The sequence below is a fragment of the Rhinoraja longicauda genome, chromosome 17 (genome assembly GCF_053455715.1).
Source record: "Rhinoraja longicauda isolate Sanriku21f chromosome 17, sRhiLon1.1, whole genome shotgun sequence".
NCBI lineage: Eukaryota > Metazoa > Chordata > Chondrichthyes > Rajiformes > Arhynchobatidae > Rhinoraja > Rhinoraja longicauda.
Genome location: NC_135969.1, coordinates 12,673,302 through 12,898,702, shown reverse-complemented (window position 1 = coordinate 12,898,702; position 225,401 = coordinate 12,673,302). Strand labels below are relative to the sequence as shown.

Genomic DNA, 225,401 nt, shown 5'->3' with positions numbered 1-225,401 from the left:
TCTATCTGTGATGCCACTTTCAGGGAACTACAGTATGTACCTGCACTCCTAGATCCATCTGCTCTACAACAAACCCAGATCCCTGCCATTCACTGGCCTTTCCAAAATGCAACATTTTGCACTTATCTGCATTAAACTCCATGAGCCATTTCTCAGCCCTCTGGCCCAGCTGCTCAAGATACTGCTGTAATCTTTAATAACCATCTTTGCTATCTCCATTATCACTCACTTTAGATTTAGAATCCTGAACGCCAAATATGCAACAGAGGGGAAACATTCAGTTGGGATAAGGACTGAAGCTCCCAGGATTCAATCTCAGAGTCAAAGCCCGTGTTCCCCACACAACAGAGCAGACAATAGCAGTGAACACAATGTGGAATAACCAGCTGAAGTGCCTGTTTCCATGCTGTATGACTCTGTGACTCTAATATTTTTTCGTGCTGTAACTAAAACAGTGTTTCAGCATGAAAGAATACTCGGCCATGTAGAAAATACACAGATCCATCAGGTGAACCCAATCCAAATTGTTGAAATATTTTGTAGTGAAATATTAATGGAGACCAGGTGCATTTGCCAAACAAGCTGTTGGGATTGGAGTGCTTACAAGGCTAAGTTGTTTCACGCTCATCAAAAATAAGCAGAATAATTAGGTGTAACATTATTTTATGAATGACTGAATCTCACCAACTTGCTGTGCCCCCTGCTCTAGCGGAGGATCTAAAGAGCTTATTTTGAGTAGTAAATCAGCCAATAACATTTGATGGAGATATGCAGAGAATCATTGAATGACAGGACGTTGTGTAGATCTGGATCTGAGCCACATTTGCTTCAGGGACTGAGTCATGTCAACAATGGAGCAGTACATTAGATGAAATAACAGGACTTTGGACCTGACTATGTGTTAGTTATGCACAAAATGCTGCAGGAACTCAGCGGAACAGGCAGCATCTACGGAGAAAATAGACAGGCAATGTTTTGGATCGGGGCTCCATCTTCAGATGCTGAGTTCCTCCAGCACACTGTATTTAGCTCAAGCTTCCAGCAGTTATAGTTTCTTGCGTCTTTATTATACATTACATGTGACTCAGTTGTGGCACTCTGCTTCGGACCGGAGGTCAAGGTGTCTGAACCTCGTATGCATTTTCTATTATACTGCAGTGAAGCTCTCATGTAGTGACCCAGTGGGAAATGCTGGTTACAGTTTGAGTTTGAGTCTAGTTTATTGTCACATGTACTGAGTGTCACATCTCCGCTAATGATGCAGACACACTATTTATAGGTTACATTCCTTAGTTTCTATAATTATTATCTCTGCTGACTGCAGCCTCCGGCCTTGCTGTACACAGTGCGCCCACCATCTGACCTTCCAGTCACCTGATACAAAGGTCATGATATTTGTATATCATTATCATGACTCATCGTCATGACATCCCTCCTTTACCCGAATTAAACTTTAAATTACTACGTGTTCTTTCTAATATAGCTTCCAATTAAATTCTTACAAAGCACATTTGACTATAACTCTGCCTTCAACACGGTCATCCCCACCAAGCTCATCACCAAATATTTGTTTGTATAATATTCTGGTGGTGGGTTCTGTTTTGGTTTTATTGTATTGTATATATTATTTTAATATTTGAATAAATATTTTTGATTAAAAAAAAAAAGGAAAAAAAAAGCTCATCACCAAACTCCACCAGCTAGGCCTCAGCGTGTCATTATGCGGCTGGATCCTGGACTTCTTGATGGAGTGACCGCAGGCAGTGAGAATGGGCCCGCACCTGTCCTCCACTAACACCCTGAGTACCGGCACACCACAGGGCTGTGTTCTGAGCCCCATGCTCTACTCCCTATTCACACACGACTGTGTTCCTGCATTCGACACCAACACCATTGTCAAGATTGCAGACGACACAACGGTGATCGGGCTGATCACCAACGGTGATGAAACAAACTACAGAACGGAGGTGCAGAACCTGGCGGACTGGTGCTCAGTTAACAACCTGTCCCTAAACACCTCCAAGACCAAGGAGCCGATCATCAACTTCCGTAGGTCACACAACGGGGAATACGCTCCAATCTTTATCAATGGGGACAGTGTGGAGAGAGTGTCCAGCTTCAAGTTTCTGGGCACTCACATTTCAGAGGACCTCACATGGTCCACTAACACCGCTGCGCTGGTCAAGAAGGCGCAGCAATGACTGTTCGACCTGAGAACATTGAAAAAGTTTGGTCTGCCCCAACAGCTGCTGACGACCTTCTACCGCTGCACCATAGAGAGCATCCTAACGCATGGCATCCCTGTGTGGTATCTCAGCTGCACGGAGGCAGAGAGGAGAGCTCTTCGGCGTTCCATAGAGCTCAGAAGACTATCGGAACACAGCTACCAGCCTTGGAGGGCATCTACAACACACGATGCCTCAGAAAAGCCACCAGCATTCACACCCCTGCAATAGTCTGTTCAAACTTCTACCATCGGGCAGACGCCAGAAGGCCTTCTACGCCCGCACCTCCAGACTCAGGAACAGCTTCATCCCCAGGGCCATAGCTGCTCTGAACCGGTCCTGCTGAGCCGGATGGTCACATCGCACAGTGAACCGGCACAGACCTACTTGAACTTTATACTGTTTTAAAACTTTCTAATTTTGTTTCACTGGGTTGCATAAATTTATACTGATTAGCTAATTAATTTATTGCATCGTATGGGAGGCGCATTCCCAATCTCGTTGTACCCCTGTACAATGACAATAAAGATATATTGTATTGATGTATTGTATCTTGATCCGCCTGCAGAAGCTGGCAGAACGTGTCTACCCAGAGTCACAGTGCGGTTTCCGAGCTGGAAGGTCAACAGTAGACATGGTCTTCTCCCTTCGCCAGCTCCAGGAGAAGTGCAGAGAACAGCGGATGCCCCTGTATATTGCTTTAATTGACCTCACCAAGGCGTTTGACTTCATCAACAGAGATGGTCTATTGAAGGGTCTCCCAAAGAGCTGCCCACCAAAACTGCAGAGCATGATAGAATCCTTCCACATCAACACGAAGATGACAGTGCAGCTCAATGGCAGTTTCTCGGAGCCCTTCGACATCCGCAGTGGCATCAAACAAGGCTGCGTCCTCGCTCCCACATTTTTTGGGATTTTCTTCGCTCTGCCCCTGAAACATGCCTTCGGCACCGCAACAGAGGGGATCCTGCATACTAGATCAGACGGCAGGCTCTTCAACCTCACCCGCCTCCGAGCCAAGACAAAAGTACGTGAAGCTCTCATCAGAGACATGTTGTTCACCGATGACGCAGCAGTTGTGTCCCACATCCAGCAGGAACTACAGTCACTGATGGACCACTTCTATCGGGCTTGCAAGGACTTCGGGCTGACCATCAACCTGAAGAAGACGAACGTCCTGGGACAGGATACAGAGGCACCACCTGTCATCCCCTGCATGGGTCACTCCCGCATTGGTCTCTTCAACAACAGTTCAACAGTTCAACAGAGCTTTATTTGTCATTCGGTACCAAGGTACCGAACGAAACTACATAGCAGTCACACACAAAAAAGAACACAAGACACATGACCCCAACACAAACGTCCATCACAGTGACTCCAAACACCCCCTCACTGTGATGGAGGCAACAAAACTTCCACTCTCTTCCCCACGCCCACGGACAGACAGCTCGTCCCCGACCGATCCGCACATTCCCCGCAAGGGGATGGAAGTCCCCGCGGCCGAGCCGCACCGGGCGCTGAAACATCCCGCGGCCGAGCCAGGCGACGGAAGGCCCCGCGACTGAGCCGTGCGCAGCTAAGTCCCGCGGCCGAGCCGCACCGGGCACCGCTAAGTCCAGCGGCCGAGCCGCACCAGCGATGTTAGGCCCCGCGGCCAAGCCACGCCGTGCGATGTTAGGCCCCGCGGCCGAGCCGCACCGGGCACTGTTAAGTCCAGCGGCCGAGCCGCACCAGCGATGTTAGGCCCCGCGGCCGAGCCGCGCCGGGCGATGTTAAGTCCAGCGGCCGAGCCGCACCAGCGATGTTAGGCCCCGCGGCCGAGCCGCCCCGGGCGATGTTAAGTCCAGCGGCCGAGCCGCACCAGCGATGTTAGGCCCCGCGGCCGAGCCGCGCCGGGCGGTGTAAAGTCCCGCGGCCGAGGCGCGCCGGGCGATGTTAGGCCCCGCGGCCGAGCCGCACCGGGCACTGTTAAGTCCAGCGGGCGAGCCGCACCGGACGATGTTAAGTCCAGCGGCCGAGCCGCACCGGACGATGTTAAGTCCCGCGGCCGAGCCGCACCGGGCGATGGAAGGCCCCGCGGCCGAGCCGCACCCCGCGCCATGAGGAAGAGACCTAAAAGAGAAAGGTTTCCCCCACCCCCCCACACCACCACCCCCCCACACCACCACCCCACACACATACACAACCAAAAAAAAAAAAAAACCATCCCAACACCGACACACAACAAAAAAAAAGGAAAAAAGACGAACAGACTGCTAGCGAGCCGCAGCCATTAGGCGCCGCCACTTCGGCCACAAGCGACGCTGCTGTAGCTGAGGTGTGGAGCAAGCAGCCAACTAGGATGCATCACCCATGGTCAGCCATGACCAAGGGGGGCCTACAGAATTACTAAGCAAAACTAGAATCTATAACACAAAATCGTCGTATCTTTTGGGAACTCTCCTTTCACATTTTGGTTTACCAGCTGGAGCTGGAGCATCAGAGCCTGTTGAATCTGTCAAGATGTTGTCATCCAGACGCCATCTCTGCTCACCACCTGCATCGCAGCTTGCTGCCTCTGGAACTCTGCTCACCACCTCAGAAATGCTGGTTGGCTCAGAAACACCGTCACCACCTCAGGGATGTCGTCTGGCCCCTCTGAATCGGTAGATCCCGTTGGACTATGGGCCCCCTCGATTCAAGTGTCTCTCGACATGTACTTTTTTTACACTCGATACATTCCTCTTGTAGATAACACCTTCTGGAGACTTGACTGTCACCCTGCTGCCGCTCCTCGATACAACATTGTATGGCTGACAATGGTAAGGAGTGTCCATCTTACCACCATCATCTCGCCTCACAGGTACGTCATCACCTGGTATAATTTCTGAGTGCCTGGCTCCTCCTTTCATGTCGGCATACCATTTTGCCGCACCTTTCTTTTCGGCATCACAGTCCTCAGCCCCTGGTCTGACCGTGATTTCTCGTACCTCTGGCATTTTAGTGCAAATCTTCCTTCCAAACAAGGCTTCTACAGAGCTTTTTCCTGTTGTTGAGTGAGTGGTGGCACCATATACAGCTACGTACGCTAGCAGCGCCTCCTTCCAGTTTTTCCCTTCAGCATGGGCTATGCGTATCCTCTTCTCTATGGACTGGTTTTGTCTCTCTACTTCTCCGTTAGCTTGTGGCCATTTAGGAGCCACCTTGTGATGATGGATACCTGTGGTTCTCATGTACTCAGCAAACGCCTCGGAAACAAACTGTGGCCCATTGTCGGAGTACAATGTAACGGGCAACCCGTGTCTGGCGAAAATCTCTGCTAATGCCTGTACAGTCTTTTCTGCCATGGTTGACTTCATCATTGCATAGTCGTAGTATCTGCTATAGTATTCTACCACTGCAGTAATTGATTCACCTGCTGGAAGTGGTCCTAGAAGGTCAACAGCTTCGTCAACCCATGGTCCTGTTGGCAACTTTGTACTTCTAATTAGTTCTGGTGGGTTGCTCCTGCTTGTGATTTGGCATCCGTGGCAGGTCTTGACAAATTTTCAGCATCTCTATCACAACCTGGCCACCACACTTTGCTCCGCAAATTCTGTTTGGTACCAACAATGCCTAAATGTCCCTCATGAGCTAATGACACGATCCTTGGTCGTCGTGCCTGCGGGATCACCAATCTGCTACGTCTCAGCACACACGACCAATTAAACAAAAGTCATCTTTTATGGGAACATATGCTTTGTAAGGGCATTGATCCCATTGCCCACTGTGAATATGCTCTCTGTTATCTCTGTTCAGGATCATGCTCTGATTCCCTTTCGACTTCCTTCGTTGTCACAGCTCTTGGCGTTGACTGAATTGCGACCAAGCACACAAAGTTCTCTGCTTCCATCTCTAGCGTGGATGATGCTCTCAGCTGTTCATCCTTCAACAGTCTCGACAGCGGGTCCGCGATGTTTGCTTTCCCAGCAATGTGGACTACTTTGTACTTGTACTGTTGGAGTCTCAGCACCCAGCGTTCTATTCTGGCACATGGCTTAGACCTTGTTGAATAGATCACTTCCAGCGGCTTGTGATCTGTAATGAGTTCAAATTCAATGCCGTACAAATAAGCATGGAACCTTTCACAGGCCCACACTAGTCCCAGTGCTTCTTTCTCTGTTTGAGAATACCTTCTCTCCACGCTGGTTAATGATCGACTGGCATATGCTATGATTCTGGGTCCATCTGTATGTGTTTGTACCAGCACTGCGCCCAAGCCGACCGGACTAGCATCAGCTATGACTTTTGTTGGTGCAGCTGGATCATAATATCCAAGGGTTTCTGCACTCATTAGGCTCTGTTTCAGTGCTTTGAATGCCTGTCTCTGTTCACTACCAAACTGGAACGGTACGTCTTTCCTGGTCAACTTTCTCAGCGGATCTGCCAGTGTAGCAAAATTTGGAATAGACTTTGCACAGTAATTGACCAGTCCTAGAAAGCTCCTCATCTCGGTTGCATTCTGAGGTTCACGTGCATCTGCAACAGCTTTCACTTTAGCCTTTGTCGGGTTTAACCCTTCACTTGTGAGTCTGTGTCCCATGAAATCCATCTCAGAGACACCAAACTTGCACTTGTCTTCATTCATAGTGAGTCCTGCTTCTTGAAGTTTAGTCAACACCAGCTTCAATCTCCTGGCATGCTCTTCACGAATTGATGCATGGACGATGATGTCATCTGATATGTTTGAAGCTCTCACTGATAGATCTCAGGGGCGGCATTGATTCCAAACATCAGTCTTTTGTACCGGTACAATCCGCAGTGAGTGACAAATGTTGTCACCTCTCTTGACTCTGGGTGTAATTCCAATTGTTGATATCCCCACTTGAGATCAATTTTGGAGAGCACTTTACTGGTTGATAACTCTTGTAGCACCTCATTGATTGTCGGAATTGGGTGCTGATTATTGCTTCATTGGCTCTCCTCATGTCCACGCACAGTCTGATATCATTATTGGGTTTCGGCACTATCACTACTGGACTCACCCATGGTGTTGAACGTTCAACTGGCTCCATAATGTCCTGATCAATCAACTCCTTGATTTTAGCTTCTACTTTTCCATGGTCCAAATGGCGTTCTCCACGCCGGTTGTGCTCTCGGCTTAACAGTTTCATCAATGGCTAACTTCACTTGCCGGCCTTTCAATTTTCCAACCCCTTGGAATACTGAGTGAAATTCCTGCCTCATGTCATCATTTAACGGCTCTGAATTGACATGCGCTCCGATGTGAAGCACTCCCAGTGCTCGAGCTGTACATCTACTGAGCAGGGGTTCTCCCTTCTCCTCTATTACCATGAATTCTGCATCAGTTTTTCTATCTCCGACTTCTACTTTAGCCAATGGTCTGCAATGGTTCAGTTGCGGTGTGTGGATATAACTTCCTACTACACCTCCTTGATGAGCACTTGATTTTCTGCTGTTTCAAGCATTCCCACAGTGATCTGTCAATGACGTTGCAGTCGCTACTGGAGCCTACTATCACTGGCACTGAAACACCTCCGATGGTCACTGCGACTTTCTCAAGATGGCTATCATTCAATGCAAACTGATAATTCCTTTTAACAGCATGCTCACCAGGTTCATCACTGTCCTCATCACTTCCAAAATCACCTTCTACATAGCGGACGTGACTCTTCTTTTTCTGCCACGGTCAGTCTATCTTGTCACTGGACTTCCCTTTCTCCCTTGCCTTGGAAGATTCACTCTTGTTGTAATACTTGTATTGTCCCTGGCCTTACTTTCACATTTCTTTGCAAAATGATCTTTGCCTCCACACTTCCTACATGTTCTACCTTTTGCTGGACAACATGCATCTTTCCTCATGTGACCCTTGTTGCCACACCTGTAACACTCAATCTCACGTTCAGGCTTACTTCTTGGCCTACCATGAGACAGCCAGTTAACTTGCCCAGTCTTGGAATCTTTCAATTTCATGCTGTGAAATTGTCCCTCAACAGCCTCCAGTGCTGCTGCAATCGACAAAGCATCATTATGGTTTAACTCACCCCCTTTTTCTAGCAGCCTTCTCCTGAGCTTGTCTGACCTGCAATGCTGGACAACCTGATCCAATATCTGGTTTTCCACATCAACAGCCACATATTGGCATCTTGTCTGAGTCTCGTCACAAATTGAGCAACAGTTTCGCCCTCTTCCTGTTTTGTTTTGCGGAATAAATGGCGTTGAAATGTAGCATTCGGCATCACCACATAATGACTGTTCAATGCATCAAGGGCTTTCTTATAGTCATCCTTCATTCCGGTGTCAGGGAGTGTTTTAAATATTTCTCGAATCGCTGGCCCCGCGGTGAAGAGAAGCAACGCTCTCCGCTGCACCTTCTGCCCTGGCGTAATCTCATCAAGAAAGAGTCCTCGACTGTCGGCGAAGGCCTCGGATCCTCCAGCCACGCTTTCCACTTCATGCTGATGGTACTCGCATCACCCGTCGGATCAAAGTGTGGAACTCCGCAGTGCTAAGAAATCAGCTCCAGCGGCTGCCATTAAGACCTTTTTCTAACTGTTTTCCAGCACGTAGCAACGGATTCAGAATCCAAAATATCCAAATCCAAAATCTAAAATATCCTCGTTGCTGCTTGTGATGTTGAATAATGATGCAGACACACTATTTATAGGTTACATTCCTTAGTTTCTACGTTTATTATCTCTGCCGACTGCAGCCTCCGACCTTGCTGTACACAGCGTGCCCACCATCCAACCTTCCAGTCACCTGATACAAAGATCATGATACCTGCATATCATTATCATGACTCATCGTCATGACACCGAGGTACAGTAAAAAGCTTTTGCTGCATGCTAGCCAGACAACGGTAAAACAATACATGATTACAATCGAGCCATCCACAGTGTACAGATACACGATAGAGGGAATAACATAAATAACGTTTAGTGCAAGATAAAACAAGTAAAGTCCGATCAAAGATAGTCCGTGGTAGACAGTAGCTCAGGCCTACACTCCGGTTGTGGTCGGATGGTTTATTTGCCTGATAACAGCTGGGAAGAAACTGTCCATGAATTTGGAGGTGTGAGTTTTCACACTTCTATATTTTTTTGCCCAATGGGAGAGGGGAGAAGAGGGAGTGGCCAGGGTGTGACTCGTCCTTGATTATGCTGGTGGCCTTGCCAAGGCAGCGTGAGGTGTAAATGGAGTCAATGGAAGGGACTGCAGATGCTGGTTTAAACCGAAGAAAGACACAAAAAGTTGGTAACTCAACGGGACAGGCAGCATCTCTGGAGAGAAGGAATGGGTGACATTTTGGGTCGAAACGCTGCCAGAGATGCTGCTTGTCCCACTGAGTTACTCCAACCTGTTGTGTCTATCAATGGAAGGGAGGTTAGTCTGTGTGATGGTCTGGGCTGCGTCCACAATTCTCTGTAATTTCTTGCGGTCTTGGATGGAGCTGTTCCCAAACCATGCTGTGATGCATCCTGATAAAATGCTTTCCACGGCGCAGTTTTGGCACATGGTATTTTGCTCGGACTCATAGGTTTGGGCTCAGCTTTTATACTTCAAAAGCAGCTCACTGATGGTAGAGTACATTGGCGATATCCTGAGACTGTGAAATCATTCTCTTCATTGTGAGGGGAGATGCAGGTTGCTGTCCAGTGAGCACAACAATTCATGTAGCTCCTCGGTTAATGGTTTTGTATGTAAAGTTCGATTGGGTTTTTCTCTGAAAGCAATTGATAAGCCATTTGTGCATTGCCTCACCCTGTTCCTTCTCTCGGAGGTGACTGAACGGTGGCCCCAATTCCTGGAACTTGGCACCTAAATTGGTGCACTTAACCACCTATAAACCCTCTCACAATGCCTAAACTTTCTTGCAACGTGTTTCAGCAAGCACTTTATTTCTTTTATGATTTTCACATTCCCTGTTAGATACGGTTCTGCAGTACGGATCTGCTCTTGGGATCCGTTCTTGACCCGGACCATTCACACGTGGGGAATATGGCCATGAGCTGAGTTCGAACATGGGCAGAAGATGCCAGCGGATGCCAGTTGCAGCCAGCAGATCCATCCCGCCAGTCTCCCAAACACTCATTCGCACGTAACTCGGGCATTCCCATTAGCCGAAGAAAACTGCACCTGGAAAATACGATCGGGTCTTGCAGGAGTTTGGGGCTGGCCAGGATCGTGAACGGCCCCAGTAGACCGAGTGTGCAGGTGGACCGGACCTTGGACATGGCGCCAAAACATGGTGGTGCCCGCATGTGGAAATATGCAAAAAGAACGTCGCTATGCAGTTGCACATGGCAATTAAAGCACCATATACAATCTCCTGTGTAGGAAAATAACTACAGATGATGGTACAAATCGAAATAACCCGCGGAGTTACTCCAGCTTTTTGTGATATACAATCTCCTAGCCAATTGATATCAGGCTAGGAGCAGTTTAGCTGTTTAACTTATTGTCACAGTTCCGAGGGTCAGTGAAAAACTTTTCATAAGATCATAATTGATAGGAGCAGAATTTGGCCATTCGGCCCATCAAGTCTACTCCACCATTCAGTCGTGGCTGATCTATCTCTCCCTCCTAACCCCATTCATCTACCTTCTGCAATAACCTCTGACACCTTTTGTATTATTATTTTTCATATGGAGCAAATGTTATCCAGAGAAAAGCTTTACAGAGAAAGAAAATGGTGGAGGTATTAAAAACAAGAAGGCACAGCTTTAAGGTGGGAGTAAGAAGTTTTTAAAGTGGGTTTGAGGGGCCAGTTTTTTTAACGCAGAGACTGGTTGATATCTGGAACTCAGTCAGAAGAGATAGAGGAGTTGTGGACCTGAGCTCCAGGGAGAGGTTGATCTTAGGTTTAAGATCAAGGGGGACATATTTAATAGGAACCTGAGGGGTAACTGTTTTACATAAAGAGTGGTGGGTGTATGGAACAAATTGTCAGGGGAGGTTGAGGCAGGGACTATTGCAACTTTTAAGAAACCTTTAGACAGGTACATGGATAGGACAGGTTTAGGGGTATAAGGGCCAAACACAAGCAGGTGGGACCAGTGTAGATGGGACATGTTGTGGGCAAGTTGGGCCGAAGGGCCTGCATCCCGCTGTAAGATTCAATGACTCTAAGGTCTTGAAATCTATCAGAGTTCAGGAGTTGGGGCAAGGATGCTGTTGGGAGACCTCTTGCATGATTCCTGCTCTCCATGATCCACAAGAAATTCTCAAGCAAGTTTTAAAGATATTGTTTCTTTGCTCACTTCACCACCCCTCACAGTGCAGGGCTTACCTCTTTCAGGGTTATACTTTGCTGAGACATGGCTAATTTGATTGCTGGCTAGTTCTGAATATTAAGGAGGCTTCCATTAACCTTTGGTGCAGAGGGATGAAGTCCTTGGTGCAAACTAGTGTAGCTGGGACATGTTGGCCGGTGCGGGCAAGTTGGGCCGAAAGGCCTGTTTCCACACTATCACTTTATGACTATGGGGAGGGGGCGCATGTATATCATCGGATCAAGCTTAAAGAGATTATAATTAGAAGGCTGAATTTCCCAATTTTTGTCCCTCTATTCCCAGTACTCTCAAGGCGAAACAGATAGAAGTGAGTGGGGTTAAAATTCATCTTCAATAGTTCAGGAAACATTCAAGTTTAACTTGTAACTGGCAATAATTTCACATTCCACCAGGTGGCGCCATCAGCTATGGCAGCCTTGCCAATGGTCTGTCTGTTTTTTCGTCTTTTTTGTTATTTTTAGTGTGTTTTAAAAGTCAAGTCAAGTCAAGTCAAATTTATTTGTCACATACACATACTCGATGTGCAGTGAAATGAAAGTGGCAATGCCTGCGGGTTGTGCACAAAAATAATTACAGTTACAGCATATAAATAAAGTTAATAAGTTACTAAACATAGCACAAAAGTGTCGACAAAAATTTAGTCTCTGGGGTTATCAAAGTTGACAGTCCTGATGGCCTGTGGGAAGAAGCTCCGTCTCATCCTCTCCGTTTTCACAGCGTGACAGCGGAGGCGTTTGCCTGACCGTAGCATCTGGAACAGTCCGTTACTGGGGTGGCAGGGGTCCCTCATGATCTTGCTTGCTCTGGATCTGCACCTCCTGATGTATAGGTCCTGCAGGGGGACGAGTGTAGTTCCCATGGTGCGTTCTGCCGAACGCACTACTCTCTGCAGGGCCATCCTGTCCTGGGCAGAGCTGTTCCCAAACCAGACTGTAATGTTGCCGGACAGGATGCTCTCTACAGCCCCAGAGTAGAAGCAATGAAGGATCCTCAGCGACACTCTGAATTTCCTCAGTTGTCTAAGGTGGTAAAGGCGCTGCTTAGCCTTACCCACCAGTGCGGCAATGTGCGTTGCCCACGTCAGATCCTCTGCGATGCGGACTCCCAAGTATTTGAAACTGTTAATGTTATCTGGCTTGTTTTTTGTGGGCGGGGGGGGGGGGGGGGGGGGGGTCGGATGAAACTTTTTTTCAATCTCTTACCTTGCCGGAGATGCAATTGTTTTCCAAATCGTATCCAGCTCTGCCCCCTAACATCATGGAGCTGGCGGCCTTGCTCGAGACTGACTTTGAGCCCCCACCGTGGGCCCATGGACTTACCATCAGAGCCTGCGATCCCTTGCCTGGGATCGACGCTCCAACTGCGGCCTGCGGATTTCAACAAAGAGGAGCCTGCAGGTTCGGGTAGAGACCGATGTTGGGAAGCTCCAAAGACGCAGAAGGTTCGACCAGCCCCAACCCAGGCTAGATCGCCCGGTGCGGGGGAGCTGAGATTCCCCTCCGATGCAGGAGCTTGATCGCCCCGACAGGGAGGGATTGACCACCGGCTACGGGAGCCAAGATCATCCCGTCAACGGAAGGCTTGAGGCCCCCGACCGCAGGAGAACAAAGAAGGGAAGAGATTTAACTTTTTTTCGCCTTCCATCACAGTGAGGAATGTGGAGGAGTCACTGTGGTGGATGTTTATGTTAAAATGTATTTTGCGTGTTTTGTTGCATTTTATTGGTATGACTGTATGGCAACCCAAATTTCACGTATGTTGCAAAACATACTGGACTAATAAAGTATGATTATGATTATAATTATGATTATGACTACAGGAAACATCAGTCTGAAGAAGGGTCTCGACCCGAAACGTCACCCATTCCTTCTCTCCTGAGATGCTGCCTGACCTGCTGAGTTACTCCAGCATTTTGTGAAAGGAAACATTTTGTTCTCTGATTCTATATTACAGAAACGTGCAAACTGAATTAGTCAAGCAGCTATATTGTTTGTGGACTGTTATCTTTGTTCCAAAAGATCAAGATCTTGTTAACAAATAACTAGGAAGGTTAGGTGAGTGTTCAGAAATACGCAAATGTCACTTAATTCAGTAAAGGAACTAAAGGTGTACCAAAGCATTATGATTACAGAACACATATTCAGAGTTACACATACATTTACATGCTCACACATACAAGCAACGAGATTAGTGCTCTCTCACACACACACACACACAATCACTGACACATGCACACTGGGTCTGCCATGCAGTCCCAGATACTGATGGGTGGACACATATACATTTACAATGCTGAAACAGAAGGCACTGCAGCATGAAAAACAAGTTGCATTGAGATGATGCTTTAGTAAAGGCCCCAAGGTATATCAGTCAACATTTGATGCCTTAACAAATTAGAACTAAGGTGGACTTTTGTGAAAAAAGGTAGAATTTAACGGCTATTTTAAAAGGGAAGAGAAAGCCGAATAGGTAGTATTATAGAGAGTTCAGCAGCTCAGTTCACAGAGATTATTCACACGGGATTTACCTTAGTAACACTTTCCCTCTCCTTTTATGGTCTTGAATTTCATTACGCAGAACAACGTGTGGATCATTTAGAATTCATTTAACTATCCTCCGTAATCCAACAGTCCCAGGTTTCTGACTGAGGTGACTGACTAACGGGCAGTTGAATCGGAAAATACAGAAACAAACGTAAAGCCACACCCCACAAAAGCTACAATCAGGCTTCCAATCTTACAAAGTCACAATGCAAAAAGCAAAGGCAATCCAGCCAGACCTCACTTTCTGCTGAACTAAATATATCTAAGTTAAACTTCCTTATATCAGCGCAAACCGAGTTCCTCTCCAGGTCGCATCCGCCCCGATTTGGAATCATAACACCATTCATTCATTGTCACATCTCCCTCATCATCAGAAATGTCACACCTCCCACCTTTAGTTTTCCCAAGTGTGTGGGGAGTGGTTGGGAAAGTGGTCCAGTTTCCATGCTTTTCTCTAAACTTAAGTAATCTGACCTCCACTAAGTCTTGGAAATGCTTGTTCAACTTTAAAAGCAATCTGGAGCAAGTCCTGTAGGAATACAATAGATCAGACAGGCTCTACACCGCTTTAATCTTCACTGGTCAACGAAGAGATGGCTTCGTGGACCTGTTCCACATAAGACTGAGCTCCTAGATTTTATAGATGGAGTTCAATTGCATGTAGGTGATAAAAGGATGAATGAAAATTCCTCCCCCCAAAAAAGCTCCTCTTTGACATATAGCCTCACAACACTCTCCGCCGGATCATGTGTGATCAATTTTACATAAAAGATCGATAATGTATGAACCCTTCGGGTCAGGATGCTTCTGGAGTAGGAAGTGGATAAAAAAGGCTGGCAATGGCCTCTGACAGTATGCCTGTTTCATACACATGGAGGTCCCACCCTAAATCTGGTATTTATAGCTACCAGCGTCAAGTTAGGAAATCCAGCTGTGAGGATGCAGACTCCTACCCCGGAAATCACAAATTATTATAAACTATTATGTTACTTCATCACAAGCTGCCAGAGAGAGGGGTCGAGGCAGGTACACTTCAGAGCAGTGGGATCGAGAACCAGAGGACATGGGTTTAAGGCGAGGAGAAGGATTTAATGGGAAGCTGAGGGGTAACTTTTTGACACAAAGTGTGGTGGGTGTACGGAACAAGTTGCCGGAGGAGGTAGTTGAGGCAGGTACTATCGCTACGTTTAAGAAACATTTAGACAGGTACATGGATGAGATAGGTTTAGTTTAGAGATACAGCGTGGAAACATGCCCTTCGGCCCACCGGGTCCACGCCGCCCAGCGATCACCGCACATTAACACTATCCTACACCCACTAGGGACAATTTTTACATTTACCAAGCCAAATAACCTATGTCTTTGGAGTGTGGGAGGAAACCTGTATGTCTTTGGAGTGTGGGAGGAAACCGAAGATCTCGGAGAAAACCCACCCTGTAAGGCAGCAATACCACTGTGCCACTGTAACCGGGATACGGGCCAATAGCAGGCAGGTGGGATGAGTGTAGGTGGAGCATGTTGGTCAGCATGGATGAATTGTTCCTGTGCTGTATAGCTCTATGACTCTCTATTTCAGTGCTCTTGATTATTTGTGTGCATCTATGACATTTTTATTCATAACTCATTTTTAAAATGACCTAAAGTAATCTTTACAGTTTAAAAAAAAAAATTCTATACAAGATATTTGAAAACTCTTAACAAACCGTACAAACTTTGATGGAGGTTGTCAAGTTGTTCTGGGATGGGCATCAATGCGTCATGGCGCAGGGAAACAGGCCTTTCATGCCACCGACACCACATTGACCATCAAGCACACATTTACATTTATCCTACACAAATCCCATTTTATTCTCTCCAATATTCGCACACATCTTAAGCAACCTTGGGATAAAGGTCACCAGGTTCTGGAAATGTATTGATTTTCACGTTCCATTCATATTTCCAATACGTTTTTATACCATGTTAATTTCTTTTGAGCTTCTCATTCACACTAGATCTGTTATCCACTATTTCCAAGAAGTTAATATTTTGTTTTTCAATAAAGACGGTCATAAAAATCTGATTCATTTCACTCCTTTTGCTCCAATATACCTCCCCTTCCAATCTGTAAGGGATCCATATTATTTTTAAGACATAAGAAACTGCAGATGCTAGAATCTTGTGTATAACACAAAGTGCTAGAGTAACTCAACCACTCAGGCATCTCTGGAGGGGATCGGGACCCTTCTTCAGGCTGATTGTAGTGGGGGAGAGAAAACTGGAAAAGAGGTGGGGGCGGGACAAAGCCTGGCAAGTGATAGTTGGCAAGTGATAGGTGAAGGACGGGGTTGTGGGGTTGATGGGTGGACAAAGGCTGCAGATGAAAAGGAGACAAAAGGGTATTCATAATGAGAGGAAAGGTTTGAAAGAGGAATGAAATGTAAAGCAGAAGAAGGGGCTGGGATTATGGAGAGGAGGTGCACACCGAGGTCACAAAAGAGGGGGAAGGGAGAAGAAAATTAATGGAGTAGGGTATTACCTAAAATTGGAGATTTTAATGTTCACACCATTATGCTGTAAGCTACCCAGGCAAAATATGAGGTACTGTCCTCCAGTTTGCATGTGTATTTTTGCCATTCATTTCCTTCATACATCGCTTGTAACTCTTATAGAGGGAAAATAACATGGAGCCTTATGCTTAGAAGTAGAATTGTTAGCTAGTGATTATGCCGTTTATGTAATAAAGCAGTTCATGTTTGCATGCAGCGAGATCCAGACAATATTAAGGCTTGCAAGATTGAGTGCCAATTCACAAACAGGTAGTTCAAGAAGGTGGTTCTCAAGCACATTAGGGAAGGGAACTACTCAATCTCCGAAAAGGAAAAATTATTTTGTTTCATAATTGGCACAACACTTCATCTCATTTTGTTGTAGTTAACCAGTTCTTACCCCTTTACTTCTACCCTTTATGTTCAAAACCCTTTTCTGAATTCACTTCAAAATAGTTTAAATTCAAGAACGTGTACATTTATTCAAGCTTCCTTGGTTTTATCAAATCATTCTAACATTTTTAGGGTTTGATCAAAATATAAAGACATCTTCATGGTGTAGAAACATAGAAAATAGGGGCAGGAGTAGGTCATTCGGCCCTTTTGAGTCAGCACCGCCATTCAATATGATCATGGCTGATCCTCCTAAATCAGTACCCTGTTCCTGCTTTCTCCCCATGTCCCTTGATTCCGTTAGCCCTAAGAACTATATCTAACTCTCTCCACTGCCTTCTGTGGCTGAGAATTCCAGATTCACAACTCTCTCAGTGAAAAAGTTTTTCCTCATCTCAGTCCTAAATGGCCTACCCCTTATTCGTAAACTGTGACCCCTGGTTTTGGACTCCCCCAATATCGGGAACATTTTTCCTGCAACTAGCCTGTCCAATCCCTTAAGAATTTTATGTTTCTATAAGATCCCCTCTCATCCTTCTAAATTCCAGTGAATATAAGCCCAGTCGATCCATTCTTTACAAGTGTGACCTTGTAAAGACAGGCTGTTGACATGGAAAATTGAATTAAGCAAGTTAACTGTAGAAACAAAAATTGTAGCAAACCTAAAGTTTTGATTCATTCAGGAGTAGCCAATTAGGGCAACGTCATGTTTTCACTGAAGCGGATTCTTTACAAGAGTGGCAGAGTGGTAGTTGCCTCACAGATCCAGAGACCAGGGTTTGATCCTGACTATGGGTAGTCTGTACAGAGGTTGTATGTTCTCCCTGTGACCACGTGGGTTTTCTCCAGGTGCTTCGGTTTCCTCCCACATTCCAAGGACGTGCAGGTTGTAGGTTAATTGGCCTCTCTAAATCCCCAGAGTATGTAGGATGTGAAACTGGGATAAGATAGAACGAGTGTAAGAGTAATCACACTAGTTGGTCAGCATGGACTCGGTGGGCCGAAGAGCCTGTTTCCCTGCTGCATGTCTAAACCAAACTAAAATCAAATCCAGTTTCCTGGATTTCTCTCTGCAAGATGATATTTCCGCAGTAGCCTTGTATGATAATTAACTGTTTAGATCAGTTAGTTACTTTACAAGCATAATTGATCAAAATGAAGAATGGGAAGAGACTGCATTGGCACAAATTAGATGTAGTCTTTGAACACAGTGACAAATATAACTCTTTTTTCTCAAAGGTCCTTTTCACAAAAAAAATCTCAATTGAATAGTAAAAATAATTTTGTTTCCCATTGCAAAGTATGGCATTTGGATGTCCATTTCTTCAAATTGGTGATGTAAACTCTGTTCCTGGGTCAGCCTTCTCTTTTGTGTTCAGATTGTCTGAGAGATTCAATTAAGAGAGGATGTGATGAGATATGCTTCTCCATGCGTGGAACTGCCGTATCTACAATTGTCACAACTTTCCAGATGTATTTCTTGGATCGACTGTCAGTTCTGTCTTTTAAGGTAGATGTACCAGTGCAGCTAAACTGGCAAGAAGAAAGCAGGCCTGTGTCCTCACCATGGGTATAGAAACATGCAACACACACGAGGGATGGGAAGTGGGTTAGGTCTGCACATTGTCTGCTTCTTCTCTCAAGGTAGGTAGTAGTTGTTGGGGGTAGTTGTGAACAATGGTCACATGAGTTAGCTGAAGGCATCAAGAACTTGGTTAAACAGGGATACACTGGCCCCAGCCATACTTCAGTTCCACTGTGCTGATGAATGACCAATGCTTCTGATGTCCTACATGACTCCAGGTACAAATACACATAAATCTAAGCTGGTGTCCTTTGGTCTGCCTTCCTATTTAAATTCTGCTATCATGTCCGTGTATGGATAAGGTCTCAGTATTTGAAAGGAAACATTTGGGATGGGTAAAAAAATTGCCACAAAATACGCAAACTAGTTGGAAACAAGTGCACAAATAATTGCTAAGGAGTGATTTTTATCCAATTCAAAAGCAAAACAATATTTTTATTTTGTTTATTCAGTCTTATAAATTCAGAAATATGGTTCTACACATTTCACATCAATAGCTTAATACAATGTTAATCAGATACACAAGAGAACATCTGTATTTAAAAAATAGATGAATGGACCATTTAGACGATGCCCTCATCAACCTGCCAAGCTGATGAATGACAAAATGTTTCCATATGGAAATTAAAGGCAGAAAGGTGAAAGAAGGGAAAAATTGACACTGAACATCTGATTAATGTGAAACTATTTGGAGCCATGATGGCAGCGATGTAGGTCTTACTTGCAGATTAAATTAACTTTACTGAACTAAAAACAGAAAATGTTGGAAACTCTCAGCGGCTCAGGCAGCCTCTGTGGAAAGAGAAACAGTTTTTTGATGAAGTATCTTTGCCCTGAAACCATTTTTTGATTAAGGGACTTCAAACTGAAATATTTTTCTTTCCACAGAAGCTGATTGAAATTTCTGTTTTTGTCTGTACTTTCAGCATCTGCAATTCTTTGATCTTCAAGTGAAGGTCATTGTTGATCTAGAGAATCTCTCATTACTGCGTATCATTTAGTTTGCTTGCAAGTGCTTCATGAGCTGAGCCATTGGGCAAATTTACAACTTGAAATGGTGGTGGGATTGGGGTGGTTGTTGGAAGCCAAACGTTTGCTATGGATAAGCAGTGTCACATTTCCCCCTTCTGCTGCAAAACGATGACACCACCAATGTCCAAGATCCGTGATCTTTTTTCCAAGGAAAGATTTGGAAAATTGGCACTTCCAATAGCTATAGACTTTAACAAAGAATAGCTCACAGGACGGATACCATCTCTTACATCTGTCTTGTCTCAAGAAAACATCGCATAGTTGCATTATTACAGCTCAGCAGACAAAGGCAGCAAATGACAATAGTGTAGTTGTAAAGTACTCTTAATATCACATCTAGTCTCAAGTAATCTTTTGATTTATTCATTGTGATTGGCATTATTAATACTTTCCAAAAGTTATCCAAAATTATCAAAATAATGTGAAAATGTAAGGAACCACATTTCTTTATATTTATCCATTTATTGACCACTTCCACTCTTTACATCCAAAGTCAGCATCAATAATCTCCCAAGACAAATTAAAAGACACATGCTTGAACCATTGATTCCAAGAGAAGTGCCACGATAACCTGTTTCTGTTTTATACACAATCTGTGCTGTTAAAATTCTACAAAAATGTTGCTCATTGGGATTTAAATTATGAGCATATTACGGGAGCTGAATTCAAAATTCTTTGAATTGAAATCAGCACTGGCAGAAGGAGGAGACTCGTATCTCAGCTCAGAGTCAAACGCAGGTTTCCGCATGGAAACATCAGTGTTCTAACACATAGCACCGCACGAGTCTTATTCTCCACCCTGCCTTCAGCCAGGCTGGGTTGCAGCACTTACAAAATAGTAAGGTGACTCTGCCCTAATTAACTCAATCTTCCCATCTCTAATTGACATTATTTTCTCTCCAATCAAAGATGGGCTACCCGTTCTTTGATTTGAGTGAAAAACTGACCACCACAGATCTTGAAGTATTAAAGGAGCAATGTGGACTATATTAACTTCAAGCAGACTCAAAACAATGCTTGATCTTACTGGACAATAATGGATTTTTATAAGATCTGAAATGTCTCCACTTTCTGTACTCAACACATCAATTTTTAAGCTTCATTAACACAAGACAGCTTCAAGTATTGTTTGTTGCATCAATAAATTAAGGAAAAAATGCTCTTTATCACAATAACTTAAATCCATAAAAAATAATAAGATAAAAATTTCATCTCTGAATTACAAAGATACAAAAATGTATAAAAAGTTGTCTTTTTATCCTCCTTTAATTCATACTCTTCCCTGCCCCCCCACTGCGTATCCTCCCCCCTCCCCCCCCATCCGCTCCCCTTCACCTCTTAGAAATGTTGGATCTGCTCGAAGGGAAGCTTACATTTAATTATTTTTAAAACAAGGAAGAAAACCATCACTCACCGGCCACTGGTGTTCTGCAAGAAAAAATTAGCCAAAGCATCAGTACTGCCAATACCTATCGTATTTTTTTTAACTGGTTCCCCCTTTGCAGGAATCAGTGGACAGATAGTGCTGTGCAGAGATCCCCAGTTGATTACAAAACTATTTTTGCAAAATGAATGATTTCCAGGCAGCCAAAAAAAAAAAAAATCATCAACAGGAGCTCTACCTCAGCTCCTGACCTTTTTGTTTGCAAGTTACACGGATTCAGTCGAGCGTGCTTCTCAATATGCGATGCCAATCCTCCGCACTAACACATTCTTTCAATATGACAACTGGTGCATTTATTGGAATGTAAGAGCACTGATATTTATAGGGCTAGTAATGATTCTTCTGCTGCTGACCAAGGATGCTTCACTCTGGGTATAGAGTCATGTTGAATATGTGACTAATTCTTGAAGAAATTGCTTGGATCAGCTTCCCCCAAAATTGCTTTTGAAGTGGCTGATATGCAATATTTAAACCTCTATCCATATACTCTTTCCTGACACAACACAGTTTATGCTGTTTGAACAGGAAGAAATGAAATAAAGACAATGACTATCACATTGCTCAGTAATATCTCCCTTGCATTTTAAAGGGTTTGTATCACGAACAAACAATTGTAACACCAATTACAACTGGCTGCGTGGATTTTTTTCTTAAATAATAATGGATAGAAATTTAACACAACACACAAAACATAATTCCTCATTTACTTCAGGTAAGTGGCGACATGGCTTTTTTCACAGGTGAGAAGGGACATGACAGTGGAGATGACAGTGTGGGAAGTTGGGCCGAAGGGCCTGTTTCCACATTGTATGACTCCATGACTCTCTGACTCTAACAGCAATGCACAGAGGGATCATTGTACAATATGATTCACTTGTGACCTGGAAATCTACTTTGGCACACTTAATGATTTAAAACACAGTAACTCCATACTTTTGTGAGTTCACAGCCAGCTTTTTCATTTGCATAAAGCTTACCGACAGCTCCTCAATGATGTCTGCCAGCTGAAAGGTTAACATTGAGGAAGAATTAACCAAAGTGTTATATGCTAAAGTTAATGTAGACAGTGTTTAACTTTGGATAAACTTAAAGGGACATTCTTGATAATTTGGGAAGTTTCCACACAAGTTTAACTGAGACCAGCAGTCCAAAACTACAACAGGATATCCTTAACCCTGGTCATCAGAGCAGAGCCGACCTTTTAAGTGACCTGAATCAATTTTCAATGCGATTTCTGTGTTGTGTTTGTCCTTCATCATAATTAACTGAACTATAATTTGTTACTAACTTTCAGCAAACATTGTGGCACCAATGGTCCTGAGGAATATGATGTTTACCATGAATACAATATCAAGCTAACACGAATCAGGTGTTTAGAAGAGTGCAATTGAAGGAGCTGGAAAAACTGTTTAAAAGAGGACTTTAAAATAGTTTTACATATTCAGATAAATATTCTAGGTGATACTGAAAATTAAAACGGCCCCAACATAATACAAGAGGCTAAGTATGCTAATCTCATTGTCCAAATTGATTTACAGGATCGGCACATTATTTATGTGGACTTCTCGCTTGATGGAGTTATCAAGGTTTCTCATGTTTTCCTTTATTATGACACACAGCAATTTCCTTTGTTAAATGCAGGCATGCAATGCAGGGTTTGCACTTTAGCATTCACAGACACTACATTTTTTAATGAATATATTTTCTGACTATATGGGGGCAAAAAAAACTCAAGGACTTTTCCAGTCTCCTCACATTGGTAGAGATGGCCTTTGGCACGAGGCTCCTTTACTTGATGAATAGTCTAATTTCTTCGATAAATGTAACAACCTTTGCCTGGACCATGTTAGAGCTCGGTATGCTATAATACTGCAGAAATGCCAAAGTACCGTGATTAGAAATTTATTATAAAAATATTAGATTCCCTTAGAAAATGTTTGATTATCAGTGATGTTATACATTTTCTTCATGAAGACCTTGTGGTTGGCAAGCTTATGGGGGTGGGGCATGAGGTGAACTCTAGTGCAAAGATCAGGTATTCAGTTACTTGACCTACATTCATGCATGTTGACCAAGAACATAAACTGGGCAACTCCAAACCATCTTTGAACAAGGAGATGTGTAAGATGCTGGTTTAAACTGAGGATTGACACAAAAAGCTGGAGTAACTCAGCACAACAGGCAGCATCTCTGGAGAGAAGGAACGGGTGATGTTTCGGGTCAAGAAGGGTCTCGACCCGACACGTCACCCATTCCTTCTCTTCAGAGATGCTGCCTGTCCCGCTGAGTTATTCCAGCTTTTTGAACAAAGAGATAATCTGTTGCAGGATTCATCCAACTGGTTTACCATCTGGCTGCACGGGATATCGTTATTATTTTTTGTTGCTTGTTATATCAGAGGAGATTGGATGAAAGTTAACTCTCAACCAATCTCCAAAACAACTGGCAGTTTAAAATTTCTCATCTCAATTTGAGTAATTAATCCAGCATAACGATCAGTGAGGATTTGAAAAGCAAGACGTTTGCAGGTCTTGAGCTAGAACACTAGAGGACGGAAACAGTTTTCTTCCTTTATTAACCTGTTTACCCTGTTCTATAAATGCTAGACCAAAATGGAAGTTACAGATTATGGAGGAGATCATAATGCCCAAGTGGGAATTAAGTTCAAATATTCTCCTGTCTGGAATGTTCAATTCTCCTTGCTTTTCTGGTGCTCTTGACAGTGCCCACATTCATTCCTTCCAGAGGAAGCAATCTCATTTTGAGAATATTGTAGTTTCCATTTTCGTAGTACTTGTGACCTTCTGTTGAACCCTTGACCCGATGTTCATGCAAGCTGTGGCCGACTCCTTTGTCTTTTTCCATCACTCGACTTTCACTCACGACATTAGTTGAATGATTTAGTTCCATTTTGCAGTCTTCCAGCCACTTGAACCTTTGGGTCTCCACAGTAAGAAATCTCAAACAGCAAAGGCATTTTGCCTCAAGACTGTGCGTCAACTCTTGCCATTCTGTTTAAGTACAACAAAATCAATATTACTTAATTAACAATAGGAACAGACAATAATCAATATCAGAATGCAGAATTATGAACAATGATTTGTTAGTCACAGTGCTTTTTCCATCAGGTAATGGAAGAAATTACAGAGTCATTAAATCCAGACCACACTACGGACTACACGACTATCATTATTTTCACATCATTTGTCTACTGGAAACTTTTTTTCTTTTTAAGTACTTCTCATTTTTAATTGGAGGGCAGAAGATAAGTCATATTTATTAGTCATATTTCCACACTGTGGAAATAAGGCCTTAATCAGACACTGTGTGCATTTATGGCCCGTCTGTGCCTCTTCTTGCTCCATTAATATAATAATCTTTTTTCATCCACTTAGGTGTCTCACCTCGCCTAAAATTCAATGATGCACATCCCACTCTCTATGGTAAGAGGTTCCACATTCTCAACACTTTATGGGCACATAAGCTGCCTGTGAATACTGCGTTGATTATTGTTCTTTCCCTCAAGGTGATACACACATTTGTTTATCTACAATGGAAGCCTCATAATTTTAAATAGCTCTATTCAATCACTCTTCCACCACTACATTGTGAGAAAAGAGACCCCAGCTTGTTCATCCTGGTACATATAACCTCACAGGTCTGATATAATTCTTAGGCACTTGCTCTAGTTTCTTGGCATCATTTTTATGATAAGGTGATAGAATAGTAAGTCAAGAGTTGTCTAACCAAGGCTCCCCACAAATTTAGCCTGACGTCTGCTTTTCATATACTTTTCTCCAGAAATAAGCTATGGGGCTTGTTTTTCTTTAATAATCTTACTAAGTTGTGTCAATTCTTTGTAGTTATTTATCGCTTTGTTCCTCTAACATATTTGATTGTCAACTGCCAGGTAATTTGTCACCTTATGTTTTCCTTACCAAATGCATGACGACAATACTTGAGTATTGTTTACCTGACAATGTGATATATTAGCAGGGAATGCAAGTGGAATTAACTACAAATGACCTGAGTAGAGAGGAAGATTAATAACATTGGAACCAATTGTTAAAATAGCTAATATAACTATAATATGCTTCAAAGTTCATTGAGCAACTTTAATGGTCAGGTAGTTATGAAAAATGGATATTTGGTCAAGGACCAGGTGGTACATTCTTAAGTAAGAACCAACGGAGTAATAAAAAGACAAATAATATTACGCCACTGAGTGGTAAAGGATTTCTCAAACGTAGCAATGCAAGAATGAACAAATCCAGTGGACATTGTGCCATGCATTCCCTTGGTTGAGCTATCAGTTTCCAGATTGCAAGAAAATAGTTTTCTATATTCCACACACCATGAATGTATTTGAATAATATATCTTGAGTGAGTGAATTCTTGAAATTATATAAAATTGTCATAAATTAGAAAAGATCTGTTACAAATAAGATGGCTTTGATTTAATATTTTGTACTAACACGTAACAAGTATAATTGGTTCCCTGAAATGCGATAAAAGCTGAAATGCGATTGGTAAAGGTGTCAAAGACTCTGGGGAGAGGCAGGAGATTGGGATTGAGAAGCAAAGATAGATCAGCCATGATTGAATGGCAGAGTAGACTCAATGGGCCGAATGGGAAGCTTCTGCGCCTATGACCTATAAACTCATGAGTAGTTCATCATCAGCAAAGATGCAGTGGGCCGAAAGGCCTCTTTCTGTGTTGTATGTGAAGGACCAATAATTTAAAGCTTGCAATTACTACCCAAGGTATGAATTAATGCAAATAAGGATCTTTTACTTTAGTATTAAATAATGAGAATTAATGCCATGATTTAATACGCTGAAATACTATGAGACTATGTAATTGCATTCATTTTAGACTCAATGAGAGGGAACATGATTCACCACAATGTTAGAAACAGCTGGAAAGAATAGACAAGGAGAAGGTTTGTAAACATCATTATAAAATCAGAGCAAATGTTTTCTGTTCTGTTGACTCATTGGAATTAATGAAATAATGTATACAATTAGGATCTTAACTCAATATAACCAAACAGTGTAAGACTCAGGACATCACACAATTGTACAGATTTTTTGTTCGGCTGCACTTGGAGTATAGTTTGTAGTTCTGGTTGTCACCCGATTTGGAGGATGTGATTAAGCTCAAGAAGGTCTGGCAAATAATTCACAGAAATGTTATCAGGAGAGATTGGATAGAATGGGATTGAGGGAAGGAGGATTAAGGGTGAATTTATAGAGCTTTATGAAAATATAACAGTCTAAAACTAGGGAGCATAGATCTATTATGGCAGGGGTATCAGTTAAAGGGGATTTAAGCAGCAAGTTTGTCACTCCTATGTTGCTGGCTATCCGGAAGGAGCAAATGTTAGAGTACAATTACAACAGTTAAAAAACATTTGGACGGGTACATGAACAGGAAAGGTTTCGAGGGATATGGGCTAAATGCAAGTAAATGGGATTAGTGTAGAAAGGCATCATGGTCAGCATGGCTGAATTTGATTGAAGGTCTTATTTTGACTTTAAAATTTGATATGGATTGAACAAAACATGATTCCAATCTATCTTTGATGAACATCACTGAACTACCCCATTAACTAAATTTTTTTTTTCAAAATCAGCTCTTAATTGAGACAACAAAATCAAATTAGATCACAATAGAATTAGTTATTACAAACCACAACAGAGCTTGATTCCAGCTGGAAATGACAAAAACAGCTAATGTTCGAACGTCACTCAAAATTTGCTTGTGACGAACTGTCCAGATGCGAAGACAATAAACCAACCACAATACTAGAAAATATTCATTCAAGGTAACCTCAGGTATCCTTAAACTATTTGTGAATTTTGAACAATAATAATATTAATTCTAGGTAATTGGCATTCACCGCTGCCATTCTTTTATGGGACACACCATTGGCCAAATATAGATACAACTTCAAAAACACTGGACTAATTTGTCCCATGGTTTCTTCTATTGAGACTTCTAATTTAGTGCTGAATTATCTCCCATGTTGTGCTTTTGTGCCCACTACAAATCAATCCAGAGGTCTGAATGTTTTCTAGTTTAGATGTATGCACCTTAATTTAACACCATTAAATTGATCATCGTGTGATTCCAGAGATAAATAAAGTTTAAAGCATTTGCATTACTTCTATCTTTGAATTAAAATGATTTCTGGAACACCTTTCCTTCTTTAATCATGCCAAATCCAAGGATCTCTTAAAGCTTTCATGTTGGGAAGAGCATCTTACTCTAGTTGAATGGCATTAAAATGCCAGATGTTATTTTGCTCCATATTAATATCTCAACTAAAATCAGAAACTTACAGCATGATAACTATTCCCAAATCCTAATATTATCACAGAGCTCAGTAACACGCATTATCATGAATGTAAGGAAGTCTTCACCATGGATGTACAGAAAGCAGCCATTCAGTCCATTTATGCTCCATAGATTTATTCTCTACACTCCTTTTTCCAATGCTTTTCTCCAATATTTCAGAACATCAGAATTTGAATGCTTAGGAGTCCTTGACTGTGCTCAAAATCTTAAATTCTCAACAATAATTGTTAATTTTGGAAATACAAACAAGTAATTGCTCACATGGATTTAATCCAGGATTATAAAATTGAAAACTCAGAGGGCCAAACCAGACGTATTGCACCATCTCTTGCTTCAATTTGACAGTTTCAGCACCTTAAAACTGAGAGAAATCTTATTTCTATTAAACTTCCAAATTTACCACAATCTATGATTTGCAAAATTCAACAAATTTATCTTGCCCTTTCTTGCACTCTTTTCAGTTTTGAGGTTTACTCCACAGCATCTTGGCCCTTTATGTTTCTTTCTCAAAAAGCATCCGGTTGAAAGGCCAGAGCCCGCAGTGAATGAAGATGGACACAAAATGCAGGAGTAACTCAGCGGGACAGGCCGCATCTCTGGAGAGAAGAAATGGGTGACGTTTTGGGTCGAGACCCTTCTTCAATACAAAATGCTGGAATCGTTAGACAATGCTGGACATGTCAAAGTGAATGACATGGGTCAAAAGAAGCAAATACGAAGGGAAAAAAAAGCGATTAAAATAAAAATTTGGCCAATAGTAAATTTTGATTTTAAACGTTTGGTGAAGGGCAGGTTGAAAGTTCTATAGGTTTGAGGTACTAGAGGGACTTTTTCAATCTGTCCACTAAGGCAAGTCTGAATTGGCTCAATACAATAGAATTCACAATGGTATTCACAAGCGATTTTTACCTTCAACCCATCTTATCATAGTCGCAATGGCATGTGCACCTGTCCATCAATAAGAGTTAAGTGATCTCAAGTTTGTACTTACTCTGAATCTGGAGAGATCTCTGAGATGCTGTGGGATGTTGCAGAGTGTGGAGTTGAGGGGCAAGGGGCAGAAGTAATTGAAGATGTATGTGCCCCAGAAGGGGTACATGTTGTCTGTGGGGCAGAAGGGGTGGTGGTGGAGGGAGCAGAAGAAAGGGCGGAAGAATTGAAAGAAGCAAGGATGGAGGAAAGGATGTCCAACTGCTCTGTAGAAGGCTGTCGGCTAGGCAAGGTCCCTAATTGCTCTCGGGACGGTTGTCTTCTGGGAAGAGTATTTAATTGTTCCTTGGAGGGATGCCTGCTAGGCACTGTGTCTAAATTCTCTCTCGATAAGTATCTGCGCGACAATGAGTCGAGTTGCTCACGAGAAGACTGCCGACTTGATGTTAGACCCAGATGGTCCCTTGGTGGCTGTCTTCTCGGCAGTGTATCTAGATGCTCTCTGGAAGGTTGCCTATTTGATAGTGCCTCTAAATGCTCCCTGGATGCATGTCGACTAGGAATCATGTCCACCTGTTCTCCAGAAAGCTGTCTGTTGGGTCCTGCGTTTAACCATTCTCTAGACATTTGTCTGACAGGTAATGCATCCAATTGTTGTCTAGAACCATGCCTTCTTGGTATTGTGTCTAGCTGCTCTCTAGACCCATGTCGACTGGGTACTGTGTTCTGATGTTCTCTAGACGCATGCCTGCTTGGGATCGTATCCAGCTGTTCTCTGGACCCATGCCTGCTGGGAACAGTTTCCAGTCGTTCTCGAGATGCATGCCTGCTGGAGAGCGCGTCCAACTGCTCTTTAGACATCTGCCGCCTGACTAATATGTCCAGTTGTTCACGGGATGAATATCGGCTGGCAGGTTGAGACAGACTTCCAGTGCCTGAGTACATTCGGCCATAGGAGGCTGCTGGAACGACCCTGGGACCTAGTGTTGAAGTATTGTACCAAGGCAACTCAACTTGCATTCTGTTGATGGAAGTTAAACTTTCATTCTTTAATGTCGCAGGATATTGCATTCTGTTTTTCAGAATACCTAAATGAAACAGACAAAGTTTATATTATAGTGTGCTGTCAAATTACTTCAATTATGTATCAGCCCAGGTTGCAGGAAAGGAAACTTAAAGTTAAAATAAAACACTCTTCCATACTTTTATTAACTAATGTTTAAGTCTTTATTAAAGATGACCACTTTGAATTATCCCACAGTGCAATAACTTGCCAGTATTTACAATCAGGAATCATTCTCAAACTTCTTTTATGAGCTGAGGACTGACTGCATCCAAAGAGATTCACTGTTTTTAATGCTGGAAAAGCAATTAGGTCCAGAATGGAGAGACCACACATGACTTGCTTAATGGGAGCGAAGATTAAAGAATCGAGCACAACACTCTGCACTCTCAATTTTCCTGTCACTCATTTTCATTTCAATGCAGATTTATTTTGGCAAAGTAGCAATTCATTTTTTTCATTTTCTAGTTATCGAGTTTCTTAATGACACAATTAATACACAAAAACATTTAATATGATAGAATACAAGCTAAGTTAAATCGATACCATTAAAATATTACCATAAAGTTTTCATGCTTTCTCCAGAGGGTTTAAGCTGGATATTTTGCTTATGAAAGTTTTGAATGATATTTAAACTTTGAATGTTAATACCTTGGAGTGCATTGTGTCTAAAAGATATACATCTGGCCAAATTATGATATTCAATTTGAGACAGTTTTTTATTATAAGCACTACACAAAATGGAAGGGAAATATGATGGAAATGGAATACATTTCTCCACTTCATAAACTTTACCTGTAATGATTGTAGAGGATGACTCAAGAACAGGACACAACCCACTTGTAATCCTTGATACATGCCACTGCTTCTTATAGTGTACGTCCTGGTCAATATTCATCCACCATGGCTGTGGCTACAATTTAAGTGGCTATAAATCATACTGTTGTTTGTGAGATTTTACTGTGTGCAAATTGGTTGCCAGTTTTCTTAACAGTATAATGATTTAATTTCAATAGCTCCACCTTTGCCGAGAAGCTCTTTGAACATTTTCAAGGACAAGAAAGGCACCAACAAAAATGCAAGCTTTTTTCCCCCTATCCCTGCTTTATCCCATTGCTCATTATTCCCTGCATTCCTTACAGTGTAACAATACATCACAGACTTTTCAGCTGGGTATTTTGGAGATCTGTTGCACTTGTCCACACAGACGATTCTGCATTTATCTTACACTGTTCCTCTAGTTCATTACCACTGCTGAGGACTCTTCGCAATTTTTTTCAATGCGAATGTTTACCTTTCCTCTGCTGCTCTTGTTTGAATAGATGGCTTGGTGTAGTCTCATCACTGCTCACAATGGACATGTCAGGTTGGTTGTTGTTAGTGGCATCCTTATTGAAATCTAGGCCCAGCTTTCTTTCTGAGCCCCACTTCTGCAGTGAGCAGGCGTGAACTTCACACTCGCCCAGTGCTGGCCAATAGGATATTAAATCATTGCCATCGCAATCTGTAAAATATAACGAAGCATTTTACAGGCTCTGCCTGCATCAAACAAAACAAAATGAAAGTTCTGTGAAAAGTTTAGCTCATAATTGGGAATTTAGCACAAAATGCCAAGCAAGATTGTCTGCTATGAATTTAGAGCCTTGGTTGTGTGAGAAGAAAGTCGTAAACTAAGGCCTTGATGCCCTATGCGCTCTATTTTTGTGAATCATTAAATTTCAGGTTGTGGAATAAGTTGTGTCTGATGCTTGAAGGTCATGCAAAAAATCTCCTCACTATGTTTCACTGGAAGCTGTTTAGTTCCCAGTCCAAATGTAAATCAGGCTTAAAACTATGCCTCCAAACTATTCTAATCAGATTGATTTTTACAGGTAGATTTATTTCTGTTTCAGCATTGATACTTATTATACATTGGGATATTTCTGCATTCTTAATTGGCTGCTTTAGGAATAATTTTATGAGATAAAGAACCAGCACAATGTACATTGGTGCGGAGAGGAATACCGTTTGAGATTTAGATGACACTGGACTTTTTGGAGGAGAGAAAGGAGTTCTTGAGTATCAACCAAAACAGATTTACGTTCATGCTTATGGACTTGGGTAGCCTTAAGATAGTCTTTCAAAAGGGAAGGTTCTTCTACGACTAAAAACTATGTTAAATCAGTCAATCCGCATCCCACAGATAAAATGAACAGGTAAGAAGTTCCTTGAAGTTGAAAAGTAGCCAGCATTTTGAATAGTGAGAGAAGACTTACTGGTGCCAACATTTCCAAATGGCGAGAGCACATGCCTGCATATCGTTGACAATGCTGAGCTATTTTTTGCTATTTTTGAGAGCAGAACTGCTGCAGTTCTAGTGGAAATCTGGCCAAAATTAGCAAATGAGGACTCTCCTTTCACCACTTTGTAGAGTAGCATACACACTTTGCCTTCGAGCAAGGGCATAATCTCCGGACCATTCCAACACCTGCCCAGGTTCAGTTTCATGCCTTTACATTTAATTTATCTTCGTGCCATTTCAGACTTACTGTTTCCATCCTGGCACAGAATCCACATCTGAGTGTAGACTCCCAAATACCTAGAATTGGTTTTGGAAGATTTGTTCCACTTTGTGTTCAAATCCCTTTACATATCAGGTTCTAGCCTGGTTGTATTTAGGTTAGTTCCCTCTGAGCCAAATTGGATAATTTGTGAGGTCATTGTACCAAGCAATAACATTTTTTTTGCACAGATTTAGTGAAAATGTTCTTCAAGGTCCATCTCTTCAATTGATTTTACAGTAATAATCACAAAATATCACAATGATCTCTCAATCAAAACTATTATTGTCCAACTTTTTATTTGTAAAAATATTTGCATTGTTCTTTTTAAATTATACTTTGTAGTAGTTAACTGCTTTGTGTATAGAGGGAGGGTTGTACAACCTTGAAACACAAAAAAAGTATTGCCGATTCAATGCTGACAGGTCTGTCCCCTCATATAAAACATTCCTTTAATTACATTGCTAAAATAGATGAGAACAATTCAAGTCAATTCTTCCTGCTCCTCAATCCACCAAGTGATGTGGAAAGGATCCTTAATCATCTTCGTACATGTCCCTGACAAATAAATGTAATTAACCTTCTACCAGAGATATGAACTACCGAAAACCTCACTTGAGAAGCCTATTAAAAAGTCACCAAAATGTTAACGAGTTATCAAATGGAATTTAGTCCACTGGGACTAATAACGGCAAATCATGAATTTACTATTTGAATAATTACTTTTACTATTTGAATAATTGCTTTATGGAGCACAGGATTTTTTTCACTATGTAGTGTATTCTCAAAGGCAAAGAAGGAAAAAGTACTGAGTACTGAGTGCCAAAAATAACAGCAAGATACCACTAAATAAGTGAAGCGATGACACACCTGATTGGTGATCATTGTGCTACGCAAATCAGCGAAGACAAATTTTGCAAAACGTGGAAACAATTTAAGATGTTAATATTGATAAGATTTATTTTGAAGAATAAATGAATAAAAGTTGTACAAGCACAAAGATGTTCCCAAATATGAAGCAAGAAATCTGGGAGCCAGTAAACTTTATAAGTTCATTGTTTCTTCTCGGCAAGTTCAAGTTCATAAGTTGTAGGAGCAGAATTAAGCCATTCGGCCCATCAGGTCTACTCTGCCATTCAATCATGGCGTATCTATCTTTCCCTTTCAACCCCATCGAAAGAGGGGTGAAATACTAATATGTACCAAGTTCTAAACAAATTTGAACCCTTTAAACAGATTAGATTGATGTATTGCACTACAACCATCAATCCATTCTGTCCAAAGAGTTCAAATTGTTCAGGTGGATGCAATAACTCTGTAGTGGCTGACCGTCTGTGAATTTTTTATCTGCTAGTTTTCTCATTATGAATGCCTTAATTACCAGATTTATTCCCATGTACCTTGGTAAAGAGTATTGAACAGCTGTGGTCATATCTTCCATCTAACTTTCTTAGCAACTAAGGATGCATCCATGGTGACATTAGCTTTGAGAAATATTACCATAATTTAGTATCTTCTTTTCATTTATTTCTATACAATCTGCCATCTCAACCTCCTCTTCCTCTAATGCAATATTGACTCCATCTCATAATGACAGATGAAAAGCAAATTATTCAGTATCAAAATTAGACTGATTCCACAAAATTTATTCTTATCTCTTTTAGCCCATCTTTCCTTAAGATCATACTTTTCACATGTTTATAAGAAAACATTGACTTCCTTTGTACGTTGTATTTAATTTCTCCTCATATACTTGATTGATAATTCTCCTATTTACACTCTCCATCACACTCCCTCCAACAAACACAAACTATATTTTGCCTTGTTTTTCACTGTATTGCAGTCATGAAATTGATAACCATTTTATTTTACTTTAAGCTGTTTTTCCTTTGTCATTCAGGGAGCTTTACCTTTAAATGCCTCATGTTATATCCTGATGGGAATGGGCTTGATTCTTGCCTGTGGTATTTTAGCTTTGATGGCATGCCATTGCTTACCTACTGATTTTCTGTCCACTTGTGTCAGATTGTTCTCAAGTCAAGGACAGTGGTTGCCTTGTAGTTGGGTACACTCACCTTGAACTTTCTTGCCCTTTACTGTAATAATTTCAGATATAAATCATATATTTGTGCAAGCATTATATTTAACAATTGTAGATCTTTGGATCTGAATAATTTCACATTTTGCTATTACATAGCATGCAATAATTTAATTTGCTTCAAATTCTCTTGCGTAAATGGTCCTTCCCTTTTTCCAACAAGGAATTGGATCTGGCAGTTGTACAAATTCATGAATTTATTAGTTAATCTACACAATGAAACTGGCTGTAATTGGGCAATGTCACTATTATTGCTTCGGTTTTTGTTCAAATTCTCCAGAATGCTCTGAATCTAGATGAGAAGCTTGTTCCTGCTGCCAACTGTATCTTGCCCAAGTGATTATTCTTTATGCATAAACCAAGTGTGCGTCACAGTATTAGTTATATAACAGCTGAGTCTGATCATGCATTTGCCATGTCCACATGCATAAACTATTAGTATAATAATACTCAGTGCATTTTCCAAGCTTTTAAGAGTTCTGCATATGCCTGCTACAATTTATTTACGTGACTTTAGATCTCTGGTAACAAGAGTGTTTAAGTGGTGTTGAGACATTTAATGTCTTATGTATACTCGTGAGTGAATAATGAGCTGCTAAATTGAGCTGCTCAGATTAGCAATTAATAAATTAGCATGCGCAGATAATTAATCCTCTACTTGTGTGCTTTTAGAAAATGACATCCTATGTTGTACACCTAATGCATTGCGATAACGCAGAGACCTGCGGCAGACCTGTGGCAATTAATTTCACCAGAAGCAGAGTGCTGCCAACTTTCAGCAATCTCACACTCATCTGTAGAAGACACATTTTTAAAATGTAATCACGTTTCTAACCTTTTTCTCAAAACAGAAAGTTATTCTAGCCTTGAAGCATAAAGATTCTTGCTTAAATTGGTATCATTTTCTAAAGGTATTATGAGGGCTATGAGGTGATGTGAGCCAAAGTGAGAGGGAGCTCAATGGGGAAGGCCCAAGTTTAAGGAAAAAAATAGTCCAGTGCTCCTTCTGTTCACCTAATCCTCAGAAACAACGTAGCAAAGTGTGGAGTCATGCATTTTGGTGATAGGAATAAAGGTGTAGACTATTTTCCAAATGGGGAAAAAATTCAGAAATCAGAGGTGCAAAGGGACTTGGGAGTGCTCGTGCAGGTTACTTTGTAAGTCAAATCGGTGGTAAGGAAGGCAAATACAATGCTAGCATTTATTTCGAGAGGTCTAGAATACAAAAACAGGGATGTAATGCTGAGGCTTTATAAGGCGCTGGTCAGACCGCATCTGGAGTATTGTGAGCAATTTTGGTCCCCATATCTGAGGAAGGATGTGCTGGCACTGGAGAGGGTCCAGAGGAGGTTTACGAGAATGTTCTCAGGAATGAGTGGGTTAACAAATGATGAGCGTTTGATGCACTGGGCCTCTACTTGCTGGAGTTAAGAAGGATGAGGGGGGGACCTCACTAAAACATACCGAATAGTGAAAGGCTAGGATAGAGTGGATGTGGAGAGGATGTTTCCACTAGTGGGAGAGTCTAAGATCAGCGGTCATAGCCTCAGGAGGAGGAATTTCTTTATTCAGAGGGTAGTGAATCTGTGGAATTAATTGCCACAGAAGGCTGTGGAGACCGTCAATTGATATTTTTAAGGCAGATATAGATAGATTCTTGATTAGTATGGGGTGGCAGGGGTTATGGGGAGAAGGCAGGAGAAAGGGATTGAGAGGTATAGATAAATCAGCCATGATTGAATGACGGAGTAGACTTGATGGGCCTTATTCTGCTCCTATCACTTATGAACTAATGAAAAGGTTTGGTCCCCCAGACCATTCTAGTGGGTACCTTAGGTAGAATTCATGCCTGTCCTCGTCTTGCACTGATTCTTTATTTAGGATTGTCAGGCGTGAAATAGAACAATATTATGACTCTGGGCAGGGGACAGAGTGCAAGCTGCCATACAACAGGTAGCTGGAGCTGCAATAATCTAGTTTTGAACAACTTTATATGGGCATGATATTTATTGCCTAAAGTAAATCCCTTTTCATCTATGTCAATGCAGAACAATGGCTTGAAAAATGGGGCAAGGGGGAGGGATTCAAATTTCTAGGACATTGGAACCAGTTCTGGGGGAGGTGGGACCAGTACAAACAGGACGGTCTGCACCTGGGCTGGAATGGAACCAATGTCCTTGGGGGAGTGTTTGCTAGTGCTGTCGGGGAGGATTTAAACTAATATGGCAGGGGGATGGGAACAAGAGCGGAGAGACAGAGGGGTATAAAGTGAGGGTAGAAACAATAGGTAACAAGGTGAAAAGTAAAAGTGGCAGGCAGACAAATCCAGGGCAAAGATCAAAAAGGACCACTTTGCAACATAATTATATAAGGGGCAAGAGTGTTATAAAAACAAGCCTGAAGGCGTTGTGTCTCAATGCAAGGAGTATTCGGAATAAGGTGAATGAATTAAATGTGGAGATAGTTATTAATGATTATGATATAGTTGGGATTACGGAGACATGGCTCCAGGGTGACCAAGGCTGGGAGCTCAACATCCAGGGATATTTTATATTCAGGCGGGATAGACAGAAAGGAAAAGGAGGTGGGGTAGCGTTGCTGGTTAGAGAGGAGATTAACGCAATGGAAAGGAAGGACATTAGCTCGGAGGATGTGGAATCGATATGGGTAGAGCTGCGAAACACTAAGGGGCAGAAAACGCTAGTGGGAGTTGTGTACAGGCCACTTAACAGCAGTAGTGAGGTTGGGGATGGCATCAAGCAGGAAATTAGAAATGCATACACCAAAGGTGCAGCAGTTATAATGGGTGACTTCAATCTACATATAGATTGGTTGAACCAAACTGGCAGGGGTGCTGAGGAAGAGATTTCTTGGAATGTTTGCGAGATGGTTTTCTAAACCAACATGTCGAGGAACCAACGAGAGAGCAGGCCATTCTAGACTGGGTATTGAGTAATGAGGAAGGGTTAGTTAGCAGTCTGGTTGTGCAAGGCCCCTTGGGCAAGAGTGATCATAATATGGTGGAGTTCTTCATTAGGATGGAGAGTGACAAAGTCAATACAAAAACAAGTGTTCTGAACTTAAAGAAAGGTAACTTTGAGGGTATGAGGCGTGAATTGTCCAAGATAGACTGGCAATTGATGCTGAAAGGGTTGACGGTGGACATGCAATGGAAGGCATTTAAAGGTCGCATGGATGAACTACAGCAAGTGTTCATCCCAGTTTGGCAAAAGAACAAACCAGGAAAGGTAGTGCATCCGTGGCTAACAAGGGAAATCAAGGATAGTATTAAAACAAAAGATGAAGCATACAGATTAGCCAAAAAAAGTAGCATACCAGAGGACTGGGAGAAATTCAGAGTCCAGCAGAGGAGGACAAAGGGCTTAATTAGGAAAGGGAAAATAGATTATGAGGGAAAACTGGCAAGGAACATAAAAACTGACTGCAAAAGCTTTTATAGATATGTGAAGAGAAAAAGATTAGTTAAGACAAATGTAGGTCCCTTGCAGTCGGAAACAGGTGAATTGATCATAGGGAACAAGGAGATGGCAGACCAATTGAACAAATACTTTGGTTCTGTCTTCACTAAGGAAGACATAAACAGTCTGCCGGAAATAGCGGGGGACCGGGGGTCTAATGAGATGGCGGAACTGAGGGAAATCCAGGTTAGTCGGGAAGTGGTGTTAGGTAAATTAAATGGATTAAAGGCAGATAAATCCCCAGGGCCAGATAGGCTGCATCCCAGAGTGCTTAAGGAAGTAGCCTCAGAAATAGTGGATGCATTAATGATAATTTTTCAAAACTCTTTAGATTCTGGAGTAGTTCCTGAGGACTGGAGGGTAGCTAATGTAACCCCACTTTTTAAAAAGGGAGGGAGAGAGAAAACGGGGAATTATAGACCAGTTAGCCTAACATCGGTAGTGGGGAAAATGCTAGAGTCAGTTATTAAAGATGTGATAGCATCACATTTGGAAAGTGGTGAAATCATCGGACAATGTCAGCATGGATTTACAAAAGGCAAATCATGTCTGACGAATCTTATAGAATTTTTCGAGGATGTAACTAGTAGAGTGGATAAGGGAGAACCAGTCGATGTGTTGAATCTGGACTTTCAGAAGGCCTTCGACAAGGTCCCACATAGGAGATTGGTGTACAAACTTAAAGCACACGGTATTGAGGGTTCAGTGTTGAGGTGGATAGAAAATTGGTTGGCGGACAGGAAGCAAAGAGTAGGAATAAACGGGTCCTTTTCGGAATGGCAGGCAGTGACTAGTGGGGTACCGCAAGGCTCAGTGCTGGGACCCCAGTTATTTACAGTGTATATTAATGATTTGGACAAGGGAATTGAATGCAACATCTCTAAGTTTGCGGATGACATGAAGCTGGGTGGCCGTGTTAGCTGCGAGGAGGATGCTAGGAGGCTGCAGAGTGACTTGGATAGATTAGGCGAGTGCGCAAATGCATGGCAGATGCAATATAATGTGGATAAATGTGAGGTTATCCACTTTGGCGGCAAGAACAGGAAAGCAGAGTATTACCTGAATGGTGACCGATTAGGAGAAGGGGAGATGCAACGTGACCTGGGTGTCATGGTGCACCAGTCATTGAAAGCAAGCGTACAGGTGCAGCAGGCAGTGAAGAAAGCGAATGGTATGTTGGCATTCATAGCAAGAGGATTTCAGTTTAGGAGCGGGGAGGTTCTACTGCAGTTGTACAGGGCATTGGTGAGACCGCACCTGGAGTATTGTGTGCAGTTTTGGTCTCCTAATCTGAGGAAAGACGTTCTTGCCTTAGAGGGATTACAGAGAAGGTTCACCAGATTGATCCCTGGGATGGCGGGACTTTCATATGAAGAAAGACTGGATAGACTAGGCTTGTACTCGCTGGAATTTGGAAAACTGAGGGGGGATCTTATGGAAACATATAAAATTCTTAAGGGGTTGGAGAGGCTAGATGCGGGAAGATTGTTCCCGATGTTGGGGGAGTCCAGAACCAGGGGTCACAGCTTAAGGATAAGGGGAAAGTCTTTTAGGACCGAGATAAGAAAACATTTCTTCACACAGAGAGTGGTGAGTCTGTGGAATTCTCTGCCACAGAAGGTAGTTGAGGCCAGTTCATTGGCTATATTTAAGAGGGAGTTAGATGTGGCCCTTGTGGCTAAAGGGATCAGGGGGTATGGAGAGAAGGCAGGTACAGGTTACTGAGCTGGATGATCAGCCATGATCATATTGAATGGCGGTGCAGGCTCGAAGGGCCGAATGGCCTACTCCTGCACCTATTTTCTATGTTTCTATATCTTTTAAATGTCATTGCAATGCATCTATTCTCAAAACCAACCTTTCCTTTTGCCTTTATGAACAAAATGTATTTAGAGCCAAGCTGAAACATTTTGTGCAGCTCCTTTCATGATCGCAAGATCTTGAATTTTTATTTTTTTTGAAATGCAGCCTCTGCTGTAGCATTGGAAACATGGCAGACAAATTGCACACATCAAACTCCAACAGATAACAGTATAATAATGACCGAATAAACTGTTTTAGAGATATTGAGACATACAGAATGAAAACAGGCACTTGATACATTGAGTTAGTGCCACCCACCATCAAGCACCCATTTACACTAATCCTATACTCACCCCAGTATATTCTCCCAGCATTCCCATCCCCCCAGAATTATGTGTCACTGTTCTCCACACAATTACATTGAGATTAGACACAAAGTGTTGGAGTAACTCAGTGGAGAACATGGATAGGTGACGTTTTGGGTCGGGACCCCTCTTCAGATTGGGACTCTTTTTCAGGAGTGTTGCCGGACTCGCTGAGTTGCTCTAGCACTTTGTGCGTTTTTTCCTATGTAAATCAACTTCTGCAGTTCATTGTTTCTACTTTAGGATTAGGTCAGTTCACAAATCTGAAGGATTTGACATTGCACTGGATGTGATGCCAAAGTACTGTGTAACCGAGCCCTCTGGGCAGCCTCACTCCATTTAACTGGGTGTTAATTATGAGTCTTAACTTTGCTAGCTTAGTTTCAATGCAAGTCAAAAGTTATTTTACATCAACAATAAACTTGCATTGTAAAATGATCCAGTATATCAGCTGCATTGATGCAAACATGGGTCTTAAAGATAAAGAAATATTGTTTTCTATCTAAATATTTATAGGAAAACGGGGTCAGGGACTGTATTTGAACCTGAGCCGCAAGGTGAAAGGACAATATTCTGGTAAAATTCCATTAAAAGCCAAAGAAGTTTATCAGGAGCTTTATCATTCTAGTCCATTTTACCAGCTAAAATTAAATTCATTTGTTTTAAATCTGATAGTTCTGCTTTCCTCCATTATTTTTTTACTCACCTTTAGGGGTTGTGTGCAAGGGGTCAGTAAGTAGCCGTTCGCTATTTGCTGCCCGCTTAAATCGCCGTGGAAACCGCCCACGATATCGTTCGTTCTCCTCGCTCTCTGATGATGCTAAAGATACGCTACGCTCCTCATCCAAAGACAGATCACTATCAGTGTCAGAATCATGGTCTGTGCAAAATCCATTGGAAAAGAAAGATCAGACAATATAAATTTTCTTAGCTGAAGTGACGCCTTCTTGTAATCTGTTGTGAGTGTCATCAGTGGTAGGAAAACGTTTGGTCGGCAAGACATTAGAAATTAATGCTGGCGTAAATAATAGTGCCATTCATGTCTATGATCTTAATGGAGACGATAATCATGTGAAACAGGAACCTGCCATTAACTCCAATAATTACCACTAATTCATCAATATCATCAATTCTGTTGCTAAACTGAAAAGGTAGACTAGAGGTGCACTGTTGTCTCAATAAACCAGAATTATTAATTCCTTGAGTCTCACTGCCCTTGTTCAAACATTTTATATTACTAGCCAGGTAATTCACAGATCTGGACTCATTATTTAGTTGACTAAAGGTCAGATTCTACCAATGCAGTTCAAGAATCATAAATTCAGATTGAAATTTTTAATTGACAAAATTACTATATAAACCTGTCAATTTGTCAAAAATAATGTTTCGTTAATGTCTTTTGAAGAAGGAACCAATTGCTCTTATCTGGCTCCATTGTACTTGACACCTGTTGTTAGCTCTTGAGAAGGCAATATTTAAGGACCATTTAAAAAGTATATAAATGTTTGAGGGTCAGATTGGAATCTTTGACAAAACTGCTTGATATTGAAACAATTTTGCTTATGTCCTAGATGCTAACATCTGCTTTAGCAAGGACAGGTTTTTGTCAAGGACAGTCCGGTTCTTGAGAGTGTGTTGGGGAGATGCTGATAAGGCTATAGTGAATGGTATTGCATGGCAAGTGCACATTTACTGAAGTCTGCCAGCTGGCTTTGGAGGAAATGGTAACAGGGCAAACTTGTTGGCTGGAGCCGAGTGCCAATCTTACCAAGAATTAATATCAAATGCTCTCTGTGATGTGATGGGACCAAACCCACTCTTTGAATGTGCTTCACCTAAGGTGCTCACCTCTTCCCCACAGGCATAACAATGTGAAACAAAAAATACGATATCATTATTAATAAATTTAAATGGCCTTGATGCATAGGACTGAAAATTTCCAAATTCACCACTGAGGTGGACAGTCAGGTTCTATGGCAAAGGTAGCTGTAAAATGAATCCAAATGATTCAAAATATCCCAACTTCTGATAAATTGGCAGGACTGCTAATGCGGTAAACAGTTAAATATATATCCCAGAATCACTGTTAGGAAGTGTGTCATTCTATTAATTCTAAAACACTCATGTATCCAAGAAATAGGCAGGATATATGTTTTAATATTTTCTAAGTTCTAGAATTTCTAAATTGTTGCCCACAATTTTTCCATCAGAAAATGCCATGCACATATTCCATCGGAATATGACGTATATTCCATCGGAATATGTCAGATGGAATCATTAGGGGGAAGCCATACGTATGGAACAGTTTGTGGTTTGTATGAGCTTTTATTAATTTCAGGATATTTACGTGATCAAACATGGGCAAACAACCAAAAAAACAACTCTAAAGGGACACAACCAATATGGTTAGCTGGTACATGAGTGTTCATTGTTGTGAAAGTATGAAATCTGCTGAAAATAAACTATGGGCAGGGAATCTCTTTTGTAACCATCTCACCTGCTGCTCCACCTGCATCTTGTGGCCGATGAAACATTGCGACGTCTATGTCAGTGGGCCCAGCATGACCCAACAAGGTTTGATCCAAGGCTGAGCCCTGCCGCGCGAGCAAGTTTTCTCTGAAGGAAGCAAAGAAAGAAATGGAGTGCCGAGAAAACAATTAAAACGTTATTTTATTTTCCACAGCAGTGATATCAAAGCCGTCAGCATTTTATTTTTAAACGCAACTTTCTTATTGCTTTTGGAACTCAAGTGGAAATTCAGACCCAAAATGGGATGGTAAAAGTATTTTTGGGAAATTTTAGAAACTACTAGACCAAGTGGGCCCCAACCTCTCCTGCATTGGTGCAGCACCCGCTCCTCCCCCCCTTCCCCATCCCACACCATCCCCGTCAACCCCCCTTATCCTCCCTCCTCCCCATGCCATAACAAATATTGAGAAACGCCATCCTAATTTTCAATTTCATCAAATCGCTTTTGGTGGTAAATGAATCAAAGATCTCATGTTCAGATTCGGAAGAGCTCTATATATTTTGCGCAAAACATTGTGGAGTTTAGATTGTTGCTAATAGATGGTGTAATTGATTCCTTTCCTGAAAGAGCCTTATTGTAATCTCATAAACTGGTTTTGTTAGTGTACCTGAGAAAGCCAGGCTGGCTGGTGTGATTTGGTGCAGATCGGGTAGTGCTCACTGAAGATATCGTTGATGTTCCAAGTGTTATCCGATGCAGGCCGCTCTCCTCAAACAATGATGTGTTGTTGTACGGGTGGGAATTCTAAGAGATAAAATAAATATTGTCCACACATTACGCCTCATGGCTGCAATTTGCCGAGTGTATAAACTAATAAAAGTCCTCAAATGTAATACCCAGTGGTTCACCAGTCCCACCTTTCTTAAGTGGATGATTCTGACCTTATGATATTCATAAAGGGACAAAATGGGGGAAGGGAACTCAGACTCAAAAAAAAGTAAGCATAGAAAAAATAAATGCCACAGTTCTGAGGTTCATCAACAATGAATGGGAACCAATTTGGGGTCTGAATACTATTCCTATTATTAGGAATAATAATAGGAATTCCTACTCCTATAGGGCAGCCCTATTATTAAAAATGGAAGTTTTTTTTACCGAGAGTTGAGGTGCTCGTGTTGTGTCCTCAGCCTGGTTTTTCTTCCCGAGGCAAGCTGATTTCCAGGCTTCCTGAACTTCTTCATTTAAAATGCAAAACAATACCAGGATAGCCAGTCCCTGTAGAAGATTAAAATGGGGTAATGCTGTAAACTCAAAATTAGTTCTGCCACCGGGTCAGTTATAAGAATCACTTATTCTAACTTTACGATGATTCCATCTCCATGCAAGAGTGACTTGGTAATGAATGTGACGTGTATTTTGAGTGTACTGATTTTACAATAGATCATACATGTTACACCAACCAAGTGGTATGAACGTTGATTGCTCCAATTTTGAATAACTCCTGCATTCCCTCTTTCACTTCCCCCCCCTCTTCCTCACCTTAGTCATTCTATTAGTTCCACTGTCCGTATCCCTGTATCCCTCTCATTATCACCTCTCGCCCAGCCAACAATGGGCCATGATGGGCTGCACCCTTCCTTGGTCATCTGTTGCCGGCCCTGATTTGGTCTGGCCTTTTCCTACCTCCAGTTCCCCCCCCCAGGGCCCCTCCCCTTCAGTCTGCAGAAGGGTTCCGACGCGATACGTCACCCATGCTTTTTCTTCAGAGATGCTGCCTGACACGCTGTTACGGTTACTTCAGCACTTAAGTGTCTATCTGCCACACATCTTGCATCTACTGAACCATAAATCCGTGCCCAGCTGCTGTTTATCTTGTGAAACCTTACAATGTAGACTTACGGTTAATACTTCTTCAGCTGAGGAATCTGACAAATAGTTCAAGCACCAAACAAATTAATGCAACTGATATTTTGATGACAAATTTTTTCTCCCACCCTCTCATAATTGAGGCGATATTGAACACGAGTAAATATTAATTTGTTGGAGAAATTAGTTTTAGAATTGCCACAATGCTGATATTTTATCCTGTTGCTGACCTGCATTTGAACTTCATCCTCATTTCCATAGTCACACTGGTCCTATCCATTGTATTAAAAGTAATGAATGCATTATTTAAGCTTCATTGTGGAACTCAAATGATACATACCATTGAACAAACATGTCACAGATTTACTGACCAGTGTGGGAAGATAATCTGTGTGTTCTTTCCACTTATGTTGCAATTTCCCCAGCATTATACTGGAAAATCTGTCAGACCCCAACCCAAGAAGATGGTGGAGGCAGGATCAGTAGGTCTCACGACCTGTAAGCTGCAGGTGGATGAGAACTTGAATTGCCAAGGCATAGTAGTGGGGTACCGCAAGGCTCGGTGTTGGGACCGCAGCTATTTACAATATACATCAATGACTTGGATGAAGGGATTAAAAGTACCATTAGCAAATTTGCAGATGATACAAAGCTGGGTGGTAGTGTGAACTGTGAGGAAGATGCTATGAGGTTGCAGGGTGACTTGGACAGGTTGTGTGAGTGGGCGGATGCTTGGCAGATGCAGTTTAATGTGGATAAGTGTGAGGTTATCCACTTTGGTGGTAAGAATAGGAAGGCAGATTATTATCTGAATGGTGTCAAGTTAGGAAAAGGGGACGTACAACGTGATCTGGGTGTCCTAGTGCATCAGTCACTGAAAGGAAGCATGCAGGTACAGCAGGCAGTGAAGAAAGCCAATGGAATGTTGGCCTTCATAACAAGAGGAGTTGAGTATAGGAGCAAAGAGGTCCTTCTGCAGTTGTACAGGGTCCTAGTGAGACCGCACCTGGAGTACTGTGTGCAGTTTTGGTCTCCAAATTTGAGGAAGGATATTCTTGCTATTGAGGGCGTGCAGCGTAGGTTTACTAGGTTAATTCCCGGAATGGCGGGACTGTCATATGTTGAAAGACTGGAGCGACTAGAAGGATGAGAGGGGATCTTATCGTATAAGATTATTAAGGGGTTGGACACATTAGAGGCAGGAAACATGTTCCCAATGTTGGGGGAGTCCAGAACCAGGGGCCACAGTTTAAGAATAAGGGGTAGGCCATTTAGAACAGAGATGAGGAAAAACGTTTTCAGTCAGAGAGTTGTCAATCTGTGGAATTCTCTGCCTCAGAGGGCAGTGGAGGCCAATTCTCTGAATACATTCAAGAGAGAGCTAGATAGAGCTCTTAAGGATAGCGGAGTCAGGGGGTATGGGGAGAAAGCAGGAACGGGGTACTGATTGAGAATGATCAGCCTTGATCACATTGAATGGCTGTGCTGGCTCGAAGGGCCGAATGGCCTACTCCTGCACCTATTGTCTATTGCCAGGGATGAAGTGCTGGTAAATGGAATTAGTTTAGTTAAGTACTAAATGGGCAGCATAGATATGGCGGCTGAAGAGCCCACCATGTCTGAAGAAGGGTCTCGACCCGAAATGTCACCCATTCCTTCTCTCCAGAGATGCTGCCTGCCCCACTGAGTTAGTCCAGCATTTTGTGTCTGTATATGGCAGGCTGAAGAGCCTGATTCTGCACTGAACAACTTAAGGTCTGCCAGCTCAACTCAATGCCCCATTCAATCAAATGGTGTCTTGAGGTCGAGTGCAATCATTCTCACCTCCTCTTAGCCAGAATTCAGTTCTTTGGTCCAGGTTTTGATCAATGCTGTGTTATGAACTGGAGGACATTACAACAAGGACTGATTGGACAGCCGGGTTTGTAATGCTTAGAGCTATCTTGGTCTTCTTCCGTGTTGTAATAAGTATTGAGTTGTACAAGTAAGTTTACGTAGACCAGGCAAGGTAAGGATGCCAAATTTCCTTGCCTGAAGGAATTTACTGATTCAGGTGTGTTTTGAAAAAATAACCTTGCTTCATGGTTGCTGTTGCTGGTTACAGGATTTTAAAAAAATTCCTGATTTATTTAGTTATTTAATCTTATTCCCTAGCTGGCTTTGTGGGATTTAAATTTGTATCTCTGGATCAATGGTTCAAGCCTCTGTCTAATAATCTTGTAATTTAAGCATTATATTATTGGACCCATTAGGCTTTACAACCATCACCAAGCATGGAGGATATTCAGGACTGATTGGAAATATATTGTTACATAATCTGTATTGTGCAGGTAAGCATCGGACAAGTGACTATTCAAATTTTGCTTGACACAGATGTGTATAAACACTGCGATTCAGCAAACATAAGACATCGGAGCAGAATTAGGCTATTCAGTCCATCGAGTCTGCTTCGCCATTTGATCATGGCTGATCTATTTTTCCCTCTCAACCCCTTTCTCCTGCCTTCCCCCGTATCCTTTGACACCCTTACTAATCAAGAACCTATCAAACTCTGCTTTAAAAATACCCAATAACTTGGCCTCCAATAATTGGCCGGTAATGGCTCCAATTACAGCCATTTGCGGCAATGAATTCCACGGATTGAGCACCCTCTGGCTAAAGAAATTCCTCATCTCCATTCAAAAGGTACGTCCTTTTAATCTGAGGCTGTGCCGTCTAGACCTAGACTCTCCAACTGCAGGAAACATCCTCTTTACATCCACTCTGTCTAGGCCTTTCATTGTTCGGGTAGGTCATATAAGACAACTAAATGCAACCATCTCAACTTCAAATATATTGGAGAAAAAGATAATTTCAATAAAGCAATAAAAGACGAGTTATCACAAGATGATCTTACACTGACTGCAAATGTCAAACAGTTTTCACAGTAATAATCACACATGGAAAATAATGGGTTGAATTCCATCACGCAGACAGGTCACCTTAGAATATGTTGCCATGCAGATGGTTAGTGAGAGTTAGTGTTTACCTGAAAACAGCAGAGGACAGTGTAGAGGTAGTGAAAAGCAAGGATACTGTTGTTGACAGCCATCAGCCCAAAGAGCCATGTGGTGCTAACGATTAGCAGCAGAATGAAAGCGCTTCGCACTGTGGTACTGGAGAGATGGAGAGAAGCAGAGAATAACCTACACAACGAGACAGCAGGTGAACAGCAAAGCTGGTTGGAAGAAACAGCATACCTGCCATTGCTGAAACAAAAATGTGCAAGGGCAGGGGGAGGGGGGCTGTTGGGAGAAGAGGACAGATTTGTGTGAAGGCAAAGCTCAGTTTAGGCAACAAGACAAATATAGCGTTATTGGTAAGATATAATTGTATGAAGAACTGTTAATAAGAGTATTGTTAATTAGTTTGTGAAAAGCTCCAATTATTATTAACAGAAACATTGTACATTAAGAAAGTAGCAGAGTAGATGTTTACGACCATGAATTTACATTGATTTAGCTCAGAGCCTGCCTGACACTCAAAACCGACTCTTAGCACATTCTTGTTAGCTGTTCCAGTTGGTGGTAAGGGACAATTATCACTGCAGCTTTACCACAAGAGTACACTCTAGCATGGAATGAGATTACATCTGAATCATGCCTCCAGATAGGGTGGTGGTGATCACAGATGCAGGTCATTACCGAGGGCAAATTGATTCATTCTCCTGGCAAGTGTAAGGACTACACGAGGGCAAGAAAAAGAGGAAAAAGACAGATAAATGTTACCCATTGGGTGGGGGGAAAAAACAGAACGTGAAGGACGGAGTGGTTAGCAGCATCTACTCACAGAGGACCGGTAAGATTGACGTTTTTGTAAGGCCCAGGTTTAATCCCGGTGTCCCAGTTCCTCATGCGTCTCCTGGCAGCCCTAAGCATGTAAACAAATGCAAGGTCTGGACTATATAAAACTAGGCCCAGTCTACCAGGGGATTTTGCAGGGGGAAAACACTGCACACTGCTTAAGATAAATTGAACCTTGCAGGTTACAAAAAATGAACTGTTACATAACTAAAGTATAATGTGTTCTGAAGAATTTTGCTCAGTTGAACAAAATTAAATAGTGGCAAAAGCAAAACTATTTTTAAACAAAGTGTTTCAATTTGGAAACCCTGATGCAAAATTCAGTCTTAACATGCTTGTTAAGCTGTACAATGCTTGTCTCATTCTTCACTCCCAATTCCTTTGTCTCACTGTAACTGCATATATATCTCTATGTTGTAATAATTTACCACAGATATCAGAGAAGTGCTAGCTTGCATTTCTTTCAACTTTTATCTTTACGCTTTGTCTTCCAGGCTGCAAGGACAGACATTGGTTGGCAAAATATCAAAGCAAGAGTCTGGTAGTTTATTAAGAATTGCTTAAGATAAAGAAATAAATGGGTCATGGTTAAAGGAGTAGTTATTCTTAAAATGCAAATCAATTCTTAATTTTAACTGAATAGCCACAAATGTCCCAGGCTCCAGAGACTTTGCTGTGAATGACATTACATTAGCGAATTTGCTTCACTGGATGTTGCTACAGGAAAGAGAATGGATGGCTGTAGGAATAAAGATGGTGTGAACAGCCACTGTTACAGTAAATCTCTGGTAAAAATATAAATGTTTCAAAATGCCTGAACTATGATAGGATATACTCTTTCCAAGTTAGTGACTGTGGTTTGGGATGTTTTGTTTACATCTCTTTCCTCCCTCTTAATGTTGGTGGTGTAAGACTTCTGAACATATTAATTTACTGCTAATATATTGTCTTTCCGCTGACTGGTTAGCACGCAACAAAAGCTTTTCACTGTACCTCGGTACATGTGACAATAAACTGAACTTAACTGAATAAAGGGATAAAACTGGTGAATAGCGAACACCACAGCATCAAGAAAGTCAAGAGTGTTTTATTCTCATACTAGACCATGTTGACCCGTTGGGCCCAAACCTCTCCTGCATTGGTGCAGCACCCTCTCCTCCCCCCTCCCCTCCCCCCACACCAACCCCCTTCCCCCTCCCCTCCACCTCCCTCTTCCCCTCCCCCCCACTCCATCCCCCCCCTCCTCCCCTCCCTCCTCCCCCCCACTCCATCCCCCTTAACCACCCTTATCCTCCTTCCCCTCCCTCCACTCCTTCCCTCCCTCAGTGATAGATTTAAACATTAAAATGTGAATAACAAAAAATATAAGACCGATTTCAATGAAACTCCTTCCATTAGCACCAAAGGGACGACGGTGAGTAAGGTGGGCCTAAAATTGTCGCACTATATTGTACTGTTTTGGTTGTAGTTTAGGAACAAACAAATAAACGAGTGTTTTAGTATATAGATGAACCAAATAGAATGAAATTCTTACTAGCACAACAGATCACTACAACAGGTAGCATTAAACTGGGATTGAATTACATTAAAAAAAAACATATTTCCTGATACAACCACGAAGTAACCCTTCACTAGTAAGCCAATCCTTTAAATAAAAATGTTATCAGTGAAAATACGCTTAAGTTCTTGCAAATTTTAGTAACCTGCAAAGAAAAGGCAATTCAGGCTAAAGACCTCAAAATTATATTGCCGCATAAAATACATGTGGTGCTTTATTAGAACTTACCGAGTCCGCGCCGACCAGCTACCCGTCCACTAGCACTATCCTACACACTAGGAACAATTTACCAAGTAACCTACAAACCTGTACGTCTTTGGAGTATGGGGAGAAACCGGAGCACCACGGGAAAACCCATACGGTCACAGGGAGAATGTAAAACTCCATACAGACAGCACCTGTTGTCAGTTTCAGTTCAGTTTAGTTTATTGTCACGAGTACCAAGGTACAGTGAAAAGCTTTTTGTTGCGTGTTAACCAGTCAGCAGAAAAACAATACATGATTACAATCAATCCATTTACAGTGTATAGGTACACGATAAGGGAATAACGTTTAGTGCAAGGTAAAGCCAAGAAAGTCCAGTCAAGGATAGTCGATGGGACTACTCTCTGTTGTGGTAGGATGATTCAGTTGCCTGATAACAGCTGGGAAGAAACTGTCCCTGAATCTGGTGGTGTGCATTTTCACACTATACCTGTTGCCTGATGGGAAAGCAGAGAAGAGGGAGTGGTCAGGGTGTGACTCGTCCTTGATTATGCTGCTGGCCTAGCTGAGGCAGCAAGACGTATAAATGGAGTCAATAGAAGGGAGGTTGGTTTGTGTGATGGCCTGGGCTGCGTCCACAATTCACTGCAATTTCTTGCGGTCTTGGATGGAGCTATTCATAAATCAAGCTGCGATGCATCCTGATAAAATGCTTTCTACGGTGCATCTGTAGAAGTTGGTGAGAGTTGTCAGGGACATGCTAAACTTCCTAAGCCTTCGCAGGAAGTAAAGGTGTTGGTGTGCCTTCTTGGTCGTTGCTTCAATGTGGGTGGTCCAGAAGAAGTTGTTGGTGACATTGACTCAGAGGAATTTGAAGTTTTCGACCATCTCTACTTCGGCACCATCAATGCAAACTAGGGTATGTGTACCACTTCGCTTCCTGAAGTCGATCACTATCTCCTTTGTCTTTCTGACATTGAGAGCAAAGTTGTTGTCTCGACACCAGGACACGAGGTTCTCAATCTCCTTGTGCTCTGTCTCATCATTATTTGATATCCGACCCACAATGGTGGGTGTCGTCTGCGAATTTGAAAATTGAATTAGATTTGTACACGGCGGCGTAGTCGTGGGTGCGCAAGGTGTAAAGAGGGCTGGGAACGCATCCTTGTGGAGCACCAGTGTTGAGGATTATCGTGGAGGATGATTTGTTCCCTATCCTCACTGATTGGGGTCTGTTGGTCAGGAAGCCGAGGATCCAGTTGCGGAGATAAGTGCTGACCCCAAGTCCTGCAAGTTTGGTGATAAGCTTGGATGGAATAATGGTATTAAAGTCAGAGCTGTAGTCTATGAATAAGAGTCTGACGTAGGTGTCTCTCTTCTCCAGGTGTTCTAGGGATCGTCAGGATCGAACCCGGGTCTCTGGCGCAGTGAGGCAGCAACTCTACTGCTGCGACGCCATGCCATCTACTATTTTAGCTGAAAAACCCTCTTCTATGCCACAGTTTCTTGAAATCAAACTGTTTAAATTATTTGCTCTGGGTATGAAAATAAAGACATAATTCAAGATGTTATTGAGAATTTAGCGTTTTCTGCTCAGACGATACTGCCTTATTACAGCCAGGTGGAGCTATTGTGCTGCTATTAAACCTGGGCAATGTTGTTTCTAAGGGCACAAGCGACTACAAATGCTGGAATCTTGAGCAAAAACCAAATTGCTGGAGGAATTCAGCAGGTCCAGTAGCATCTGTGGAGCGAAATGGACAGATCACATTTCGGGTCAGGGCCCTTCTTCAAGACTGAAGAAGTGGGCAGATAGGTGGTAGAAAAAGATGAGGGGAAGGGGATGGGCAAGAAGATGGCAAGTGGTAGGTGGATTTACACAAGGAGGGGTGATTGTATCAAATGCAATAGAGAAGTTTGAAGGAGTTGCATGTAAACCTCTGTTTCACTTGGAAGGATGGCTTAGGTCCCTGAATGGAGCTGAGTGAATGGTCTCCTATACATTCCACTCCCCTCTCCTCCTCTCTCCTTCTGATCTACCAAAGCTCTCTCTCGCACACCTTTCTTTCCCCTCTTCCACCTCCTCCTTCTGTTCATCACTCACCCTTACCTCCTCCAAGCCCCGATTCACTCCCCCTTTCAGTTTCTGTCTACCCACCGTCCCTCCCTCTGGTTCTACATTTCTCTCCTCACCCTTCTTTCTTCTCAGATTCCACCATCTGCATGCCTTTGTTTTCTTCACTTATCGCCTCCAGCCTTTGTGACCATCACCACCCTTTTCTCCTCTATCTGACATAGCTGGATCTACCTATCACTTGCCAGCTCCTGCCCCACATGTATGTTTACCATCGGTACGTACATCAGTTAAATTACTGAAAACAACAAATATTCATTTAGCTACTAATAAGATAACTTGGTTAAAAGTAGCCGTGTAAACAAAGGTTCAAACAGAACAAATTAAATAAATACAAGGGTGAATATTGTTTTCGAGTTGTTTTTAAAATTGCCAGGCTGGGCAGGTTTATACAACTGTTCCAGGGAACAATTAAACTAGGAGACAATTTTGTATTGAATAGTGTAAAAATATATTGAGATACATGCTCATGATCCATGGAAAATTAATAGGTCAAAACCAACATGGTAGTTACAAGATGGACAGATACTCTCAAAGTCGAAAGCAGTAGATCACACTGAAGCTTCAAGTCGGATTTCATTCTCTCAGGCACTTGATTTGGGCAAGGTTCATCAGTTGTACATGTACCATTGCAATAGACAAATAAGTATAAATTAAAGCACAGAGGCACCTTTCTGACCCACACCCTCAGTCTCTCCCAATGGCAGTGTGGTCAAAGCCAGGAATTGTTCTTCATAAATTTTAAATAAATTTTAAAATAAAATTAAATACCTATATCGAGTATTACTGAGGCTTTCTCGATTCCCTAGTTTATTCATCTGCACCATGCTATCATGGTCACAATAAATGGTAAATTGGAAAATGAACAAGGGAAATTGAAAAAAAAAGGAAAAGAGATTTAGTTTAAAAATAGCAAACACCAAACTGTACAAACTCTATGCAAGAAATAATCAAATCAGTACAGTTCAAGCGATTGTAAATGGATGAAGACAACTGAGCAACTGTACAAGAGTATTCATTAAAAACATACGAGGGAATAACTCTTGTATTTTTTCATTATACAGCTCAATGACAATGATAACTTATTTTTCTACAAAAAGCAGTGCTATTGATTACTCATGGATTTGAAATACTATTCTGCATTCTGCACACTCCTAATGAAATAATTACCTTGCAGCTGAAAAATGCTGCCAATTTTAAAGTCAGACAGGCCTAAGTTATGTTCCCTGGGAAATGATCACTCAATGTTCTTTTGGTTCCTGATTATCTTATAAATGTATTCTTACAACCCCATTGAGCTGCTTTAGAGATCTGTAAACTTTATTTGAATCATGTCAAATAGGATTTTTTTTAATGAAAAATATACATGCATCAATGATGGAGAGGGTTTGTGGCAGGAGCTGATGATGGTAATGCACATTATGATTCATGAGGAAAAGGAGCTTTTGCTGTTCCTATGTGCCTCGTGCAGGGCTTTGCACAAAGCAGAGGATCAGGTAATCTCCCAATCTTCTTTGTTGTGGCCATTGGAATTATTTTATGTGCACTTTCTCTATAACACTTTCTCTATAACACAATATTCTGCAATCTTGTTTCCTTTCTTTTGTACTCTTTTGTACATCTGTTGTACTCATGTGTGGTATGATTTGCCCGGACAGCATGCAAAATAAAGCTTTTCTCTATCTCAGAACACATGACAATAATGAACTAATACCAGTACCAAAACCATGCTGGCTATGCGAGTTACCAAATGCTATGTCTTTTGATGATTATGCCAAGGTGACCATACAGATGAGAAACTGAAGGAGCTGAAGATTGATGCTGCTTTGATGTCCGAGCAGGAAGAAAAATCATTGTAGCAAATTCTCTACCTCTGACGAAAGAACTGCAGATTTAGAACCAGGCGATACTTGAAAGCTGCTCCCATCCATTTACTTGTTGATTGATTGATTTTTCACAGAAAGGGTGGTGGGTGTATGGAACAAGCAGCCAGAGGAGGTAGTTGAGGCTGGGACTATCCCAGCGTTTAAGAAACAGTTAGACAGGTACATGGATAGGATAACTTTGGAGGAATATGGACCAAATACAGGCAGGTGGGACTAATGTAGCTGGGACATGTTGGCCGGTGTGGGAAAGTTGGGCCGAATGGCCTATTTCCACACTGTATCACTCTATGATTGATTAAAAGATGAAGCATGGAAACAGACCCTGCGGCCCACTGAGTCCCCAGCGACCATGGATCATCCATTCATGCTAGTTCTATGTTATCCCACGTGCATCCATTTCCTAACATATCCCATATTCCTGGCAAAAGTGTTTTATCTCATCTCTTAAGACATCAGACTAGTTACAAGTTTAGATATGAACAGCTCGTGTCATCAATCGTTTCCACTCTTTACTAGTTTCTTTCCATTTTATCAACATTATTATTTTCATTGCTCGACTAAAATTTCTTCTATTGATCCTCTTTGCTTTAAGTCCACCACTGTGCACATTTCTCTTCCCTGTATCTCACTAAGTTTAAATCCTTCCTCAATACATTATCTCCCATCCTACTCGAAAACCGTTCATTCCAGAGGCTTCGATTTTACTGGGTGCATCTTATCAAATAAACATGGGTACACAAACATGTAGTAAAATATGGGCAATCATTTTTGCTATTCATCTATCAATCTCTCTAAAGCTTGGAACAAAATTCACACTGACAGCAGTTTCTCAATTTCTTAACAGCAATTAGTTAATTAGCTTTTGTTTCATTTTCTTTCAAGTGAGATCATTTGCATATCTCCATCAGCAGTAAGCCAAATCATATACTTTTGTTTCACAAGACAGCAAAAAGCAGAAAATCTTCAACTATTGTGTAATTTTGTGCAGGAAAGCAAGTCACCAATAAAATATATTAATTCTAAAGACTTTCTTCAGATTTAACATCCACATTTATAAATGGGCAGGATTGAAGAACTTAACAGCTATTTCAGTATATAACAAAATACCGAATAAATGTCAACATCTGTAGTAAATTTAAAAATACAAGTAAAAATGTCAACAGCGTTGCTTTATTTTGATTAATATGGAAGTTTGGACTACTTACAGTATTGATTTTTTCTTGGCTTCCTTCTGTGTTGGGGCACAGGAAATTCTTGCTACCAACAAGGATATCACAATGTTCATCTAAAAGCAGCAAACATCTGAGTGACTATGTATAATAGCCCAGACTTCAAAAAGGACTCGAAATATACAGATGAAGTGGGAAAAAGAAACTGAACAGAAGGATTTTCAAATAAGTCTATCATGACAGTAGTGGTTTCATGTACAAGGTGGGAGATGAAATACTACAAGTCTTAAAGGGTTCATATATCCAATGGGAGGGCCAGATGCAATTAACAGTAGCATTCAAGTTGTTAAGAATATATTACATTTTGTATTTTCGCAGACAATTTGGAAGTCATTTTAATTTTATCAGTAGCCTACAAGGCCAGAGGTCAGGAGTATATTAATATAAGAATATATTACATTTTGTATTTTCGCAGACAATTTGGAAGTCATTTTAATTTTATCAGTAGCCTACAAGGCCAGAGGTCATGTTCCATATCCAAAGAATTTGGATTGTTTGGATTATTTCTCCTGTTGTTTGGATATGGAACATCAGACCCTTAAGATGGGTGGTTGAAGGGAAGAACTGCCAGCAGGAGAGGGTAACAGAAATAAAATAGCTAGCTAGATCAAGGAAAATAAACAATTCAATGAAACATGATTATTATTATGCCACAAATACATTTTACAGAAGGCACAGAGCTCCAATACTAATTCTAAAAATATTACAAGAGTTGAAGTCAGATTTACCACAATAACAACTGCAATTGGTCCAGCAAAGCTCCAGATCAGCTTATCATGTACAGAGATCCAGCAGAAATCAGGATTTCCATAACCTTCTGGATCCAGACCTACTGCAAGACCTGGAAAACACATAAATAAACCAAGAGAACATTTATAAACCAAGAGAAACAGAAAATATGCAGATTTTCAAATCTTCTCAAAGACTTTGTAAAAACTAGGCCATCTAGTAAGTGATTTATTTTCTCAACTTATGGTAAAGAGTGCATCGAATATTCAAGAGGATGTTGTCAGGACTCGAGACCCCGAGCTTTATGGAGAGGTTAGGCAGGCTAGGATTGTATTCCTTGGAGCGTAGGAGGCCAAGGGGTGATTTTCTAGGGGTGCATACAATCAAAAGGAGCATAAACAGGTTGCATGCACAGAGCCTTGGCCCCTGGGAGGGCAATCAAGAACTGTAGGGGTTATATTTAAGGTGAGAGGGAAATTATTTAAAAGGAACCTGAGGATGGTGGACACATGGATCGAACTTCCAGAGGAATAAAAACATTTAAAAGACATTTGTACATGTACATGGCTCGGAACGGTTTGGAGGGATATGGACCTGGTACAGGCAAATGGGACCAGCTTGGATGGTGCATCTTGGTCAGCTTGAACGAGTTAGGCCAAGGGTTCTGTTTTTGTGGTTTAGTTTAAATTAGCTTAGAGATATACAGCGTGGAGACAGGCCCTTCGTCTCACCAAGTCCGCACCGACCAGTGATCCCCGCACATTAACACAAGCCTACACACACTAGGGACAATTTACACTTGTACCAAGCATACAAATGCAAGCCAATTGACCTACAAACCTGTACGTCTTTGGAGTGTGGGAGGAAACCGAAGATCTCGGAGAAAACCCACAAGGTCACGGGGAGAATGTACAAACTCCGTACAGACAGCACCCGCAGTCGGGATCGAACCCGGGTCTCCGGCCCTGCAAGCACAGTAAGGCAGCAACTCTACCGTCACGCCACTGTGCCACCGTGTATGATTGATTATGGGCATGTGATTTGGGAAAGGCAATAACAGATGATAAGACAGAGAAACTAATAAATAGAAAGTACATTATTCTTTGTAGTTTAATTCAATAGCATAAATTGTATTATTTTTGTTGGGTAGCTACAGTAATCTGCATAGTAATGTAGGTGGCCTAGTGAAATGGTTACAATAGCAAGGATGACTTATTGCTTGGCTTAGAGGTTAAAATTGTACATAAAGTACTAAGCAAAAATAGTGAATGACAGGTTAAGACCCAGAATTCGGAGGAAGATACAAGTGGCATACAGAAAATACTGAATCGGAGTATTTGTCCTTTCTAAAATAGTGTCAATCTTAAAGATTTATTCTATTTGTGGGCCTATATACTTACAGATCGAAATGTGATCTTGCAGGCACAATTTTTACCTCTACGCCATGCATTAAGTCATCCTTGCTATTGTAACCATTTCACTGGGCCACCTAATTCACTGTCACATGCCTTTTGTGAACGACACCACTGATCCTTGGAGAGAGTATAAAACTAACAAATCCTCCCAAATTCCTCCTCAATCGGCTTTTATGCTCAAAACTAACTGATCTTATATGGAACCCAAGCCAGGCGACTCTCATGTGTGCTGGCACAGAAGTGGATCTGCAATCACGCATTACAGCCACTCCACTCTTTTAAACCTCTACCCCAACAGCAGCATTTATTAATTTAACTATGCTATTCCCTTTATCCTGCATCTGTAAACTGTGTACGGCTCGATTGTAATCATGTATAGTCTTTCCGTGGACTGGATAGCACGGAACACAAGCACGGTGATGTAGGGGTAGCACTACCGCCTTACAGCGCCAGAGACCTGGGATCGATCCCAACTATGGTACTTGTCTGTATGGAGTTTGTACGTTCTCCCCGTGACCTGCAAGGGTTTTCTCCGAGATCTTCGATTTCCACCCACACTCCAAAGACGTACAGGTTTGTAAGTTAATTTGCTTGGTATAATTGTATGAATGTAAAATTGTCTCTAGTGTGTGTAGAGTAGTGTTAATGTGTGGGGACTTTTGGTTGAAGCGGATTTGGTGGGCCGAAGGGTCTGTTTCTGCGCTGTATCTCTAAATTAAACTAAACTAAAAAGATTTTCACTATACCTCGATACACGAGCCATAAACTAAACTAAACTATAACTAAACATTTTCCCATTAAACTATTCCAATATTCCACTTTACAAAAGTAGTCTGACTTAAATGTGTTTTGAAAGTGTAAGAGAAAGGTCGGAGGGCTTGCTTGGATTAGAGAGAAGATCCTGAATCAGCAAATTTCCCCATATTTTTATAGGAAAAGACAGGAACATAACGTTATACTAGGCAAACACAGAAATGCCCAGCATGTGAGTATACACTTATATTACTGCATGTAATACTGGTGCCAACCTGTGATGATGGCAGGCACTCCCCATCCAATGGCATAATAGAATCTCATGGCACCATAGTTGATGTTCCTAACTTCAGTGTGCATACGGTAGATGTGAAGCCATTCTACGAAGATCCAGGCAAAAGTAGCCATAAAAAAATAATGCAACAAGATAGCAATCACTGTGCATAGGAGCTGTGGCGAAAGAATTTATGATGGTTATTACAGTTCACACTGAAAGGTCACATTTGTAACTTCATACTATGCAACTCAATTTAGTATAATTTCTATCATCTCTAAATCCGAGAAATAAATCGTATACCAGCATTTATTTTATAAACGCTTCAATATTGATTGTAATTTAGTTATACAGAGCAAATGTTTTGCATTTTGTCAAAGGTAGCAGTTCATTTTTTGGGGATCAGTTGAAGCTCAATGGTCTATTAGGATGGTAAATGATATTAGAATTGTTCAAGACAGACACAAAAAGCTGGAGTAACTCAGCGGGACAGGCAGCATTTCTGGAGAGAAGGAATGGGTGACGTTTCGGGTCAAGACCCTTCTTCAGACTGCGGTTCTTCAGAATCGCTCAGCTGAGTTGTTGCCCCTTAACTCTAATCTTGCAATTTCATATCCTCCACACAACTCCTTCCCTTAGCAAATTCCATAATTTCAACACTTAAAATCCTCCATGAATTAGATCTCTGCAAAGAATGATTATCATCTTTACTTTAAGCTGAAACAGATCAAGGGAGTAAGCTCGGGTTCAGGATACAACGGAGGCTGATATGAATAGCAGATAAAAAGAAGCAAAACAAAATACAGCAGTTATAGACACAGAGTACTGGAGTAACTCAGTGGGTCAAGCAGCATCTCTGGACATGGCCGGGACCCTACTTCAGACTGGCCATAATGTGCTGGAGTAACCCTGTGGGTCAGGCAACATCTCTGGAGAAAAAGGGTAGGTGGCATTTCGCATCAGGTCACTTCTTCAGACTAAAAAAAAAAGTTTTCTACAAAATACAGCAATCTGTTAGTTGACATAAAGCTTGAATTTAAAAAAAAGATCATTTTCAGGAGAAAGAAAAAGCTGTGGAAATTAACCCATTCTTAACAATAACGTCATTTGGTAGATAACTCTTAAAAATTAGTTCTTCAGGACTTCTCTCCTAGAGATAAAACATTGTACCTGTGCAAAGACTACACATTACATAGATCACACGTTTCCATTTCCATCAACCTAAAACAATTTTTTGTGGGACTTCAGAATGTTTGAACCAGCCTTGCTGAATTCACACTGTTACTGAGTACAGGTGACACCCATGTTACAGAGGGGTGGAAGTGCGTTGCTAGAAAACGGGCTGTATTGTAACTTTTCATTTAACGGAGCCATGTCGTATGCACACGCCACAAGAAACGTGAGGCGTAAAAAAATCTTTGGACTTATTTACTTTCTTTCAAATCTTCAAATTCAAATACCGTATCAGTATCAATTTCTCAACTTTTTGGATAGTAATTTGTGAATTCTGTGCGGGTGAATTTATGAAACCCCAATGGCTATAATGCTGGTGTAACATCTGTAGTGTTCTTGGATAAGTATTGAGCATAAAAAATATTCATAGAATTTGTAAATTGAACATTGAACACACACAAGCTTGTGCATTATCCATAACTTAAAGAACACCTAATATCCAGTGATTCTTTAACATATCTGAAAAATCTTACCCATTCCCACACTTGAATCATTGCACCTCAGTATGACAGGCAAATACATTTCTTTAAACTTTTCATCAGTTTTTAAATTATTTTCTCCAAGTATACAGGAGTGCACTGAAAGGTGTAACATGGCTGAAAGGTTCAATAATGTTTTAACACATCAAATTATCTGGTTATCTGATCTCTGAGATTATAAGGCATAGACTCATGCAGCATGGTCACCTGCCCTTCAGCCCATCTAGTCTGTTCTGACCAGGAAGTATCCATTTACATAAAACCTATACCAGTCTCATTTTATTCTCCCCACATTTCCATCAATTTGCCCTGTATTCTACCACTCATCCCACAGACCAGGGTTGATGTAAATGGCTAATTGACTGACCAGCTTTCACATCTTTGGGATATAACAGAAAATGAGAATATGTGGAGCAAACCCATATAAACATGGGGTGACTGCGTAAACTACACAGACAGCATTGGGAAATAGGACTGAATCTGGTTCGCAGCCCAGCTAGCTATTCTACTACATTGCTCAAATTGAGTCTTCGTTCATTAGATACCCCTCCAAATTTTATTGTTAGGCTGTATCTGTTTCCAGTGCTCAAGTTACTTTGCAACAGTTATAGTTTGAATCAGGTATTTAAAAGCTGCGTATAAGTCAAAACATTCATGTATAGCAAGCTCTTTATAAACCTGCCAATGCAAATTCAAATGTATCTACAAAATCTAACACTCATAAATTCATAAGTGCACAGGTAACAGAGCAGAATTAGGCCATTCGGCCCATCAAGTCTACACTGCCATTCAATCGTGGCTTATCTTTCTTTCCCTCTTAACCCCATTCTCCTGCCTTCTCCCCATAACCCCTGACACCCATACTAATCAAGAATCTATCTATCTCTGCCTTAAAAATATCCATTGATGGCCTCCACAACCCTCAATGTGCTTGTTCTGTTCCATTAAATAATGCCGAACAAATCATGTCTTAAGTCAGTGATCTTTGTAGAAATTATTTATTTCATTTCAATTTAACATTTCTATTTATGTCTGGCACTTTTGAATTGTGGCAGAGATGCCATATCCTACATTTGGTAAAGGCATTATATATCTTGAGAAACCCCATTACAAACTTCAAATGAATTATTTTGATGTTCTTGTTTGGTTCTGCATGAATGCAGCATTTCTGTTCAAATATGCCCCATCCCAAAGCCCGGTCCATTCAGGTGCATGTTAAAGATTCCTTCTGCACCTTGCAGAGAATAATATAAAAGTTAATCTCAAACATAGAACAGTTCTTCTAATATAGACACAAAATGCTGGAGTAACTCAGTAGGTCAGTTTGGTGACGTTTCTTCCGAAGAACGGTTATGACCCGAAACGTTTCCAAAGATGCTGCCTGACCCGCTGAGTTACTCTGGCATTTTGTGTCTATCTTTGTTGTAAACCAGCATTGCAGTTCCATCCTACATAGTTCTTCCAATACCTTGTACCAATCATTTTAACAATGCCACAAGAATCACATTTTGACCAGACATGCACGTAATCTATAGGATCTTACTGTGCTTGTGTACGCGCAACAGTACTTTAAAAGATGAATGTTATTTACTAAGAGCTATGGAATGTTCCAAGGGGAAGAAATAGGTACTGCATAATGCAAGCCACACTTTTTCTTTGAAAGACAATGGCAGACCAAAATTTAGCTATATAGCGTTTGTTCTCATTACCCAGTGTAACTGACAATATCGTTGGGATTTCTATGCATGCATTAGTTTACACAAGCACAAAAGTCCAACCGTACAAACACTGAATTTTGTAATTTCTAGTAATACCCCCACTTTCCCCTTCCCCCCCCACACTGGTGTGCAGACATTTCTCCCACCATCTCCCACCACCGCAGTCACCCTGCTCCTTTGTTTGCTCACTTCTACCCCTCCCATTTCCCTTTTATCTCTCCTCTTTACCCACCCCTGTCCCCTTCACCCATTTCATTCCCTCCAGCTTTACATTTCACTCCTCCTTTTCATTCCTTTCCACACCCTTTTTGTCTGCTTTTCACCTCTCGCCTTTGTTGCTATCTCCACCCACCTGCCAATCCCTCTCCTCCCACTCTCACTATCACGCGCCAGGCTTTGCCCCATCCTCACCTCTCTTCTCCAGTTTTAACTCTCCTATCTCCACCAGTCTGAAGAAGAGTCCTGACCATTCCCCAACCATTGCTTCCACAGATGCAGCCTGACCACAGAGTTCCTCCAGCGCTTTGACTTTTTACAAAAAAAATCCACAAGCTTGCTTTCAGCAATTTGTTTCTGAAACAGAAAACTATGACTTCTCATGCAGGAGAGAATTTATCTTCCCCTGTCTGAAGTAATCAATTATCTCTTTTAAAAAAAAAATTAAAAATAATATTTACAATACCTTAAAACAAAACAGAACCCACCACCATAATATAAGAGAAACAAATATACTAAATAAACCATTATACAACTATGTTACAATCCTTGTCCAGGATGCATTCAACCCCATGCGGTGCCCAGCGGTCCCGGAAATCCTCCAGGGTGCCCGTGGACAGCGCGTAGTCCCTCTCCAACACCACCCGGGTGCGGATGTAACCCCGGAAAAGGGGTAGGCAGCTGGCTCGGGGAGACCAATTATCTCCTTGGTCTTGTTGGCGTTGAGCGAGAGATTAGTTTTGTGACACCACTCAACCAAATGTTGTGTCTCCCTCCTATATGCTGAATCATCACCACTTATCACCTCATAAATTGAATGGATGGCTGTGAGAGACTTTTGTTGTTCAAAAAGAGTTTAAGACTTTGTTGTTAAAAAATATTCTTTAATCAGATCTGGATAATCTTTTAAACTCTTTTTGAGGCATAGATAGGGTAGACTGTCAGAACCTATTTCCCTAGGGTGGAAAAATCAAATACGAGAGAGCAGAGCTGTAAGGTGAGAGGGGCAAAGTTTAAAGGAGACTAAACCAAGTGGACCCGTTGGGCCCAAACCTCTCCTGCATTGGTGCAGCACCCTCTCCTCCCCCACTCCCCCTCCCCTCCCCTCCCCTCCCCCTCCCTCCAACTCCCTCCCCTCCTTCCGCTCCCCTCCCCCCCCTCCCCCTCCCCTCCTTCCGCTCCCCTCCCCCCACTCCATCCCCCTCAACCCACCTTATCTCCCCTCCTCCCCCCTCCTACCTCCAGTCCCCCTCCATCCCCCCTCCCCTGCCCCCTCCTCCCACTCCATCCCCCTTAACTCCCCCTCCCTCCCTAGGAGATAGATTTAAACTTTAAAATGAGAATAACTTAAAAAATATAACATCGATTTCAATGAAACCTCTTCCATTAGCACCAAAGGGACGACGGTGAGTAAGGTGGGCCTAAAATTGTTGCGCTATCGTGTACCATTTTGGCTGTAGTTCAGGAACAAACAAACAACCGAGAGTTTTAGTATATAGATGTGCGGGGCTAGTTTTTTTACAGAGGGAGGTGAATGCCTGGAATGTGCTACTGGGAATGTTTGTGGACGCAGATATAAAAATGGCACATGTGACTTTTTTGAATAAGCACAGGTTTATGCAAGGGATGGAGGATTATGGATTATGTGCAGGGCTTGTCTTAGCTTCATGTTTTGCATAAATATTGTGGGCTGAAGGGCCTGTTCCTGTGCTGTAGTTTAGTTTAGTTTACAGATACGGTGTGGAAACAGGCCCTTCGGGATCACCAATGACCACCTGTACTCTAGTTCTATCCTACACACTAGGGACAATTTACAAAAACTAATTAACCTAGAAACCCGCACGTCTTTGGAGTGTCAGAGGAAACCAGAGCACCTGGAGAAAATACACACGGTTATAGGGAGAACATGCAAACTCTGCACATACAGCACCCATAGTCAGGATTGAACCCAGGTCTCTGGCGCTGTAAGGCAGCAATTCTACTGCTGTGCTGTTCTATTGTACTGTTCTATATTCTATTTTATACAAAGGATGATGCGCACCTGGAACACACTGCTATGGGTGGTGATGATAAAATCAGATCCATAAGTGGCATTTAACAGACTTTTGGATAATCACATGGTTCTGCAGGAAATGGAGGGATATAGATTATGTGCAGATAGATTATGTGCAGATAAGAGTTAGGCTTGGCATCATATTCGGCAGAGACATTGTGGGCAATGGGGCTGTTTCTGTGCTGTACTGTTCTACTGCATATTTTATTGGGTTGTTCATATTATTTTTTTAGAAAGTGCTTGGAATTTTTGAAAATGCTTTAACTCTTAAAAGCAAATTATTTGAGCTTTTAAGTTTTTTTAATCTTATTATGTTTTAACAAGTCTGCATTAAAAAAAAAAAGGAATTTGAAAGTTTAGGGAAGTGTGGGGAATTTGCTGTCAATGTGCGGGTGGGCACTGTTTTGAACTCCCCGTGTGATAGTTTATAATAACGTGGATGCCCGTCTCTGGTGCTGAGAATGCTTCCGGTGGTGCCTGCAAATTCCCATTTAGAGGGTAGCCAGAGGAAAAGTTGTATCCTCGTTAGCCAAAGTCAGCAGTTAGCCAACTCCTTAATCAGCTCCGGTGCAAATCAACAAGGGGTTTCCTGTCCAGTCCACCACCAAGAACATCATAAGAACAGCTGCCCAGAAAGCTAACACCTTTGTGCTTGCCAAATTTACTGTGTTTATCAGCCCTGCTAAAAAATTCTCACGCATCACAAGAACCAGCTCGCTATTAATCTTACTCCAAGAAAAGCATTCAGCTCAGTCTCCCAGAGCACACCAGGAAGCTCTCTACCCAAACCAATTTAACTCAGTCCAGTAGTGCAATCTTTCTTCAACCAAATTCTGATTCATGACATTCAAACACTATTTAAAAAGATGTTATTAGTTTTATTTATTTTTTAGAGACACAGCATGGAAACAGGCCCTTCGGTCCACTGGGGAGTTCACGTGAACCTCGATTACCCGTTCGCATGAGTTCTATGTTATCCTACTTTCGCATCCACGCCCCACATACTCGGGTCAAATTACAGAGGCCAATTAACCTACAAATCCACACGTCTTTTAATGCGGGAGGAAATCGGAGCACCCAGAGGAATCCCACGCAGTCACAGGAAGAATGTGCAAACTCCACACAGACAACGCCCAAGGTGAGGATCGAACCTGGGTCCCTGGCGCTGTGAGGCAGCAGCTCTACCAGCTGCACTACTGTGGCATAGATGTTATTGGTGACAGGGTCATTTAGAAATTAAAACAGATCTGTTTTCCTGCTTAGATATCCTCCTCATCTCCCCCACACCATTCTGATATATTTGTTGTTATTTATAAACCTTTGCCATCTTCGTCCAGATAAGCAACAAAAAACCATTTGAAACTATCTGAACAAACGTTCTGAAGAAGGGTCCCAACTCGAAGCGTGGCCTGTCCAGTCTGAAGAAGGGTCCTGACCTGTCCATTCCTTCCACAGGTGCTACCTGACCTGCTGAGGTCCTTCAGCACATTGTGTTTTGAACAATAAACCATTTATCGATCATGAACATTACCCTGTTACGGATCTTCCATTTTACTTTCCCACTTACTCTACAATTTGTTTTATTTACAAGTTTTCCTGGTTCTGGAAGAAAGGTCATTGCTTTTTCTTTTTCCATAGATTTTGCAAGACTTGCTGAAAATTGTCAGCATTTTCTGCCTTTTTTTTCAGATTTCCAGCATCTGCAGAATTTTGCTATTGAACTGCTTTTTCTTGTGTAATGATTCCATAGATCTGGTTTGTGCTTGAATACTAACATGATAACCAGAACAATGCAACATGCACTGGTCTCCACGTCCTTCCTAAATATCCAAATAGCAGGTAACATTAGATCTAGCCCTCCGACTTTCCAGCCCATGTCCACGCTTTGGACTTGTACATCTGAAAATATCTTCAGCGACGTAATTAATTTGAACAAGATAAGATTATAGTCTGTGACCATGTTAATTCTTCACTTCCAGAATACAACAACAAAAAGACATGCTCTCTGACATTTCCTGGACAAATTGAAACATCTTCCCATATTGGGAAAATCTGTGGAGGTGGAACAACATTTTGTTATCGATACACAGCACCCTACAGGGTAAGGACAATCGGCACCAGATAGAAGCTTAGTTTCCAGCTTCTATGTCGTGTACAAAAATAAGAAATTGAAACAGGAGCTAATCTTTCAAAAAGAGGAAAATAAGCAATTTGTATGAGAGGAGTACAGAATGCTTAGCACAATACCAATACACCAATAAACCAATACATCAAAAGGGCAAAGTAAATACAATATTCAGAAAGCCAAACTGTATGAGGTGGTCAGGCTTCAAATGTGATCAGATTGAGAAAAATAGGTTGTTGACAACAGAAAGTATAAGGAGAGGAAAGAGATTTAAAAAAAGATCAGACAACAAATAGGAAAATCGTCACCCATTCCTTCTCTCCTGAGATGCTACCTGACCTGCTGAGTTACTCCAGCATTTTGTGAAATAAATACCTTCGATTTGTACCAGCATCTGCAGTTATTTTCTTACAATAGGAAAATTGTGATTGCAATCAGAAAAAAATGTAGAAAGATACTCAAAGGATGAAAGATGATTAAAAATAGGCCCATGAACACAGGAAATCGAGACTGATAAAAAGCACAGGGGTACATTTCACTCCAAGACTGAAGTATGTGCTGTTTGAAGATGTGATTATGGGAAGAAATCTTCTGCAGATTGGCCCGCTTCCTTACCTGATTTTCTGTTTGATTAATTCCCAACAGGAAAACTAGCTCAGCGGAGAACACAGCTGCCACAATATTGCAGTGGATGCCACGAATATTGGATTTCAGTCCGTTTAGACAAGACAGGATGAAGAAAGTGAGAAGCAGTGTGGCAAGAGACACGCTGATACTGGAGTAAGTGACGATTGCCAATGTTTCTAGGTCTCCTTCAAGTTGCTGCAGGAATATTACAAATAGGCTTTACAAGAACACAAAAAGTGCAGTTGATAAAAAAGACCATTTGGCATGAATATAATTGTTGTTTCCTATAAAGATCATATTTCAAACACACAGCCTTCCCAATATTTATTCTCTAGTATGAGACAAGAAAGTACTCCCATCTTAATTTAAATTGCAATTCTTAGAATGGAAATTTGTGTCGCAAGATTAAACTGTCCATTTATGCACTGTGGCACCAGGAGACTAGAAAGTGAGACATGTCATTGACTGGGAATTTCAAGCTATCCCAGGTAAAGGCCGCAGTACAGATATAATATAAATAATCTTACAGTTAAATATTTGTGATTGTTTATGTTTTGAAACCAAATATAAAGTAGTTAACTGACTACGTGAAACCACTTGGTGAATCACACTTGGTGTGCTGGCCATATTTTCAGGGTCCCTTGGTCAATAAAGCAACAATCTCCCAAGGTAAGTGATTACGCTATTGTCTCCAGTTCTGTGATCAAAACCCTTGGTTTTCATGGTTTTGAAGGTGTGCCCCACTGATGGAAAAGCTTGCAGCATTAATCGACAAACACATAAGCATGCTGCATCAAAACACATTATCTTTTAAACATGAACTCCAAATCATGTATAACCAGATGGCGTTCAGCAGAATTAGAAAATATTTATACTTGCAAATCTTTAATTGTGCCCACCTTGCCAGCACAAGGCTTGCAGTGGTTGAAGATGGCAGCTCACCACCACCTTCTCAAGGGCAAATTAGAGATGGACAATAAAATCTGGCCTTGCCTGTGATGCTCATTTCCATTAAAATGAACAAGAAAAAATAATCCAAATGTGGCTTAGTCTTCTGAAATTAAAAAAAAGGCAAGAGAAACAAATGATATATTTACCCCATGAAAAAGGATAATATAAAAATGCAGTTGGAAATCTGCTTGCATACAAGCACACTGTCTGTATTCCTGTAAGTACCTTTCCTCTTTGAACCTGGCATTTAATACAACACAATGTTATCCAGTGATGAACATTCTCGGATAAACTAATGTTTTGAATCAATGTTCTGCTGTTCGGAGGCTCAAATTTTTCAAAACGGTGAGAATAATTGGTAGCATTTTAATAATGCTTACCTCACGGTGTGAGCTGTCCATTAGAACCCCAAAGATCCCAAGCTGTGAACATTGACAACGGACATGTGTGTTGTTTCGATCAACAAGATCGCAGTCCTTTGCTGTCCATGTGCCAGTTGGTTCAGACCTGCAAGGAATCATGACCATCAGTTGAGTAAGTCTTTAACAATTCTCTTAATGATAGCGGAGTCAGGGGGTATGGGGAGAAGGCAGGAACGGGGTACTGATTGTGCATGATCAGCCATGATCACGGTGAATGGCGGTGCTGGCTCCAGGGGCCGAATGGCCTACTCATGCACCTATTGTCTATTGTCTAATTGTGATCAACTTAAGTACAGCTCTCACATAGTGCTTCTCACCACTCTGGCAATATAAAATAAAGCTAAGAAAACTTTAAAGCTGCAATTTAATGCACTTTAAAAAAAAAGATTTTACTTTGAAATTTCTGTTGCACATTTGCAGTTTCTCTATTCTGACCCCTAAACCTTCCCCTGGTGCATACTTCATTAGTTCCTTTTCCATAATCACCCAAAAGCACGATTGATTGGCCTGATTTACCAACTCGCATCCCCACCTATGCCAATCCTGCTGTTTATAAGCTTATGGGCTTCAAATTTCACTGTACAGCACAGTTGAAGGCGTGAAATTTTGTGAATGTGAAACTAACCGCGAATTTGATAACTCAAAACAGCATCAAAACACATTAGAGTGTTGAGCCACCTGATTGGTTTTCTTTTCAATAACTTGCAAACTCGTTAATTGAAATTTCACAGCTTTCATCAAACAGTGGCATCTGGAATTTCTATTGAGGTTCTGATTATTACACAGACACGAGAGAGAAACCCCAGACAAAGTGTAAAAAGGTTATCTCTGACATTTCCTTGACAAATTGACATTTTTTTTCTCTTATTGCGAAACTCTGTGGAGATGAACTACATTTTTGTCTTTCCGCAGCACCCTACATTGTATGGACAATCAACACTAGATAGAAGCTTAGTTTCCAGCTTCTATAATGTGTAAAAAAAAACATAAGAAATGGAAACAGGAGCTAATCTTTCACCTCAGCTCCACTATCCTACACTAATCTTATTGATCTCTCTCATGCATATACCCTGTGAATAAGCTCCAATAACCCTCTTGGGTAAAGAATTTCAGTGATTCACTACTCTTTTGGGTGAAGAGATTTCTTCCTGTCTCAGTTCTGAATGGCTAAGGCTGTATTGTAAGACTGTGACTCCTGGTTCTGGTCTCCCCAAATGGGGGAAATATCCAGCCCCTATCCACACTGTCAAGCTATTGTGCAGTTTTCACTGAGATCATCACTGATTCTTCAAAACACCAGTCCTGGACTGCTTAATCTCACTTTGCACAGCAAACCCTCCATCCCAGGAATTAATCCAGCGAACCTTCACTCTCCCTCCTCTGTTGCAAATCCATCTTCCCTTAGTTGGGTACAAATCAAAGCGCAACATTCCAGATGCACTCTCACCAGGGCAATGTATAATTAAGGTAGGATGTCTTTAGTCTTCGACTCAAATACTCTTGGTATAAAGGCGGCAATACTGTTCATCTTCCTGTTTTCCGAACCTGCTTGCCAACTTTCAGTGATTTGCGTGCAAGATATTGATTCTCCAACTATCTTTCAATCCCTCACTATCTGAGGGAGAGCTTCAGCTTCTTATTCTTCTCACCAAAATTGATAACCTCACATTTTTCCATATCATGTTCCAGCTGCCATTCCTTCCCCATTCACTTTGCCTTCATATAACCTTCTGAAATCTCTGTGTCCTGTGTCATCCTCACAACTGAACTTTGTATCATTAGCAAGCCTGGATATATTACACTTCCTCGTCTCATCCAGATCATTGTATGGATTGTGACGAGCTGGGGCCCCAACACTGATGCACCCCAGTAGACACAGCCTCCCAACCCAAAATAACTTGTTCATTCCTTTTCTATTTTCCGTCCAACAACCAATCTTCAATGTATATTAGTAGAAAGGCAGCGATCCTAGAAAATTATCCATATCGCAAAGATTTCTGGCAGGTAAACCATATCATTTGCGCATGCATCAAGAAAGAGAGTTGACTAAAATTGCGTTGATTTATTTACTTTTTCTACCACATATAAAATCCATGAGAGTGAATTTTCTTCTATATCCCACCAATGCGACCACGATTTCTAGAGCCACCTCCTTGAATACCCTGGGATGCAGACCATCAGGCCCTGAGGATTTATCAACCTTCAGTCCCATCAGTCTACCCAAGACGATTTCTCACCTAATGCAAATTTCTTTCAGTTCCTCTGTCTCCCTAGATCCTCTGTCCTCTAGTACATCTGGGAGATTCTTTGTGTCTTCCTTAGTGAAGACAGATCCGAATACCTGTTCAACTCTTTAGCCATTTCCTTGTTACCCATAATAATTTCACCCGTGTCTGCCTTCAAGGGACCCACATTTGCTTTAACTAATCTTTTTCTCTTAACATACCTAATGAAGCTTTTACGGTCCTTTATATTCTTGGCCAGCTTCCCTTCGTACTTCATCTTTTCAGCCCATACTGCCCTTTTTGCTACCTTCTGTTGTCCTTTGAAAGTTGCCCAATCCTCTGGCTTCCCGCTACTCTTTGCTGTGTTATACATCTTTTCTTTTAGTTTTATTCCATCCCTAACTTCCTTTGTCAGCCACGGTTGCCTCTTACTCCCCTTAGAATCTTTCTTCCTCTTTGGAATAAAGAGCCTTCAATTTTGTCTTTTTAATTAGTTTTCTCTGTGCTGCCTCTATTTTGAAATATATTTACATATTTCTATCTTTTATTTCTTTCTGACAAACTCTGGTTATTATTATTACTATCAATTTTGCTACCCAACACCTTTATTGTCTAACCATCTAAATGTCCCCTCACCAGAACCCATCCCTCATTATTTGAAGTCTAGTCTACAATCCCGGTTATTCACTTCACTGGGGAACTGGTCCAAGCCTAATTCAAGAGAAGCAAATCCCAATTAAACAGCCCCCTCCTTCCTCAATACTGGTGCCAGTTTCCTACCAATAGAAATCCATTCCCTCCACACCAATGTTTAAGCCAATGATTTAAATCTATAATCTTGTTGAATGTATGTGCCTGGCTCAGAATGTAATCCAGAATAATTTGCCTTTGTGTTTTGTTTTTCATTTTGTATCCTTAGCTACTTATACTCCCTTTATCGCGGGGCTTGGGTTGGTTCGCTGCGGACCTTTCACCGTCCGGCGTGGCCTGGAATAGGCCGCAGGACTTTCTCCGCCCGGCGGGGGCTTCAATGTTGCGAGCCTGACCGCGGGAGAAGACGGCAGGGAAGAAAAAAGACATTCTGGCCTTCCATCACAGTGAGGAGGTGACTGGAGGAGACTCACTGTGATGGATGTTTCTTTTTTTTGTTTTGTGTTGGTTTGTGATTGTGTGTGTTATTGAGTTATTTTTATTGCTTCTTATTGTTGGACTGTGGGAAACGGAATTTCGTCCAAAAGACTTGTTTTTTTGGATGACAATAAAGGCGATTCTGATTCTGATTTAACATAGCTTCCTTGTTGTCCATTCTATTGCTTCCTATATGGACTATGCCAATTGGATCTTTCCCCTCTCATTCCAAGTTCCTCTCTAGGTCCAAGGAGATGCCCTCCCGTTGCCCCATCCTTTGGGATTCACACTTATGGCTGCAGGGAATGGTAGCAAAGCCTCTGCCTATTTTTTCTCATTCCCCCTGCAGTCATTGTTTTTGTCCACACAACTCCAAGAACCTTGTTTCCCCAAAGCTACCTTCTAGTTTCTGATATCTGCCTCATTCTTGGTCACACCCTCCTGTCCCTCTTGATCTACATTACTTAATCTAAGGAATATGGTTGTTTCTTGAACAAAATATCCAGATAACTTTCTTCCTCGCTGATGTATTGCAACTTTCAAATCCTGGAATTCCCGAGTTGTTGTTCCGAGTTGCAGACCCTTAATGAGGATGTGAACACGATGGATAATGGTTTCCATCAGCTCTCACATACTGCACCTCCAATATATCAATTGCCCTGGCATCCCCGTCTTTATTGAATATAATACGTTTATTTATTGCCCATACCTCATCAAAGTCCATATTGTGCAGACACGACACTCAATGAGCATGGTATACAGTGCAAAACACAAATTCATACTGACATCTGACATTGATTTATCAACAGATGAGGTAATAACAGTAAGAATAAGCTTTTCCTAAGAGCTAGTATGATATAATTCTAACAAAACCTGAAATAAGGACATAGATGTTCTATTCAGACAGAGTAATTTGGCTTTGTGTACTACATTGTTGAGGACTGGGAGCCACAAATCATCCTTATAGCCTTTCTTTGCAGATGTGCTGCTCATAAATTACCAGACATTTGAGAAATATTCCCAAACATTTTTTCTGACCTAATCGAAATTTGATACCGTAAATAATATTATTTTTATCAATTTTGTGTAAGTTTACAATAAAAATATCAAGTGCGTAACAAATGAAAAGCAACATAGTCCAGACGACATTATGAATAATTAAAAAAATATCCGGAACAGGCAGAAGGTGGTAATTGAAAGACAAAGCTCTGCAGAAAACAGCTTTGCTTTACTCTTACATTTTATAGTATTGCCATGTTCCCTTGACTCAATTACTGCATTGTACCTCATTTGCAGCCATCTGCACAAAACAGCTAAAGACGTCTACAGGTCAAAAGATCATGGAGCTATCACAGATTACGATTGGAACAGGGTCAAACAGAGTTTGCCAACACTAATCATTCTCATTCTCCAAATATGTTAAAATATTACCACCCATTCTGGTTGACAGCCTTCCCTTTTATATGAGGTATCTTTGTTCTTTTAAACAGAAAATAATTAGATTTTATAAGTAAGTGGCTGGCCTATGAGACCCACCTGACACCAGGCCACATGCCATGAAATAGATCAATGAAAGTGCATATGATCTGCACCACCATACAGTAAAATTACGTTACTTAAAGAATACATGCAGTTTTGAGGGTAAGGAATGCAAGTCAAGAAGCTGCTCAGTGCTTGAAAATACTGCCATTAGATTGCAAGACTTCGATGGAATACGTAAATTGGTTTTGTTGAAAGGAACAATGATGCCATTTCTTTAATCCAGAGCATAAATTAAATACAGGACATGGTGAGGAACAGATGCTGACTATCCCCACGCCAGACAGGATAGAAAAGATGTCCCTATTTATTTGATGGGAAAAGGTAAATGTTCAATAATTTAAAACATATTTTGCTTAATCTTTTTGATTATTTTAGTGGGGTTCTTTTGATTGATTTTACTTACAAAAAAATGTTACACGCTTTATTATTAATTATTGAAACCAATTTTGCAAGAGGCAAGGTTGGGACAGAGTCTTGCCCTCTGCCATAGTGTGTCAACTTATTCTCGAGTCTGCTGAAGCCTTCTACACCAGGCATCCTGCATTGATAAATGAAGCCAAGTCTGATGGGGGTTAGGCATTGAGCTCAATCCAGCTCGGTTAGTTCCATATAAAAAATGTTATTCGTTAACTTTGTTGAGAGAATTAAAGAGTTCATCTTCCTTAGAGTTCCCCAAGCATCCAACTGGTACAGCATAGTTGTGGTGCATTGTACATCAGAGGGGCAGATTTCTCACACAAGGTACCTATTTGGAGGGCAATTTTCTAACATTGATTATTTCACGAGAATATACTTAAGGTGAAATGAATGCAACAGGAATGAATGTATACAATCAGTCTGAAGAAGGGTCCCGACCCAAAATATGAACTATCCATGTTTGGATCCTTAATCTGCTGAGTTACTCCAACACTTTGTGTCTATTTTGTAAACCAGCACCTGCAATTCCTTTTTTAAAAGATTTTACTGCTTCACTGCAAAATTTCCTCATGGTATGTCTACTATGAAGATCTCCTCTCCGATGGGAATTCTGCGAGACCCTTTCTCACTGCTTCTCATCTGTGATTCCTGCTGCTTTCCTGCACTATCAAAGCCCCCCTCACCTGTATCCACCTATCCCTTGCCAGGCTTTGTTCTGCCCCAGCTCTCTTCCAACTACGTTCCCTCCGCCACCACAATCAGTCTGAGAAGGGTCCTGATCCAAAACGTCACCTATCCATGTTCTGACATGCTGCCTGACCCATTGAGTTACTCCAGCACTTTATCTTTTTTTGTAAACCAGCATCTGCATTTCCTTGTTTCTGGGCAAGAAAGTTTATCAGAGTTTGGCACTGATGATAACATGCCCAAACATGACGTAACTAACATAAATAAAGTACCTACCTTTACATATCATAAAGATTTACTTCATTTTGCTTTAAAAGAGCCACGCAGTAACACTCTCCTCCAACAGAGTACAGGTGCTCCTCGACTTACAATGGGATCACGTTCCGATAAACCCATCGTAAACCGAAAATATCGTAAGTCGAAAATGCATTTAATACCCCTGATCACGTGACCGGAAGTGAGCTACGGCTCGCTGCCGTTGCCCAGCTTTTGCACCATCGTAAAGTCAAAATATCGTAAGTTGAGGAGCATCTGTATTTGGATTGCTGATCTGTTTATCAAATCTAATACATGCAGATACAATATGATCTTCTATACCAAAAGGTAATGGGTAACATTAGAACAAAACGTCAGAGGGGGTTTACTGTAAATGTAAGAATAGTAGCTATTGTAATTTTGGTTCAAGCTCTTTTTACTAGAGAAAGCAATTTAAATTTATTTCTTACAGACCTTTCCCACAGCAAAAAAAAACACATCAATAGGTGGCTATTTTGGGAATAATGCCCAGATTTGATTAATAGCCAAATCAATACAATGTCAAATAAATATGTCAGCCTAAGATTAATTATATCTTTTCTACATCACTATGATTATGCCAACTTCCAACTAATTGGAGGGCTTCCATTTTGTATTGAACCAAAACAAATCAAGAAATTATACATTGGAATGGTACATTTACAGCCCATGGATTAAAACAATTCAAGTAATGTGACTAAAAATACTGTAGGTAGGGAGGAGGGAGAGGCTGAGCATTTTGTAATCCAAGGCTCATGAAGAGGAAGAATCAATTTGATACTGATAGGCTTTATGTTTTAGGAAAAATATTCCCAGAACTTCAGTGATGTTCAAACAATATGTTGGAGGAACTAACATAGTGTTGCAACCTGAAACATCGACAAATCTTTTCCCCACAACAGATGCTGCTTAACCAAGTGAGTTCCTCCAGCATACTGTCTACTGCTTCAGATTTCTGCATCTGCAATCTCTTGTGTCTACATGCACTGATGTGTAACTGAGGCAGTCTGAAGATATTATGGTAGAAGTAGAGTCTTGACAATAAAAAGGCCAATGGTTTGCAGTGGGAAGATGAGAATGAAGCGTTGCAGTTACAATCATAACAGCATGATCTTATTTAATTGCAGAACAGGCCAAATTCATGTATTCCTATGTAAATTAGTTGATGTTAGATTATTGACATCAGCAAAAGGATCAAAGATTTATTTTCAACCTCTCCCTGTAGCTAATATTGCCTAATCCAGGCATTATTCTGGTACACTCCCTCTGTACCCTTTCCAAAGCTTCCACACCCTTTCTGTAATGGGGCGACCAGAACTGCACACAATACTCCAAAAGTGGCTTCACAAAACTCTTAAATCATATTCTCATTGGACTGGGTAAGGGTCTAAAAGCATCAATAATCTGTACTTCAGATCCCTCATTGCCAAATTTGCTACGTCTTCCTTTTGTTGTGTAACAAAGTCATTCTGAAACACGGACACTACAAGAGAGGGGGAAAACTTGAGAAGTAAGAGAATCATGATTAGTTTCTTCTTGGATCAGAAAAGTAATATTACTTGGGCAGTTCAATATACTTACAGACTGGAATGATTCCACTGCACACACACAGGCTTGCTACGATTGGCCGTCTCCAGCAGACGAAACTCCAAAGTAAATGGTGAATTTAATGGTCCATGAACAAAGGTGTTGTTGTGGAAAATAGAGATCGTTACAATTGGAGAGTTCATCACAGGATGTTTTGGAAGTCTGTAATTCATGAAATTTTAATATAAAAACAATTTTAGGATTAGGAGAAATGAAAGGCTTCTAGCTCTTTTTAATATATTATACAAGCTCCAATTACTGAACTGAGGTAACATTGTTCAGTGATAATATTTCAACTGATAATTTCTCAGAACAGGTTCACAACCGTTGTTCTGTCTTAGGGAGGATAAGGCCAAGTATTTCCCAACAAAGTAAAAGTTGATCAGTGAATCATCCATTTTAGGCACATAATTTAGAATAATTTTTCAGGACAATTAAGAAAGTGCTGCACTGATGATGGAGTCACCTTGCAGTTCAAAGTTCGGCAATGGACTCATCGATGAGCATGTTTAAGATGGAATGGAATTATTTGAAGAATTAAACTTTCAGTTTTCTGGCCAATATTTATTTTCCAATCAATTTCGCCAAAAATGATTAAAGGAGCATCAGTGACAATTAACATTCTATCAAATCACTCTCCATCATCAGCAAAGTTACAGAAGGAATAATCAATAACATTGTTAATTGGTATTGACTTTGCAATTAGCTTCTCAATGTTGCTCAGTTTAAGTTCTACCAGGACTGCATCATGGTGCAGCTTTAGACTAACAATGAACCACGTTTAGGTCAGCACCTCATATTTCGCTTGGGCAGCTTGCAGCCCAGCGGTATGAACATTGACTTCTCCAACTTTAGATAGTTCCTCTGTCCCTCTCTTCCCCTCCCCTTCCCAGTTCTTCCTCTATTTTCCTGTCTCCACCTATATCCTTCCTTTGTCCCGCCCCCCCTGCCATCAGTCTGAAGAAGGGTCTCGACCCGAAACGCCCATTCCTTCTCTCCTGAGATGCTGCCTGACCTGCTGAGTTACTCCAGCATTTTGTGAATAAATACCTTTGATTTGTACCAGCATCTGCAGTTATTTTTTTACACGTTTAGATTAATGTGAGGTATCAAGTTAGTGAGAAACAGGGGAACCTCTCTGTGGCTAGTCAGACCTAGCTCCAAAGATGATGATTATGGCTGAATAGGGACAATTATATCAGTCTTGGGACATCACTGCAGAACTTCTCTGCGCTCTGACCTAGATCCAACTATCCATTGATGCGTTTTAATGGGCTTCCTCTATTATAAGGCAGGAATTATGCATTGTTAAGCCTCATCACTAATTCCTTAGTATAAAATGGCTCATGCTATTTGCACCAAATCTGGCTTAGGCGTATATGTGATAAGTAGCTTTTACACGAGACAAGTGCCAAGCACTGACTATCTTCAACGACAGGAAGACTAATTACCTTTGCTGTTTAATCACATTATCATTGCAAAATCCCTCTCTAAATCCTCTGGGGTTACCAGGGACCAGAAATGTTATTGTGTAGCCCAAAGGAATGGTATATCACGTTACAGCACAACAAAACATGAGGTATTTTGCAATAAATGCCTCAGCTTCTCACTCCCTGTAGCTGCACCATTACTTACATGGCTCAAAATAAGGGTAATGTAATACTCTACACATGCCTAGGTGAATACAGCCACAACTCCATTTAAGAATCTCATCACCATCATGCTTGGTACAAAATGCTTGGCACAAAATGTTTGGCACAAAAGCCAACATGCTTGGTATCTCGACTACTGACCTAGTACCTACACCCCCCAACACAGGCTGCACCATGTACAATAAGGATTTCTTGTTAGAAATTCCAAACAAACAGCTTCCACAAATCAGGTATCTGGTCAAAAATGTCAAAATTGGTTCATATGTCATTTTATTATTGATATCGGAATACTCTCAATGTTGCAGGAAGCTCAATTCAAGCCAAATGTTGAGTTCGTACCTTAAGTTACGGCGATCTGTGTTGAAGCGTGCAGGTAGTAAGCTGCCTAATGTCCGATAAATGAGAAGGATCAGAATGGTCATTGTGGGCTCAGGCTCTGGCAGAAGCCGTTGGTGCAAGACTTTACTTGTTTCATTCCGCACTTGGACTACATGCTCTGTTTTTGAGGTAGGTACAGCTGTGTGGACAAAAGAATGCAGTGAAGTGTAAATTCAGTTTGACTAAAAGACAGCAAAAGCAGAAAGTGAATTAAAAAAGTCCTCATGGGTTCAGCACACATAGTTACCAAAAATGTCCATCATACAAACAATGATATAAAATATCAGGTCCATAACCTTTCATCATATTCAGCTGAATTGTTTTAATGAAAGCTTATGAACCTGAAGCACCCAACCACCGAAGCACCCAACCTATTTCTTGGCTCTTCTGTTTTTATTTCAGATTTCTAGCATCGGTATGCATTCCTTTTGCCTTACTTATGAAGTCGGCACAGTAGCGCGGGGTTAGAGCCGCTGCCTGACAGCGCCAGAAAACCGGGTTGGACCCCGACTATGGTGCTGTAAGTACGGAGTTTGTACGTTCTCCCTGTGACCGTGTGGGTTTTCTCCGGATACTCTGGTTTCCTCCCACACTCCAAAGAAGTGCAGGTTTGTAGGTTAATTGGCTGCGATAAAACTGTAAGTTGCCCAAGTGTGCAGGATAGGGCCATTGTGATCATTGGTCGGCACGGATGCAATGGGCTGAAGTCTAAAGTCCAAATCCAATCAGCGTTCACTTGTGTACATTCTCAGATAATCCCGCAGCATAGATTGTTATGTATCTCAGTTGCAAGCACAGAACTGGAACTGCAAATATTATGTGTATGAAGGAACTGCAGATGCTGGTTTAAACTGAAGATAGACACAAAATGCTGGAGTAACTCAGTGGTAAAGGCAGCCTTGCCCTGTTTTCACACCTTCAAACTTCCTTATCTATCTATCTCCCTCCCGCCTGGCGTCAGTCTGAAGAAAGGTCTCGACCCGAAACGTCACCTATTCCTTTTTTCCAGAGGTGCTGCCTATCCCGTTGAGTTACTCCAGCATTTTGTGTCCATCTTACTGCAAATATCATTGTTGATTACCTTTCACTTTGGATGGAAATAACATGGATGTTGGCAGTTCAACATGTGTCTGAGCATCCCATGTAGTCTGGCCACGGAAGAGTCCACTGTGATATCGAGGGAATAGCTTTCTTTTTTTGATGTCTTTCTCCTCGTGATCAATTGTTAGAACTGAAATAGAAAACCATGGACGAGGTTCAACGGGATTAAGTCTCGGGGTTTATTACTGGAGTTGACATAATGTAAAACACACATCAGTCTCACAATTAAAATTCAATATTAACAAAAGATATACAGGCATATATGTTACACTTAAATAACTGTGAACACATAACCTGTATAGAACATATAACCTGTTATATCAAGGATGCTTTTTATTTTGTACGGAATTCAGACTATTCAAAATGGTGGTTCTGATTGGTTTCCACAAGGAATGTTTTTTTACCTATCCAAACAATATGCAAAGAGCCTAGTAAACAAGCTGCAACCCATTGTAACACGCGCCGTTTTGCGACTTTTAAAAATTGGCAGATGGTGGAACAAGCTTGATTACATCATAGCTTAGGTTAGAGCCATCCACTTATTAAAATCAACATGTGAAACGATGGCTCAATGCGGATTTACATGTTACAAGCTACATTTTAATATTTACATAATATTCATTTATAGAATGTGGACATGCTTGCAAAGTCAACATTTATTGCCTAATACTAATTATCCATGTGAGGATAGGGCGAGTAGCCTTATTTTATCAGTTCAATTCTTTACACACAACCAAGGAAAGATGAAGTGTTCCCAAATCCAGATAATGGATGACTTAGAGGGAAGCATGCAGATGGTGGCTTATACTTGACCTTCTAAGAGTGCAGTTTGTGAGGCATTGTCAAAGAAATCTTGGTAAGTCATTGCAGTGTATTTTTAGATAGTGCACAATGAAACCATGCTGCACCAGTGGTGGGAGGTGGATAGAATATTAATCAAGTATGCTGCCGGTGGATAGAGTGTTAATCAAGTATGTTGCATTGTTATACAGGGCGAAGGTTCTTGGGTGCCTTTGGAACGACATTCATCCAGGCAAGTGGGCAATATTCCATAATATTGACACATACCTCGTAGATGGCGGAGAGACTTTGCGGTATTTAGAGGCAAATCAATCACCAAATAATATCCAGCCCCTGATTTATTCTTGCAGTCACAGTTCATTTAAGCTTATTGGCAGTAATGATCTTCTTCGTGATGAGGTAGGGGGTTTACTGATGGTTAATTCAGTCTAATGTTAAGGGAATCTAGATGTTAGATTCCCTCTTGAAGATGCCACTGCTCGGCAGTTGTAGGGCGCAAATGTTACTTGCTACTTACTGGACCATGCCTGAATATTGCTGCGTGCTCTACTTCATTATCTGCGGAATCGTGCATGTAATTGAACAGTTCACAAATGGCAAACATCTCCACCACTGACCTTATCATGGCGGGAAGGTCATTGATGAAGCTTGAGAATAAAAACAAAACAGCTTTCATTACGTGTCTATGAACTTTGATGTCTCTGTGGCCTGCCTCTCTTTCCGGGTGTTCCAGATAGACTATTCAACTTCAATAATATAGCTTACATTGAAAACTCCAACTTACTAAGTATTTAAATTTTATCTCAAATTTAAAAAGAATGGCAAATCAGATTCATGTACAAACAAAATAACCGTGCAATGCTTTTATGTGAATTAAATAGTGGTTGTGAAAAATTTGATTAATTCTCCATCAATATAATCTGGTCTAAATTTCAAGACTGAGTGGCCTTTTAACGCTACGTGCCATTAATATGGAACCACATGCTGTGATATTTTCTAAAAGTGTTACTTACTAATATTAGGAGTTACAATGGCAACTGGATTCAGGTAGGTAAGCTTCATGTTTTGGGCCAGTGTCCTTGCATACATCTCTAGTATCTCCATCAGGTGAGCAATCCCTTGTTCCGTCTGCTGAAGGGTATTCCAGTGTTCCCCATTTTCTAGATCAAGAGTGGCACTTCCTGCTCTTAGGAGGTTCTAAAGGAAATGGGATAGAAAAGAATTATTGCTGTAACTTGGCACATCAAAGAGCAACTAACATGGGTTTTCACTGCCACTGTTAATTTTGGACAAAATATTGTAGGTAAAACCAATTCTGGTGTGATTTGATCCAACAATAAGATAGCCCCTCCCCCCCCCCATATATTTTCAAAGTACTGATATTTTGATTAATTGAAGGACATAGCATAGAAAAAGGCCATTGGGCCCACCGAGTCCGCGCTGACCATCGATCACCAGTTATTCCACATACACATCCACTCCCCATACATTAGGGGCATATTTACAAAGGCCAGTTAACCTACAAACCCACGCATCTTTGTAATGTGGGAGTAAACCCACAGGGCAACAGGGAGAAAATGCAAACTCCACATAAACATCACCTGAGGTCAGGATCAAACCCACATCTCTGGCGATGTAAGGCAGTTATTCTATCTGCTGCGCCACCCCAAATATTTATCGTTGTGCAATATAAATATATATTTTTTAGATGATTATAGGTCCAATCTACTGACTACCTGAAATACTCCACAGTAACTGTAATACCAAAACAAGGTTGTATAAAATAGAGGCAGAACAACTTATTTCCAACATATTTTCGATGAAATAACAATGGGCCAGTTTTGAACACCATCCTTCATTTAACTTATTAGTAAAAGTTTCAGACATTTTTTAACAATCAACAATATCTCATAATGGTACAGAGGAGAACAACAGGCTATCTGAAACCCCACTGAGCAATGCAACAAGAATATTAATTAATGACAATGAAGGATTCAGAAATAGTCAAAAGGCGGCATAAAGGTTGAATTAGTCAGTAAATTCAATATCAACTCAGAAAGTGTTGGACCAAATGAAATAGATTTAACAAAAAAGAAACAGCATGATAAGTGAAAATTTGACAGTTGGTTCTCTTATCTTAAAAGCAGAAAGCTGACTCCAACTTGAAAGAGCTGATTTGCTGAAGAGGAGTGATATATTGGCAGCCATGAATAATTATTGCATTACTAAAACAACTTTTATTCTTTCAATCACGAAACTTAACTTATTGAATTTCATGGGATAGAGGAAGAACAGTGCTGTCAACTCTTCAAGCTTATTTTTCTCTTGCTTACAAATCCTGGCTGATCTGTGACCTAATAAATTGCTTGCAATTACCTTACAGCTTTTTGATTACCAAAATTATAGAGGGATATCCATTTCAGATTTAACATTAACAAGATACTAAGCACCAACTGTTGGTTTCCTGTATTAAGTTCAGAGAACCGACTAGCAGATTTTGTTAATCTCTGAGTGCAGAAGCCTTTTAAAGTCTGCCTTGAATGTTTAGATGCACCCTGAAGTCTCAGACTTCACAAACAGTGAAACTATTTTCAATGTCCTCTCAGTTCCCTTTGATGGAAGAACAGGGGCTCACGTTGTCGACCTCCCCGTGGTGAGCCCTGTCAACTGACCTCAGTCAGGCGATCAACAACAAACAGAGACAGCAGAAGCAGAAGCAGCTTCATAACTTCTGCTGCCTCAAACATAAGAATGTAAGAACATAAGAAGTAGGAGCTGGAGTCGGCCATTGGCTCTTTAAACATAAGAAGTAGGAGCTGGAGTCGGCCATTGGCTCTTTGAGCTTGCTGTCCATTCAACAGGACTAGGCTGATCTTTGACCTGTGCACCATTCTCCTGCCCTTTTATCATATCCCTTGATTCCTTTACTATCCAGAAATATATAGATCTCTGTTCTTAATGCATTCAATTACTGGGCATCCACAACTCTCGAGGGCAGAGAATTCCAAAGATTTGCCACCCTTTAGGCGAAGAGATTTCTCTTCACTTCAGTCCTTAATTGTTTAATCATTCTTTTGAGATTGTGACCTTTACTTCCAGACTCCTTAGCCAGAGGAACCATCCTCCCTGGATCCACCCTGCCAGCCGCCTGAAGAATTGGGTGCATTTCAACAAGATCACCTCATTCTTCTTCATTTGAAAGAGAGGTCTAGCCTTCTCATTCTCTTCTTCTCTGACTGTCAAATCATCCTGGAATCAGTGTGGTTCATTGCACTCTTTCTCTGGCAAATATATCCTTCTTTTAAGGAAGCAGAACAAAACAGAATAATTACTTTGTAATTTCTGGTTTTTTCACCTGTGGATAACCTCTATCTTCAACATCATGCTCCACTTGCTATCCTGTTGTTCAGTCACTTATCCTAATTCGCTTGAAGTCTCTTTCGATTCATATCACTGCTCAGATTTTGCACTTAGTTTTATGCCATCAACAAACTTGGAAATGATAAATTTGGTGTCTTCAGCCAAAATGTCAGTATTCTTCGGGGCCCTAGGAGAGACAGTGTCACAGCCTGCCAATCTCACAAGCACCCGCTTATATATATGTGTGGGACGGAACTGCACATGCTGGTTTACATTGAAGATAGACACAACATGCTGAAGTAACTCATCGAGACAGCCAACATCTCTGGAGAGAAGGCATGGGTGACGTTTCAGTTGAGACTTAGTCTGAAGAAGGGTCTCGACCCAAAACGTCACCCATTCCTTCTCGCCAGAGATGCTGCCTGTCCCACTTTAGTTACTCCAGGATTTTGTGTCTATCTTAGTTTATAGTTTGATTTCTACCTGCTAACCAACTTATACGTATATTATTCCTGATTCCTCCATGTGTTCTAATCTTGCCTGGTAACTTATCAAGCACATTCTGCAAATCCAAATGCACTGCATCCACTTTCTTCTCTCATCTACCTTACTAGATGCATCCCCCGAGAAGTCTAATAGATCAGTTAACACGCTATCCTTTGATAAATCCATGTTGATGCTGCTCATTCATTATTTAAAATAATCTTGACATCACCTGCTTTATTATAGATTGTAGCATTTTCTCCACAACTGTTATCAGGCCAACGGGCCAGTCGTTCTCTGATTTTCCACTCCCTTTTTTATTAATAGTGGGGTCGCTTGTGCTTCCCTCCAATCTGCAGAAACCATTCAATTGTGGAATTGTTTCAAATCACAAATGTCACCTCCTACAAAACACTAGGAGGTCCATGGGACCTCATCAGGTCCATGGGATTTATCAATTTGCAGGCTCATTGACTTCTCTAGTGCTGTTTATTTACTAATACTTATTTCTTTTATCATATCATATCATATATATACAGCCGGAAACAGGCCTTTTCGGCCCTCCAAGTCCGTGCCGCCCAGTGATCCCCGCACATTAACACTATCCTACACCCACTAGGGACAATTTTTACATTTACCCAGCCAATTAACCTACATACCTGTACGTCTTTGGAGTGTGGGAGGAAACCGAAGATCTCGGAGAAAACCCACGCAGGTCACGGGGAGAACGTACAAACTCCTTACAGTGCAGCACCCGTAGTCAGGATCGAACCTGAGTCTCCGGCGCTGCATTCGCTGTAAAGCAGCAACTCTACCGCTGCGCTACCGTGCCGCCCTCATTTTATCCCCTCATTTGTGCTGGAACCTTAGTTCACCATTATTTCTGGGAGTTTTTTGTGTTTTCTGTGAAATTTAACGTGCAGTATTAGTTTTAACTCCTCTGTCATCTTCTGTTTCCCCATAATAAATTTTTCACTTCCACCTCTAAGGGGCCTTTATTTGCAAAGCTATCATTTCCTTTTGTATACATATAAAAGCTTTTACAGTCTGTATTTTGTTTCTCACTCATTTACTTTCATTTACTTTCCCTTTACTTAATTTCTTCGTCATTCTTTGCTAAATACAAAAATGCCTCCAATCAGTTTTTCTGGCCAGTTTATACACATTTTTCTTATTTTCAATTTTACCGTTGATTTATCTGAAATCATGGTTAATCACTTTTCCCGTTGTGTTTCTGTACCTTGAAGCAATGCACTTGTTGCAAAACATGTATTGTTTCTTAAAATGCTAGTTCATGTCATACTCTTTAAAGACAAAATTCTTCTACTCAGGCAGCATCTCTAGAAACATTGTGACATTTCGCACTGGGACTTATTCAGTCTGATTGTGGGGAGAAAGCTGGAAGAGAGGAGAGGCAGGGCAAAACCTGGCATGATAGGTAGATACAGGTGAGGGGGGGTGGCTTGATAGGCAGATAGTTCGATAAAGACCAAAGAAAAGACAGAAGGTTGGAGATAAAGATAGAAGAAGTGCCAATTATGAAGCCAGAGAAGGAATATAGGTGAAAGGCGAGGGGGAGGGAGAAATTAGGTCTCATCATGAAGGTCACATCATGAACACAGGGAAGGATGGGTTTTTAGGTTAGTTACCTAAAATTGGAGAATTCAATGTTCATAACGTTCGCTTATAAGCTACTCAAACGGAATAAGAGATGTTTTTCACCAGATGGCCTCACTCTGGCAATGAAGGAGGCCCAGGACAGAAAACTCAGCATGGGAATAGGAAGGGGGAACTAAAACGCTCAGCAACTTGGAGATCCAGTAGGCCTTGGCAAATCGCTTAGTATGTTATATGGGAGGAAAAACATACCTTCATAAAATAATGAAATTTCACAAGTCTAAGTTTTCATTGTGACCTATTTTATTTTGTACTGCACCAGGAACAGATTTTGTTTACAGATTTGAATTCAACTATTATCTTCTTGGATGCAGATCTGTCCTGCTGGATAATGGCTCTCATTTCCTGCAGGTATTCTAATCAAGTGGCATGATGGTTTTATCATTGTTTCTTGCGATGTGAGTGTTGCTAGCAAGGTCTGCATTTAATGCCTATTCAACTTTCCTAACTACCCTAGAGATACCTAAACCCTAAAGGTTTGTCTATATTACTTTTTAAATGGGAAGCTTAGAGGCAGCATTAATGATAAAATGGTTGGTATCTTTCAAGACGGTGTGTGACATGGAAGGGGGTTTGCAGGCAGTGGTTACGTGATCCTTCTGCTCTTGAACTTTTAAATGGCACAGATTGCATATTTAGGAGATGCTGTTAAAGAAGCCTTGGATACAGGTGAGGGAAGTTTTTAAAGAGGCAGATGGTTGGACAAATGTGAGACCACACAAAGGTGTGACCAGAGTGAGGCCACAGACAATGTGGAGCAGTCGCACCTCATATTGCAGCTGGGTAGTTTACAACCTAATGGTATGAAGATTGAATTCTGCAGTTTTGGATAACCCGCCTACAAACAAAACCCCCTTTTTCCCCCCTATCCTCCCCTCTTCCCCACCCATGGACTCACACCCATTCTCCCTTTTAACATATATCCATTCCTCTGGCTTCACAATTTTCACTTCTTCTATTCTGAGCTCATACCTTTTATCTCTGGCTCTTGTCCAGCCATCTACCTATCAAATCCTCATCCTCACCTATATCCAACTATCACTCGCCAGGCTTTGTCTTGCCCCTCTTTTCCAGCTTTCTCCCCTTCTAGCTTTCTCCTCATCTCCACCGCATTCAGTCTGAAGAAGGGTCCCAACCTGAAAGGTCCCTTATCCATGTTCTACAGATGCTGTATGACCTGCTGAGTTACTCCAACACTTTGTGTAAACCAGCATCTGCAGTTCCTTGTGCCTACATTTGGCAAGTTGCTGTTTCACATTTGCTAGATGCACACATGTAAATCAGTTCACTGTTCTTCCTATGAGCATTGTGCTACTGGCAGATATTACTATAATTTAGCCCAAGTACTGTGCAAGATGAGATCTGGCAGATGATCAGAAGTTGCCATTGTTGTAATACAATTTTATTGAGATTTAAAAATATCTATTTCTACAAAGCACAAATTAAATTTCTTTAACTATATTAGCAAATTGGATTTGAATGATGAAACCTTCCCTACTACTTCCGATATTCTTGATTAGCCTCATTCCATAATGAAACTGCACATCAAATCATGGGGTCAATTTTCTTATATTCTTTCTCTCCAACGAGTTGGACTCAATTTGGCTTTGGAACAAGCTCACTCCGTTTCACACTGAGTTTTCCTCTGGTTTCCATTGATAAGAGTGACACATGGGCACTGACAGAAAAAGATACAGACAGTGCCTCTCCATGCAACACCTGTACATTATTTACCAGGTGGTGCACGAGAAATATAAATGAATTTGGCACGAATTTCAAGCCATGCTAATGAATTACATTAATATGGCCATTTTCATTTTGGTTAGAATTTATTTTCTCACCAATTACTCTCAACATTTTAAGTCAACGAGATTTAACTGGCTGCCCTCTCGTCGTCAGCAATATCATTTCTGAACCTGACTGAGCTAATGCTGGCTCTTGTCCACAAACCTTCTCTTCATCGTCCTTCTATCTTACATTTTCAATTTGACTTCAATGAACAGATTATTATTGAGAGCAGCCTTCTGCTGTCAGAGCTGTACAATGCCAGATGGTGTTAAACTGCTCATCTTATGCGCTGTGTACATAAACAAGAGTTGAAACAAAGCCAGACAGACATTACCATTCACACCAGATGGGAATAAATTGTTGCCCTTTACCTGGTATTTGCTGTACGTGAGTTGGCAATGACCTATAAGCAAATTGATGTTTTGTACTTCATATGTGGCTAATTCCTTACAATGCTTACCTCTGTGAAATGCACATCCTGTGTGGCTGTAAGATTAAATCCACTTTGTCTGCATTCAAAGCCCAACATCTTCAAGAGAAGCCGGTATGTAATGTAGATATCATTTCCAAAATAGTGGTCTATATCCTCTGTGACTGTCCGGATATGTAGAGCCAGTTTCTTTGCCCCTATAGTGTCTAGTTCAGTTTCATTCCTTTCCAGACTTGCAAGCTTTCAACATATAGAAGGAAACAAAGACAAACGTCAGTGTCATTGAAATAACACCAAGGTATAGAATAGATTGAACAAAATTAACTGTTAGTTTACTGGAGTTGTGGATCAAATGCAGAATCTACTGCTTGCCCTCAACTTCCCGCATTGGTAAGTATTTACATGTCTCTGTGAGAGAACATGCGTGTTATTCATCAACATGCCATTCATCTTACGGGGGGGGGGGGGGGGGGGGAAACAAACACATATAAAAGCAAGTATCCTTCATCAGAAATATCAGCAATACATCAAGCAAAAACTGGACCAATTCTAGCCAGTGGAGACAATGCAGAGAATTAAAGACAAGACTGAGACTGAGACTTAAACTTTAGAGACACAGTGTGGACACAGTGTGGAAACAGTGAGTCTGTGCCAACCAGCAATCATCCCGTACACTAGCATTGTCCTACACACCAGTGACAATTTACTATTTACAGAAACCAATTAAACCTACAAACGTCTTTGGAGTGTGGGAGAAAATCAGAGCACCCAGAAAAAACCCACGTGGTCACAAGGAGATCGTAGAAAACTCCGTACAGACCGCACCAGTAATCAGGATCGAACCCAGGTCTCCGGCACTGTAAGGCAGCAACTGGACCGCTGCACCACTGTGCCGCCCCGTTATAACCTGTGTTGAGGATGAGGGTAGGGATTGGTTTCCGCAGATTTATCCCCCATACTAACCCTTTTTATTGAAGGGTCATGAAATGTTCAGTTCACAGTTCATTCAACTGAAACATTAGTTACGATTGTCTCTATATAGCTACTACTTGATCTGCTGAGTAATCCCAGCATTTTCTGTTGTGTTTTTATGGGTGTTTTATATCTCCTCTGGAAGGATACATGGTTTTTGTTTGGAGATGGGGTTCATAAGAATCACAAAATATATCACATTTATGTCACTCAGGCTGGATTAGAGGATCCTTTCATTTGTTTCATTGCTTGTGTATCCTGCTGTTATATGTGACTGTTATTAAAGGCATCATAAACAAAGATTAAATTGTGGAAGTTTACAGCATGAAAGATGGGGTTTTTTCCAGTCAATAAAGCATGCAGTGTAAAACATAAAAGTGAAGGAGTAACTCCAGAACTTTGAGTTTTACTCATGTTTCCAGCATTTGGAGTTCCCTGTGTCTCCAATCAGCTATGCTGGCTTGATACACAAATCAAAGCTTGCCATACTGCTTTCCATAGGTTATATCTTCCTCCACTTCATGTATCTATTAAAGGTAACATTAACATTAGCAAATTTGCAGAATACACAAAGCTGGGTGGTAGTGTGAACTGTGAGGAAGATGCTATGCGATTGCAGGGTGACTTGGACAGGTTGTGTAAGTGGGCGGATGCATGGCAGATGCAGTTTAATGTGGATAAGTGTGAGGTTATCCACTTTGGTGGTAAAAATAGGAAGGCAGATTATTATCTGAATGGTGTCAAGTTAGGAAAAGGGGACGTACAACGAGATCTGGGTGTCAGTGCATCAGTCACTGAAAGGAAGCATGCAGGTACAGCAGGCAGTGAAGAAAGCCAATGGAATGTTGGCCTTCATAACAAGAGGAGTTGAGTATAGGAGCAAAGAGGTCCTTCTGCAGTTGTACAGGGCCCTAGTGAGACCGCACCTGTAATACTGTGTGCAGTTGTGGTCTCCAAATTTGAGGAAGGATATTCTTGCTATTGAGGTTTCACTAGGTTAATTCCCGGAATGGCGGGACTGTCGTATGTTGAAAGACTGGAGCGACTAGGCTTGTATACACTGGGGATCTTATTGAAACATATAAGATTATTAAGGGGTTGGACACGTTAGAGGCAGGAAACATGTTCCCAATGTTGAGTGAGCCCAGAACCAGGGGCCACAGCTTAAGAATAAGGGGCAGGCCATTTAGAACGGAGATGAGGAAAAACATTTTCAGACAGAGAGTTGTAAGTCTGTGGAATTCTCTGCCTCAGAAGGCAGTGGAGGCCAATTATCTAAATGTTTTCAAGAAAGAGCTAGATAGAGCTCTTGAGGATAGCAGAGTCAGGGGGTATGGGGAGAAGGCAGGAATGGGGTACTGATTGAGAATGATCAGCCATGATCACATTGAATGGTGATGCTGGCTCGAAGGGCCGAATGGCCTACTCCTGCACCTATTGTCTATTGTCTATTTAACATGCTCTGAAAATTTACTTTGGTGTATCATTCCATATTTTATTATTTTATTTATTTTTTTCATATTTCAGATACAACGCAGAAACAGGCCTTTTCGGCCCACCAAGTCCGCGCCGCCCAGCGATCCCCGCACATTAACACTATCCTACACACACTAGCGACAATTTTTACATTTACCCAGTCAATTAACCTTCATACCTGTACGTCTTTGGAGTGTGGGAGGAAACCGAAGATCTCGGAGAAAACCCACGCAGGTCACGGGGAGAACGTACAAACTCCTTACAGTACAGCACCCGTAGACAGGATCGAACCCGAGTCTCCGGCGCTGCATTCGCTGTAAAGCAGCAACTCTACCGTTGCGCCACCGTGCCGCTCTCCATGTTCCATGAAGGTTTAATATACATTCCTCAGCCGACTTATTTATGTAGTGATATCATATCTTGATTTAAATATGTAAAAACTACTGGTTAAAAAAAGTACTTTAAAATTAAACTTTCAATGGGAAGCAAAATAACCTGTATTCATCAACAGAAATCAATGGTGAACACTGATTTACAAAGCACCCTACTAGATTAAAATCTAGTATGAGATTGTTTATTGAACAATCGTCTTTCAGCAGAAAATTTAGAAGGTGCAGAGGATGGTGAAGAATTAGAGGAAGTTAACATTCCTGCCACATTCTGAAGTTACTCAAGTGAAAATACCTGTTCTCTTTATTATCTGAGTCATTCTTATAATGCTCACTTTGAAAAAAACTAAATTGCAATATTGTAATTGGAGATTTGGCTAAAAATATTTTTCAGTTGCTGTCTTGTAAGAAGGATGGAATTGAGTCTGAAATACAGGAATACTTTTTAGGAACTTTGAAGGAATGCTTACATTCTCTGCTAGTTGTGTGAAGGGCGGAGATGTACAGTTAAATAGATCTGGCTCCAACCAGCCTTGTTCTTCCCCACAGTGTCGAATTGCAGTACCTGAAGAGGATAGGAAGAATGTAAGATCAACACTCGAGAAAGTCAGGCTTTTTAACAAACTTCTACACCAAGCCAAGCAAAGCGACACACAATCCAGCAGTGAGCAGAGCAACTTACCATCAGCTCGCATCTCTGCAAAGCAAGGAAAAGAGGGAAAAATACCAGTCAAGACCACAAAAAGAAAAGAAGAATGGAAAACTACACATCCCAACAGACTGCAAAGAGAGACTGAAGAGATGCCACAGGCAAGACTTCAAGTATTTCCACCAAACAAAAAGGTAACATTTGGAATTATTTTGTTCACAGGACGAGAAAAAGTGCTGGACTCAAATTCAGAGAAGAGCTGGAAGTTGAATCTGTCCTGTTTTAAGCAAAACCATCTACGTGAAACCAAAATAACTTATTGGCATCAAGGACTGCGAGAAGGCCTGGTGTCAAGACAATTCGAAGAGAAGAATCAGAGTGTAAAAATATAGACAAAAGTGGAAACAGTTACAGTGACTGGCAGAATTGTTGAGAGACAGATAGCAAAATAGTACACATGTAAATAGGTAACTCTGCTTGCATGACAACTAAAATGAGTCAACCATGGTAAAGGTCTTTCCAAACTAAGTTTAAAATAGTGCAAAAACAACTGACTGATGAACTAGGAGGCTGTGATTTGCTTCTATAAAGTATTATTTTTCATGTGAGCCTTTAATTTTAAAGAATGTGTCTGTCTGTATCCATAGGCTTTGGAGATTTCACATCAGAAACATAACTTAAGTCAATGTCAATATTTAAGCATTTCCAAAGTTTGACTGATTTGTCAAAATGTTAAGGAAAATACTTCGTCAAACTCTCCAGTCATACAAATCCACCTTGGACAAGGCAGCAAGACATACCAACAAAAACAAAAGAATGCTGCTTGGGTTTCATGGTCTAAAGCCATTGATCAGCACCAGTGCTTTGCTTCCTAATGCTGTGCACCTTTCCTCTTTCTCAGATTTTGATTTTAATGTCTGAATTGAATCAAACATTTCTCACTGATGTAATGCATGATCTCTAGACATGTAAACCTACATCCATTATTTTTGGGTGACTAGTGATAGGCTCTCAAAATTAGCTGATATTCACGATTAGCTGATGGCAGCCTCGCCAAAGGTCGTCTTTTTTCGCCTTTTTTGTTATTTTTAGTGTGTTTTTAAAAGTATGTGTTAAGGTTCTCTGGTTTGTTTTTTGTGGGGGTGGGTGGGGGATGGGAGAGGGGAAAACATTTTTTCAATCCCATACCTTGCCGGAGATGCGATTGTTTTCCGGATCGTATCTCCGGTCGCTCTGCGGCCTAACATCACGGAGCTGGAGGCCTTGCTCAAGACTGACTTTGAGCCCCACCGTGGGGCCGTGGACTTACCATCAGAGCCTGCGATCCCTTGCCTGGGATCGACGCTCCAACCGCGGCCTGCGGATTTTAACATCGAGGAGCTCGCAGTCTCGGGTAGAGAGTGATGTTGGGAAGTTCCAAAGTTGCAGGAGTTTAACTAGTCCCGACCCGGGGTCTGATCGCCCGGCGCGGTGGAGCAAAGATCCCCCCGTTGCGGGAGCTTGATCGTCCTGACGCGGAGGGCCTGACCGCCGGCTACGGGAGCCAAGATCGTCCCGTCAACAGAAGGTTTGAGTGCCCCGACCAGGGGAGGACAAAGAAGGGAAGAGAATGAATTTTTTTTTCGCCTTCCATCACAGTGAGGAATGTGGAGGAGTCACTGTGGTGGATGTTTATGTTAAAATGTATTTTGTGCGTTTTGTTGCTTTTTATTGGTATGACTGTATGGAAAATCAAATTCCTCGTATGTTGCAAAACATACTTGGCCAATAAAGTACGATTATGATTATTATCAAGATAATGTCCAACTTTTTAGTAGGATTTAGTTATCTTAGGTGTTTAAAGGTGTCTAGGTCTGTATTGTAAAATAAGTGAGTGTGAACCAGAAACAATTTTGCATTGATTTACTTGAACCTTTATTTTAACTGAATGAACACAAGTGGAGTGAAAAATAAGCAATTGACTTATTGATTCTCACCCATATTGTGCAACGATCAGACAAATTCATGCCACCGAGTACTTAAAAGAAGTGCATGAACAATGCTTGTGTGGTTACCTGAACTTGGGATAGCTTTATATTACATTCATTGACACCAACCATTTTGGTTTTATAATCCAACTACTGTCCGGAAACAGGCCCCTCAGAACATGTTTTTCCAATACTTTGTGGATGGACGACCACAGGACGTGCTAGATGCAGGAAACATGTTCCCGATGTTGGGGGAGTCCAGAACCAGGGGCCACAGTTTAAGAATAAGGGGTAGGCCATTTAGAACTGAGATGAGGAAGTACTTTTTCAATGGAATTTGTGGAATTCTCTGTCTCAGAAGGCAGTGGAGGCCGATTCACTGGATGCATTCAAAAGAGTTAGATAGAGCTCTTCGGGCTAGCGGAATCAAGGGGTATGGGGAGAAGGCAGGAACGGGGTACTGATTGTGGATGATCAGCCATGATCACATTGAATGACGGTGCTGGCTCGAAGGGCCGAATGGCCTAATCCTGCACCTATGTCTATGTATCAATGTAGGTCTAACCTGCAAGCATGGAGGAATGTCTCACAATTTTTAACAGAATAAGCACTCACCAAGAGACCCTTTTGGACACATCATGCCTGCTTGAAGTCCAAATTTAGTTCGTGGCCACCAAACACCTGCCTTGAGTGATTTGGGGCATCCGTCGTATATCACTAGAGAAGAGCAAAGCAATAAAATACATTAAACATGAAAATGACGACTTTAAATCAACTTATGTTTTACATGCTGCAGCAGCTAAATAATTTCATACAGCCCACGACCATTAAGTAGAACAGTAATGAATGAAGTTGGGCAGAGTTTTCCTGGAATCAGGCATGTCAACCACAATGATTACTCATGGGTGTCTTCAACAATAAGTAAAGTAATGAGGTATCAAACAATGATCAAGAAATCACTTCCTCATGTGCTTTGTTACAAAGCAGAATCACTGTCTTACGTGAGGCCTGCTAATGGTTAGCAAAATAGCATTTTAATAGGATAAAAATGATATGCATTAATTATTTGAAGATGCAAATTTCTTTCTCAACTTCTACAAATTAGTTTTCCACCAGCATGTGTATCATTTCTTCATTAACTGAAAAACAGACAGACTGACTTCTAATGGTAAAATTAGAATTTCATTGAAATAATGTCATTGCAATTCTTCCATGTGGTACATATGTTTTCAATGGTGTGGGGAAAGACATACTGTTCAACAGCTTGTGTAAAAATCATTATGAAAAATCTTCATTTTGTGCACTACTTGTACAATTTATAGCAGCGCACAGACGCACAACGCACATTGCATTGAGAGCAAATGGTACAATGTTTGATTTATTTAAAATTCTGGAAATACTCTACAGTTAGGCAGCACCTGTGAAAAAATAGTTATTGTTTAATATCAATAACTGTTCATCAGAACTAAAAAAGGAGAACAGGCAAATTTAAAGTTAGCGAAGGGAGAGAGATGGGAGGACAAAGGAAGCATCTGTGATTGGATTGAGGCTAAAACAAAATGGTTGACACAAATACGATGAATTCAGAGAGGAGGTAGGCTGCTTGTTGATGGCAGTCAATGGTTGGAGGTGTAAGTAGAGACAGAAAAGTGAACTCGCATGGTATATTTTATCTACAGTAGTAAGAAAGTCCAGGACTGCCCCCTGGGGGCGTTTTCCTTTGCCATCAGAGCGCATGTGCAATGATTATGGCAGTCTTGGGGCCATCCCGGCAACTCAGTCCTGGTCTTTTGAAGGAGGAGACATGGCGATCTCAGACTTCTTCCTGCAGTTTACCCTTGCCTTGACGATACAGGTTTCCTCCCGGCTGCTAAGCTTTAGGCTTGAAGAGGTGGCGCTGGCCGCCTCTAGATAATCTTGGCAGCAAGTCTTTGCGTACGTGGGCGGGCACAGACCGTCATTGTCTATGGACAGGAAGAGGTTCTGGCATCCCAGCCACTCAGTCTTAGCCTCAGGTAGAGGCGCTAGCTGTCTAGGACTTCTTTCTGTCTAGTGCTTCTTTCCTGGCAGTCCAGTCTTGACCACAGTGGCGCTGGTGGTCTCGAGTTTGGCCCAGTGGCTGAGTCTTCCTTTCACCTGTGACCGACCGGGGAACACAGCTGGCAGGGAGGTGCTCCGTTTTGCTCCCTTCCTCACTCTCTTCTTTCTTCCTCCTTCTTTCTTGCTTCTTACCTCTGCCTTCCCCCTCTGGCTCGAGTGCCTGGATTTTATAGAGAGTAGGCTGACAAGGTTCAAGTGACCAACCAATATCAGCTAACTGGATGCTGTCACGAGCAAACTCCACACAGACAGAATCCAGGCTGTTGGAATTGTGTAACGGCAGCAACTACTGCCCCACTGTCCTACCCAATTCAATGGTGAATTTGAGCATTATATCTCAATAAATCAATTATTGTAGAATGCATTAAGTTTAGCTTTAACCTTTAATTTTGATGTACCTTGCAACTGAACACCTAAATGGGACAGGTATTAACAATTATGTCACAAAATATGCTGCACAAGGCAAAATATGTGCAGCATCCAAAACACTAATGTTTGCAGTGAGACTGAAAGAAACTCTTTAATTGTTCTAACCGTTGATCTTCAGATATAATGGGGATTTGTCTCAGCAGTAAATTGTCATCTATAGCACATAATGACTCTATATAGTGGTCCCATTAAAGTTAATGTACCACACATATAATGCGAGTTTCAGCATTCATAAACGCGGTTATGATGAGTGTTTATTATAGGAATGTAACTCATGGGCATAAAATCTCAATCTTCAATTAAAAACATACAGTAGAATGGCACTGCACAATGCTACCCAGGCGAGTTTGCCCTAATGTCATTACTGTATGATTTTTATATGGGGACTTAAGCATTTAGGAGGTACCAATACGATGCCTTTACCACAAGCACATATTAAATAGAGGTAATTTCAGGACCTCTGCACACCACTGAAATCAGTGGTGGTGCCGTATATTTTTCTGCATGAGAACTAAACACCGAATACAGTACTGAATACAATCTCTGTTTAAAGCTTGAGAGACACTGAATCATGGCCGCACAGAATCAGCAGATATCCTGCTTTAAAGACACTGACTCTTCACCACCGTCAAAGAAGTGAACATTAAGAAGTCACCAAGGGCAGAAATGTAGTGGCAATGGGAGGAGTGACCAGAAAGATTAACGTTAGAAATAATACCCTAAGGAGTTAAACCAATGCTGGAAAACATTTAATGACAACTGCATAAGGTCAGCAAGAACAATGAAACCCATCTGCCAACTACAGTACATAGCAATATACCACGTCCATATACACATCTCCAACGTGGAAACACAGCATAAACACATGCAAACATTGTTAAAGATGTTAAAGCAGTGCATTTGGAAAGCAGTGACAGGATCGGTCAAAGTCAGCATGGATTTATGAATGGGAAAAGGGAGTAGAATGGATAAGGGAGAGTCAGTGGATGTGGTGTATCTGGACTTTCAAAAAGCCTTTGACAAGATCCCACACAAGAGATTAGTGTGCAAAATTGGAGCACATGATATTGGGGGTAGGGTATTGACGTGGATAGAGAACTGGTTGGCAGACAAAAAGCAAAGAGTAGGAATTAACAGGTCCTTTTCAGAATGGCAGGCAGTGACTAGTGGGGTGCCGCAAGGCTCGGTGCTGGGACCCCAGTTATTTACAATATATTAACGATTTAGATGAAGGAATTAAATGTGACATCTCCAAGTTTGCAGATAACACAAAGCTGGGTAGCAGTGTGAGCTGCGTTGTGGAGGATATGAGGCTGCAGGGTGACTTGGATAGATTGGGTGAGTGGGCAGATGCAGGGCAGATGCAGTATAATTGGGATAAATGTGAGGTTATTCACTTGGGTGGCAAGAACAGGAAGGCAGATTATTTGAGACTGTAGATGCAACTAGAGCTGTGCAACAAAGAAAAGCTCTTGACCATAATTATTTATGATTTATACCAACAACCTAGAGGAGGGGCCAGAGTGCTTGATATCTCCACTTGCCAATAACACAAAAACTGGTGGGATGGCATGTTGTACTGAGGATATTTGAAACCTGTAACAGGACACAGGTAGGTTTGTGAGAGTGCAAGAAAGCTTAGCAAATAGAACTTAATGCCTGGGAAAGTGTGAGGTCACATAATTCAGTAAAAGGAGTCTATCATCCTTCAGACTATCATCTAAACACCAAAAGATTGCAGATGAACAAAGGGATCTGGGTTCTTATGCACAAGCTTTAAAAATGTTAGCACTTACATACAGCTAGTGGTCAAGAAGAAAATAGCATATTGGCCCCATTGCAGGAGAATTTAAGTTTAGTAATGGGGAAGTATTGTTACAAGTGGACAGGATATTGGAGCTGGAAGCACACCTGGAGCACTGTGCACAATTCTGGCCCCATACTAGCAGAGGAAGCAATCCTAAAGAGATTCACTCCACCCATTCCTTGTTTGAGAGGGTTGCCCGATCACAAGCCACTCACCAAATTAGATCTTTATTCTATGGAGTTTAGAAGAATGAGGGGTAAAACATTGCAAATCTTCAGGGGCACTACAGTACATTTTTAGAATCTCAGACAAGGAGACATAGTTACAAGACAAGTGGACAGTCATTTAAAACAGAAGTGTGTGGGAAGTTTTTGTAGAGGATAGTGACCCTCTGGAATTCTTCACCCAACAGAAATCCAGAGATTTATCACCCCCTGCGAGAAGAACTTCCCACACACTTCTGTGACAGAGGAGGAGCTGCCGTGTGGTCGACGGGAGGAGTTGTGGCTTGGGAAGGATGAGAAGCTGTGGCCTGGGGCAGTGGAGGAGCCGTGGGCCTGGAACCGATTAGCGATAATCATATTGAAAGGCAGGCCAGAATCCAATCAAGCCAAACACAAGTAGAACAGGCAAAGCAAAGAGGAAAAATACCAGAGGACAAAATATCGTTTTTCAGCATTATAGCTTAACAGTTCCAGAGAAAAGGTTCAATGACTGCAATAAGGTAAATTGGAAGATTGGGACTACACCCCACCTTATGGAAGGAGCATTCAGAAATCTGATAACAGAAAAGCTGTTTCTAAGTCTTTTAAAACTTCTGTATTTTCTACCCAACAGGTGCAGGGGAAGAGGCAATGACTGGCGTGACAAAAGTGCTTGATCATATTGGCTGCTTTCCTGAGGCAGTGTGAAGTGTAGAGGGAATCAATGGAATGAATAAAACGCTGGAGGAACTCAGCAGGACAGGCAGCATCTCTGGAGAGAAGGAATGGGTGACATTTCGGGTTGAGACCCTTCTTCAGGTCTGAAACGTCACCCATTCCTTCTCTCCAGAGATGCTGCCTGTGCCGCTGAGCTACTGTAGCCATTCCTGCTGCTATTCTTTGATGTCCTTTGGTAAATGAACTTGGAAGAACACTTCTTACCTTCACACCCGCTGTGCGTGACCTCTGCAAAGGGATTATCACACTGGTTGCACTGACGTCCAATCACTCCAGGTCTACAGTGGCATTGGCCGGTTTCTTGATCGCATGACCTGGAAAACGAGCCAATGGGATAGCAGTCACAAGGTAGGCATGCATCGCTTCCAACAGGATGATAGTGATACTCCTGGAAGAACAAAAACAAACTTGTGTTAAACTGAGTTTACGGGAGGGAATAAAAGATTACAACGTTTATGGGATTTCTATTGATATAAATTGTGCACCCCATTAATCTGTAATTTTTGGCAATTACAGATCTGCCCTTTCATATCTGGATGTTGGATTCTAATCCAACTCGGACAAATTCAAAGGTTCACAGATTCTTTATTCATGAATGTTGAGAACAGCACAGCTAATGTTCCAAAATTTTCCACAGTTAAGAGATTGTGTGAAAACAGTTCAGATGCAGGGAGTAAAATACATATTGTTTTACTACCACAAATCAATGTGTGACAATAGAACTGCAAACGATTTACAAAAATAGATGCCAAAGGAAAAAAGTAAAGGAAATAGATTGTGAAGAAAATGGTTGTCAGATTAACTCGAGTGAAAACCTCCAGTTGGTGATTCAGAGCTGGTGATTTTGTATGAAACAGGTTTAGGCAGTCACAGTTTCTAATAGTGGCAGGATTAAGGTATAACACTGCTCATGATTCAACGTATATCTGCTGCTATGGGAATCGGAAACATCAACCTTGTGAATAAACTCGGACATTTCTGTAGGTTTAAAACCATTGGCAGGGCAGAATCATGGCCCAACATGTCCCAGCTACATTCAAGATATCTCTATTTGTCATCCAAAAAACAAGTTTTTTTGACGAAATTTAGTCACCCACAGTCCAACAATAAAAGCAATAAAATAAGCAAATTACACAACCCCAACCAACACACAAAAAATGAAACATCCATCACAGTGAGTCTCCTCCAGTCACCTCCTCACTGTGATGGAAGGCCAGAATGTCTTTTCCCTTCCCCTGCCGTCTTCTCCCACGGTCAGGCTGGTGTCGTTGCCACGTTCCAGGCCGCGCCGGACATTCGTCCCACCTGCCTGTGTTTGGTCCATTTCCCTCCAAACCTGTCCTATCCATGTACCTGTCCAACAGTTTCTTAAACGTTGGGATAATCCCAACCTCAACGACCTCCTCTGGCAGCTTGTTCCATACACCCGCCAACCTTTGTGTGAAAACGTTTCCCCTCAGATTCCTAATAAATCTTTTCCCCTTCACCTTAAACCTATGTCCTCTGGTCCTCGATTCACCTACTCTGGGCAAGAAGCTCTATGCATCTACCCGATCTATTCCTCTCAAGATTTTATACACATTTATAAGATCACCCCTCAGCCTCCTGCTCTCCAAGGGATAGAGTCCCAGCCTACTCAACCACTCCCTAGAGCACAGAACCTCTAGTCCTGGCAACAGCCTCGTAAAATGTACAAAGTCAAATTTAAAACATCATGGGATATCTGGAAAATAAATATTTTTGCATATCTGGCATTAAACAAAAGTTACAATTTCTCACGAGCAATGGGGCAAATTGCATCCACACTTAATCATATGTACACTCGCAAATGGAAAAAAATACAATCAGCTACTGTCCTTACGTTAGGGTGACACTCACCTTACAGTGGCATTGACCATTTGTCTTGTTGCAGTCAGGATCAAAACCCTTACTGATATCACAGTTGCAAGGTCCACATGTTGGGTTTCCCCACCATCCTTTGGGGCACTGCTGGTCGATCCTAAACCAAATGTTAGAAGTGGAAAAAAAGTAGACTTAATATCCAGCTTTTCACAATTTCAGGACAGCTCGAACATTTTACAGCCAATGAAGTACTTTTGAAATGCAATCATTTTTAACACAATTTAAGGATTACAGTGCTTAAGCTAGTTAGTACAAAGAAACTTGTTACATTTCTTTAGATCTTTATATTTAACATTCCCCTGTGTGCTGGTGTAGTACCATACCACTGAGAGTAGGCTCTAGATTTATAACCATATATCAAAACAAAGTTTCAGGCATATCATTGTCAGAGGCATTAGCTAATGTAGGTTTGGTGCTTCTTCGATCTATTCCACTTGTTGATTTGGATAGCAACATTTTTAGAAGTTTTGGTGTTTATTTAGTGCAGTGTCGACCGAGGAAACTGCAACAGGAATTCATCAACTGATTTGAGAATTTAAAAAAGTTACGTTGCTTCTTTTGTCAATTGTGGATTATGAGGTAAATGTGCAATAAAAATTGTATTACTATTTGTTAGTAACTTTACCATGCAAATAATATTGTATTTAGAAACATACAGGAAAAGGGAGAAAGATGGGGGTAGGTAGGCAGGGGATCATCAAAGATAAGCAACAAGAACGCGCATAGAAAGCAACCTTATTTTGCATATGTATTCCTTGATTACATATTTTCATTGGAAAAGGTCCCTTCCAATAAAAAATCTAATTATCACAATAACAACTACAAATCACTATCCACCCATATTTGTTCAGCCATATCAATTTCCAAAATTTTGATCAATTAAATATTTTCCATCCCTTTCATAAATCAAGAAATAAATGCACAGTATTTAAGTACCTTAATTGGAAAGCATGTAATATCCTTTCAGATGCAGTGATAATGGATCTTTGTGTAGGAAAGGACTGTAGATGCTGGTTTATAGCAGAGATAGACATAAAGTGCTGGTGTAAATCAGTGGGTCAAGTAAATCAGGCAGCCTCTCTGGAGAAAAAGGATGGGTGACGATTTGGGTCAGGACCCTTCTTCAGATCCTCAGACTTCAAAGTCTGAAAAAGGGTTCGGACCCGAAATATCGCCAATCTTTTTTCTCCAGAGATGCTGCCTGACCCGCTGAGTTACTCAAGCACTTTGTGTCTATCTTCGATAATTGACCTTTGGTAAAAAGTGACCATTGCCCCTCTACTTTCAAGGAGTTCATGGCTGAACCATTGTTGCAGTGTTTTTGATAATGTTAACGTGGCTTAAGATGCTAAAATATTGAAGTGGCCACTTTTAAAGAATTATACTGCTGCCAATTATGTTGTGGATCTCTGTCAAGAATCAAGTCTTTAGATAGATGGTAAGCAGAGCAAAGGCCTAATCTAATCAAGTGTGCCTGAAGGTTTGACAAACTCAGATTGCATTACTCGTGCTCATGCTGAAGAAAATTTGCAGGTTTTGAAACAGGTGCTGAGATCCATAAATTAGTTAAGATTCTGTTGACAAAATACACTTGCCACTTCATTACTTTTGTTGTTTGCAAGCTTCTATGCCAATAAATATGTTACAATTCTTATTCGGAAGGATGTTTTGTTACCTGTGTTCACAGTATTGGCCGAAATGGTTCTCTCCACAATCACATGTGTATCCATGCGAGGAGCTAGGCTTACGTCGGCAGGCAAACTCATTTTCACATGGATTCAGCTGACAGGCATCAACACAAGACTCACCATAGTAACCTAAATATGAAACATGCTTAAGTACTTCACATCAATCTTACTGCAGCCTCTGCAGTTTTTCTTTCTGACAAACTCTTGTTGGGATTAGATTTAATATTTGTGTGGTTGAACACAGAGCTATTCAATACACATTTGTCACTAACTACATGTGGCTAATTGGGAAACCAGAAGTGGGTAATAACACTCTGATTTGTAATTAAAATTGAGTAATTGATGCATGCATGGAGTATACATACACTTTAATTTTTCTGTGGTTTTGTTGCAAAGACAAAGGAGGATTGTCTGTTCTCACTTTGGCTGCTTGACTTCCTTGGTGAGTGGATTAGGTAGATCCACAAATTTTCCAATAAAATCAATGTAAGTGGCTAAAGTGATATCAGACCTGTTGCTAGGTGGTAATCTATGTTGACTTTCAGAAGTAAACCAAACAGACATTCGACACGGTAAACCCTCCAAAAATCAGCAAAAAAACATATCACAGCCAAAAAAGGCATTATTTCTGTTGATAGATTTATGCGATTGCAACTTTATATTATTCACTCATAAAATTGGTTCTGAGTGCTCTTTAAAATATTTTTAAAAACTAAGATTCTCTATCTATCTATCTATTACTACAATTCTCGGTTTGTTTGTGTGTATATGTTTATATATTTATGTGTTTGTGTGTTTGTGTGTACCATGCCCTCTACACAGCCAAAACGGTACCCGACAGCATGACAATTTTAGGCCCACCCTGCTCACCATTCCCCCGTGGTCTGAATAAACCCACTTTTGTTACTTTTTAAAGACAATTTACCTAATAAACATGAATAAATGCGCTTCCCCCCATTTGGGTGGGTGAAGGGAAGGGGATCGAGGGGGATGAGGGGAGGGATGGGAGGAGGAGTGAAGGAGATGGGGAGGAGAATGGGGAAGTGGTGGGGGGGGAATGGGGGGAGGGGTGCTGCACCAATGCAGGAGAGGTTTGGAACCAACAGGTCCACTTGTCTATTTATAAACCCCACCCGCAGTCCTACAAATCCTCATTAAATTGTGGATGCTGCATCATTTGGTGTGACAGAGGCAATTAGAGCGAATTACCAACCTAAAAGCTAAAGGCGGGTATAATTTTGACATTTAAAAGATACTTAGACAGATATGTGGATAGGAAAGGGTTGAAGCAAAATTGGCTCACAGGCAAATGGGTTGGTTTGGCAACTTGGTCAGCATAGGCTAGTTGAGCTGAAGGGCCTGTTTTCATGCCGAACAGCTCAATTACTAATTTTTCATGACCTAACCTAAAAAGCAACCTTTAATGAGCTGCTGGAGGTGTCACCAAACAAGTGTCATAAATCTCTAGGTTCCTTTCATCATTAGTACTCCCTCATCACCAAAATATTTCGTATTTTTTATCAAAATGCTTATTTGGTGTAATTGCTAAATTCAATATAGGCAGATACTTCCGTGCAGTCCTGCAGTAACAGAAATCAACCCAATCTGATCCCTCTAGTAGCTGTGAAAGATCCCACAACAGTATTTCATAGACGTGTAGGGGAATCATTCCATTAAATCACCACCGTTAAAAGTGGATTGTCATCGCAATGCAGTTTACGGAAGTTTGCCGAGTACAAAGTAGCTGCCCACTTTCCTGTATAAGAATAGTAACCACATTTCATAAGTACTTCAGTGTTTGTAACATATTTTGGGATATACTCAGAGATATTAAAGTTGCTATATCAATGCTCGTCTTTCTAAAGCAATCACTTTCCAACAAGATCACTGAATAATGGTCAGGAACTGGATCTCTAATCGTCTCTTCCATTCTAACTTCTGTGGTACCTTCCTGTCTTAAGACCAACCCACCAAGAGTATACTGGTGACTGTTCCTGTGCATCTCTTTTTTCACACGGGGCAGCATCACATAGAGCCATGCATTTACTGAATAGAGATTAATTAACATATATTTTTTTCCCATTGAGATCTTGATAGACTGTGAAAAAGGACACCCTCCCCCGTATTCCCTGGAGGCGGGGAAGTTTAACGAAGTTGAATAATTTTAAAGTTACTTCAAAAACTGCAGAAAATTAAAACAGCCTAAATTATTTACTGCTGCTGTGCACAATCTGTTCTGACTACATCTCTGCAGTCAATAGTACTTGAAGGCTAATCAAAGCTACTGGAAGAGAACAGGCCTGCTGAGAGATGTTTATGAATATCGTTGCAGTCTGGATACCAAATAATCAGGTAGTAGAAAGCTGTTCCAATTCCATCTTAATGAATAACAAAGAGCACAAAGTGCTGGAATTACGAAGAACAATGGACATAAACAGAGTGTTTAATGCGTCATCTGTTAAACACGTACTCGTATTGGATTAATTTAGAAGTACCGACAGAAGTACCCACTTCTTCCTTGTCATGCCACAACGATCATTGCACACTTTAGATAATGGAAAGTCGGTTTTAAAAAGCAAAAAATACTTTTATTTTAGCTCTCATTTCTCCTGCCAGCTTAGACATTGAGCAGCATCCACAATTCCACTTATTTCAAGAGGCATTGTAGGGCTGCAAGGAAAGAAAGGGGAAGGAACATTTTGAAAGTTATTTCAGTAGACATTCCTTTTCCAGCTTTGATAGCCAGTCAAGCTGGGGGGCCAGGACTTCGCCGCCTATTGAAAGTTTCAGAGCAGGTTGGTGGGTTGAGCAGAGCTTTTCCAATGCTCTGTTGGATGGTCTTCCTTCATCTTAGCCTGGTGCTGGATTCTGGAGTGCTTTGGGACAGAACATAGGGCCGTGGCAACTGGGTGAGATGTGAGGTAATCAAAGGTGGAAATTGTGGGTGTAGGTCTGCACTAGCAACAGCAACATACTTCAGTAACTCTTTCAGTGCTCCATTGACACAGATATGTAGAATAAATTGGCCAAGCTGTTAGAACATCCTCTTGTGGATCCTCACAAGCAGAATATAACCAGATGGAATAATGATCAACGTGTGGTATTCAAATCATTCTGTACGGTAAACTCCATCAAATTAAAGTTGGAAAAGCAAAGAGGAAGAACGTCAAGTGCTAGAGGCAGCACAGAGAACACCCATAAGATTAATGCCAAGTGCAATTTGTCTGCGATGAAAACAAACTGGAGAGATACGGCTGTTTTCTCCAGGAAAAAAAAAGGGTCTTCATTGGTAATCTAAAGTATTCAAAATGTTAGAATATGAAAAATGTGAATCTGAAATATCACTTTAAATCAAATCAAAAGTGCACAACTCTAACACTGATTCAAATTAACAAAAAGAAAATACAGGATTGATATCCAGCCCCTTAAAACCAATAATACTCCAATATGTGGAGTGGAGGGAGAACCCTAACTGTGTTTGTTGTCAGGGCCTTTGAATTAGATGCAGTATTGAGCAGATATATTGTTTCCCAGTGAATATTGTGAAGTGGATCCCATTGTAAGTGATTTTGTGATCCCTTATTGTGATGCCTGAAACCGTGCAACCTGTTGCAATTGAGGGTTGCACGGCTCCTCCTTCCAACAGAGAAAGAGCACTGATGCATGCTTTATTCCCGCTGCCACTCACGCAGCTTCAGCAAACATGCTCAACAAAACCCAATTTTGCAAACTGTACCTGGCTCACAAATACAAGAGTACTTCCGCCAATCATCGATGCAGTAGCTGTTGGCTGGACATGGGGACGAGTCACATGGATCCGAGATGGTGCAGCCCAGTTGCACATTCAAAGTGCGACTTGGCTTTGGCATTGCGATTCCAATTGAAGTGTCACCAAGGCGTACCCCCTGCAGGTTGAGAAAGAACTGCAGTCACAGATAAAATCTCTTCACATCCACGTGGTTTTATGTGCAGATATCCTTCACACACACAGAAATGCTAGTCTCTGCCATCTACCCACAGGCCATGTAGTGTTAAACACACATTCAGCAGGGACAACATCTTACACTTAGGATGACATGATGTGCTAACTTCTGCAAGAACATCACCTTCAATAACAACTACATGTCCCACAGACAGACTAAAGTGGGTTAAAGATTCCTAGAGCTGAACCTATACCTTAAAGGGGGAATAAAGTGTTATTGTGGAAATCAGGAGAGCACTATTTTGATCCATTTTTATGCCTAGTCTTCCAATCTTGCAGCAGAGCACAGTGGAGACAGGCTTGGCCTAATGAAAGAATGAGCCAGCTGCTTTCCTGAAAAATCTATTTACAAGTGTATATACAAAAATATTTCTAGATGATTTGACTTACCGCATTGGTTTCAGTATTATCTAAAATGACACCTTACACGATAGTTGCGGCTACCAGTTAAATGCTACACTGCTGTATTTTAATGTACTTAGTTGAGGGAAGAAGGACTTTCTTCTAAATCAGAATAATACAAACATTCAATAGATCTTGGACATGAAAAGCAATACATTACCTGCAAAAATCTGCTGTTCACATTTCTTTTAAGCATCATAATTGTATCCGCTTCTATAGCTTCTTCTGGCAGCTCATTCCAGATACGGACTATTCTCTCAGTGATATCCTTAATCAGACCGTATTTATTCAAATGCTGGTAGATCGTGTTCCTAACAATCCCACGCGTGTCAGGCACATTGGTCTGTCGTTCCCTGACTTGTCCTTGCTGACCTTCTTAAATACTAGCCACCCTCCAGTCTTCAGGCTGAGGCTAATGAGGAAGTAAATATCTCTGCAAGGGCCTCCACAATTTCCTTCCATGCTTCCCACAACGTCCGAGGATGTTCTTGGTCAGGCCCAACTGATTTATCTACCTTAATTCGCTTTAATAGCGCAAAAATCTTATTTTAATGAATTTGTTTATGATCTAAGACACCACAACTCCAATGCTTTATTTCCTTGCTATCTGTGATCTTCTCAGTAAAAACAGATGAGGTACTCATTTAATATCTTCCCCATCTCTTGTGGTTCTACACAAAAATGGCCCTGCTGATCTTTAATTCTTTGCCTAGCCCCTTTTTACTCTTAAATACTTGTACAATTCCTTGGGCTTTTTCTTTACTGTGCCTGCCAGCTCCAATTCATGCCTCCTTTTAGCCCTCCTGATTGATTTCTTAAGTGTACTTTGACACTTACACACGGAAAGATTAATTTGATCCCTACTGCCTAAATCGGACATACACCACCTTCTTTTTCCTGACCAGAGCCTCAACATCTCTTGTCAACCAGGATTCTCTAAACTTGTCAGTGTTGCCCTTCACCCCAACAAAAACGTTCTGTCCCTGTATTTGCTACCTTACTATTGAAAGCATCCCACTTGCGATCTGTCTCCTTACCTGTAAACACACTCTTCAAATCATCCTCTAGAAGTTCCAGGCCCTACGCCTCCAAAATCGGCCTTGCCCCAATTTAGGACCTTAAAGTTTGGTTAACTTTTTCTCCTATTCATTTCCTCAGAAACATTAAGGTCAATTGTAGCTATGCCTAATCTGATCAGGGATTAAGTGCAAAATGATTGGTCTGATTTTCAGTCATTGTGTGTAAAACATCTCTGCACTGAACGTAGTCTTCATTAGTTCTCCTTATCTTCAATGCTTCTAAATGTCACTCTTTTTGACAAGTAAGACATACATTTTTTGAAAAAATAAACACCCCATGACACTGAATTAAAAAATATTCCCAATTCATGGTGTATGTATGTATGTATGTATGCATAATAGGAAGGAAAAATTGAGTTGAGCTGGCAAATCTTAAGTCGGTCAGTGCAGAATCAGGCCCTTTAGCCCACCATATACAGACACAAAATGCTGGAGTAACTTAGTGGGACAGGCAGCATCTCTGGAGAGAAGGAATGGGTGACGTGTCGGGTCGAGACCCTTCTTGACCCGAAACATCACCCATTCCTTCTATCCAGAGATGCTGCCTGTCCCACTGAGTTACTCCAGCATTTTATGTCTATCTGTATGTATGTGTGTGTTTGTGTGTGTTTGTGTGTGCTATATATACGCGTGTGCGCGCGCGTGCATATTTGTGCGTGCATGTGTTTATATGGTTATATAGTTTATAGTTTATATAGTATAGTTATATATATGCATTAACTGTATATAAATACACATACACACAGAGTACTATGTTTACATCTTCTGTTATGCTGCTGCAAGTAAGAATTTCATTGTTCTGTTTGGGACATATGACAATAGAACAGTCTTGACTCTTCCTTTACCTGGATACAGCCATCCAGTCCATTGTGCACTTCACCAGCTCTGAGAACTCCACCAACCTGGAGATGCTTCAACTTCAATCCGTGCAGTTCATTGCCAATGACAACCGTATCCTAGCAATAAGAAAAAATAATCAAAATTGTACAAGTGCTTGCAAAATTAGATTAAAAATATTTTCATGGTTGGGAACAATCTTATAAAAGTTTCAACTTTCCGATATTGCCATCATTTCGGCCAGACAGTATTTACATTTAAGGATGTGCTTTTTATCTCTATTCCTTATTCCTCACAAATTCACCATGAAAACTACACATTTGCCATTAAAAGGCAAATGACTTCCTCAAGGAAGAGATCCTGTCAACAAATTCAATAGTAAATGAAAATCAAGTGTATGAGGGTAGCACAAAGACCATCTTATTTGATGGACTCCTCATGCTTTGAAATAGTTCAGCATGCAATCAGTGATGGAAATAAATATACAAAGAGAAGGCTCATCATCATTTTAGGGAAACCAGGAATGGACCATAAATATGCTCATTCATATCATCGCCCATATTCCAAGAACAAAATTAATACTAACTATGCAAATAAGACAATTGCAATGCCTCATGAAATAATTAAAAGGAAGCAGGATCTCAAATACATATTCAGAACATAATGGACAGAAGCATTACCCCGGTATCCCCTTACCCCACTCCCCCACCCACTCTTCCCAATCACCACTTCACACCCACTTACAGCCTGACTCCAGTCTGCAAAGACTGGGCCCTCGTCCACCACCCACCCCCTACTTGCTGTCCAACATCAGTCTGGCCACTTCTCCATCACTAACAAGAGAAATTGCAGAGGTAGAGAAGCTATTCAGGAGACAGAAAAGCAGGAAATCTCCAGGACCGGACAATGTTTCCCCCTCTACCCTCAAGCTCTGTGCCGAACAACTGGCACCAATCTACACAGACATTTTCAACCAGTCCCTGCAAACCTGCACTGTTCCTGCCTGCTTCAAAGCTTCCACTATTGTTCCTGTACCCTAAAATCCAAGGATTACTGGTCTTAATGACTACAGGCCTGTCGCACTGACCTCTGTAATCATGAAGAGCATTGAAAGACTTGTGCTGACCCAGTTGAAAAACATCACAAACCCCCTCCTGAACCCCCTGCAGTTTGCATACTGGGCCAAAAGATCAGTGGATGATGCAGTCAACCTAGGCCTGCACTTCATCCTCCAGCACCTAGACCGCCAGGGGACCTATGCCAGGATTCTGTTTGTGGACTTTAGCTCTGAATTTAACACCATTGTGCCAGAGCTACTACACTCCAAACTCTCCCAGCTGACTGTGCCTGAACCCCTCTGTCAGTGGATCACCAAGTTCCTGACAGACAGGAAGCAGCATGTGAGGCTGGGAAAGCACATCTCGGACCCGCAGACCCTCAGCATAGGAGCACCGCAAGGCTGCGTACTCTCCACCTCCCTTACTCTCTCTACACCAACGACTGCACCTCCACAGTCTCCTCTCTCAAGCTCCTCACGTTTGTGGACGACACAACACTGATTGGACTGATCCAGGATGGGAAGGAATCTGCCTACAGGCAGCATGCGATACAGCTAGTGTCCAGGTGCCATCGCAATAACCTGGAGCTCAATGCTCTTAAGACAGTGGAATTAATTGTACACTTTAAGAGAGCTCCGCCTTCCCTCCCCCGACTCACCATCAACAACACCACAGTCACATCTGTGGAGTCATTTAAGTTCCTTGGAACCAGCATCTCCAGGGACCTTAAATGGGGGGCCACCATCGACTCCACAGTCAAAAAGGCCCAACAGAGGATGTACTTCCCGCGGCTGCTGAGAAAACACAATCTGCCACAGGCAATGATGGTCCAGTTTTATACTGCCATCATCGAGTCTGTCCTCACTTTCTCCATCATGGTCTGGTTTGGCTCAGCCACCACGCACGACATCCGGAGGCTACAGCGCGTTGTTCGATCAGCCGATAAGGTTGTTGGCTGCAACCTTCCCTCCATTGACGAACTGTACACTGCAAGGGCCAGGAAGCGAGCGGGCAAGATCAACTCTGACCCCTCTCACCCCAGCCACAAACTCTTTGAAGCACTTCCCTCTGGAAGGCAACTCCGGACTTTCAAAGCCACCACAGCCAGACATAAAAACAGCTTTTTTTCCCATGAGTACTTGCGAGCAAAGCACCAAGGCAAATTCCTTGTATGTATACATATAGACAATAGGTGCAAGAGGAGGCCATTCGGCCCTTCGAGCCAGCACTGCCATTCAATGTGATCATGGATGATCATTCTCAATCAGTACCCCGTTCCTGCCTTCTCCCCATACCCCTAATAAAATTTATTCAATTCAACTTATTCAATATTCTGTCTAATAATTTCAGCAATAATTGTAAATGAACCATTTAAACTGTAAGCAAAAGAAGCAACTTTACAGTTTAAAAAAAACAGATCTAACCTGGACTTTATCAACTTCACCATTAACTTCCATCCTGCCCTCAAATTCATCTGGACCATCTCAGACACCTCTCTGAAATTTCTTGATCTCTCAGGTGTCCATCACAGGCGACAGACTATTGACCGATGTCTATTATAAACCTACTGACTCCCACACTTATCTGGACTACACTTCTTCCTACCCTGCCTCTTGCAAAGAAGCTATTCCCTACTCTCAATTCCTTTGTCTCCACCACATCTGCTCCCAAGATGAGGTTTTTTATACGAGGACATCTCAGCAAAAATACAATTTCTCTTCCAACTTCACTGTCCTTACAAAGTCTTCAAAAATCCTTCTATGTTCTATAATGTTGTGATAGGTTTACAAATAAATCAATCTGACCTGATAAAGTCCAAAATCAATAGTGATGGTGGCTAGGTATCGTATGTCGTGGCCATTCCTCACATCCCGGAGCTCCAGCTGAAGATCGTGCCACCTTCCATCGTTCAGTGTTATTTTATTTAACAATACTCTCACTGTCCGACTAGATCCACGATTGATAGCAAATGATAGGTGCCCCAAGTTTAACTGAAAGCAATAGTGAAAGGTATAGTTTAGCAAAATAGTGAATTCAAGGAACAGTTTGAGGTCAATGCAGCAAATACAAAATACACATTTTCTCCAGATATAACCTGATGCCTCCATTATCGCAAATATGCAAGCACCAGCCTTCTTTACAGATGACGAAAGGATGAAGGTGAGACATTCCAACAATGAATTCCCTCTTAACACCTCCTAGTGCCTAGTATTGGCCAGTGACTGGCATGAGATTCAGAGGAAATTGAAAAGCAAAAAAAAAGGATTTACCCTTACAAGGCTTTTAAACATTTTGCTGCTAAATCCCAGGAGGATAAACAGTCTACAAGTTACTTTTGGATTCTGAGGATACAATAAATAGTAAGACCATTAGCGCATTTTATATCTCTTAAGTGCACAACAGATCATATCACTATCCTCTTAATACTTTTCTCCAAATCATTGGACTGATAGTCTGCTGTTCACCATCAAAGTGAGATTGATCAAGGATCACAGTTTTATAATGTTTTCAGCTCGACTCTGTAATAAAGTGTAGTAAAGCTACACAATTATCTCAAGGGAATTTTATTGTAAATAGACTTTAAAGTTTAAAAAAACATTTAATTTCTAAAGATTGAAGTATTTTTTGATCATTCCTCCAACTTGGTTTTGTCCATATTTGTTTTCTCTTTTGTTACCTGCTAACATTCTCCTATCCAATGTTCTTAAGTCATTCTGCCCATCGAGTCTACTCCGCCATTCATTCTTGGCTGATTTATCTTTCCCTCTCAACCCCATTCTCCCCAGAACCCTGGACACCCTTACTAATCATGAATCTGTCAAACCTTTAAAAATGACCAATGACTTGGCCTTCCAAGCCGTCTGTGGCAATGAATTCCACAGATTCACCACCCTTTGACTAAAGAAATTCACTTTGTGTAAACCAGCATCTGCAGTTCCTGGGTTCTATGTCAATTTTTCAGTGACTGAGATTCTTTGGACAGGATGTCGTACAGTTTGAAGAAGGATGTTTTACTGTCTGAAGAAGGGTCCCGACCCTTTGTCTCCAGAGATTCTGCCTGACCCGCAGTTACTCCAGCACTTTGTGTCTATCTTTGGTATAAACCAGCATCTGCAGTTCTTTGCTTCTACATGCAGTTTTAAAATTTCACTTCATTCTGTATGGAATTACATCTCTTTTACATCATAATAGTTCAGGAGTTAAAATATCCAGAAATTGCCTGATTCTATGCTGATTGATTTTGCAGAGTTTATCAATGGATAAACAAGGAGAGGGAATCACCGATTTAATCCTGCATGTGTACCCTATTGTAGTTGCAACATAAGTGAGCTTTGACAGCCTCACTTGTCATTCCATTCACTAGGTTGAAGGCAATACCACAGCTAATCCTATCAAACAGGTCAAATACCTCAAACTCTGCTTTCTCATCCATCATTTTGGGTAATAAACCATTAAGGTACAAAAACTAATTATATGTCAATTATTTATCAAGTAATCTGGATCAAAATGATGTATTTAAAGGAGTTATAAATATTTTTGAAAAGGTCACGACAGCATGAAGGTTTCACTGGAAAATAATAAACTTGATGTTTGAGGATTTATGTCTTATTATTTGCAGCAAGGTTTTAATGAGATTGGGCGATTTGAATTAAACAATGTTCATGCTTCGAATACAAAATATTTATGATAAATATTCAACTAGTACTGAATTCAACTATTTTCTAGAATCAGTTTTCCTGTTTGCACCAGAGCTGGCTAATGCTGATGTAAAGTTATCAGCCTGTAATATTCACCCTATTTTTCTCTCCCCATCCAGAATACTATCTGATCTGCTGGGCATTTCCAGAACTCTATTTATTTTGTATTTCTTTCAATCGTGGGTTCTGCATCTCCTAGTTCTGGTACTTTTTCCTTCTTATGTGTTCTTATTCAATTTCCTTCAGACACATCACCTTCACTGATTCATTCTCCTCTGTTACAACCTGTTAGAGATTCTTTTTTCTCTCTTCATTTCTCCTTCTACTCTGCAATTAAAAAGATGTTTTTTCCTTGTTTCCTTACTTCTAGTCCTCACGAAAGATTATCAACTTGAACATTTTATTTTGTTTCTCCACATAAAAGACCTGCTGAGTAGCTTTTGTATTTTTCTCTCGTTTTTTCAAATTTCCAGCACTCAGGTTTTTTTTCCCTTTCCCACTATCGTAAGAAATCTATCTGGTATTGGCAAAATGGTACAATTTTTAATTACCAGACTATTGCAAGATTTTGTTGTCAACGCAAAGCAATAAATTTACAATAGGATAAATGTAAATCTTGGTCAATGTCATTAATGAAGTGTTTTGTTTGAATGAAACCAAGTTTCTGTCAGTAAAGTTTTCACAGTTAACAAAGCATGAAAGCAAGAAGAAAATAAATAGTCATACACAAACTTCACTTGCCATCTGTCAAGATTAAATCTGAGTTGGGTTATTGCATCCAACACTGCAGCTGCACATCGCATACCTCAAGATATAGAAAATCACAAAAAAATATCAGAAAAAATAAATTAAATGAAAAAGCATTAGAAAGATATACCAATATTATTTATTCTGTCTCTTTTTGATGAAATTCGCTGCTGCAGAAGAAAGACTGATGAGGGCAGTCAAACAGAGATGGACTACAAAGATAGGCAAACAGTGAGACAAATGAAAACTACGGGAAGCAGATTGGTGCTTGGGGGATGGGGACCAAATAAGCAAAAAAGAGAGGAAAAGCAAAAAAAATAGTTGCTGAAAACTACAATAGAGAGACATATGACGTCTGCAAGATCAGGAGAACATACCACATATTCCTCACAAATGCAGCCTGTTCTGTGGACAGAAGACATTTAGAATGTTACAGTGCAGATAGTGGTCACTGGCCAGTTGAAACTAACTCTTTGGTGGAGTTTTGGAAACATGGAAACATAGAAAATAGGTGGAGTAGGCCATTCAGCCCTTCGAGCCAGCACCGCCATTCAATATGATTATGTTTGATCATTCAAAATCAGTACCCCATACCTGCTTTTACCCCATAACCCTTGATTCCATTAGCCGTAAGAGCTAAATCTAACTCTCTCTTGAAAACATCCAGTGAATTGGCCTCCGCTGCCTTCAGTGGCAGAGAATTCCACAGATTCACAACACTGTTCACCCCCCCCCCCCCCCCCCACAGATTCCAATTGCAATAACCCCAAGTTACTCTGGACAAAATCATGAGAGTTGACTTTTGCTTTGAGACATTTAATTATATCAGTTATGAAGGTGAAATATTACCCATGACACCCCCCCCCCCCAGTGATACAACATATACACTAAAGTTTTACTCCAAAAAAAATTTGAGAATCAAATCTATTTTTACTTTTCTCATTAAAGTAGGTTAGATATTGAAAGGTAGACTTTGGAGAACTGAGTTCTTCAGAATACCCCAGTAATTAAACAAAGAATGCACACGATTGGTAATCTTTCATTTCTCATACAGCGCAGAAATAGGCCATTTGGCCCAACTTGCCAATTCCAACCAAGATGCCCTAGTCTGACCTGCCCTTGTTTGAGACAAATCCTTCGAAACCTTTCCTATCCATGTATCTGTCCAAGTGTCTTTTAAATGTTGTTATAGAACCTGCCTCAACTACCACCTCTGGAAGCTCATTCCATATACCCACCATCCTCTGTGTGAAAATGCTGTCCCTCAGGTTTACATTAAATCTTTCCCCTCTCACCTCAAACCTATGTCCTCTGGTTCTTGATTCCCCTACTCTAGGTAAACGATTCTTAGCATTCATCCTATCTATTCCCCTCATTATTTTATACACAATCATTTGTTTATAAAACTTCCTGTTCACCATAAATTCAAGAATTACATGACTGTGGATCATACTAACTTCAGAAAGTATAAAATTATTGATCACTGAAGTCACAGATTTTGTCACCCCTAACTTTAATTAGATAGCAACTCATTTAAGTTGCTTTGCCTGAACCTTAGGATCCGTAAACCTAGGGCAGGATGATATGGATGCTTTTCAGAGCTAAATAACTTTCCTTCCTCGTCATTAAATTCAAAAATAAACTAAACTATTGCTGTAGGTGGAAATGGGATTAAGGTATAGGATAGAAACTTTTACTAATGGCCAAGATTAATTGTCATACTGCATAGGGGTCATTGAAACTACAGGTACTCCGAGGTTATGCATGCCGGATTTATGGACACCTCGTATATATAAAGAAGCATTTGGGAGACCGGCAGGATGAATAAAGATGGAAATGCTGGCTGCTGTAGGGCCACAGGTATTTTCTGCAGGGTGGGAATTGAACAATTCTATGTGCTTTCTCTGCCCACCATCCCCCACCACTTTCCCGAACTACAATAATTGGGGCCTGGGTCAAAGCAAGCAGAGCTGGGGGGTCTGAGCAGACTCACATATTCAGCAAAACTGGCTGGCAGCCACTCTTCCCACACCTGCTCACCATCCTCAAGCTGAGGAGAAGTTACTGGACCATTACAGAGACACACTTGATTCATGAAGCAAAGCACTATGAAGAAAACTAAGAAATAAATGCTTAAAAAACTATTATTTCTATGTGAATACGGTTTCCTTTCCATTTTGGATGGAAATATATTAGGAGATACAGCTAGTATGTTAACGATACAATTGTATCGTTGACATACTAGCTGTATCTCCCAATATATGTTTTCTCCCAAGAAAACCAATTCAAAATTCCCCAAAAAGTGCTGGATAAACTCAGCGAGTCAGTCAGCATCTCTGGAGGTAATCGACAAACGTTTCAGGTCAGGACCCTTTTGCCAGAGGTAGGGTAGACCTGATAATGTGGTTCAGCACTGGTGTGAAGTAACACAAGCAACAGCACTAAAACCAAATCTGGAAACATTTTTCCCTCTGTGTTTCAAATAAATTATTCGTCCTTTTTGTAACATCAGGCTGTACTTCTATACGTCGAAACAAGGAGCTGCAGATGATGGTTTACAAAGGACACAAAGTGCTGGAGTGACTCAGCGGGTCAGACAGCATCCCTGGAGAACATGGATTGGTGACGTTTTGGGTCGGGACTCTTCTTCAGACTTGTATTTGTATACCAATTTTGATAACTTTGTCCGTTTCTTCCTTTCATTCCTTTCCTTCTCCCTTTGTCCCTTTCCTTCCTTTGTCCCGCCCCCCCTGACATCAGTCTGAAGAAGGGTCTCGACCCAAAACGTCACCCATTCCTTCTCTCCCGAGATGCTGCCCGACCTGCTGAGTTACTCCAGCACTTTGTGAATAAATACCAATTTTGATATCTCTTTTCTCTTGATCGCTTAGACCACAGTCACAGCTTCCAATATTCATGTATATTTATGTCATTCAGATGTGCAATAATGACTGCTAATGCCAGTCTCCTCTGTTTAAATGAGCAAACACATGAATTGACCATCTTATATATAACCTTATCTTTAATAGTTATCTTGAGCTGCATTGCTTGCCACTTCAACTTCTATGCCCATCTGCTCACTCCATCTTTAATACTCAACACTTGTAAAGCTGTTCATCAACATCTGGAAGAACATAATTTTATAAGTGCAGACTTCTGAACTGAATAATGATTTCTGAAATTTCAGATGTTAACTGCAGCTCCTATTATTTTTTCATGTTTCTGAAACCAGCATCTGCAGTTACTTGTTTCTACATTTCACTCATCTAATTTTCCGTGTTTAATTTACCTGAATAGTCACTCTCTTTTAAATGTCTTAAAGTACTCTTTGGCCCATTATATAAATTTTCATTTGGCCTTCTAAGGACTCTTTCAATGTATGCACGACTCTTTTATTTTCTCTTCCATTCTGTCTGCATTTGCCGCTGCATAAATATTGTCTTACTGTAATTTCTGCTGTCTTGAGGATTACTAACTCAAACCACTTACTTCTCCACTAGCGATGCCTGAGCATGTAAAATATTTTCAACCTTAATTTTACTTTGGATTTCTGTCAGCAATTTATTTTTCTGTTCTGCTATTTCTTCACATCAATTCCACAGAATGTTTTGAAATGCGTACGTCTTAGTGCAACCTGATAAGCCCAGATAAACTAAACGGTTCGCCAGGTCATGGTTGGAAAAATGGCAACAAAGCCTTTTCTGAGATCTGACTGCAGCAGTGAATACCCAGGATCTTTTTTTTATTATTAAAGCACATAAATCTGGTCTGCTTGACGTACTTTGAGAGTCCATCAATAGCAACAAATTAAAGTTCAATAAATACTTTTAAAGATTTTTGTGATTGGAAAAACACTCGCTTGAAAGGGGTCCTCATAATCCTTTAAAACTTTGATGGGATAAAACTGAGAAAAGGAAACTCACTAGCTAAGGTGGAAGTGTTGATAAATGCCATAAAGAAAGCCTCAAGGCAGAGGGGCATGAAAAGGAACGCCATCATTCTAAAACATATCATGCCCATGGGAGATGAAAAGCGCATCGAATGCAACTGAAAAATATGTTATTCTCAGAACAATAATGGATCCATATTTTGATTCTGGTGCAGCTGTCGCAAGAATTCCACAGGGAATTCAGGTATATGTGAGAGTGCAAGATAGAGAGGTTGCAGATGAGTTTAACAAGGATGTTACTAGGACTAGAGGGCTTGAGTTATAAGTAGAGACTGGATGGGTTGGGACTATTTTGGCTGGAGCGAAGACGACTTCAGGGATGTACGTATCCAGGTTTATAAAATCATGAGGTGCATAGATAAGGCAAATGACCAGTCTTTTTCCTCGGGCATGGAAGTCTAAAACCAGCGGGCAGAGGTTTAAGGTGGGAGGTTACAAATTTTAAAGGGATTTGAGGGGTAAGCTTTTTACACAAAGGGTGGTGAACATTTGGAACGAGTTGCCAGAGAACTTGGAAAAGGCTGATACTGTTACAAACTTTAAAAGACATTTGGACAGGTTAATGAGCCAAATACTGGCAAATGGAACTAGTGCAAGAAGACACATTGGTCGGGATGGAGAAGTTGGGATAAAGGATCTGCTTCTACGCTGTATAACTATGTTTCCAAAATGCAAAGCTCGGCAATGGGAGAACTAAACTAAACCCCTAACACTTGTAAGTAGTGGAAGTCAGAATAAAAAATGTAGTGTATTGTTTACACAAATGAATAGTTTCAAGATGCAAAAACAAGCACAAACATAGATTAATGATAAAATAGTAAGATAATTGGAAAGACAACTCATTTTTCTCAGATGTATTTCTCAGATTTAAAAGAAAAAAGATGAAATGAAATCAGCATAATAATCTGTTAAATGCCTTTAAAAAAAACATGCTCATGTGCAATTTTTGAAGTTAAAAACCCTTAAGCTTAAAATCTACATCACTGAGGCCATTATTGGAGACTATATTACTGCTGCATTTCTGGATGACTCAAACATGTAATTAGAAAATGGGCATTGCAGGCACACTGCTGTGCATAGAGGCATTGAAGCCACTAATGGAACTTTCTACCACCAATGTAGATGCATAGCACATTAACACCTACAACAATTTCAAGAATTAAACTGACACATGAAAACATATAGCAACTAATACTTACATTTAATAAAATGGTCCTTTGTTCACAGGAGTAACAAAGGAGAAATGAAATACTGAAGGAGAAAATCAAAAGGTGAGAGCAGAAAGTTGGTGATTTTCTGGAGAAGAGGTCATCAGTTTAGGACAATTGCCCAGGAAAATATAATTACATCACAATGCGCTCTGATTAGTTGAAGCATCATTATGCATACCCACTGAATTGTAATTCAAAAAGGGAAAAATAATGTGACATTTGGATTTTCTTCATTATCCCGGAGGTCTTCATTAAGAAGCTATCACTTGGAGTGGAAAATTGGGAAATGTTATTGCACATAAATTGATGCTAAAACTTCAGTGCAATTCTGGGAAGGCAGTGCTTTGTCAGACGTGCCATCTGCCAAATGAAATACCATCTACCTGTTGAGGCAGATGTAGACGATTTTGTGCATTCCTCCAGTAAAAATGCTGAAACCCTTTCGAACAATTCTCACTCAATCCTATCGATAAACAAATAAGAACATTTAGCAGAATTACTATTTCATTGCAGTTTTGCAGATCTGTGCAAATGGTTGCCATGGTTTCTATTGCAACAGACTAGACTTCACAATGTAATTCAGTAGATAAGAACTGAATTAGCCTGTGGTCATAAATGTTTATAGTGCTTTTTGTTTTTGTTTTAATACACCACAGTCCTATTAAAAAACAGCACACCCTACCATGGTTGAACTGTCCTAAGTTTTATTCAGAACGTCTTCAGTCACGTCTCTGATTGTGTAATTCGTGTAACTCCAGAATTTTCATGTTACACTGAATCCAAAAATAATAGCCACTGATTAACAATGTCAATTAAAAGCTAATGAATGGCACTTAACGTAAATTGGTGATGTTTCCCATCGGGTGCAATGAATTCTTCCTGGGTCCATTTTTCTCAACAAGCTTTGCAATTATATATCATAGCTGAGTAAATATGCTAAGAAGCACTATTACTGTTATTCACGGAGGAACTCTGAATACGGAAGGCTGAGCAGAAGTGAAGACTATCAATAAAATTGACCTTCACCAGGTCAAAAATGACTAACTCTCCCTAATAGATAAACTGTACATTTAAATTTATGACTTCCCAGAGTAGTTACTGGTTTGGACTCAGCCTGAGCAACCTCCCCTGGGTCATCATACGGCAGCCCTTAGATTCCAGATGACAGGTAGCTTGCTGTATTCACAAGAGACTAATTTGAAAGTAAACTATTATCAAGTTCACAGAGCGTCAACGCAGTTGACTACAATGCTGCTCATCCACAGAACAACTTTGCCTTAGCAACAATTACATTTTGAAAATAATTAACTGTAGAATATCCTGCGTGCTTCCCGAGAATTTAATGCGAAACCAATTGCATCAATGTAGCTGGTCAGGCATGTCCAGTACTGCGACAATATAAGCGAAGACGATTCATTTCTTGCAATGATATGAAATCATCCATTCAAAAATGATGTGTCATGTATATTTTCCTAGGTTAGTCATCATTATTGCATTTTACACAAATCTACTATCACCGCCCGCTCAAGGACATAGGTCAAAACTGGATGTTGGATGCCATGAGCCACCCACATCTCATTATCATTCTGTGCAAACCCACTGTACAAATGAGTGGTGCCTTGGTGAAGCCCATAACCAGATCTGAAAGTTGATCCAACAAGTTCTGGCATGTTTAAATTAAACTTTAATTGCGTGGGTGACTCCACCCCTATCACCAAGTAGGCAAGAATGTTACTACTTATTTATTCATTTGAGAGACACGCGTATCACTGGCATTTTATTGTTCATTTGAGAAAGTGGTAGTGAATCATTACAGTCCATCGCCATAGAGCTGTAGTCACAGAGTTGTACAGCGTGGAAACAGGCCCTTCAGCCCAACATGCGCAATCAGACCAAGTTGACATACTGGCTACTTTGATCTGCCTGCATTTGGCCCACAGTTCTCTAAACTCTTCCTATCCACCTATCTGTCCAAATGTCTTTTACAAGTCATAATTGTATCTGCTTCTCTCGCAGTTCATTCCAGATGCAAACTACCTTCTCAGTGAAATGGTTTCCCTCGAGATCCTTCTTAAATCTCTCCCCTCTCACCTTAAGCTGATGCCCTCTAGTTTTGGAATCTGCTACCGTGAAAAAAACAGTGAGCGTTCGCTTTATCCATGCACCTCATACTTGTAGATTTCAATAAGGTCACCCCATGGCCTCTTATGCTCCAAAGAAAAATGAGCCAGCTTATACAACCTTTCCCTATAACTTTTGTCCACAAACCCAGGTAACATTCTGGTGAATTTCCTCTGCACCCTTTCTAACTTAATGACATGATGACTCAATGACAAAGCTGGGCGACCACAATTGCACAGTCCTCCGTGTACTCTCACCAACAACTTGTACAGCTGCATGTGTTCTGCCTTTTGTACTCAATACCCTTCCCAATGAAGACAAGTGTGCCAAACACCTTCTTTATCACACTATCCACCACATTACCGGTGCATAAGAACCATGCACCTGTACTCCTAGATCTATATTCTGCAACACTCTCCAGGGCTCTACCACTGATTGTGCGAGTCCTCCCCAAAGTGCAAAGTCAGAGTTAGATTCTATTTGCCATTCCTTCGCCCCCATTCCCAACTGATCTAGACCTTATTGTAAACTTCGATATCGTTCCTCACTGTGTACCATTACCTTTGGTGTCATGTGCAAATTTACTTACAATGTTAACTACATTGTCATCCAAATCACTGCAAGAGTGAACCCAGCACCGACCCACCAGGCACTCCACTAGTCACAGGGCTCCAATCAGGAAAACAAACCTCCACAACTACCCTTTGATTCCTTCTAATTCTGAATCCAATTCGCCAGCTCTCCTTGGATTCCATGTGATCTAATCTTCCAGACCAACTTCCCATGTTGGTCCTTGTCAAAGGCTTCTGCCGAGCATATTCCCATAGCTTTCATGGATCATTAGATAAAAGATTTACGCAAAACGGTGATGATGGTGTGGCAACAAAATTTATCTTGGAGGGGAGCATGTCAGTGATGGTGTTTCCCTGCATCTCCAACCCTATCTTACTTGGTGATAAAATGCACAGATTTTGGAGATATTTGCAAAATAATGTACACTGTACCAGGAAACAAATGTACATATTACTGATGGGTTGAGTGATTATTTAGTGTGATAGACAGGATGCAAACCAAACATGGGGTTTTGCACTAGATGGTGTTGAATTCTTGAGTTTTGTTGGAGTTGCACTCATCTAAGTAAGGGGTGAATATATTCCATCACCTTCATGTACCTCTTATAATGAGGTTCGGCTTCAGACTATCAATAGACAATAGACAATAGGTGCAGGAGTAGGCCATTCAGCCCTTCGAGCCAGCACCGCCATTCAATGCGATCATGGCTGATCACTCTCAATCAGTACCCCGTTCCTGCCTTCTCCCCATACCCCCTCACTCCGCTATCCTTAAGAGCTCTATCCAGCTCTCTCTTGAAAGCATCCAACGAACTGGCCTCCACTGCCTTCTGAGGCAGAGAATTCCACACCTTCACCACTCTCTGACTGAAAAAGTTCTTCCTCATCTCCGTTCTAAATGGCCTACCCCTTATTCTTAAACTGTGGCCCCTTGTTCTGGACTCCCCCAACATTGGGAACATGTTTCCTGCCTCTAATGTGTCCAATCCCCTAATTATCTTATACGTTTCAATAAGATCCCCCCTCATCCTTCTAAATTCCAGTGTGTACAAGCCTAATTGCTCCAGCCTTTCAACATACGACAGTCCCGCCATTCCGGGAATCAACCCAGTGAACCTACGCTGCACGCCCTCAATAGCAAGAATATCCTTCCTCAAATTTGGAGACCAAAACTGCACACAGTACTCCAGGTGCGGTCTCACCAGGGCCCGGTACAACTGCAGATGGACCTCTTTGCTCCTATACTCAACTCCTCTTGTTACGAAGGCCAACATTCCATTGGCTTTCTTCACTGCCTGCTGTACCTGCATGCTTCCTTTCAGTGACTGATGCACTAGGACACCCAGATCTCATTGAACATCCCCTCTTCCTAACTTGACACCATTCAGATAATAATCTGCCTTTCTATTCTTACTTCCAAAGTGAATAACCTCACACTTATCTACATTAAACTGCATCTGCCATGTATCCGCCCACTCACACAACCTGTCCAAGTCACCCTGCAGCCTTATTGCATCTTCCTCACAATTCACACTACCCCCCAGCTTAGTATCATCTGAAAATTTGCTAATGGTACTTTTAATCCCTTCATCTAAGTCATTAATGTATATCGTAAATAGCTGGGGTCCCGAACCTTGCGGTACCCCACTGGTCACTGCCTGCCATTCCGAAAGGGACCCATTTATCCCCACTCTTTGCTTTCTGTCTGTCAACCAATTTTCTATCCATGTCAGTACCCTACCCCCAATACCATGTGCTCTAATTTTGCCCACTAATCTCCTATGTGGGACCTTGTCGAAGGCTTTCTGAAAGTCGAGGTACACCACATCCACTGACTCTCCCCTGTCAATTTTCCTAGTTACATCCTCAAAAAATTCCAGTAGATTTGTCAAGCATGATTTCCCCTTCGTAAATCCATGCTGACTCGGAATGATCCTGTTACCGCTATCCAAATGCTCAGCAATTTCGTCTTTTATAATTGACTCCAGCATCTTCCCCACCACTGATGTCAGACTATCAATAGATGATTTATTTGGCATTGGATACCAAGCCTCTGGTCTTAAAACACAACTGGTCCAGTTTAGTTTTCTAGCCAGTGCTGACCATCAGCGGAATTTGGTGATTGTAATGCCAATGAATACCCAGAAGAGTTGGTTGGACCATCTCTTTCTGGAGATGCCATTGCCTGGCACTTTGGCAGTGCAAAGCTTACTTACATGTGACATGGAGAGAATCAAATTGCCCAAAGACTGGTTCCTATGAAAGTGTACATGCAGTGCAACTTCACAGTGAATGAGGTCTTAACACAAAGTTGTCAATGATTGGAAGGCACCACTGGAAGAATAAGACAAAGAGTAACCATAATATCCATGCCATGAGAACACGGGACAGCTGAAAGTATAACAGGGCAGAAGTTAAGAAATAACATAATGCCTTTAGATACAGCACTGCTGATTCTACATGCTCCATTGGTATAATGATGTCCACTCTATCTGTCTTTTTATTTTTGTCCTGCATCTTAACAATAAATAAGAACACCTGCTAATATCGTCCTTCGAAAGCAGATTTGGAACTAAGATGATTTGATCAGTTGGGAGATATATATAAACTGTATTGTTGCCACACAGATGCCTTACAGTACATTTTGGTTCATATAACTAAAACTAGTAATTAATAGGTTGCCACAGAGATCAGTGCTGGGCCTCAATTATTTACCCTCTACACAGATGGTTGCATGAAGAGGAACTGAGCCAAATGAAATGAAAATCAGTGGGTGAGCAAGTTGTAAGTTCACAAAGAGCCTCCACGGGCATATAGATAAAGTGAGTGGGCAGAAACTGGCAGATAAAGTTTCATGTGCTATAATGTGAGAGAAAGAATGAAATAATTAAAAATATGGAACACTACAAATGTTGAAGTGTAAACAGATCTGTGGACCCTAGGGCATGAAACACACTCATGCAAGTGCAGCAAGTTATTTAGAAGAGTATTCGAACACTGGCCTTTGCCAAGAGTATGGAGTACAAAAGTAGAGAAATTGTGATTCAACTTTACAGGGAACTAGTGAGACCATTTTTGGAGTACTGCATACATTTTTGATTTCCACATTCAATGATGGATGTGCTCACATTGAAAACATTGCAAAAGCTCATTAGTGTTGTTTCATGGGATTGAGTTGATTTATGAAAAGACTGTGAGCAGATTGTGCCTACACTCATTGTAGTAGGGAATGATGTAGTGATTTTATTGAAAAACACAAGATTCTCTTGAGGTTTGACTGGGTGCATGCTATGAGATTGTGTCCCCCAAGTGGAACTATTTACAAATAAAGGCACGGTTTAAGAATCAGGAGTTGTCATTTCAGGAGGTATTCTTTTCACTCAGAAGTCTTTGAAATTCTCTAACCCTGGAGGCTGTGGAGGTGGAGTTATTTAATATATTCAAGGCAGAGATAGATAGACATTTAAATAACTGGGAGTTGAGGTATGCAGGGAAATAGCTGGACAGTGAATCTGAGGCCAAGGCTGGATTACTGAACCATGGAACAGGGTAAATTCCTATTTCTGGCTCTTCATTTATTTTATTAAGTTGCATTGACACTATTTTCACTGTTTGTAATATTTAAGACTTGATGTGACCAGATTTAACAGCAGAGATACAACTTACAGGAATGAATTGAAAACCCCTCAGAGACCTTTTTATGTAAGCAAGTGTTTCCTCCAGACCCCTAAATTCTCAAAGCTACTTCTATCACTACTAATTGAAGCAAAGCCAATCTAGAAAAAAAGTATTTAAGAAATGTAGTTTATATATGATACATGGCAATTATCAGTGGGAAACAGATGTGAATTGTCTGCATCCATTGACATCACCAAACTACCATGTGTAAAATGGGTAGTTAATCAAATGAGATTTAATCATTTGGTGCAAAGCAGTTGGCATTTATGTCCCTCTGTGGCAGATCACAAATGCAGCATATCTGTTGATTCACAGAATGTGATTTAGAGTTGGCCGACATTTCATTTAACAAATCTGCTAACAAATCTATTTATAGAAAATCATCGTTATTTGCTGCATATTTTTGTTCAAAAAATCCAAATTATCATTATCCTGCAGGTACGAGGACCTCAGCTGGTTAGTATATTAATTCCATTCTTGGATCACATTTGCTGACAGCATGCTTATGTTGCGAGCATTCGGAATGCACAACCTTACAAAATATGATTATTTTTTGGCTTCTTTATTAACGTGGTAGTTTTCTCTTACTGTCCTACTCATGGTAATTTCACATTTCTTTCTGAGGTCTTCCACAGTCCAGGATATGGGACGGGAGAATGCAATGTCCCGCAGGTGCATGAATGCCTAATAATGGAGATGTTCACATCCACTAACTTAGAAATTACCCTCCTTTGTCATTGGCGAATCAACAAATTAAAAAAACAAAAACAAATCTATCATGTGGCTAAACCGTGAAACTGCAAGCATTTATTTATCAGTGTTACGTTTCTGAGTTGGGTAGCTACAATTTAAATCCGCTTTCCAGTGTTAACGACAACACAAATGGTATGTCATATTGCCTCCAAAGAAAACACAGAAAACTTCACAATGACTGTTTCTGCAATTAATCAGTCAGAATATCAAGTCAGGCACATTCCAAAAATCAAAGCAGTAGACTTCAACTTATATTCTAATGCAATTGTGAATAAAAAACAATATTATAAGGAGCAAGAACAGGATTATGTACAGCTGAATGATGTTAAAATGGATGGCAGAACAAATACATTCATATCAAATGGGCTGAAAAAGAATGAAAATTTGAACAAGGTTGATACATAGCATCTATATACTAAAACTCTCGTTTGTTATCTTGTTTGGGACTGAACTTCAGCCAAAACAGTACACGATAGCGCGACAATTTTAGGCCCACCTTACTCACCATTGGCACTTTAGAGATAATGCAAGTAGTTTTATTGAAATCCGTGTTATATTTTTAAAGTTATTCACATTTTAAAGTTTATAGGAGGGGGAGGGGAGGAGGGAGGGAGTGGGGAGAAGGGAGAGGGAGTTGAGGAGAGAGGGGAGGGGGGGAGGACAGGGTGCTGCATCAATGCAGGAGAGGTTTGGGCCCAACGGGTCCACTTGGTCTAGTAACAAATGAAACAGCTATTTCTCTGCTAGTGAATACAAGTGAAAGACTTTTCCCAGATCAAAGACCATGTAACATGTCTGAAGGGTCTCGACCCGAAACGTCACCCATTCCTTCTCTTCAGAGATGTTGCCTGTCCCGCTAAATTACTCCAGCATTTTGTGTCGACCATGGAATATAATATGTTGAGCATCACCCAATTATTTTTACTGTTAATAATTTGAATGCAAAAAATGGTGGAGTGACTTGGTGAGAAGCTGATGTGTTTTTACAATTTTTACTATTCAGACAAAGGCTATCACGTTGCAGCTTCTTACGAACAAGGAAAAGCCTTTGCCAGAATAATGGCAATGCAATAATCAAAGTGGTAACACTTCTGCTTCCAAAGAGGGTTAATTGCTACTTAAATTAGCAGAGCATACTGGAAATAATAAGTAGGTCTGGCAGAATATGAAGAAAGAGAAACAGCTAATATTGTAGGTCCATGGGGTTTCATGAGAAATGGAAAATATAGAAAGAAATTATGAGCAGAGAATGTTGGTGTGGGATGGATCAACCTGGAATACCTCTGATGAGGTAAGATCATGCAGATTGTTTAGGGTTAGTTAGAATATCAGTTACATGCACATTGTGCTTCGTTGCCCAAGTAATGTGTTATTGTAATTATTATTGTAGCCATCAAATAGACGTTGCCCTATCTATTACAGCACAAACACAAAATCATTTATAGTTAATGAAGAGGTTTATATCACTGGAGTTTAGGGAAAGTAGTGTTACTACACAAATACACTAAATGATGATCAATTGAAAGTAAAAAAGCACTGGAATTTTTAAATTAATTTTAATCAAAAACATTCACTGAAGGAGCAATATGTCAAGGGGGTGGAAATATGGTTATTCATATCATAAACAGCTATTCAGATATGTGAATCCATTACTAAAATGAATAAAAATGAAGAGGTGTTCACACTAAGTGGCAACACAAATTGGCCTGGGACACTCATAAACACTCTCGATCCTGCAACCAGTAAATTCTCAAATTCACTATCCTGAAATGAAATTAATTCACTGATTGATTGATTGATTGAAAGATACAGCATGGAAACACGCCCTTCAGCCCAATGTGTCCAGGCCAACCATCACTCACCCAATCCCACTAGTTCTATAATATCCACTTTCGCATCCACTCTCTACACACTAGAGGCAATTTACAGAGTACTGACTACAAACCCGCAGCTCTATGGAATGTGGGAGGAAATTAGGGCACCTGCAAGAAACCCACAGGGTCACAGAGTGAACATGCAAATTCCACACAGACAGTAGCCGAGGTCAGGATCGAGCCAGGGTCTCTGCCACTATGATGCTGTAGCTCTACCAGTTGCGCCACTGTGCCGTCGTATCATATGCAAACAACAGTTATCACCCTCAACATTTCAAGAGCCTTTTCTTTTGTCAAATTAACTTCCCCTCACGTTCTGTGCTGTGCGTGATATTCAATTTTGTCAGGAACTTCAAGCATTGACAAATGATAGAAGCATTAGCAGATGATAAACTGATGCCACCTGGCTATTACAAAAGACCATTAATGATCTGGTTATATCATCAAAAATTAAACTGTTCTCTTTCCTGAGATCACCGTCTACAGAACAGTAACTTTTGATAATTGAATCCCTGCTCTTAGAAGGATGTGACCAAGCACATTACATTAACAAGAACACAGTACGTTAAAAGAATTTGCCTGGAACAATTTCTCCATGACCATGTTAAATTCTCAATTTTACTGACTTTTCTCCCAGTGAGTTGAACAAATTTAAGTAATTTAAAATGATAGCACCTAAATTATATACCCCTGGTGTCGAGATTCAATCATCAAAGCAAAGAAGTCAGTGACATACAGAAATCAAAATCAGGCTGATGCTAGTTTCAGGTATCAGCAGCAAGAACTTGGGTCACAGGGAGATAACCTAGAGTTGCAGATGCAAAGACTTAGAGCAGCAGTAATTGGAAGGGTACTTAAATACAGGGAATTCCTTTGGCTTCTTATACACTTAAGTTACTTATCTTCATTGTTGCCTCAGGGTGAACTTTTCTTGCAGGAATTCCTTAGCATGTGCAAATAGAGGTAGAACACAGCACAAGAACAGGCCCTTCGGCCCACAATGTCTGTGCTGAACATGATGCCAAGACCAACTCCTATACACCTGCACATTATCTAAATGCTGATTCAAGCCTCTTAAATGCCACTATCATCTTAGTCTCAACTACCACCATCGACAGAGCGTTCCAGGCACTCATCACCCTCTGTCTAATAAACAAAAACCTGTCCTGCACATCTTCTTTAAACTTCACCCCTCCCACCTTAAAGTTATGCCCTCTAGTATTGATTTTGGGAATAAGGTTCTGACTGAATACCCTTTCTATGCCTCTGATAATTTTATATACATCTATCAGGTCTCTCCTCAACCTCTGCTGTTTCAGTTCAAGCAATTATTTTGGGTGTGACTAAAGGGTCTTCTGTTTGTTCTTACCCAGTATGCCATTGAAGTGTCTGTGCTCTTTCCTACCCTGGGGCTCAATGTAATAAAGCATGAAGCAATTTCAAAACCAGCTGTTTCATTATGAACACATTATAACATGCAAAAATGTACGACAGTGATATTAACAGTTTGTTTTCTGTTGACACATGGAGCAGGGATTGGAACAATATGTTCTAGCAAATATGGGGCGTCGGAGGTTCAGGGGAGACTTGATCGAAGTATATAAAATTATGAGCGGCATAGATAGGGCAGAGAGTCGGAAACTCTTTCCCGAGGTGGGAATGTCCAATACTAGAGAGTAGAGCTATATAAGGTGAGAGGAGGAAAGTTTAATGGAGATGTGTGATGTATGTTTTTTTACACAGACAGTAGTGAGGGCCTGCAATGCATTGCTGGGGGTGGTAGTAGAGGCAGACACAATAGTGGCGTTTAAGAGGCTTTTAGATAGACACATGGAAGTGCAGGGAAGAGAGGGATATGGATCAAATGCAAGGCAGATGAGATCAGTTGAATGGCATCAAATTCAGTACAAACATTGTGGGCCAAAGGGCCCATTCCTTCCTATGTTGTACTGTTCTATGTTGTCCAAACGTAGTTGTAGAACTGGCCTGCCTTGCATTAGCAGTGAATGCACACGGTTTGTACTTTCTAGCAAAGGTTGACCTTTATTTGCTGATCACATTATCCTCAGAACTGGGGACATGGGGTGTCAGATGGGCCTCATTGTGACAATCAGAGGAAAGGGTTACATTCAATGATGTGCTGCTTATGAAGGGCATGAGGCTGTTCAAATTGTGCCAGTGATCGCAGGTGTAATTTGCAAGAATGTTATGTGGTGGCAACAACCTATTAACATTCCTATCACCATAAACAATGTTGTCTCTTGAAATAAAAGGTTTCATTATAAATATGTTACAGCCTCATTATCTTGCACTTGGTTAATATATGCTGAACTAGTGTTTTCCATTCCTTCTGGGAAACATGGAGGAAATCTGAAGGAAGAATCCATTCACTTCAAACAAGTAAATTATTATTCAACCCACTTTTGATAAGCAAATGATAAAGAGCGTATGTTTTAATTGAAATAGTACAGGCAACTTCACAAGTTTTTGTTTGTTAGACAAACTGAAAAAAATTGAACTATTGATTAAACCCAGCTGAATTCATTTAACCTTTCATGATTCATAACCTCTTACAGCATCCAACTATTTCCCGAATGATTCACGTGTTCTACAGCTGATTCCAGCTAACAACATAAACAACCTGCACTTATCTAGATTCATGACAGGCAAATAAAAATATAGAACGACAGCACGACATGATTTGGCCCATTGTGCCTGTACCAGCACTTTGAAGGGGCTATCCAATTTGTCACCTATAATTTCCTGTACCTTGCAATTTTGTCCCCTGGAATTAAATATTTGATGGTTACCATTGACGGTTGCCATTAAATCAGCCTTTACCTTGGCTGGCACACATCAGAGAACCACGTTACTTGCAGACATATCAAGGGCACCCCTAATCTCCTCTGAAAGAACGACAATTGGACATTTTACATTTTTGATAATGTCACCCTGTTTTGAGGCAGTGCACATTTAAAGGCAGAAAATGCATGGCTATTTACTATGCCATTTATGTAATTTGCTTCCATATTTCCATACCCCATTCCTGAGAAGACAAATAACATGGAACACTTCAATGCCTTTTAGTCTTCAATGCAAACTTTCAACATTGCTGCACCAACTGAAGGTAATGTAAAAATATGCAGCTCAAACCGTTATTTACAAGAGCCGTAATCACTTTTATGGTTATTTATGTATGTATTCTTGGTGTCTTGGATATGTGAGAGTGCATTATGACAAAGGACTAATATATTGCATTTGGTGTCTTGGATATGTGAATGAGCATTTATGTTGATAGGAATATTTAGTCAACAAGGACTTTACTAAACTAGCCTCTTGATTCCATGGATTCATTGGCATTCATTAGCATTGCAAGAAATCTCTCCACAGCTGGCTGTAAATGATGGCAAGACTGAGTGGTGGAAGCACATTACAGTATTATACCTGGCAGACAATGGTGGTGTACTGTCCAGCATGAGCCTGCACCAGCATAGCTTCAGTGTGACGTGTTCGAAACATTAATCCAATGAACCATGGAATAGAAATCTTCACCTCATTCTTAAAATCCCAGGATAGCAAGCTATTTCCAAGGAAATGGTAGGGATGATGCATCACTATAAAGAAATAGACAGAAAGGAAAACAAAGGTGATACAACTGGCACTACAGACTACAGTCATCCATTTTAGTGATGAGATACGTGTGAGTGACCTGGATATCATGAGTTTCCGGCATTTACGATTTGAGAAAAGGAATAGATAATGCATTGAAAATGAACAAACATACATTTATGCTTGAGAACATTATAAAAAAATCAGGAAATATAGATCGCACAAGGAAAAGGAAGTAAACAATTTTACCTGTAGGAATCAAGTACACAAACAAATACTAATCACTAAAGCAAGTTTGTAATAAATATTATGCAAACTTTTTTTAATCAACACTTTGGTGGTATTGAGGACCTGCCTCAAGTAAAACAAAAGGTACAATTTTATCTAGCCTGTCAACATTAATCTAACTGCACCCAAGAATTATGGAACAGCCACAGTTTAAAGAATTATGGTTTTGAAATATTACATCATGCAGCCCTATTTCACAATGCATTAATGGGTCAATGAACAGCAGGGGTCCATACAAATGACAGTTTAAAACATATCATTAGTTTTAAATGGTAACTGAAACTAAAATTACACAAGAAAACTCTAATGTTAATTAGTTGATTGTTTCTTGGCTGCCCATACAATGCTGTAATCTCTCAACCATGGCTTACCTTGCCCACAGTCTTTGCTTCCAAATCCCAGGGGGCATTCACAAAGAAATGTCTCCCAGATAACAACACACGTGCCTCCGTTCTTACATGGATTTGAATCACAGAATGGCTGTTTCATATTGCAACCTGAAGGACACACCGGAAAACAAGAGTTTAAAACATGAGACTAAATTACAGAAATAACTGGGAACTGTTTAAAAACATACCAAAACAGATTTTGGTTGTTATTCAGAGAAAATGGAACTGCATGACACATTGTATTAGGGATTTTGGAGAGCAGGAATCACTGTGAGTCACATGCTGCATAATACCCAGCTTCTAACTTGCTCTTATTCCTAAAGAAATTGTGGGGCTAGTGCATTTAAGTTAAGTCAACGTTAAGTTCACCTTATTACTCCCTTTACAGATGCTGCCTGACCTGCTGAGTATTTAAAGAATTCCTGATTATATATCAGATTTCCAGCATCTGCAGTACCTCTAAACCTATTGGATTATTTACACTATTATTTGGAATTAATTTTCTCTTTGATCCAATTTTAACAGGTTGTATAGAAGACTTCCTAGATCCATATTACATTTTCAGCCATTGTCCAGTTTGATTTAGGCTCAGATGCCACTCTAAGAACAGAGCAGAAATGTTACGCTGACACTTCAGTCCAGTGATGAGTTCTGCACAGTCAGAGGTAAACCACAGACACAAGAACTGCAAATACCGATTTTCAGAAAAAGACACAAAGTTCAGGAGTAACAGCGGGTTTGGCAGCATTTCTAGAGAACATGAATAGATGACGTTTTGGGTTGGGACCCTTCTTCAGTCTGAAGAAAGATCCCAACCAAAAAACTTCACCTATCCATGTTCGCCAGAGATTCTGCCTGATCCGCTGAGTTACTCCAGCACTTTGTGCCTTTTTTCTTTTACTGTCTGAGGTAATATTTGGTGAATGAAGGTAGGTTCACTTTTTAAAATGGATGTTAAAGTTTTGAAGATAATATTTTAATAGAGACTGAGGAATTAGCTTCAGTGTCCTGGTCAATGTTTTTTCCTCACTAAAGAATCTTAGATGCCAAGTTGAACCTTGCTTTGTGCAATGGGCTACAGCATTCCGAGATCACACTTAAAAATACACTGCATTGCTTGTAACATTTTAGGATTGTGAAAGGCACAAATTAAATGCCTTCTTTAAAATAAACTAATAATGATTTGAATGTATTGTATTCACCATCAGAGGCATATAGGAAAAATAATTACTTGACAAAGTTGCCGATAGCACATAGATAGGTAAGAACACGTGAAGATGACATGCTACAAAGGGATGAGAGGATAAGCGGAAAGACAAAGATTTGTCAAATGTTTGTCAACATTTGTCATAATGAGGGGAAAATGTGAAATCGTGAAAAGGAAGCATATTCTCAAGATGGTGAAAAGCTCTGAGATACTGTCTGACCCTTGATCTGTGTATACAGGTGTTCAAGGCACAAAATGCTAGAATGCAGGTCCAGCAAATATTTAGGAAAACGAACAGGATGTTTTCATTTTTGGTTGGGGAACTGAAACTAAAGTAGGTAGGGCATTGGAGAGACCAAATCTGGAGTACTGTGTACATTTCTGGTCTTTTTATTTAAGGATGTTAAGAATTGGAAGCAGTTAAGAAAAGATGTTTTAAACTAATACCTAGAATGGTGTAGATTATCTTGAGAAAAGGTTGAACAGGCGAGGCATGCATTCACTAGAGTTGGAACCGTGAAAGGTGCATTTATTGAAATATGTACAATCCTTGGGAATTTTATTAAGGAATCATTGATGTTCTCTTCCTCAAAGGCAATGGAAGCTGAGTCTTCAGATATTTTTCAAGGCAGAGTAGACTTTTTCTCGATAAGCAGGGGATGAAAGTTTATTGCAGGAAGACAGGAATGCAGAGTTGATGTTATAATCAGAACTGGGCAGGGGGATGGGACCCAATGCAAGGAGACAGAGGGCCATTAAAGGAGGACAGAAGCAAAAGGTAGAAGGGAGATAAGAAAAACTAACCTGAAGGCTTTGTACCTTAATACGAGGAGCATTTAAAATAAGGTGGATGAATTGAATGGGCCGTTAGTAGTTAAGGGATATGACATGGCTCCAGGGGGACCAATGCTGGGAGCTAAGCATGCAGGGGTATTCAATAATCAGGAAGAATAGACAGAAAAGAAGAGGAGGTGGGGTGGCATGGCTGGTTAAAGAGGGGATTAATGCAATAGCAAGGAGAGAGGTTAGCTTGGATGCTGTAGAATCGGTTTGGGTAGAACTGCGAAATAGCCATGGGCAGACAACGCTTGTTGGAGTGGTATTCAGACCCATCAAACAGCAGTAGGGAGGTTGGGGATAACATCAAGCAGGAAATTAGGGATGCGTGTAGCAAAGGTACTGCGGTTATCATGGGTGACTTTAATCTACATATAGATTGGGCCAACTAAATTGGTAACAGTGCTGCAGCGGAGGATTTCCTGGAATGTATACGGGATAGGTTTTCAAACAAATATGTAGAGGAACCGACTAGAGAGCAGGCCATCCTAGACTGGGTATTGTGTAATGAGGAAGGATTAGTTAACGATCTTGTTGTGCAAGGCCCCTTGGGCAACAATGACCATAATATGGTGGAATTCTGCATTAGAATGGAGAGTGACACGGTTAATTCAGAGACTAGGATCTTGAACTTGAATAAAGGAGACTTTGAAGGTATAGGACAGGACGTGGCTAGGATAGAATGGCAAATTATACTTAAAGGGTTGACGGTGGAGATGCAATGGCAAAGATTTAAAGATCGCATGGATGAACTCCAAAAACTGTTCATCCCTGTCTGGCGATAAAATAAAACGGGGAAGGCGGCTCGACCGTGGCTAACGATGAAAATCAAGGATAGTGTTAAAGCCAAGGAAAAGGCATATAAATTGGCCAGAGGAAGCAGCAAACCAGAGGACTGGGAGAAATTTAGAACTCAACATAGGAGGACAAAGAGGGGGGAAAAAAGAGCATGAAAGAAAGTTTGTGGGAAATATAAAAACTGACTGTAAAAGTTTCTATAGGTATGATAAATCCCCAGGGCCAGATGGTCTGCATCCCAGAGTACTCCAGGAGGTGGCCCTAGAAATCGTGGATCAATTCCTGTGGAGTGGAGGAGGGTAGCCAATGTAACTCCACTTTTTAAGAAAGGAGGGAGTGAGAAAACAGGGAATTATAGACCAGTTAGCCTTACATCGGTAGTGGGGAAGATGCTGGAGTCGATTATTAAAGATGTTTTAGCAGTGCATTTGGAAAGCAGTGACTGGATCGGTCAAAGTCAGCATGGATTTATGAAGGGGAAATCATGCTTGACTAATCTTTTGGAATTTTTTGAGGATGTAACAAGTAGAATGGATAAGGGAAAGCCAGTGGATGTGGTGTATCTGGACTTTCAAAAAGCCTTTAACATGGTCCCACACAAGGAATTAGAGCACATGGTATTGGGGGCAGGATATTGACATGGATAGAGAACTGGTTGGCAGGCAGGTAGCAAAGAGTTGGAATTAACGGGCCCTTTTCTGAATGGCAGGCAGTGACTAGTGGGGTGCTGCAAGGCTCGGCGCTGGGACCCCAGTTGTTTACAATATAATATAAACGATTTAAATGAGGGAATTAAATGTAACATCTCTAGGTTTGCGGATGACACAAAACTGGGTGGCAGTGAGCTGCGAGGATGCTATGAGGCTGCGGGGTGACTTGGATAAGGTCGGGTGAGTGGGCAGAAGCATGCCAGATGCAGTATAATGTGGATAAATGTGAGGTTATCCACTTGGGTGGCAAGAAAAGGGAAGGCAGATTATTATCTGAATAGTGTTCAGATTAGGAGAAGGGGAGGTACAACGAGACCTGGGTGAGCTTGTACATCAGTCACTGAAAATAAGCATGCAGGTACAGCAGGCAGTGACGAAAGTCAATGGCATGTTGGCCTTCATTGCGAGATGATTTGAGTTTAGGAGCAAGGAGGTCCTACTGCAGTTGTACAGGGCCCGGGTGAGATCACACCTGGAGTATTGTGCGCAGTTTTAGTCTCCTAATTTGAGGAAGGACTTTATTGCTATTGAGGGAGTGCAGCGTAGGTTCACAAGGTTAATCAACGGGATGGCGGGACTGGCTTATAATGAAAGAATGGGTCGACTGGGCTTGTATTCACTGGCATTTAGAAGGATGAGGGGATCTTATAGAAACATATCAAATTCTTAAAGGACTGGGCAGGCTGGATGCAGGAAAAAATTTCCCGATGTTGGGGGAGTCCAGAACTAGGGGTCACAGTTTAAGAATAAGGGGAAGGACATTTAGGACTGATTTGAGGAAGAACTTCTTCACCCAGAGGGTTGTGAATCTGTGGAATTCTCTGCCACAGAAGGCAGTGGAGGCCAATTCACTGGATGTTTTCAAGAGAGAGTTAGATTTAGCTCTTCGGGCTTAGGGAATAAAGGGATATGGGGAATAAGCCAGAACGGGGTACTGATTTTGGATGATGGTGCTGGCTCAAAGGGCCGAATGGTCTACTCTGCACCTATTTTCTATGTTTTTATGTAACAATCGTGATATTAAATAGTGGAGCAGGCTCAAGGATTGGAGGGCTTATACCAGCTTCTAATTTGTATGTTTGTGTGACAGAGACTACAGATGGATAAAACTCATTCTTGGGATGGGAGTGCTGCTGAAATCTCTATTAAAAAAAATACTGCACTCGTTCCCAGATCTAATATAAAGCCTTAAAGGAGCAGTTTTACCTGATTGCTCATTTCTTTCAGGAATCTGCTATTACACACTGCACATTTGAGAGAAATTAAGTGGCAGCATTCAGAGGACTGATTTACAAGCAATGGCACCTCTGCTTAGTAGCTGCTTGGCACTTAAAATCTGTTCCAGCAACAGATCCACATCATTACATCTCTGATAAAATGGCAAAATATGAAAAGGTTTTTGAAAATTTAAGTACAAATGAACATCAATTATCCAGGCACATGATTATCTAGTGACTCAAAATGCTATTTTAAACAAGAGAGTGAGAACATGGAGACAGCATTAGAGCAAGAGAATCAAAGAGAATGTGCCGATGCAAACACAACAGACTCAGAATCACACATCCCTCCCCATTACCTGGAAAAGTGCCATTATTAGCAATGTAGGCTGCCATATCAATACGCTTATTGTCAATGTGAAGTTCTTTCATACAGCCCACAAACTCCCTGTTAATGACTGGGAAATTCTCTGGTAGATTTGGGACACCCCCAAGAAGTAACGGACCTGTAAGATCCAGGGACCTATTGATACAGTAAGTATAAGTTATCGGACAGCTGCGGAATAATTTGCATTCATGTACACAGACCGATTTACAAAACAGCAATGAAGTCTAGGGATTCTGGTAAGCTCAACAAACAACAGTTCGAGTTGAAATCAATGCATTCACAACCTTGACTTACAAAGGAATACATTCCATTGAAATGCTGCACAATGAAAACTAATGCAATGTTCAAAATAATCCCAGGCATCATGGCATGGAACAATCAGTACATGCTTGCCTATTGTCGAATGTTGCTGCAAGAAGGCAAATCTATTCCAGGAGAAACAATTTTTACAGATTCACGGATTAATATTTTAATAGTTTTTTTATAAAGCCATTTAAACAATTGTGATCTTTTAAACAAACTTGATCTCTTTCCATTTATCTTTTTGGGACACGTTTGTTTGGAACTACTAATATCAACGAAAACAGTAATGGCAAAGAACTAGATTAAATACAGGAGGCAAGAGAATTATTCTTGGTCATTATTTACCAAAGGTCTCTTCTTATTTTATTTTATGCAAGAATATTAATTTTAACATATTCATTCTTTGGATTGCCGTCAACTTGGCCAGCATTCATTGCCTATTCATAAATGCTCTTGAGAAGGTGTTCTGAGCATTCTTCCAAAACAACTGCAAGACCTTGGATGAATGCAATTCTTTAATGCTGAGGATTTACACCCAGTGACACTGAAGGAACTGCACTATATCTCCAAGTCAGGATTTGTGTGAACTGGAAGGGAATCTGCAGGCTGTAGTTTTCCCATGTTTCGCTGTCCTTGGAGATTGAAATCACGGGTTGCGTATGTGGTCTTTATGTGGTCAAGGTGAATTTGTAGATGATATATAAGCCAGCCTGTGGTGGTGTGAATGAATGCTTATAGTGGTGGATGTGGTGTCAATTAATCAGGTTTGGATTTGAAACAAGCCCACAGTGATGGATGAATTCCATATCCATCTCCATCTGCTGAATGAAATGGTTCCTGATGTAAAATAAGTTGTGGCTGATGCAATCCATGCTTCCTGAACAAGGATCCCATCACAAATCTATGGCCTAACTTGGCACTAACTGGAAATCTTTAGTTAGGTGCAATAGTGTCCACAATATTGATAAAAAATGATTTAAAAAAAAATTCAGCCAGAAGTTATAATGGAAATTATGGGCTACAATTTCTAGGCTGTAAGCAATAATTCCAAAGTGTTCAGTCAGTCCGACTGAAATAAGACCTGGATAAACAGACTTGCTGTAGTTCTGAGATTTACAGAATACCAGGAGTTGATGCAAAGTCACTATGATCCAATGCAGGACTCCACGCTTTAGGATCCCATTTTACATTAGTGTCCACGGTGAATTTCAACTGAGAACTCAGCTATAAATAAAGCATTAATCTTTGATTTGCATAAATGACACTATTGCAATTGAGTACCCAGAATCTTCCCTCACCCACGACCCCTCAAAGATTTACTTTGGAGTCGGTAGCAAAATTCAACCATAATACTCCTGTTAGTTCTCATAATTGTCTCATTGAATTCATTATTCTTTTTAAACATTATTCATTATTAATTTACTGTCTCTAGACTCCAAGAGATGATACCAGATGGGGAAGGAGTGGGTGTGCCATTGCTGATTTCTGCTCCAGAAAATTAGACAGAAATCAACTATTTAGGGATTGAGATCACATTTCACATGCTGAACATTAATAAACTTCTTCTTGTGGTTAATTACCGTTTGCAGCTGCCACTGTGAGCAAATGAAAATTATCTCACCAACGGTTTTTGACCTGCTGGGTATTTTTCTCAATTTTCTTTGAAATTTTATCATGAAAATAGTTTACACACCCGAAGCAAACCTCAAAGGCTTCAACTATTGAATACGAAAACATTCAAATATTCTCAAATGAATCTCTTGAGATCGCTGAGCTCACTATTAGATGAGAAACAATGCTTCAATCTACAAGTAAATATCGGATGCTGTTTGGAGGTCTGTAAAGATAAGGGCAAGGCATATATTTCCTTGCTTGGTTTCATTAATGAAAGGATCCGAGAGTGATGTAGGATTTTTATTTGTGGAAATCCTTGGAATTTTTTTAAGAAAGAGTGAAAAAATTGTTTCAAATAAGCTATAACAGCAATTACATTGTAGAACACAGTCAATGTATTTAAAACCCTGATATTTTTAAGTTATTGATTTGCTGAACAGATATTTATTTCCTTCGCTGCTATCAGTAAACCATGAGCTACCTGTTAGATCTAATGTCGATCTTCAAATAATGTTTTAACAATGTCTTCAAACAATGTGTGCCTTAACTGAGAGGTGCCTTACAAAATATGAGAAGTTGTCTACATTTTCCAGGGTCTCGTCAGTCTTTATTTGTGAAGGCAATGGAATAGAGTAGCTGCAACTTGTGGATGTTGATGCAAGGCTCATCATCCCACATGGTTCAGTTAAAGTGTGTTTAATTTTAATATGCACCAAGAACAGAACAATATAATTTTAAGTTGAAGAAGTTTTACTGCCACATTAACTCAATAACAAGACATGTAAATGTACAATGATCAATATTACAATAAACTATAAGCAATAGGTAATCCGGGTTACCTGTCATTACAAAGATTGGATGGCTTGAAGATGGTCAAAAGTAACGAAAAGTGCGCCAGTTCCACCATAAATATAATTTGGGACTTGGATTTTGGGACATTTATTATGTGCAGTCACAACAGCGACAGGTGTGAAGACTGTTCCTTCATTATAACTCAAAAGTTACTGAGCTTTGAAATTAAAATATCAGATCTTTTGTGCGAGTTGGTGTAAAGCAGAAAAGGAATGTTACCTTCATCTTCAGAATGTGAGTTTCAGCATCGTGAAAGAGCTAGTCCATTGCTTCAACAACTCACCCTATCTAATAATCCTTCAAATCACTGGAACATGGAGCCAATATTCTGTGGCTAACAGTGCCAAAGACCCAAGCCTTGAAGCTTTGGATGAGGCCATGAAGGATCTCTACTCTAAGGTGAAATAAAGAGTTGCTACTAGAGTTCTGGAGGACTTCTATGGAGTAGTACACCCTCAAATTCTCGTGTGTAACATAATGGGTGATCTGGTTTAAATTAACCATCAGAACCATTGAGGAGAAATACTCATCATCAGTACAATGGGAACTGGACATCAATGTAAATTTTTGACGACTTTGGCCATTGCTCCGTGCAGCTTTATTGAGTGATGTGGAAATGACACACAGCATTACCACACAATGTATCAGGAAGTAAATAATCACATCCAAAATTTATAGCATTAGAGCAGCCTGTTCAAAAGCAATTAATCAATCTTTTAAGTAAAACTTTTAATTATGCTATTACCACCAAACAATATTTTTCTCCAAAAAGATTTTGCATGTTATCAGTTGTTTCCTGCCATGCTTTACACACTTACTTCTTGGGGCTAGACTGTACACCTTCAGCAGCACATGAATAGTTACCGATGTCGTCTCCAAAACGAACAGCAATTGAAGTGTCACAATCATCTATGGTTAAGATTGCTACTTTCTGTTCTGAGGGACCTTGTGCAACTCCTAATGACCCAATTTTTTGCTGAAAGAAAAATACACGAACATGATAATAAGAAACACTAATAAAGAGGATTGTATACAAAAATAGCCACCACAGCAAGATGATTATAAAAATATAAATATATAGAGCAAACATTTTTGGCTATCTCATTAACACTACTTAATACAATAACATGCCAGATGTTTGAAGAATCGCTTGTTGTTTGTGCTGTTTGTTTGGAATGCATTTTCCAAAAATTGGCAATCAATTATTTTCTCCTTTCACTATTTCCTTTTTTCTTAAAAGTAAACTTTGCTGATTCTATAAATATGAATGTTGGCTTTCAAGGTAATTGCAAATCATGTCCTATTTTGTTTGTACTGACATGCCCTTTCTTAATAAAAAAGGAAACATTAGGTATCAATTCATTTTCTCCTATTTATCACACTTTTACATAGAAAGAGAATCAAACTCAGTCTTTACCCACGATTGCCAAATCTTCAGATTAATGGAAGTTAAATTATCCAGCGGATTTTCTAATCATTTGCAAATTCTCTTATGAAACTTTAGAAGTTAATTCCAGTACTTGAGAAAGATGAACTGATTGAATCCAGATGGGACTGTCATTGCCTGAAAACATTATCTTGGCAATTCTGCTGCAACCTACTTATTAATAAACCTCCTACATGAGGAAGGAAGTGGAAATATTGCCCCCAGGTGTAATCATTAGGCCAGCTCATGATTTGTGTTGCTGGTAATGTTGTATTGGGAGTGCCTTCAAATTTCCTTACATACTTCCCTTGATGAATCTTCTAACAAAGACCATGCATGAAACCTGAGAGGCTATCAATGACAGTATTAAATATAGTATTAAAGATTGTATAAAAAAACAGTCTGCAGACCACTAAAGGTATATTTCTTCTGACTATTCAAACTTAGATCATTGGCATCTACAAAGGTGCACCACAGTGAAATATCTTTAAAACATAAACCAGAGGAGATAGTGAGAAAAATAATAACCTATTAGAGGTCTAACTAAAAATGAAAACTCAACAGGTGGTAGGAAACTCAATTTTGAGCACATTACAAAAGTTGTCCAAATCTTCAACAGGATGCAGAGCAGATTTAATGAAATAGTACCATGGATACAAGATTTTATTTCCACGAGAAGCTGACTGATCCCCTCTTCAGTCTTGCAAGGGAAGAAACCATTCAAAATCAAGAAGGGTTTTGATAAATTAAGAACGATTCTCATCTATTGGAGTTCACAAATTTAGGTATGTAGGTTAATTGGCTGGGTAAATGTAAAAATTGTCCCTAGTGGGTGTAGGATAGTGTTAGTGTACGGGGATCGCTGGGCAGCACGGACTTGGTGGGCCGAAAAGGCCTGTTTCCGGCCGTATATATATGATATGATATGATATGATATGATAAATATATTTGAACAAAGAATAAGAGGCATAGGGAGTGCAACAAAAGTCTATCAGAGTGATTTCTGAGGAGAGCTTTCTAAGGAGAGATTAAGTAGACTGGACTTATCCTTCCTTGAGTTCACAAGGGTGCGAGTTGATTATTGAAACTTACAACATTCTTGCAGAACTTCACATAATGTTTCCCCTGGGTCAATTACCTAGAACCAGCGGTCATAATCTGAAAGTAAGGGGTTGCTCATTCAGGACTGAAAAGAAAAGAAAGTTCCTCACTCAAAAGGTACAAAAACTTTTAAATTCTCCATCCAACTGGAGGCTCAGTTGCTGGATATCAGATCATTAATTTCTTGTGCACTTAGCAAATCAAGGAATGTGGGATAGACACAAAAAGCTGGAGTAATGCAGCGAGTCAAACAGCATCTCTGGAGAAAAGGAATAGGGGACATTTCGGGTCGAGACGCTTCTTCAGACAGTCAGGGGGAAAGGAGGAATGTGGGGTTAGTGCAGCAAAGTAGCACTTAGGTAAAAGATCAGCCATGATCTAATAAGTAGAAAAGCAGTTGGAATGGGTGCAGGGGCACTTCTTTCTCCTCATAAGAGTTTTGATGTATCAGGAGCTTAATTGGTTAGAAAATAATGCACACACATATTAAAGTATAAAGGAAACCCCATTAGTGATCAGACTTAATTTTCTACCTTGTTGTAGTATTGGATCTGTATTGTGTGCCATTGCCCATCACTGACTCCACCAGGAAGATACGGGGTTACAACTGTCATCAACTCCCCTGTGAAAAGAACATTGTAGAGACCTTAATTATATATTCTGAAATAAACAGATGTCACCTTGCCCCATTTCAGCTACATTTAAGATGGCTAAAAGGCAATAAAATATTTTCATGAAGACTGCCACCCCCTATTTTCCGTGCACATGGCATACAAGTCCAAACAGTTAACACCCAAGAACCACAGCAGTAGTATAATGGTTATATCATTCCATGAGATCCCAATGAACGTGATTCAATAAATAATGGGAATTTATTTCCAAATTAGGAACTGATGTAATTGAATTGAATGTTTAATGTAGAAATATTTTTAGAACAGACCTGTTGAGTACTTCAACTGAACTTGTCCTTCAATGATTTCCAATGCAATAAAATCATGTTTTTCATTAAATCGGCCGTTGTAAAATAGAAGCCCATTATTTTCTTGTGTAGCAAACCTGAAAGTAGAGAATAGATTCAACTGAAGAATATATTTCTATTTTAGTGGCTCTTTTCTTTGGACAGAAAGCATGTGAATCTAATCTGTCACTAACATTTTCCCATGAACTATTTCTAACTGACAGACAATCACATTGAAGCATTGAAATAATGGTCTCTTTCTGACAGGTCCAGAGGCTTTATATACAGACAGGCACTGGTCAAAAGACTAAAGCGAACCTAAAAGCTCTCAATGGTCAATGCCCACTGGGCATAGTCTGCCAAAATTGCATGAGGAAAGATTTCATTCATGGTCCAAGATACACAAGTCATCCAGCTCTTCTTTGGTCATTAAATTTGTATCTCCAATCCTTGGCTGAACAAACCCGACTGCTGCATAGTTTACATAACTGTATAGATCCACAGAAACTCTTGCTGCTTTTATATCTCTATTGAAGCTCTTGTTTTTGTTTGATATTATGTACATTCTGCAAATTGCTCTGAGAAACAATCCCATAAACTCGTCCTCCACTGTATCTTTCCCTGTCATTGATTATTTTAACCCCAAACAGATTTTGAAAGAACCGATCACTGGATCCATATCACAACTCGGCATTACAATGATAACTCCTTGATTAACTATCGCATCCTTTCCCTTTTCACTTTTTCTTTTCGCTCACTGAATAACATGGAATATTCAGCTCCCAGACCTGGTCACCCTGCAACCATTACTTGTAATAGCTATTAGATTAGACTCATTTGTTACAATTTGTGCTGTCAATTCAATTGTTACAAATCCTACGTGCATTTAGCTTACTTAATCTAGATTCACTTTCTGCCGCACACAATTGCTTATATCTTAATTCCCTTCAGTCCTACTCTGATTTTCATTCTCCCATTTGCAATTATGTACCACTATTTTCTCATTTACTTTAGAAACAGAAACATAGAAGCATAGAAAATAGGTACAGGAGGAGGCCATTCGGCCCTTTGAGCCATTCCCAGTCCTCTGGCTTCCTGCTACTCTTTGCTATGTTATAGATCTTTTCTTTTAGTTTTTTTCCATCCCTAACTTCCCTTGTCAGCCACGGTTGCCTCTTACTACCCTTAGAATCTTTCTTCCGCTTTGGATTGAAGTGATCCTGCATTTTCTGGATTATGCCCAGAAATTCCTGCCATTGCTGTTCCACCGTCATTCCTGCTAGGATCCCTTTCCAGTCGACCTTGGCCAGCTCCTCTCTCATGCCTTCATAGTCCCCTTTGTTCAACTGCAACACTGACACTTCCGATTCAACCTTCTCCCTCTCAAATTGACTATTACATTTCTCTGTACTCCCCCCACGCCCACCCCCACATGAATGGCTCCCAATGCCATGAACAATTTGCACATCTTCTCTGCAGTCCCCATCCTCATCCAAACAAGGAGCAAGAACCTCATATGTATTAGGACAAGGGTAAAAGCTCAGGCTCTGGCCGACATAATCAAAGCACTTTTCCACCCCAGCCATTCCCTCGTCTCTCTTTTCTATGTTTCCCTGCTCAGGCAGAAGATATAAGAGCTTGAAAGAACATATCACCAGACTCAGGAACAGCTCCTTCCCCTCTGTTATTAGACTTCTGAATGGTTTATCCATAAGCTAGAGTACAATTTTTCCAATCAACCCCAATGCAAACTACAGACTTGTTACGCTTCAAAGCGGGAAAAGTATATTCTGTGCTCTGGTATTTTTCTTTTTGTTCTATCTATTGTACTTGTGACTTAATTATGGCTTGATTGTATACACATACAGTATTACCTGGTTTGACTGGATAATATGCAAACTCAAGCTTTTCACTGTATCTTGGTATGCATGACAATAATAATCCAATACCAGTATGAATATTGATTTCTCTAACTTCACGTAACTCCGACATTCCCTCTCTCTCCATCTCTCCCCCACCCAGCTTCTCGTTTTCACCCAACAGCTAGCAATGGCCTGCTTCCTTTATCATCGTTGCTTTTTTGCATATCTTTCATTAATTGTTCTTTATCTCTCTACATCATCGTCTATATCTCTCGTTTCCTTCCCCTGACCAGTCTGAAGAGGGGTCTCGACCCAAAACGTCACTCCATTCCTTCTCTCCAGAGATGCTGCTTGTCCCGCTGAGTTTCTCCAGCTTTTTGTGTCTATCTTCGGTATAAACCAATACCAATATGGATACCTTCTTCTTTGCAGTTTGAAGAGTTGCGAGTTGCCAGAGGAAGGCATGTAGGAGGAGGAGGAAGGGGAGGTGAAGGGGAAAAATAGCTGGAACTCCAGGTGCGGCACAGGGGAGGGGGAGAAAGGGAGGGTGCGGGGGCGAAAGGGGAGGGAGGAGTTGTAAGAGGTGTCTTGTTTTTCTTGTGGTTTGTAGTTGCTGCCACGGTGCTGGCTCAGAGGGCCGAATGGCCTCCTCCTGCACCTATTTTCTATGTTTTCTATGTATAAGGCCCGCAGGGCTACCTTCACATGGTCAGCTTACACAGGGCATAGCTCATGATTCACAATTATTACTCATGGTAAGAAGGGCAGGCCCGCTACTGAATAAAGTTCAATGTTGCCACTGAAAGCCAAACCCATCTTCTCAATTAGTTAGAGACAAAATGGACTGCAGAATGAACAGGTGAAGTTTCGGGTCGTTACTCTTCTTCACACTGATGGAGTGGGGTGAGAAAGCTGGAAAAGAGAGGTTGGGGGGTGGGGCAAATCCTGGCAAATGAAAGGTTTCAAGGTTTCAAGGTCAGTTTATTATCACATGTACCAATTAAGGTAAAGTGAAATTTGAGTTACCAAGGTGATTAGACGCAAGGGGATTGATTGGTAGATGGGTGGAGTAAATTATAAAGGCTGGAAGTGAAAAGGAGGCAAAGGGTATTAGGTCATAAGGTCATAAATGATAGGAGTATAATTAGGCCATTTGGCCCATCAAGTCTACTCCGCCATTCAATCAAGGCTGATCTATCTCTCCCTCCTAACCCAATTCTCCTGCTTTCTCCCCAAGATAACAGATAACAGGTATCTGATAAAGAAAGAAGAGGGGTGAAATGTAAAGCCAGAGGAAGGGTATGGGTGGGAGGAGATAGAGGGGATAAAAGGGAAGTATGGGGCACGGGGTTGAGCATACGGAGGAGGGAAAAGAGAGTACTTCCTATCCCACCCTCTCACACCAGCGAGCACAGATTTTTCCCACCATCCTGGACACCCTGCACCTGCTGATGCTGCCTGAGCTGCTGAGTGTTAGCGTGTGGGGTCATCACAGGCCGGCACGGACTCGGTGGGCCGAAGGGCCTATTTCCGCACTGTATCTCTAAAGTCACAGAGCGTACAAAAGAAAATAGTAACATTCCTTTGGTACCTGACCCCACTCCAGAGTAGTACTGAAGTTTCCACTTGTTTTCCCTCAGTGCAATGGTTGCAAACAACATCAATAATATTCAATGCACCTCAAATTTCTGCAATCTTCTCACATAGTTGTACTGCATGGGAAGCATGCCTCACCCAAAAGTCTAGTCAGGCCATCACAGTGAAAAAAATCTACAAGGGGAGTTTCCAATCCCAGATTTCATTTTCAGGTCTTTGATGGATCAATTGGGAACAGGGCCACTAACTTTGTAAAAGTCTTCAATGAATTTCTGAAAAAATACTAATTTTTTCTACTCACAAGTAAATAGTATTGTTGCCTTTATGAAAGTCATTTTTTGTAACTTCAAGTTATGCTCTTCACAATTTTTGGACTGACACTGAGTTAAAATGTAGATGGATGATAAATGCTTTTTTAGCTATAATAATCTACAAGATCTAGACATAATTTTCAAAGCAAAAAAACAAATAAAACGTTGTAAAACATATGTTCAATTTTGCTGGTTTCCCAGTAGATTTTGTGCTCGACACTAAACAAATCGATTTGAGAAGAAACTGTTATTGGAAACAGATTGGAAGGAACAATGTTTAGAAATCATGCAATTGCACCAGAGTTGCTCATTGTCCTCAAACAGAAACTCTTCTCCTCAGTTCCAACTTTAAAAACAGCATTTTCCACTGAATAAGTGATATTATCTATTTCCACATCAGCTATCTGGTAATGAAAAATCAAGATTGCCAATTACTGCACGTGCCATTTCGGAACAGAAACATTTTTAAACCAGTTGGAATCAGATTGAGCATGCTCAAATGCATTTCACAGAACAGTAGCTGTTTTAATTTCAACTCAATTTCAAATGCCACAGTCAGTACTCCTCTTAGTAACAAGACTTATTGCTCAGCATTATATTGTCCAGCTTTCACCACCAGATGTTTCCCACATATTTACTACCTTACAAAAACAGTGGTACATCATTGCCAGTAAAATGACGTGGAGGATCCTGAGGTTGCAAAAGACACAAAATAAATGGAATTTGTCCATCTCTTTGTTTTCTTGCGGGACAAATATTAAGCAAATATCAAAATGATGGGGCATAAAAGAAGTTAAAAAATACTAAACAGCTTATTTCTTTTGTTGAGCAGTTTATTTGATATTTCTGACAGAATTTAGCTGTGAATTTTAATTTATTTGGTAATGTAAAGGCATTTTATTTCTTTGTGCTAGAAACTGATAAAATATCCGAATGGCAACCAAGACAGCCCCCTGCGGTTGCTTCCTTTGCATAATAAAATTGCAACAGCAGGCAACTATAATGAGATGTCATTACTGTAAAATGAATAGTATCCTTTATTTGATTTCATCTCAATACAACTTTAATCCATTATCATCGTCACCGAACATCATTAACCTAGCTTGTTCTCACCTCTCTCCACCCACTTTACACTTTAATGGAGAGCCATATTCAGGAAAGAAAGCACGCCATGTGTCTCACTGCACTGCCTGGTGCCTGCGAAATGAGTTGCACATGGATGGCAAGGAAAGCTCCAAGGTGCCATGCTAGATTGTATTAAAATGCCCAAATTAAAAATTAGGATTAAAATAATAAAAATATCATGTGAAATATATTTTGTTCTGCAAATTCCAATTAAATTAAAAACCGTTTGATCATAAAATATTGCACATTGAAGCTCAACATTTGTTAAAACCGATTTTTAATCTACGACAATGAAACAGAAGGTATTTTCTACTGAGTGTTCAGGATGGGGATCACAAAATGCTGGAGTAACTCAGCGGGTCAGGCAGCATCTCTGGGGAGAAGGAATGGGTGACCCTTCTTCAGACTTCAGGATGGGGAAGTCATTTTTTCCCCGTGTCCCCTTCTGATCTGCTGATGAATTTATTCAAGCGCACATGTTCTTCACTTGCAAACTCACTTCATCTGCCACAAATAAAGATCCCAGCAGCTTTATTCAGATATTTTCTTGCTGTTTCAGATAAAATTGTTATAATGCGCAGTTGCAATTCTGTGAAAAGTACTTCAAAAATCAACCTGGCTCCTCCTCGAAGAGTCAGCAATTCCAACATTCGCATATCTGCCAGAGGATCTCACTGCCCCACCTATCCGATTAGCAATTCAAAGCACTGCAGGCAACTCTATTAATAAAATGTGTCCACTTCTCGCATTCAACACACAAAACTCAATCCTCATTTACTCTCTGCACCCTGAACAATGGAACAAGAAGACACAGCACAGGAACACAAGAAATTCTCAAGGCTGTATGTTAAGCCCCCCTGCTCTATTCTCTTTACACTCATAACTAGGTGGTTAAGCACAGCGCCAATGTCATCTATAAATTCAGCGACAACATCACTATGGCTGGCCGAATCACTGGTGGTGAGAGTACAGGAAAAGGATAGAATACCTGGTTGAGTGGTACCTCAACAACCTCTCACTCAGTGTCAACAAGACCCAGGAACTGTTCGCTGACTTCAGACAGGGTAGGTCGGGAGACCGCATTCCAGCTTTTATTGATGGATCGGTGGCGGAGAGAGTTAGCAATTTCAAATTCCTGGGCATAACATCTCCGGTGGCTTGTGCTGGGCCAAGCACATAGATGCAATCGCAAAGAAGACATGCCAGCACCTCTACTTTCTTAGAAGTTTAAAGAGATTTGGTATGTTTCGGAAAACGCTACCAAACCTCTACTGATGTACCGCAGAAAATAGCCTGACTACATTATGACATGGTATGGCAATTCCAATGTACAGAACACAAGAGGCTACAGAGGGTGCTGCACGCAACTGGTCCATCACGGGAACATCCCTCACTTTAGGAACAGCTACTTCCTCCATCTATCATGTTCCTGAGGCAACCTTGATAACCCTGATCATATTGGGACAATGGAACACTACAGCTCACCTCTTGCACTGCTATGGGCTTGATTGTTTTTCTAATTGTGTTTTTGTGCCAATGCCTTGATTTCCACAGTCTCCTTTCTTTAGAATTTTATGTGTAATTGATGTATAATTTATACCATTTATTTTTGTCCGTTTGTCTGAGTCTGTCTATGATGCTGATGTACACAAGATATTTCATTGTACCCGCTCCTCACTACTGGTGAGGATGACAATAAACTTGAACTCCAGGCCCATTTACCACTGTTGAACTGCAGGCCCTTTTGTCCACTGTTTACAGATCAAGTTTTATATTTTCATTAAAGAACGATTCGCTGTGATGGTTGTCTGTGTTAAATTGTAATTGTGTGTCTTGTGTTCTTTATTGTTTATTGTCAACCATTTACTGTTTATTGTTTATTGTCAACCATTTACGCCGGACCATGACGTGAGAGGACGCTGGCGCTGTTTGTTCGCCGCTTCTCCGTCTGGACAAATCTTTGTTTGTTTGTTTGTTTTTATGTCTTGTTTGCTCTGTAAAGCGTCTTTGAGTTTCCTGAAAAGCGCTATATAAATTAAATGTATTATTATTATTATTATAGCTTTAGAAGCCTCTAACATATAACAATTTATAAGGCCACAAATATCCTCTTTCTCTCTGGGCAAAAACACAAGCAAAGTAGAGGCACTCTACTCATCATGAGAATAAACCCAAGATCTCTTTGATGAGACAAAACTCCAGTTTCCCCTACCCCCCATATTTTCAGTCTGAAGATGGGCTCCGACCCAAAACGTCACCTGTACCTTTTCTCCGGAGATACTGCCTAACCCGCTGAGTTGCTCCAGCACTTTGTGTCTATCTCTTCGACTAGCATGCATTTCATTTTAGGCTACAAAAATGACAGCTTTGAACATGATTGTGATCTGTGTAGTTAAAGTCTGCCAGGATCACACATTAGATATGTTCCTTGATTGCAGGATCATAATTTCCTGATGATAGTGATCCTTTCCATCGTCTCACCAGAAATATTGGTTCCATGGAACGACCTTCTAACCAATACATTTCAGAAAGTGCATTTGCCTAAACTGCCTTCAACATTTTCAATTACTGCATTCGTCAAAACACCTTCCAATTGGGAAAGCAGGAAGAATCAGTAAATACTCACGTCAGAGATATTGTCATGTGAAACCTTTGTCTCAGGCCATGAAACATCACAAAAGATTTCGGTGGAAAAGATCGTGCAGTCACTTCACAATATGGCTTCTCAAATCCTCCTGAGGGGCAATTACACTCGAAGCCACCTTCTGGGAGATTCATGCAGGATCCACCATTTCTACACACACCTGGAGAACAGCGGCCAGACCGAATGTCCACTTCGCAGTGATCACCTAACCAGGATTAAAGTGCAAAAGTCAATGCAAATGTTAAGTTTCTGTAACTAAATATAATAGAACTGGGATTACAGCATTGCCCGACCCAGCCCATTGTTTATAAACACTTTATAAACTGGAATGTTGCTGATCAGAGTGGCTCTTGCTGATACAAAGAAACCCCATGTTAAAAAATTCTGTTGTATTTTGAAAATCATACCAGCTGTGCAAAACAGATTGTTCAAAAATGGAATTGTACACAAAATTCTCACAATGACATTTGACAGACACTAATGAGACAAAGACAAAATACCTCCAATTCAATCTGAACATTGGAGTTCACACATTGAATACATCCAAAGGTGGTGTTTTCATCACAAATACTATACGGCTATTAACCTCTCTGCGATCATTTGGGTTGTCTTTTTTCAATGCCAAAGTGATAAGGCAGTAAGATTAGATGAATAAATTCTATTTTTTTGTTGTTTTTTTTGTTTCAATAATTGTATAGAATCATCAGACAGCTCACCATTATGCTGGGCCAGGTTTTTGAAAAAAAAAAGGCATCCAATTAGTTCCATTCCACTGCTTTCTCCCCACCGCCCAGAAATATTTCCCTTCCTATTTCCATTGGAGTGACAACTAATGATGTTCTATAGCGCACTGGCTAAACGAGACATTGAAATTAACTTTCAAACGCCCAAATTGTCAATAATAAAATTCAGGGAAAATGCTGTTTTGACTCAATTCTGTTCCTTTTACTCAGCAAACCAACAAACCTTTAGCACTCTTAATATAAACACCATGTATAAATATAAATTGAGTGAAATAGAGTGAATTGTGCAAAATATATCCACCATAATTCTGCACAACGTTCTGCAGCACATTTTGAAATGGGCAATGTTGATGTGATTGTACTGCTGGATCATTAGAGTGGAGTACTTGGAATGCATTGAGGCTTAAGTGCTGAACACTAACCACCAGTCGTCACATCACTGCAGCTGTTTCCAATGAGGATAAGTCTGAAATAAATTTCCATTTCAATAAACTTCCCCTCCCCCAAACAATTTAAAATGGAAAACAAGCTATTTGTTAAGTTTTGTATCAAAAGCCTGGAGTGAGTCAGGAGGCAATGCCCAACTGTAAATTATCTAATGGACAATGTGAGATCATCTACTTCAAAGCAGTACATCACCATGGACAAAATATAGAAATAAATAAAGGAAGAATTGATGGTGACAAAAACATTTACTTATGCGTAATGTGCACTTCTTCTCAGATAATTTAAATTTCATGTTAAGACCATCTGGCTCCCAAGTTTAAATGTTGATTTCTCATTTTAGATACAGGCAAAAGTGCATTGTAACAGCAGAAAGCCTTTCAGCATTTAATTCCTAAATTATCTCTCTCAAACACAACTTTTTTAAAAGTTCTGTGAGTTATTGCTTCCATACACAGTTCCCATAAGACGTTTCTCCTCACATCATCTTTTCTTTTCAATTCCTATACAATGTCTCTGCCTAGGCTGCCAAGTTATTGTTATTCTCTGATGCCTAATAATGCAGCTCTCTGACCAACTGATAGGAGATGCATACCTTCCAACAAGGGGCTAAAAGCAACACAACAATTAATTCATACCATTGCGTTTGTACCTAAACATCTGGCTAAACAAAAATAATTTCAAAGTTTACTTAATGGTTGGTATGATACTATCCCATTACTTTTCTTGTCAACCTTGAATTTGGGTGGTACAAAAGACCAATTCTATACAACAATACGATATTTAGACCAATTGCTGACCAAAACCCTTTCTTTTCATTCATTTACAGGATGTGAGCACCAGTGACATGATTAACATTTATTCTCAATTACCCTCAGGTACAAAGCTTGATAACGAGAAGATCAACATTAAGGATTGGGCATTGGTGACAAGTGGGCTTATTTGGCTGGGTACGTGCTACTGGATTGGATATGATTGAATACTGGGATCAAGTTTTATTATGTTCAAAAGAGAAATGGAAAAAAAATACAGGGTGCATGGACAGAGGAAGGGATTAGGACAAAATAGAAAGATTTACCTGGGACTTGCACAGGGACAGTGGCCCGAATGGCCTGTTCTGTGCTGTAACATTCTATAGCGCTCATTTTTATTAGTCACTTGACACATAAATTTGAGCTTTATCATAGAAACATAGAAAATAGGTGCAGGAGTAGGCCATTCGGCCCTTCGAGCCAGCACCGCCATTCAATATGATCATGGTAGATCATCCAAAATCAGTACCCCATTCTGGCTTTTTCCCCATGTCCCTTGATTCCCTTAGCCCTAAGAGCTAAATCTAACTCTCTCTTGAAAACCTTATTAAACTGACACATAGACACAAAATGCTGGAGTAACTCAGCGGGTCAGGCAGCATCACTGGAGAAAAGGAATAGGTGATGTTTTCGATCGGGACTCTTCTTCAGACTAGTCTGAAGTCTGAAGAAGAGCCTCAACCCGAAATGTCACCTATTCCTTTTCTCCGGAGATGCTGCATGATCTATCTGTTGAATTGATCCAGCATTTTGTGTCCGTCTTTGGTGTAAACCAGTATCAGCAGTTCCGGCCTATACATTATTAAACTGCCATTCTTATCTGACTAATCTTCAATTTTTTGCAGCCATTTTCATGTCATCTGCAAAGCCTGTCATGTGATATTGAAATCAGCCTTTCCCCAATTCCCCCCTGCCCCCACACCATTGATACTACAGTAATCCCAGTTAATATTGATGAAGCTGAACCCCCCCCCCAATCACAACACCATTTTGATTATCCCTCTCTATGATTTCTGACATAACTGCTCTATCAAAAGGCCCGCATTACGGTCCCAGCAAAATGATAGCCCCCATTTTGTTTAAAAGCTACTTTCAACTTAAACTTCCTTACATTTGCTGTGTTAATCAACTCCCCCGAAACAGATGTTAATGCTGAACTAGACAAGTTATTGAGAACAGAAATGTTGGTTGATTTAAATTATAACTTAAATTAACTATCCTGATGGTACAAAAATGAGGAATGGGATTGATGGGGTTTGCTCTGGGAGGCAGCAAAGTCTTGATGAGTCATATAATCTTCAGTGCCATATGGAAATATGAAAAATAAAAATGAAATTAAACCTCACAGCTTCACAGTTGGTTGTCTTCAGAATCCATTTCAACCACAGCCTTATCTAATTTTCCCCAAATGTACATAATTTTCTGCTTCAGAATATTAATATGCTGTATAGTTTCAATATTCTAAAAAAAAAAATCATAATTACACTCCAAGTAGTGAATAGTAAATTGAATCTTTAAAATAAAACAAGTCACTTGTTATTGAATATCCTGCTGAGAATTATAAAACTATTAGCTCTTGAGTGCCACCTGACTGCCACTCAACTTATACAATTGTCAAACTGCTCAATTTACTTCATAACCTCAAATGCATTATACTTCAAAACATTTAGAAAAGAATGGGAAGAGTATAGATTATCAAAAAAAACTAAATAAAACTGGTTAAGATGAAATGCAAGGCCAGCTGCACATAATACCTACAAGTTCGTGATTTGCGCTCTTTAAATAGATGTTGCTACTGAACTCACTCTGCAGCAGCTGGACCTTACAGAAGAGCACGATCTATCATTGGAACAAATTAATTAAACCTTGGCTTAATTAATTTGGAGAAGTCCCCCACAATACTTTAGTTATCTCTACTGTATCGACTTGTTTTAAAATGTTTAGTAAAGTTTTAATCTGTCAATGTACTCTTTCTGTAATTTAATATAAAATTAATTCCAAAACAAAAATCTATTAATTTCCACCGAATCCCCATTCCAACCCTGTGATAGCAATTCCTGTTTGGTTGCAGTCTATTGTCTCCTGGTTGATTAAATCTTAAATCATGCCACAACCCTTGGTGTCGAATGTTCAGCTCTGGAGAATCGCGGAACTATTCAGCAAGAAAGCAGTCCTTTCGGCCCACCTCGTCCATGCCAAGCAAGTTGGCATTCTGGGCTCGTACCCTTCACCTGCATCTTGGTAGTGTCCATTAAAACCTTCCTATCCTTTCATCTGTCAAAATATGTTTTGAAAGTCTCAATTGTATCCGCCTCCAATAGCTTCCTCTGGCAGATCATCCCAGATATGGACTACCCTCTGAATAGAAAGGTCGTCTAAAGTCCCTCTTAAATCTCTTCCCTCTTACGTGAAGTCTATGTCCTCTAGTTTTAGAATCCTTTATTCTGGGATAAAGACTAAATGTTCACTTCTTCCATGCCCATCATGATTTTGTATATTTCAATTCAATAGCCCCTCAACCCAAGTTCCGAAAAAAGTCAGCTCCAGCCTGTGCAGCCGTTCACAATAACTCAAGCTCGGTAAGTCCAGGTAACATCCTGGAGTATCTTTTCTGTAGTCTTTCCAGCTTAATGACAACTTAATGGCGACCAGAACTGTGCAGCTGTACAACTGCGTACTTGTCTCATCATGACTTGTACAGCTGCATCATGATGTCCTGACTCTACACTCAGTATTCTTCCCAATGAAGGTAATCGTGCCAAACGTCTTCTTCACCACCGTTCCACTTGGCTCACTACAATCAATGAACCATACTCCCAGACATCTGCAACACCTTCCAAGGCTCCACCATTGGCGGCACCGTGGCGCAGCGGTAGAGTTGCTGCCTTACAGCGAATGCAGCGCCGGAGACTCAGGTTCGATCCTGACTACGGGCGCCGTCTGTACGGAGTTTGTACGTTCCCCCCGTGACCTGCGTGGGTTTTCTCCGAGATCTTCGGTTTCCTCCCACACTCCAAAGACGTACAGGTATGTAGGTCAATTGACTGGGTAAATGTAAAAATTGTCCCTAGTGTGTGTAGGATAGTGTTAATGTGCGGGGATCGCTGGTCGGTGGGCCGAAGGGCCTGTTTCCGCGCTGTATCTCTAAATCTAAAAAGAAATCCACCATTTACTGTGTAAATCCTGCCCAGATGTGCCCTATCACAGAAAGAACCCACGGAAAGCTCAGGGCCTGCGCAGACTAGCTGACAGGACAGCTCATCCTTAATTACTCCATTTTGCGGTTCCCACCTGCTTTAAGAGGGTGGATCCACACCAATACGCATACAGAGCCAACAGATCAACAGATGATGCCATTGCCACTGCCCTCCATACTGTATTGCTCCACCTAGAACAGCGGGGAGCATATGCACGGCTGCTGTTTGTTGATGACACCTCTGCATTTAATGCAATCATACCCAGCAGACTGGTCTCCACGCTGTCCGACCTAGGCTTCCAACACAACGTCTGCCTTTGGATAAAGGACTTCCTAACAGAACAGAGTCAGGATGGGCCTCACCACTCTTCCACTCTGTCACTCAGCACAGGGGCTTCACAAGGCTGTGTGTTGAGCCCCCTACCTATGACTGTATACCAACCCACAACACGAACACATTAAATTTGCAGACGACATGACAGTGGTGGGGCTGATAACTGAGGGCGATGAATCCGCTTACAGGGAGGAGGTTCAGAGGCTAACAGGCTGGTGCTCAGAAAACAACTTGGCACTCAACACCAAAAAAACAAAAGAGCTCATCATCGACTTCAGGAAGAAGCAGGGTGACCATCCCCCACTGCACATAAACGGAGAAAGAGTGGATACAGTCTCTAGTTTCAGGTTCCTGGGCACCCACATCTCAGAGGATCTCACGTGGTCAACCAACATAAACTCTCTGTTTAAGAAGGCACAACAGCGGCTTCACTTCCTAAGAACACTCAGGAAAGTCAACTTGTCACAACAGCTGCTAGTGTCCTTCTACCACTGCTCCATTGCGAGTGTCCTGACACATGGGATCCTGGCAACAGTTCTGTGGCTAACAAGAAGGCCCTGCAGAGAGCCATCAACACAGCCCAAAAAATCACCAACACACGCCTGCCTGCCCTGGAAGACATCCATAGCTCCCGTTGCCTGCGGAAGGCATCTTGCATCCGAAAGGACCCATCCCACCCCGCCCATCACTTGTTTGCCCTTCTGCCCTAAGGAAAGCGCTGCAGGTTTCCTGAGGGCAAAAGGAAACACCACAAGACTAACAAACAGTTTCTACCCTAAGGCCATCACCTCACTGAACTCTGCACTGAAAGCACACACCCCCCATAGACAATATTTATATTGTGCAATACCTACCTCTGTGCAATACTGATATATTCATTTATAATATTTATTTTTATAATACTATTCTGTGCAATATCTTATATTCTGACAATGACCTTCTGAGTGCAATATCTTATATTCTGATAAGGGTGCATATGTAGGCATAATGTGTATGCGTGTGTGATTCTGTGTGCATGTGCACGTGAGTCGATGAACAATTTTCATCCAGGCCATTCCCACTTCTCCCCACTCCTGTTGGGCAGAAGATACAATAGCTTAAAAGCACATATCACCAGATTCAGAAACAGCTACTTTCCTGCTGTGATCAGACTAATGAACAATTTTCTCATAAGCTGAGGCTGTAGTCTGAATTTCCCAACCTACCTCATTGCGGATCTTGAACTATATATAATTACACTGGACTTTTTCCTGTAATGCTTATAATGCTGCAACACTATATTCTGCACTCTTGTATTTTTCTATGCATTATCTGTTGTACTTGTGTATGTCTTGATTATACTCATATATACTATGATTTGATGCAAAGATTATCACTGTATCTAAGAAAACGTGATGATAATAAACAATGCCAAAATGCAGCAGCTCACACTTGTCCGAGTTAAATTTGCTATTCCTTGGCCCATCTTCCCAACTGATTTAGATCCTTTTGTAACCTTAGATGCCCTTTGTCACTATCCACTTTGCAACTAATTTTGATGTAATCTGCAAATATATTAGCAATGTTCACTACAGTGTCATCCAAATCATTGATGTAGAGAGCAGTTAGGGTAGCACAATGGTGCAGCGGTAGAGTTGCTGCCTTACAGCATCAGAAACCCGGGACTGATACGGACATTGTCTGTATGGAGTTTGTACGTTCTCCCTATGATCACATAGATTTTCTCCAGGTGCTCCGATTTCTTCTCACACTCCAAAGACATGCAGGTTTGTAGGTTAATTGGCTTCGGTAGAATTGTAAATTAATCCTGGTGTGTAGGATAATGCTAGTGCACAGGATGAACGGTATCTCTTCACGTCTCTAAACAACAGTGGACCCAGCAGCTGGTCAAAGACCTCCAATCAGAAAGACAACCCTACACAACTACTCTTTGACTCCTTCCTCCAAACTAATTTTGAATTCAATTGGCGATCTCACCTTGGATTCCTTGGAGAGCTAAACCAGAAATTGTGTTCACTGTTCCTGCTCCCAAGAATCAACAAATACCAAACTGGACTTATTTTTATGATGCTTAGCTCAGGGTACAGAGCCCAACTGCAGTTTTCGAATAGCATGACTTGACACAGATATGGAATCAAACATGTATCCATTAATCTTTTTGGGAGTTCACATAGTTTAATTAGTTCAGATGATATAGTAAAATTGAAACAAATTCCGTTCTGGAATTTTATGAGTACCTGGAAGCATGGAAACAGACATTCTCTGATTGAACAAGCACAATCTGCGACAAAACATTTGAGGTTGAGAGATGTTACCCTTAACATTATAATGATTTATAAAATACATTAGAACATTGTTATTTGTTTTTGACTATGTTGTTTCGATGTTACACACTTGCGTGTTTCAGATAGCTATTATTCTGTTAATATGACAACAGACCTACTTCTTGCAATCTTTAACCAATTATTTCCACTGTGTTTATTTCTACTACAGTTAGCTCAATTTTCATTTTATTAATATTAGAGTGCACTTTTGAAGTAATTGTCAGTTGGAAGTGCAAATAAAAGGTTCTGGTGTAATATTAGGCTTCAAAGTATTCGGTACAATAGTCAAATCTCAATGTGATTTATAAAGGGAGCGTGCCCGAATCCAACAAATAAATTATAGTTCACAGTAAGGAATGAGGCTATTATTTTGTTTTTCCACTTCTGACCAGAGTATAGCTGGCTTTGAATTTTAAATGAAACGATTCATTTCAAGGTACAAGGTACATTGATTTGCACTGGTTCCCAGCTAAACAATGATGACATTTTAAAATGTTCTTACTTGCTTTAAATTCCTTCTGCAGTAATGTCCTTCCTGTTATGTTATTCACTACATCTGCTTCCTTCAAGAGTAGTTTAAAATCTAACCCCTTAATCCAGGTTTTAGTCATATCCTGCAATTTTTGATTGGGTAAACTCCTCTGCAGAACTTGGAACCCTGTTATTGTGTCAGAGGTGCTTTAGAGGTAGAACCCAATGCTATTATTAGTAGAAACGTCAATCTCAGAGAAGAACACAAATTACGTATGACACTATTAAAGTTTCGGGTGACAATGATGTCAAAGACCATTATCATCCTCTGGGTTGTCTGATGACAACATAGTTGTCACAATCCACGCAAAAGGAATACATTTCTTTAAACTAAAAAACACTTACTTTAAATCAACATTTTAAACATAACAAGAGGGAGATGATGTAAATATTAAATTTCCCATGGTAGGGCGGTCTAAAACTACAGGACATGGGTTTATAGTGAGACATAGGAGATTTAAAAAGGACCTGCGGGATAAATTTTTCACACAAAGAGTAGTTGGTATCTGGAATGAGCTGTCAGAGGAGGTAGTGCAGGCAAAAACAGTGACAAAAACAGTAACAACATTTCAGAGGCATCTGGACAAGTACTTGAAAATGCAAGGCACAGTGGAGTGTGATATTAATGCAGGCAAGATGGATTAATATGGATCGGCATAATGGTCGGCATAGATCCAGTGAGCCTGTTTCCATGCTGTACAATTATTATTTTACATCAGTATTTAATGGGAATGTAAAACAGGTAGACATGCCTTTGAACAGTGCAATGAATAAAGAAATGCGTGCATTTAATATATAAAAAAGTAGATTCATTATATAACCTTCTCAAACACAAATGCCAGCTCAGATGGATGGTATTGACATTTTTGAGAAACAGAGATATTATGACACATATCTGAGAAATTATGAGAAAAGGCGGTGGTGTTAGAAGCCTGATGGATAGCTAACATAATCCATCTGTCAAAGAAGGGGAAGTAAAAATTTGTCCTGGGAATTATAGACCAGTCAACTTCGAATCAGTGTCAGGAAATAAAGTAGAATCCTATTGTAGGATCGAGACTGGAAAAGCACCGACAGATGAAAAAGAAAAATAATGAATAGATAGCATAGATTTCAAAAGGAAAATTCTTGCTTGACAAATCCAATTGGATCTTTTGTGGGGTAACAGTGAAAGTAGACAAGGTAATGCAGTAGACAGATATGTAGATTTTCAGAAGGACTTTGATAATGAAACTCATAACGGACAAATGAATAAGTTCAGAGAATGCAGAGTCTGATAAATAAGTACAGTGAGTTTCTAAATGGCTTCAGAATCAAAAGCAGGGATTCTTTTAAAGTAATTATTCAGAGAACCGTGGAATGATTTCAATTTGGAAAAAAGTAATTAAGTTAATGGATTCATACCAGTTTGATGAAAGACCAATCAAGCTAGTTTCACTCATCTACCCACTCCCAGTACCCTGTAAACTCTTTCCTTGCAATTCACCTTTGAAAGCTATAGTTTAATCTGTTCCCATTACTAGTAACTACCCCTGGTAGCTTCTCTACTATGTCACCACCCTTCATCATTTAAACACCTCTAACCTCTACTGGCAATCTCCTCAGTTCCATGGAGATTGATTGCAGCTTCTCCATTTAACCACACATCTAAAGTCCTTCAAACCCCAAAACATTTTGGGAAATCGTTTCTGTACCTTCTCCAAAGTCTTCCAAATGTCTGGCATGGTCGGTGTGGGCAAACTGGATAGCCTGTTTCCATGCTGTGTGACTCTATGACTTAAAGCTAATCACATGGCTCCAGATGCGGCCAAGCCAATGCTTCATGGAGGTTCATTTATTCTTTCTTCAGCATGTACTCTATGTTACTATTTATAAAGTCCTACAAGCTTTTTTAACCTGTTTTTTTCTCAAACCTACTCTAATTCTTTACATAAATTATGTATAAATGCCTTCCTTTCCTTCTGTTCCTTTACATTTTGTTTTAGAATTGACCCCACTGGTATATATTCTTGTTTCTTGTTTTTCGTGGCAAATACAACACTATTTCTCAGCATTAAATTCCATCTACCCAATCTACCAGTCTATCTCCTTAAAGGCTATAAAAACATCTGAACAGTTTACTGTGCCTCCAAGTTCTAAGGTATCTGCAAAATTGAAAATTGTACCCTGTAACCCAAGTCAAAACATTTACATGTAGAAAACCAATGCTGGTCCATGCTAAAATCCACTGTACCCTCCAGTCCAAAAAATAAATGTTCACAACTACTGTTTCCTGTTATATAAGCTATTTTTACCCACGCTGTAACAACCCCTTTTATTCTATTGCTTTCCAGCTTGATGGAAAGCAGATTGAGGTACCAAAAGGCAATAGTGCAGTCCACAAGAGAGTCACTCAGCTAATTTCAGGGATGAGGGGCCTATCCTATTATGACTAATTGAAGAAATTAGATCTATGTTTCTGGAGTTTGGTTCTGGAGATGGGTGGTCTCATTAAAACATACAAGATCCTTAGGAGGCATGACAGAGTAAATGTTGAGATTTTGCTACCGGTGGGACAATCTCAAACAAAGGTACATGATTACAGGATTAGGGAGCAGAGATTTAAATCTGAAGCATGTAAAAACTTCTCACAGAGGGTGGTGGATTTCTGTATCTCAGAGGATTGTGGAGGTTCAATCATTAGTAATCGTTAAATAAGTTGTTGCAATTTTGAAAGGTTGAGGAATTGAAGATAAGGGGAAATGGCATAAAAGAGAAAATGATAACTCAAGTTGATCAAACCTTGCTACTGTCTGTTGGAGATCCACGCTGTCCCTTGCTAGCTTTTGAAAACAATTTTACAGACCGTTAAAGTATCTAATGCTTTTAGGTTTCTTGCCAGTCTATTCCAACTTTCTATTTTGTCTTCCCTTATCATTCTCTTGGTTCTTCTTTGCCGAATTCTAAAATCCCTCCAGATACTCAGATCTACCACTCTTCTTGACAACTTTTCAGCCTCTTTCTTTGATTTAAAACTATTTTTATTTATTCTTGTCAGCCACAGCTGAATCACTTTACCTTTGGTGTACTGATGGAATATATATTTTTTGCAACTTACACATTTTGTTTTGAAATACCAACATCATTAGTTCACCCTCACACCTTTCAATGTATTCTTCCAATCAATTACAAACAATTCTCTCCTCTTATCTTCATATTTTTTTCTCATTTACATCACTTTTGAAACAATACAAAATTTTATATAATGTTTTTGATGTTCTAGACAGTAAGAGCTTCTTTAGATAATTAAATGGAATGAGCAATTGTCCTATAGAAAGCAGGACTGGGGAATTAGAGAGGAACTTCACTATTAAGGATACAAGTAACATCTCAGGGATACCTTTAAATCAGGAATTGGAAAGGAATGTGGAATTCAGGAAAATTACAGTCACAAGGGAGGTGATACAGTGTTAATTATTGGAGCTGCAGACTGACAAGTCCCAGAATCTGAAGTACTTCATCCTGGTGCCTTTAAAAAAAGCAGAGGTAAGATAATTTATGTATTAGTTTTAATTTTCCAAGACTCAGGGAAGGTTCTATTAAATTGGAAAATAGCAAATGTGTCTCCTTTGTTCAAAAAGAGATAAAGAAAATACAAAACTACAAGCCAGTTAGCCTCACATCCATCATAAGGCTCAGGTTAGAAGCTATTTTTAATGTTGTAGCAGGCACTTTAGAAAATTCAACGCAATCAGGCAAAGCGCTGTTTTGTTAAAGAGAAATCGTGTTGACTAATTTATTGGAGTTCTTTGAAGAAGTGACTTATCATGTGGGTAAAGGGGAACCTGTGAATGTACAATGCTTATATTTCCAGAGAGTATTTAATGAGCTGCTGCATCAGAAGTTGAAGCAGAAATCAAAACCTCACAGTATAGGCAGTAATAAAATTCTATGTATAGAGGACAGGTTAGCTTCCAGGAAAAAGAGAGAAGACATTAATGGTCCTTTTCTGGCCAGCAAGATTTCATGTATGGTATCCTGCAATGATCACTACTGGATTCCTAACTGCTTTAACAGTTTTTATGTGAGGATGAGGGCACCAATGATGGCTGCTAAATCTGCTGATGGTACAATGGTGAGTAAATTGAGAAAAGGATATCAGGAGGCTACACAGGATTTGAATGGATCAAATAAGTGGCAATGATCTGGCAAAATTGAGTAATGTGAGAAAATACGGAAAGATGTGAGTGTGTTCGCTTGACAGCAAAAAAGGAAAAGAGTTCTATGTTGCAGAGCGATTTGGGTGTCCGAAGGCGGGATTTACAGGTCCAATATGCAAGTACAGTGGATAATTAGGGAAACTAACAGAACATTATCATTTATGGCTTGGGGAATTGAACAGTTAAAAAAAAGGTTACAGTATATTCAGGATATTATACCACCAAGGGCGAGGCCGGTGGCTCTCTTGCAACCACATCAAAGTATTTTAACTCCACCTGAGATTAATATCCTTCACTCAGTTTTCCCTTTTCCTCTCTTCCTCCCAAAGGAATTTGGGGGTTTCCTCTTCATTAAAATCTGAATTGGCTTCTCTTTGATACAGATATTAATTTATTCTCTGGAGCCATCACTGCAGGGGATGAACTAGGAATGTATTATTCATAGAGAAACATTGTTGTACACACACTTTCCACTGAATACCAAAGACACTGTTTTCCAAATGCTCCAGGTTCCTGCCTGCCAGCCTCATCTCTAATGTACAGAGTTTAAAGATCTTTAATATTTCAAAACAAAGCTCTATCTTTGTAAAAGTCACATTTTTTCTTTTAACCCTGTCTAGAAACATGGACTTCTTCATGAATAACGACTGGAGCTAATTCATGTCTGTTGAGGATTTGATAAGATTGTGATAGACAGTATTCTCTAGCTGTCTCAGAAATAGTGCTGTCAAATGCAAATACAGTCAATGCTAGGGATCTTTATTGAAAGTTAATAAATTAGATTTAACACAACAGCATTATGGGAGTGATATTTTTTTGTGGGGGAAGGAAGAATAAGCATTCAAATTTATTTCACTTTCACTTCTAAAATTATCACTAGAATAAAATTGACTAAAATATGTCAATTCAAAGTTATATTGCAAATCTTTACCAAATCATTGGATTACATTGAAAAATTGAACCTGTTTTAACTTGGTGCATTATCAAAACCTCCCAATATTCCAAAACACTTCCTAGCTAATTAATTATTTTTCCAAGGAGTGTCACTGTTATAACACTGGCATATCAATTATTGGATATTCCACAACATCAAATTATTTCTATGACAAACTCATTTGTTTTTCACACTGTTTCTAAGGGTAAAAAACCGTCTTGACTACCAGATCGCCCGGCAGAAAACATGGAATGTATACAAGTATGAGATCAGAGTTTAATAACTGGTATGACTTTTGATGCATTGCTGTTCACCACTGTTGTTTGTTCAGAATTGACTGCCTTAAAGAATGTTTCAGTAAAGGATATCTCTGCTATTTGCCTTGGTAAAAGCAACTTTAACATGCCTACAGACAATTCACTTGGGTCCTTTAATATTCTCCAGATCACAAACAGAATTTTCACGTAAAAATGTATTCAAGAGACAGACGTACCAATAATTCAATGCTTCATTAGTGAATGGCATGTCATCATGTTTTCCATCATCAAAGTATGATCCATGCCAGTAATCTTAATTGCAAAGGCCACAAGCACAGATCTCCCTTCAACCCCAATTGCAAATTGAGGATTGGAGTATGTGCAGATGGACAGTTGTGAGAAATGGGCCGGGTGTGCAAATAGAGAGTGGCCAGGAACAAGTGTGTCCATGGGAGCATGGGCAAGTGTACCCAGAGAAAAAGAGGGTGTGAAGACTGAAGATCGGGCATAAAGCAGTCAGAGAGTTGGAGGAAAGGGAGAAGAGTTGAGGGATCGAGAGGACTATAGGTATGAGGGGTGGCAAGCTAGAGAGGCTGGGAACCCATAAACTGAATATATAAAGTTTCTTCCAGCAGTCTCAAAAGCACATCCACTGGGAGCCCAGCTCCCAGCACGACACGTGCACTCCAAGCTTTGGTGCTGGCTCATGGCACGCAGTCAGTCACACTCACAGAATGGCTTTGACAATCAGCGAGGCCAACACTCTGGCTTACCAGCTGACAAAGCTGTCACTTGTACGGAACATTGGTGAATATCCTTTGACATTCACAATTACACAAAATCACCTAGATTATATTTGAAAACCTACAAGAACAGATGCACTTAGAAACAATTAAAAACATTTAAACTGAGAACTAGATCAATTTTTTTAAAAGCTCTACATACTCTTTACCAACAACTGATTTGTCTTATTTATTTCATTGCATCATTGTACTTCAATAGGGAGAGAGACCTCTGTGTAATTTTCAAACTGTTGGATCATCGCGGTCCGAGAAAATTGGAGCAAGTCATTCCGGCTTTTGCCTTAAAATTCTCTTGTTTAAAAAAAAAGTGCCAACACGCAGTTTGCCATTTCAACAGGATGTTGTATCTGGACAGGAATATGAGCTTCTCTGCTGGCCAGACCAGGCACATCTCAGTGGGATTAGCCCTTTTGAGGAGATTAAAACAAAAATACTCCATTGGTGCTGCGTGTTGGAAGGAAACAGCCTGCACAATGCTTTGGATTGAACAGTCGAAGCAAGGCGGACGCTAATAGGTGGATGCAAAAAGGTTTCTCTTTGTTGGAGAATCCAGACAAAGAATCACCGTATTTAAAAAAGGGGTCACCCTATTTATGGCAGCAAAGCGATAACATTTCAGTGGGTTATGAGTCTTTGGACCCCCCAGCTTCAAAGGGCAGAGAAAGCTGAGACTGAATGTTTTTAAGGTAGAGGGAGATAAATTCTTGATAAGCAAGGGGTGACAGGTAATGAGGAGGTGGGAATGTGGAATTGAGTATACAATCAGATCAGCCATGTTCTCATTAAATGGCAGATTGGGCACAAGAGGCCGGGTGGCATCTTGTGCCAGTAATTTATATCCATGCGTGCATAATTAAGGAGATAACTCCCTCTCGAGAAAATTACCCAGACTAAATGCGATAAAGAGTCTGTCATGAAACAAAAGTAAGATGCCGAGTCAGGCATAGAAATATAAATACGACGGAGTATAACCTCGGGACTCTGCTGCAAGAAAAACTTTAGAGCAGAGGCAAACCTTTGTTCAGCTGACTTATTAAATGTGCAAACCTGAACACCTAAAAAACACAATGAGCATCAAACCAGACTGCGATTCCCAAAAAGCTGCCCCTTTCTAATCAACTGCAATAGGCGATTGTCAATAGTAGTCCTGGAGTTGGCGTCTAAATAATAGAAGAGGCACAGCTGTAGTGCAAGCATCCAACTGAGATGGCATTAAGCTCACTGCACTTTACCAATATCGATCCCTCCAGCTGGCGATCAGCATTGAAGAGCAGGATGTTTTTCTCAGATTTTAGTGTTCGCTGTGAATGCATGTTCAATGCATTCACAAGTACAATGTATTGTAGTTACTCTGTAAACAATTATTCATACAATTCCAATACCCAGTGAGAAAGCAAGCAAACTGACAGAAAAACCAAGAGACTGCTACAGAAAAGCTAATACTGTGGGAGCAGAATATTTGCCTATTTCCATTTTAATTCGGGTATAGACTTCAATCCAGTGCAAAGTGCATTCAGTGGTAGTCTCATTTGACAGGTCTCAAAGGTTACTTGCTGTGAGGGGGTAATTTGTATATGCTAAACGTTTGATGGGGAGGAGTGTGGAACAGAATTACACATGCACCAAAGTGGTCACCGTTGAAATTTAGTTTCTTTTGGCATTGAAGAAAACTGCTTTTATCTAAACAGACCCGATACCTCAAAGCTGATAAAATGGCTTATTCCTCAGCAAAACAAACTGCTGAATAAAATGGAGCAATATCTCCATAACAGTGCTTCGTGTTTGGGAATGAAACATGCCGTGCACTAACCTTTCCCACAACATTGATTAATGTAACAAAATAAATCATTAAAAATATAACATTATGTTCAACTCTTATTCAAGCTTTAATCTTGAAAGGATGTACAAATGCAATTATGTACAAAAACATGAATCAGAGTACGAATAGAAAACGATGCAGTACACATAAATTGTCTATTGCTGAGTTGTTAGCCATGCTCAGAGAGCAGTGTTTTCCACACTCATTAGGGTTCATTTGGTTTGGTTTACTGCCAACATCTCAATTGCCTGTGTCTCACAACTGAAGTTTTGTTGCTAATCGACGTTCAAAATAAATTCTGTCCTTTGTGTAGGGTTTTCGACAGCTTCAACAATACACTTTAGGTCTCCGCAGCTTTGACAAACAATCATTGCAGATTAGAAATTGGTAATAGTGAGAAAAAGAAACAGAAGGAGTAAACAAATTAGCAAAGGTCAGAGCAAAATGGAAGGATGACGACAACGACATGTGTTTGTGTCTATTTACAATATGCAAGCCAGAGAAAACGGCCAACAACCACATTTTTGGCTTCTCAAAAGACTGAAAATGCGTATTGCACCAATTCTCTCAGAAATTGGAGAGGGATTCCCGACAGCCTCCCAGCTTGGCATTTAAGTCGGGCACCCGCTTCAAAACCTTGGTGATGCATGTCAAAAATGGTTCAAACTGACAGCTATATGTTTTATTAGTTGAGCAATACTGTTCTTTGTCTGCTCCCCCTCAAATCCTCAAACAACCGCTTGAGTACTGGTACTCTGCCTGACCCTGGATCGGACCTCACCTTTATTTGGCACTCCTTTTTTCATGGCAGAATATCACGACCATTACTGCAGGTTTGGTCTATTTATTCAAGGAAGATTTTATTTGCCTTCAGAAACTGCACAGTCTTCAGAAAATTTACTAGATTAAGTCCTGGGACGATGAGGTTCTCCCCATAATATATCAGACAGAATATACTCTCTGGAATTCAGAGGAATAAAGGGTAATCTTATTGAAACATGAAAGATTCTGATGCACATCAGGTTGCACAGATTTATCATCTGGTGGGAGAGCTCAAGAGTCAAGATGAGGGGTCAGCCATCTGAGATGAGATGAGAAAGAATTGTTTTTCTCATGAATAGGTGTGAACTTTGCAAATCTCTAAAGAGCTGTGGATGCCAAGTTATTAAGTAGATTTAACACTGAGATACGAAGGTTATGGGGATCAGGTAGTGAGGTGCAATTGATTGAAAGGAGTTCTAACGAGCTTGACATTATTGAACAGCAGAGCAGATGCTAAGAAATGTTTGGCCTATTCCCACTCTTCCCTGCTTGCTGGCCTTCAGGAGCATTGCCTGATAAAGCAACTGATGAATCAACGTTACATTACAAGAGATGAAAATCAAAAACGTAGGGCACTGGAAGTCTCAAATAAACACGGAAAACCCTTCATAGATTTTCAGCTGGAAATGTCAAGTTTCTCTTTCCATATCGCTGTCTGACATGCTGAATGTTTTCAGCATTTTCTGTTTATGTTTTTTAAAAGAGACGAGGTATGCTACCAAAGGATTCAAAGAGGAGTGCTCATGAAGTTAATTCTTTGATGCATAGCTGCATAAAATGCTTAGACTATTATCCATTGTTCACGGAATCATTATATTGGCACCTGCAAATGTACAAGTGTTGAGCTGGAATTACATAAAATTTATAGAGCAGAAATGGTCATCAACCCCAACAGTCTGTTTCCATTTCAGACTTTTCTAGCTTTTGTTTTACTTTCGATCTATTTTGGTGTTTTGATCTATTTCACAGGGCTCTTCCCAACCTAGTTCGCCTAACCTTATCAATACAACTTTCAATTCTTTTCTACCTTATGTACCTATTTAGCTTCCCCTTAAAATGACCCTATTTACCTTAAATATGGTCCAATAAGTTTAATGATGACTGTTCTCTCCCCTGGAAAGAAATTATTTTCCCATTAATTCTTCAATGAAGTTATTAGCAAATGCTTTATATTTATAGTCTCTGATCTAATTTTGCTCATGGATTTTCCCCTATTTCTACTTCCAAACCTTTTATTCACAGCTTCATTTATGCGTTTGTAAAAAGGAGACCAGAATTATACACATAAAACAAGTATGGTGAATAACTGTGGTTCAACATATCATATTCCAATTCTGTTATTTCATAAATGAATCCCAGTGGTTTTTGCATTCTTTATGAATTCTTGTTAACTTGATTGCTACTTTTAATGATCTATGAATTTGCACCCTGCCTCACTATACTCTATTACACCATTTAAATGCTTATTTTCGCCTTACTCAATGATATTTATTATAAATTGAATCATTATTGTGTTCATAAGATTGGTTGGTCGTGCACTGACATTGTTATTCATTTACAGTTTACATACTCAATCTGCAAGATTAACAATGTTATTTTGAATTTTGCCTCACTCTTTCTAATAAAAACTATACATTTTTGAAATTGCATTTACAATTACCTAATCCAAACATGTAACAAAGCAGCACCATTTGCCAGATCGTGTTATTTGTCACATACTCAAGGATTTCAGCATTTGGAAACATTGTGAACCACTGATGGAAGAAATACTAACATTAACACAAAAGCTAAAAGCCCTGATATGATTCAGAGAGACGTTACTAATGCCCTCTAATGCCTCCAACCTTATCGTTCCCCAGCCCCGCATGGCCCGATGTTACCTTCCCCTAAAATCCATAAACAGAACTGTCCTGGCAGACCCATTGTTTCTGCCTGTTCATGTCCCACCAAACTAATTTCCACCTACCTCGACTCCATCCTATCCCCCCCGGTCAAATCCTTCCCCACCTACGTCCAAGACACCTCACATGCTCTCCATCTCCTCGATAACCTCCGGTTCCCAGGCCCCCACTCCCTCATCTTTGTCCAGTCTATCTACACCTTCATCCCCCACAAGGATGGTCTTGAAGCCCTCCGTTTCTTCCTCAACCGTAGAACCAGCCAATCCCCATCTACTAACACTCTCCTCCACCTAACAGAGCTGGTTCTTACCCTTAACAACCTCCTTTGACTCCTCCCACTTCCTCCAAACCCGAGGCGTAGCTATGGGCACTCGCATGGGCTCTAGCTATGCCTGCCTCTTTGTCGGGTACGTCGAACAATCCCTGTTCCAGACGTACACTATCCCCATCCCTGAACTCTACCTCCTCTACATTGACGACTGCATTGGTGCTACCTCTCGTACCCATGCAGAACTCACTGACTTCATACATTTCACCACTAATTTCCATCCTGCTCTTAAATATACTTGGACCATCTCTGACATCGCCCTATCATTTCTGGATCTCACCATCTCCATCACAGGAGACAGACTAGTGACTGACATCTACTACAAACCCACTGACTCCCACAGCTATCTGGACTACACATCTTCCCACCCTGTCCCCTGCAAAAAGTCTATCCCAATTCCTCCGTCTACACCGCATCTGCACCCAGGATGAGGTATTTCACACTAGGGCATCAGAGATGTCCTCATTCTTTAGGAAACGGGGCTTCCCTTCTTCCATATAGATGAGGCACTCACTAGGGCATCCTCTATATCCCGCAGCTCCACTCTTGCCCCCCCTCCCCCCATTCGTAACAAGGACAGAATCCCCCTTGTCCTCACCCACCCCATCAGCCAGCGTATCCAACAAATTATCCTCCAACATTTCTGTCACCTCCAACGGGATCCCACTACTGGCCACATCTTCCCAGCTCCTCCCCTTTCTGCGTTTCGCAGAGACCGATCCCTCCGTAACTCCCTGGTCCACTCGTCCCTTCCTACCCAAACCACCCCCTCCCCAGGCACTTTCCCCTGCAACCGCAGGAGATGCAACACCTGTCCCTTTACCTCCCCCCTCGACTCCATCCAAGGGCCCAAACAGTCTTTCCAGGTGAGACAGAGGTTCACCTCGAACCTCATCTATTGTATCCACTGTCCCAGATGTCAACTTCTCTACATCGGCGAGACCAAACTCAGGCTCGGCGATCTCAACTCCCCCTCCCATTCCCAGTCTGTCCTTTCTGTCATGGGCCTCCTCCAGTGTCATGGTGAGGCCCACCGGAAATTGGAGGAACAGCACCTCATATTTCGCTTGGGCAGCTTACAGCCCAGTGGCATGAACATTGACTTCTCTAACTTTAGATAGTTCCTCTGTCCCTCTCTTCCCCTCCCCCTTCCCAGATCTCCCACTATCTTCCTGTCTCAACCTGTATCCTCCAGCCTTCTTCATACATCCACATTTGGCTAAGCTTGCACGGTTGTATCCTAATGAACTGCTAGCAATCAGTCAGCTGCTCGTGGCTCGATGAAATGCTTGCCATGGTTTTGGAAAGATGTTGAGAAATTATCTCCTCAGTGGTACCTTTAGACTTTGCTTAAGAGACACAGCACAGAAACAGGCCCTTCGACCCACCGAATCCGCGCCAACCACCGATTACCACGTACACCAACACTATCCTACACACTCGGGACAATTTACAATTTTACCGAAGCCAATTAACCTACCAACCTGTACATTTTTGGAGTGTGGGAGGAAACCGGAGCACCCAGAGAAAACCCACATAGTCACAGGGAACAGGCAGGATTGAACCCGGGTCTCTGTCGCTGTAAGGCAGTAACTCTACCGCTGCACCAAAGTATCGTCCTTATCAAAGGCAAGCCAGTAGGTGGAGCAAGACTAGTAAATGTCGACTCTTAGTTAAAAATTAATAACAAATCCAGTAACTGTCAAATTTAGAAGTGCATTTTAAGAGATTAGATTTAAAAAATAATGATTTATCCCAATAGGTCTAGCAGTTTAAGTAGTTATAAGATTTGTCGCTACCCCCTATTTCTACAGCAATGGGAAAATCTGTGGTGCAACTGTACTTTTACACAAGCTGTCATTCAGATATTAATTCTCACTGGAAAATAACTGAAGATTCAATAATTGTTATTGAATCTTCAGTTATTTTCCAGTGAGAATTAATGCACTTCTATCTGTTCCTACTTGATGTCTAGGTGGCTATTAATGATTTACTCTCATAGAATCAGAAGGATTGTTAGAATTGTCAGTTGCTTCCATTTTGACCATTCATACATAAAAAAACCTCAACAATTCTGCACGTAATTCACAGGCAGCACGAGCAGCAGAGAATGAGTAAAGGCCATTGGCCCTCTCATGCTCACTTCTTTCAGAAACTATTTACTCCATTTTGGCAACCATTACTGTCATTATGAACTCTCTTTTCACTCTGAAATGAAATGTAATTTGCAATTTCATGAATTGATTACAAGGACAGCTTTCTAATATGAAACATAAGAGGAAGGTCCGTAATTACATGACTTGCAATTTCCTGGCTTACTCATGCTGTCCTTTCTGAATAAAAGGTACCACATTCAGTGGCCAGTGAAGATTCAAAAATCTCTTAGAACCCCAGTAATCTTCTTAGAACCTTATTAGAACCTTATTAGAACCTTAGCATCTTATTAGAACCTGAGAATTCCCCTAATCTTCACTTTATGCTATTTCTTTAAATCTATGGCATTTACTTTGTGATCCCATCAGTTGAGCAAAAATAGGTCTTCCCTACTGATCTCTCCTGTAATGTAGCAACTAGAACTCTACACAGTGCCGGAAACTATATTCTAATTAGTATTGTACATTATTCCAGCATCATTTTATTACTCTGATGTGTCTTTTTATTCCGCTTTTGGCCTGTCCTATTTGCTTAAGAGTAAGTGGTCATACATTTCAAGGACCCTCTAATCCTCCACACCACTCAATATGCATAAATGCATTCCCACATTACTTTTAATTAAATCTAACAATTTCCCACTCAATGGACTAGATCATTGATATCTTCCTACCAAAGAACCAATTTTGGATTCAATTTGTCACTCTCCCTTCGAACCCATGGCCATTTTTTAAAAACTGCCCACCATCTGTGGCTGTGTTATTATTTGTTACTTATTCAATCTATTCAAAGCCAACAATTATTGCTTATCTCTAATTACCCTTGAGAGGCCACAGTTCTTCCGATGAAGGTGCACCCGCTGTGCCAGTTGATAGGAAGTTCCAAGATTTAGACCCAGTGACAATGAAGGAACAGTGATGCATTTCCAAGACCAATGGTATGTTATTTGCAAAGGAACCTATGCAGTAAGTGATGTTCCCATGTGCTTGGTGTCCCAGTCCTCCATGGTGCTGCAGGCAATGGGTTTGGAAGCTGTTGTCAGAACAACATTAAATCTCCAATAAACCGGTACTGAATTGTTCAGAAATGCTCATAGTTCAATACCCCTGTAAATAGGCTCCCGTTTCCTGCATTCCTTTTAAACTCACCGGAATCTCATTTTCCATATCCCTTTAAATTCACTGGATTCACTGCAGAGTTTATTATACTTGTGTCTAACATCAAAAAAGTCAGATTATAGTTTACTGTGTAACAAACATATTATCCACTTCAACTTTCCTTATTGCCTTAACAATTCTTAACAAATCATTACTGATTGTCCCTGAATTTTTTTCAATTAAGTCTTATATAGTCCCTTTGAATAGGTTCTAATAATTTGCCTATTACCAATGAAATAAATTGATCTTTAATTACTTTGTTCGTCCTTTCTTGCCTTTCGAGATTGATTTACCTTCAAATAACTATTTCCTCTCCATTTCTACTAAATCCCTTCGCAGACGAGAAAAATTAGCCTTTCCCCAATTTAGAGCCCTTACTCTGACTTTATCCAGGAAATGCCTCAGCCACAAGTAAATCTGGCTCACAGTCAGAGAACTGGACTGCTAATTGAAACACACTTAAAATAAGGGAGGAAGAATTACTAGAAAGTTACATCCTGAACACAGTTAGATACTGAACGAATTCACGAAGGTAAAGGGTTGCATGTCAGAGAGCAAAGGTTCAATAGGTTGCGAAGGAAATTCCACAGATATTGCTGTAGTCCAAAAAGTATTTCTCCTATGAAGACAAGGAGAAAAATGACAGAATACATAGACAAAGGTCAGAGCATGACATTATGGCTTAGAATTTTGCCTGAAGGAGTTGAAAAGGATATAGGGTGTGGGGAGAAGAGACTAGAAATGTACAAATGATATGAGACACCAAAATTAGACAAAATAGTAACAATTTTGTGTCGCCCATTACAGTCATAATGTGTGTTATCGTAATGTCTGCTGCCATTGTCAAAGGAAAGGCCATTTAAGGTGGCTGGAGAGGAATTTGGAGAGGGAACTATCCAATTGTTTTGGTTCATTTTACATGCTACACCACCTGGAAAAGTGCAAAGCTCCTTTTGAGGATGGCATCAAGAGTTCAGAGATGGATTCAAAGTAAGGCTGAGTGTAAAAATTACTAGATTTTTAAAAATTTGTTCAGTGTTTTTGAAACACATGGAAATATACCATTTTTGAAGAGCTATTATGAGAATGGAGACTGCTCCCCACAGGATACAGTATTGGGAAAGGAAGTAGCTGGACTGATGGGGAAGTGAAAGCAGACTAACATCAAACCAATAGTCATCATAATAAAATGCACAAGACAATATTTGAGAAGGAATTAGATTGGATAGAAATGAGAAATTGTAAGGGTAAAAAGACCCTAATGGGAGTTATCTATAGGCCCCCAAACAGTAGCCTCGACTTAGGGTGCAAGTTAAATCAGGAGATAAAATTGGCGTGTCAAAAATGTAATGCTACGGTGGTTATGGGAGATTTCAACATGCAGGTAGACTGGGAAAATCAGGTTGGAAATGGACCCCAGGAAAGAGAGTTTGTAGAGTGCCTTCGAGATGGATTATTAGAACAGCTTGTACTGGAGCCTACCAGGGAGAAGGCAATTCTGGATTTAGTGTTGTGTAATGATCCTGATCTGATAAGGGGACTAGAGGTAAAAGAGCCATTAGGAGGCAGTGATCACAACATGATAAGTTTTACTCTGCAAATGGAAAGGCAGAAGGGAAAATCGGAAGTGTCGGTATTACAGTATAGCAAAGGGGATTACAGAGGCATGAGGCGGGAGCTGGCCAAAATTGATTGGAAGGAGGCCCTAGCAAGGAAGACGGTAGAACAGCAATGGCAGGTATTCCTGGGAATAATGCAGAGGTTGCAGGATCAATTTATTCCAAAGAGGTGGAAAGACTCTAAGGGGAGTAAGAGACACCTGTGGCTGACGAGGGAAGTCAGGGACAGCATAAAAATTAAGGAGAGGAAGTATAACATAGCAAAGAAGAGTGGGAAGACAGAGGATTGGGACTCTTTTAAAGAGCAACAAAAGTTAACTAAAAAGGCAATACGAGGAGAAAAGATGAGGTACGAGGGTAAACTAGCCAATAATATAAAGGAGGATAGCAAAAGTTTTTTTAGGTACGTGAAGAGGAAAAAAATAGTCAAGGCAAATGTGGGTCCCTTGAAGACAGAAGCAGGGGAATTTATTATGGGGAACAAAGAAATGGCAGACGAGTTAAACCGTTACTTTGGATCTGTCTTCACTGAGGAAGATACACACAATCTCCCAAATGTTCTAGGGGCTGGAGAACCTAGGGTGATGGAGGAACTGAAGGAAATCCACATTAGGCAGGAAATGGTTTTGGGTAGACTGATGGGACTGAAGGCTGATAAATCCCCAGGGCCTGATGGTCTGCATCCCAGAGTACTTAAGGAGGTGGCTCTAGAAATAGTGGAAGCATTGGAGATCATTTTTCAATGTTCTATAGATTCAGGATCAGTTCCTGTGGATTGGAGAATAGCAAATGTTATCCCACTTTTTAAGAAAGGAGGGAGAGAGAAAACGGGTAATTATAGACCAGTTAGTCTGACATCAGTGGTGGGGAAAATGCTGGAGTCAATTATAAAAGACGAAATTGCTGAGCATTTGGATAGCAGTAACGGGATCGTTCCGAGTCAGCATGGATTTACGAAGGGGAAATCATGCTTGACAAATCTACTGGAATTTTTTGAGGATGTAACTAGGAAAATTGACAAGGGAGAGTCAGTGGATGTGGTGTACCTCGACTTTCAGAAAGCCTTCGACAAGGTCCCACATAGGAGATTAGTGGGCAAAATTAGGGCACATGGTATTGGGGGTAGGGTACTGACATGGATAGAAAATTGGTTAACAGACAGAAAGCAAAGAGTGGGGATAAATGGGTCCCTTTCGGAATGGCAGGCAGTGACCAGTGGGGTACCGCAAGGTTCGGTGCTGGGACCCCAGCTATTTACGATATACATTAATGACTTAGACGAAGGGATTAAAAGTACCATTAGCAAATTTGCAGATGATACTAAGTTGGGGGGTAGTGTGAATTGTGAGGAAGATGCAATAAGGCTGCAGGGTGACCTGGACAGGTTGTGTGAGTGGGCGGATACATGGCAGATGCAGTTTAATGTAGATAAGTGTGAGGTTATTCACTTTGGAAGTAAGAATAGAAAGGCAGATTATTATCTGAATGGTGTCAAGTTAGGAGGAGGGGGAGTTCAACGAGATCTGGGTGTCCTAGTGCATCAGTCAATGAAAGGAAGCATGCAGGTTCAGCAGGCAGTGAAGAAAGCCAATGGAATGTTGGCCTTCGTAACAAGAGGAGTTGAGTATAGGAGCAAAGAGGTCCTTCTACAGTTGTACCGGGCCCTGGTGAGACCGCACCTGGAGTACTGTGTGCAGTTTTGGTCTCCAAATTTGAGGAAGGATATTCTTGCTATGGAGGGCGTGCAGCGTAGGTTCACTAGATTAATTCCCGGAATGGCGGGACTGTCGTATGTTGAAAGGCTGGAGCGATTGGGCTTGTATACACTGGAATTTAGAAGGATGAGGGGGGATCTTATTGAAACATATAAGATAATTAGGGGATTGGACACATTAGAGGCAGATAACATGTTCCCAATGTTGGGGGAGTCCAGAACAAGGGGCCACAGTTTGAGAATAAGGGGTAGGCCATTTAGAACGGAGATGAGGAAGAACTTTTTCAGTCAGAGGGTGGTGAAGGTGTGGAATTCTCTGCCTCAGAAGGCAGTGGAGGCCAGTTCGTTGGATGCTTTCAAGAGAGAGCTGGATAGAGCTCTTAAGGATAGTGGAGTGAGGGGGTATGGGGAGAAGGCAGGAACGGGGTACTGATTGAGAGTGATCAGCCATGATCGCATTGAATGGCGGTGCTGGCTCGAAGGGCTGAATGGCCTACTCCTGCACCTATTGTCTATTGTCTATTGTCTATTGAAATAAAAGGCAATTTTGGGGAGCTGAAAACAGAATCTTGTAAAGCAAAGGGGTAATGATATTGGCAAATAACGATGTACAACACCCATGGGAAACGTTTAAAATGGCATAAGAGAGTCCAGAAAAAATACATTACATTAAAACAAGAAAAAAAATAAACACTAATGGGACACCACAAAGTGGTATTTGACATATGGGGAAAGTCTTTGGTTAACAGGCCCTTACTGAGCATTTAGAATACATGGAAAACAGAAGAAAGGATGATAACAAAAAAATACTATGAGATGGGAGAAGGAAAAGAGTAGGAAAACAAGGAGGAACGCTAAAATTAAATTAACAACCAAAATAAAATGCAAAAGTAATGATGAAAATTGGCCCACTAAAGACTGAATAAAATAAAACCATGGCATTAATTTTAAATTATTATTTTTATCCAGTAGTTAGCAGGGACACAGATCAGGATATTAAATAATGAGATTGGAAATGCTTAAAGGATGTGAAATATTACATAGTAATCAAACTTAAATGAGATAAAATCTCCTTACAGAGAGATTACAATAGAGCATTAATGAAAAATTAGGGAAGAGGCAGTCGTGGTAAATGCAAACATTTAGTCATGTTAGATGATAACAGAGGCTTAGAGGACTGATGGTCAGCCAACTTGATCAGAGTTCCTCCTGCAGTCCTTTCCCGAGAGGACTGGTTACTGGTATGCAAGGTAACCAGTAGGTTTTACCTGGCTGTTGCCAGTATTCTGGTCGATCGTGTGTACCCACATTGACTTTTGAATGTCAACTTATGGTTTCTAAATTTCCAGGACAATTTTCACGACCAACGGATTCAGTGGGGAGTTTTCATTTTGATTAGCTTTTGCTCCACATGATGCCCAATGCTTTAAGGATTCTACTTTACAGATTATCTCTGCTGATGTCAGTGTTGTGACATGCAGCAGTCTTCTAGCATCTGAAGAGACATCCTATAACTAACAGAACACCATTTCAAATTGGGGCTACTTTAGCAAGTGCACATGGCTGCTGATTTCCTTTATCAACATACATTTGTCTACATTAAGCTCAATTCCCCACACGTATTCTATCCATATAGCTTAATATCATAAAAAAATATATTAATTTGTTACATTCAACTCATGATTATTACAGATCAAGAGTTACAAAACAAATAACCATCTGTCACTGTACCTTAAATAGCAATAATAAATTGTTTTCAAATAAATTGTTACTCAATTCTTCAGTAAGAAAAAGGGAGCAAATGACCATAATATTCCATTGAGAAACATGGCACAGAGTTTACAGAGGCAGAAAATGATTTTTTATTTATTTTAAAAGAAGCAAACAATGTCCAGAAACCATTTCCCTCTTGTGCGCAGAATTCTTTAGTTTGTATTTAAACTGAGAAACACCTTATTAGCGACCTTGTAACTCCTGTGCTAAGCTTCATTTGATAACTGAAATTAATAGGGCTGCAGTAAGCTGTAACCCCCACTTCCAATACATGAACTCAACCTGGCTTTGCACTAAGAACTTAATCAAGAAATGGATAAGGTGGAAGTGGAATTATTTATTTCTCTCGAGGGCTCATTATGAAACACGGGTAATCCAGAACCGATCTATAATGGACCTTTTGGCCCATATTAAAGGAGTGGGGCTGCAGTGGTCAAGTTCAAAATAAGCCAGAGGTGGTTTGTTTCCTTTGCACACATTAAGCAAAGAATTTAATCTCAGACAGTCTGCAGGGATCTGCAATGCAGACGTTCAATAAATGTAACTATAAATGTTATTGCAGTTATTTAACGCGGGGAAAAAATGATTGGATGGACCTGACATCCACTGCCAAAAACTGAATTTTCAAAATAATTAAAAATCCAAAGCATCAAAAATGTTGGACGGTGACTTTTCTTGCAGGAATAAAACTGAAATAATGTACAGTAAAGGTTTCTAGAAGTGAGCTTGTGTATTTTTTACTACAGAAGGACTGAAACTAAATTAACAGAAAGCCTACACTGGACATTTTTAAAGCCTCATCAGGAAGCAAATGTGGCCTAAATGAAATGCTGATCATAGTACAAATAAGCATCAATGCTTGTTGAGAAGAATCATTGCTTTACAGTGTAAAGCCTATTGCACATCACAGATCTCCAAATGCCAGAAGTTGAAGCCTGATTCATACGAATCTCCGTGGATTTATAACATGATATTAACATTATTGATACTATTCACATGTTCCATCACTGGATGTACAACAAAACCTTCACTGGGAAACTATTGCAGATTTGGGTGAGCAGCTGCTCTTGGTCTTTTTTAAGGAAAGGATGACTGGCTGGCTTGACCACCTCTTGAAACCAACTGGATAGCTGGAAAGATACGAGGCATTTGAAATAATGCCGTGTCTGGCAAGTCCGTTAGGTTTTGCTTCTTTTATGGTGGTGCAAAGCAGCATGTCATTCATCTAGCTATTTCTTTGAACAAAATGTGTGTTTTGGAAGATTGCACAAATTAAATTTATACAACTACATTTTTTATAAATTGGTTTTAAAACTAAGACAAGGTTACTTCACTGTGGTACAAAATAATTCTGGTTTTACTAACCTGTGAACTCTTCTCCACAAATGCATGTGTAACCACCCTCTCTGCGACTACATACTCCAGAATTCTGGCAGGGATTTGAGTAACAAAGGTTGATCTCTGTCTCACAGTAATCTCCAGTAAATCCTGGTGGGCAACGACAGCGAAGCCCTGTGATGGGGTGGATGGACCGGAAAAGCATGGAGCCTGAAGTAATGAATGTAGAGGAGCTGTCAAACTTCAGCACCGAGATGCATTTCATGTAGTTTTCACAGGGTTCTCGCAGGCAGACATTGTCATCAAAAGGGAGCACCTCCAGCATGGAGACTGAGGTCAGCTGCATCCGACTCATATATAGCTGTTCTTGAAGCTCCTCTGAGGAGAAGAACTGGCTCTGGCTTCCACCAGGAACCAGAGCAGAAAAACTGACATTCAGAATGCTCCCGCTGACATCTGTGTCATTTTGTATGTTGAAAACAAAGATGTCCTCCTGGCTGGCAGACAAGACTGCTGCTAGACCCTCCACAAAGCGGTTCAACGACGGAGACAGAAAGCGTTCCTGAGACATGTTTTCTAGGCGCACCGTAATACTGTTGATCAACATTTCCTCTGTAATGACAATTACTCTCAGCACACACTGCGCTGTCACGCTGTGAATCCCATCTGAAAATGGATAAACAAAAGAATTCAATTAGCTCAGGAATAAACAATTGGGATCATTTTCTTCTTTACGTATACCTGTTATTTAAAATTTAAAACTTGTCGTAAGGACTAGTATATTCAGTATCTTTTATAAATTACCCAAAATGCTTGATAGTCTTCAAGTGGCATTTGGCTATACTACCCTAATATCTTATTGAACATACTTCCCATTTAAAAAAAATTCTTTGCCAATGAGAATGTGGTATCACAGGACACCAAAATCTATCTTAATCATTGACGATATCACAATGACTTGTAATTAAACATAGTTTTACAATTTTACTAGACCAAGTGGACCCGTTGGGCCCAAACCTCTCCTGCATTGGTGCAGCAGCCCCTCCTCCCCCCTTCCCCCTCCCCTCTCCCCTCTCCCCCCTCCTCCCTCCCTCCCTCCACCTCCCATTTTGGAAAACCCAGCTTTTGGAAAGATGGCAACAAATATTTACAAGGGTGGTGCCACGTCTCGAGGGACTGATTTATGGGGAGAGGTTGGGCAGACATGGACCATATTCCTTGGAACGGAGGAGACTAAAGGGTGATCTTATAAAAGTATATAAAATCATTAGGGACAAAATAGGGTGAATGCACACATTCTTTTTCCTGTGATTAGGGAATCAAGAACTAGAGGGCAAAGGTTTAAGGTGGGAGGGAGAAGATTTAAAAGGAATCCAAGGGCATTTTCACACAAACAGTGGTACATATATAAAACAGGCTGGTGGAAGAAATGGTTGAGGCAGGTACCTATAACATTTACAAGACATTTGGGCATGTAGATGGTTTAGAAGAATTCCGGTGAAACACAAGCAAACAGAACCAGCTTAGATGGGCATCTTGGGTGGCATAGACGAGTTGGACCGAATGGCCCATTTCTATGCTGTAATGATTCTATAATATGACCTTAGGACTAGCGTAGAAGAGGTGAGATTAGACTCATGTGAAGCATGGCCAATCTTCGACCAACTGGGTCAAATAGTTTATCGCAATTGGACACTATGCAATTTTGTTTGGCATGAAGCAGAACAAACCACAACTTCCATCTCAATGATATTGCTGAGCAATTTTTGCATTTGTTTCAACTAAACCTACAACTCTTCTGTTCTTGTTGAATTTTTGCCTTTTAGCTGATAAATCTCTAGAGTGATTTGAATGCAAACACTTCCAGCTTTGGAAGACAGCCTAATGTATTGATCCAACATTACATGACCAAAGTTAACAAAGAAACAGCTCACTTACATTCAGTCACTTTATGCTGCTGCACTCCTACTGTGAATAAATAAAATAGAATCTGCCTGTTTTACAGTCACCATAGCACTTCTAAACTAATCCTGAAGAACTAGGAGACCATGTAAGTACAAATTTTATTCAGTGTATCACAATTGTAGCATATGGATTTAGCCCTCTAATTGCTCTCACATGGCAAGCTGAATGTATAATCTCTCATTAAACCAAGGCTCGCATGCATGGTGGATATGAGTTGTTCAGGTAATAAAATAATTAAAATTAGTTTAGCTATTCGACTTCGCTAGGTTATTGAAACCCAAGAGACAGTCAGACGTGCAACTAGGTTAGATATTAGGAGCGTTCTTATAACACATCGAGCTTCTGACGTTTGAGACAAAGTGATTGATTGTTTAAAGAATTACGTTTCACTGTACGTGTTCAAATTGGGATGACAGGTTTACGATGTAATGGGGGTGTCCTGTCACTGTGGACTACAGGAACTTATTTAATTCCTTTCAGCTTCCCCCCCCCCCCCCCCTCCTTGTGAATGGCCTTGTTGATTTTCTGCTTCATGCCAAAGAGATTTCCATACAGAATTGAACAATGTTGATATACAGCAGAGCCATTGGATTATGTACTGGTTTCCTGCCTGCCTTTTTCATGTGTCTAGAATTTGTCCATTCAGATCAGAGAAAAGGATTAGAATTAAGGTTTAAACTTACACCAATATAAAACTCAATATTAATTGTTAAAGCGTCATCTTAAAGACCTTATGGCTTTAAAGCCATCTTAGTTCACTATCTTAAGCTTAAAATATGACATCAAAATCTCATAAATTACTCTGGGAAGTTTCCTTCCCTCCTCCATCGGAATCCATAATGCGCTGTACTGTATGTCTCAAGAATGTTATGACTCCTGTGATATTTTGATATTTAATAAAACCATCATCAACCACTACCCCATAGTTCTAATTTTATACTATAGTTTGGATTCATTTCTTTCTGCTGAAAAAGACCTCTCAATCACATTTTCATTGCTTAAAAAGCCATACATTTTGAGTGTGTTGAAAATTGGATAGACTGGTTTCGTTTGGAATAGGAAGGGTTAACAGGAGACATAATTGATACGTACAGAATTATCAGGGGCTTGGTTGGATTAAATAGGAAGGACAAAACTCCCTAATTGTAGGAGGTTTTGAGATGAGATAAATAAGGATATGGAACTTGCTGCCTGAAAGGATGTTTGGGGGCAGATACCTTCCCTGCACTTAAAAAATGGCTGGAGGTGTATCTAGAAAGCTGCAGAAGGCTCTCCACTGCATTGAACCGCTTGGACAATAACAACATGTACATCAGACTGTTTTTCATCGACTACAGCTCGACATTCAACACCATCATTCCCTCTAAACCGAGTTACTGCTTGCCAGTGTGCAATTGCATCCTCGACTTCCTCATTGGCAGACCACAATCAGTACAAATTGGTAATAACCCTTCCTCCTTGATAACCATCAACACAGGAGCACCTTAAGTGTTCAGTCCCCTGCTCTACGCTCTCTATATCTATGACTGGCTAGCCAGACACAGCACCAATGCTTTCTTTAAATTCACCGATTGTTGATTTCAGGATGGGAAAAGCAGTGGATCCAAAAACCGATCTACATCAACAGGATAATTAGTTGCATCATGGCTTGTTTCTGTCTGATGCCCAAGAGCAAAGGTGGCTGCAGAGAGTGGTAAACATTGCCCGGTCCATTATGGGCACTGATCTCCCCACCAATGAAAGGATCTACAGGAGGCATTGTCTCAAAGGCAGCTAATATCAAAGAACACACCAACCTATTCATGCTCCCATCATCAGAAAGATGATACCGGAGTCCAAAAACCATGACTTCCAGATTCAAGAAGTTGCTTTCCCTGCCACCATCAGGTTGCTAAACATTGCACAGCAATAACCAGAACCTCAGCAAACATGATCTTCAATGGAATTTGTTATTATTGCACTACAAATTTTGATTTTGCACTATTATGGCCTGGTTACCTTGTAATTGTATATTTAATTGTTTGTTATTGCAAGTTAGAATTTCATTGTTTCATTGCCAGTACATTTGACAATTAAACACTCTTGACTTCTTCTTGACTCTCTTGATTGAAAAGAGGTAATGGAAGGTAGGATTAGGTTGGGTACCTCTATTACAAGTGGCATAGACACATTGGGGTGAATAGTGTCCTCCTTTCTACAAAAATAGTACAATTTCATACCTTTCACATCAAACTGTTAGTCCTATTTAACAGTGTTTGGCCTTTATTCCTCTAACCCTTTTTTCTCGGCACAGTGGCACAATTGATAGAGCTGCTGCCTCACAGCGCCAGAGAAGTGGGTTTGATCCTGACTTCGGGGGGTTGGCTGCGTGAAGTTTGCACGTTCTTCCTTCCATAATTAGTTAGCTTCTGTAAATTGACCATAGTGGGTAAGGAGTGGATACGAATGTGGGATAACATAGAACTAGGATAATCTAATGTCAGTATGGACTCTATGAGCAGAAGGGCCTGTTTCCATGCTGTATCTTCCATTCAATCAATGTAACCATGCATCTGTCCAAATGTCTTTATAAAGGTTGAGATCGGACGTTCTCAAGCATAAGTATTTTGGAGGAGTTAATTGGGGAATATTTTAGTTTACAAAACTAGCATTAGCCAATCATGCACCTTGAAAGAATTTAATCCTGATATTAAGGAATTATTCAATTTGTTTCTTCACTCTAAGGATTTATAAAGAGATAACCAAAAAATTATTTTAAGCCTCAGTGCTCTTAATTTAAATAAGAGAATAACAGAGCTGCATTTTGTGAATGGAAATAGTTACAACTACACAGCATTCGACGGCAAAGCAAAATTCTAATTGGCCCCAACAAGCTACAGGAGTGCAATGGATCCAAGATGGGAGTCCCAGCTGGTAATCATGTATGGCCCATTTAAATTAACCGAATCAGGAGTAACATCCAGTCTCAGTAAAGTTCATAGCAAGATAAGGGAAAAAAAGAATCTGCTATGATAGAAAAAAATGTCAGACAAGAAAATTGACCCTAAAATGTATTGACATTTTACTTTGTTTAAGATAGATACGTGCTTGTTTTTTTAATCTTGATATGCTTCCGTAAAGCAATAAAATTTAACTTAAGATATGCCTTGAAACATAAACAAATATCGATTTATCATTCGAGGCTGTATCTCTGCTCACCAGGCAGAATAGTAAAACAGGGAGCACAAAAGTATCCTTATTCATTCACAGCTGCAGAGAGACAACTTATTATAAAAACCTTGATTTGGAATTTGAATTTATAATGATGGTGAAACCATAAGCATTTGCATACTACGATGAAACAGAAAGCAATTTCAGGATTTCCACACTTGCATAATTTGTGGGAAATCCATGAAGCTGATGGCAGTGATTAAGTGTTCTTTCATAAGCTGCACTATGTATTATCCATCGCCACTGCAGTCAAAAATAAAAACAGTGAACTGATGAAAAACAAAATCATAAAATCAAAAAACTGTGCATGTGGGAAACTTGAAATAAAAAACAAATATGCTGGAAGCACTCAGTAGGTCAGAGAATCAGTGGTAAGAGAGAGAAAAAATTGACATGTCAGGTCCAGAGACCCTTCAACTCTAGTTCCCCAGACCTGAAACATTGAATGATTCTTTCCACAGATGCTGTCTGACCAGTTGAAGTTTTCCACCACATTTTCATGAACAATTGTGGTTTATATGGCTATTCCCATGGTGAAAAACACATGAAAATATTCTGACTTGCTGCATGAAGTATAATCGATTCTGGAATGGTAAACTCACGCATAATTAATTCATTTTCTTATAGAGGTGTATAAAATCACAGAGTCTCTTGCCCAGAGTAGGGGAATCGAGGACAAGAGGGCATGGGTTTAAGGTGAAAGGGGAAAGATTTAATAGGAATCTGAGGGGTACCTTTTTCACACAAAGAGTGGTGGGTGTATGGAACAAGTTGCCAGATGAGGTAGTTGAGGCTGGGACTATCCCAACATTTAAGAAAATGCTAGACAGGTACATGGATAGGACAGGTTTGGAGGGATACTGGCCAAATGAGGCCAGGTGGGACTAGTGTAGCTGAGATACGTTGGCCAGTGTGGTCAAGTTGGGCTGAAGGGCCTGTTTCCACACTGTATCACTCTATGACTCTAACTCTATCAGTAAAATACTATTTTATACAATTAAAAGTATACTATTTTATACATGCAATTCTCCCAAATAAATAATTTAAATATAACAAATTAACCCATTTTCTCAGCCATCTTAATTGTATGTATTTTCTCATCTTTATTTCATACTCCATCAAACATTTGAAATACAAGCTGTAAATTATACATTAATGTCTTTGCTGTGAGAATTCTTCAATGCAGAAAAAACAATTCTTCAGGCTGTGCTCCATGCCTGATAACATCACAACTGCTGGACTGCATGGATCTTCTGAATTGACATCAGACACTCACTCTGTAGGACGGAAGTGCAGATGCTGGTTTAAACCAAAAATAGACACAAAAAGCTGGAGTAACTCAGCGGGTCAGGCAGCATCTCTGGTGAGAAGGAATGGGTGACGTTTCGGGACCCAAAACGTCACCCATTCCTTCTCTCCAGAGATGCTGCCTGACCCACTGTTACTCCAGCTTTTTGTGTCTATCTTCAGACCGTAACTGTTTTTTAGAAAAGGGGAAGTCGATGCCAGTAGCTAGTTCTATGTGGACAAGTTTTTTTTAGTTCAATGACTAGCTCCATCATGTCATTGTTGACTGCTAAATCAAGCCAATAAAATATTGAGATGAATCTTGCTGGTTAGAATCAGGGGTACAAAATTGAAAACTTTAACTTTGATTTTTATTTAGTTTAGAGATTCAGCATGGAAACAAGCCCTTTGGCCCACTGACCCAGCTGACCACTGATCGATCAGCCATTGACATTAGTTCTATATTACCCCACTCTCTCATCGACTCCCTGGGCATTCAGGGCAGTTTGCAGAGGCTAATTAATCTACAGACCTGCACATCTTTGGGTTGCGGGAGGAAAGTGGAGCACCCAGAGGAAACCCACAAGGTCACAAGGAGAAAGTGCAAACTCCGCACGAACGGCACCCAAGGTCAGGAGCAAACCTGTGTTTCTGGCGCCGCACCACTGTGCCACAGGCACCTGTGCGTTGCCAATGACGGATGTCCAAGCCGGACCAATGTCTACTGATTCCACAATGAGACATAACTTATGTCCACTCAAATTCCAAATCAGGTATCATTTATTCAGATCCGCCATAACATCATAATCCTTTAATTTCAAATGGATGAGATTGTTCTCGGCCCATAGTTTAGCAGGCAAAAGGGAGCCAAGTCACTTTTTTAATAAGTAATTTATTTCTTACTTTTGTAATTTTAATTATTTAAGGTCTTGAGTTTTTAATGCTTAGTTCAATTTTTTTAATTTTAACGATATTTGATTTGAAAGCTTTGCTGCAATCAAAGTCTGTCAGGGTTATTCAGGAGAGTCAGACTTCAGCACTACTTCATGTGAGGGGTCACCACCCAACTCAAATGAAAGGGTGCAAGAACAGTCCTCTGCATCCAACTCACTTGAATAGGGAGGGGTGCATGGAGATGAAAAGGTGGCTTCGGTACTACACATTTCTGTTAACAAGTAGCAGGTTAAGATAAGGAAGGTGATTTTTTTGTAACTAATGTAGAAAACCACAGAACAGTTCTGGGGTATATTTTGGACCAGTCCAATGAGTTTTGCACACAGCAGAATGTATGCAGCAATTCTATTAAAGATGTGGCCATAAATTGGATCTAACTTGTTGTTATACCGGTACCGTGCTAATGCATTGCCTTCAATAGACCAGAACTCGAAAGTGAACAGCTGTGAATCAACAATACCTGTGAATTGTGTTGCTACAAATATGATGGAACTATCCATCTACAATGGCACTTTAGATTCTTCAACCACTATATTCAGCCATTGGGTTTACAATGCATTTGTACATTGAATGCACTAACAATGAAGACCAGAATACCTTAAAAAGATGTGCCGCATCTCTACACTTTACAAAAACTAACAATTATGTTTGTTGTCCTGCTATTTTCATGAGAGAGGGGAAAGACAATCACACCATGCATGGGGAACTCTTGCAATTACTACTTTGTTGCAAAAATTACAAGTTTGTTCTCAGGTTGTCACTTCCCTTTTGTAGGCCGTACAGACATTTCTGCATAAATGCTTGGAGCAAAATGATAGAAACCCCACCAACTCTGGCAATGTCCCCCCCCCCCCCCCCCCCCCCCCCCCCCCACCCAAGCAAAGTAGAGGTATACAACTATACACTGTTCCAGAAATCATATTGTAAAGAATAAATTGCTTCTTCAGAGTAGGACACAAAAACTCAGTTCACAAGACAGCCAACCACTGACATGGTAATAAGCACTAAATGGATGTAAAGTGAGTGTGCAGGGGTTTAAAGTGCATCTTCGATTTCTGCCTCAAACCTTTTTCAGGTTCAAATGAATATGATACGATAGCAGCGTTTAAGAGGCTTTTGGATAGGCACATGAATATGCAGGGAATGGAGGGATATGGATCATGTGCAGACAGATGAGATTAGTTTAACTTGGCATCATGTTCCACGCAGATACTATGGGCCAAAGGGCTTATTCTAAGAAAGAGCTGAGTGAATGCATACCAGGCCAAAAGACAAAATAACACCAGTCTATCTTAAAAGTGCTCATGTGATTAATTCTACAGAATATCACTTCTTCAAATCAGATTGGCATGGTATTAGCATGATGGACCATTGTTCGTGTGGCTTGAACACTCTTCAGTGAGCTTTGCCTTTCTTCTTTAAAACCACCCAGACATCTGTGTGGTAAAATATCTTAATTCAAGAAACAGAATTCTTTGTTTCATTGTTATTCTTGTCATGGTCATCTCACTCCTTAGACGTTCAGTCAGGACAAGACTCTGTTCCCAGATTTATACCAACAAAATAACACAATTATAAAAGAATAATTGTCACTTCACTAAGGTAGTCCATTCAACAGAATAAGACAGATGCACTATTGTTAAAATAAAGTCTCATCTTTCTTTTGGCCATACAAGCTTGTCAATTACTCCAATGTGTTTATCCAAAATATTTCAACAATAGGACACAGTAATGGTAATTTTACAACAGTTCATTATATATATGAAAATAAAAATTCATCTGATAGGCATTACTTAGAAGGCAGCGATCATTCACACACAGCAACATCGCTGAGCTTCTAAATGTTTTGCTGAATTCCTGATTCTTCCAGCTGTAACAACTGTCTGCCATATATTCATCAAGGGCATGGAACTTTACTTCATTCAGATGGGCAAACAGAAGAATACCCACCATGAAGAGAACTTTTTGTAACTGTCAGCACCTTTGTGGCGACTCTTGTGTACATTGTATGCAGAAACAACTTGACTGTACCTAGGCACGTGACAATAAAGTATCATCATCATTCAATGCACACGAGGGATATAATGACAGAAGATTGGAGTGCCATCAGATCCAGCAGTACAGAGAGGTGTTGATAAATAAATGTTCAAGATCTGATTATAACGCAGTCATCTATCACTTTAGTAAAAATGACAGAATTGTTCACTGAACACTGGATTTCCAGCATTTTTTACAACTTTCATCGAATAAAAATCATGGAATCATAGAATGATTATAGCAGAGGAGGAGGTTCGTTAGCCATTGTACCTGGACTGGTTCTCTACCAGAAAAACTCTCTAGTTCTACTTTCCAGACCCTTCTGCATTATTGCACATTTTCTCAACTCCCTTGTGGAGGACGTATGGAACTTGCTTCCACTACATCTTCAGACAATGCATTCCAAATGTCAAGCACACACACTCTGTAAGTGTTTCCCTCAAGTCACGCTAAATTAGTTCAAAACCCATGATCTCTAGTCCTTGATCTCTCCTTCGACAGGGACAGCCTCCCACTATTCACCTTGTGCAGACCCCTCATCATTTTAGGGATACAAAGTCATTGTTCAAAAGGGATAGAGCATGAACTTCCTGGAGGTAATGGGGAAACAAATTGTGGATACAAATAAGACCTCTGGCAATGACACTGTAGATGCAATAACATACAGCAGTCAACCCACGCCATGGATGTAACAACTTGCTTATCTGCTTCAACTCTTAGATTTCATTTGTCAGAATAAGTTGAAATGAACAAGCACTCCGAACACAGGCTCAGGCTGCAAATCTATTTTTGTTCTTAATCCCACTGGTATTTCCCCCCTCAACTTGGACACACACAAATATTGATATTTTATTACCTGCCAGCGCAGCACATCAAAAGTATTCCATTTCACCGATGCTACAAAAAAAATGCTCTGGAGGAATGTACTATAGTTAGCAACAAGTCAATGGATAACAAGGACTTGGTGTGCTCCAACAGTCCCTCCTCAGCCATCTCTCCTTTGTGAAAAATGTCAGACTTCAATTTACCCTGTAATTTGTAGACCTTGATCCCATCAACAATCTCTGTAAATCTCCTCTGTACCCTTTCCAGTGTCTCCACTTTTTACTGTAAGAAGACGCTCAATATCTGCCATTATTAATGTGAACATATCATTCTGGGTGGCATTGTTCACAGAAATGGACACCAGGACATCCTGATTGAAACAGGTTTTTGGGCTGGAGTGGCAGGCAACAATATGATTTGTCTTAAATTGCAATATTTTGTTGGGAGCAATTCCAATCTGGCACGTCCCAATCTGGCATGTAGTTGGGCCACAGGATTCTAACTAGGAGAGAAAGCATTTGGAAATCCTCAACAAGAACTCTAGGTGAGATCCTAGATAGAGCTCTTAAGGATAGCGGAGTCAGGGGGTATGGGGAGAAGGCAGGAACGGGGTACTGATTGAGAATGGTCAGCCATGATCACATTGATAAATAAATGGCCTTCTCCTGCACCTATTGTCTATCCAACCAGTGTTATATAAAGGTTTGGCATGACTATGCTACATTTACATTCAATGCCAAGAATTATTTACTTATTAATTGCCTTCTCAGTCGTTTCTACCACTGTCAATGACTTGTGAACCTACACCCAATGTCTCTCAGCTCCTACATCACTTGTTTTTTTCTATAGACCCTCTATCCTTGCCAAAATCCAACACCTCACATTTCTCCACATTAACTTTGTATGTCACACATCTGCCCATTCATTCTACCAGTATATTTCTATTCTATCACAACTTATCATTGTCCTCTTTGCAGTTCACACCACTACTAGGTTTTACATCATGGGTAAATTCAGTTGTACCCAAGTCCAGGCCACCATTATAAATCAAAAAAGCAAGGGTCCTAACAGCAATCCCCAATGAATGCCACTATTCACCTTCATCCAATCAGGAAAAGTACCAAACACCATAACACCATATTACCCATTACTGAGCCAACCCAGTATTCGTGCAGTCAATGTCCCTTTATGCCACATGCTTCAACTTTGCTGATAAGCCGTTTAAGCAGCATCTTAACAAAAGCCTTCTGGAAGTCCATGTACATCACATTGACTACATTACCTCATCAAAATGTTCTATCAAATTGCAAAGCATGAGTCGTCCTTAACAAATACATGCTGAAATGCCTTAATCCATTTTCCTCCAGATAATTATAAGCCCCATCACTAATGAATGTTTCTAAAAGCTCCTCCGCTCCAAGGTCAAACTATCTCACGTGTAGTTGTTTATTATTACTGCCTCTCTTTGGGCAAGGAAAGAACATTCTCCAGTCTTCTGTATTCATCAAGAAGAAGGACATGGGGAACAGTGAGATCAATGCAGAGAATACTAATATACTAGTATATAGAATACTAATATACTAGGGAGGTTTAAGATCAAGCAGGTGGTGGTGTTGGGGCTCTTTAAGAACATTAAGCTGGATGAATTCCCAGGACCTAATGATATCTATCCCAGCTTTTTGAGAGGGTCATAAGAGGAGACCGCAGGGGCCTTGACAAAGATCGATGTATCTTAAATAGCCACAGACAGGGTCTTGGAGGACAGGAGAGTAGCCAATGTTGTTTCTTGTTTAAAAAGCAAAATAGTGATAATCCAGGAAATAATAGACTACTGAGCCTCACACCAGTGCTTGGGATGCTATTGGAGAAGGCTCATCAGGATAGGATTTGCTCTCATTTTGAAAATAGGCTAATTGGGGTCAGTCAGTATGGCTTAGTGCGAACCAGGTCATGTCATACGAACTGGATTGAGTTTTTTTTGAGGAGGTGATAAAGATGATTGATGAGGGCAAGGTGGTGGATGTCATTGACACGGAATTTAGTAAGGCATTTGATAAAGTCCCTCATTGTTGGCTGATCCAGAAGGGTGAGATTCATGGGACACAAGGTGATCTGGTCATTTGGATTCAGACAAGGCATACTCATTAAAGACAGAGGAAGGTGGTAGAAGTGTGCTATTCTGACTGGAGGTCCGCAGGGAACTGTGCTGGCACCTCTGTGGTGTGATATATAAATGACTTGGATATAAACATGGATGTTAAAGTATACAGCAGTTCATATGATCAGTTACAGAAGTGGGCAGAGAAATGGCAGATGGAGTTTAATCTGAACAACTGTGAGGTGTTACACTTTGGAAGGTCAAGTGTAAAGGGAAAATATATAGTCAATAGCAAAACCCTTTACAAAATTGAGGTACAGAAAAATGTTGGGGTCCAAGAACATAGTCCCTGAAAATGGCAATAGAAGTCGATACAGTGACAAAGAAGGTATGTGGTACGCTTGCCTTCATCAGTTGGTGTACTGAGTATTAGAGTGTAGAAGTCATGTTGCAGATTTATTGGACTGTGGTTAAGCCTCATTTGGAGTATTGCGTACAGTTCTGTTCTCCCCATGACAGGAACAATGTGGAGGCTCTGAGGAGGTTTACTAGAATGTTGACTGGATTAGAGGGTACTGGCTATAAAGCGAGGTTGCACAACCTGAAGTGTCAGAGATAGAGGACAAACAGAAAATTATGAGAGGCATATGTAGACAATCAGAACCTTTTTACCAGCGTGGAAATGTCAAAGACTAGACAGCATGGCTTTAAGGTCAGAGTGGCAAAATTCAAAGGAGATGTGCGGGACAAGATTTTTAAAACATAATGTGTGGTGGGTGCCTGGAATAGAGGTGGTGATGGAGGCACATACGATAGTGGCATTTAAGATGGACAGCGAAATGGAGGGATATGAATTATGTGCAGGCTCAGGAGATTAATTTAACCTGACATCATGGTCAGCATTGAAATTGTGGGTCAAAAGGTGCCTGTTCCTGTGCTATACAGTCCAATGTTCTCTGTACCTATTTGATACCTTAAGAGACAAGTTGTCATTTTATCCTTAATAGGCACCACTCTGCCATGAACTACCCTTTTACTGTTAATATGCCTATCAGACACTTCTGGATTCCCATTTGTGAATGTTAACTGTCTGAATCATTTTGGGCGAAAACTATGGAACCACAGATCGTGCAACAAAAGAAAGCAGCCAAGAAATGCCACCCTTTATGTCAATGGAAAATTGCAGAGGGACAAAACAAATTACAATATAGATGAAATAAACGATAATGCTTTTGAAAAATCTCTTAATGCATTGGATAACTGCCTGCATTATATCACATATTCCTGACACAAACAACACCAAATGATAAGCTCCAAGATAAAGGCTTAGCAGGAGAATGCCAGCACTTTGTCCTTCAATAATCTTTGATCAGAGAGCTTTTCAGAGTCAACAAAAGGATTAATTTATAATAATGATCTAGCAGTGGAACAAATACAGTAAATAGACGCTCATGATATATGATGTGTAATACAGCCCATAAAATAAAGTTACAGTCTTAGAGACTTAATAATTTACATATCTTCAGACATATAATGAAACATATTCTGTACTTAAATTCTCTGTAGGGTCTCAACGGAATTGCTGCAGGCAATCGCAAACTTTGCAGATTTGCACATTAACAGAATAAAATCTTTATGCCTTATGTATATTAACTTTATTAGTGACTTTATTTACAACAGTGGGCGTAACTGTTCAAGGCTTTACACAGCTGTGACGTTAATTACCATATGTTAGCTATGAATTTCAGCAGCTGGGGTACTTTGCAACATTGCTATTTAATTTGATTGAGTAGTCAGGGAGACGATTGGAGTCAATGTCTTGGGATGGACGGTATTCAAGTTCTATAAATGAAAGCTTCAGCTTGACCTTCGGCTGAAGGGCGTCATGATTAACTCAAGACTTGATATTAAACAATAATCGCAAAATAAACTGATTCAGAACAAATGAGGAGTAGTTTCCAAATTTGAAAATCAGGATGTAATAAACAGAGAACACTTTTTAAAGTAACATGCATTGCGATTGCAGTGAATGGTGCAGCATTTGGGAGGCATTTTAACAAAGGAAAAGTTCATTGCTTTTGTGTTATTGTTGTGTAGCTGCATTGGAGGAAAGGTGAAACACATCTCAATCCTGGTGATATCCTAGGGAAATGGCTCGTACATACTAGTTGGGGTGATAAATAGTTCCAGAAGTGATGGCCGCCATTAGATTATATTGACTAAGAATGAGGGGGAGACAAGAAACAATCACAATACCACAGAGATATGATACTGCATTTCTTGAAATTGCTCTTGCTTTATTGGTCTATCTTTACTAGAAGTGTAAAGGAAACTGTTCACTGTATAAGCAGGTTTTTTCAATGAGGTGACAATAATGAAACAGAAACACTAAAGGGAATTCCTGGTCATATTACATTTACACCAAGATTCTGTCTGCTTGTTTCTCCCTGGAGCAGTTAATCTCGATATGTCTGCAAGTTATTTCCAGGCACTATACATATTGGACTCTCTACTGCCTACACAGCGTTTGATGCTTCTGAGTGTATAACTTGGAGAGGTATGGGATGGATATCTGGACATTCCAGTGACAATTTCGCTGATTATATCATAGACAGTTTGCTAAATGGGGAAGGTAGAGGAACTTATATTTGACTTTGTGTCACTCACAAACTGGTGAACATTGATCATGAATTATTACAGTTCCTGCTGTAAAGGCTGCACAGAGACAATGCCTTATTTGATTGCATTGCCTTTAAGCAAGATTGACTTTTTAATAAAACCATCACGTTTAAAACAAATGTGGCTGTGTAGCCTTTAGCTCTGCAAATTACACATGGTTGCAGAAGCACGCTGTTGTCAGAATGGTTTTATAAGTAATAAGGTGAGGAAATTATTTTTGCATTTCAGTGATAATTTTCCAATTAGATAATTATGTGAATAAAATTATCTATGGAGAAAGCAACACACCATTCTGAAATGTTGTAGATTCTATCAAACATTCTCATATCTACCTTTAGTTTGCTTATCAATAAGTCATATCTGTACACAAACTAGCACTTTGATTTGATTGCTCATACATTTTTGAACATTGATTTGATTGCTCATACATTTTGAACATTAACCAAAATAAACTGCTGGAAATATTTTACTGCTTACTGAGCCAAATAATATGAAGGTATCACAAAATGCTGGAGTAACTCAGCAGGTCAGGCAGCATCTAGGAGAGATGGAATGGGTGACGTTTTGGGTCGAGACCCTTCTTCAGACTGTTCTTCAGCAAAATAATACAGTAATATTACAAAAATAATATCTTTAAGTTTAGATCTAATATTAGATCTAATACTTCTGCATGAATATCCTCAAGATAGCCCTCAGAGTAGCACAGTGATCATCAGGAGCACAGTCAGCTTAGATGCAAAACAAGGGCCTGGCCACGGTTGTTCTGAAGTTAACTTGAACCAAAGTGCTTGTGGTTTTCTCCACGCTCAACCCAACTATCAATGTGAACATAGCGGTCGGTCTAGGTGGCATTGTTCACATAAATAGAGACCAGACATCTCGACTGAAACAGATTGTTGGGCTGGGTTGGCAGGCCACAATCCGCCAAATTCCAATATTTTGTTGGGAGTAATCTCCCATCTAGCCCGACTTCTATGCACGTAGTGAGACCACAGGATTCTACTTGGGAGAGAAAGGAGTTGGAAATCCTCAACAAAAACTCCAATGGCATCAAATCAAACATCAGCAAGAGAACCTCCTTCGGTGCTTCTTCAAAATAGTGTTCAATATAGTCGAATACAATGACTGCAAGGCACAGTGTATTTTACTAAAAGCTCAGTACCACTGTTGACTAAACTAGCTATGATCTGCAAGATGCAAACCAAAAGTGCAAAGCTTACTTAAAATAATCTTCACAATTAACAATTTCACAAGATGGAAACTGGAAGGAAGAAGAAAATTTAAAATAGAAGCAGAAAATGCAAAAAAATTATTTGGGCAGGCAGCATCCAGAGAGAGAGAGGGAAACAGGATTAGTGTTTCAGATCAATAATCTTTAATCAGTCAACAGATGTTGCCCAAGATGCTGAATGCTAATATTTAGATTTCTTAGGTCTCCGTGGAATTAACATGTCACCATTTGATTGCATTGTATTCAAGATTTAATTCATCTAAATCAGAATGCAGGAAGGTATTGATTCCTTCCAATAAATACAGAAAATAAAAAATCTGAATGGGTATCAGGTTAAAACTATATTGATTTTTATTTGAATGAGTGGAACTCAAACCAAACCAAAGCTCTTAGAATACAAACATGGTTGTTTGCATTTTCACAGCATCATCTATATACTAAAACTCTTGTTTGTTATCTTGTTTGTGACTGAACTTCAGCCAAAATGGTACACGATAGCGCGACAATTTTAGGCCCACCTTACTCACCATTGTCACTTTAGTGATAATGCAAGTAGTTTTATTGAAATCGGTGTTATATTTTAAAAGTTATTCACATTTAAAAGTTTAAAAGGAGGGGAGGGGGAGGGGAGGAGGGAGGGGGAGTGGGGGAGAAGGGAGAGCGGGTTGAGGAGAGAGGGGAGGGGGGGAGGACAGGGTGCTGCACCAATGCAGGAGAGGTTTGGGCCCAACGGGTCCACTTTGTCCAGTACATATTAAGTTCTTATAAATGATTTTGGGATCAATAACTCTGGTGTTTAAACCTGGAGATTCAAAGATATAATGGATCCTATATTTAGATAATTGGAAAGAGTTTTCTGAAATCAAGGTAATTGAAATATTTACAATGCAAAGACTAAAGATACTTAGTCAAGCAGGCGCCAAAAAGGTTTAAAATTAAATTCAGTCCTGCTAATTAAAATAAACAACATTTGATGTCAATTATTTGTAATTTAATAGGGGCATCCACTGGCTTCAATAGAGTTTTACAAAAGCCAAGATACATTATTATTCCTTCCTTAGTGCCCCGCACAAGTCTTATCACACATAGGGGAGAATGATCTGGAGCTTCTCTCTCAGGTCCCTGCTGAAGCATGCCTAAAACCGGACAATGCAATAACCTGAGGCTACTGATCATTTCCCCCCCACCCCCCCCCCCCCCCCTCCTTCGAGAATGCTTTGCTTCCATTTCCCATTAGAGCACAGTTGAGATCACAAAGCTAATTGTACGGAGAATAATGAATGTGGCATTTGGTCATGTAAAAACACCTCAAATGATACCTCGATTGTTGCTCTTCCACTCAAATATGCATTCAGATTTTGTCAACCAATATCTTCCCCATGACAAATCAAAATTAAGTGGCGGAGGACAGATATTTTATTCTAGTCTACTTCAAATTTCATCTACATACAAAGAATAAATTTGAAAACCACATTCGAGAATCAAATGATTATTCCCATACAACATCCGCAGAATGTAAAAGACTCCACAATGGTCCGATAAGTTACTATGCTGCGATATAGACATGCATTTAAACAAGCGAATCGTGTGTTTTTAAACTGTCTAAAAGATTACTGTTAAAGGCCATTTCATAGTAAATACATTTTTTTTAAACTTATTAACGACTTCAGACACCTCCCCTGATCTCATCCATTGATAGCATAACTAACCAGTCCTGTTAACATATCCCAAACAAAATTACAAGTTTTAGTTGGAAGTTCACACAGACTTCCAATGGTCACTGTGAAAAGTCTACAACAACTAAATTATAATTCAATCTAAGCTTTAGTAAAAGAAAAATAACACTGAGAATTTGATAGCAAATTCTCTTTTCTCCCCTGGCTGATAGAGGAGACAACCGAACAATAATGGCCCTGGAAATATTAGGAGGAGATTAGAATAACAATTTTCTTTAAAAAGAACTGCTACATGCATTTTGACAAATTGTTGAACCACCACCAAGTGTCAAATATTTTAAGGCTCAGTGAATTTAATTAGAGGGTGTAGTTCCTCTTACTGGCATAAACCTATACTCGTGCTGAAGACACACTGCTAGAGACGCTATTTAGTTAGATTTCTAGCTGCATCATCATCTTATTTTTGTTTTTAATTTAAGTATTTCAAGTGGCGTGCGATTTTACAACCGCAACAGAAAGGAACCAAGCATAAGAATTTTTTTTAAATGTGTCACAAAAATCACTGGGTAATCAAACATTTAGATTGCACACAGCAGCCACAATTTACAATGCACCTAAATTACTGCAGTAGTGTCATTTAAAAAGGCAGGCTGCTATTGCCAAAGTTCATATTCCTTTTAATCCTCTGCATATTGTAGGCTTTGTACTTGTAGAAATATGTTACCAGTCACTGGTAACATATTTCACAGCAGCTCTTACTGTCTGCAAATAGTTATACTTTACTACTTATACCCAAAATTGTATATCTTATAGGCAAAGCAATTTAGCAAAGAACCAGTTCATTGACTCATCCAACTTGTTCAGAGGTAATTCAGTCCAACATATTTGCGATATGCCCATTTATCCAATAGAAATAATTCACTATAAACCCACTTCATGGCTTATATTCTTTCTCATTATGCAATTTTTCTAACTCGCCTAATTCTCTTTCATATTATTGCTTCTGCCTCAACACCCACATGCAATACAACAATCCAAGTGTGCTGTTTATGTGTGCAGATGAATGTGTGACATTACTTTTAACTTTCCCCTTCAATCATCCAGTAAAAAACTAATTCATAAAAAACACCTGAACATAAATCTGCCTTATGAATACAATAATAATAATATATTCCTTTATTCGTCCCACACCAGGGAAATTTACAGTGAAACGGTTTATGTTATAGACATCAATAAAGGGCAATGCGAGAAATTCAACAGGAAAGGTAAATGCAGATTAAAACAAATTCTTACCAAACGCTTGTAAATACTGCATTTCCACTGCAGTATGAGCCGAACGGATGCCTTCAATAAAAACATGCATTGCACTTTGATTTAAATAATGCATCCCTTCATTTTCTGGTCTGGTTCTAATTGTGAGCACATTTACATTATACAATCGCAAATGATCGCAGGCAAAGCTATTAACATTAACTAGAAGGTGAGAATGGCATTTCACTGCTTTTGAGTTGCGTTAAAAAAGAAAAAAAGTTTAAAATATTATTACTTAAAAAGGAAGTTTTGAAGCTCCTAAATTGACAGTCCGAGCAGCCGAGTTAAAAGGGAGATTGATCTCTCAGAAAAATGTTTCAACGAGTAACAAGGAATTTATTTTATACAACCAATGTAAGATTTATCCTCCCGTAGAGAGGTGATTGATAAATGGAGAATCAACAATTTGTGCAGCTTCCCACTTCAGAGGATCACTGAAAGTACTTTTAGATTAGGCTGCACAACTACCTTTTCGGTCAGCAAAAATTAGTGGGAAACCTGAAGATAGAGTGAAACAAGAAAGAATTTGATATTACGGTGGCACAATGTATGAACCTTGAGACTGAATTATGTAGAGAAAATATTCATTTAGAATTTTAAAAATCAGGAAAAATAAAACTACTTTGTTCCACCATATCAAGCAAGCCGAAATACATTCAAAATAATAGTATCCCAATAGTAGAAATTTACTTAACCTGACTGAGAAAATGCAAAATGAGTTTCAAAGTGGCTGCTGGAAACACAGAAAAATATATTTTCTTCAGATCTATGCCTAACAAATGGATGCTTAAATTTGTCAATCCAGACCTGTTAGAAATATTGTTTTGACACATAACAACTTGTCACTGTCAGAAATGTGCTGCCTTTCCATTTTCAATTACTTTTTTTGAATTGATGCATCAGGAAAGAATTCCTTTGTTTTACTAGACTATTCCTACAGGTTTTGAGTAGAAATGTGAATGCGTAACAGAGAGTGCTAACAATAATGCAAAGGTTGGTGCAAACATAGAGGATCCATGTCAATCAGATTATGACTCCAGCAAGGATGCGCTTTTACAAATTGTCTAACCTGATCAAAGTTGACAAGAAGTTACTGTATTTTATTCATTTATTTCACAAAATGCTGGAGTAACTCAGCAGGTCAGGCAGCATCTCATGAGAGAAGGAATGGGTGACGTTTCGGGTCGAGACCCTTCTTCAGACCTGTCTAACCTACCTCCGCGACATCGACGACTGCATTGGTGCTACCTCTTGTACCCATGCAGAACTCACTGACTTCATACACTTCACTTCCAATTTCCATCCTACTCTTAAATATACTTGGACTATCTCCGACATCTCCCTCCCGTTTCTGGACCTCACCATCTCCATCACAGGAGACAGACTAGTGACTAACATCTACTATAAACCCACTGACTCGCACAGCTATCTGGACTACACTTCTTCCCACCCTGTCTAAATCCTCAAGGTATTTTATTCATTGCCACCGAAAAGCTAAATCTGTGCTTTGGGCACCCAAAAGTTATTTGGTGGTGCAAATTGCAAATTTCTGTCCTCGTCATGTGGAATTGAAAATCAAATTTACATTCATTTCATTCAGCCTTTAAATGAGACTGGTACACTGCAAGCAACAAGTACAATATCTGCCTAAAGATACATCTCCAATAATCTTAACTCACAGTGGGAAAATACAGTCAATATTCTGATAGCCAAGTAGGCTCGGTGGAGTCTTACAGCAAAATATCTTGGAGTAGATCTATTCTCCATCAATATTCACACATTGACATTGAGGTTCAATCACCAGGTCTTTCCAATCTCTCAAACTGTACTAACCTGCTGTCTGCCTTCATAATAGACTAGTTCTATTGACATTAACAGTGAAGACTAAGTGATTGGTTTATGGAACCCCTCACCACCCTGCACTCATCAAGTGGAAAATGTACAAAGTTTTCCTGCAACCAACAATACTTATGAGAGCAATGCGATTTAAAAATCCCTACATTTTCTTTTTTTCCTAAACAGCCAACACCTGTCAATTTTCTGCCAAGGATATCAATTATTTAATAATTGATTTGTGATGCAAAATAGAGAAAAATGGATAAACATAATTTAAAGTAAACAACTTAGATACAAGGGTATCTATAGACAGAAAATTTATTTTAATAGACCCAAAGACAAATCTTTTGGGGCTTGAAAAATGTCACTGCAAGATGAGTCCCTGCGCATTTTTGAAATGCTCATTTGAACTTGATCATAGTTTTATTTCTTTTTAATATATTTTTGATCTCCATTTTGCCCATTTTCTAGCAATAATGTATTTTATATAATATCTTTGAAAGCAAATAAACCACATACACTTGTCAGACGATGAACAGGAAACAGATGTTGAGCCAGGAGCAATTAAAGTGGGTGACCACTACTCAGACGAAGAAATGGATTGAAGTGAACTTTTACAGTGATTCAGAGGAAAAGGAATTCCAGCCAGTTTGATCTACCCAGGGTTAAATGATCAATTGCTGGCACAGAGGGACAAGGATTATGGAGTACAAAAGGTTAACATGACAGTGCTGAAGGAAGGATAGGTAGAGGGATTGAACAAGGTTACAGAGATGTATTGAAATCATATTTCACAAATCTAGAGTTTCACAAATCTAGAGTTAGAGTGAGTCGAGCTGAATGGATATAGGGAAACCAGTGGTTGGAATGTATTTCAATGACATTTAATGACAATTTAATTTAATAATCCACAAGGTTATTGCAAGATAAGTGCGGAATTGGTAGGAAGAGATCTGGCTGAAATTCCAAACTGGATACTGGGCAGGAAAATAAAGGAATAATCGGTAATTTAGAAAGTTGATTGTTAGAAAACTAACAGTAATTTGCTTTGATTCAAATCTTCCCTTCATTGTAATAGAAATGGTATTAAAAATATATATTTAATTAACAGGAATTGCCAATATTCTTTAGTGTTAGCATAGTACAGACCAATAGCCCTACATCCGTAAACCAGCGTTCAGTTGGAAAGTGGAACAATATAGGCCAATCCCGAAAGTGCAAGCAGGACTATACCTCAAACCCACAGCATACAGAACCATTGACAGTGCTTGGATTCTATTTTGGGAGCAAATCAGGTCAACGAGCAAGCAGCTGGACTCTTGGGTCTCTACAAATGTAAATAAATCCAGTATAAAATTCAAACGAGTTTAGTCATTGTAATTAAATAGGCACCAATTCAAAATCTGACAACGTATTCTACTTGTATTAAAGGAGCAAGGTTGCACAGCCATCAACGTGTTGATATATGTATAGAATTGGCTCGTTAATAATTTCAGATTCAACCAAACTGAGTATCTATGAAACCAAGGATAAATTATATCTACACCAAGATAAGAAAATCAACTGTAAGTGATGTTGTCAATTGTATTTATACTCAACACTTTTGTTTGGGAAAAAATATTTAATGGAATCTAAACTATAATAGTTCAAACAGTTATTCAAGTTGCCAAATATTGTTTTATTTCCATTTCGAAATCTTTGAGTTTTTGGCTGCCAGGTACCTTAATAAGGTCACATGCAAGATGGTTGCCTGAACAAACAATGCTGGCTTGAATATTTTTTGAGATGGCATTAAGTACGTCTTGTTCTTTGATATAGTTGACACCTATTTTTGTGGCTGAATAACATGTATCTGATATATTGCAGCATTACTTGGTTTGAGCAATATGTTCTCTCTCCCATTTCAAGTAACTGTTTGGATGCTCCAGTTCACAGGGGCACTTATAACACACAATACAAGTGTCTCCTTTCTATAAGTATTTAATCATTCATGCCTATAAAATGTTTCTATTGAAATTAATAAATGTCTCAAGACAGGAAACATTTGCCAATAAATTTATGAGAGTATAAAGAACAATTGTTCAGAATAATTAACTTCTGTATGTATACCTTGCTGAGTTCTACTGCACGGGTATTTAGGTCTGCATGTTAAAGAGCTGATCAGTTTGAAACCGAGTATCAATCTGAGCAGTTCACTAACTGAATAGCAAACTCACATAGCTACATTCCCAACTCAGTATTATGTGATTCAAAGTTCAAGAATTATGGAAATCAAAACTACTGCAGACACTGGATAATTGAAATTAAATCAGAAATGCTGGCAACATTCAGCAGATCACTGGCAAATTAATTAGTGTTTCAGGTCCAAGAATTGTGTCCCTCTATTACTTTCCTATCCAAGTACCTATCCAAATACCTATCAAGTAAAAAGGCCTGTTTCCACGCTCTATGACATATTTCTATTACTATTATCTCACTGCAACTTATACAGACTGAAGTTCTACATGTACCATACAACGCACTTATTCTCACTCGCACTTTATTACTTTGAAACCAAGTTCTCACACTCACTTCTACCACCAATACTTTCTCCTTGTACCAAAAGCTGAGAAATTGCATATCTTTCCTCAATTCTTCACCTTTAAACAGGAACAGGCACTTCGCCAAACATACCATATATATACAGCCGGAAACAGGCCTTTTCGGCCCACCAAGTCTGTGCCGCCCAGCGATCCCCGTACATTAACACTATCCTACACCCACTAGGGACAATTTTTACATTTACCCAGCCAATTAACCTACATACCTGTACGTCTTTGGAGTGTGGGAGGAAACTGAAGATCTCGGAGAAAACCCACGCAGGTCACGGGGAGAACATACAAACTCCTTACAGTGCAGCGCCCGTAGTCAGGATCGAACCCGAGTCTCCGGCGCTGCATTCGCTGTAAAGCAGCAACTCTACCGCTGCGTTACCGTGCCGCCAAGTACAACATGATGCCAAGTTCAACTAATCTCCTCTACTTGTAAATGCTTTATATCCCTCCATTCCTCAGACGTTTGAGGAGATTCAGCATGTCGCCGAATACTCTATCGAAATTCTACAGGTGGACAGTGGAGAGAATATTTATTGGATTTATCGATAATTTCAATGCTCAAGAATGAAGAACGTTGCAGTATGTGGTGAACATTGCCCAGTCCCTCACAGGTAAGGACCATCGAAGGAATCTATAGGATGTGTTGTCTCACAAAGATGGTTAATATCATCAAAAACCAACATCACCCTGGCCAAGCTTTCTTCTCACTACTACCATTGGGAAGATGTTACAAAAGCCTGAGTAACGTTACCTCCAGGTCAAGAATTGCTTCTACCCATTAACTATCAGGTTCTTGAACCACCCTGCACAACAATAAAAATGAACCGCTAGCGACTTCACAGTACTATGGTGGCTCTACATACTTAGGATTTTTGCACTATGAGAGTGAGGTTTGCATAGAATGGCAGGTAATTTATTGCACATTTATTTCTTCTTGTTGTTGCATTAGTGTGCCATAAGGATATCAGGGTTCAAAATATATTTCAAAGTTTTTTTCAAAGTTCTCATTAACGCAACAAGAAAAAAACGTACAATAAATGATCACCTATTCTAAACCACACTATCGTGATGCCTGTAATATGTCTGCAAAGGTACAACAAGTGAGACTTTCATTGTTCCGATGCACATGACAAATAAACACAAACACTTCAATACTCTTGAAACAAATAAAACTCATTGAAGTAATCAGAGAGAGAGAAAACAGAGAGAGAAATCAGAGAAAGAGAGAAATCAGAGAGATAGAGAAATCAGAGGGAGAGAAATCAGAGGGAGAGAGAGAAATCAGAGAGAGAAATAAATCAAAGAGAGAAATCAGAGAGAGAGAGAACAGAGAGAGAGAGAACAGAGAGAGAGAGAGAAATCAGAGAGAGAGAGAAAAATCAGAGAGAGAAATCAGAGAGAGAGAGAGAGAGAAATCACAGAGAGAGAGAGAGAGAGAAATCAGAGAGAGAGAGAGAGAGAGAGAGAGAGAGAGAGAGAGAGAGAGAGAGAGAGCGAGAGAGAGAGAGAGATCAGAGAGAGAAATCAGAGAGAGAGAAATCACAGAGAGAGAGAGAGAAATCAGAGAGCGAGAGAAATCAGAGAGAGAAATCAGAGAGAAATCAGGGAGTGAGAGAAATCAGAGAGAGAGAAATCAGAGAGAGAGAAATCAGAGAGAGAGAAATCAGAGAGAGAGAAAATCAGAGAGATAGAAAATCAGAGAGATAGAAAATCAGAGAGATAGAAAATCAGAGAGATAGAAAATCAGAGAGATAGAACATCAGAGATAGAAAATCAGAGAGATAGAAAATCAGAGAGATAGAAAATCAGAGATATAAAATCAGAGATATAAAATCAGAGAGAAAGCGAAATCAGTGAGACAGAAATCAGAGAGAGACAGAAATCAGAGAGACAGAAATCAGAGAGAGAGACAGAAATCAGAGAGAGACAGAAATCAGAGTGAGACAGAAATCAGAGTGAGAGACAGAAATCAGAGAGAGAGACAGAAATCAGAGAGAGAGACAGAAATCAGAGAGAGAGAGAGAGAGAGAGAGAGAGAGAGAGAGAGAGAGAGAGAGAGAGAGAGAGAGAGAGAGAGAGAGAGAGAGAGAGAGAGAGAGAGAGAGAGAGAGAGAGAGAGAGAGAGAGAAATCAGAGACAATCAGAGAGAGAGAAATCAGAGAGAGAGAGAAAATCAGAGAGAAATCGGAAAGAGAGAGAATCAGAGAAAAGGAAATCAGAGAGAGAAAATCACAGGGATGGAAATCACAGGGAGGGAAATCACAGGGAGGGAAATCACAGGGAGGGAAATCACAGGGAGGGAAATCACAGAGAGGGAAATCACAGAGAGGGAAATCACAGAGAGGGAAATCACAGAGAGTGAAATCACAGAGAGAAATCACAGAGAGAAATCACAGAGAGAAATCAGAGAGAAATCAGAGAGAAATCACAGAGAAATCACAGAGAAATCACAGAGAAATCACAGAGAGAAATCAGAGAGAGAAATCACAGAGAGAGAAATCAGAGAGAGAGAAATCAGAGAGAGAGAAATTACAGAGAGCATGGCACGGAGTTTGTACGTTCTCCCCGTGACCTGCGTGGACCTGTGCGGGAATCGCTGGGCGGCATGGACCCGGTGGGCCGAAGGGCTTGTTTCCGCGCTGTATCTCTAAATCTAAAAATCTAAATCTAAATCTAAAAATTACAGAGAGAAATTACAGAGAGAAAAATCAGTTTGCTGATTTTATCTCGCATTCTGGCAAGTGGAAGTTGAATATAGGCGGCACACAAACAACGACGGCAGCCGTATCTGGCTGCTTATTTTAAAGCTGTCTGCAATTCATCATATATTAGTGAAAAGAACAGCTTTGAGGTAGACAGGTGAAGAGCACAGCTTTTGTTTTGCTAATTGAGTACAACCTCGATCAGAATATGGAAAATAAGCACTGCTGTGGAAAACCGGTTAATGTACACTGATTTTTCAGCAAATAGTTTGTTTCCCATGCATATGTCACACCACTACAGTCATCGGCAAAAACACTGCAAGAGACCACAGTTTACATGTTAAGTTTAACACTTCCCTAATTTAACATTTGCTGTTTGTAACTAGTTTTGAATTGCAATTCCCTGACAAAACAAATGTTCACTGCCAAGTAATCTAAATCAAAACCAAACTTTGAAATTGGTTCTGAATCCTGATATCCTTATGGCAGAGAATGAGACCATTTGGCCCAATCTGACTCCTTGAATAACTTACCATTCAACCTCATTCACCATAGCCTTATAGAATATATTTAAAAGACTGCTGTTTTGAGTGGTGAGGTTCCTTAACATTTTCTTACAGTCAGCTACAACTTTGGTACCTGTGTACAATTCTAGTGCAAATTACAAAGATACAGAAAAAAACTAATGGCATAGTTAGAAATTGCACAGTTTTTCAGAAAATGCATAAAGGCAGGAGTGGATTTATTATCCAATCTTGGATGTTGCAAAATGATAAGGACTCAGAGTTTAGAACTGTACAATAAACAGTTTAAGTAATTTCAGAGAGTACAGAGAGAATGTGATAAACTCTAAATTTGAATCACATCAGCCTAGACCAGGTGGAGGAAGAATCCTTCACTGAAGTGAACTGTTTGGACTTTCATAATAGTTCAGTAACTTAAGCTTGTTCTAACATTCACCAAAATTTACAGGATTTTATGAATTCAGTTTCACCAACGCTCATAATGGAATTTCAATGTCCTATTTTACACCTCTTTTCCAATACAACATATCTTATCAGTGACAAGAAAACATCCACCACATAAATATTCCGAGCTTACCCGTGACTGTCACTAACATAGATGCCACCAGTGGCCGATTGTTATCCAGCGTCCGACTCAGCCGCAATTCTCCACTTGTTTGGTTCAAGATCATCAAGCTCAGCTCATTTCCTCGTTCAAATGTGTAGAAGAGTCTATCAGAAACATCAGGATCATAGGCTGGGATCTTCCCAATGACCCCTGAAGGAAAGGTGTTTGACTTATTGGATATGTAGTTATTGAAAATTATCTGGAAGTTCTTAAGAACAGGGCTATTGTCATTCTGATCAATTAGAAGAATGTGGACGGTAGCTCGGCTGACAAGGGGAGCGGATGTTGCTTGCACAACAATTACGTACTCGGATTTTACTTCATAGTCCAAGTCAGTCAGGGCTGTGAGTTCTCCAGAAAAGATATCCATCTGCAAGATCTCCGGGATGTTGCCTTCCACAATTTGGTACATAATTTGTGCATTTGTTCCCTCATCTGGGTCAGTTGCAGTGATCTGTCCCACCACTGAACCTACAATACTGTTTTCTTTTACAAATACCTCAAATTCATCAGCAGGAAACACAGGTGCATTATCATTGACATCCAAAATTTTGACATGAATGCGAACTGGCGTCCTGCGCACAGGGATGCCCCTATCCACCGCATAGGCAGTGAGATCATATATTGGAACAGTCTCACGGTCGAGTCTTCGGACAGATCGAATAATCCCAGATGTTGGTTCGATGGTGAAGTCCCCATCCCCATCTTCCCCATTCTGGAAGGTATACTGTACCCTGCCGTTAGCATGGGCATCACGATCAGTGGCTGAAATCTGCAGGACACTGGTAAAGGGTGAGGCATCTTCAGACACCGATCCCTGATACTGAGGATTTATAAACATTGGTGAATTATCATTGACATCCTTCACCATAACTTCAACATAGGTGGTATCAGATTTCTGTGGAATCCCATTGTCTTTGGCAGTGATAGCTAAAGTATATGTCATCTGATCTTCATAATCAAGTTCTGTCTGCAATGTTATAGCACCTGAATCGGGATCAATTCGAAACTGAGGAATGTTATCCTCCAAGTAGTAAGTAATCCTTGCATTCTCACCAACATCATCATCTGTAGCACTAATTACCACTACAGTACTCCCCACTGGGCGATCTTCATTGATATTTACTGAATAATGTGCACTCTGAAACACTGGTCTGTGTGTATTGGCATCTGTGATGTTAACGTGTGCATGACATGTATCATGAAGTGTGCGATCAGAAGCTGTGATTGCTAGTACATAGCGCCTCTCTTGTTTGTAATCCAAGGGCAAGGCGAGTGTTACAAGTCCCATGCCGGCTTGGGTGCTGATACTGAAGCGGTTTCTTGTATTTCCACCCGTGATCTGATATGTGACCACTACATTCACATCTCGATCCACAGCAGTCACTGTCAGTACACTGGTACCTACTGCAGCATCTTCGTTCAAACGGATAAAATATTCTTTCTGAGTAAATTCTGGACGGTTATCATTGACATCCATCACTGTAATAGCAACACTTGCTGAAGCAGACAGAGATGGAGATCCATGATCCCTAGCTTCTACCCCAAAGAAATAATGTTCAACAGACTCACGGTCCAGTTGTGCACTCACTGTAATCCAGCCTGTTCCACTGTTGATCACAAAAGGTGTGTCTGAGGCTGTGTCTATCAGTCTGTACTCCAAACGGGCATTTTCACTGTAATCTGCATCGACTGCCTGGATGTGAATTACAGAGTATCCAAGAGGTGCATTTTCAAGAACAGACACTTGAAATGGGGTACTCACAAAGATAGGGGCATTGTCATTAACATCTACCAGCTGAATACTGATCATTCCTGTATTGTTGGATAGGGGAGGACGCCCAGCATCCTGAGCACGAACACGCAAGGCATATTCACGCTCCACTTCAAAATCTAAATGTGTCACCACCTCAATCGAACCAGTAATACTATCTATGGAGAACTGCCCCCTGCTATTCCCACTAATTATGTTATAATGGACCAATGCATTATTGTCTTGGTCCAAGTCTGAAGCAGTGACCCTCAAGATCTCTGTATGTGGTCTGATGTCTTCTCTCACCTGGACAATGTAGCGCTTCTCACTGAACTGTGGAACGTTGTCATTTTCATCCAAGACAGTTATGTAAACTTTTACTGTGGCACTCTTTGGACCAGGGTCTTTACCTTGGTCATTAGCCTCTACAATCAAAGCATATTTCTCCATGGTCTCTCTATCTACAGATCCACGGGTAGTGATTAAACCAGATCTGGCATCAATGTCGAAAACGGCATGTGACGTTTGCTGGTTCATAAATCGATACCTGATATTGGCATTGGAAGGAGAGTCTATATCTGTGGCTCGGAGCTGCAAGATCGGGTAACCTTCCTCTACATTCTCCCGAATGGTTTCCCTGTATACAGCTTGTTCAAATACTGGGTCATGGTCGTTGGTGTCACTCACTGTAATAGAGATCATGGTGGTGGCAGAAAGGCGAGGCATTCCGTGGTCGACAGCAGTGATTCGAAAATAGTGCAGATTCATGCTCTCTCTGTCCAGGACTTTGCTGGTGGAAAGCAGTCCATTCTGGACGTCCATTGTGAAATAATCCATTGACCTGCTGTCCATTAACGAAGCCATTGAGTAAAAAAGCCTTCCAGCCTCTCCAGAATCCGGGTCCGCCGCAGTCACGGAGATCACAGGAGTCCCCGGAGGCTGGTTCTCCGCCACCTGAACCTGGTAATTATATTGCGGGAAATGAGGGCGCCGATTAACCGATCTACTAGTTCTGGTTAATGGCAAAGGAAACACGGCTCTCTTCCCCCGTTTGCCAATTCTGGGATTAAATAGATGGTGTTGCATAGTTTTCGTGAAGTTTAACTGGAGGAGAATACGGGAATTACTTTTACAATTACTCCGCGGTCTAATCGCAGAGAGCCGAGTTTTCATAAGAGCTTTGGTGGGTTTATAAAACTGGAAACTGAGAAATACTTCACAACTGGGAGGACAAGAAACGTTTGCCTTGGACAGCCCCCAGTAGTTCTTTGTTCTGTTGTCCAGATTGCAGCGACTTTGAACAGAAGCTGTTTCTCCGTCTGCATCGGGAGCTGTCCACGCCGCTGTTGGTGCTGAAACATCTTGACGCTCGCAATACACTCCGGGCCGCGAGCACAGATTTGGAAAACGTAACAGGCACGATTTAAAACATAGATTGTGGTTTTGTGGACGTAGAAAGCGACAAATGAACGCGTTCAAACAACCAATTTTACTTTCAGTTAAATGCGATTTTGACCATCTTGTCCAGCTTTGAACTAACCGATTCATACACATGTTCACACATTGATTCAAGCGTCGGTGCAGGCGACGGGCTGAAGCGTAGTTGATGCGCTGACTCTTTTCGTGCTCTGTGCAACATCTGTCCATGATTCTAGCCATAGCTGAGACGTGCCACTGACAGAGACGATGCCTGGCGCTATTTAGAAGCAAATTTAGACTTTGTTTGAAACTCTCCCCCAATTCTCTCCCCTCGTTCTCCAGACGCTCGCTGGCCCCCACGACACACCGGCTCTCCCAAGTCACCTCTTCGCAGTCCCAGGTAACCCCGTCGCTCACTCCTGGCCGGGCGTTTGACTTGCTCTTGTTGCTGTGATGATTTGGAAACCGGCTGCCACACAGTCTCCCCGGGCTGTTGTCCCAGCCCTGGCACAGTTGGATGGAGAGGGGCTGACTTGCCATGAACTCCGGGTGCTCCTTCCTCTCCCAGGGCAACGAGCAGAGGGTATCGTCGGCTGGCAATGGCAATGAGATGGCGCGGACAGCCCGGCAGCAAGGCGACAGGTTCCACACGCTGATAACTCGGCGGCTCGTCGCCTCTCGGCAGCCGCAGACTCCGGGGACAAAGTGAAGGAAGAAATCTTTCCCGCTGCTCCATTGCGCGGCTGACCGTCCGCCTCGCCCCTCAGCCTGGGGGCAGCGGATCCAGATCCAGGAGGCCGGGGCAGCGGCCGAGCCCGAGCCCGAGCCTGAGCAGGCCCCGGCTCTGGGGTTGCTTCTCCTGGTCGGCTTGGCCGGGCGGCAGGCCGGGGCGCCGGGCCACACTAGCGCCCCCTGCCCTCCCTCAGGCTCTGCCTCGCCGCCGCCGGCGCCGCTCCGTGGCCGTGCCGCCCTCAGCAGCCCGCTCTCCGCGGCGGGAAGCGCGAACAAAGGGCTGAGCGGCAGCAGGATGAGGAGAGACAGGCGCCCTCGCGCCGCCAGCGCGGCCGCCATCACCGTCCCAGGGCAAGCTCAGCCTCGTCGCTCGCCCTTCCGCCGGCCCACGGCCCCGAACCGCCCGCCGACGCTCAACATCCACCTGCGCTCCCGCTCCCTCTCCCCCTCCCTCTCCCCCTCAGCGCCCGCCCACCATCCCTCGCTCAGCCTGTCCTCGCCGCTGCCGCCGCCGCGCATCTCCTCATCGTCGCTCCGCTCCCCCCCAACATGGCGCCCGCTGCCGGCGCCAGCGTCCGCCTGCCTCCTGTGACCATTCGGGGAGGGGCGCGGGCGCCGCCATCATTGATACTGGCACGGTGTGTCGGCTGGGTCCCAGTCGAGACTCGCAACACGGAAACAAGTCCCTCTGCCCAACCCGGCCACACCCTCTCTAAGCTAGGCCCATTTGCCCGCGTTTGGACCATCTCTCTCCACCCCCTCTCTCTCTCCCTCCATCTCTCTCTCCATCTCTCTCTCCATCTCTCTCTCCCCCCACCTTTCCTATCCACTTACCTGTCCGAGTGTCTTTTAACTCAGGGATAATGGGGAATAGGCAGGAGAATGGGGTTGAGAGGGAAAGATAGATCAGCCAAGATTGAAATGGCAGAGTCGACTTGATGAGCCGAATGGCCTAATTATGCTCCTATAGATCATGAGATGTTTATTGTATCTCCTTAATTAACGTCTCTGGCAGCTGACTAAGGTGCTCCAACAAAGCCAATCCCGTTTGGCCCATATCCCTTTAAATCCTTTCTATCCATGCACCTGCCCAGGTGTCTTTTAAATGTTATTATACAACCTGCCTCAACTACCTCCTATGACAGCTTGTTTCATACATCCAACTCCCTCTGTGTGAAATGGATGTGCCTCAGGTTCCTATCTTGCTCCTCACACCTTATACCCTATGTCCTCTGGTACTTGATTCCCCTCGCCTGCATAAAAGACACTGCGCACTCACCCCATTTTATACGCCTCTATAGGATCACCATTCAGCCTCCTGCACGCCAAGGAATAGAATCCTAGCCTGCCCAACTCTCTTTAAAGCTCAGGGCGTCGAGCCGAGCCGTGATTACCAGTTTCCTACTTCACTTTGATTTTTAAAAGAAATGGTAAATATTACCGAGACCAGCGTTTTAGCTCAAAGAAAAGTCACAAACAACATAGCATTTTCCATATTATGGAACGTGTCATATTCACCTAGACATTACACAATCGCTTTCCGTTTGGGAATAAAGGGTGGAACATGAGGACTGAAAAAAACAACGGCGAGATAAAAGTGTGAAACCCGAATACGGCGTCTCAATGTTCAGTAAACCATATTGTTGTAAAAGTAATCTCCACAGTGAATTGAAGCCCGACCGGATCCTCTGGGGGAACTAGGAGTGACAATAAATATTTTGTGTTTATGCAAGCGACACACAGTATATGAAAACAAATAGAAAGAGTAACATTTGGGGATTTTGTGATGGATGTTAGCAGCAATGTTTTCTGTACTCCAGTATTCAGCCATCGAATTTTACAATTCCAGCAGAAAAGAGGTGAAACAGTGTATATTGCCAGAAAGAACAGGAGACGTTAGATAGTCAGAGTGCAAGAATGTGTATGATATACGATCAGTCTTCGCTGCTAGATTCTTCGTTTGCATGCAACCGCGGTGTTCTACTGAGCTGGTTTTACGTGAGCTCTCCTTTCCTCTTCTGCTGCTCCCAGCCACCGTCTCTGCCGTTACATCTGCCACTCCTTCTGCCTGCTAACTGCAGGTTCTCCTCCTGCGAGTCTTCCCACTCTTGCTGACCAGTCTGTGCCAAGTTTTCTCAACCTTCTGCTGCTTTCATGCTTCTGATTTTGCAATCGCCACACCTCCTCTCGCAGGCTCTCCTGCTAATGCCGTTCCTGCTGCCCTTTTCAACGATTGCTCTGTTCTTATTGCTCAGCGCACTTTTAGTTTTCCTGGCTATCTATGCGTTGGCTATTTGTCAGGCCTCCTTAGTCTACACAAATTAGTGTAGGGAGCTCCCATCGGAATCAATAAAAACACGTTTGCACATTTTAATAGCGTTTTTACATTTGTGAAATCACGTATTAGTATACATCTCGACCCGAAACGTCACCCTGTGGCGAGTCCAGAAGCGGGTGAGTGTTGAAGACGAAGTTTATTTGCATGGGCAAAAACCCCGTAACAAACGCAATACTCACAACTATCGACAACCAACAAATACGTCCTTACTGGACGGAGTACTACACTAGACTGGCTTGTCTCTCCCGCGCTGGCACACCTCGTGGCATCGTTAGCCAATCCGAGGGTTCGATCTCTCAGCCAATCCCTATGTCCCTACATGACCCCCCCCCCCCCCCCCCACCCCCCCACCCAGAACCCTCGGTACGGTACCTAACGGGCAGCCGGACCGCCCGACCGGAACGGGTACGGGGAGGGGAGGCCGGTACCGCGGCGACGAGGGAGGCGGTGGGGTGCCCTGTAGGTGGGGGCGATGGGAGCGACGCTGGAGGGGGAGGCGGGGAGAGCCCCTCAGGTGGAGGCGGCGTAGCTGGAGCGGGCAGAGGAAACACTACCGGGGGCGGCGGAGGCCCGGGCTGCTGGAGAGGAGACGCAGCTGGGAAACCAGGTGGCCCGGCCAGAGGGCGGCCCCGGCGAGGAGGTTGACCCACCACAACGGGACGGCCCTGGTCCAAGTGGGCCGGTTTGATCCGGGAGACCGAGACCAGCTCCTGTCGGGTGCCCACTTGCAGAGTGAAGGTGACCGCCCCTCTTTTGAGCACCTGGAACGGGCCCTGGTAGACACGCTGCAGAGGGGGCCGGTGGGAATCCCCCGGAGGAAGACGAACTCGCAGTCGTGCAGGTCCGCAGGGACGTGCACCGCGGCACTCCTGTGACGGGAGGCCGGGACCGGGGCCAGGGAACCAACCCGAGCCCGGAGAGAAGCTAAAAATGACGGAACGGAAGACGACAGATCGGAGGATGGCGGGAAAAGGTCACCGGGCACCCGCAGGGGCGAGCCATAGACGAGTTCCGCCGAGGAAGTACCCAGATCAGACTTAGGGGCCGTGCGAATACCGAGGAGGACCCAAGGCAGCTGGTCAGCCCAGTCAGTGCCGGTCAGTCGGGCAGCTGACGGTGGAAGCGTTCTACCATCCCGTTAGCCTGGGGATGGTAGGCGGTAGTCTACTGCAAGCATGACCCATACAGCTGCGCAAGTGCGACCCACAGGGACAAGGTGAACTGGGCTCCCCAGTCGGTAGTGATGATGGCCGGGACGCCGAAACGGGCAACCCAATGTAACGCCAGGGCCCGTGCACAGGAAGCCGCCGAGGTGTCCGACAACAGAAGAGACTCCGGCCAACGGGTAAAACGGTCTACCACAGTCAGGAGATGAGTGTAGCCCCCTAGAGTGAGGCAATGGACCAACCAAATCCACATGGATGTGGAAGAAACGGTTGGGCGGAATCACGAAAGTCTGGCATGGAGGCTGGACGTGGTGGTGGACTTTGGAGGCCTGGCACGGGACACAGGCGCGGGCCCAGGCGGCCACCTGCTTCCGCAGGCCGTGCCAGACAAATCGGGCGGCCACCATAGCCGAGGTTGCCCTGATGGACGGGTGCGCCAGGTCGTGAATGGCTGCAAAAACCTTACGCCGTAGGGCGGTCGGCACAACCGGTCGGGGGCGTGAAAGGGAAAGGGTGGTACCTGTGGGGCCGCAGTCCACCTGGGCCAATCGCAACCCTGAGGCGGAGGAGGCGTATTCGGAGGTAATGTCTTCCAGGCGCTGAGCCTCCGCTAGCTCCTGAAAATCGACCTCCGCCCCCACCGTCGCAACAGAGGAAATGGCCGGGCGGGACAGGGCGTCAGCAACGGCGTTGAGCCTACCCGCGATGTGGCGAACATCCGTGGTGAACTCCGAAATGAGGGTGAGGTGCCGTTGCTGGCGGGCCGACCACGGATCCGAGACCTTAGAAAAAGCAAACGTGGGGGGCTTGTGATCCGTATAGGCGACAAAAACACGGCCCCCCAAAAAATAGCGAAAATGACGGACAGCTAAATAAAGGGCCAGGAGCTCCCTGTCGAAAGCACTGTAGTTCAGCTCCGGCCGAGTAAGCTGCCGACTGAAGAATGCCAGAGGCTGCCAGTGACCATCGATCTGCTGCTCTAAGACTCCGCCCACCGCCACGGCTGAGGCGTCCACCGTGAGGGCCGTGGGGGCCGAAGGGTGGGGGTGCACGAGCATGGTGGCGTTGGCGAGGGCCAGCTTGACCGCGTCAAAGGCTGCCTCGGCAGCTGGGGTCCAGACCAACTCAGCGGGATTACCCGCGAGGCATTGAAAAAGGGGACACATGATCCGAGCTGCCGCAGGCACGAACCGGTGATAAAAATTCACCATGCCCACGAACTCCTGCAAACCCTTGATGGTGGTAGGGCGGGGAAAGGCGCGGACGGCGTCCACCTTGGTGGGCAATGGAGTGGCACCGGCCGGTGTGACCCGGTGGCCCAGGAAATCCACCGAGGACAGGCCAAACTGGCATTTGGACGGGTGGAGGATGAGGCCGTGGGCCTGCAGCCTTTGGAACACAGTGCGAAGATGGACCAGGTGCTCTGGGACCGAACGGCTAGCGATCAGGATGTCATCGAGGTAAATAAATACAAAAGACAACCCCCGACCCACATGATCCATGAGACGCTGGAATGCCTGAGCCGCGTTTTTGAGACCGAATGGCATGCGCAACCACTCGAATAAACCAAACGGAGTAATCGTAGCCGTCTTGGGAATGTCCGGTGGGTGGACGGGGATCTGATGATATCCCCGCACCAAATCGATCTTCGAAAACACCGTAGCACCCTCGAGGCTGGCTGAAAAGTCCTGTATGTGAGGGATCGGATAGCGGTCAGGCCGGGTGGCAGCGTTAAGACGCCGGTAATCCCCACACGGTAGGTGGCCGGCCCGAAGGACAGGGACATGGCCCTCTTGCCGTAGGTGCGGATGGGACTGCCGTTGACCGCGATGAGGGGTGGACCCTTCCTACCTGCTCGAACTTCACGGCCGTAGGGAGGCACGATGCTAACGACCGCTCCCGTATCGACCAGGAACACGGTGCCGGTATCTCGATCCTTGACGTAGAGGCGGCGATTGCGGCCGATCGAGACTGCCTCTATGTTCGATCGGCCGAGGCATTTCCCGAAAATGTGCACGGGGCCCTGTAATTTCGGGCATCCCCGCCCCACCGCTGGTGGAAGAAACACCAGCCGCGCCTGTGCGGTTCTGCAGCGTGGGCCCGCTGCAAAATGGCGGGCGCGGCAGTCCCGTCTTGGCTGGGCTTTCTGCAAAATGGCGGCCGATGCGCCGCCATCTTGGCCGCGCAACCGGTCGCCCCTAGGCCTGGAAACCCGGTTTATCGACTCGTCACCCGCCGGGGCCTCCATCACGAGGGCGTCTGCCTTCTCCGCGAACACCACCGGGTCTGCGAAGGAGATGTCCGCCAAGACTAAGCTGACGTTTCGGGGCAACTTCTCCCGGAATGCCGCTTCGAACATGATGCACGGCTGGTGGTCGCCGATCAAGGTAAGCATCTCAGTCATTAAAGCGGACGGTAGTCGATCCCCCAGCTCCGGTAGATGTAGGAGCTTAAGAGCCCGCTGATTCTGGCTAAAGCCGCAAACCCTCAGGAGGAGCCGTTTGAGCCCCTCGTACTTCTCGTTTTGGGGGGAGTTGGTCAGGTACTGTCCGACCCGCGCGGCCACCTCGGGCTGTAGGCAGCTTACCAGGTGGTGGAACTATTCCTGGTCCTCCACGATTTTTTTGATGTGGAGCTGGGACTCCACCTGTACAAACCACAGGTGCGGTTGATGGGCCCAGAACGGGGGCAGGTGAACGGCGTTCGTGTTGGGCTGCTCACTGTTCGCTCCCTCCATCTTCTTGTGATCAACGATCACGTCGGGGTCACCAATGTGGCGAGTCCAGAAGCGGGTGAGTGTTGAAGACGAAGTTTATTTGCATGGGCAAAAACCCCGTAACAAACGCAATACTCACAACTATCGACAACCAACGAATACGTCCTTACTGGACGGAGTACTACACTAGACTGGCTTGTCTCTCCCGTGCTGGCCCACCTCGTGGCATCGTTAGCCAATCCGAGGGTTCGATCTCTCAGCCAATCCTTATGTCCCTACAACCCATTCCTTCTCTCCAGAGACGCTGCCTATCCCGCTGAGTTACTCCAGCGTTTTGGGTCTGTCTATTATTAGTATACATAGCAGTCTATTCAGATTGTTTTTCAAAATTATACCAAATAAAATGTGATAATTTGAAAGTTTCGTGATCACGCTAGCAACCCCGAAGTATGTTCAGCATATAGCCCAGTGTACTCAATTCTTTAAGCGGGCATTTGAGACCAGAAAGGGGAGGAACAAGTGAGCATTTCCAAAGTACGAGACCGTACAAATAGATACCGATAAGGAATAAGCTGCCGAGTAGTGCTTAAAGAATCCAGGAATGCATGGTCGGAGATGATTGCCCAGGTTTATGCAAAGCGTGAAGCCATCTATGTCAGGGATAAGAATCATAAGAGGAAACAAGAGAATAAAAAATGAGATTTATTCTAAATAGAGTGCAAAATTATTATCTTTTTAAATAATTGAAATTCGTATTCTGTAAACATTCCAAAAACATAATGTAAGGGCATCAAAGGCTAGGGTGAGAAAGCAGGAGAATGGGGTTGAAAGAGAAAATAGATCAGCTGTGATCGAATAGTGGAGTGGACTCGATGGACAGAGTGGTTTAACTTTGCTCCTATGTCTTCTGGGATATTCTGATCTTTTCCAAGCTGCTAACATTAAAACATGTTGCAGATTCAACAAACAGATATATACATTTAATTTAGAGCTGTATTAAGGCACTTAGTCCCTCAAACCTGTTCCACCACCTAATAAGAATACCTCAATTTCACATTTCCACCTGTCCATGACAATCTTTCACCTCCTTGCTTATTAAAGTATCTACCTACACTTGATTCAGTGATCTATATTCATTTCATTCAATTTGGGCAACAAGTGGTGCCCCAGACTATCATGATAATGACACTTAGTTTCTAACTTTACACAGGTAGTGAGCACATGAACTATGTATTGACAAGTATACCTTCAGAATGAATTGGTTACTTCAGGAGAAATTTATATTCCTGAATCCAGAATCAGTTAGACTGCATAAGGAAACAGTGCAAACGATGAACTGAAACCTTCTAACAAAGAGACAATGAGGGGGGATCTTACAGAACATAGATGGCAGCATTCTTACTGAAGCATATTGCTACCAAGGCATTGTATTTAGAATGACTTTTAGAATACTAGTGTGTCACCGAGTCAAAAGGGAATGGTATGATGTCAGAAATGTATCAACATTAAGTGAATTTAAATTAGAATGGAAGGAAATATTCTGAGGTCATCTTTTGTGTGTCTCTTAGAAGACAGTTAGAGGCACATTTTATAACTAGACAATGGTCAAATTTGTTGAAAAACAATTTGAGGGAAATGATGACGAGAACATGTGAATATAGGTTGCTCAATTTAAAGTGTGAGAGGTAGAAAGAGAGGTTGCAGATTTAGTGCATGTCTGAAGAAAACACATTACCAGGTTTGTGTAATGGAGAAAGCATAGATTGGTGTGACAGAAGTCTATATGAATAGATAAATGTTGCCATATTATAACTGTTGAGAACCAGGTCTTCATTTCTCCTTTATTGTCTATTACTAGGACTGAAATGATACAATGTAGGCAAAAATATCACTATAACTCTTTCAAGTCAAGAGTCAAAAGTGCTTTATTGTCGTATGTACTGAAATGAAACAATAATATAATAAACAAAAAAAAGTTCAATAAATTAAAAAAACAGGATGGCACAAAAACAAAACAAAGCTCGAAGTCCTTAGTGCAAGCCAGGCAGTTCATAGTTTGGAGTTTAGTTGGAGTTTGTCGTGTTCAAAAGCCTAATGGTTGTTAGGAAGAAATTGTTCCTGAACCTGGACGTTACAGTTTTCAGACTCCTATGCCTTCTTCCCGAAGGCAGGAATGGAATGAAAGCATTGCCAGGGTTCTTGATAATGCTGGCTGCCTTTTTGATACAGCTCCTCTTAAAGATCCCTTCAATGGTGGGGAGGTCAGTACCTGTAATGGCAGTGTTCACCACTTTTTATAATCTCCTTTGTTCCTGGGCATTTGAGTTGGCAACCCAGGCAGTGATGCAACTAGCCAACATGCTCTCTACGGTACCCCTGTAGAAGTTCAAGAGTATTCACTGACATACCAAATCTCCTCAATCTTCTGAAGAAGTAGTGGCGTTGATGGGCTTTCTGTATATTTACATCTAAATGGCACATTGGATAGTTCCATCTAAAGATAGACCTCAATTCCCATTATATGGCTGTAAAAGTTAACGAGGCACCTTATTAGTTGTACACTGACAACAACAAATAATAAGATACTCGAGCCTGGAGATATTTTGCTTTCCTTAGAAGTCACAGTGTGCACATCAACCCATCCATGGAATTCTGCTACAGCAGGGTATGTAAGTTAAAGCAGTGAAAAAGAGTTATAAAAAAGGCAGTCAATGAATAAGGTGTGCATTTTTCTTAATTTTACCCGATACGATCTCCCCACAAGAGGAAGCATATTTGTTAAATAAATATTAACCGTCTAATCAATTCAATTAATTTTCACAGCTACTTCTCAATGCTCGTTTTTGTATTTGGCTTTACAGCAGCAATGGCAAAACGGAGCAACTGGAAGATCAGGGCAGTGGGAAAATTGGAACAGATTGTAAATTCTCAATGGTCTCACCATTCCCACTCACAGCTCCAAAGCATTGTGTGTAAAACAGGCGGCAGATTGCAAATGCCTACTTAGTGAAAGCTCAGCCTAAAATGTTAAATAATTCAGCAAGGAAGAAGAAGACTCGACATCAAAAAATTATGGTATCAATGCAATACCAATTAAAAAAGTAAACCAGAGGATCTGTTATAGGATCTCTAGAGTATGACACTATCACTCTAACTCATACATATGATTGTACCTTTTTTGGTTTTTGCCTTTTTACACTGGGAATTATTTCCATCCTACATCTTCAGAATCTGTCATTTTATAAATTCAAAATACATAATATATTACGGAATATTAAACATTATCTGTGCCCAAACGCCCCCTTAAAGCCCATGCAAACATCTTTGTCAAAGTTGATAGAAAAACAATGTCAAGATAGCATGCCAGCATTGCTAGTTATGACATAGTCATTGCTTTTAAATATACAATTATGATTAACGAATTTATTCCCTTCCATGTTTTAAAGACATAGCTGAACATGGAAATACAGCAAGGAAACAGGCCATTCGGCCCACCGAGTCCACACTGACCTTTGATTACCCAACAATACGGTCACTGTGAGGCAGCAGCTCTACCATCTGCACCTCTATGCCACCCTACAATGGTAAGACGTAACCTGTGACATGGTTCTTCAAACATCTGACCGAGAGCTCAGTTTCACTGTAAAGTAAATGCTTTCATTTAGTAGCACTTAATTAGATTATGGGTGATGATAAAAGGGCAATTTGACTGGCTGAGAATTCTTCACAGGGCTTCTGATACATGAATTGTTGCACTGAATTGAGAGCCTCTTCTCCCCGTTAGAAATAAAGGCAATCATTTTTAGTGATGAAAAGCACATTCAATCATGCTATTAAAAATAAAAAGAAAGCTCTTATTTAATAGCAATAATGAATTCAAGAGAAGTGAACAGTAAGAGTCCATTTGCGTCTAACTCCTTCTTAAACAATATTCAGATTCCATTTTAAACACCAATACATACACACCTCCTCATTCATCAACTCTATGACATAATAATAAGAATTGAAGAATTGTGTATGTAAGTGACGCAGCAGTAGAGCTGCTGCTCTTCAGCGCCAGAGGCCTGGGGTCGATCCTGACAATGGCTGCTGTCTGTACGGATTTTTATACATTCTCCCTGTGACCACATGGGTATTCTCCAGATGCTCTGGTTTCCTCCCACACACCAAAAAAGTGCAGGTTTGTAGGTTAATTGGCTTCTGTAAATTGTCCCTAGTGTATAAGATAGTGCTAGCCTATGGGGTGATTGCTGGTCGACATGGAATCAGTGGGTCGAAGGTGTATCTCTAAAGTCATTTGCTCATGAGTGAAAAGAGTTACCAATGTGTTAGGGGATTTAATACTGAACACCATCATTTTTTATCACAATATCATAATTGGCTTCTGTAAATTGTCCCTAGTGTATAAGATAGTGCTAGTCTATGGGGTGATTGAGGAGAGACTGAGCAGACTGGGGTTGTTTTCCCTGGAGCAGAGAAGGCTGAGAGGGGACATGATCGAGGTGTACAAGATCATGAGGGGCATAGATAAGGTAGATGGCGGGGAACTTCTTCCACTGGTGAAAGGTTCAACAACGAGGGGACATAGATACAGGGTAAGGGGAGGGAGGTTTCGGGGGGATGTGAGAAAGAACGTTTTCACCCAGAGGGTGGTTGGAGTCTGGAACTCACTGCCTGGGGTGGTGGTGGAGGCGGGAACACTCACAACGTTTAAGAGGCATTTGGATGGGCACTTGAAATGCTACAACATTCAAGGCTACGGTCCAAATGCGGGAAAATGGGATTAAAATTAGACTGTGTTTGGTAACGGGTGGCACGGACACGATGGGCCGAAGGGCCTCTTTCTGTGCTGTAGGACTCTATGACTCTATGACTCTAATGCAATATCTCTCAACTCCTGCTAGCGAGAGAACAACTTAACTGTCAAGCTGTCATTCTGGAGAAAGAGAGACCAAGTATTTACGGTGGAATGATTTGCTGTGAAAATGCACAGAATAAATTATTCTAGCATGTATCGAGAGTTCTCTTTCTTTTTTCCTTTCATTTGTACTTTTCTCCTATGGGTGTCTTCTTGACTTTTGCGCCATTCCATAATTAATAGATTGGTAAACAACCTGTTCCCGAACCAAGTCCTCCACAAGCGGGAATGTGCGAAGATCAACCCAGAGCCACTTCTCCGTCTAATATTCTCTCTCCTTCTTCTGGGAAATTTCTTCACTTTGGCAAATATCCTAAATTTCTCACCCAAGGTCATGAAAAGCATTGAGTGCAGCTTTGTGCAATAAATCTGTTTCTTCCTGCGAAATGATACAGTGTGTTATTCAAGCCAGTATACCCGGTCATTCAGAAATGTTGGGGAGAATCCCGCAACCTTCTCCTACAGATTTCTCCTCTCATCTTTGTGGGAGGGAGCTTGACACTCTGCACGTTCCCCTGCACAACATGCACTCCCATTAAACAAAGACACTGCTCTTTTTAGCCCCCATTATTTACAAATTATAAAAACAAATATATTTGATGTAAGTTTGTCCCATTGAAGTAACATAATTCATTAACTGATGCAATCTTTCCATTTCCGTCTCCAGCCTCTTCCCTCCCAGTACATATGGCTTATCAAATCTATCTGATAATTTGCTGAGCTGGCTGGAAATGGAAGTTGGGTCCCGAGCTGAAACGTCACCTATCCATGTCCTTTAGAGATGCTGCCTGAGTTACTCAGCACTCCAGTGCTTTGTGTTTTCCTCAAGATTCCAGCATCTACAGTGTCTTGTGTCTCTCGAGTTGCAAATCCTAGTTTGCTCCCCAACTTGTGTTTATAGCTCTTTTCAGCCCGAGAGAAGATTGAGAGGGATGCCTCAAATAGCTTCTGCACGCCTGAAGGAAGCAGGGTTGCTTCTCTTCAATGCCTGGAAATTTGGACGGGTGAAGGCTATTTAATGGTGCAAGATCAGGGTTGACTGTGAATCTTGCTCGGTAAATGAATAACTTTCTGATACCCGAGCTCGTCCAATGGGCACCAGGTGATGTCCCAATGGATGGGAAGTGCTCTTGTAAGGATATGGACCCAATACAAACAGATCAGATTAGTGTAGACAAAAAGGTTGGCATGCACCCTTTTCTATGCTGTAGAACTCGAGATTCTATTAAATAGTTTCTCAGCAAGGAACCTATCTTTCAGGTAAGAAAGACAGTAAGGAAGAATAATGAGGAGAATTTCAAGGCAACATCGCAGTGATTTACCACAAATGGAGAAAGTCAGCTCTGAACATTGTGTGCAAGGGGTGCAATTGTTTCTCCTTCATGTAGTGCATTATAAAAAAATAAAGAGGTTATTGCTGCTGACATATGGTTCATAAAGCAACCCAGGGAATCCTGTTTCTCACATCTGGTTTTTTGGAACATTAATCTCACTGTGGTTGAATTATATCTACATTATGACATTTCACACCTTCATTCAACATTTTAGACATGCTTTTTACTCAAAACTCAATGTTAAAGTAATCAAAGCCCACTACTGTGGGTATCACAAAAAGCTGGAGCAACTCAGCGGGTCAGGCAGCATCTCAGGAGAGAAGGAATGGGATACCTTTGATTTGTACCAGCATCTGCAGTTATTTTCCCACACAAAGCCCACTCCTGTGGTAGGATCTCTAATATTGTGCATTAATGTGGCATTAGTAGAATATATTGTAAAATTAAGTCATCAATGTTGTTGAGTAACTAGACAGAAGAGAATGCAAAGTAAATGAAAAATATGTACTCAGATGGCAAAAGGGTGATTGCACATAGGTTGGAGAGGAATTTGAGAAACAGTGAACAGGAAGGGAAAAAAAAGAGTTAAAAGCTTGAAACAGCAAACACCCATCAACAAATATCCATGATAGACTTAACAATTCCTGTGACAGGTAGTGATGATACCGCCCTGGAGGAGGAGGGGAGTTAATAGATCTGTTTACTATTCCTTGCTAAATTAGAAACATATTCTGTTTGAACCAGAACAAATCTCCATGGAAACAAATACATTGCGGTTTCATATGGTAGGCACAACATTTCTGGAGTAATTCAGCGGGACAGGCAGCATCTCTGGAGAGAAGGAATGGGTGATGATTCGGGTCGAGACCCTTCTTCAGATGTTGTTTCATATGGTGGCTGGAGCAATCCTTCCCTCAGATAATCAATGAGTTTCCATCTCATATTTGTCATTAAGAAAGATGAGATGCTAATTCAAAATACCTTCACAACATAGCAGCACATGTCCCAGTATCTCAATTAATGAATTTATCTGTGCATGGACGAGTACAATTTACATATTGATAAAGTAGAATGTCCTCACTTAAGGGAACATTGAATTTATTTTAAATCCAGAAATGATTGGAAAATGGAGAAGAAAAATATAACTTAAAATGTTGTCTCAGAGATGAATGAAGTGCTTCAGTCCCTTTGGTGCATTTGAGAACACTAGAGGACACAATGTGCTCTCTCTCTAGAAACATAAGGGTACAAAGGCACAGTGGCACAGCAGGGAGGCACAGTGGTGCAGCGGTAGAGTTGCTGCCTCACAGTGCCAGAGACCCGGGTTCGATCCTGACTACGGACACTGTGCAGAATTTTTACATTCTGTGACCGCG

General features: G+C 41.0%; 1 protein-coding gene across 3 annotated transcripts; it reads right to left on the bottom strand.

Annotated features, from left to right (window-relative positions):
• Positions 1 to 23,268: 23,268 nt before the first annotated feature.
• On the bottom strand, positions 23,269 to 211,932 carry celsr3 (cadherin, EGF LAG seven-pass G-type receptor 3). 3 transcript variants are annotated; one of them, XM_078414152.1, is made up of 36 exons: positions 207,620 to 211,932; positions 180,141 to 180,779; positions 150,897 to 151,119; positions 143,359 to 143,474; positions 142,952 to 143,040; positions 140,710 to 140,867; positions 137,094 to 137,257; positions 131,948 to 132,073; positions 131,124 to 131,293; positions 110,882 to 111,067; positions 108,027 to 108,137; positions 105,455 to 105,623; positions 101,706 to 101,847; positions 100,007 to 100,127; positions 98,333 to 98,516; positions 93,467 to 93,568; positions 90,918 to 90,932; positions 90,706 to 90,800; positions 87,429 to 87,638; positions 80,674 to 80,857; positions 78,840 to 78,989; positions 77,720 to 77,897; positions 75,723 to 75,890; positions 67,807 to 67,933; positions 66,464 to 66,670; positions 58,026 to 58,200; positions 55,582 to 55,694; positions 54,830 to 54,909; positions 47,029 to 47,155; positions 43,290 to 43,409; positions 42,802 to 42,938; positions 42,162 to 42,280; positions 40,371 to 40,544; positions 30,674 to 30,883; positions 28,378 to 29,404; positions 23,269 to 24,036 (listed from the first exon to the last, which is right to left on the bottom strand). In XM_078414152.1, the coding sequence occupies exons 1-36, from the start codon at positions 211,890 to 211,892 to the stop codon at positions 24,009 to 24,011; spliced, it is 10,617 nt and encodes a 3,538-aa protein (XP_078270278.1). In that variant the 5' UTR covers positions 211,893 to 211,932; the 3' UTR covers positions 23,269 to 24,008. The 3 variants fall into 3 exon arrangements, with proteins under 3 accessions (XP_078270278.1, XP_078270280.1, XP_078270279.1); XM_078414154.1 differs by lacking the exon at positions 30,674 to 30,883; XM_078414153.1 differs by lacking the exon at positions 90,918 to 90,932.
• Positions 211,933 to 225,401: the final 13,469 nt, after the last annotated feature.

Bases quoted from the DNA above. Each gene is read 5' to 3' on its own strand.
- celsr3 (XM_078414152.1), bottom strand. From the start codon at position 211,892: ATGGCGGCCGCGCTGGCGGCGCGAGGGCGCCTGTCTCTCCTCATCCTG. The intron at 98,517-100,006 runs GTGAGTGTCACC...TTGTTCTTCCAG, and splicing joins ATGGTCAATGCCACTGTAAG to GAGTATCACTATCATCCTGT. The intron at 29,405-30,673 runs GTAAACATTCGC...TGTTTCATTTAG, and splicing joins ACAAGAGCAGCAGAGGAAAG to GTATTCTGAAAAACAGAATG.